Raw genomic sequence first — 288,358 nt, forward strand, 5'->3', positions numbered from 1 at the left:
CCCTAGGTTTTCTGAAGACATTAAATATAAATATTATTACTACTAATTTGGCAATCAGAGAAAAAAATAAAATAAAATTACTTGTACTATAATGGGGTACAAATTACACAGTTTCATTATTTATGCTAAGTAAAATGTAAAAAATATAAACTGTTAGGAACTAAATGAGATAGCAAAAAATATTTTCTTAATTACTGCAAACAACAGCTAAAAACTGTCCTCAATTCACTTATTTCTCACTATTTGATGTGGACGATTAAGTTATGTGTGTAGTTTATCACCTATGTAAATATGATATGTACAAAAATAATATAACATTTGTATGCCAACATATTATTAAATGTGCAGTGGTAAACTTTATACTTCTGGTAAGTCATAATCTAATAGATGCAATATCCTTGATTTTGTCTGGCCCATCAGCATTTTGCTGTTCTTCATTTCCAAGCTTTTTCTTCTTTTTTTCACTGAAAGTGAAATAGTGCATTAACTACTATGATCACAAATAAAGTACAATACAGATATAAAAACAAATTTAATTTTTGCTGGAAAAGCTAATTAAAAATTTTATAAAATATTATGGATATGTAGAAAAAGGAGCATTTTATTTTTAACTTTAACAGTAGTCCAAAACATAAAAAGTTAATAAAATTAGTAACATGAACCTCCTTTAATACCGAGAATAGACAGAGAATTTAAATTAAGCAGCAAAGGAAAATTATTAACATTAGATTTGAATTTCTGATGGTGGCAGACTGTTCCAATGAACAGAAGCAAAAAAGGATAAATAAAGAGGAAGAAAAGTTAATTCACTGAGTTTAAATTTCAACAGTGAAAGGATGCTGACGGCTTGTTACATCTGTTATAATAAATTCAGAAGAAAGTGGAGGAATTACAAAAGCCAATTATGAAGAATATGGAACAATACCTATATAAAAGTCACACATGATAAGAGGTGAGTTAGTTGGAATGGATCATTTATTAATCTAAATACTTCACTTTGTACAGAGCTGATGAATTGCATGAAAGTGTCAGAACTACCAGCCTTGATATGAGAACAAAATATTCTAAGGTGGGTTGAATTTAGAATTTTTTCTATTTGTTACTTTTTATGTGATTTCAGAGTTTTTCTAAAGTATTCAGGGTATGTTACACTGAACACCTAACAGTTTAATTAAAATTAAGCTTAATTTAAAATTTTAAATCTTCAACAAGGAATACTGTAAACAAATATTGTGAAGCAGTATTTGAGTACTCTTCCACAATATATTTGTGAGAGTACCAAAAAAACCTTGTGGGTCTGTCTGTGCAGTAGCAGTACGTTAGAAGTCACTATAGACCATGGATCAGAAATTAATGACTTTCAACATGGTGTGGTGGTTGAATGCCATACCAGGTGCAACTGAAACTCATTTGAATCTCCCAAAATCTACTATGCCAGATGTTATTCAAAGATGGAAGGCCATAAACCTAACAAAAAATAGAGATCAGGACAGCCTCACAAACGCACAGAATGTGTTAAAAAAAAAAAAAAAAAAAAAAAAAATTGGTTGTGCCTTACACATGTCATCCACAGAAAACATCGTGGAGTATCTTATGGTTCTTCGTAACTAGCACAATTAATACCATGAACAATTGATCATAATCACTATCACCAATGCAAAACAGCATTTGGACTGGTGTTGTTCCTTCTAGAACAGTAACAAAAGGTAATATAGGGGGCAGCGCCTCCATAGCCAGGTGGGCAGAAGCAGCAGTGCATAGCACATGCTTCTTGATTAGACCAGAGTTTGAGCCCATGCCTACCAAATACGGAGGATGCAGAAAGGTCAGAGAATGACCACCGCATATCCCCGGAGCAATATGGCCTTAGTTGCTAATGTTCCTAAAAAAAAAACAAATAAAATAATATAGGGGGTAAATTTTACTACACAGTGTTTTGTTCCAATGGACATATCAGGGTATAGAGATTGTCCAGAGAGTGCAATATATTGTCTCAATTATGAAGCTTAGTTGAGGCAGTTTGATAGTATGGGGCTGTTTCAACAGGTTTAGACTTCATTTGTCAGTGACAGTGCCTGAAACCATGAAGTTCATGGCTCACTTGGATCATGCAGGACTTGTTTGTGGATAATGACATCAAAAAGCTGAACCTCAACCTTACTGAGCACCTGCAGGACAAACTGAAGTACCGAATTAGACTGCAGCCAAAATGCCCTTCCAAACCAGTTCTGGCAGTTGCTTTTCTTATATTACTTACATTGCCTTTTTTTGGTTAATTATTATATAGGGTATTCTGTAATCATGTGATATAATTAAGAGGGCATATTTCTTAGTCAAAATAAAGAAAATCTTTCACAAGCATTGATCCTTATATTTTTTCTCCGATACAGTCATTCAAGGAAGTAACAAATAAATCATTTATTTCATTATTTACTAATAAAAATAAATTTACTATTAATTGATAAAAACTATTTTGCATATCGGAAGTACTGTTTTTTAATAATAAAATTGCCATTACTTTTTGAATTTCACTTGAATAACATATACAAAAAAATAAAAAAATAAAAATACAAGGAAAGAAGCAGAACAGAGAGAAATTCAGAACAACTAGTAATCGAAAATTTTAGCACTATCTATTTTCTATATTGCATTTGGTTTTGAAAATTGTTTAAATATTGTTTTGGAATTCAATTTGTGATAGAAATTCTAATTTTAATACGCTTGCTTTAAAATATTGAATTTAATTTTATATAAAAGTGTAGTACAGTGTACAAGTACATTCTCTGGTGACTGAACCCTTACAACAAAATATAAATATATTATTTTCTTTATTCTTTCTTATGCTATCACAGGCATTTCACTTATCCATAAGTCATAGAGAAGTACTACATTAAATATGCTTTATTCAAGTTTTTCTTGTATTGATAACCACATTTCTCTTTAACTGATAAACAACAAATGAGAAACTTGATTTAAATAATGTGCTACTTTAATTTAGATACCAGAGAAGTAGGTGATACCTAAAATCTTCCACAGATACAATCTAAATTAAATACTAAGTAAATAGCACACCAAACTGTGCCAAACTATATACTGAGTGTACACATGAATCTTAAAATTTTGCTAAGGTAATGAGGCAGATGATCCTCAGTTGCAGCAGCAGCAGGCCCATGGAGTAGTTTCATTGTGTCACATTTTAAGCAGTAAATCATGGTGAAATGATAGTTACAAAACAGAAATAGTTTTTCTATACTGCAAAGATGAAACTATTAAGTAATAAAATAAGGAAAGAGAGTAGGGGGAAGAAACAGAACAGCCAGTTTTACAGTTACTCCTTGATTATGTATACAGATCTGGATGCCTCACTTTAGGAAGGAGGCAGAACTGCTGAAACAGGTCAAAGAAGGGCAACCAGACTGGTGAAGGGAACAAAAAGGGTGCCTTTACCTAGAAAGGCCTCATTTTTGCAAACTGCAGAGTCTCAAGCCTCTAACAGATTGAGTAAGCTTAATGTTAATGGCATTCCTCCACTTACTGAGACTGCACACATGAGTGGACATAAATTCAAGTTGAGGAGAGATTGTTGCAGGATAGATGTGTGGAAGTTTGTCTTCAGCCAGCAGGTGGTTGATTTCTGGAACAGGCTTCCATCATCTGTTGTTGTAGAAGTGAATAGGTTGAATAAATTCAAGGAAGAACTAGACAAATTCTTCGAGGCTATGGATGGGTGAACTGTGCAGGCTTTTTTTTTTTTTTTTTTTGCTGATGCTATATAAGCTTGCTTTCTTGCATCATTTGCCATTATTACTATTACTACCTGCTGCAAAACTATACAGGATTACACTGAATTACACAAGTTCAAGATATGAGTTTCCACACATATATGCAAACTGTATTCATTCTCAAGAATATTTTTTGAAATACATGGCACATTTTGAATTAAAGTCAATTTGTGTGATTGACCCCACTACAAGGATATTTTTAAAGGGAGTATTAAACCTGCACATGCTGTCTGAAGCATTTTTTATAGAATTTGTAGAAATATGCAAACTGTACTGTATATATTCAAATAAAAAAAAACTTTAGAGCTTCTAATTTTGTGTATCTGAATTGTGTTAAACACAAATCCTGCACACCACAATCATGTGATCAGTACAATAATCAAATGATTGCCATAATCAATTAGAAAATAAAAAACAAAAGATAAATAAAAAAGAAATGCCACTAGTGCTGTGTTCAAGCATCAGTTGAGTTTTCCCAATGTGGAGTGAACACATAGTGATTTTATTCTTTTTTATTTATTCTATATAAGAAAATAGTGAATTAGGGAGGACTTACAGGCCCATATTCTCTGCATCATGAATGGTATCAGGAAGATGTTTATTATAGGTCTCTGGAAGGAGTAATATCAAAAATCCAGCAAGAATTGATAAAACCCCAAAAACCACTGGAGTTACTGCTTCATGAGTGGCAAGTCCCTAAAAGATACAAGTATAGTCAATATATTTTAAAACATTACTATTACTATTTATATATAAAAGCAGCCTAATACTTTACACATTCTTTTACAAACATAATTTATTAAGTAAATAGAAATTTTCATTTTTATAGTTATTATGTAGGCTTCAAAGATACAGTACAAAAACAATCTGCCATATTTAATAAAATGCATAGCAAAACATTTCCAGTGGCTGGGATGAAGTGATTCAGAAAATTGCATCCATTTTTTTTTATGATTCCAGACTTCTCAGATACCCTGTGTATAAATATGTATAATCCTTCCATTGTCATTTTTGATTTCATAATTGAATGATCAGCATAATTGATTATTTTGATTAAAAAAATAATTAATTATGGAAATCATTCAATTAAGCCCGTTACTAGTTGTAATACAATCTGACATGAAATTTGCTCAACAGTGTAGCAAGGTTGCTAGCATATAAGGTACTTGTGATATATCATAAGGACAATTAACTTATCATATGAATCAACAGTTGGACCACATATTGAACACTATATACAAATCCATACAAATCCAAATGCCGGACAGACAGGATAGGAAGGGGGGGGGTTATGCTGTTAGTTAAGAAACACATAAAATCTAAGGAAGTGCATCCAGTTGACATAAATAGACATTTCAATATTGGGTCAGTTTGGTGTGACATAAGCACTGGGAAAGCAAATATGAGGGTAGGAGTTTGTTATAGGCCTAATTGACTCTGATGAATACAATCAACAATTATACAGAGAAATAGAGTTGGCCAGTAAATCAGAGTGTCTTATAATAGGGGAGTTTAACTTCCCAGATATTGACTGGAACTTGTGGGTTGGTCACTTGCACACTAGCAAGGCTTTTGTGGATTTATTGGATGATTGTTTTCTACAGCAGCATGTTAGAGAGGCAACAAGAGGGAGTACCACTCTTGATCTGATTATCAGCAATGATTATTCATGCATTAAGAATTTACAGAGGCAGTGATCCACTAGGAGGCAGCGATCACGGTGTACCGATGTGGGATTTACTTAAAGATGTAACTACCATCGGGGGTAAAGGGAAGGGTTTTTGCTTTCGTAAAGGCAACTACAGTGGTCTCAGAGATCTTTTAGGTTCTATACAGTGAGACCAACTGATGATGTTACCACAGCAAATTCTAAATGGGAAGCTTTCAAGGAAGTAATCTTGGAAGCTACTAGGCTTTTTGCTCCAACTAGGAAATACTGCTCTAGGTTTAGGCTCAAATGAATATCAGAGGAAATAATGAGATTTAGTAGAGAGAAAAAATGCATGGGATGCACATAAATTGTCAGGCAACACAGAAGCCTATGCTAGGTACAAGCTAATCTGTAATCAAGTCACAAAGGAGGTTAGGCAAGCAAAGGAAGATTATGAAAAATATTTGGCAAAGGATGCAAAGAAAAACTGCAAAGACTTCTTTACTTATATAAACTCTAAAAGGAAGAGGATAAATCAGATTGGTCCACTTGATATCAATGGTTTGACTGTAGATAATCATTCTCAAATGTTCATGCTGAACCAAATGAGTATTTTGCATCTACACATGAGGAGTTATTGAAGGAGGAGAAGGCCAAATGTTTATCAAACTCTAACAGGAAGTTAAATGATTTTGTAATAACTAAGAGCAAAGTGGAGGAGAAATTGTTGAAGTTAAACATAAGGAAGGCACCTGGGGTAGATGAGAGCTATCCAGTTATATTAAAGGAAGTAACCAAACCCTTAGCCGTAATTATGAGAACATCCTTGGACTCGGGAGAAGTCCCCATGGATTGGAGATGTGCAAATGTATCTCCAATTCACAAAGGGGGGGGGGATCAAAGGGTGTCACAACTAATTACAGACCTTGATTTCTGTTCCAGGGAAAATAATGGTGTCACTGGTTAAAGAAGCACTGCAGGGTCATCTAGACAAGACAGCCGTAATAATTCAGACACAGCATGGGTTTGTGAAGGGGGAAGTCTTGCCTAACCAATTTGATTGGATATTATGATGTGGTACACAAAGGAATTGGATGCAAAAAATAATTTTGATATCATATACTTGGATTTCAGGAAAGCTTTTGGTACTGTTGCACATTAGCATTAACAAGCTTATACAGCATCAGCAAAAAAAAAAAAAAAAAAAAAAAAACCACCTTTCCCATTTCACCCATCTGGCCACTCCAAATGTTTGTCTAGTTCAGCCTTAAATTTATTTAAGCTATTAACTTCCACACAACAGATGGAAGTCTGTTCCAGCAATCAACTACCTGCTGGCTAAAGGCAAACTTCTGCACATCTATTCTACAACTATCTTTCCTCAATTTGAATCTACGCCCCCTCAGGTTCTTAATCTGAGCAAGCAGAAGTATCCCATTAGCATTGAGCCCACTCAAACCATTCAAGGTCTTATACACCTTAATCGGATCACCTTGCAGGTGCCTAGTCTCCAGCTGCTGCAATTTGAAGAACTTAAGCCTCTCTAACAGGGACCCCTTTTGTTCCTCTTACCAATCTTGTTGCCCTTCTCTGTACATGCTCAAGCAAATCTACATCCTTCCTAAAATGAGGCCTCCAAACCTCTATACTGTACTCAAGAGGCCTGACTATTGCCTTATACAAAGGGATAATCACCACCTTGTCTTTTCCATATATCACTGACAAACCTCTATGACCTGCTCTGGCAGCCCATCTGCACTGCACAGAGACCTTCATATCTGACTGCACAATTACCCCCAGGTCTTTTTCATTCTCCACCTCCCTGAGTGGAGAACCAAACAGTTGGTATGTTTCTGTTGGGTTACTGCTACCCATACAGAGTACTTTGCATTTGTCAATGTTAAACTTCAGTTACCACTTCTCAGCCCATCTGCCTAACTTTTCTAGATCCTGTTGCAGTAGCATACTGTCTTTACTGTCATTAACAACCCTGCCAACCTTCAATCACGTTCCAAGGGCATCCACATCTCACAAGGTTGGCCGTGACCCGTTTAATTTCTTCCTCCCTATCCTCCGAGGTAGAGCAGTGTGACCAAAAATGTGATTGAAGGTTGTTGTGGACATGGTACTCAGAGGGAGTACTTGGCTCCACCGCGTACATTCCCTACTATCCAGGTGTTTCGCAACCAATAGCCTGCATCTTATGTTCGTACCAAATACGTTGTGTGCAGCTTCCAACTTGGAAGCTGCACACGGTGATGGCGGCAGTTAAAGACCCTGTTGTGGGAGTTGACAACAGTGGGGTTGTCTACAAAATTCAGTGTCCGGATTGTGGGGGATGTTATGTAGATGAGACCAAGCGCAGATTACGCGATAGATTGGGGGAACATAGCATGGCACTTAGATTGGCTAATGTCTCGGGATCGGCCAGGGCAGAACATGCCTGGGAAACCGGGCATGGGATAACAGCCGAAGAAGCTGAAGGAAGTGGCTGGAGAGCCTAAGGATTTGTTCCTTGGGTGATCATAGCCTGAATAGGGATAAGGGTTGTAGGATTAATGTAATGTTTGAGACCAGTATCCTGGATAGGGATAAGTGTTTTAAAGTCGCACAGCCCCGAGCCACTTCTGGTGCTGATATACAGGGAACGGAGCATGTGCAGGTACCATAGTACACCCTGGGTCTGCTGGGAAGGCTTAGTACTTTATAATGAATTGTTGATACAGTACTACTTATGTTGAGAAAGGCAGCAGATGCTGCCGAAAGCTTCAGTATTATTATGGGTTTAACGCTTTTAATGCATAATATTTTATTATTTTAATATATTCATTCATATGATTTATTGTATTTTAAATTATATTATATTTTACAGTCGATTTTATGTATTTTATTTATTTATTTTATTTGAAATTTAATTTTTATCTATGTTTAAAGTTATAATTGGTCAGAGTTGGCGGCATCAATTATGGATAGATTTTCTGACTACAGAGGCCTTTTCTTTACCCTTGATGGTAGTCACATCTTAAGTAAATCCCACATTAGCATTAAAACTGTGATCACTGTCACCTAGTGGTTTCTTTATCTGCAAATTCTTAATGCATGAATAATCACTGCTGACAATCAGATCAAGGGTATTACTCCCTCTTGTTGTCCCTCAAACACGTTGCTGTAGAAAACAATCATCCAATAAATCCACAAAAGTCTTGCTAGCATGTGTGTGACTAATCCACAAATTCCAGTCAATATCTGGAAAGTTAAAATCCTCCATTACAAGACATTCTGATTTACTGGCCCATTCTATTTCTCTGCACAACTGTTCATTGTACTCATCAGAGTCTTTAGGCCTATAACGTACTGCCACTCTCATTTTCCCTTTCCCAGAGTTTATTTCACACTAAACAGACTTAACATTGCACTGTTTACCCGTGTCAACTGGATGCACTTCCTTAGATTTTATGTTTCTTAATTAACAGCATAACCCCTCTTCCCTTCCTACCCTGTCTGTCCTTTCTATACACATTGTAATCCCCAAATTCCAATTCTGCACTGCATAATTGAAATTTGGGGATTACATAATTGTATTTTAAATTTCAATAGAGGAATTAGGTTTGTATTTCATAGTGCCAATTTAATATTAGTGTAATACATTTTGATGATGGGAAAATTACTAGATGTATAAATTACCAGAAAAATTTAGATGGCTAAAGTTTTCTAGTAATTTAGCCATCTAGTGAAAGCATAAAAAAAAAAATAACGAGCTTGTGCATGGTTGATTTTATAAACCAGAGATGGCCAACCCATTGTACGTGTGTGTCACTTCTAACCCATGTAGCTCTTGTTAGTGGCCCAACTCCTGATGTGAAAAATTATACAACCAGTTTGAAAAGTTCGTAATGAACCTAAACACATATAGCAGAGCTTTCCAAAATGTGTATGTCTATGTATGTCACTTTGTGTCCCAATGGATGTTGCCATAGCCAGGTGGGCAGTAGTAGTAGTGCGTGGCACATGCTTCTTGATTAGACCGGGGTTTGAGCCTGTGACCACCAAACACGGAGGATGCGGAAAGGTCAGGGAATGACCTTTCCGCATCCTCATATCCTTGGAGCAATATGGCCTTAGTTGCTAATGCTCCTAAAAAAAACAAAAAATAATCAATGGATGTTGCCAAATTTTATACTAGCCTTGTTTACACTCATTTATTTCCTTTCACTGTATATAATTATATACTGTAATTGATTAATTAAAACACAATTCTTGATTAATACATAAATTTACAATATTTATTTCTTCCCATGCTTCATAATTGAAGGCCCGTGAGATCTGGACATGTTTTTTCTCTTTGAAAGCTAATAAATTATCCAGTCAATTTCAAATAGTTAAGCTCAAGCCTGGTAATAAACATTTTTCCTACCTCTTACTCTTATTTACACATTTATGGCCCAAAAAGAAGAAAGTTGTACCACTGCATTTACCATCAACTTAAAGATAAGGAAAAAATAGGATGCTGCATCAAATAATTACAAAATTCTGGGCTGGGATGTTGAATTATTTTTAGTGCATAGATAGCATGTTGGCATCAGAAAAGTTTGGAAAGCACTGAAGATAAACAGTTCAAATTCCACTTTCCTTGCCATAAATGATAACCCAGGTTTTGGAATCTCATTTACTACTCATTTTAGTTTTAATTCAGAACAGGTAAGTAGGGGCTATTAATGGGCTTCCCATGACATCAATTCTGTGAAGGCAAACTTTTATTTATAACCTGTATTAAATTTTTTTTATTACAAGTGCTTTATTATTGTTACATAGTAAAAAAGCCTAAGTACTACAGTTAAAGTTGAATAACAGCAAAATACTTCTGAACAGAGATACACTGCCTTGTCATTAGCTACTGGACACCTACATATCTACAAATAACCTTTAGTTATAGGAAAACTAATAATGTTTACTGAAACCTTTAGTTTTTATGACAGCCTCTAGCCTCTATGAAATACTCTCCACTAGTTTTTTGTAAATGTAATCTGATAGATTCTGCCATTCAGCCTTCAAAGTAGAGACCAATTTAGCTGTTATTTTCAACAGTCTCTCTCCACACACACACATCTGATGATCTAATTCATTCCAGTTTCTCTAAGGACTGTAGTCGGGGCTCTGGGCCAGTCCAACTTTTTGGCACTTGTGTCCAGTCTGTCACAACATGAGCAATAAGACACGAAGCACTGTCCTGCTGATACAGGCAATGGGCCTTCCTTAACATGCTGCCACAATATAGGTAATGCATTATTCTCCACGATGCCTTGACAGATTATAGCATTTGTGGTTTTATCCAAAACAAGTCAATCTCAGGCCAAACCATGAAAAACAACCCTGGATCATCACAATGCCTCCACCAAACTTCACTGTTGGGACAATAGTACACAAGTAGCTTTTTCCTCTAGGTATCTGCCACACCCAAGCACAAACATCATACTGGTAGGCCATGAACCATGACTTGTCACTCTAAAGCACAGCTTTCCATTAGTCTAGTACAAGAACTGGCCTTATGCTAGGATTGACAGCATTTGGCATTAGTCAGGGTGATTAGTAGCTTGTGTACAGCATCCTGTGTGCTGCACTGCACTGCAATGTACTGGTGCTGACTTGTGTCCTAATCATCTCACTGAGGGTCCAAGTGTGGTGTGACAAAAGCAACTTCATTTCTAGCAAATAATTCTTTGCAGGGTTCTCCTGTCACATTTTGTCGGCTTTGGAGGTTTTTTGGGTTGTTTTGTGATGGTTTCAGCACCAGTTCACTTCCACTTGCAAATCACATTACCCATTATCAACTTAGGAATCTTCAGTGCAATTAACTGTGCTTATGTTTGTTATTTGGTTTTTTAGGAGCATTAGCAACTAAGGCCATATTGCTCCGGGATATGAGGTGGTCATTCCTTGACCTTTCCGCATCCTCCGTATTTGGTGGTGACGGGATCGAACCCCAGCCTAATCAAGAAGCGTGTACTTGCTGCTCCTTCCCACCTGGCTACGGAGGCGCCTAACTGTGCTTATGTGGCACCTATTATCATTCCATGCTGGAAGTCTGTTAACTCCATCAATCGTGGCATCTTGCTGTTTGTTTGTTGTTTTGGTTTTTTTTAGGAGCATTAGCAACTAAGGCCATATTGCTCCAGGGATATGCGGTGGTCATTCCCTGACCTTTACGCATCCTCCGTATTTGGTGGTCACGGGCTTGAACCCCGGTCTAATCAAGAAGTGTGTGCTACGCTCTGCTGCTCCTGCCCACCTGGCTACAGAGGCACTGAGTGGCATCTTGCATTCGCAATCATACCACTACCTCCTTGAAGGCCTGTGAGTGTGAGCATATTTACAGTTGTGTCGGCATGTGCTGCTTGGTTAGAATGTGACCACCTATCAATGGAGGAGTGTCTGGATATTAATGATAGGACAGTGTATGTTGTTTATTCAGAGTGCAACACAGAATTCAGAGTGAACATATATGGCAACAGGTTTTGCAATTTGAGAGAGCGCTGCTGTTGTGTAAGGATGCTATCTTTTCTACTGAAAATTTTATTTGTGTACAATTTTTTTTAAACAGCTGATAGATAAAAGTCCTGCAATTACCTTTGAAAAAAAATATATATTTTCTCATAAACAAGGGTAAGCAAATTATGTGATTGAGAAAATTATATGACAAAATGCACTTGTATAATTACTTGAACTGTCAAAAATAAAATAAAAAAGTACCTACTAATTCTTTCACAAAAGGAGCAGTCATTGCTCCCACTCGTCCCATCATCAAGCTGCTACCAGCACCAACAGTCCTTACTACAGTAGGAAAGATTTCGGCAGCATGAATTGCAAGTATAATGAATGCTCCACTAACACATAGCTTGCCAATCATAGCAGCTGTGAGCTTTAACCATAGGAGATCTGGAAATGACAAAAATTAAAGCTTTAATTTGATAAAAAAGTTATGAGATCAGAATGGATTTTAGTTTGGCTCTATGAACTCCATAACAGTGCTCAAAGAAATTGCATATCGATACCCAACATAATTATTTGCATTCCAAATTAAGAGTTTCATAATAAACAAGATGAATTTCTTTTTCTTCTTTGTTATATCACTTTTTCTTCTTTGTATATCAATAACAACTAAATAAGGGGCAATGTTAAATCAACAACTAAATAAGGGAAAATTTACTTTCATTTTAAGAACTAACTTCCATCAGAATAAGTTTACTGTGTTCTTTTATAGGGAAGTAGACTTTATCAAATTAGCTGGATGCAAACATATTTTTTTCTGACTTTTTATGTGCATTTCAATATGCAGAAAGCACCTATTGTCTTCACCCTGTCTGACTGCATGTAACAACTCCAGAGTTGCCAACTTATGATTATCATAAAGCTGGAGACCAAGCATTTGTAAGCAGGAGGAAAACAGATTTTTAGACCAAAACAGAGATTTGAAACAAGAGGTTTTTTTTTAAAGTCAACACTTCCCTACAAAGTAAATTTCCCTGGAAAAATACACATTTTATATTAAAATACAGCCATAGGACTGTTTACCAGTATGCCACGCTTTTAAATGATAGTTTACCGAGGAGGTTTCTGTCTGTGGATTTCTACATTCATATTCTATTAGATGGCAATTGCTTTTTATTGTTTCAAGAAAGATACTATTTATTGCAGTCTTTGCCCTTTTCTGAAATGCTGATCAAAGTTTTGTCCATAACAATGGCAATGCTGTCTAGACTTGGCTAATAGGGCATTTGCAAAGCTTCACCAGAAAGAGAAGATCTGAACCAGTTTTTGTTTTTCTAACTTTGCTGCATATTCAATAAAACTAAGCCTGCTATGAAGGACCACTGTACATCAATTCTTTCTTTTTCCATAATAGTATCTGGTAGGTTCTTACACAAAACTGAGAGAACTGATGCTGCAAAGCATTTTTTGTTTCATCTATTTCTTTATCTTTAACAAACATCAAAAAGTACAGGAAACTTGTCTCCACAAGAAATTTCAAATTTTAAAATGATGCACTGCCAGCTGATGAAATTTGTGCTATTTCAGCATTTATAAGAACATCATTTTAAAATGGGAATTTCAGCACCACATAGTCATATGCAACAATAAATTTGCACATAGCATTCTTCAACAGATCTATGAGTAATGATCTCAATAAATGGATGTAAGGCATGTTGGATTGAAGAATTATGTTTGGATTTTTAAACATTTAAAAGAAACAAGAACATTGCTTTATTCAAACCATAAGAGAAAAATATGAACAGACTTTCTGCACGAGTGAGGATAACATGTCTAGAATTACTTGCTTGGGCCGTATTGCTTTTACCACAAGTTTACAAATCAGAAGTTCTTTTTCTTGAGTTCATCAATATGTTCTCTTTCAAAATTTCTGGATCATAACCTGGATTTGAACATGAGTTAGTGCCACTCACTAATGGTCACTTGTTGTATTTTTCAATTTGGTAACTCTGAAAGATGCTTATAATGCTTTTCTCACCACATCTAACCCCTTCTATAAACAGACTTGTCAAAGACTGCCACTGTTCTACCACAGTTACACATTTAACTAAAGACAGCCAATGTGTACACACAAATGCTTCAAAATTTTTAATTAAGTAGCATGCACCAGTTAAAATCCAACTTTTCTAATAACATTTCTTTTAGCACTTTTCTAACTTTTCTTTCAGCACTTATTTTAAGGGAGTGGTAAATTTTCACCAAGTATTCATCCACTTTCACAGGAAGGCATGCAGCTCTCTTTTCAGCATACAAATTAATAAGATGTCAAGGACAGCCTATTATCACCAGGTGCTCAATCTCATCTTTTAATACCTACCCTTGATACTCCAGCCTTAGGTCTACTGTAACAGGAGCATTATCAACACTAAGCGCCAGACAGTTTTTTTTAAAGAATTTCATATGCTTTCAGGTTGTTCAGAAGAGGATGTTTCATGTTGCACCCTGCACAGTCACCTTCCAGTGGTGGCACTGAGAGTAAACTGCTTTCAATTTGACAATTATATTTTTTTTATTACAGAAGATCACCACAACAGGATATAGCTTGGAATCATTTTGATTACAGCCATCTGTAGCAATAAAAAAAAATGGCCGCTTTTTCAGAACATTCACTACCTCTCCTTTCCCTGTCTGTGCAATTTCACTCCAATGATGCCTGTTGTTTTTTGTTCTTCCACAACTGTATTTTTTTTGCTATTTCACTATTGGGAAACATATTTCTGAATAATATGCCAGTATGATCAGCACAACTCAGAGGAAGAAGAATATGTTCTACGACAAAAGAAGAAAATAAGCATTCAGCATGTATGACATCATCATCACCACCACCATAAAATGCAACATCTGTTTTTGCATTTCTTTCTCTGTACTGTTGTTCTTATGCTTATTTGTTTGCAAATGTCTGATTGCATCATGTTTCCCACCACTTGAAATTAAAATATCACATTTACATGTGGTGCACAAGTTAAGCATTACTTTTTCAGATTTTACAATATATAGAAAATCTTCCATATATGACTTCTGAAATTTTACACAGTAATTTCTTTAGTATCTTACTGAAACATTTTAATTAACTTTACACCACACAAGTCTGATGAACTAGAAATATGTGATAATATTACAGATAAGTATTGTCACTAATTTCTATTTTGAAATGCAGAATTTAAAAAAAATCAAATTTTAATATAATTTTATTTATTCATTTTTTTTTTTTTTTTTTTTTGTAAAAAGAAAAAAGATGGAGAAAAACTGAGTTTTGCAATGAGACAGAAACTCATTGTCAAAACAACTGATTATGATGGCGAGATTAAAAATGGTCAAATCAAGTAAAAATGACAAGAGTCTCCATTGTATATCTGTTACGTTTGCAGCTATGCAACTCAACTTCCAATAGGCAGATTTTTATGAAATTTTATATTTGGCTCTTTTAGAAAGATTTGTCATGCTTCCCCTGATTTCATTAAAACTGAATAAATAAAAATCCAATAATCATTATTACTTTCTTTTGTTCATATCACATTGCTTATCCATATATTGAATGTTGTAACTGAAGCACTGGATGTTTGTTGCCATGCACAGATTGGAGGAATGAATAGGTAATATGGTAGATATGCAGAAAACAAAATTTTCTTGGCTTAAGTAGTGCTGCACAGATGAAAGTCGTTGCTTTAATAATCTTCTTTTTTTTTTTTGTTATTAATTTACTAAATATATAAATAATGATTTATTACTTTTTAATTATTACATGAATCATCACAGAAGTAATGGGAAATATATGCTGTATTTAAATTTTCATTAATATCCAGGAGGAAATAGTATATTACAAAAATACTGACTGCATATTTCAATCTGAGTTATGTCTAATAGATTCTATGACAAGACTGAAGTTGCTATAAAGGCAAAAAGCTTCCCGAAAAATATTAATATAAATAGTTGTTTGTTTGTTATTTGGATTTTAGGAGCATTAGCAACTAAGGCCATATTGCTCCGGGATATGTGGTGATCATTCTCTGACCTTTCCACATCCTCCGTATTTGGTGGTGACGGGCTCGAACCCCAGTCTAATCAAGAAGCGTGTGCTACGCACTGCTGCTCCTTCCCACCTGGCTACGGAGGCGCCCATATAAATAGTTTTACACTTAATTACTGACTTAAGATATTTTAAAATATTTCCACATTTGTTTTTTAATAACTATATTTTGTATCTGTCATTTTTTTTAAAGTTATTTAAAGAAAGCGATTTGTTAAATTACAACTATTTGATATTCTTCTTTCAATATAAAATAAACAAATCTGAATTCAAAATGAAGGCAGTGATATGTGAAATTTACATATATTTTTATAAGTGCCAAGAATTAAGTATACTAGTGTAGTAACAATTTCTATATGAATATTCATGCTGTCAAATTAAGCTCGAATATCTATTTTTGATTTCTTAGTATTGTGAATTAAAAATAATAACCATGTAGAGAGATGCAATCCTTTTTCAAGTAAATGGAAAATTTATATTAGGAAAAGAACAAATTCTAGGGAAATTTCAAGCAGGAGTGAAACTTTTGTTCCATACACATTTTAATTTAAAAATATTTCACTGTTACTAGGATCTAGGATTTAATTTTTTTCCTCTGGTGTGAGAAATCACCATCACACTTAATAAGAGAACCACAGTTTGACCATTTCTATTTAATAAGCATTCCAATGAACATGCAGATTATTTTGAGATTCTCTATCAAGATTGACATTATTAAATTCCTTCTTATTTACTGTCACAAGTCAGACTTAGTATTGCTAAGAATTTCTAGGTAAAAGTAGTTCATTCTCTGATATCTCAAAATAACTAATATGGAAAGACAAAATGCATACAAAAAGGAAATCTATTAGTCACTTGTGACAATATAGCCAATATTTACAGATAACTTACCATCTGATGAGGGTATCATAAAAAAACATGCTACTCCTCCAATAAGATAAAACCACAGAAGAGTCATCCTTCTTCTAAAATACTTAACAGAGATCATGCAGAGAATGTATGCAGGAATTTCCACAGCTGATCCAATGAAGAAGTTAAGAAATGGATTTCCACCAAGGTTTGTTTGTGCCAATGATAACCCATAAAATACAAAGGCAACTGAAAAACTTGTAAAAATGTTGATAAATCAGATTATATTGTAAGCACTACAAATGCTATCACTTTTATATTTAATCTTGAAAAAGAAATATAACTGTTTTTAAGCTCACTACTTATAAACTAGAAAAGCAATGAAGCAGAAATAAATTTAGTCCTCTTTTATATGACTTGTAAATACTGACTAATTCAAAAGAAACTATTATAAAATAAAAAAAATACAAAATAACTAAGTTAAAACTCATAAAAATCAATTAAAATATAGAGTAAAGAGCATTAAAAGTATATTATAATAAAGCTAAAACACAAATGCATAGAAGCTTTTAGCTACTGTATACACAATGCCAACTAAACTAGAATATGGCTAGCATTGGCTTATATATGTACAAAAATGATGTAGGTCACAATAATGTGTGTAGACAGAAATAGAGAGAGAGAGAAGGGGGGGGGGGGAATAACATTAAGTATCAAGAGAAATAGATAAATATGGGGAGAGGGGGAGAAAGAATCTGGGAAAGACAGGAAAGAAAGGGAAGGGTATAGAAGGGAGTGGATGGCAGTGGCATCCACCAACATCACAAAACACCAGAAACAAGGTGTTGTGTGATGCCAATTGTTGTTATTTGGTTTTTAGGAGCATTAGCAACTAAGGCCATATTGCTCCAGGGATATGCGGTGGTCATTCCCTAACCTTTCTGCCTCCTCCGTATTCAGTGATCACGGGCCCGAACCCTGGTCTAATCAAGAAGTGTGTGCTACGCACTGCTACTCCTGCCCACCTGGCTATGGAGGCACCGTGATGCCAGTCTTCAACACACCTGGTATACAGCCTTCAACACACCTGATATGTGAGCTGATTGTGTAATAAGAATGGTATTTCATACATTCACTGAAGAAATGTCTGAGAATAACTTCTTTAAGAAATTAAAGACAGTTTGCACTCTAGGCAGGTTGAAGTGCTTATTTGCTCACTAATTTCCATTTCTTGATTTGTCTATGTGCCATGTCACTAAAAGAACATCTGAGAAACACACAACTTTATTTAAAACAAACATAAAGCAAGCAATCAGCAAAATTATTAAGAGTAGTTATATTTCTGTTTTTATTAAGATTTTACGGAAAAAAAAAACTTGATCATAGCAAAATTTCTCTTATTATACTGATAGGTAAATGTTCTGCTTATGTTTTGGCCACTAGGTCATGTCAAAGTATAAGCAGAGGAGTTTACAATTAATCAATCTGACAATGAAAGCAACTGCTAACCATATTTAGCAGTCATGTGGCTTGAACTATGGTCCACTTGAATGCGTATGCTATTGCACTCTTGTACTTTCCCACTTGGCTGTGTCCATCCACCACAAGCTGAATATATGGAAGCTTAACTTAATATTTAATATCATAGAGACATTCTTGAAAAATGCAATGTAACTGAAACATCAACAGAAATGGATTTTTCCAAAGGCAGAACGTTATAAATTGGAGTTGTGTTTTCACACAACTAGCTAGAAACATTTTGTTGATGAAAGGCAAAAAAGACCTAAAAGAAGAATGCTGGGAAAAAAACAGATAACCATTTGTAAATAGCGAGACATCCCAATTTAAAATTAGTAGTATACCACATTTCAGTAAATAGATTATGATTCATATTACACAATAATTAAATTTACTATAAATGCAATAATATATTATTCTATTTCATGATTTAAGGAAAACAATCATGTGCAAATAGCACTATATATCAGTCGGTTTTACATCAGTGCAAATATTTAAACAAATTTAAAGAAACAAAACAAATTTAAAGAAAGAACTTACTTTCATTTATCATTAATCAAATGAAACCAAAATGTGAAGTATTTCTCTGTGCACATGCAAAAGCAGTTCTCATGAGGTTTTAACTAGAAAAAGAAGTGTGTACTTTAAGGCAAGTGATAACTAGAGAGTGAGCAGTAAAGCTATAAACTGATTAAAAAGATATGTTAAACTGAAAGTATGAAAGTATTAGCAGAATTCCTTAGATGCACTGGTCAGCTTTTAAACATGAATGGGCACGAAGTGGGTGATATAAAGAGGCTAGAGAAGAGAAGGTGAACTACCTAAATGTAGGAGAGGGGAGGTAATAGAAAGATGTCTGAATGTTACAAATAAGCTAGCAGCTAGCATTTTATGGACAAATGACAACTTGTAATTCAATTAGGAAAACAATTTTTGCACTGACTACTTACATTCTAGCAGTTATTTCTAAGTGCAGAAATCACTGCAAGGATAATTTCTAAGTGCAACAGCATTTTTTTTTAAATTCTTACTTCATTTATTCACTTTGAAGCTTTAACAGTGCATATTTTATTTTATTTATTTAATTTTTATTTTGTCTGTGAATTTCAAAAATCGATAAATTTATGTTAAAAAGTTTAATGTGTCTATTAGGTACCATTCATAAGTATGTAAATTTGTATGTTGTGACGAAATTTGTCTGACATATTTCTTCAATATAAGTAAAGCAACAACATATTTATGTTCCTACCCTACCTTTGTGCTGCCCACATCCTTCCACATGATGTGAAAGTGTGAAGAGTCTAGGTTTATTAGTTTATTGTGCCATTAAACATTGTTTCATTTACTTTAGGTTGTTAGTGTGAACAGCCACAAGCGCATTTTTCATAGTGCCTTTTGCCATTCTAATCTAAGACTTGATCATGTTTACTTATATTTTTCTAGTGAACAGTGTTGTGTTTTGAGTGTTTTCTATGTTTCTAAAAGGACCATAACCATAACCTCATTTTAAAAGTAAGTTTTTGCAACAGTATAGATCTTATCAATACTACAGTTTTATGTCTTTAAGCTAAAAGCATAGAAATGTAATATTTAAAGTTATTATTTGGGGAGGATGGGGAGATATTTATGTTGAGACTGCCAAACTAATATCGAATGAATATTTCTATAAATCATAAGACAATTTGATGTTTATTGATCTTTTCAATTAAGTACAGTAAAAATAACAAATAAATAATTATTAATATACTATATATATAGACAGGTAACCCTCGTATAATGCGGTGCCTATACAACGCAGTTTATAAATTGTGGCTACCCTTGTATGACACGGTCGTGGTTTCGATATAGCACGATCTACAAATTGTTGTATTGCTTCTTTTCACACATCCTTATTATGCAAATATAAGCAAACCCTTATTATGAGAGCTTCCTTGGACTCAGAGAATATACCCATGGACTGGAGATGTGCAAATGTAACCCCAATTCATAAAAGAGGATCAAAGGGTGACACAAGTAATTACAGACCTATTAGTTTAACTTCTGCTCCGGGGAAATTAATGGAGGCACTAGTCAAAGAAGCACTGCAGGATCATCTAGACAAGACTTCAGTTAAAGTTCAGGCACAGCATGGGTTTGTTAAGGGGACGTCTTGTCTGACCAATCTGATTGGATACTATGATGTGGTCACAAAGGAAATGGATGCAAAGAATAATTTTGATATCATATACTTGGATCTTAGGAAGGCTTTTCATACTGTTGCACATGGCTACTGTACAAATTGGAGCAGTGCAGCATTGGGGACAAATTGCTGCTATACACAAAGAGATGGTTGAGTGGGAGAAGACAGAGTGGTAATCAATGGACACTGCCCTTCGTGGACTAATGTTATTAGTGGAGTCCCCCAGGGTTCAGTGTTGGGTCCCTGTTGTGTTCTGTATTTATTAATGATATTGATAAAGGTTTAATGTCTAAGTTTGCAGATGATACGAAGATTGGCAGGGTTGTTAATGACACTAATAACATCATGTTATTGCAACAGGATTTTTTTTTTTTTTTTGGTAGTTGTTGGCGCATAGGCTTCTGTGGCCATAATGCACCTCCCAAGGTTTTTGCAGTACATTGATCCAAGCCCGAGGCGGGAATCGAACCCGCGACCTTTGGGTTGCCAGGCAGGCACTTTACCCACCCGGCTAGCCCGGTCGGCATTGCAACAGGATCTAGAAAAGTTGAGCAGATGGGCTGAGAGGTGGCAACTGAAGTTTAACATTGACAAATGTAAAATACTGCATATCGGTAGCAGGAATCCCAGAGTAACATACCAACTGTGTGGTACTACACTCAAAGTGGTAGAGACTGTGTGTGGTACTACAATCAGGGTGGTAGAGACTGTGTGTGATACTACACTCGGGGTGGTAGAGAATGAAAAGGACCTGAGGGTAATTGTGCAGTCAGATATGAAGTTTTCTGAGCAGTGCAGATGGTCTGCAAGAGTAGATCATGGTGTCTTGTCAATGATGTACAGTAATTTTTCTAGCAGGGATAAGGAGATGATTATCCCCTTGAACAAGGCAATAATCAGGTCACACTTTGAGTACTGTATTAACTGAGATTGACAGGTCTGGAGGCCTTATTTTAGGAAGGATGTAGAGCTGCCACATCCTTCAGTAGTACAGAGAAGGGCAACAAGATTAGTGAATGGAATAAAGAGTTGCTTTTATGAAGAAAGGCTTAAGCTTTGCAAATTATAGTGTCTGAAAAGTAGACACCTGCAATGTGATCTGATTGAGGAGTATAAGGCCTTGAATGGTTTGAGTAAGCTCAATGCTGATGGGATTCTTCCTCTTGCCCAGATTAATCGCCTGAGGGAACATAAATTAAAATTGAGGAAAGACAGTTGTAGAATAGATGTGCGGAAATTTGACTTTAGCCAGTGGGTAGTTGATTTCTGGAACAAACTTCCATCTCTGGTGGTAGAAGTGGACAAGTTAAATAAATTCAAGGCAGAACTACACAAACATTTTTAGCGAATGGATGGGTAAAATGTGAAGGTTTTTTTTTTTTTTTTTTTTGGCTACTAATGCTAATATGTATAATATTATAAATTATGGTTTGAGATCTACACTGCCTAACATTGAAACTATTCTTAAAATATTTTTAACAATCCCCATAACAAATGCAAGTGGAGAAGATCATTTCTGATCTTAAAAAGGATCAAGAATTATTTAAGGAATAATTGAATACAAAATAAAATGTCTGATTTATCCTTATTATTTATTGAAACAGAATCAATAAATTTGATAAATTATGATGATATATTTGATGTATTCAGAGAGACAAAGACCAGAAAAATGTTTTTAGTTATATTTATGGTATTAGTGAGAAATAATACCTTATTTGTGGTTATTATTTAATTATTTTTTTACAGGTGATTGATATCAGATTTTCTTTCTGATTGATTCTTGTGTGCAATTTTATCTTAATTGTGAATTGAATGTCATTTAATTATTATTGTGTTGTGTTATTGATCTGTGATTTTTTGCTTTTGTGAATATATTACTGATATAAGTGTGTGTACATATATTATTTTGTATTATCAATCATGATATTAAAAAGTTTTTCATATATTAATTTTTATAAATCTAAAATACCCAAAACTACAAGGGGTCCCCTAGGTGATTTTGTGCCTTAGGTCTCTAAAGGGTGTAAGTTCAGTCCTGATGGTGTAGAGATGGGGGTTGTATTCAAACAATATAGTGGAACACCTACATTTTTTTGGAAGGTTCTGTGAATGCACAGATATAAGAATATTCTGAAATTGAAATTACTTCCTACAAGTGCTTCCTGCTTTCAAAATTAACGTTGGCCTGCTCTGAAGTAGGCTGACTTTAATTCTGGCCACTCTATATATATTTCATAAGAAAGTATTAGATTTATAATGAACTTTCAGATAATAGTAATAAATATTTTATATACTTGATAATTGTGAGAAGCTTGAACTGCAATTGTTTTTAAGAAACACGTTTTAAGAAATCTGCATATATAGTAAAAATCGCAAAAATTTTTCTCAATATGATAATTCATTCAAAAAACAATAAAAAAAAAAAAAAAACTTACTAGCAAAAATACACATTCAGTGTATTCTTCCTTAAAACTGAAGTGCGAAAGAGATCCAAGATATTAGGGTTTTCCTTAATAGTTTCCTAAATATAAATGGACAAAAGGTATACCTGCTGTATTTATTTTATTTTATTATTTCATTATATCATTTATATACATTATATTTTATTATATATATTTTATTTTATTTTATTTTATTACATATAACTGAACTGTAGTAAATCAATTTTGAAAAAATGCTTTATACAGTGACAAACAGAAAATAACATGATAAAATAGACAAATTGTAGCAATACAAGAAAGAATTTTTTAAATTTAAAACGCAACCATAACTTCATAAATACTGTACAAATTATTTCAATTCAATTTACTACTAAAACAGCTAAAAGAAAGCAAAGACTTCTAATACAAGGGAGGAATAAAAAGTAATGTCTCTTACCACATCACTTTTTTCTATCTCTATCCCAAAGGAATAGAGATAATTCAAAAGGAAAAAATGTGCTTTAAAATTTAAAAAAAGTTGAAGGAATGGGTAATGCACACATCATTTCTACTACCAAGGTAGTTTTAATGCATCATTTGATTATATCTCATATTGTGAATACCTTCACAAGAGGTTTCCATGGTATTGCACTATCTCGAATAAGTAATACTTCACCTATGGACAAGACTAATGTTACTTATTCTCGGTGTATACTAACCCAGACAGCACCATTTTGAAGCTTATTGGTTCCTCATCGGTGGGTGGGCAGGTACAGTGTTGTTGCAATAGTGACAACCCAGTTATGAAGTATAACTCTCCAATATGAGAGATGTCTGATGGTGTGCATGGTTTAATCTAAAAGCTATTTCTTGGTTAAATCAATGCTACCATTAGATAAAGCCTGATCACTGCGTGTTTGACGCCATCATAAGGGGGCCAAAGAAGTATATAAAGCTACGTTGCTGCACAGAATTGAGAAAGGTGAAAGCAAGGTTGAATGTAGATCTACTTTATTTTTTGTGCATAATGGAAAGCTAATTTGTGTTGCAAAGGCCAATACGGAAAAAAAAAAACAAAAGAAAGAAAGAAAGAAAGAAAAAAATTATAGCTTTGATACTTAAGTGCGATAATTTATTTTAATCATAAAATTCTGAAAAAATGAAGACAACACATTTTATAACATTTTGAAAGTTTTACATGTAATTTGTAGTCCAACTAATGTATACATTTATTCATTAAATTTAATAATTTAATTAATATAGTTGACAAAAATTATTTTTCAATGTGTGAAGTTTATGTTTAGGTGTTAGCATTAGCATTAGTAGAGGCATTTGATGCAAGAAAGCAAGCTTATGCAGCATCAGCCAAAAAAAAAAAAAAAAAAAAACCCACTTCCACTTCACCCCTCTGTTTGTTCAAAATACCTGTCCAGCTGAGCCTTAAACCTATTTAGGCTATCAACCTCCACTACAAGGGATGGAAGTCTGTTCCACCAACCAACCACCTGCTGGCTAAAGGCAAATTTCTGCACGTCTATCCTACATCTGTCTTTCCTCAATTTGAATTTATGCCCTCTCAGGTGATTATTCTGAGCTAGCAGAAGAATCCCATCAGCATTGAGCATGCTTAAACCATTCAAGGCTTTATACACCTCTATCAGATCACCTCGCTGGTGCCTAGTCTCCAGACACTGTAATTTGCAAAACTTAAGCCTTTCTTCGTAAGAGCACCCCTTTGTTCCATTCACTAATCTCGTTGCCATTCTCTGTACTCGTTCCAGCAGCTCTACATCCTTCTTGAAATGAGGCCTCCAGACCTGTATACAGTACTCTAGGTGTGGCCTGACCATTGCCTTATACAAGGGAATAATCACCTCCTTATCCCTGCTGGAAAAATTCCTGTATATCATTGACAATACTCCATGAGCTACTCTTGCAGCCTGTCTGCACTGCTCAGAGAACTTCATATCTGCCTGCACAACCACACCCAAGTCCCTTTCATTCTCTACCACTGTTAGTGTAGTACCACAGAGTTGATACGTTGCTCTGGGGTTGCTGTTTCCCATGTGTAGTACTTTACATTTGTCAATGTTAAACTTCATTTGCCACCTCTCAGCCCATCTGCTCAACCTTTCCAGATCCTGTTGCAGCAGCATAGTGTCATTAGTGTCCTTGACAACCCTGCCTACCTTTGTATCGTCTGGAAACTTGGACATTAAACTTGATATACCATCATCAATATCATTTATAAATACAGAAAACAATAATGGACCCAACACTGAGCCCTGAGGGACTCCACTAATAACATTAGTCCACGATGAGCAGTGTCCATTGATTACCACTCTCTGTCTTCTCCCCCTCAACCACCCCTTTATCCATAGCAGCAATTTGCCTCCAATGTCACACTGCTCCAATTTGTGTAGCAGTCTTCCATGTGCAACAGTATCAAAAGCCTTTCTAAGATCCAAGTATATAATATCAAAGCTATTCCCTGCATCCAGTTCTTTTGTGACTGCATCATAGTATCCAATCAAATTGGTCAGGCAAGACTGCCCCTTAACAAAACCATGCTGTGTCCGAGCTATAACTGAAGTCTTGTCTAAATGATCCTGCAGTGCTTCTTTAACCAGTGCCTCCATTAATTTTCCTGGAACAGAAGTTAAGCTCACAGGTCTATAATTACTTGTGTCAGCCTTTGATCCTCCTTTGTGAATTGGGGTCACATTTGCACATTTCCAGTCTATGGGTACCTCCCCTGAGTCCAAGGAAGCTCTCATAATTATGGCTAAGGGTTTGCTTACTTCCTTTGCTGCCTCCTTTAATATAACTGGATAGATCCCATCCACCCCGGGTGCCTTTCTTGTGTTTATCTTCAACAACCTCTCCTCCACCTTACTCTCAGTTATTTCAAGATTCTGTAGCTTACTGCCAGAGTTGAATACACCTCTGGCTTCCCCTCGTTGAATAACTCCTCATGTGTGAATGTCGATGCAAAATATTCATTTAGTTTGTTAGCTACCTGAGAAGGATCATCAACAGTTGACCCATCAATATCAAGTGGACCAATCTGATTCATCCCCTTCCTTCTAGAGTTTACATAAGTAAAGAACTCTTTGCTGTTTTTCTTTGCATCCCTTGCCAAGGATTTCTCGTAATCTGCCTTCGCCTGCCTAACCTCCTTTGTAACTTGGTTGCATATCAACTTGTATCTATCATAGGCTTCTGTGTCACGTGTTAATTTGTAAGTATCCCATGCATTTTTCTTCTCTGCCATATGCCTCATTAGTTCATCTGACATCCATCTTGGCCTAAACCTTGAACAATATTTCTTAGTTGGTATGTAAAGCCTAGTAGCTTCCAAGATAAGTTCTTTGAATGCTTCCCATTTTGAATTTGCTGTTGGTAACATCATCAGTTGGTCCCACTGTATAGAATTTAAATACTGTCTCAGTCCATCGTAGTCGCCTTTACGGAAGCAATAACCCTTCCCTTTACCCCTAATGGTAGTTACCTCTTTGAGTAGTTTGTGTTGCTTTTAATACATAATTTTTATTTTTATAATAATTGTTGATCAAAATATTGATAACGGTATTAATTAGCAAATTTAAAATTATTTCTCCAAAATGACCATTTTTGCAAACATCATTCAAAGAAAATCAATCAGTAATCAATATAAGGTTTCAGATAAATTTCATTGATCATTAAACTAATTTTGCATTCTGGAGAATTTAAAAAGTTTAAAAAGAATTTTCTGTTTAGTAAATCAGAAAATAATTCTTTTCCTGGTCATCTGGAAATGCAGAATGCTGTAGAAATTTGTAAGTATGGAGAGATACCAAAACATCAATGATGAAAATATTAATACTTCGGTGGAATATCTGTATGCATTCTTTTCACATTCTAACAAATGCAATTGTTTGCTTATGAATTTAAACACTGATGCTCTCTTGCTATTAATGTCTCCCGCAATTGAATTCAGTAACCTACAAGCAGTGTTTAAAACAAAAGAAATATTATTAACATCAATGCTGTTGGCAATTACTGGTAACTGTTCTAAGATGTCAGTAATCTGATTGAAACTATTCACCCCTTCATAGGAAGTTCCAGTGACTTTGACTTGCCTAAATTATTAACTTCAGCACTCTGTACAAATACCGACAACATCAAATCTTCACTAATTGTGACTGAATTGGCAATGGAAGGTACTGGCTGAAATATTAAATATAAAAACAGAATACAGTTATTTTTTGAAATAGCCAGCATTCAGGTACTGTATGTCTATTCAGGCATGCTATTTGTGTGAATGTTTGAAATACTCAAGCTTTTTCATAATCATATTTACTCTTAATACTATTTTCCAGGGCCTTTTCAAAGTTTTTTTTCTCCAAACCTTCGCTTCGTCTTTTTGGGTCTGTGTCTTGTAAATGCTTGTGATTAACCCCAGGGGCTCATATGTGGTGAGTATGGGCTTGTCACACCCAGGATCCTGAGCTGGATATCATCATTCTTCTCTTTCTTGGTGATTCCTCTCTCTCTCTCAGGGTAACTCAGGAATTTTTTTTTGCTGGTGCAGCATAAGCCTCAGCCTTCCTTGCACCATATGGCTAATAATAATAATAAATAATAATAATGACAAATAGCTTGGACAGTTCAGAAATTGCGATGGAACAGCTCCATTAATTAATTTTGGATGCTCGAAATCTTCGGTGATTCTCTTATTTTTCCCATAAAATTTAGATGTCCATCTAACTATCTGGGATGGCTCAAAATGAATCTCACATATCTATAACAATATGAAATATATAAACAAAATGTTATGCTCTCTTCTGAATTTCACTTTACTTGTTATTAGCATCTCATAGACAACTGTTATTAGCTTTTATAACCAAGGATACCTCAGTCCACATACACCGGCCTATAGTTTATCAGAGGTTGCATATAGCTACAATTCGTGTATTTATCTACACTAAAAGTTTCAATAAATAAAATTAACACTGCGTATCATACAAATATTTAGATTTTTTGATTTCTTAAACAAGCGTGCATTTTCTTCAGTGTATCCAATACATGAAATGAATATTTTATATATAAATGAAACCACAAAAGCCAAAATTCTGACAAAATTTACTTATATATTCTGACAAGAATATATCTGTTTCATTTCCTTATATATTATCATTTCATTACTGTTAAAACTCCTATTAAAGATAACTGTTATTAACTACCACAAACTTATTTTAGCAAACTTACTTTTGAATATTCAGATGGCACAAAGTCTTTCCTTGGTATAGCTTTGAACCATTCATTAGTTAAAACAGTATCCTCAAAAGGATACTGTTTTAACTTAAAAGAAAACCCAAAGATGCATACTTTCAGGCCACCTTTATAATTTCCACGGCATCCGGGAAAACAACGTTTTCCAGGTATTATTAAAAATTTCAAAGCGATTTTATGAGATGAAAAAGCACAAGAACAGTAATACTACTAATGAACAAAGGCAACAAAAAGCTTAAGTTCTATCTACTAGAATTAGTTCTTGACCTTTACTCCTCAACCCACTTAGCACAACAGATTGGGCTCACTGATGATGTAGTGACCAGGTTTTATCTAAAATGGCATCAGTCAATGCCTAAGAGTACGAAGGAATTACTTATGTATGGGTAATGCACACACATCATTTCTACTACCAAGATAGTTTTAATGCATTGTTTCATTATATCTCATATTGTAAATACCTTCACAATGGGTCTGCATGGTATTGCACTACCTTGAATAAGTAACACTTCACCTATGGAGAAATGTTACTTTTCAGCTATGGAGAAGACTAATGTTACTTATTTTTGGCAGATACCACCACCACCGGAGTTCGAGCCCGTGACCACCACATATCCCCGGAGCAATATGGCCTTAGTTGCTAATGCTCCTAAAAACCAAATAACAAACAAACATCGCTTGATTATATCTCATATTGTGAATACCTTCACAACAAGTTGTCATGCTATTGCACTACCTCAAATAAGTAACACTTCACCTATAGAGAAGACTGATGTTACATATTCTCAGCGGATACTACCACTCAGACGGCACTGTTTCAACGCTTATTGGCTGCTCACGGTGGGTGGACAGGTACCCTGTTGTTGCAATAGTGACAGTCCAGTTATGGAGTATAACTCCACAATATGAGAGATGCCTGACGGTGTGCGCGGTTTAATCTAAAAGATATTTCTTGGCTAAATGAGTAAGAGTATGAAGGAATTTACTTATGCATGAGTAATACGCACACATCAATTCTACTACCAAGGTAGTTTTAATGCATCGCTTGATTATATCTCATATTGTGAATATCTTCACAATGAGTTGCCATGGTATTGCACTACCTTGAATAAGTAACGTTTCACCTATGGAGAAGACTAATGTTACTTATTCTCGGCAAATACCATCTTATTCATGGCAACTCATTGTGAAGGTATTCACAATATGAGATATAATCAACCGATGCATTAATACTACCTTGGTAGTACAAATGATATGTGTGCATTATACATGCATAAGTAAATTCCTTCATATTCTTACGTACTTAGCCAAGAAATATCTTTTAGATTAAACCACACACACACACACACACACACACACACACACACACACACACACACACACACACACACACACACACACACACACACACACACCATCAGGCATCTCTCATATTGTGGAGTTATACTCCATAACTGGATTGTCACTATTGCAACAACAGGGTACCTGTCCACCCACCAATGAGAAGCCAATAAGCTTTGAAACAGTGCCATCTGGGTGGTGGTATCTGCTGAGAATAAGTAATATCAGTCTTCTCCATAGGTGAAATGTTACTTATTTGAGGTAGTGCAATAGCATGACTACTTGTTGTGAAGGTATGCACAATATGAGATATAATCAAGTGATGCTTGTTGTTTGTTTGTTTGTTATTTGGTTTTTAGGAGCATTAGCAACGAAGGCTATATTGCTCCAGGGATATGCGGTGGTCATTCCATGACCTTCTGCATCCTCTGTATTTGGTGGTCATGGGCTCGAACGCCGGTCTAATCAAGAAGCGTGTGCTACGCACTGCTGCTCCTGCCCACCAGGCTGTGGAGGCGCTTCAAGCGATGCATTAAAACTACCTTGGTAGTAGAAATTATGTGTGCATTACCCATGCATAAGTAAATTCCTTCATACTCTTAGGCATTTAGTCAAGAAATATCTTTTAGACTAAAAAAAATTGTCTTTAATATGATATATCATTTTTCTACATATGTACATCCTACTTAATAAGTAAGTAAGTAGCAGCAATTACCAATCCACTGCAGGAAGTCTCCTTAACAATTTGTTGAGGGAAATAGACCATAATCTGCCACGCTGGTCCAGTGCAGGTTGGCAGATAGACCGTATTTAGCAGTCAGAGGCTTGAACCCCAGTCTATTCAAAGAGCATGTGCAATGGCCTCCATAGCCGATTGGTCAGAAGTGCACTTGCACTTCTGACCAATCGGCTATGGAGGCCATTGTCCTACTTAACTAAATACATTTTGTCCAGTACTTATCATGTTTTTGTACACTGTTCAAGTAATATTCTTTTGGCTGAGAGGCTAACCATCTCTTCACAAAGGCATAACTTCTTCAGAGGACTCATAGCTGTTGTTCTCACAGATATTCTTTAAGCTGTGTGAACAAAAAAGACCCACTTTGAGGTAAAAAAAAAAACAACAGGGAGGGAGGGAGGAGAACAACTTCAAATTCCAGTAACACAATTCTTTCGAGTTTATTATTATTATTATTATTATTATTATTATTAGCAGCCATATGGTGCAAGGAAGCCTGAGACTTATGCTGCACCAGGCAAAAAAAAAAAAAAAAATTTAATTATCCCGAGAGAGAGAGAGAGAGAGAGAGAGAGAGAGAGAGAGAGAGAGAGAGAGAGAGAGAGAGAGAGAGAGAGAGAGAGAGAGAGAAGGGAATCATCAAGAAAAAGATGGCACACCCAGCTCAGGACCCTGGGTGTGCCAAGCCCATATTCACCAGATGTGAGCCCCTGGGGTTATTTTGAATAACTCAAATAAGGTCGTGTATTGTAATGTAGAAACAAATAATTGCTGTACTGCTAAGCCTTGTTTAATTCTGGACTTTTTTTTTTTTTTTTTTGAATTTGTCCATACATGAGCACATTTCAGTGAACAAGGATAAATTTATTGCAGTCCCCTTTTCCAAAAATTTGGTATGGATAACATGCATAAATTCCAAAAAACAATAAACATCACTTTACCAACCATTAGTTGGAATTTTTTTTTTTTTTTTTTTTGGATATGAAGATGTTTTACGGTGAAATTTCTTAGACTGTATTTCTTAGAATGTATTTCTGAGACTGTATTTCTGAAATTTCTTAGAATTTATTCAGGACCTAACAGGTATTAACATTTTCAGCAGTCAGAAACTCAATAACTGTATGTCATTTGAATTCTTATGTTCAAATATGTTTCCATTTAAAATAGTATAACATAAATGAGCAAATACACAGTAACCCTACTGCATATGCTGTTTGTTATTTGGAGCATTAGCAACTAAGGCCATATTGTTCCGGAATATGCGGTGGTCATTCCCTGACCTTTCCGCATCCTCCTTATTTGGTGGTGACGGGCTCGAACCCCGGTCTAATCAAGAAGTGTGTGCTACGCACTGCTGCTCCTTCCCACCTGGCTACGGAGGCGCCGTACTGCATATGCTAATAAGAAACTATTAGCTACACATGGACCACACCTGTACCATTTCTCAGTACAGCTGGAACTTACTGCACCACCTACCTCTGAGGTTATAACTATATTTGCTGGGCAAAAATTAGAAACCTTTTTGCAATTGGTGTAAACAGATAATTAAACATGCGGTATGCAAATGTATTGGGATCATACCATTTACGTTGTCACATCGTATGAGTCCAAGTATCTTGGTATCAGATAAATACTATATGCTTTCCTGGGTGTCATAGTCAATCTGGCCATGGGAAAGACAGGTGAGTTTTCCAATTTTCAGAAAAGTGTTATTGTTGAAGCATGTTTAGCAGGAGACACAGTCGAGAAAACAAAAGTTGGATGATATTATTATTATAATTATTAGCCATATGGTGCAAGGATGTCTGAGGCTTATGCTGCACCAGCCAAAGAGAAGAATGATGATATCCAGCTCAGGACCCTGGGTGTGCCAAGCCCATACTCACCAGACATGAGCCCCTGGGGTTAATACTCCAAGAATGCAACTGCAGGAACTTTAAAGTGAATTGTGCACAGAACAGAAGGTCTAGTGAACAGAAAATTAATGAAAAATTCAATTTAGGCAAAGATAGACCCATTTCCAAAGGAACTATATAGCAGGAGCTGAATAATCTGGGATTTGATAGTCGTGTATCTATATGAAAGTCATTTCTTTCTGTAAAAAATCAAATGATTTGACTGGAGGAGTGCTGCCAATGGCAATACTGGACTGTGGAACAGTGGAAAAAGATCATGTGGTCTGATACATCTCAATTTGCACTTTTTTGCACCAATGGTAGGATGAAAGTCTAGCATGAACCTCATAAAGCTATGCATCCAGACTGACTCAAGTGGGGAGATGGCATAGTATGGGGTATCTCTGTTAGTACAGACTGGATACACTCCTATCTTCTAATGGTATCAGTGGACCCAGCAAATAAGTTTCTGTTGTATCAGACTAACTTCGACCTGCAGTGCTTCATTTTAACTTGGATTCAGATAAATTCTTTCAAGATGACAGCACAATTATCCACCACACAAAAATTGTATCTGAATGGTTCAAGGAATTCCCTGGCAGCTTAATACTCCAGAACTGAATTCAATTGAGAATGTTTGGGATATACTGGAAAGGGCAGTTCAGCTTTGCAGTTCTCCACAGACAATAATACAACAGCTGACAAATATCCTGATGGAAGAATGGTCAAATCAAGAGCCAGACTCCTTAAAACACTTTGTAGAATCCATGTAATTCGGGTTGACAGATACTCAATAAAGGTTTCAAATTTTTTGACCAGTGAATGTAAGAGGCATTACTTTTTCAGTCCACCTCATAAAGGAGCAGAAAAACAACCTACCTTTTCTAAATGCTCTTTCAGCTCTTTCATTGTAATTTCCATATTAGGAAGTTTTCTTTTATTCTTCTTACAAGCCTGACGAATCACTTTTTCTGCATATTCATATCTTCCTCTTGTCAAAAGCCATCGAGGAGATTCTGGCATGAAGCTAATAGTTAAGAAATAATTACTTCATTAAAATAGTGTGACTGATTTTTGTTAAAATTGAATAATCACAAATAAAAATATTGTATATAAATTATTTCTTTAATGGCTATTTTTTAAAAATATTTGCCAATTTAAATATGTACATACTTCTGACAGTGCAAAATAATTTGCAGGGCCAGGAAAAATTTATAACTGTAAATATTTTTTACTGCAAAGAGTGATTGTGTGACCTGTAAGTTTCTTATAACAAACTTATAGATCATGTCATATTAATGGCTGGGATATTTCTTATTTCAGCACATTAGTCAGTATGTTCATGACAACTAGAAACTCCAGTAATGCTCTCTGTTATCAATGAAATAAGTGGATAATCCTAAAAACAATAATTAGCAAATGCATTTAAAAACAATAATTGGCAACTGCACTGTTACTGGTTTTTTTTTTTTAATAATGCTCTACTTTTAAAATAAAAATATTAGAGAGCAAATCTGCATATACTTAAAAAATAATTTCAAAACTGTCCATTTCTTATAATGATCCCACACTTCCAAACAAGATGTGTTCACAGTTTACAGTATTGTGCATAAATAGGAAATAAGGAACACGGCCACATAATTTAATGGCAGCCACAGCTGAGTAGTTACATGAGGGTACAAACAAAAAAAGCTTCATTTTCCAAACAGGTACCTCTTGAGTTATGTGATTAAGGTATCCTGGAAATCACTACATAGACAAAATCCAACATCTCAAAAATCATTTTCTATAGAAATAGTGTAATACAGCTGGGTTACATTCTGGTTCAGACCAAAGTGGAAATTTTATTGTTTTAGTATTAGTATTACTTAGTATTAGTAAAGCAAATGCTGCAAGAAAGCAAGCTTATACAGTATCATCAAAAAAAAAATCACATTACTTTCCACATCACTTTTCCAACCCCTCTAGTAATTTGTTTAGTTCTTTAATTTTTTTCAAATTACCAACTTCCACACACCAAACAGAAATTTGTTTCAACAAATCAACTACTCGCTGGCTGAAAGAAAATTTTGCATATCTATTCTGCAACCAATCCTTTCTCAATTTAAATTTATGCCCATTCATGTGTGTTGTCTGGGCAAGAAGGATGCCATCAGCAATTAGCTTACTCAATCCATTCAATTCTGGAAAAGAGGCACCTTCAGGGTGCCTAGTTTCCAGACATTGCAATTTGTAGAACTGAAGCCTATCCTGGTAAGTGTATCATTTTGTACCTCACTAAATCTCACTGCCCTTCCCTGCACCCATTCCAACAGATCCACATCCTTCTTAAAATGAGGCTTCCTGAACTGATGAAATGCTCCAGATGGGACTTAACCATTGTCTTATACAATGGTTAAGTATAAGTTCCGTCTTGTCTCTGCTGTATATCATTGACAAAACCTCATGAACTGTCCTAGCTGCTTGTCTGCACTATTCAGAGAACTTTGTCTGCTGCACAATTAACCCCAGGTCTTTTTTTTGTTCTCTGCCACACTCAATGTGGTACCATATAGTTGCCCAGGTGCAGTAGCTTGCATTTGTCAATGTTAAACTTTAGTTGCTACTTCTCAGCTAATCTCCCTAATTTTTCTAGACCTTGTTGCAGGAGCATACCATGATTACTGATATTAGCCACCCCGCCAAGCTGTGTATCATATCAATTCTGAGCATCACCAGACTGGTCCAATTATTTCAGCTGATGAAATCATGCACCATGCTATTTATAGTGTGTGCACTACACTATGCATTTTTCAGGATGAAAAGGCATCTTCACGACTGTGTAGACATTATCACTTTTCTATACATGCATATTCTGTTTATTTCTGCTAAGGTAAATGCCTCAGTATCCATTGGTGAACCATATGTGAAGAATAACTGTTTTACTGGTTTTCAAATATTGATGAAATTATTCACAAAAGACAAAGTTACTTTCTTTGTCAATGTCAGTCAGGGAATGTTATATCAATATTTTGTAAAGAAACAGTCCTTCCAAGCAATGCTTAAAATGGATGTTTTTTGTTTTAAACCCAGCTGTTGTGATAATCATTTCACAAATTTCCTTGGTTGTGAATAATAGCTTCCTATACATCTTTCAGTTTCATTATGTACCATATTTTCAGATGTCCTCATAAACTCTTTTCTACCAATAAAGCATTCCTTGTTGTCTATCACAGTGCCAGACTGTTTGATCTTCTTTTTTATTAACCTTGAAATTGTTAATCTTTCTGGATCTTTTCTGCATCCAAAAACTCAAGTTATAATTCATTGTACCAAAACTGCTAGTATGATAAAACCTTTTCACATAAATAAAATAGACTGCTCATCAGTAGTGTACTCCGTCTTGCTTAAGAATTTTCCCACTAGAGTGCATCACTAACTGATTAAAACAAACATGGCAAACTGGCCAATAAATGTCTTTTTTTTTTTTCTTTTTTATTACGTGCTATATAAAACTTATTAATGAATACAATGCTTTTTTGAACTGAAAACGATTAGTTCTATCATCAAATTAAAATTTTTATTAGTATCTTTTCAATGATAAATATAAGTTTTGAACTTTTTGTGCTTATCCTCATTATTTATGATGATATTAAAACTTTACTTTTATAAATTAAATAACAATTACATAATAAGCATATCCTAGAGGAATGTTAAGAACAGCTGATTCCTTAAATACCAAACGGTGAATAATACTTGATAAAATTTTAATAAAACCAGTTCTGTGCCTTTATAAATAAATATTAATAAGAAAGCAAAATAAATAACAAATGGTACTTGTTACATTATCTTTCTCTCCATGCAAATTACCAGTGTGTCTAACCTAACATAACCTAAGAAGCGTATATTTATGTATATTTATTTATACATAAATATACATAGGTTAGGTTAGACTTACTTATAATTTACACTGGTGGGAGGTTAATAGGTTAATTGACAAGTACCATAATAATATATAGAAAATAATAAGTAAATAAATACAGTATATAACATACTTACTACCAATAAGTTAATAACACAACTCCAGCTAAAGTACTAGCAATTTCTAGGTACATCCAGTCACGAAGAAGGTATGCCATACCAGGCAATATCAAAAGTCCTGTAACCCAACCAAATGAGAAGGCAAAAGTTACCCGTGTTCGATATTCTGGTGCTAATATTTCCATTACTGTAAACAGAAATGCAAATAAATAAACCTCTATTAAAGATTATTGACATATGTGTAATAATTATATAGCATAGTATATAGAAAAGTAAAAAAAGGATGTTTCCCTATTTCAATTAGAACAGATGGCATACTTGCACACTTATAGTATTTGGCTATATTACTATAAGCAATACTTAATGCTTATAATAATATAGCATTAACATTAGCAGAGGCATATGATGCAAGAAAGCAAGCTTATATAGCATCAGCCAAAAAATAAAAAAAAATAAAAAACATTCCATTTCACCCATCCATTCACTACAAAAGTTTGTCTAGTTCTGCCTTGGACTTATTTAAGTTGTTGACCTCCACTACAACAGATGGAAGTTTGTTCCAACTATCAACCACCCGCTGACTAAAGGCAAATTTCTGCACATCTATTCTACAATTATCTGTGTACAGAACAGATAGCTCATAGCTTATATGACAAAAAAAACCAGCTAAATTACATTTTAATCACATTCGTTTTCTTCAACATCTGTCTATGCATTATGTAAACTAAAACTAATTTTTCCCTATGTATTATACTAAACAACAATATACAGGGTGTTTCAATATATGCAAAAATTCTGGTCCAAAATAAGGAAATAATAATAATACAAACATGTATACAATTCTGAATAGTTACAGAGTTATAGCTGTTTGAATTTTAGAAAATGGCTAAGGAGCTCTAAATGGTAAAAAATAATAAAAATTACAAAATAAAAAAGAAATCAAAATAATAAACAAGAATAAGAAGACATGCACCTAAAAATGTTTATTCATACCATATGGTGATAAAAAAATCTCTCCATGGTAGTACTAGACATACAATATTCACTTTACTGGCAAACATTTTATATAATATTTAGAACTACCATGTATACTATGTTCAGGGTAAGTGCTGTCCACTGCTCTCTTGATTCAGAAACTCCAAAAGTACTGTAACAACTCGACTCCAAATGGGCAGATTTTCATGAAATTTTGTATTTGGCTCTTCTAAAGAAAGATTTGTTAAACCATCCCAAATTTCATTGTAATTAAACAAATAGAAATCTGGCAATTATTATTTATTATTTTTATTTTATTTTTTTGTTATGCATACCACAGCTGTCTACATACCATTTATTATAGATGAAGTACTGGATATTATGTTTTTTTTTGCCATGCACTGACTGCAGGAATGAATGGTATTATGGCAGAAACAAAATGTTCTTGGTTCACACATAAAAGTTATGTTTTTGAAGAGCTCATTTTTTGTTACTAAATATATAAATCATGAATTATTACTATCTGCTTATTATATTAACTACAGCAGAAATGAAATGTATTTTATATTTAAATTGTTATTAAAATCTAAGAAGAAGTAAGTAAAGTACATTATCAAAATGATGACAATGTGCTATAACCTGAGTTTTCTATTGCTCTTTGTTTATTTGATTATGGATAAACCAATTCTGTCTTTATAAAAAATATTAATAAGAAAGCATAAATAAATAATGAATGAATGATTAATAGATTAATTGAGTGGGAAAAGACAGAGGGTGTAATTAATGGACACTGCTCTTCGTGGACTAATGTTAATGTTATTAGTGGAGTCCCCCCAGGGTGCTGTGTTGGGCTCATTTTTGTTTTCTAAATTTATTAATGATATTGATGAAGGTATATCAGGCTTAATGTGCAAGTCTGCAGATGATACAAAGATTGGCAGGGTTGTTAATGACAGTAATGGCAGTATGCTACTGCAACAAGATCTAGAAAAGTTGAGCAGAAGGGTTGGGAGGTGGCAACTATAAGGCCTTGAATGGTTTGAGCAAGCTCAATGCTGATGGGATCCTTTCTCTTTGTTCAGGTTACTCACCTGAGGAGGCATAAATTCAAATTGAGGAAAGAGTTGTGGAACAGATGTGTAGAAATTTACCTTTAGCCAGCAGGTGGTTAATTGCTGGAACAAACTTCCATCTGTCATTGTGGAAGTTGACAGCTTAAATAAATTCAAGGCAGAGCTAGACAAACTTTTGGAGTGAAAGGAGGGATGAAATGGGAGTTTTTTTTTTTTTTTTTTTTTGGCATGTTGTATAAGCTTGCTTTCTTGCATCATATGCTTCCTAATGCTAATGCTACTATCCATGAAATAGCACTTTCAATTTTGAAAATGCTAGTTTTTAAACTATTTCTATTTTTTTTTTTTTAACCATTCTTTTTTTGTGGTCTTTATTGAAATATTTTTGGTCTTTTTTGAAATATCTCTTGAATTAATTGAAATGTGTGTTGCATTTCAATTCTTATTAAAATTGAAATGCAACACATATTTCAATTGATTCAAGAGGCAGCAGTGAGTGAATACAGTTAACCCTTATTTAACACAGTAGTTAGGTTCCTATAAAATGTCATGTTGTGCGAAACCATGTTATACAGGACTAAGAAAAAGAACAAAATGGGGGGGGGTTGTGTTCAAAAAGCTAACAAAAATACACTATTTCGTTAACAAAATGTTAATAAAACTAACAAAAATACACCATTCTAGATTTCGTGTATCTTCTGCTCTCTTTAAAAAATCAGTAATCTGGGTTTCTTTGCTTTTGCTTGATAAATCTTTGTGAATTTCATTGTATGGAACTAAGCATTTTTGAAGCTCCCTTTTGAACTTTGGCCTCCTTTCATCAGAAGAATCTGCATTCAAAAAATAAAATTATAATTGCTTGGCTAACTTTATACCTACCCGTCTGCTTTTTAGTGTAAAATTTGGAAGTATAGAATTTTCATCTATGCTATCATCCTCTGAATTGATTTGGTTTTATCTTTGATGCCATTTCCACCGAATCAGCTTTTCCAGCCTCCTTTTCTACTAGTAATTCTTGAACGTCTTCAGTAATCATATCTTTTTTTATTTTTTTTAGGAGCATCGGTTTGGTTTTTTGGGTTTTTTTTTTTTTTTTTAAGGAGCATTAACAACTAAGGCCATATTGCTTCGGGGATATGCGATGATCATTCCGTGACCTTTCCACATCCTCCGTATTTGGTGGTCACGGGCTCAAACCCCCGGTCTAATGAAGAAGCGTGTGCTATGCACTGCTGCTCCTGCCTACCTGGCTACGGAGGTGCCCCAGGAGCATCGGTGACTAAGGCCATGTTACTCTGTGTATATTGTCTATAAATTGCGTGTATCCTGAGGTCGATTTTCTATTTTGCTGAACAAAAACCCTGAGTTTCCAGGAGAAAAAAACCATGCTATGCTCGCCTGGGCCTGGCAAACTCAGCCACTTTGTGAAAAAGACCCATAAAGATTCCTCCCGTCATCTATGGGTTGTTTGTTATGTTTGTTATTTGGTTTTTAGGAGCATTAGCAACTAAGGCCATATTGCTCCAGGAATATGTGGTGGTCATTCCCTGACTTTTCTGCATCCTCCGTATTTGGTGGTGACGGGCTCGAACCCTGGTCTAATCAAGAAACTTGTGCTACGCACTGCTGCTCCTTCCCACCTGGCTACGGAGGCACCTTCATCTACGGGATTCAAACCCAGGTCTTTACCACCCAGTGTGGGGAGGAGGGCAATTCTATCAACTATGCTACCCACGAGGGCTTCAGTAGTCATATCATCAAAACGTAGCAAGTTCTACTATCGCACTGATTCTGTTTTCTGCCAGTTCAATCATATTTCCTGAATGAACCGACTCTGGCCATACATTTTTCCAACACGCACCTGTTGACAGTTTTACTTCTTTCAGTGATAAAGCTATGATTCTGATACAGTTCACAATTGAGAAATGTTTCAAAGCCTCCATTACTTTAACAGAATCGGAATAAATTTTTGACAAAATCCACTGTAACGATTTTCTGATGTAATGAGATTTAAAGCAGTGCAGTGCAGTGCAGTGCAGAACTGGAATTTGGGGAGTACAATGTGTACAGAAAGGATAGACAGGAAGGGAGGAGGGGTTATACTGTTAGTTAAGAAACACATAAAATCTAAGGAAGTGCATCCAATTGATGTGGGTGGACAATGCAATGTTGAGTCTGTTTGGTGTGACATAAGCACTGGGAAAGGAAAAATGAGAGTGGGTGTGTGTTGTTGTTTGTTTGTTATTTGGTTTTTAGGAGCATTAGCAACTAAGGCCATATTGCTCCAGGATATGCGGTGGTCATTTCCTGACCTTTCCGCATCCTCTGTATTTGGTGGTGACGGGCTCGAACCCCGGTCTAATCAAGAAGCGTGTGCTACACACTGCTGCTCCTTCCCACCTGGCTACGGAGGCGGCCAGGGTGTGTGTTATAGGCCTAATGAATCTGATGAGTATAATGAGCAATTGTGCAGAGAAATAGAGTGGGCCAGTAAATTAGAGTGTCATATAATGGGGGATTTTAATTTCCCGGATATTGATTGGAATTTGTGGGTTGGTCACTCACACACGAGCAAGGCTTTTGTGGATTTATTGGATCAGGCCCGGCAAACTATGGCCCGCGGACCGCATGCGGCCCGCTGCATATTTTTGTGCTGCCCGCGAGATTTAATTGTATATTCGAAAAAAGTTTATTTATTTTATGCCTTTTGCAACGCCTTTTTAAAAAATAAATTTGTATACGTAATACATTATAGAATTTGTTGACTTATAAATTGTTTTATCATCTCCGTATTGTTCAAATTGAGATAGAATTTGAAACTGTGCATGAACTGGAGCAAGCCAACGGGCACTTTTATAACGGTATAATTTGCGATTATAAACTAACTGCACAAAACTATGGTAACAGACAACCGGTGATGACAACGGCTTTGCTGCAGTGGTGGAGTAATAGGATAGGACTGCTGACCGGCTGCAGTTCCAATCTGTTTTCTCTGACGGTTATCCCGCAGTTAGTTTTTTTGCGTTATCTTCGGTTATCATCTTGGTGCCAGTAGTGATAAAAATAATATTTATGCCCTTTTAAAAATGAATAAAAAACGAAAAATTCAACAAGTCTTCAATGAAGAGTGGAACACAAAATATTTTTTTGCTAACATAAATAACAAGACTATATTTGTCTCATCTGCCAGGAGAGCATCTCAGTGTTGAAAGACATTTCACTCCTAAACATTCAGAATATGGTGCCAATTTAACTCCGGAAGCAAGAAAGAAAACGATTGATGGATTGATTCAAAATTTATCTAGACAACAAAATGTGTTTACACGGCTAACTAAGGAACAAGAAGCTACTGTAGAGGCAAGTTTTGTTATTTCTCATATAACTGCAAAAAGCAACAAGCCTTTTTCTGATGGAGACTATATTAAAGAATGTATGACTGAAGCTTGTGGAATTATATGTCCTGACATTAAACACAAATTTGAGAATATAAGTTTATCTCAGTGAACCGTAGTAAGAAGAATTGAATGTATCGATACAAATTTGGATGAGCAATTATTATCAGTATTAGAATCCATAACGTGGTACTCGATAGCTCTCAACAAAAGTAATTACCGAAAGAATACTGCACAGTTATTAATTTTCATACATGGATGTACCTCTAATTTTGAAATTATTGAAGAGATTCTTTCAATGGAATCTCTTAAAGACCGAACAACTCAGGGGCTCTCATCTGGTGAGTATGGGTTTGGTACACCCAGGGTCCTGAGCTGGGTATCACCATTCTTCTCTTTCTTGGTGATTCCCTTCCCTTCTACTTCTGACTTTCATTTCTCTCTCTCTCTCTCTCTCTCTCTCTCTCTCTCTCTCTCTCTCTCTCTCTCTCTCTCTCTCTCTCTCAGGGTAATTCAGAAATTTATTTATTTATTTTTTTTGGCTGATGCAGCATAAGCCTCAGCCTTCCTTGCACTATATGGCTAATAATAATAATAATAATAATAATGGGAGCTGATATATTTGAAAACGTTGAAAAATGCTTAACAAGATATAATTTACAATGGAACAAAATGGTAAGCGTAACAACTGACAGAGCACCAAGTTTGACAGGTAAAAATGTTGGAGCATTAAAAAAAATTCAGGATAAAATTTGTGAAAATTATCCTGATTATAATTTAATTACAATTCAATGTATTATACCTCAACAAGTATTATGTAAAAATGTGTTAAAAGTTGAACATGTCACATCTTGTATTATTAAACTAGTAAATTTAATACGATCGAGGGGTCTGAAACACAGAAAATTTGTTAATTTTCTTCAAGATATTGAATCCGAGTACACAGATATTCCTTATCATAGCCAAATTTGATGGCTTAGCTTAAGAAAAGTTCTTCGGCGAGTATGGGATCTTAAAGATGACATCATTCTATTTTTAAAACTGAAAAATATTATGGACTTTCCCGAATTAACTGATAATTACTGGATTTGTGATTTTGCGATTAGCCTGGACATCGTGACACCCTTAAATACTTTCAAAACCGTGTTACAAGGTAAAAATTTATACGCCCATGATATAGTAAAACGTTTGAATGGATTTCAATTAAAACTCCAGTTGTTCCTTCGACATTTATTGATTAACAAGGTAGACCACTTTCCAACCATGAAGTTGCTGAAGATTCCAAAAAATAAATTTGAAAAATATTGTGAAATTATCAATGCTTTGAATTACAACTTTTCACGAAGATTTGGCGACTTCCGAAAAATTGAGACAAGTTTGGCGATAGTACGCGACCCATTTTCAATAAAAATTGATAGTGCACCGAGTGAACTACAACTTCAGATTATAGATCTGCAGTGTGATACCGATTTAAGGGAATTGTGCCGTCGTGAGGAAATCTGTAAATTTTACAATACTCTTAATTCGGACAAATTCTATGAACTTAAAAGATTTTGCACGAAAAACGTTGGTTATTTTTGGATCGACCTACATATGTGAACAAACATTTTCCATCATGAATCTAAATAAAAATTCTTTACGATCAAGCATCACCGATGAACATTTACAAGCAGTTTTAAGAATCTCAACTACAAAATTAACGCCTGAAATTAAAAAAATGTTAAAAGATGTAAAACAGTTCCATTCATCTCATTAAATTCTTCGTTGTTAGAGAATAATTTTTTTTTTTTTTATGTTATATTTCTTCTTCATGATAACAAATAATATATATCTAAAAATAGTATTTTACGTGCGGCCCGCCTTCTTTTTGAATTCCTAATGGGGCCCTTCAACCAAAAAGTTTGCCCAGGCTGGCTGTAGAAAAAAATCATTGGATGATTTTTTTTCTACAGCAGCATGTTTGGGAGGTAAATTATATCTAGAGGGAGTAATACTCTTGATCTGATTATCAGTTGAAGGAACCACTAGGTGGCAGTAATCACAGTGTGCTGAAGAGGGATTTACTCAAAGAGGTAACTACCATCAGGGGTAAAGGGAAGGGATTTTGCTTTCGTAAAGGTGACTACGGTGGTCTGAGACAGTATTAAATTCTATATGGTGGAACCAACTGATGATGATACCAACAGCAAATTCAAAATGGGAAACATTCAAAGAATTAATCTTGGAAGCTACTAAGATTTTCATATACCAACAAAGAAATATTGTTCAAGATTTAGGCCTAAATGGATGTCAGATGAACTAATTAGACATGTGACAGAGAAGAAAAATGCATGGGATACATATAAATTAACATGTGACACAGAAGCCTATGATAGACATAAGCTGGTCTGCAACCAAGTTACAAAGTAGGTTAGGCAGGTGAAGGCAGATTACAAGAAAACTTTGGCAAAGGATGCAAAGAAAAACAGCAAAGAGTTCTTTGCTTATGTAAACTCTAGAAGGAAGTGGATGAATTAGATTGGTCCAATTGATATCGATGGTTCAACTGTTTATGATCCTGCTCAGGTAGCTAAGTAACTAAATGAATATTTTGCATTGACATTCACACATGAGGAGTTATTCAGGGAGGGGAATAACTCCTCATGTGTTATTCCTTCCCCTACTTACACCTTCCCCTCCTCATGGAGGGGAAGGTGCAAGTAGAGGATTTGGCTGTCACAGACTGTCTGGACTACACAACAAGATGGGGTACACTTAACTTCCATCAGCGTTTTAGACTCCCAGGTAGCAAGTACAGCTTGTCTGGCGTATCTGAGAGAATGCCTGTGACAACCTCTGCTTGAAAGCCCCATTTATACATTCATTTTTCTATTAAATAAAATTCATATATGCAATAAAAATTTACTTTTCAGATTGAGTAATAGCTTCATTTTAACTAAATTTAACATGCCATTAATAACTAAAGTAGCATATTATGAAAATACTATCATATAATCCATTGTAAAATGCCAAGGAAAATACCGTGGAAGAAAAAAATAAAAACTGGAATTGAATTTTTGTGTCATTTTCATAAATAATCCTCATTAACCTTTTTACATTTCACTTAGCTTAGACTTTAGTTTCCTGTTACTCTTTATCCTTTTCTTTTTGCACTCAATAACTTTCAGAAGTCCACTTCTGTCATTCAATAAAATTTCCTCTATTTAATGCTCTAATAGAATATTCTGAAAATTCCTCAGCAAGTTTCTCCACAAAAATCTTAGGAGAGAAATGATTTTGTTGAATTTAGTTGTTCCATTCAAAATAAGTAAATAAAAATTTACTTATTTTGAAAAATTTACAAGAAATAATACAGATCTAAAGGAAATCATAAGAAATTAAATTTTAAGTAGACTTTATATTTCTCTAAGAACCACAGTTCAAGTATCAAAGAGCTGCATGTACCTGATGTACAATATATTCTCTCTTATGATAGCTGTTAAGCATTGTACTTCTGTATCGCAGTAAAGTACCCTTCCATACAGCAGATTGTCTAAACTAGTTATGTTGATTATATATTATATAATCAACACAAAGCATGAAATCTTTTTAAATATTTAAGGAAAAATTATGAAGTTTCCTAATTGTGCTAAGTAAATACAGTTTCTGGAAATACAAAAGAACTGAACCTCAAAAATCGAGTTCAGCTTAGAATCATCCAGAGGAGCCAGCAGTTCCTTTTACATTACATACCATAAACTTTTTTTTTTTACATTTTTGTCCTGTTTTTTTTATTCGATTCATTATTGTTTACATAGTAATTTCTTGCTTGCACCGATCACATGAAAAGAACTTAATTATTAAGTGAGAGAATACGCACAGTAACACATAAAAAACTGACACAAGGCACAAATATTCAACAGATAACATATATTAAATTTAGTATAAATAAATAAACATAACATAGAAGCTTTTGGCTACTGTATGTAGCCTTTGTCAACCAATTGGGCACTGGAAAGCAGTGTAGGTAGGTGACTGCTGCCTACGACTGTCACCTACCTCAACCATCTGCCATCCTTCTTCTCCCTCTCTCTTCTCCTCTCCCTCATCACGGTCACCATTCGCAGGTACCCGTAAACCACTCTCCCCTCTTCCATGACCTCGCTTACTCATGTACTTGAAGGTCAACCACGCACATAAAAACCACCGCTTTCCAGTGCTCAATTAGTTGACAAAGACTACATACAGTGGCCGAAAGCTTCTATGTTATGTTTCTTTATTTATGCTAAATTTAATATATGTTATCTCTTGAATATTTGTGCCTTGTGTCAGTTTTTTTATGTGTTACTGTGTGTCTCTCTTCGCTTAGTAATTAAGTTCTTTTCATGTGGTCGGTGCAAGCAAGAAATTGCTATGCATCCAACTCCCAACCTCACAGGGTTCTTCAGTCATCATTATTGTTTTGTCATCACTAATATTTCACTAATATTTGTAAAAGTACCTGCATAATATAAAAATACAGAATTAGTTGATAATTACAATGCTAAATGAAACTACAATACTAAACTACCCATCTAAACTATTACTCCCCAGGGATGTAAAATTGTTTAATTTGTCACACTTCAGCAGTCTTATACTACATTATTAGATCAAACAATTTTATTTTAGAACAAAATTTTTTCTCAGTATCCTAGTCAATTTTTTTAAACATAAAATCCAGTTAGGTATCCATCTATTTCTAGGAAAACCTTAACTGGATTCTTCATATTAATATTCTGCAATTGGCTTCAAATATTCATTTTAAAGGATTCCTTCTTTCTGTTCTTGATAACCATGAAGCAGTTTTCAACAAAAACATGTAATGAAGGTGTATCAAATGAAATCAATATGGGAAGGAAGAAAGAAAGAAAGAAGTAGAAGGGATAAACTAATAAAGTTGAAATAAAAACTTCATAGAGAGATCGGAAACTGAAGAAAAGATAAGATAATAAAAACCACAAGAGAAATAGAAAATAAAAGAAATATCTTTTCATGTAAAATTTTGAAGCCAACAAAGATGAAGAGTGATCTTCAATCCATGGTCATTTTGAAAATGCTAGTTTTGAAATTATCTCTCTTTTTTTTTAACTTTTTTTTTTTTTTTTTTTTTGTGGTCTTCATTTTCCTTCCTTCAGTTTCTGTTTACTTTTGCCTTTTACTAATATGCCCCTCTGTCCTTCCTTCCCCTTCTAATTTCTTTTTTCCCACATTTAGACTTGTATATAATGTAATCATTCCTTGATTAAAGTATATGCAACTTGTGAAATGTTTGCGAACCTTTCTAGAACAGGACATTATGTCTTTGTGTGTGCTAGGTGCAGAGTGTGTCAAGAAATTAGGCACCAATTCAGTGCTCTGATGGGCGTCTATGAGATTTTTAACCCCTTCATGGATTATCCCAAGATATCTCATTTTTAGTTTTAAAAGTTATTTGGAACTACATGAAATATCTCTGGATACAATAATACCTCCAAATTTAGGAAACATATTTTGACGGGCATTTATCTGGCGAATTTTCCATTAGCCAGGTAAATCCTGAGATTTCTCAGGATTTTCTTATGCCTGGCAGCAGACAACTGACTTTTGTTTTACTTATATTGTACAGCAATGTCAGAACAGTAGCATGAGTTCCTGTGCCGCTAGTATGCAAAATATAATTTGCTGTCCTAAATGCAGAATACCGAACCCACGAAAATAATTCACAAAAACAATATCGAAAAATATTTCTGTGCCCTCTTGAACTGCCGCCCGTAAGTGATGCTTACCTTGCCTGTCCACTTGCGGTGGCCATGTGTCAGAATGTAGTCAGTTCAGGCTTATTGCTTGTGGTGGGAGGTTACTGCTTGTGCATTCCGCTTGATTTTTTAAATTTATTTATATAATGAGTAATGAAGTTTTTCAGTGCCTTTCTTTTAGCTCAAGTGCTAATTTATTAAAAAAATCTGTATAATTTGCACACTTTTTGGCATACACGAGATAACTCAGGATAGCCCAAATGGGTTAATTACTCCTATGCATTTTCTACAAAAAAATTAATAAAAATCACAAAAAACTATACAATGAGTATTTGCATGATGCATACTTTTAATCAGTAAAATAAAAAAAGTCAATCCATTATGGCACATTTTCCGGAAAAAAATGTTCCGCGAAGTGGTTAAGACTCTTAACTTAAGAGTAGGGTAGATGCCCTCGAAGCAATTAAAATGTGGCCCATCAAACTCTCAGCTGCCGAACTCAACACCAGAGCTCAATCTTGGGCATCATGCAACACAGCGGCGACCTTCAGGATAGAATGCACTGGTTCCAAAGGAGCTAGTTATTGTCGGGGAGTCTATTGTCAAGGAGATGGGAAATATATTGTGCAAAAAGGATAGGTGGAATAGGACCAGGATATGTCTGCCAGAGGCAAAAATTGATGATGCTGTAGAGCAGATATGATCCTTTAAGAGGGTGATACAGTTGTACACATTGGCACTAATGACATTAAGAGTAGGAGATCTGCAGAATTACTTAACTTAACAAGTACAGGTCAATGTTGAAAAAAAAGTCAAGAGTTAGGGTTAAATTTGAAAGTGTCTGCAATTCTATCCAGACACAATAGGAGGGAGTATATGATGAGAGCCTTGTCAACCAAATCGGCCCTGGAGAGATGTGTACAGCTCTTGGGGTAGAATTTTTTTCAGCGTGATCTGTGCTTGTTAACAGGAGAGATTGTTTCTACAAGGATGGGATACACTTAAATAGAAAGGGTGCAAGAATATTTGCTGATGCTATCAAGGTGGTGATAGCCCGGTCGGAAAACTTTTAACTTGTGGGGGATTCACAGATTAATAGATTAACAGTAGCCACAAGCAGAGGTGAAAGTGCTTCTTGCACTGCTTCTATTGGAATGAGCAGCTGCCTGGAAAGCAAGGTGCTGGAGATTTCAAGGACTGTTGGGAGTCATCATGGAACAAGTAAACACATTGGTTGTGTTAGGGTAACTAAGAATAAGAATAGGTGACTGTATACTTGCATATACACCAATGCTAGGAGTATAGTAAATAAATTTGATGAATTTAAGGTGCTGGTGAAGACGTCAAAGGTGGATATTGTTGGGATATCAGAAACATGATGTCACACAGAAATAAGGAATGCAGAATTCGAATTTGGGGCAAACAATGTGTACAGAAAGCATAGACAAAATAGAAAGGGAGCAGGGATCATCTGTTAGTTAAGAAGATCATCTGTTAGTTGCTGGGAGTCATTGTGGTACAAGTAAACACATGGGTTGTGTTAGGGTAGCTAAGAATAGGAACAGGTGCATGTATATTTGCAGGTACACAAATGCTAGAAGTTTGGTAAATAAATTTTTTGAATTTCAGGTATTGCTCAAAACATTACAGGCAGATATTGTTGGGATATCAGAGATGTGGTGTCACACAGATATAAGGAATGCAGAACTGACGGGAATTTGGGGAGTACAATGTGCACAGAAAGGATAGACAGGATAGGAAGGGAGGAGGGGTTATGCTATTAGTTAAGAAACACATAAAATCCAAGGAAGTGAAGCCAGTCGACATCGCTGGACACTGCAGTGTTGAGTCAGTTTGGTGTGACATTAGCATTGGGAGATCAAAATTGAGAGTAGGAGTGTGCTATAGGCCTAATGACTCTGATGAGTATAATAAGAAACTGTACAGAGAAATAGAGTGGGCCAGTAAATCAGAGAGTCTTATAATGGGGGATTTTAATTTCCCAGATATTGACTGGAATTCATACACTACCAAGGCTTTTGTGGATTTACTGGATAATTGTTTTCAACATCAGCATGTTTGGGAGGCAACTAGAGGGAGTAATACCCTTGATCTGATTATCAGTAGTGATTCTTCATGCATTAAGAATCTGCAGATACAGGAATCACTAGGTGGCAGTGATCACAGTGTTGGGAAGTGGAATTTACTCAAAGAGGTAACTACCATTAGGGGTAAAGGGAAAGGTTTTTGCTTTCGTAAAGGCGACTACAGTGGTCTGAGACGGTATTTAAATTCTATACAGTGGGACCAACTGATGATGATACCAACATCAAATTCAAAATGGGAAGCATTCAAAGAACTTATCTTGGAAGCTACTAGGCTTTACATACCAACTAAGAAATATTGTTCAAGGTTTAGGGCTAAATGGATGTCAGATGAACTAATGAGACATATGGCAGAGAAGAAAAATGCATGGCATACATATAAATTAATGGGTGACATGGAAGCCTATGATAGATATAAGCTGGTCTATAACCAAGCCACAAAGGAGATTATGCAGGCAAAGGCAGATTATGAGAAATCTTTGGCAAAGGACGCAAAGAAAAACAGAAAAGAGTTCTTTACCTATGTAAACTCTAGAAGGAAGGGGATGAATCAGATTGGTCCACTTGATATCGATGGTTCAACAGTTGAGGATCCTGCTCAGGTGGCTAACAAACTAAACGAGTATTTTGCATCTACATTCACACATGAGGAGTTATTCAGGAAGAGGAATGCCAGAGGTGAAGTAAACTCTGGCAGTGAACTAGATGATTTTGTAATAACTGAGAGGAAAGTGGAGGAGAAATTGTTGAGGATAAACATAAAAAAGGCACCCGGGGTAGATGGGATCTATACAGTTATAATAAAAGTTATAGTAAAGGAAGTAAACAGGCCCTTAGCCATGATTATGAGGGCATCCTTGGACTCAGTGGAGGTCCTCATGGACTGGAGATGTGCAAATGTTTCCTCAAATCACAAAGGGGGATCGAAAGGCGGCACGAGTAATTACAGAACTGTTAGTTTAACTTTTGTTCAGGGGAAAATAATAGAGTACTTGGTTAAAGAAGCACTGCAAGATCATCTAGACAAGATTGCAATATAGTTCAAATACAGCATGGCTTTGTTAAGGGAAAGTCTTGTCTCACCAATTTGATTGGATACTACGATGTCACAAAGGAACTGGATGCAAAAAAGTAATTTTGATATCATATACTTGGATTTTAGGAAAGATTTTGATACAGTTGCACATGGAAGACTACTGTACAAATAGGAGCAGTATGGCATTAAGGTCAAGTTGCTTCAATGGATAAAAGGATGGTTGAGTGGGAGAAGACAGAGTGTAGTAATCAATGGACACTGCTCTTCATGGACTAATGTTATTTGTGGAGTTCTCTAGGGGTCTGTGTTGGGTCCATTGTTGTTTTATGTATTTATCAGTGATACTAATGGAAGGTATGTGAAGCTTAATGTCCAAGTTTGCAGATGATACAAAGGTTGGTAGGGTTGTTAATGACAGTAAGTACAGTAGGCTACTGCAACAGAATCTAGTAAAGTTGAGCAGATTGGCTGAGAGGTGGCAACTGAAGTTTATCATTGACAGCAAAGTACTGCATATGGGTAGCAGTAACCCCAGAGTAACATGCTAACTGTGCGGTATTACACTCATGGTAGTGGAGAATGGAAAAGACCAGGGGGTAATTGTGCAGTCAGACAAGAAAGTTTCTGAGCAGTGCAGACAGGTGCAAGAGTAACTTGTGGGGTCTTGTCAATAATATATAGGAATTTTGCTAGCAGGGATAAGAAGGTGATTATCCCCTTGTATAAGGCAATGGTCAGGCCACACCTTGAGTACTGCATACAGGTCTGGAGGCCTCATTTTAGGAAAGATGTTAAGCTACTAGAACAAGTACAGAGAAGGACAACAAGATTAGTGAGGGGAATGAAGGGGTGCTCTTACCAAGAAAGGCTTATATTCTTCAAATTGCTGCGTCTGGAGACTAAGCTCGTGCAAGGTGATCTGATTGCTCAATGTTGATGGGATTCTTCCTCTTGCTCAGATTCTGCACCTGAGGGGCATAAATTGAAATTGAGATAAGACGGTTGTAGAATAGATGTGTGGAAATTTGCCTTTACCCAGTCTGTGGCTGATTGTTGGAACAAACTTCCATCTGTCGTTGTAGAAGTTGACAGCTTAAATAAATTTAAGGCTGAAGTAGACAAACCTTTGGAGTGAATGGATGGGTGAAATGGGAAGAATTTTTTTTTTTTTTTTTTTTTGGCTAATGCTAAGTAAGCTTGCTTTCTTGCATCATATGCCTCCACTAATGCTAATGCTAATATACAAGTAAATAAATTCCTTGAATCCAGTGCCTGATAACAAAGAATAAAGATTTAAAGGTAAAGTATCCATTTGCAGTTTATGAGCAACATGTGCTCATTTTAAGCATTTCCTGACTGCTCAGGTGTCCGCTGAAGTTATTAGTTTTCTTTTAAATGAGTAGAGAAAAAGTCCATTTTAAATTTCAGCAAGAAAATTTCTGGATGTATAAGTTCAGAAAGTCTGTGTGCAGTGTTAACTAATACAATAAATTCTACTGGATAAAAATCTTCAGAGATAAGAGAGATTAAACTTTTAAAAAAGTTCAAGGAATTTATAATTATATGAATTAAAGTTTAAACAAATAGATCTTTAAAGTGAATTTTCAGTGGTAATTTTTATTTAAATATCTAACCTATGTAGCTCAGAAGATATTTTGAATTTTAAATTATGACAAAGTACATAAATGATATGGATCTCTACTTTAAATCACATTATTAAACTATTACTTCCAAAAATTTATCAATGTAAATTTCCAATTGATGAGTATACTATCACCAGTGATAAGTAATTGTCAGTAAACTTGTCCTGACTACAATAATCATTTTCTAATTACTTTAAAAATATACATATAAAAAATAAAATAACAGATAACTTACACAAACAAAATGATGTATTTTGGGTTCCAGCTACGCCAAGGGCAAGGCAGAAACGGGCAACATTAAAAAAGATAAAATTGGGAGAGAAAGCAGCAGCTAGTCCAGCTATCATCATTAGCGATACACAAAAGCGGAGAATGGGACGACGGCCAAATCTGCAATCAGAAGAGGGAACAACAATATACAATTAATAAAATAATACACTTATATTTTTAAGGTTTTTTTTTTTTTTTTACAAATTTAAAATAGTAGAGCTTTTAAAAGCTTCATGCCCATGCTAATATAATCCAGATATAAATAATCATATTACAAATAAAGACAATATATTTCTCAACAGAGATATATTTTTTATTCATAGCAGTTACATTACATAAGACACCTTAATGCTTGTTAGAAACAATAAATATTTTTCTTTATATAAACTTCAGTTTACTAAGTGGCCTTAGCTTATAACATATGTTGGTAGTTCACATTACAATATTAAATTAGGTTTTTGTATTCATTGTCAAATTGCATTACCTGACAGTGGTCATTGCAATAGACGGATTATTTGATTACACTTTCTTACTATCATTATCTGACAACATTCAACAGTGAAAGGAAAAATGTTCACCGCCAACACCATTCTGTGAAAGCGTCTAGACCCTTTCAAAAAGTAAAAATTGATTCAGATTATTTGTTTATATCTGGTATTATGGATTTGTCCAAAAGAGGGTAAATACTACTGGTTACATACCATATTAGAGAAGCACAAAAAAATAAAAAAAAAAACTGAACGCTATGAGAATGCCGAAACTAGCAAAAGAAGGTTAGTATTTATAAATGACAGTCTTAACTAGTATATAAAAGATATATATATATATATATATATATATATATATACACACATGTATATAAAAGAGATATATATACTGTATATACGTATATAAGATATATATATATATATACACATGTATATAAAAGAGATATATATACTGTATATACGTATATAAGATATATATATATATATATATATATATATATCTGATAATTAAAATAAATGATATTTAAAATAAAAACATCAGCCAGTAGTACGGCAATAAAGCAGAGCGAAACGAAACGCAAAATAATATAAAATAAACAAACAGGGAAGGGAAAGTAAAGATAATAGGACAAAAAGGTAGTCGATAATCCCCTGTATAATTTAGTCAATTAAGTAATTAAACCCAATTAATAAAATGATGTAAATTTAAAATAATGCCAATTATAAATAATTTAGCGGTACCCCCCTCGAAGGTACCAGTTCCAAAAGACGTGAAATATCACCAAAAAAGGGTTAAAGAAACTACCAAAAAACTAAAATATCAAAAGCTGGTTAAGCTGGTAAATATATATATATATATATATATATATATATATATAAAAGAGAGAAATGCTACTAATGGTAACAAACTATTCCATCACAAGACAAAATCAGAAATCTACTCTTGTTCATGAAGTATTAATACACATTTTAAACTCATTTAAAATTACACATTTTAAAATGAGTAATAATTTTTATTATTACTCATTTTAACAAAATGAGTAATAATAAAAATATGTTAACAAAATACATATTTATTAGCTACACATTATTAATTTTGTTTATTATTTATTATTATTATTATTAGCCATATGGTTCAAGGAAGCCTGAGGCTTATGCTGCACCAGCCAAAAAAAATTTCCAAGTTACCCTGAAGGGGGGAGAGAGAGAGAGAGAGAGAGAGAGAGAGAGAGAGAGAGAGAGAGAGAGAGAGAGAGAGAGAGAGAGAGTAGAAAGGAATCACCAAGAAAGAGAAGAATGATAATATCCAGCTCAGGACCCTGGGTGTGCCTATGCAGTTGATATAAACCCAACTACATAAATAAAACCAGGTATATAAAGTTAAAATTTCCCTTATAAGACATTTCGATTTCCTGGCACATTCTATTTCTCTGTATAGTTGTTTGGTATACTCATCACAGTCATTAGGCCTATAACACACTCCACTGTCAATTTTGTTTTCCCAGGGCTTATATCACACCAAACTGTTCAACATAGAGCAGTGTTGAGCAATTTGGTGTGATATAAGTCACTGTGTCAACTGGATAATAACTAGGAGCATAACTCCTCTATCCCTCCTGTCCTATCTGTCCTTCCTATAGACATTGTAATCTGCACATTTATATTCAGAATCGTTTATGTCTAAGTGACACCATGTCTCTACTATCTCTACAAATTTAATGACTTAATCTCTACAAATGACTTTAATGACTTAATCAGTTGTACTTCAAATTCATCAAATTTATTTACTATTCTCCTAGCATTGGTGTACATGCAAGTGTATATGCACATGTTCTTACTCTTAGTTAACCTAACACAGCCCATGTATTTACTTATTCTGTGATTACCCGCAGCAGGCTTTTGAAATCCCCGACACCTTGTTTTCCAGCCTGCTGCATGTTCCAAGAGAAGCAGTGCAAGTATCACTTTCACCTCTGCCTGCGGCTCTATTTAATCTATTAGTCTCAGAGTGGCCAACCATCCCAATATCCCAATATGGTCAGAATTGTCCCGATTTAGAACTTCAAGTCCCGCTTCCTGATAATACCATCATTTGTCCCAATAAGAGAGGAAAAACTGTTAATTTATTGATTTTATGTATTTTTAATTTATTCTTATTGGAATCTAATGGATGTGTTAAAAATTAATTCTAAGTTTTAATTTTTTATTAATTCTAATTCTTGGATTAAAAATTAATTCTAATTTTTAATCTAAACAAAATGCCTTTAGACTCTAAAGGCATTTTGTTCGTCACTGAGTAATGAAGAAAAGAAAATGAGTGTTGGTAAAATAAAAATGGGAGGAATTTTTCTCAATTTCTGGAGGCAAATAATTTGTCTCAAATTGTAAGCTCAATATTAAGCATTCCATATTCAAATGCTTCATCAGAAACAGTTTTCAGCTTAATGAAAACTGCTTGGCGGAAAGGGAAAAACCGTCGTTTATTAGAAAATTTTGTAGCCAAACTTATGGTGAATTTAAAATTCACCATAATTTAAAAACTACTAGGGGGGGGGGATGTCACATGACATCATTGAAATGAAGAAAAAGAAAGCAAAACGGCAATTTTTTTTAAATTAACATAAATTAACAATAGAATTGCTCATGCACGTCAACAGAAATGCTTTTTATTTATTTATTTTATTTTATTTTATTTTTTGTTCTGGGGACTGCTCGCCCCCACACTCCTACTTTTGTAGCTGTACATTACTAGACGATTTCACGAGCATTAACAATGAGAATGGCACATTCACGTCAACAAAAATGCTTTTCTTTGTTTTTCTTTTTTTGTCCTTTTTTTATTGTTCTGGGGCTGCTGCCCCCCATACCCCTGCTAATATAAAAATAATCTCATATTAACAACTCATACAATTCTTGCCAAAAACATCAAATAGTCAAGAAACAACTTGGAAAAAAAAAAAAAAATCATCTCATCAGTCCTCACATTCCGGCTGGTACACTTCATCGAACGTCCACACATTGAACATCATACACCATTCAATTACAGTCCATCAATTACATCCACCCATTTGCATTCAATTCAATTCAATTCTATCCTTTTGCAAATGAAATAACACAAAATAACTGAGGGCAGCAGAGCAGCATGACAACGACTAAACAACAGCACGATAATTTCACATTTCCCGCTAAAATCAGAAGCAAATTTGCATCAATCAAACAATCAGAAATGCAAAATGAGGTAAATTACACATTCTCAATAATCAGCCAATCACAGAACTCGACCAGACAATCACTCCATTCTTCGGTCACATCCACAACAGAGATAACCATGTTCTGGAGTTAAGCCAGAATAATATATGTGATACCATTATTTGAAAGGCAATGTATAGCATAAGAGAATCTTCAAAAGATTTATATGAAAATGACAATGGTAACTTTTTAAAACTTAATGAAACAACTGCTAAATTTGATTCAGTTATGGCAGAACATATTCGCCGTATTCAGAAATCTGAATTGAAAAATATCGTGCATTATTTTGGTGATCAAATACAAAATGAAAAAATATTACAGAAAAAATACTTATAAGTGACCAGAGAAGCTAAATATTTTGCTATAATTACTGAACACAAAAATAAAGATATGGATACAAGGAATCATGCTAAATCAAGAGCTTTAAAAATAACATCTTATAAGTTTCTTTGTTCAATTATAATTTGGCCTGATATTTTAAATAAAATTAAACCAGTAAGTAAAATGCTTACTTACCCCCCCCCCCAAAAAAAAAAAAAAAAGATTTTGATATACATAAAGCTCTTGAATGTCTAAAAAATATCAAGGAATATTTTTAAGAAAATAGAACAGAAGAAGCAGTCCAAAAAATTCTAGATTCAGCTAATAATATGGCTACTATCATTGCCATTGAAGCTTTGTTTCCAGAAATTAGCACTTAAATTATAAGAGAAAACCTCATACCTTTATTGTAGGACTGTAATTCTCTCAATAGTCAGTTGCATATAAATTCTTAGGTGAATTAGCATATCATGTTAATTAAATCAATTTATGATTCTTTAAAAAAAAAGCTACATATTAAAATCATCATGTATTCAATACTCATATTCAACATGGTGCATCAAAAAGATTCGCGGAAAGTCAACAGCCATCAACCTTCCAAACCAACCAATAACGCATGCTAATATGAGAATTGAAATCATCTTGATCATCTTGACACCACGAAAAAAATATACATCAATTTATAGATAATTTAAACTTAAAAATTGTCTAAAATTTCCTGAAAATCTGCTTACCACAAGATAACTATACATCCATTTACAAATAATTTAAACTTTAAAATTGTCTAAAACTTCTTTTTCTCTTATAATTTAAGAGAAAATGAGGTTTTCATTTCCTCATTTATAATGAGGTTTTCTCTTATAATTTAAGATTAATAATAATAGGACATATCGGGCTTTATTGCTCTTTCATTTCTGATTAGAAGTAAACACTGTAAGGAAAAGATTGAAAAAATGTCATTTCAATTATGGAAGTAGAGATGAAGCTATTCGGGATCCGCAACAAAATTTCAAAATTATTTTTTTTTTTTTTCAAATTATGGACACAACAATTTTCTCCTTAACTGAAAAGTTTACAAATATGAAAGAATGTGTAGAAATATTTAAAATGTTTTATAATATTTCTGAATTAAAAAAATGATCAGATGGCGATTTATTAAATCATTGCAAAGATTTACACATTAAGTTAAGTGACACTGATCGTAATGAGTCCAATATTGATGGTTGAGCATTATCCGAAGAAAAGAGTACATACTTCAAATTTATATTAAAGACAATATTACTCCATTTGAAGTTTTACAATACTTTTACAAATGTAGCAGTTGCATTAAGAATTCTTCAAACTTTATCAGTTTCAGTTGCCTCAGGTGAACAAGTTTTTCAAAATTAAAATTAATCAAAAATTATTTACGATCGACAATGTCTCAACAACGACTCTCCAATTATTGCCAAATTGGAGAGTCGTTGAGACATGATCTTTTGGAACAAATAAACAAATGAAATAATTAATCAATTTGCACATCTTAAATCAAGGAAACATAAATTTGTATAATTTTTTTAACACTATAATTTTCCTTTTATTTTATTATTGTGAGTACGATTTCTGTGATTTAGAATATAAAGTTTATTTCCAGAATTTCAGAATGATTTTGTTATTTTTGTTTGTTGTTTCATTAACTTATATGTGGGATATATTGTAATTCTTTTCTTTTTCAATAAATTAATGATAATTATTACACCTCATTTTATTTTTTAATCCAAATATTTTGGGCGGAAAATTTGATTTCGCTCACTGGCGGCACATAGGGTCGCAGTGCCGCTGAGTCTGTGTATCCCCCCCCCCCAAGTTAGCAGTTTTCCAACCCAACTATCACTGCCTCAATAGCACCAGCAAATATTCTTGCACTTCTTCTACTTAAGTGTATCCCATACCTGTAAAAACAATCTATCCTGTTAACAAACACAGACCATGCTGAGAAAAATGTTATTATATTTAGTAAATTAAAAACTTACCTATCTGCAAGATGGCCAAATAGCAGCACTCCAGCCATCATTCCTCCCATATAGAGAGATTGAGAAAGAGATATCAGCCAATCTCTATCACATACTAAATTAAACTAAAGAAAATAATATTTCAGTAAAGCAAAATTATAGTTAAAACATAAAAAGAAAAACCTAAGTCGAAGCAACTGCTCTAAGGTTAAAGGTTTAGAATTATTATAACACTTATTTCAAAAGTTTTATTCATAAATTTTTATTTTAAAACTTCTAAAAATATATTTTTTCCATATATACTTAAAAGATATTCCATAGGATATCTCTGTGTGCTTAAGAAAATATCTACTACCAAGGTATCATGGAAGACTCAGATGCACCAATTAGTGTGACTTTTAGGGATGCACCAGCTGGAGAGTTAAAATCAAGAAGGCTCTAATGAAAAAAAAAGTGCTACAAAGTTGGCAGTATCTTGTGTATGATTTCACATGACCACTTAATGGATTAAATAAAAAAAATAATAAAAAAAAAGAGGAAACCTGCTCACTTTTCAAGTTTATACAATACACAGTTTGAACAGCAGTAGATGTCAGTCATGAATAAAAGTAACTCATGAGACACATCATCATTGTAACTGGTTATTAATGAATCATCTAATCATATTATAATGTTAGTTTGCTTTGCAATGGAGAAATGGTGATTTAAGAGCTGATTGAATAAGCTATTGCAACGTTTCCCATGAGCATATAACCAACAGTTCAGGAAATCTAGACTTAAACCATCAGACAATCAGTACCACTACGCTTCACAGGTGAAACGGTGCAATCCTTTTCAAACCACTTTCTGGGTTGGCATCAGTAGCGTCACTACCCTTTTTCGGGCCCGGAGGCAAAGATCATGTTCGGGCTCCTACTTAATTAATAAAAACTGCAAAAAGAGGAGACAGCCAAAGATGCCGGGCCCGGAGGCAATTGCCTTGCCTGCCTACATGGTAGCTACGCCACTGGTTGGCATCCCACCAAACTTTGTACTCATTCATAGAACCTCTGTTAAGAAAACACTGCCAAATCAGGGGCTGGCAAGTGGTCAATCACAAAGCACATTCTACACAATTGCAGTGTAAAGAAATAAAAATATCTAACTTTCTGGAGACCACAAAATTCTATCAAATTCTTATGTACCTAAGAAATGTGTTTTTTAATAAGAAAAAAAATTTAATTATAATTCTACAGCCAGTGTATTTTATTTAAAACAGAGATACACTTGTAAAACAAAATTTTGATAAGCTGATCTAAAGGTATGTTTAATTTTTAAAATAATAAAAAATGACAGCAAAGGTTGCTGGTCCCTGCTACAGACAACAACAACAAAAAACACACTAGCAACTGCTCTGGTACATTATATTCCCAAAGCTCTTTGGTGAATTTTTGAAAACTTTGAGCTTGGTTTTTTTGCCAAGCTGAAAATCTGGAAATCCCTAAAAGTCCAAATGAAGATATTTGGACTTTTGGGGATTTCCAGATGGAGGTCTCTAGAACACTGAGAAGATTTGAAATCCATTGTACATCTAATCCTGTCCTATATTATCCTACCACCACTTTATGCTAAAATTTGCAGAATATGTTTCTGTGTGGCAAGTTCATTGTAAATAACACGGCCTTCTTTGATATCAAAACTTCCTCTAGCACAGTGGATGTACAACCCACAGACTGCATGCAGCCCACTCCTTCATATTGTGCAGCCTATGGCCATGTAGGCAGCCTTCAAGTGTTTCGCATTGAGTTTTGAAAAAATATTTTTTTAATAATATTTTCCTATATTTAAATATAGAAATATTTAATAATATTTCTACATTGCTTTCTCATGTTTTAGGTATCTCCCTCAGAATTTAGCATGCACCAATAAAACCCAAACCAACCAACCAATTAATCAGAATTTAGCAATATTATAACCATATACAGCACACTTTCAGAATAACGGCACTTTCAGGAATTCACAGGTGCCGTTATTTCAATTTTTCCGTTATCTAGAAAGTTTTACTTTTAATATATTTAATGCAGAAATAATGAGGCTAAATAAGAAATAGAGAGATCAGGAATGAAATTTTATTAACTGCACATAAAAAACAAACATGTTGACAATCCAATGTTATATTCGACCATTGACACACTCCTGCTCATGCCCCATTCTGTTTTCTTTATTAAATTAAATTTAGTCTGCGTGGGTAGCACAGTGGTATCATCACTGTCCTCCCCACACTGGGTGGAAAATGCCTTGGTTCAAATCCCATCAATGATGCGAGGAACTTTTATGGGCTTTTTACACTCCATGGCTGAGTTAGTTGGTCTCAGGTGTAGATAGCAAGGTTTTGTCCACAGAACCTGGGGTTTTTCATCCAGCAAAAGAGGGTGTTTAATATATCATGTAAGTTATACAGATACATACAGGTATAAATATTGTACTACAACACTGCTTAAAATATAATGTATAATAATGACAGAGAGAGAGAGAGAGAGAGAGAGAGAGAGATTTAAATATATGTTATTATTATTACCTCTTCAACTATAGTACGCTTGTATTCTGAATGATCATATTCCCAGCCATAGTGACATGAGTCTGTTATATTTTTATTCACAAATAGATCAGTAAAATTGGCTTCAATGCGAAACATCTGACAGCGACTATACTGAGGTTTCCCATCCCGTTGCTCCATAGGAATGGTCTGGTTCTTCCATTCATCTATAGTCCAGTTTTCAAAATTAAAAGAAGAAGGTCGGGCACACCAATAATCAATATTAGGTGCAAAAAATGGAATACTTAGATTATGGAAAGCTGTGGGAATTCCACGCAAAAGTGTCAGGAAGAAAATAAGCCTCTGCCAAGGTCCATACTTTCCAGTGATGTCTGTGACATCCTTCATTCTGGTCCCCTGAAGAAAGAATATAAGAAAAATGTTTAATATGAGGAAATATTTGGAAAATGCTTCAAACTGAATTCATAATGACTTTTAAGTTACATATACTATCACACTATTTTATGTTATATATGTTATTACACTACTATTACATATATTACCACTAGTTATCATTTAAATGATTCACAATAGAAAAAAATAAACTGGTGTCAGAATATTTGTGTATAAATTAAGCAAAACAATTTTTTTTTTCATACACTTCTCCTTTTATATCCTTTTCCATTTTTTTTTTACTGACATTTTTGATAAGATTGATTTAAAGTGTGTGTCACAGAGGCAACTAATGATGATATTCTGTAAGAATAAAAAATGTTACATGGGGTGGAGAAGGGAGATAAACACTAAAGAAGGAAAAGAGAAAGTTGAACCAATTAGCATCATCAAAATAAAACTGCATGCAGAAAATTATTTCAAATCAAAAATGCAATATAGTGATATACATTTAAAGGGAATCAGGCAAATTAAATGATTTGCATTTACATGAAAAATTGAGAATGCTATCCAGAAGTTGGAAAAAATATTCCAATAAATCTATTAAAATGTATATGTGAATGAAAGGTATTTCTAGTTCCATTATTAATAAAAAGCATAAGCGGGTAATTAATAAGGTAATCAAGGTATGCTACAGCAACAACATCCAGAAAAATTAAGCATATGGGCTGAGAAATGGCAACTGAAGTTTAACATTGAAGTTTATGCAGTACCTTGCAGATTATATACTGCAGCTTAACATACCAACTGTGTGGTGGAAAATGATAAAGACTTGGGGATAATTGTGCAGTCAGATATGAAGTTTTTTGAGCAGTGCAGACAGGCTGACAAGACAAGATAGGTCATGTGATTTTGTCAATGATATACAGGAACTTTTCTAGCAGAGATAAGGAGGTGATTATTCCATTGTATAAGGCAATAGTTAATCTGTTCTTGAGTACTGCATACAGGTCTAGAGGCCTCATTTTGGGAAGGATGTAGATCTGCTGGAAGAGAAACAATATTGGGGAGGGGAACAAAAGGGTGCTCTTACCAAGAAAGGCCTCAGTTCTGCAAATGCAGTATCTGGAGACTAGGTACCTGCAAGGAGATCTGACCAAGGCATTTAAGACTTTGAATGGATTGAATAAGCTCAATGCTGATGGTATTCTTCCTCTTACTCAGACTACACATGAGGGGACATAAATTCAAAATAAGGAAGCATGGTTGTAGGATAGATGAGTGGAAGTTTGTACTTCCACTCATCTATCTTACAATGCCAATATGTAGTTGATTGTTGGAACAAATTTTCATCTACTGTTGTGAATATCAGTGGTTTGAATAAATTCAAGGAAGAGCTAGAAAAACTGTTGGAGGTGATGTGGGAGGGCTTTCTTTTTTTTTTTTTTTTTTTTTTTTTTTGGCTATTGCTGTATAAGTTTGCTTTCTTGCATCATTTGCCCCCACTAATTTATTTATAAATGTGATCCTGGCTTTCATCAAGATTGAAGAATGGTCTCCATACTCAGCAGATTGGAATCCACCTGATTACTGTGTGGCATATATTGGAGGTTAAGGTTTGCACTAATCAACATAGAAATTTCATGGTTGGTATGCAATTCCACCAACAATTTTTCCAAATAACTCCAGAAAATCATTGAAAAATTCTTGGGACATTTGAAGGCAGCAATAAAATAAAACAAAATATTGAACTTTTTTTTAATTTTGCATTGAAATTTAAAGTTCTGGACATCTACCTGACTTATACATTTTTAGATTTAGAATTGTTATCTAGACTTTTTTTTCATATTTGTGCTGAATTATGTTTGAATTTTATGTTAAATTCACAGTGTACAATGTCACAGTGTACCAGATTGAATTGATTATAGTTCCTTTTCCAAAATTTCGGTGATAACACCTACAGACAGGGATATCAAGAGGCCCCACTGCAAAGTGCATGATAGTTCTCCCTTGTGTTTGTATGTGTATATTGGCATTATATGTGGAGGTTAAAAAGCAAGTCAATTCCAAAAAACATCACTATATTAATGAAAAATAAATAAATAAATAAAACTAATAGTAATATTAATAGTGGTAAGTGATGCAAAGAAGCAAGCTAATACAATGTGAACCAAAAAAAAAAAAATTCTCAGGTTACTGTGAAATATAGATAAAGTTAATATTTACACATATATATATATATAAAATATAGAAAATTAATAAATATCTTATGTAAAGTAAACTAAACAAGAACTAATTAATGCCATCTATACATATCTAGACAGAACATTACATCAGTCTTATTATATATTTTTTGTATAGTTTAAGTACAATTAGTAAAATAGGTAAGATATAGAATAAATATATTTCATATTGGATAAGCTGGTAGCTACTTAACCCTATAATAGCCATAACTGGTCCACGAGGCTAAACCTAGTAAAGGATGATCATTAGTCAAAGTAAAAGTAAAAATAAAACAATTAATAAACATAATAATAATATATATCAAGTCAATTATAGGAAATAGGACACATTGAAAGGGACTTTATCGAGGGCTAACCCTTTCAATATGTCCCCCTACAATTAACCCGGCTATCAGTTTCTGATATCATCTGCTTAACACGGTCAAAAGGTAATTTATGCGATTAATGGATAAGTATAATTAAAGTTAGAAAATAATTTAGTTGTTAACAGGCTGAATGACTTTAGCCCGACCGATAGCTAAGACACATAGAAAAATTGTACTTAAACTATACAAAAAAAAAAAAAAAAAAAAATATATATATATATATATAGATAAACTGTAAAAAAAAAAAAAAAAAAAAAAAGGTAAACTGCAGCCATTATCAATATAGATAGAGATAGATATAGATAATTTTATATACCAACATATATAAAAAAATCAATAAGATAAAAATATTAATAAAATAAAAACATCTTATTATTTTAAGTTTGAAGAATTTTTTGCTGATTAAAATATAACATTAAAGTCCTTCAGAGGTTTCCCCTTGAAGAACTGCAGATCCCTGATCCCCCCCCCCATCAGATCTGCCTAACATTCTGTATTGTTTTGAATATTGGTTGTTTGATATAAGTATTCAAAGATGCTTCCATTCAAAACAGTGTAACCTTTAAATCAAAAACAAGAAAAATATATTATTACATATATACTAACTAGAAGCTATTAGCTACAATGAGAGATCTAGATGGAACTTCTACATTGCTTAGTACTGAGGTTATCAGCTGAGAGACATTACTGTTCCACTTGCCCTAGTATTTCACTATGAGAACAAGCTTTTGTTGCAATCTGTATATATCAGTGGATCATGATGCAATACCATATATCATATTAGGTTGGAGTAAAGTTATAAAACATGTGTTTTCCAAATTGGGAGAAGAGATTTATTCCTCCTCTCCACAGCATGTGATACATGGCAATTGTAAGACTGCAATTCTTGAGGTGGTAGATGACTTTCATCAACCGGTGAAATACCACCACTTTGCTTATTGGAGGCTTGAAGTGGTGAAACCCATGTTTAGTCTCTAGAGCAAAGTTTCCGGCATCCCCATCTCCCCATACTTCTCCTTCAACCCATGCACGGTACTAAGTACTATAGGTTTTGATACCTTTCGTGTTTGGGGTTCTCATAAAAAAAAAAAAAAAAAAAAAAATTACAATACTGTGTCCAAATAATAAAAACTGCACCTCAAAAAGATATCAAGCTTCTTCGGACAGTCCAAAAAGACAGACAACCACTTGGTGAGATCTATAAAAGGCACCCATATGAGGAAAGACTTTAATTTAAATTAAATTAGTAATTTATTTAATAATAAATATTTATTTATTATTGAATTACTCAAAAATGCAAGGTGATTCCAATTAATTACCTGTACCTGGTATAAAATATGTTACATACAATGATAGATATTATATTTTTGACAATTTTTATTTATGATTTATATAATTTGATATGTGAAAGACTAAATACATTTATTTCCAAAATATAGTATCAAGGAGAATAGCTAAAATCACTATGGGCATAAATGTGACCGAACAAACATGGGAATATAGTAGCACACACACATTTGAGTTGACCATGGTTTGAGCCCATGGGCTAACTATAGTAATGATCTTGTACTTTCTATATTGTGAACTCCTTTGACCATATGTGGCCTGCAATATACACAGAACAGTTATTTATTCTAAATGAAGCAAATTGGAACGAAATTTGATGCAATTAAGTTTAGGAGGTCAAAGAGCAGAGAATTTGTTGACCTTGTTGACACATTCTCAGCTCAAGGCCTGTTAAAGAAAAAAGTAATGTGATATGCATAGGATATTTTTGGAAAATAAACAGAGAAAACGGCAAGAAATTCAAAAAATTGGATGAGCCTGATGCAAGTAAGGTGTCTAGGTCACCCTATCATCTCGCAGCAAGTGCACTACTAACTCAGTTTCACACAACAAATTAAACTTAAATATTAAAATATGTGCATTAATTATGCCAGTTAAATGTAACTCAGGGTACAATTCAGCGTTTAATAGTTTAATTTTTGGTCTACATCATCATTTTTTTTTTTTTTTAATTAGAGAAATATAGCTGTTAAAAAAAAATCAGGTACCTCCATGCTTGTGTATTTTATTTTTCTGTAGAGTTTTAGTTTCAGCTTCAATTGCTCTCTGAGTCAGAAGTGAAAACTTCGATTTTATTTTTGCTTTTATGTCCATAGTCGGGAAATATTTTTACGTGTTAATATAATCTTATCTATTTATCTTTCTAAACATTAAAATAATTTTCCTCCTAGTGATATTTATTCAGCCAATGGGAGAAGAGGGATGTAGGTTATGTGTAATATGTAACAAATACATAACAGAAGCTTGTTTTACAGTGGTAAAACACTGTAAACTGTTTTACCACTGTAAACAAGCTTCTGCACCTCGTGCACACGCTTTATTTATCTAGCATCACCACACGGTACCATTCTTGATTTCCATATGTAATGTATTTATGTATTCATAGCTGAGGAAGAGACACACACAGTGTCGAAAGCTTCTGTATTTTATTTTATTAAAAGAAGCGAGTGCAGTGAGCAGGGGATGAGGCCACCTAGTGTATTTATTATTATTTAACAGAATGCACCCTTTTAAACTTTAATATGATGAAACAGAAGTGAACTGAAAATAGTCAAGTAATATTGGTTTTATATTTTATTTTATTACTGATTAGACTTGTGTTTCTCAATCTGTGCCCCCTAAGTATTTGTCATTTGGTATCCAATTCTGACAAATAAATCTTTACATAATTTATTAACAAGTATCATCTGTGTAAGTATGAGTGAGATCTTATTTAATTCATTTTCTGATTCGTTTTTACACTAATGTGACATTTCTAATGCAAAACATTTATAAGGTAAAATGTAAAAATGAATACAAATTTACATAGGGCCAGCATCATGATCTCAACTGCTGTGCCTAAAGTAGGGAGTCCTTTGTGGTAAAGACTACTGCATTATCTATGCCAGCGTTTCCCAAACCTTTTTAGTCATGGAACACTTTTCACCCCAGAGGCTCACATCTGGTGAGTATGGGCTTGGCAAACCCAGGGTCCTGAACTGGATATCATCATTCTTCTCTTTCTTGGTGATTCCCTTCTATTTCTGACTCTCTCTCTCTCTCTCTCTCTCTCTCTCTCAGGGTAACATGGAATTTTTTTTGGCTGGTGTAGCATAAACCTCAGGCTTCCTTGCACCATATGCAGGGCTGCTGCAACCCTATGTGCCGCGTTGTATTCGCTAAGTAAGCAAAATCAAATTTGCCGCTCCGAAATATTTAGATTAAAAAATAAAATAAGGCATAAATAATTATTATTCATTTATTTAAAAAGAAATGAAACAACAAACAAAAATAACAAAATAATTCTGAAATTCTGGAAATAAACTTTAAATTCTAAATCACAGTAATCTTACGCTGTCACAATAATAAAATAAAAGGAAAATTACAAAGGAAAATTTGAATAATGTTAAAAAAAATATATACAAATTTATGTTTTCTTTCTTTAAGAAATGCAAATTTATTAATTATTTCAATTATGTTTATTTGTTCCAAAAGATCATTTTCTATTGAAATTATTGCCAAATTAGAGATTTGTTGTTGACACATTGTCGATCGTAAATAATTTTTGATTAATTTTAATTTTTAAAAACTCCGTTCACCTGAGACAAATCAAACTGGTAAAGTTAGAAAAAATTCTTAATGCAACTGCTACATTTGGAAAAGTATCTGTAAAATCGTTTTTAAAAATATATTGTAATACTTAAAATGAAGTAATATTGTCTTTAATATAAATTTAAATCTAATTATTCAAATAATGCTAAACCATCCATATCAGACTCATTACAATCGATGTCACTTAATTTAATATGTAAATATTTCTACATGTTCTTTGTTATTTGTAAACCTTTCAGTTAACAAGAAACTTGTTTTGTCCATAATTTGAAAGAAAAAAATTAATGTTGAAATTTTGTTTGTCATTGATAGTAGCCATATTATTAGCCGAATCAAGAATTTTTTGGAATGCTTCCTCTGTTCTGTTTTCTATAAAATATTCCGTAATATTTTGTAGACATTCAAAAGTTTCATGTATATCAAAATTCCTTTTTTGGAGCATTTTACTTAGCGGATTAATTTTATTTAAAATATCATGCCAAATTATAATTGAATAAAGAAACATAAGGTGTTATTTTTAAGGCTATTGATTTAGAATGATTCCTTGTATCCATATCTATTTTCGTCTTCAGTGATTTCAAGTAAAAGCATCATGAATTTCTTCTATTTGGTTTATCAGTGGTTTTGGCCTCTATTCTACTTTCTCATTGGGTGTCAGACAAAGGTTTAAGTGTTAAATTAGTTATATATTTTTGAAGTACGTTCCAACAATGGGTTGATGATGAGAAAAAAATCGGTCAACTACTGAGTGCCGTGCACTCAGGATGAAAGATCCGTAGTCACGAATGGTCGTTAGTGTAGTATTTCAAATAGAGAGCTTTATGGTAACTGAAAACAGTTTCTTGTACTCTGTCTTGGTCTAAAGCTGAGGAACTAACGAAAATTTTGTCTATTTGAGTCTTTCCAGTTGTTGTGAATGGCAAGGGTGGGAGACGCGACTCCGACTTCTTCCTGGAGAAGCAATTTAAAGTTTTTGGGGGGGGAGAAACAACTGGCAGGTGAGGGCAGTACAGGCACCTCCCCACCACCGCCTCAACAGGAGGTACTCTCTGAGTACCTCCTTGCTGGGACAACTCCAGCTTTGAAAATTGTTAAAAAAAAATACTTCTCTTCACAAAATTTATAAATGACCTTTATAGAATTATTAACTAACCTTTTAGCAACCTTTTTGTCACCAAAAGGCCAGTTACTTAGTACAAAGATGCATGCTATCAAAGTGCAATAAAAAATTGTTTTTTTAATTTTAGCACAAAAAAGTAAAAGATAGATTTCAATCGGAATAGTTTTCCCTTGATAAGCATTGAATAACACATAGCTAATGTGATTTTTGAAATTTTTTGCTCCATTAGCGATGGAAATAGGGGGGGGCACAAAAATTACCCACATTTTCCTGTCTGGCGCCGCCATTTTTAATTTTAAAAATATTTTAAAAGCATATTTTAAACCTACTCGTTAAGCTCTTTCCAACGGTGTATAATAAGCTATAGGTTGTCGACAACATTTTTTGTCACCCCACATTTTACCCCCACCCCCGTTTCTCAGACAAATTTTGGTCAACAACGATCAATATGGCGTTATGTTGACCCACATGATGTGCAAACCCATGCAAAATTTCAAGTCGACAGGTTGAGTGGTTTCAGAGATACAATGCTGTGACAGACAGACAACTGAGTGACATTGTAAGGGTTCTTCGTTAGACTAAACTACGAACCCCAAAAAATATATAATTCCGAAAAAAAAAGCAACTATTTCAAAGAAAGTCTCAGTGGCGTCGTTTACAACAAGATTTAGAGTGTGGGCGGTACATGGAATGAAAAATGCTCTAGGATTAACTTGAAGCAATTTTATTATTTTTTTAAAACGTTTGCGTTTTTCGCGCACAATTCGAGCCCTGAACACACAAATTATGAATATTTAGATTTACTCAATAAATATATTTGATATATATTCAAACAGTCCCTATCTGGTAGGATCAGGCGCAGGATAAAATCCAAGAAAATGTTCCCTTATTTCAACTTTCATAGGTAATAGGTGCTTTTCATAGGTGCTTCTGTCTCTAACTATAAATCTAAAGTATCACAGTCATCTGTTGAACATGACTTGCAATGGATGTTGTATCAAAAATCCTAGCAAAATATCTAGTCATTTCTGGTATTTTATCTATAATATTTTGCAAAATTATTTCAATAATTTCATTTTGTATTTGATCGCCCAAATAATGCCGATATTTTTCGATTCAGATTTCTGAATACGGCGAATATGTTCTGCCATAACTGAATCAAATTTAGCAATTGTTTCAGTAAGTTTTAAAAAGTTACCATTATTATTTTCATATAAATCTTTTGAAGATCCCCCGAACGCTGTACACTGCCTTGCTAAAAATAGTATCATATACTGTATATTATTCTTTCAATTACCTACTACCAATACCTTTTTTTCTATACAGTATTATATAATCGCTGTTCTCTAGCGTCGATTGTAATGTTTGCCTTTAGTGACTGCCAGATCTAACCATTTTTTATATGAACCACACTTGTTTCATACTTACCTAGAATAGCAGATAAATTTCTCCAATTACTGAATCTAAATTGATTACTTAGTTGATTTTACAATAGCCAAATATCTTGCAATAAAAGCAAAATACTGTACAGAATTTTGCGATAAAGAATTAACCTTTGACTTTTTTTTCTCCATTTTTTTAGAATTTTCATATAATAAACATCTGAAAATTATCTTTGACGTTAATCGCAAGATTTTCTCTATTTTTAAGTTGAGTAGGATAATTTGAATCAATTAATCGCGTTGTTTTTTGGATCAGTTTACCTCGATAATGATATATTTGAGTCAATATTTATTAAATATAATTACAAAGGGGAAATAAAAATCGCTAAATAGAAAATTTCGCTATTAAAAAGTTCGTTAAACAGACGTCCGACTTGTACGTGTCAAAAAAAAAAAAAAAAAAATTTGGCGCCTTCCTCAACTGCCGCCTGTAAGCGACGCTACCTCGCCTACCCATTTGCGGCGGCCCTGACCATATGGCTAATAATAATAATCATCATCATCTTACAATATATTCACAGAACACAAGTTTAGAGGGAGCCAAAGAACTGTTTGCTAATATTTTATTAAGTACGATGCATCAGGAGCATCTTTATTTCCAACACATGTAAAGCCGGAATTCAAATAACTGTCATTCTTTCGTTTTGGTCTTTTATTAATTGGTTCTTGTTTTTGGGGAACAAAAGGCTGCAATTGTTCATCCTCACTTTGAAGTGTGACAATATTGTGTTCGTTTTCATCGATCACAGTTGCACTACTAGAAGTAGTTTGCTTCTCATTTTAAAGTTCCTTTTTTCAACCACAAATCCATGGTCACATATTTTAATAATAATATTTCGAAATACTAATAATTATCAAAAAAAAATTATACAAGGAAATGAGTTTAGTTATGATATCGGTTCGCTTCCTCCTCTCCTTCAACCCGTGTACTCCAGGATAAATCGCATACGAATGGCATATTAGATCACTACATTGCTACTTCTTCGTAGATGTCATTACTTCCTAGCATACGTCTCTACGCAAAAGCCCGCCAAACTAAAGTGTGCCGCGGTCTATTTGATTATTAGTCTATGCCAGTATATTAATAACCGGGAAAAATTATAATGATACAAAAGTGGTGTATGCTACAAATTTGCAAAATTTATTTATTTTATTTTTTTAATTATTAATTACAATTTTTCATGGAACACTTCTTCACATCCTGAGCTGGATATCATCATTTTTCTCTTTTTTGGTGATAGTAGTAGTAGTGGCATGTGATGCAAGAAAGCAAGTGTATGAACTTATGCAGCTTCAGCCAAAAAAAAAAAAAAAAAAAATTACAAAACAATTCCCTCTAAATGTTTGTCCAGTTGCTCCTTAAATTTATTTAACCTATCAACTTCCACGACAGACAGATGGAAGTTTCATCCAGCAATTAACCACCCGATCGCTAAAGGCAAATTTCCGCACATCTATTCGACATCTGTCTTTCCTCAATTTGGATTTATGTCCCCTTAGGTTCGTAATCTGAACTAGTGGAAGAATCCCATCAGAATTCAGCGTGCTCAACCCATTCAAGGCCTTATACACCTCAATCATATCACCTCACAGGTGACTGGTCTCCAGCCGCTGCAATTTGCAAAACTTAAGCCTCTCTTGGTAAGAGGATCCCTTCATACCCCTCACCAATCGTGTTGCCTTCTCTATACATGCTCAAGCAAATCTACATCTTGTCTAATCTAAAATGAGGCCTCCAGACCTGTCCACAGTACTCAAGGCGTGGCCTTACCATTGCTATATACAGAGGGACTATCACCTCCTTTTCCCTGCTAGAAAAATTTCTGTTTATCATTGATAAAACCCCATGACGTGCCCTGGCAGCCTCTCTGCATTGCTCAGAAAACTTCATATCTGACTGCACAATTACTGCCAAGTCTTTTTCATTTTCTACCACTTTAAGTGTAATACCACACAGTTGGTACGTTTCTCTGGGGTTAATTCTACTCATATGCAGTACTTTGCATTTGTCAAGGTTAAACTTCAGTTGCCACTTTTCAGCCCATCTTCCCAAATTTTATAGATCCTGTTGCAGTAGCACACTGCCATTACTGTCATTAACAACCCTGCCAACCTTTGTATCATCTGCAAACTTTGACACTAAGCCTGATATATCTTCATCAATAGCATTGATAAATATAAAAAAAAAAAAAACAGTAGACCCAACACCGAACCCTGTTGGACTCCACTAATAAAATTAGTCCACAAAAAGCAGCACCCATTGATTACCACCCTCTGTCTTCACCCACTCAACCATCCTTTTAACCATTGTAGCAACTTACACTTAATACCATTCTGCACCAATTTGTACAGTAGTCTTATTATTATTATTATTATTATTATTATTATTATTATTATTATTATTATTATTAGCCATATGGTGCAAGAAAGCCTGAGGCTTATGCTGCATCTGCCAAAAAAAAAAAAAAAAATCCTAATACCCTGAGAGAGAGAAGTAGAAAGGAATCACCAAGAAAGGGAAGAATGATGATATCCAGCTCAGGACCCTGGGTGTGCCAAGCCCATACTCACCAGATGTGAGCCCCTGGGTCTTCCATGAGCAACAGTGTGAAAAGCTTTCCTGAAATCGAAGTATATGATATCAAAATTATTTTTTGCATCCAGTTCCTTTGTAACCACATCATAATACCAATCAAATTTGTCAGACGAGGCTTTCCCTTAACAAACCGATGCTGTGTCTGAATTATTGCTGCAGTCTTGATTCCCTCCTACTTGTTTCTCTCTCTCTCAGGGTACTCAAAAATTTTTTTTGGCCGGTAGAGCATAAACTTCCTTGCACAACAACAATAATAATAATAGGGGTGCGATGGCCCAGTGGTTAAAGACACTGGACTACCAGCCTGATGGACCCGGGTTCGAGTACCACCTTGGCGGAAGCGAACGCGGCTCCTTCAGGCTGGGAGACTGGTATAATAATATTAGTAATAAATTAGAATAATAATAAATTAATTAATAGTAATAAAAAAATTAAACATCGTGAAAGTTGCTCCAATGGACTTACCTACCCCAAGGTCGGAGTAGCGGCTAAGGCAGATTGTGGCGTCACTCGCGAGAACTACCACTGGACATAAGCTAAACAGGTCCACCTCCAATAATGAATGATGTCGCAGAGAAATATTAATCATACTGCATCGAGTGTGGCCAGGATAAAGTCACTCGCGTTCAGGCCTTACGCAGAGAGTTCGGTTCGAAATATCAGAGACGGTCTCCCGAGTAAGACAGTAGAGCGAGTGTTGCTGTCCCCCGTATGGCTACCACAAGAGAAGGGCAAGACCATCCAGCCTCACCAACTGGAAGTGCTTCCTATGCATCTGACCACCCAGGAAGGGAGAAAACGCCAACGCATGAAGTGAAGCATCAAGATGAATATGTACATCATGCAAGCATACTACGAAATAACGAAGCTGGAGACCGATATGACAACTTACAGGGCGAGACTACATATCAAGTGGCTGGAACGTATATATTCAGGTTACTGAACAGCGAATAGCGGACCAGACAAGGACCATTGTCACGAAAAACCTAATAGCCCCTGCAATCTTGGAAAAAAATCAATCAGGACGTGAGCGATCAACTACAAAGGATAAAGAATACGGAACCAGAGGAGGAAGAACATACCACCGTCGAACCAGAGGCAGAAGAGCAAGAGGAAATACAACCCGTAGAAGCTGAAGTGGAAATAGATAAGGTCGTGATATCCAAAATAGAGGACGAGTGGAAGAAGGCCCTAACAGAATTCGAAGGAATGGACCCCACAAAGAGTCACGTGATACCGAAGCAGAGGCCGAATAGAACCTTGTGGAGAGTCACAGACCATCTGAATCGGCACATAGTACCGCATTACCTCGACAGCAATGGTGCAACACTGGAGGCCATCCACACAGCTGTGTATTGTGCTGCGATAGCAGCCACGAGGATTAATGTGAGAGAAGCGAGAGACCAGCAGCAGAAGAACCGAAAACAGACGGAACCACCAGCTTAGGAAAGAAGACTTCAGCAGAAGATAGAAGAATTAAGAGTCAAGATAGGCCAATTGACACAGTACCAACGGAGCAATAGGAGTAAGAAATTAATTGGAAAAGTGAAGAGCATCCTCAAGAGAGAGACAGCATCCACAGAAAACATCAGACAAAAAATCAGAGAATAGGAGAGTACTTGGACACATTGAAGCAGAACCTCCTTGCACCCAGCAAGAGACTACGCCGATACAAAGAGAGCTCCAAGAGGGAAATAAACAACCGAATCTTCGATGAGGATCAAAGAGGTTTCTATAGGAATCTCGGAGAAGACGGGAAAGAAGGGAACGGACCACCCGAGAAGAAGGCGATTGAAGATTTCTGGGGAAACATATGGAGCAGAGAAGTAAAACATAACAGCCGAGCCACCTGGATAGAACTAGAACGCAAGAAAACCAACGACGTACAAGAAATGAGAGGATGGGAGATTCGGGAAGAAGTAAAACAGACTATCACGAATTCTCACAACTGGCGAACTCCAGGAATAGATAACGTCCACAACTACTGGTACAAGAATCTCACTTGCACACACAAGAACCTGGCAGAGCAGTTCACTCAAATGATAGCATTTATTAAATAAAGTGAAGATCTGTGGTCTTAAATTTTATTAGAAAAAGAAAAAAATTTCAATCAAGTCAAGGGCACGACACTTTAATATAAATTTTCTTTTATCCCTCACGTAAAGAACTTAGCTGAAAAGATTAACAAGTTTACTGCCAATGCGATTAGGCTCTCAAGAGCTGAATGGGGTATAAAACACAAAATTTGGCATTATATTATAAGGCATTATATTATATTATTTTTGACAATTGTAGTATATGCGGCTGCCATATGGTTTCCTAGGGTTACTCACGTCACAGTGAAGGCCAAACTCATCATTTCAGAGAAAGATGATATTGACAACACACACAGATGCTGCAGAAAAACATCAACCAATGCTTTACAAGTGATCTCAGGTTGTATCCCGATTGACCTTTATGTGGCATACCGAGGCATGATTTCTAACTTAAAGAAATGTTTGGCAACTCAAATCCTCGACATTGCAAGTAATCCGGCCATTCGGCAAGAGAAAATTAATCTTTGGACAAAATTCACTGAGAAGTGGAAATACAGATGGCAATCCAGTGAAACAGGACTCACTACCAGGGAGTTCATTGAAGACGCAACGTTTGCTGTAAATAAGAAAGTTATGGGATGGTTTTATCCTTCAATGACAACTTCATATTTAATAACTGGACAGGGTTCACTGCGGGATAAATTGTGTAAAATTTGGACTTGAACCTGTTCCTTTGTGTTTTTGTGGAGCAGTAGAAGATTGGAGGCATGTTCTGCTTCATTGCCCGGCTTATGACGACTTCAGACAAGAACTATTTAACAGCACTCAACCTATTAGGACTGACAACCTCAATATTTTGATTCAAGATGCCAAGAACTTTGCAGCATTCCAATCCTTTTCTGACAAGGTGTTTAAAAGAAGACGCACCTTGTTTACTAATTCTAGAAGTGGACAGTAGTATTGACAGATGTATTCATGAAATTATATTTCTACCTTACAGCTGTTAACTTAGAAACTAAATGTTGTGTTCTTAATTAGTAATAATATAGAATGTATAAAATGGTATTAACTATACATAAATTTTTTTTATTTCTTTTTTTTTTTTTACATAGAATATATATATATATTTTTTTTTAATTTTCTTTTATTTATTTTATAATATTTTTTTCCCCTCGGGTTGAGCAGCCTGAGGGCTCCTGTCCTTTGCTATTACACTCCTTCCACTGGACGACAAATTGGATAAATAATAGAACCAGGCACAACTACTCATGCTTAGAAATGGGCAGTGATTGACAGGGTGTTGATCGCTGTAGAGTGTAGACAGTTACCCTCTCTCTCTCTCTCTCAACACAGATTTTCCAAGGTGGAGTTCGACTAAACGTCTAGGTGCCACCCAAAAGAAGTACATCCGCATACATACATACATAGTATATCTTTTATTGTGTTTTATTCCTTGCAAGTGAAGCTGTATAATTAAAATTGTTTCTTACGCAGAATGCGATGATTGTAAATAGAAAGTGTTTGCATCTATGTATATTTGAATATTATATGTAATAAAAATGTATGTAAATTAAAAAAAAAAATGATAAGGCACCCCGAGACAATCCCGAAGTTTCTCACTCAAGGAACCACATATCTGAAGCTTAAAGACGAAGATAGAAGAAAGTCGGCGAAATATAGGCCAATCACCTGCCTCCCAACAATGTACAAGATCCTGACCAGCTGCATAACCAGGAAGATAACAGACCACTTGGAGAGCCAGAGCATAATGGCCGAACAGCAGAAAGGATGCAAGCGGCTGAGCAAAGGATGCAAGGAGCAATTAACCATAGATGCTGCAGTTATGGAGCAAGCATTCAAGAAGCGCATCAACATGTACACAGACTACATCGATTACCGCAAGGCCTTCGACTCCATGCCTCATAGCTGGCTAATAGAGGCGCTGCAAATCTACAAAGTCAATGCGATAGTGACAAACTTCCTAGGGGAAACGATGGCGAAATGGAGTACCACCATTAACGTCGAAAACATCACAACCAGGCCAATCCCATCAGGAGAGGTTTCTTTCAGGGAACCCATTGTGGTTCTGTCTAGCACTTCACCCGCTATCTGCCATGCTCAACAGTAGCAAGTACGGATATAACCTGAAAGAAGGAAGAACCTGTACACCCTCCCCATCTGATGTATATGGATGACATCAAGCTCTATGCAGGAACCGAAAAGCACCTTCAGCAACTACTCCAGATCACCGAAGAATTCAGCAAGGATATTAGGATGGAATTTGGTCTAGACAAATGCACGACCCACGGATTGCATCAGGGAAAATTAGTCAACCAAAACTACCAGCTAAAGTGGTAAAGAGATCGAAGCCATGGCAGAGGGAGAGGCCTACAAATACTTGGTGATGATGCAGGCTCAGCAGCTACAGCACAAGGAAATTAAGGCCTGCCTGAACGAAAAATACCACCAGAGACTCAGAAGCCTGCTGAAAGTAAAGCTGAACGGAGGGAACACAGTTAAAGCCATAAACACCTATGCAGTCCCAGTGCTAACATACTCCTTCGTGATCATAGATTGGACTAATACCGAGCTGGAGGATATCATAAAAAATACAAGGACAATGATGACCAAGAGCCGCCAACGCTACCCGAGAGCTGCCGTGGAGAGACTGACAATTGCCCGGGAAGAAGGAGGAAGGGGCCTGATAGACCTCATTGAGCAACAGAAGAGAGCGATAGTTAACCTGAAGGATTACTTCCAGAAACACACAGCAGCACTCCACCAGGCCATAAGGAAGATAGACAAGCGGTATACCCCACTCAACCTAAGCGATGAGTTCCCTCCCCCCAACCAGGAGGTACAAACGAAGCTAGAAAGATGGGTAGGAAAGACACTGCGTGGCAGACACTACAATGATCTCCATCAGGGTCACATAGATAAAATTGCTTCCAATGCATGGCTCACGAGCGGGACGCTCTTCCCCGAGACTGAAGGATTCATGGTCGCCATCCAAGACCAGGTAATCAACACCAGGAACTATAGAAAATACATCACCAAGGAGCCCGGAGTGTTAGATGACACATGTTGACGATGCCACCTGGCCTCAGAAATGATCCAACACATCACCGCGGGATGCAAGGTGATCACCCGGACTGAGTACACTCAGAGACACGACCAGGTAGCCAGGATAATACATCAGAAGCTAGCAAGGAAATACCAGTTGATCGAAGAAAGTGTACCGTACTACAAGTACGAACCCCAGGCAGTACTAGAGACCCCAACCTACAAGCTGTACTGGGACCGCGCCATAATAACGGATAGGACAATCCCGCACAACAGACCGGACATAACCCTTGTGGACAAGAAGGAAAAGGTTACATATCTGATTGACGTAGCGGTACCCAACACTGGCAACCTGCAGAAAACCCATGGGGAAAAAAATCAGGAAGTACACGAACCTAAGACAGGAGATCAGATATGTGGCATATGCAACAAGTAACGACCATCCCGATCATCGTGTCAACCACAGGTATGGTGCCAAAGACCCTACATAACAGCCTAGCAGCAATAGGTCTCCCAGCGAACACCTACAAGGAACTCCAGAAAGTCGCAATCCTGAACACCTGTAGGATAGTCAGAAAGTTCCTCGACCAACAGTAACACCAGACATAACAACAACCACCTGTATACTTGGTAGCAATACCCGTCACGAGGTGAAACCCCCAATCAGGGAGAAATAATATAAGATCAGCAATAATAATAATAATATCTCATGGAACACAGTTTTGGAAACGCTGATCTAAGCTATTTAAATCCTGCTAGACGCAAAAACGCATGAAAAGACAAGAAGCCACAATAAAACAAAATAAGCAGTCCTGCAAACTTCTTATAATTAAGCTGACATAGCATTAGCTGTATTATTGGAATAAGATAATGATATGCAGAAACCATATGAATCCTGCAAACGTTTACTGCAATTTTTTAGAATAATTCTGGAACCTGTGTGTATGAAATTCTCCGATGAATGTGCAACTGACTGTATTGCAAATACAAGAAATATTTATTTTTGGAACAAGTATGGGCTTGGGAAACAAACCCAGGGTCCTGAGCTGGATATCATCATTCTTCTTTCTTGCTTTCTTGGTGATTCTCTCTCTCTCTCTCTCTCTCTCTCTCTCTCTCTCTCTCTCTCTCTCTCTCTCTCTCTCTCTCTCTCTCTCACAGGGTAACACGGGATTTTTTTTTTTTTTTGGCTGGTGCAGCATAAGCTTCAGGCTTCCTTGCACCTTATGGCTAATAATAATAATAAGGATAATTCACATTTCTTTTGGAAATTGGAACACAGCTCACCACATGATATAATATGAGCTGTGTTATCCAATAGGACAATAGGCACAGTAGTTACTGTGCCTAGGCCTACCAAAACTAGAGAGTTTACGAAGAAAAATATTGACCATATTTTGTTTATTATTATTATTATTTATAATTTTTTTTGTATGAAAAAAAAAAAAAAAACTGTAACAAAGAACCAAGCAAGCGGCCTGCAAAACAGAAGCGAAACTAAGACCTACAACGACCTTAATCCTGATCTATACAAGGCTTCAGTGTTTTCCATGCACTTGTTCAGCCCGTATTTCTTGAGGGTCTTCACAACTAAGCAACTTACCTCAACTTTCGCTTAAAACTTATGGTTTAGGCTGGTTGAGAATGGCTCTAAGTTTTCATCTCATCATATCCCAAACACGCTCAACAGGAGACAAATCAAGACTTGATTTGTCTCCTGTTTGAACTAGCAGGCCAGGAAAGCATGTTGACATCGCAGAGAAACTGTCTGACAACATTAGAGATACGCAGAGAAACTGTCTGACAACATTAGAGATATAGAGCCGAGCATTATCTTATTGAAATAAAGGGTTATGTAACTGCTGAAGAAATGGCAGAAGGAGAGATCTGTTTATTTTCAATATACAGTCGATCTGAAAGATTACCTTTGACAAAAAAATCAAGTGAACGGTTATCATACAAAAGATGATACTTCACATTATGATTCCTGGTGTTCACTCTGTTTCCTTTGTTGAATACAGGCAGGAAACCTTCTTTCGTCGGGCGTTACCACACATAGATCATTCTGTTACCACTTTCCAAACAGAACTTTTACTCATTCTTCATTCCAGCTGGCTCTGTTTCGGCGCCACTAAAATAACTGTATACGATGAGATGTCGGGAGGGGGGGTGGAGAAAAGCACAATGTAAATGTAATCCGCCTCTGAAAGTCTTCTACTAGTGATGCTTCTTGATAGCGGATATGCTCCTCAGGTGGTAGATGACTTTCATCAACCGGTGAAATACCACCACTTTGCTTATTGGAGGCTTGAAGTGGTGAAACCCATGTTTAGTCTCTAGAGCAAAGTTTCCGGCACCCCCATACTTCTCCTTCAACCCATGCACGGTACTAAGTACTATAGGTTTTGATACCTTTCGTGTTTGGGGTTTTCATAAAAAAAAAAAAAAAAAAATGCTGAAGATGAATTAACAGTCTGTAATCCCTCAGAAAAGCAAATACGTCAATCGCAGCCCCTACCAGCGGCAACTGACACATATGATATTATCCAGACAAACATTAGAGCATGAGATGGTACCAACATCGATCAATTGTTTCAGGATCTTGTCTAACATGAACAGTAATTTACTGAGTGGACCATCCAGGCAGAGGTGTATTGCTAAAAAAAATAGTACCGGAACGCTCGTTCTCCAGAAGATTCTATGATAACACCATATAATGACTATATGAAAAAAGTACCGGCACGTTGTTCCGGCCCGAATACACCACTGCCTCCAGGCTCATTGAGCCAGACTACTCGATCCCATTACAACTCATTCAACTGGTATATGCTGCTTGTAGTCTGATAGCTTTTACGACAAACTGGTTCACCAATACCTGGTCTTCTTTTGCATTACAAATTACCTAAGAAACCAGGAATTAAATAAATTTTATCGCCGATTGTAAGCAAAGGGTCTGAAACACATAAATTTGCATTTTGTAATATTATTTTTTAAAAGATTATATACTGGACAATCAGTTAACAGACAAAATCATAAATATAATGTGAGCGCAAGGTGGGAGGGATTTCGAGTCCACAATTTTTTCCTTCCTCTGATCCTGCAAGCATTATTATTCTACAGACTTTTGGTTACCACTAACAGGCAACAGAATAATAATGAAACCGCAATGAAAGAATAACATGTATTATACAGATAAAATCTTAATCAATGACATTAAAAGCAGAGCCTTTACGTAGAGTGTGTGCGGTCTGTGGCTGAGTACAGCTGGACAGTCATACCAAGTACAATAAATAATTATTTTCTACAAGCCGGTTTCCTTGAGAAGTTAGAAAACCTGTTTGAAATTAATAACGAGAATACTGAAGCATATTTCCAGCACCGTTAATTCATTATATCACTTTCAAGCAGAGGTTAATAAGTGAGCATGGATTTCCTATATTCGATAATATCCTTTTTTGAATATGATTATATACTAAAACTGATGCGGTTACTTATTCAGATAAAAAGCAAAATACTGTATGTTGTTACTCCAGTGAGGACTTGTCCGTTGTTTCAAAACGCTTTGCAGTCGTTTCGGACTTTTAGTTATGCAACGAACTAATGGATTTCCAAAGTGATTTTGAAAAAAAGAGTCGGCAGCAGAGAGTCTGTGGACTAATCCATTGGCACACAGAACCACGATTAAATCCACCAGCTACTTTCTAAAAATATCGCAGTAGGTAAATTAACCTTTGGAATTAGCAGAATAGAGGTAAGAGCAAGATAAGAATTCCTTGTTATTTTATATTTTCTTTACAGTAGCCGTATATTACATATTTTGAATTTGTTTTAGTAAATGTGGTCTAAAAGTCAATTAAAGACACATTCTGTTATTGTTGCAGATTTTTTTTTTTTTTTTTAAGAGGAGCAAATCTTGACTATATATAGGTGAACTGAATTTTTTTTTTTGTACTGATCTTAATAAACTAGCGAACTACGAAAGTAATATTAATAATATTACATACGAAAGTAATAATACCAAAAGAAGAAACTAAAAAATTAAAAATAAAAAATCGTAGGAAAAGATTTCAGTTTATTAAACTGAAAAGTTGTGATTAACCGTCTCTCTCGGTGGTGGTGAGCCTCCCACAGAGCTGATACTCTGGCCAAGTGCGAAAAACGAACCGCATCCGGCCCCGTGCACTGATCACGGGGCCAGATTTTGAAGCCTATAACAAACTGGGACTTGGTTTGCTTTCATTGGGAAAGCAAACCAAGTCCCAGTTTGTTAGAGGCTTCAAGGTGAAACGCAACTAAGTTATTCAATAAGCATTTTCGCGTTTTTTTTTAAATTTTTTATTTACTTTATCTCGTTTCTAGATAAAAACACATCCTACACATACGAAATAATTATATTTTATTTTTTGTTTCGAAAATCGAATGCCTAAATTTATAATTATGCTTAACGGGTTTTGGTTTTTTTTTTTTTTTTTTAAACCCTGTAATGATACCAAACGAAGTATTCAGTTATTTTTAATTTATATATATATATATATATATATATATATATATAAAGATCAAATAATAATTTTCGGTTCCGCCCAGTTATTTTGCACACGGTCTAGTAAACTATCGCCTTCCCATTTAAACTTGTAAACTCCTCAGGGGATTACGAGTTTAAATGGGAAGACAAGACTTCGTTTATTAATTTTCAAACTGTGGAAAAAGGCCGTAAACTGACTCGTTCTTTTTAAAGGGCGCCAGTGGAAAGTTTGAGAACAACTGATTAAAATTTGTCGATGTCTAATCGTCCATCCATGTATCTTTGTTTGTACAAAGCTATTTCAAGCTATTCCTACTTTGGAAATAGCTGAGCGACCCAGATGCGCTCAAAGCATTAGACTCTACTTTGAATATTCATTTAAGATTTGCCCGTTACTTTTGAATTTTCAAAAAAAAAAAAGTGAACGGTCTTCATTTCGGATATCTGAATTGAGCCCTTTATCAAATAAAATCCTTTCCAGCTATAGCATTGACCAATTATCATACTTGGCTAAATACGAGATGCAGCTAGAAAGTTCCAGGATGGGTTAGAAGTTAAACTTGAATTATCCACAGGTAGCGAGAATTCTGCATTCAACTATAACCGCCGAAGTTTGCACGCAAAAGCATCATGCAGTTCATATCGTGAATAAACTGGCGAATTATCCCAACCTTAAATTTCAAATAAATAGCAATTACCCATACAGAGAAATATACTGCTGTTTATTTTGACTAAGTTTGGCGCATGATTTCACTCATAATGATGCTTGATGCATGATGCTTCTATGTGCAAATTTCGGCTTGTCATACGGTTACGTGCAGAATGATGCATTCATGCCACTTGTACGATAGTTGTATAGCTTGAATGTTTTCAGCTCTAAACTCATACAGAGTTAAAATTTAACTTACCAATTATATGCTTTTGTTCACTTCGAAATCTTTTATGAACTCTCTTTACTGATATATATTTTAATGTCCTTGACTCACTGGACTTTTCTCGAAGGAGCCAAAATGAACTTTTTGTAGAATAAAAACTTCAGTGAAGTTTTTATTCTACAAAAAAGTTAGAGGGAGCCAAATCGTGTAGGGAGGATGTTTCAACTGAAGAATACGTTTTTCCGCCAGAAATTGCCTCACAGATAAAGCGCGGGCTCACATGTATTAACGGTAAAGAAATTTCTGAGGGACCCACAAAAGTGATCAGCCCTCCTCCTATAAATGCACTTCTTATATTTTATGTTTCATTATAATTATATGATTTATTTATTTTTTATGTTGTTTATGAAATTATTTGGGGCCTCCCCCTCCCCTCTAAATATAAGACGCCGCAGTGCAGGTCTTCTGTCTTTCCGCAACGCCACTTGTAGAATAGTCCTTTATAATGAATTATTCGTTCTGATTAATGAGACCATTTTTCTGAATCAAATATACAGTATACAATATACAAATATATCAAATATACCTTGCTTTTCATAGAAAATTTTCTATTGTATTAATAATAATCTTTATTTCACATTAATTTCATGGCGAGAACAGCAATGCCAGGGGTTTACAAATCAGAAATTTCACTGGTAAAAGGAAGGCAAATTTAACGTTTTTGCAGCTTCAGTTAAATGGTCAAACTCTCTTAAAACTTGGGCGCCTGGTGATGCTAACCTTCAATTCAGTGAAGCATAAATCATTAAACTTACAGAGGTTTCCCCAGTAGAAACTTTAAATGAAACTACAAATTTCAAAATAAACACCGAAAGTCATCGTTGAAATCACTGCACGAGTCAAATAAATGCGCTTCTCCTATCTTTTCTTGGGAAAGACTTCCCTCCTCCAGTCTCCAAACCTGCGTGTATGTATATTCTATAGGCTTTTAGACCGGCTGAAAACAGATTACCACAACTGTCCTCATAGTAGAAGCAGGACGTGTGAAAATTCAGTGGTTCAAACTAACTCGCGAGATGTACGGACATCAGAGCATCTAGCGGGCCGGCTAGCTAGCATTTGCCGTTTGATCTGACCACTCCTCTTACTCTCGCTTTCAGAATATTTTTCTTATTAAGAAAATATAAGGCTTATTATACAAGTCATTCAGCTAACAAATATCTTTTAATAAACTAGTAAATATATATTTTTAAATTCTTTTCAATTTAGATAATTAAAGGAAATATTTAATGGTACTGTTAAAGTATTCCATTCTAAATTGTTCCATTATTCAACTTACAAATTCATTTTTCCTTGAATCATTAGCAGAGGACGATACGAGCAGACTGTGTACTTCAGTAGCATTCATTTCAGTATCCAATGATGAAACGTTCGAAGTCTCCATTTTAGTGGACATAGTAACTACAATTTGATTACACCTCAACTGGGAAGTGAATCTAACGAAGGGTTCGGGTGGGAGCTAATATACTATGTGAACTTCCTGTTAGCACAAAACATGATTAATAACGAGTTTCGGAGAATTTGACAGCAGCCTTCTTTTGGGAGAAGAAAACCAAGAACCTGCACAATAGGCTGCGACACCAGCAAGATTGCACAATAGCGTACAAGATCGACGATTACCTGCTACGTCAACACGGTTTGCAAAGATTATAAGAAAAACCAGCGTATAATTTTCTCCACAGGGTGTGGTGGACACATATATTAAAGAAAAAAAATGTTTACAATATCCTTCAGGAATTTAATTCCGAAACATCACGGTCCGCTGATTTTTATATCTTCTGCTAATATATGTACACAGTCAATTATTAATATCAAAATAATTTTCACCATTTTTATTACTTTTATATCTTCTGCTAATACGTGTACACACCCAATTATTAATGTCGAAATATTTTTCCCATTAGTAATACCATAAGGCTGGAAACAGCCCCAAAAGAAAGGTGTCATCGGTGTTAGCAGAAGTTAGGTTGCTAACGTCATTGCTGTTTCTGAAAGGTCATCTAAAAAAGTGGTAGAGAAAATTCGATCTATCAATTACATTACCATAACTACGCTGTACTCATCGGCACCATGGCAGTAACAGAGTGGTCTTCCACAAGGGTGCATAACCAGGTGAGTGACAAGGGCCCGTGATTGATAAATACGGTGCTGTTTCTTATATTCTCTCTCTCTCTCTCTCTCTCTCTCTCTCTCTCGCAGAGAGAGAGAGAGACTGAAATTGTGCGAGACTGAAATTAATTACTGTATTTTTGTTCAAAAATTTATTTTCATTTTAACGCAAACGATATGGTTTACCGCATAAAAAAATTAAGGTATTTTATACACAGCTACGAAGAGAATATTATTTTATTTATATATTATTTATTTTTTTGGAAATTTCTTTTTTAAAGTAAAATTTTATTGAACTATAACATCCATACATAATTTTTTTAAAATAATAGAAAATGAAGTTTATTCATTGCTCTTTTTCTTTATATATAATTTTATTTAATATTCTGCAATGAGATTTGCTGAATATTTAAAAAAAAATTACATAAAGATATCTGTTTTTTCAATTAACTCAAGTATTGTATGTCTACTTATATATTCCGTTACCTATCGTTTACTAATATTATTATTTTATGAGCTTCAAACTTATCCATTAAATTTATCAATTATATATGTTCCAAGAAAAAAATCTGTTCATGAAGAGTTCATTTAAAGGTAAGAAATAGGAAGTTGTAGGGAATCTTCAACTATGTGTGCTTTTGAAACACTAAAAAACAGAACGCTCCAACATCTTGAAATAATTGAATCTGGATTACATATACATGTACTGATAAAAATAATAAAAAAAAAACAGTCACGAAATCTAAAGTTGGGTAAAATAACGTTAGCTTCGCACCAAAAGCAATATCTGTATAAGTAAGGGGTGGCGAACCCATGGCACTAATACAAATTTTTTGGGCACGCGGAATTCAGAGCGTCCCATAAAATTTCAAACTTCACGCAGTGATGAAGTCGGAGTGGTGAGACGTAATGACGAAACTGTGAAAAGAAATTAAGAAAAAAATTCGTATATTTCACACATGTGCGAAGAACATTCAGAACATAAGTTATTGGTAAAGTTATGTGAGATATATTATCCATATTCAGTATTTAGTGTAGCCTCCTTCATTATCAATTATGATAATGGTTTGTACGTGATGTGGAGATTGGATATTATTCTTCATTCATCATCAGCCATTTTCAATCCACTGCAGGATGAAGGCCTCTCCAGCAACTTTCCAGTTCCTTCTGTTTTGTGCAATGGCCATCCATTTACTACCCACAAACTCATGAATTTCATCTGTCCATCTCCGTCGTTGTCTTCAGGTTTTCTTCTAGGTTCTCTTTGGTACCATTCTGTTATTCTCTTAGTCCATCTGTCATCATGTCTTCGAGCTATGTCCTTCATTAATTATTCTTCATTAATCCCCATAAATTCTCATAAATATTTTAATTGCTATTTACCCTTTACAGATTGTTTAGAATGTCAGCTCAACCAACAGAGAAACAAAAACGTTCAAATGAAGAGGGAAGTAGCAGAGAATTTCAAGAATTATAGAATAAAAGATTTGGTATAATTAAAAAGGATAATAAAGCATTATGCATTTTGTGTTCTGAAACACGAGGGTCTTTTTTTTTAAATATTTAACCAATTTTGGCACGCGATTTAGCTAATTTTGTGTTCTGGGCACGCGAGAATAGTTTTTTTAAAAAATATTAGCGAATTTTGGCACGCACCCTTAAAAGTTTCGCCACCCTGGTATAGGTTATTGGTTATTTTTGTATATTTTATCACAGAAATTCCTCTAAGTAATATTGCACTACTTTGACGTTGTTTCAAATTCCTTTTGGAATTCGTCATAAAGGTCAATTGTCAAGATCTTACGGTTTAATAAAAAATAATGAAATTTAGTAAAAGATGTAGTCATATTAACTTTCTTACATTATTAGGATGGAGGAAGTTCTAAACTTTATTTTCAAAACTGACTGACAAGAATTAAAATCAGTTTAAAACAGGAAGCGAAGGTAATTTGAATGCTTCGTGGCCTTATTTGCCTTGGTACTTTGTAACACACCAACCACTACAATTTGATTTATGATCTGGGAGATTTTTTTTTTTTTTTTTTTGAAAAAGCAGAAAGATAGGAAATTGAGTTTATGAATGAAAGACTATTAAATCTTAATTTATTTTTAAAAAATTCACTTTGAAATGCATGGATGTCACGAACCTTCAAATTTTTAGAATGTTTCATTAAAGGTTGTAGAGACATTAAATTTCTGCGTATTTTGGTGAAAGACGAGTTTAAACTTGTTTAACATAAAATATGAATCATGATGAGCGGTTACACGAACACTCGTATATTGCACGCGACCGATTTCACAAACAGCCTACTTTTAGGCATTTTAATTATAATGGTTATAATGGCTTCAATAAACAGTTTTTGAATTTATAATAATCAAAACTAACTGACAAAATTGTTTTATCATGTGGAAATCAATGTTCTGAAATTTAATTTTTATAGAAGTTGTAGTAAAACCTGCTGCACTCATCGTATGGTAGAAATTAAAAACTGAAATAATTTCAACACATCTATTAAAAACACACACACATTGTAGGCAATACGCGAAACCATGAATAAAATAATCACAAATAATCACTTTACCCACCTGGCTAGCCGACCGGGCTAGCCAGGTGGGTAAAGTGCCTCCCTGGCAACCCAAAGGTCGCGGGTTCGAATCCCGCCTCGGGCTTGGATCAAAGTACTGCAAAAACCTTGGGAAGTGCACTATGGCCACAGAAGCCGATGCGCCAACAACTACCAAAAAAAAAAAAAACAATTAAGAGAAATTTAAGGATAAAAATAATAATAAGGGGGGGGGGAAATACCGACTGTAACGGAATACATATGTACTGTGTGCTTCAAACGACTTGTCACCAAGTTGTCAGTCACACCCATTTAGCAGAAATAAAACATCGTATGGTCAAAATGTTAGCAGCCAATCATATTTCATTTTTGTAGCTGCAAAGTACTTTCCTCGTTCACTTGCTCTTTTCAACAATAATTACAAGATGCATCTTGTAATTACTCTTCCTAATCCCATAGCAGATTTCTGCTATGGGATTAGGAAGGATGTACAGTTGCTAGAACGAGTACAGAGAAGGGCAACAAGATTGTTGAGAGGAACAAAGGGGTTCTCTTACCAGGAGAGGCTTAAGTTCTGCAAGTTGCAACATCTGGAGACTAGGCACGTGCGAGGTGATCTGATTGAGTGTACAAGGTCATGAATGGTTTGAGCAGGCTCAGTGCTGACAGAATACTTCCACTTGCTCGGATTAAAAACCTGAGGGGACATAGTTCCAAACTGAGGAAAGAGAGTTGTAGAATAGATGTGCTGAAGTTTGCCTTTAGCCAGCGGGTAGTTGATTGCTGGAACAGACTTCCATCTGTTGTTGTTGTGGAAGTTGATAGCTTAAATAAATTTAAGGCTGAACTAGACAAACATTTGGAATGACCGGATGGGTGAAATGGGAAAGTTTTTTTTTTTTTTTTTTGGCTGATGCTCTATAAGATTGCTTTCTTGCATCATATGCCTCAACTAATGCTAATCTCTTTTAATTGATCAAAAATGTATTAATTTATGGTCAATTAATGTTAGGTAATTTGTATACACAGTTCAGGGTATAAAATTTATTATTTTTGTTCAAAAAATGATTTTAAAATTGTACGCATTTCTGCGCTCAATTTCTGTCCTGGATACACTTTGGTCCCTTCAGCGACAGATGCCGATTTTTGGCGTTCTCGGCTTAAGACTGCCATAGTCATGACAGCAAGATGCTGTTACTTTTATGAGCAGCAAAATGTTTCAGTTGCTGTATCCATGTATTTCTATTTTTCAAAAGAAAGGCAAAAAAAAGATGTATTAGGTGAGAAACGGCCAGAAAAAATACTTGCATCATAATACTACTACAATTACTACATATAATATTACAGTGTACTTCTGAACTACCATTCTTTCAAAACAATACCAAAGCGATTTCCATATTGCGTTACTGTATTTCGACTGTAAACAATCGTACAGTAATTACACATTTTTAAAAATTAATAAAATATTCCATGAAATACATAAAAAAATAAAACTAATAATCAAAGAAAATCCAAAGAATATTATATTTAATCGTGCACACGAAAGTTACCCGTTTGCGTTCATGCAATTTAAATTTTGATGTAAAAGTAGCAAGTAACATACATAGATAGTGTTTCCACAGAAAGATGTTTGTGAAAATAAATAAAATAAATGATTTAGAATGCTCTGCTTACTTTTGTGCGTGTTTGTTAACGAATTTCTTTACTTATCTTTATCCAATCTTCAATTATTTCAATGCCTGGGATGAAATATACAGTAAACTCCCGTTATGATCCCAACAGTATTATTATAAGCATGAAAGCATTATAAGCGGGCTCCCCACTTCAGAGGATTGATTATGCAACTAGAAGAAAAGAGCGCTAAACGCTAAAAAATAATGCACTTTTTATTCTGAACTGTGTATACAGGGTGTCTCAAAAATATTGGTACAAACGTTTAGGGGAGGTAGGTAACATCTAAAGGAATGTGAATCGCATAGGAACCCATAACTGGAAACGTCACCGTATGTCGGTAGACGGTGTTGTTCATCAGTTCGCGAAAGGTAAAATTTCTGGTTTACTCATTCAAGCAGTAGTCGCCTCACGAAGAGCATGCATCGATATACGAACTGTGAGCTGGTACACATGCACCTAGTGTAGGTATGGATTAGCAGAGGGCAATGGACGAGCCGCTCAACGAATTTATGGGTAACGCTTCCCATACAGACATGTACCGGACCACCGTTTGTTTGCATGTGTGCATCAAAATTTGTGCGATTATGGGTCATTTAGAGGTAACAGGAGTAGTGCGGGTAGACCACGTTCGACGCGAACTCCCGCCATGGAAGAAAGTGTGTTGAATGCCGTCCAGAATAATCCTACTACCAGCACACGTGCCGTTGCCTCTGCCTTAGGAGTGTCTCGTTGCAGTGTACAGCGTGTTTGGCACGACGATTCCTTACATCTCTTTCATCTCCAAAGAGTTCAGTTACTGCTGCCCCCAAGATCATCCTGCACGTGTAGCTTTTTCGCAGTGGTTTCTCCAAGAAAGTGTTCAATACTTGAATTTTCCAGCCTATGTTTTGTTCACGGATGAGGCTTATTTCACTCTGGAAGGCTTATTCAATCAGCACAATGCTCATGTGTGGGCTCACGACAACCCACACGGTGTGCGCCCCCATGCGGCACATCGCTTCGCAATAAATGTGTGGGCAGGTATGGTCGGTGACTGCTTAGTCGGCCCATACCTGTTACCATCCCGCATAAACTCCGCTAAATGTCGGATCTTTCTTGAACAAGTTCTACCAGGGTTACTTGACGATGTTCCAGCAAATGTGAGACGCAACATTTGGTTTCAACATGACAGGGCGCCTCCCCATTATGGAAGGTATGTTCGTGACAATTTGAACAGGCGTTTTGGACGTCGATGGATTGGCCGTGGTGGACCCGTTGCCTTGCCCCCACGCTCACCTGATTTATCGAGCCTTGATTTCTTTCTGTGGGGGGCCCTCAAATCTATCGTGTATGAATCGCCTGTGGAGACGGAAATGGATCTCGTGGCGAGACTCGTCTGCGCTGCTGCTACTGTCAAAGAAACTCCAGGTGTGTTCGACCGTGTCCGCCAATCCATGCTGCGTCGGTGTCAAGCATGCATCGCGTCTCACGGTGGAACCTTCGAGCATCTGTTGTAACATCATGAAATGCATCCATCTCGTACTCCATTGTTAATATTATGTCAAATAAATGCTTGCCACTAATTACTGTGTTGTGTCATTTCTGCTTCTTGTGCCTCTACTACTACTACTTTCCCGTGACGTTTCCGGTTATGGGTTCCTATGCGATTCACATTCCTTTAGATGTTACCTACCTCCGCTAAACGTTTGTACCAATATTTTTGAGACACCCTGTATAAGATTTTAAAATAAGTAGTTTGTCCGCATGAGGAACTGGACAAACGTTTAGAGGGAATGGTTGCTTGAATTTTTTTTTTTTTTTTTTTTGGCTGATGCTACATAAGCTCATAGCTTGCTTTCTTGCATCACATACCTCTATTACTATTACGTACTTTTATCTGGTTTTAAAATGCAAAGCAGTTGCGTCACCATGTTTTTGAAATGTGTGCTACACTAGTTTTCATGAATAAACTTTCATATAAGAAGGCTTTATATAAATAAGAATAAATATGTATATACTTAGTACATTCAAAAGGTTCCAGAATCGCACGCTGCTATTTAAATGATTTGCGCTATGGCCGTAATATTTCGTGGGGCGTTGACGCTGGCTTGGATGCAAACGCATGTCAAGTGGGAACTGGCTTGACCACTTCACTCGTGTGTGTGTCACAGCTGATTGATTTTGGAATGTCGCATTTTTGAACAGCGTGATAACATCAAGTTTTTTAACTTGGGAAAAGTGCCACAGAGACGCAACAAGAATTACAAAAAAGGTTATGGAGATGATGCTTTAAAGAAAACAGCAATTTACGATTGGTTTGTTTAATCGGTTTAAAAACGGACAGGAAACACTGGAAGACGAGCGTCGTGGTGGACGCCGTTCGACGTCACAAAACGACGAGAATGTCATGAAAGTGGAGGAATGCGAAATGAGAGTTGGATGACTTATTGAGATTTCTCATGAAGTTGGACTGTCTGTAGGCTCAATACACACAATCCTAAGGCAAGATTTAGGGATGCGTCGCGTGCGTGCAAAGTTTGTTTCACGCTTGCTGTCAGACGATCAAATGTCCCAACGGTTCAAGAAGTCTCGTGCTGAAACAAAATCCACTGTTAAAGTCATGATGTTTTTATCTGGACAATGAGGGCATAGTGCACCACGAATTTGTGATTGGGGTAGAAGCATTACTTCTGCTTACTACATTGAGGTTTTTACACATTTGCATCTGGACCTAGTCACACGACGATGGTAGTTCTTGGCTGCGAAAAAAAAAATCACAGTCTCAATCACAATGCAGCAGCCTCCCTACTCCCCTGACCTTGCACTATCTGGCTTCTGGATGTTCCTAAAACTGAAAATGGAGCTACGGGGTAGTTACAATGGATGAGATCAGAGAAAACGCCGAAGCAATCCTACGCGCCCTAAAAAAAAAACACAACCCCTCCCCCCAATTTTAAAGAATGTTTCAAAGCTTGGGAAGACCGATGGAGCAAGTGTGTATGCAGAAAGAAGGTACTTTCAAGGTGATCAGGTTAGTAAGCTCAACTGTTCACTCAAACCTTTGTAGTAAAATTCCGAAAACTTTTTGAATGTACCGTGTATGTTTTAGTTTAACTCCCTGTGTAACCAGAGCTGTGACACATGCAATGTGAAAAAAAAAAAACCACAAATACTGTATCTCGAGTGCTCGGACACAGAAGTACACGCATTTCAGCGACTGTGAGTCAAAACATGTGGCTGCTAAATACGGCGACGTTACTATTCTGCCCCATCTTACGAACTATTCTACCCTTATCCTGTTGTCCCAGAGTATAAACAGAATTTTTTTTTTTCCTTACACGTTTTGCAGGAAACATTAACTAAATTAAACAATGACAATAATGTGGCTATTATCTTTGCCGACTGCTTGAAAGTGTTCAACTCTGATGCGCAAGACACTGATCGAAAAATTCTTTGAATATGGTATTCGGGATTAATGTAAACATTTAAACATTTAATATTAATGTAAATGTAAACATTTACATTAATATTATTGATCAACAGAGCTCGGCCCGAACCTTTTTCGTTAAAGAGCAATGACCCCAATCGTACCCCGGCCTTTAACTAATGATTAATTGTTTATATACACTGACTCCTTTTTGTTATCATATTTTTCAGACTGGTTAATTCCATCAATGTGTCACGTTATTAACTTTACTAATCCCAGAGATGCAATCAGCTGCTTTTCAATTACAACATCAACAATGCCAGCCTCACCAACCGTTTCTATTAACTCAGAAACAGCATAATTAAAAATGCGTACCACCCTCTACGGTTGCAGAGCAGCTATACTTTCGTTAATTGAATGGCTCTTTACAGATTTCTGTAAAGAGCCATTCTATCTCTCGTGAACTCCTCTCAGATTTCTGTAAACAGGAGTTCACAAGAGAGAGAGAGAGAGAGTGTATAAGGCAATTCACCAAAAGGGTGAATTTTGATATCAAAACGATATTATCAACTTACGAACTTTTAGAATTTCCTTCATACAAATTTCTAAACTTGAATGAGACAAAAACAAGTACTCAAACAAATGTTAATCGAAGGCGAAATCAGTTTTTTTTATAAGTTTATCTTTACCTATAAAGATAGGTAAATATATGTTCAAAACACTGATGTTCAAATTTAGTGCATCACCTAGGAATTTCACATTTCTAACCCTTTTTCGCGATGGTATGTAACATTAATGACTAGCATCACAAATAGAAATAAAAACAAAAGACATTTATTAATAGTTAAGGCAAACCTAAGTAATCTTTGACTTATCAAAATATTAATGCCTCCTCATTGGTATTAGAATCCTCGCGGTAATACAGTTGGTATCTTTGCCCACCTGACCTCTCCATACCGGGTGGAAAAGATCTAAGTTCGAATCTTGATGACATAAGGTATTTTTATGAATCTTTTTCATAAAGTGACTGAATTAGTCTCTCTCTCTCTCTCTCTGGTGTGCGTGCGTGCGTGCGTGTGTGTGTGTGTGCGTGCGTGCGTGTGTGTGTGTGTGTGTGTGCGCGCGCGCGTGCGTGCGTGCCGTGAGAGAAGTTTACTGCCATAAAAAATGGAGATTTTAAAGTTAATACACATTCGAGAATTCCTTTTACGTACAATTACAATAAGGAAAGTGCTTACAGTTTCAATAATAATTGCGTTCGTTTGCATTTTTGGATATTTACAGTTGTCTTCCTTGTAATTACACTAATTGCGTTAAATTAAGAGCTATCTTCTGTGATGTGCAGCGTAGTCGCCAAGTGAAACCCTGCACGGATTGTCTTTTCAAACGAAATGTCACAGTTTCTGTTCGCAGTGATGAAATGATTTCATTCACTGAGACAAATTGTTATTAAAAATAAAGCGAATATTAGAAAGCTCTACTTTCACCGATAACTATGTACCCGCGTTATTTTATATCAACAAACACATTTCGGATATTTTCTAACTGTGATAACTGGAAGCTTTCTTTTATTTGTACACAGATTAGAGGACTAAGACGATAGTTCAAGGAGTACTTTATTGCATAGAGTTCTAAATCAGATCTTGAATGGAAACTCAAGGTCTGATTTAGAACTCTATGTCAATAAAGTACTCCTTTAACTATCGTCTTGGTACTCTAAGAACAAATTGAAATTATCCCGAACCAAATCGAAGATTGTGGTTTTTAAACACAAATTACCGTAGACTATGCAGACTACCAGTTGAAAAACTTGACAAGAAATCACTTCCACTTGTCCGAAGCATCAAATTTTTAGGAGTCATCATCGACGACCGCTTTTCCTTTATGCACATATTCGACACCTGTCCGTCAAAGTTAAGAGTTTTACCTCAATACTGCTCCGAATAACCAGACAAGACTGGGTGTTGAACTCGAAAACCCTACATCTATTTTATAATGCTGCCATAATTCCAATTACAACCTATGCTGCCAGTCTTTGGTTTAGACGTACTGTACATAAAACTGTACAAACTAAGTTATCCACTAATCAGCGTTGTTTGCTCCTTGGCCTACTTCACTTAGCCGAGCAGTATCAACTCCAGCTCTACACTTGCGGGCACTATACCACTTGACCTGCACGTTGTGTTTAGAGGTCTTTGTTTTTTTTTTCACGGAATTTCAGGGAATCATTGTTAATCCTCAAGCTGATCCCAAAACTGAACGAACCCGATGCTGAATTTGTTAGTCAACACCTGGCAGAATACACCATTACCAAAAAATTCGTTTTTCACCCTCACTGTTTACTTCCTACATAACTAACTGGACATGGTTCGCTTAATGCAAAACTTTACCAATTCAGACTTTTCTAATAGTCTCCTGTCGATGTGGGCTACCGAAAGACTCTTCTCACGACCTTTTTGAATGCTCCATTTACGAAGACCTAAGATTGCCTCTTAAGGCAATCTTAGGTCTTCGTAAATCTTAGGTAATAGTTCCAAACTTGTCTCCTGGATGTGAGGAGACTCATATCTATAAATAATTTCCAGGCCCTTCAAACCTTCTGCAATGCTGCTTTTAATCGCAGGAAGACTTTCAACCCCAATGTTAATGCAAGCAATAAAATTGAAAACACATCATAAATCATAATACATGTTGCCTCGTCTGTCGTCCTGATGACGTCATATACAAAATTTTTGTGGTTTTCAAAAACAACCCGCGAAGGTTTTAACAGATGCTGCATTTTCCTGGCTCATCCTTTATCAAGACTCTCCACAACTAAATCTTTCCTCTGCACAGTGATACCGTCATCAACCAGTGACTTCTGATACCACTTCAGATTAACAAAACTTGTTCCTGCCTTGCTGATCTTGTTTTTGGATGACATTACTACTGCTGTTTGACTGTACACCTTTTCTCTTTGTGGAATACTTTGGACAGCACTAGATAAAGACGTGGACAAAGACGTTTATATTTTATTTATTTACATATTTTTTTTACTTTATGCTATTTTCTTTATTTCTTCGTCTTCTGCTGTCCCGTCTCCTGGGAATGTGTGTGTGTACGTGCGCGCGCGCTGTTGCCGGCACGGGTGGTTCTTTTGAATGATTCCAAACTCGCTTTGGACATTCAGTGCGCGACTGTGGAGACTGGCCATGGCGCATGCGTGGTTGTGGCCTACCTCCCCGTGGTGTAGACGGACACTGGGCAGGCTTTCCAGGTTTTGCCTGCCAGGTGACAAAACGGCCAGAAACAACACAACAAACACATAATATTCGTTTCTGGCTTTTTACAGAGCTCTGTAATCATTACAGTTTACAAAGGCGGAGTTGAACTTTCGTTCAGGTGCCGTTCTATATAAGATACTATACATTTATTTGTACGCAAAAGATATTCATGAATGCTTCTGAAACTCTAAAATGAGTCTAGAAATAAGATGTTGTTGTTGCTGCTGGTGTTGTAGGGTTTTAAGCGCATCAGCGACTCAGATCACATTGGGCCATATATAGTCTCTGTAAATTGCGTCTGTTCTATGGTCGATTTGCCAGTTTACTGGACGAAAAACCCAAGTTTCCGGGAGAAAAAATCATGCAACTGTCGCTTGAGATCGACTAATTAAGCCACGTTTTGAAAAAGCCCAAAAATATTCCTCGCGCCATTGACGGGATTCGAACCCGGGCCTTTTCCACCTGGTGTTGAGAGGACGGTGCTTATATGCACTTTACTACTAACAAGGGTAACAGTCAGTTGTCTCATACCTCATAAGAATGGAATATCGTGGGCAGCACAGCAGTAATAATCACAGTGATTTTACATCCAGTGGAAAAAGGCCTGACTTCGAAACCCATCAACGACACGAAAAATATTTATGGGCTTTTATCACGATGTTGTTGAATTAGTCGGTGTGAGGCGAAGGTTACATGGTCAGATTAGGTTATTCTGCCGCGTTTTTTTTTTTTTTTTTTTTTTGACAGGAAAACCGCAAACCGACTAAAAAAACATAATTATACACAAAACCGACGCCTCATAGCCTTAGGTGCTTTAGTGCTTAACGCACACCTAAGTAATATACTAAAAAGACCAATTTTATTTTACTTTTAGCAATGAAAATCAGCGTAATTATATCGGGGGGGAGGCAAAAATTAAAGTATTAAACGAAAGAAGCATTTTTGTATAATTTTTACATGTTTGACAAGTGCGAGTATATGCGTTTACCTTTCTTTCAAGCACGCTGCAAATCAAGATCTGTAGATCGTTTGGTCATGAAGAGATTACTTCTATTAGATGACTCCTCAATACGGCCAGCTAATTAGACCACTCTCTAACTGGGGCCATCGTATGCGTGTGTTCAATGTCTGTAGACTGGTATTCTGCGATCGGTTCATCTATTTAAGAGATGAAAAGATACCCGTGAGGAAAATATGAAATTCATGGTTCTGGGGGGGGGAGAGACTAATTCTGTCGCTGTGAACCATCTTCCGGGGTATTGCAAGATCATCACTTGTAGTAGAAATACGTTTCATTGACTTTAAAATTGTAAATCCGCATTTATCTGAGTTGCAAAATTGACGAATTGAACCGTGCATATTGCACACACACACATAAAACAGACATACGTAACTGGAAATGCTGATGAATGGTATTTACAGGTCTTGAATATTGAAATCAAACCATGTCACGATAATAACTGATTTCTGAGAAGCAAACCACTTCATATAATTCGCCTGTTCCTTTTCAACAAAAGTAGGCCACTATGGTCATTTTGACAGTTACAAGTATGTTGCCGACGATGCTGTTGCAATGTGATCTCAGTTTCAAGAATAAACGGAAATTTTATATAGCATTTCGACACTTACTGGCAATATAAGACGGAAACGTTTTCGTAATATAATTAAATCTAATAGACTGAACTAGATGATTCTCGAAAAGTGTACAGGAAGTTGTCGGATAATATTGGAACATCCCATGCTTTCTGACGACCATCACAGATCACCATAAAGTTGCAGGGGGCTCTTATAAAAATTAACATTATCCCTAACAGGGCCATAACTGGGAATCGCTGTTGTTGTTTGTTTATTGTTTATTTTGTGTTAAGCGCCAAAGATACTACGGCTATGAAGAGTCAATATGCCTTTTTTGCTGGACGAAAAACCCAGTTTCAGGGAGAAGAAAAAAAAAAAAAAAACATGCCACCCGCGCCTGATACCGACTAACTCAACCAAGTTGTAAAAAGAACTCATAGAGATTTTTCGTGTTATTGACCTGATTCGAAGCCAGTCCTTTCTACTGTGGAAAGGACGGTGAGGTATATCAACTGTGCTACTGCGAGGGTGGAAAGGACTGCTCTTTCATTCATTAGAATATTATCTCTATTTTCACCAATTAATTCCCAGGAGCAACACATTATGTATCAACGAGCCTAAACAAAATTTACTAAATAAATCTGGAATTTACAAAAAAAAAAATGCCTCCGAAATAATGAACTATATATCAACACTATTAGGAAAATACCGACCTGCTTTTAATACTTCTTTCCTCTACCAACTGAAGAAAACTGAGAAAGCGAAAAACCTTTTTCCCCACAGACACAGCTGGTGCATGTTCCACCTTTGAGTTTTCCGGTAGAGCAACATCTTGAAATAAGCAATATGCTGTATCTTAAAAGTAAAGTATCTGTTTTTCGTTTAAGAGGTAGGTGTCACCGTTCTGACAGCTGTTTCGATGGTCCTTGTCCTGTCAGAAGACAGGTGAATTTCAGTTAGGACAAACTTGGCAAACCATTGACAAAGTGCAAAACATGGACAACTTTTTAAGGTGCGGTCAACTCCAATATGAAAGAACTAAAGACCACATAACTGCTCACTTTTCCAATGTCAGTTAAAAATTCATTCATTAATTACTGTAAAGTGAAATCTTCGCTGAAACTATGAGGGCTTTAGATTAAATTATTTTTTAAAGAAATTTCACACATCTATTCACCACTGTGTATTAGGAACAATGGGAGAAGCAGTTTCAATATGAACTGAATTTTAAAGTACTGTACAGTATAACAAATAACATCGGAATTATCTCCATATGCAGTTATCCGAGGAACCAGTGAACCCCAAACATTGAGAATGCTGGATAAGGCATAAATTTATGTTCTCGATGTACAGAATGCTAATTATCGTTTAGAAATATATTAAGATTTTTTGCTGACAGTCTCACAATTATTACATAGGATTGCGGGGATATTAACGCAGAACTTAAATACAGACAGATTTAAAGTACATTACTGGGTTAAGGCCGATAAAGGGGCAATTCTTACTCCTCCAAAGATCGATTAAGTTTAATCCTATGTCCAAGAGACAAACAGCGTTATCCATGGTTCAGCCTAAGTTGATATCTTTTTTAATCGCACATTATAACCCAATAGGAGAATCCGCTATGCATCTAAAAAACTTTAACCGTCAGAACAGCTGATTTGAAGCAAGTGAGCTCGCTAGCTTCTCATCAGCCGGGTTATGAGTTGTGACCTCTATTAGCGAACATATGCCGGACAAGTGAACAATTTTTTTTTAGTCTAAATGAACAGCTAAGCGGCGTATAGAATCAAAAAGTGCCAACCATTATGTGTGCATTCCTCCAATAACTGGCTTTACTCTATGCAGTATTATTATACTGGACTGCAGGCGACACTTTTCGCCTAATTAATTTTTAAATGTGAGAGAACTATATAACCACCCTGTCCAAAAAATCTAGGAAAAAATCTCATGCTGCAGCGGGAAATTCGTCCGTGTTGAGAATCTGGTGTTCAATTCTGACATATGGCGTTCTGTAATTTCAAAGCTAAATTTTATATTCATATTGAGTTCTTAACTGAGGTTCTTGTAATTTTTTTTGTTTGTGATAAAAATTATTCTTTAATTCTACCGTCGAAATCTTAAATAAATTTGGTCATCTATTCCAGCATTACATAGTGATGGTTTATTGATGTTTGTTTGTTTGTTATTTGGTTTTTAGGAGCATTAGCAACTAAGGCCATGTTGCTCCGGGAATATGCGGTGGTCATTCCTTGACCTTTCCGCATCCTCCGTATTTGGTGGTGACGGGCTCGAACCCCGGTCTAATCAAGAAGCCTGAGTTATGCACTGCTGCTCCTTCCCACCTGGCTACGGAGGCGCCATGGTTTATTGAACATTTATAAATTTTTTTAAACTGTGGCGAAACTACCATATCGCAGGTCGGCCACCACAGGATAGGGAGCCACGCTAGTATCACATGGTTTTGACGATTGCAGAGGGGGCCCGACCGCAAAATCTCACAAGCAGGGACTCAGAATTTGTAGCTTAGCTAATGAAGTTCAATAAAAATCTATAGAGTATACAACTTCATAAGCCTTGCTAATCGAGAGATCGTAAATTGTTGTAAAAGAGTGAATATGATGAAAAATTTAATTACGTACGCATTTTTTTCTGTCATTAGTTGGAGTGTCCAAAAATCCCTCATCCAGCAACCAGACCACATACGTATGCCACTCTTCACATTGGGAGTTCAAATGAATAAGACCGTTACTAACTTTCTATTGAAAGCAATCTATAATTTGGCCTATTATATCTATGTATTTTTCCCACAACTGCATTTTGGAAAGCGCGTTTGCAGGATGAAAAACTGGAAAAATTCCTGGAAGTGGGGTATAATAGCAGAACGAGCAAAGAAACAAATATAACACATGAGAAATTTACAGCGATAAAAACTTTGATAAATTATGCAATCCTAATGAACACACGTTTATAATTTAATTTAAAAAAAAAAACTTAAAAAAGTAATTTTATAATAAAAACAAAAACAGCAACGTCTAATAGTCGAATTCCGCTAGTAGAAGTCATGTTCCATTTAGGAGCGCGAATGATGCAGGTGTAAGATTCTGTGCAAGGGTAAGAGGATGATGCAAGAGTAAGGGGTAGCTGGCAACTCGACCATTCCAGTCGGGAATCGGCGCACTGTGAAAAAAAAAAGTTCTACATTAGTTGCGCTTTATGGAAGGAACGAGGAGAGCATTACCATGAATTAGAAGAAACTAACTTATATGGAGTCCTACTGCATTCATAAAAAGTAAGACGTTTGATTATCTCTCTCTCTCTCTCTCTCTCTCTCTCTCTCTCTCTCTCTCTCTCTCTCTCGAGAGAGAGAGAGAGAGAGAGAGAGAGAGAGAGAGAAATCTGTAAAACATCATGTTGAACGAGTGATCTTGGATCCAACTAAAGCAAGTTTGTGCACGTGAACAGGAATCAAGTGAAACACGTGGTCGTTTTTAAAGGGCTTCCCAGCCAACGTAACTAAATGGAGGTGGCGGTTTCCGCATAAAGCGGGTCCTTCTCCTGCAATAAGGTGAGAGGGGCACATGTAAACAGACCTCTCTCCTGCAGCCTAACGTATATAGTTTGGCTAAAAATATTGCGACTTGAAGCGGCTGGAAATTCGAGAGACAGTGGTTGTGCTGTCATTCCCCTATGTCATCTGGCAGTTATCGGTCAAATTTGTCATCTGTTGGTATTGAGATCTTTGGTCAATTTTATACACCGGTTCAGGATCCTTTTTTCTGTGTCCTGGAATTGAATTATTCATAATGGTTGCCATGAGACTGGACCATGGATCCAACTAAACGTGCTGAGTATCTGAGAGAAATTGAAGTGTGTGACGCACGGTAACACCGCTCTATTCTAAACCATTCACTATTGCATATCACAACGATGTACACGTGCTCAGTTGCATCAGTTACTCGACATGCACCGGTTCAGTCGTTTCACTTCGGTAAACAAGCAAATTCTATTAATACCTTAATGTTTGTCCACCAATGCCAGGGGAAAACGGTCTGACCAGACCGGCCCATCTTTCTCCGTTAGGAAGGATGGACTCCACTCTCGGATCCCTATCCACAACGTCCTGGCCAGGAAAGTTGACTTGCCTTCCCCCACCTCTCGAGAGCTGTAGTGCGACTTGCAAACACTTCTGAATTTAATACCTCTCTAAGTTTAATTACAAACATTTTTTTTTTTTTTCCATAGGCGAAAGTGATTGCGTACGAAGTAAAGAAAAATGTATCCATTTTAGCTTGCCCGTCCGTGTTTTTCAAATCAAGTTAACTCGTCGTTGTTTTCCTTAAAACAATTTTAATCTGTGCTGCTTTTAAAATAATTTTTACTTCGTTTTCGATCTAGCCTACTATTCCCATTCCTGGTCACGTTGCCTTTTGTAACGCGATTATCTTATTTTATTTTGTTTTTTTGTTCTTATTTTGTTATCATCTTTTCTTTTGTTCCAAATTACTTTGCTTTGAACATCTAATTTTTTTCCCAATTCAGTCATTTCATTTTTCAGTAGTTCAAAACAGTGAATTTCAGGAAACATATACCTGAGCTGCATGTGTTTTGCAAATAAATAACTTGTACTGTATTTTACATAACTTTATTAACTTCAATGCTAGAAAATTAAAATCTTATTTCTATGTGGAAAAAATTTTGTCCACCTATATTAGCTTTTAATAATAATAATAGATTTCTTTAATAATAATAATTAATTTCCAAACAAGATCAGAATTCGCTACTAGAAAGAACATTAATCTCTAACCTTCCTTGGCAAAAACATATCACGTCTGTCTCAGCATCCAAAAACCTAGATTTATTGTTTTTGCACTTGAAGTAATTCTTCTGATTTGCTGCTAAAATTGTGCATATTTTAAATATTGTCTCCTACGGAATGTGCTCATAAAATACAAAAGAAACAATTCAGTCTACCAAGTAGTCTCACGTGTTTGTGCACGTGAACAGGAATCAAGTGAAACACGTGGTCGTTCTGTAAGGGGGCTTCCGAGCCAACGGAACTAAATGTAGGTGGCGGTTTCCGCATTAGCTCTAAGCAAAAGTTCCTTTTTGGCGGAAGTGACGCATTTATGTCTCTTCTGACCGCCTTTAGCTAGTTGCTTGCAAAAATATACAAATAAAACAAAATAGCAAATAATAATGAATAAAAAATCCACGGAGGACTTATATTAAGCAAAAGCTGAATCTAAGTTTTCATTTAAAAGAAGGACTTTGCTTATTGTGCCGCTAAATGCCAATAATACAAAATGAATTACAATAACATTCATATTCTTCGAGAGAGAAAGCCGACATGAAAGTTAAAAACATATTTAAATAATACAAAAACATTGTCTAGATATTTGAACATTTAATTTATTTTGAATTAGCACATTCACAAACAAAAATGATTAACCTTGTACAAGTCGAAGAGAAATGTGCCGAAAAAGAAAGAACAAAATGAAGTCAAAAATGCTTGTTTCCTCGTTTTCTTTCTTTCTTTTTTTTTTGTATTCAATTATTAAACCAAATAATTGAATACAAAATAAAAAATCAATTATTATTTTTGTATTTAATTATTAAACCAAGCGAAAAAACAAATTGGATTCATTAAACGGCAGACGTACAGATTTCAAGAGCCTCAGTTCTCTGTGCTCCTATTTAAGACAACTATACTCCCTATAGTGGAGTTTGCTTCTCCTATATGGAACCCACACTATGCATACTTGATACAGCAAATAGAATCGCTCCAGATGAAATTTATCCACTTTCCAGACGTAATCCCATGTTTTACCACAGAATCTTCTACCGGAATCTCTGTTCCTACTTCAAGCTTCAATCTCTGGAAACTCGGCGAACTGTTCTTGATTTAAAACTGTTGTACCACATCTTCGCTGGATCAACTTACCTGCCGGATCTTCTATGCCATATTGACCTTCTCCAGCGGTGGTTACTAGACAGAAGCCTACTTTCCACATCGGTAACTCCAGATTAAAGATATCCAGGAACTCCTTCTTCAAAAGAACATTGGCACTCATGAACAAGTTTGACTTGGATATGGCTGTGAACAAGAAACAATTTCACAGAACTATTTGGAGTAAGTTGACCGATTGACGGATGAGTTCTGGGCTAAAGATGTCCTCATTAATTCGTGTGTGTGTGATGATGTCTCCTGCAACAAACTGCTTTCTGCGAGTTTACATAGCGCTGGACTTGACGTCATGAATATCTTTTTATTTTTGTGAATTGAACTTTTCCCGTTTCCATTGTACAAAGTATATTAGTCTACCATTTATTTTTATGTTTGTACAACCTTTACTCTGTTATACACTTTAACTGGGCGAATGCCTGTTGTGTATATTATATGTTAAAAATAAATAAATAAATAAATATTATTTATCCCTGATTGGGGGTTCCTCCGCGTGACGGGTATTGCTACCAAATACACAGGGTAGTTGTTGTTATGTCTGGTGTTACTGTTGGTCGAGGAACTCTCTGACTATCCTACAGGTGTTCACGATTGTGACTTTCTGGAGTTCCTTGCAGATGTTTTCGGGGAGCCCTATTGCTGCTAGGCTGTTGTGTAGTGTCTTTGGCACCACACCGGTTGTTGATACGATGATAAGGATGGTCGTTACTTGTTGCATATGCCACATCTCTTTGATCTCTTGTCCTAGGTTCGTGTACTTCCTGATTTTTTCCTCATGGGTTTTCTGGAGGTTGCCAGTGTTGGGCAACGCAATGTCAATCAGACGGATGGCGCGGTCCCAGTACAGCTTGTGGGTTGAGGTCTCTACTGCCTGAGGTTCGTACTTGTAATACGGTACACTTTCTTTGATCAACTGGTATTTCCTTGCTAGCTTCTGATGTATTATCCTGGCTACCATGTCATGTCTACCACTGTACCTAGTCTGGGGTGATCATCTTGCATCCTGCCGTGATGTTTTGGATCGTTTCTAAGGCCAGGTGGCATCGTCGACATATGTCATCTGACACTCCGGGCTCCTTGGCGATTATTTTCTATAGTTTCTTGTGTACTTATTAATAATCAGATACCTTTGGTCTCTAAGGTAAAGCACCTTGGCGTAATTATAGGTGATAATATGTCGTTTGTGGCACATCTTGAATATCTGAGTGGCAAGGTTAAAATATTTACTGCCTCTATTGTAAGGATTACTAGAAAGGACTGGAGGACTCGGTAAAAGGATCCTTGGGTTATATTATAAGGTTATTGTTTGTTTGTTTGTTATTTGGTTTTCAGTATAATATAAAATTATTTAAATATTTCTTAGTTACTGCAAATTTTGAAAAATTGCTATTATAAAAACACCCCGTATAAATTTTGCACAGGACCCTAGGGTCCCGCAAGTAATTTTTGAACACGGCCCCACAAATTTTGGGGCCGGCTCTGATGCAGGTCACTGTAGTGTCTGACATGGACACACTACAATGCCCATCTTTCTAGCTTCGTTTGTGCCGTCTGGGCGGGAGAGGGCCCCCTCCTCTGTCTTCCTTACGGCTGGTAGAGCGCTGCTGCGTTTTTCTAGAAGTAATTCTTCAGGTTAGCTATCGCTGTTTTCGGTTGCTCGATGAGATCTATCAGGCCCCTTCCTCTTTCCGAACTATTGTCAGTCTCTCTTCGATGGCTGACTTCGGTGGTGTTGGCGGCTCTTGGTCATCATTGTCCTTGTCTTTCTCATGGTATCCTCCAACTCGGTGTTAGTCCAATCTATTATCCCGAAGGAGTATATTTTCACTGAAACTGCATAGGTGTTTATGGCTTTAACCATGTTCCCTCCATTCAGCAGGCTTCTGAGTCTCTGATGGTATTTTTCGGTCAGGCACGGCTTGATTTTCTTGTGCTGTAACTGCTGAGCCTGCATCGTCTCCAGGTATTTGTAGGTCATTTCCTCTGTCATGGCTTCCATCTCTTTACCAGTGTGCAGCTCGTAGTTCCGGCCGGCTAATTTCCCCTGGTGCAATCCGTGGGTCTGGTATTTGTCTAGAGATTCTAGACCAAATTCCATCCTGATACCACTGCTGAATTCTTCGGTGATCCGGAGTAGTTGCTGGAGTTGCTTATCAGTTGCCGCACAGAGCTTGATATCATCCATGTACATCAGGTGGGCGTGTACAGGTTTTTCCTTCCTTTTTTTGAGGTTATATCCATACTTACTGCTGTGAAGCATGGTGGATAGCGTTAGACAGAGCCACAATGGGCTCAAGTCATCTCCCTGAAAGATTACTTTCCTGATGGGGATCGATCAGGTTGTGATGTTCTCGACCTTAATGGTTGTACTCCATTTTGCCATCGTTGCTTCAAGGAAGTTTTTCACTGTCGGATTGACTTTGTAGGTCTTTAGTGTTGCTATTAGCCAGCTCTGAGGCACAGAGTCGAAGGTCTTGCGATAATCAATGTAGGCGGTGTACAGGTTGCGGCTCTTCATGTAGGCTTGTTCTATAACTGTGGCATCTATGGTTAATTGCTCCTTGCATCCTTTGCTCATCCACTTGCATCCTTTCTGTTGTTCGGCCATTATGTTCTGGCTCTCCAAGTGATCCGATATCTTTCTGGTTATGCAACTGGTCAGGATCTTGTACATCGTTGGAAGCCATGTGATTGGCCTGTATTTTGCCGGGTTTCTTATATCTTGGTCTTCAGATAAGTGATTCCTTCAGTGAGAAACTTCGAGATTGTCTCTGGGTGCCTTATTATTAGGGTGAACTGTTCTGCTAAGAGCTTGTGTGTGTGTGTGTCTGCAAGTGAGCTTCTTGTACCAGTAGTTGTGGACGTTATCTATTCCTAGGGTTCGCCAGTTGTGGGAGTTCCTCTTTTACTTCTTCCTCCCGAATCTTCCACTCTCTCATCTCATCTCTTTTTTTTTTTTTCGACGTTCTAGTTCTATCCAGGGGGCTTATATCTTAATTCACTGCTCCATACTTTGCTCCAGAACTTCTCGATCGTATTCTTCTCGGGTGGTCCGTTACCATCTTTTCCGTCTTCTTCGAGACTCCTGTAGAAGGCTCTTTGGTCATCATCGAAGATTCGGTTGTTTATTTTCCTCTGGGAGCTCTCTTTATATCATCGTAATCTCTCGCTTAGTGCTAGGAGGTTCCAAGTATTCTTCTATTCTCTGATTTTTGGACCCGTGTTTGCTGTGGACGCTGTCTCTCTTGAGGATTCTCTTCACTTTTCCAATAAATTTCTTACTCCTGTTATCCCGTTGGTACTGGGTCAATTGGCCTATCTTGACTCTTAATTCTTCTATCTTCTGCTGAAGTCTTCTTTCCCATGCTGGATGTTCCTTCCGTTTTCGGTTCTTCTGCTGCTGGTCTCTCGTTTCTCTTCCATTAATCGCAGTGGCTGCTATGGCAGCACGGTATACGGCTGTGTGGATGGAATCAAGTCTTGAACCACTGTTGTCGAGGTAATGTGGTATTATTTACCGATTGAGGTGGTCTGTAACTCTCCACAGGATTCCATGGAGATCAGCATTTAAGGAATTGATAGTGGATATTCGAGAAGTTGAAGCTGTTTGTGCAGGGAAAGGATTCTCAAACTAGAAGGTGGAATACAATGTGCTATCATCATCAGCAAAACTATGGATAGGATCTGCGATTAATAGAAGAAGGTCATTAATATACAAGAGGAAAGATTGGGAGAAATAACTGAACTTTGGGAACACCAGAATTAGTGCAGAAATTAGAGGAAAGACAGCAGTATACCATCACACGCAGTGAGCGGTCAGAGAGAAAACTGGATACCCATTTACAAAAAAACACTTGGCAAACCATAACATGGAAGCTTAGTTAGAAAATCTTTATGCCAAACGCAACCAAAAGCCTCTGAAATGTCAACAGCAATTGTCTGAATTTTCCATGCTGGATGTTCCTTCTTTTTTTCGGTTCTTCTGCTGCTGGTTTCTCGTTTCTCTTCCATTAATCGTAGTGGCTGCTATGGCAGCACGGTATACGGCTGTGTGGATGGCATCAAGTTGCACTTGTCCATAAGCCAGTATATTACCAGTAAATCGACACTGACGGAATCCATACTAGCGATCACTGATGAGATGGAAGGTTTCTTTCTAGAAAGTTTAGGAGTTGACGGTTAAGGGATTTCTCCATTACTTTAGAAAGTGTAGAAGTGCAATGGGACGATAACTGGATGGGACGGATTTGTCACTCGTTTTAGGAAGTGGTTTAAGCAAATATTTACGAACAGAAGGGAAACCACCAGTAGAATAAGAAAGTGTAAAAAAGCGATACAGAACAGATGTATACTCGGGAGCACAGGTTTTGAGAACAAGTAGAAAAATACCATCAGGACCTGGCACTTTCTTGGCATCAAGACTGTTCAAAATTCTTCTGACATACTTTTGACATAAGAATACAGGAGACATTAAATGGAGTGTACTGGGAATGATAGGAGATGATTTACCAAGATCATTGATACAAGAATTAGCAGAAAAGTAGGATGCTAGCAGGTCAGCTTTATCTCTATCTGAGGTGGTAATAGAACCATCGGGTTTCAACAGTGGGAGTAGAGATGAGCAAAAGTTGTGGCCAATAGCTTTGGCAAGAGACCAGAATGCTTCTTGTCCAAATGGTAGCATTTGGACAAGAAGCAAGTTTTCTACTCTTAGCATTTCAAAATCTAATTTTGACTAGTTAACATCAGCTTTACAATTGTTGCATGGGTTTGATGAAATCCGTTGCAATAGATATGATGGATGCCACGTCCGGAAAGTATTTCCATTCAGGAACACTATGCAGAAAAAAAATATTAGTTTTTCTCTTAACAATAAGATATATATACCAAGGGAAAGTTTGTGAATAAACGGGATATTCTCAGATTGCAAGTAATGATCATAATGTAGGACTATAAAAGCAAATCATACATAAAACTTTTATTCGTCTTCTGTAGCAAGTTTATATAAAGAGGTGTTTCCTCATGTGCATCTAATTAAAGTATTGTTCTTTAAATTTTTATACGTTTTTTATTTTATTTTTTAATATTCGAATTTAAACAACTATTATAATAATATTTAAATTTAAGGCTAATTTTTTAACAGTACATTTTTGCATTTTCCTTTTACATAAAAAAAAAATGTAAAGTGCAGCCATTATCAACTTACTGCAGGATGGAAGCCTCCTCAACAATTCATGCTGAGAGAAATGGACCATAATCTGCCACGCTGGTCCAGTGCGGGTTAGCAGATCGACCTTATTCAGCAGTCAGGGGTTTGAACCCCGGTCTACTCAAAGAGCGTGTGCTACTGCACCCCCGCTCCTGACCACTCGGCTACGGAGGCCTCTTCCTTTTACATTCTCCTGTTATATTATATTAGCTTCTCGTGAGTAAAATAAATACAGCATTAAATGGTATTAAAATAGCAAAAATAAAATAAACTGCTCGTGAAATTTGGCTTTAGGATGTGGCGTGGGGAGAGCTAAACCAAGTAAATTAAAAAGCACTGTATTAGTATGAAAAAATTAATTTCATCTGTTCTACATACTTGCTTTATCTCTCTGGTTTTAAATCCTGACGGTGCTAATCAGTACTGTGTTGAGGTGGACACCTAAAAACGGGACCTTCTGATGTTGGGCAACGGAAAATTAATACAGCATTACTAGGACTTTTTATGTAGTTTGTCGGATGGGGTTAGGGTCGATCCTTCGGGGGGGGGAGAACAGGTACGATATACTCATACTCCAGACTGAAAAGAATCCCCTCTCCATATTCCTACAAAAGAGCCCCCCCCCCCTCAATTGAGGAAAGAGAACTGCTCCTTGCTGTCCTTTTCATCAACATCTTATTTGCATCCTGGTACTTATCAGTCTTGACACAGTCCTGGTGCTAATGAGGTACCGATTTGCGATAAAGTAAAGTATAAAGTGTGTTTAGGGTCAAACGGCACCAGGGGTTTCCCCCATCTCCGCGTTGCTTTCATTGTGGGTGAACCAGTTCGGTGGGAAATGCCAGAGATTTAAAAGTGTATGGATATTGTATATGTGTAGTGTCATGTACCGTTGTTCATCTGGTCGTTTAGCCGCTGGACCCCTACTGAGGCCCAACGTTGCCCCACTTTCGCCCCGTGGAGGCAGACCAGGAAACACAAGTAGACTAAGATTTACTCTGGCAGGTCCTGCCGCTTAATTTCCAGAGATTTCGGCGGCTAGGACCTAAAAAAAAAAAAGAAAAGAAAAAAAAATAAAAAATAAAAAATAATAATATATATGTATATTTGGTAAATTCGATGAGGAATAACGCTAAATTTTGAAAGGCCGAATGTATGGGCGAAAAACGTAATTTGGAGATGATTAAATCAATTCCGAAGTGTAGGGCATTCGCTTGCGTATGTGTGGGTTGAGTGGGTGGGGAGAATGAAGCCTGGGGGGAGAAAAGACAGAAGTATGCAGTCGAAAGAGGAGGCAACCCCAAGTCACAGTGGGTCATGCCCATGCCCCATCAGAAGGGAAAGTGGGAATGGCAAGGAGGGGGGGAGACAGTAAGACCGTCTCCCCCCCACCGGGGATAGGGATATTAAAGATGAACGAGGCTAGGGCGCCCTCCTCAAGTCGCCAAATGGCGTTTGGCAGCTGTGCTGCGTTAAGTCTCTTTTCTTCAATGTCGAGTCGATTTCAGTCCAGTCGCTCATGGAGTAAGCCCCGTCCTTGTGTTTTTCACTTTCTTGTCTCAGGGTTTTTCTCTGTAGTAACTCCATTGGATGGTATTTTATGGTCTTGTACAGTTTAACTTGTGGTGGTCTTTCGTCAGACACGATTTATGGTAATTAGCAGTTTTCTCCTCTCGAAGAGGTCCTGCGCATATTGAGAAAGTGCTCTGTATTCCTCTTCTGTGTCAATGAAGTGGGATTCCAGTCCTTTCGGAAGGTAATGTATCTTTGTGATCAGGATGCCTCTGAGATCTTCATATTCTGGCCAGTCGTAGATCAAGTGATTCCAGTTCTCGACCTCCCCACACGTGCAGTTGGGGGTCCTCAACAAGGCCGAACCCGAGCAGCTTCTCCTTAAAGGGGCCATGACCAGTAAGGAGCGAAGTCAAGTGCTTCCCCGGAAAGTACCAGGCCGGTTGCTTGGGGTATATTTTGCTGAGGTCGGGGAGGAATTTTCTTGTAATTTCTCCTTTTGTTGTATCGGTCCATCTTTGTTGTCACTCCCGAAGTAGGTAGGCCTGCAATCGGACTTTTTCTGTTTTAGTACTACTCGCTGGGTCAATTCTGAAATCCTGGAGGGTGGCAGCAACCACCCTGGCGTGCAGGAAGAGCAAGCCAGCTTTTACAGTCTCCAAATCGAGGAGGAGCGCTCCAGCAAGCACCTGCAACGCCAGTGTGCTTACTGTTCTGCATGCTCGTGTGGTTGTTAATAAAATGGTCCTTTGTATCATATCCAGAGTTCTCCTATTGACTGCAAGCGTTGTTTTGCTGTACCACACTGCAGCAGAATAAGTTATCGCAGGGTTGAAGGTTGCCTTATAATACAACATTAGTGCTGTTTTGTTTTAATCCCCAGTCTTTTCTCGTAACCCTCGCCACCATTGCCGAGTAACGTCTTATCTTCGTCCTTATATATTGTAGGTGAGGTTGGAAGGATAAGTTTTTGTCTAGGATTACTCCTAGATATTTCATTTAGTTGGCAAGTTTAATGGTCACACCTTCTATTTTAATTTGGGGTGGGCGCCGTATTTGCAGGATTCCTTTTAGTAGAATAGATGTGGTTTTCGTCGGTGAAATTTTTAACTGGTTTCTTGTAGCCCAGTTTTGTATTTTCTGAAGAGCTTGGTTTGCAGTGGTTTCCAGTTGGGCTCTTGAGTCAGCCTCAATGGTAAGAATAAGGTCGTCCGCAAAGGCCTGGGCCCCAATCAGCCCCAGGTTCAGGAGCTCGTCGAGGACCATGTTCCAAAGGAGTGTCCCCAAGACAGACCCCCTGTGTATAGATCTTGTGACTTTTTGGTAGTTGGCATTTATTTCTACTTTCCTGCAAGATAGGTAGTCCTCCATTACCTTGTATAGGTTGATAGGGACTGCAGCCACCCTTAGTCTGCCCAGGACGCTCGGCCACTATAGTGAGTCGAACGCCCCGGCAAAATCAATTGAAATGACTAATAGGTATTTTTTTTCTGCATTCCTGTGCCTTCCGACGCAAGTTTCCAAGTGCATCCAGTGTGGAGGAACCCGGCTTAAATCCGAACTGATTTCTAGCCGCCAGGTTTGTCCTCTCATAGTGGTTTTTGATTCGCTTGTGCAGCAGTCTCTCATATAGTTTGCTGACCACTGAGAGCAGTGCGATAGGTGTATATGACTCTGGGCAGTCCGGTTTTTTGTTAGGAACTTTTAAGTAACAACTTGGTGTTTGCTGTTTTCCATGCTGTGGGGAATTTGCCTGTTTCCAGGCACCTGTTGTAGAGAGAAGTAGTAAGTGCGGTGCAAATTCTGCAGTTTTCTTCAAGATCTCTGGTTCAATCATGTCCAGTCCTGGGCATTTGCGATTTCTGATCTTGGTGGCAGCCTCACTGAGCTCCTCTAGGGTGAAGGGGGGTTCGATTGCCGAAGTGGTATAGTTTGCGTTGTCCTTGCAAATTTCGTGTTGTTCTTGCATGGTTAATATTGCTGGTTCCTTAAAGATTTTATCCAGTATGTTGCCCATTGACTGCTCCCAGGTGGTCGTTCGGTTTACCTCCGGTGTCCTGGTAGTACTAATGACCTCGCCCCTGGGGAGCTTATTGGTTATCACCTTGTAGACTAAGCCCCAGGGGTTGGTGTTTCCAGAAGTAGACACTAGGCGCTCCCAGGAACGCTTCTTACTTTTTTTTATGGTGTCTGTGTAACGGTTCCTAGCTTCTCTGTAATGTTGTCTCAGGACCTCCAACTCATCTTCGGGCCAGGTTCTGCGAGCTCTCTGGAAGTCTTTTCTTGTTTTTTGCATTTGTCGCCGTAGTACTGTAATTTCTGGTGTCCACCAGGGTACTGTGCCAAGTTTTGGGTTTTTTTCTTTTTATCGCTCGATCACTGATGTTCAGTAATAATTTTGTAGTTTCTCTCTGAAGGTCATCCGGGTCGCTCCGGGGGTTTATGTTTTCCAGATTGTGTCTAATTGCCGTGGTGAGCAGCTCTCTATACAGTGTCCAGTCTGCATTTGCGACTGCATATTCTTTTGTGGTTGGTTTGTTTGAGTTATTCTTGTTAGTTGTCTTTCAACTGAAAAGGTTATTGCCCGGTGGTCTCAGGTGGTCCATGCTTCCTCCACCCTCCAATCAGTCACATGTCCGGCCATACTCCTGGTGGCTAGGGAGATATCAATTGTGGCCTCCCAGAGGGTGTTCGAAAAAGTTGACAGATGGTGAGGTCGATTTAGTACAGTCAGATAGGATCCTGCAAGGTAGTCTTCTAAGAGTTGTCCATTTTGAGTTCCTCGCCTGTCTGGGGTGAGGCTGTGCCATGCCGGGGAGCGACAGTTGACATCAGCTCCAATGATGACTCTTTGATTTGGTAGGGTATCCTGTAGGCATCGGAGGTAGTCGATTGCAAAGTCTATATCTTGTCCCGGTCTGCAGTAGAGTGCCACGACATATAGAGATCCTAATGCTGTGCCAAGTTGTGCACAAGCAGCCCATGGAGTACACAGCTGTGTGATTTTAGTTGCACTGATGTTGGTGTTTCTTACCAGAACGGCAGCTCACGGGGTGTCTTCATCCGTGTGGATCACCTTGTAATTGTGTGGGTACCCTGCGACCCGCTTTAGATGTGTATACGGTTCCTGGACTATAATGACATCCAAGTTTTCGTCTTCGGCTTTGGTCCGTATCTGGTCAGCCACTGCTCTGGCCCGTTGTGCATTAATTTGGATTATTTTCAGCATATTTGTGTTATAATTCTTAATTCTCGTTCCCATAGTTGATCCTGCTTTGGTATAAGGTCTTGGTTCGTTGGTATGTAGGGCATTTCGGGTCCCTAAGTGAGCTTGTGGTCTAATTTCATAGTCTTGCAGTTAACGCAGGTGGGTTCCTTATCTTTGTGGGGGCAAGCATTAAAATCATGGCCCTTTTCAGAGCAGTGGCCACATGTTGGGGTGGTTTGTGCACACGTGTGTGTCGTGTGGCCAAACTTGCACCAACGGTAGCATTTCGGTATGATTACTCGTTCATGATAGCGGTAGCTTCCCCATTCAATGAAAACCCTTGTTTGGTCTTTCAGGACCTTCCAGGCCTCCGGGGTAAGCTCAACTACCCAATTTTTATTTATTCCGTTTCTCGCTTGTATGAAGTATTTGGGTATTACTGTTTCTTGTGGGTATTTTCCCGGGATTTTGCTCTGTAAGTTCCTGTGGTACAGCTCAGACGCTAGTTGGTTAGGTGTGACATCCTTGTCCACGTCATAAATTATTATAGCCGGACCTTTCCTTTTTGGTGGCTCAGCTGTTAGGCCCAAGGCAGCAATCTTGGGGTTTTCGATTATCTCTTGCATCTCTCGCTTTGACTCGGTTTCGATCACGAGTCCTACGCTCCTCAGTTTGCGTATTCCTCTTATTCTTGTTTGCTGGAAGTCGTTCTTCATAGTGCTTATTAGTTTGTTCTTGATTTCGTCACTTGTACCAATTTCCTCTGTGTTTTTGGGTCTTAGTATTACAAGGTTAGGCGTTTGTAGCAGCGTTTTTTTCCCTGGTTGTTCCTTGGCTGGTATATTTATTACAGTTGGTGGGTTCCTCAGCGCATTTGCATAGGTAGGGGCGCGCTGTTGCATTTGTGTGACCCTACATTCCAGGTAGGCTTCTAATTTGGCCGCGTTTCTTTCTGCCTCGCTGTTGACTTTGTGGAGGACTGTTTCTAGTTTAGTCCAGATTCCCACAATCTCGCCTCTGAGGGCTGCGGTGATTCTGTTCGTTGACTCTTTTAGTTTGTTTTCGAGCTCTACCCGAGGGGCCAGTACCTGGTCCAGCACAGTGCCTTCTGGCAGCCTGGGGGTCAATGTTTGGGGATTCAGGCTGTTTGCTTGCTTCTTCATTGTTTTCTGTTCGGACGTCCTCTTTATCTTGTTCTTTAGGTTCGCCTTGAGATCTTGTCTCCCTTCCCAACTTTGGGGCAGCGTATTTCTTGTACTTCTTTTTGGGCGTTGGCTGTGGCAGTGCAACGTTGCCGTCTCCACTTTGCTCTATTATTTGCAATTCGTCGTTTTGATCTTGTTTGTGATGTCCTCTTGTTAGTTTTTCTTCGTCCATAGTTTGTTCTGTGATTTTCTGATTTGAATTGCTCATTTTGTCCCAGTTGGTGTCTGACTTCGGATCCTCGAGGCTGTTGCGGATTAACGAGCTCAGGACCTCTCCGTCGGGAAGAGCCTGTGAGATGATAGCAAATGATGCCGACCGTGAGTACGTGGCGAAATTTGTTGCCTGGCAACGTTCAGTTCAAGTTTTTAACTTCCCCGTTACAATTTGGTGGGGGGGGGACCCCGAGAGTGAAACTAGTCTTTGAGAGATCAGACTAATTTCTGTTGGGGTTTTCTATGACGGAGGTTATGATGGTGAACACAGTTTTTACACTAATGATGTAGTTACGATGATTTCATCCGTCCATGAGAGTCTATGGCAGATGGGGGGGGGAGCACTAGAATCATTGTTCCTTGCATTTTAGTCCACAATAACGTTTCAGTATTGGGGTAGAAGCACTGTTCAATGTTATTTGCGATAGTGGGTAAAAATGAGTTTATCACATAAATTAAATCTATTTTATAACTCATTTCCTTATACACCGACGTAGCCGAGTGGTCAGGAGCGCGAGTACAATAGCACACACTCTTTGAATGGACCTGGGTTCAAGCCCGTGACTGCTAAATACGATTAACATTTGTATTGATTGGTTTATTGTAAACTCCACTGACCTGGTGGTCGTGCCGGAGTATAAACAAGAACAATGGGAGATTTCAAATCAACTATTTAAGCTAGCAACTATGCTTAGCTAATACACAATTATATAAAAAAAGATTGGTATATTAACATGGGCATAGTAAAAGTTCAGTTGCCTCCACGGAAGACAATTTATTATTATATTTGAATCCTAGTGATATGGCAGAGAACGTACTTTGGGGATGATTCCCTATCGAGAGCTACAATAAACTGAAGAAAACTATGACTTTTAACTGGCAAGCTCATTTATCAAGAATAGGCACATAAACATTAGGTAATATTACAGAAACAAGAAGTCATTACAAAGTTATCCTGATCAACTCACCACATATGAGTGTATTATTATTGCATTTATTTGTTTTACTTTTCCCATCTGCAAGAGCTGAATTCTCAGATTACGCAGCTGGAATTACATCACAAAACAAAACAACGATATGGAATTTGCTCTCCTAGTGTTAATGTAAGTAAAAAGTACTGTACTGTATTACCGATTTAGTTAAAGTAAACAGGGGTCAAAGACCAGGATCTTCTGAAGGTGATGTGTATATGTGTGTGTGTGTGTGTGTGTGGCAACTCTCAAAACCTTGTCGTGTGCATACTAATCATTCGTATTTTTTCGTCAATTTATTTTTATTCGTATTATTTTTCGCTTTTTATTAGGCGCATCAGCAACGTAGGCCATATTGCGCTTTATGTAATACGCCTGTAAATTGCATGTGTTCTGTGGTCGATTTAAACCCAGGTTTCCGGGAGAAAAAAAACCATGTTACCCCAGCCTGAGACCGACTAACTCACCCAACGTTGTGAAAAATGCCCATAACAATTCAAAAATTAGGATGTAATATGACTTTGAAACCAAAAAGCTCTAGGATTTATTCAAATAAATCTGGTTAATTTGCATAAATATTAACCTTTGTATTAATATTCTTTCATTTTCTTCAGGCAATTGAGTTGTATATGTTATAAAGAACAGATTAAATTGAATTAAATTTATTTAAATAAAATAAAACGTGTCTTCCTTTTCCATAATTTTTGTGGAATTCCTTACGTAACACACACACACACACACACACACAAAGTCGATTTTTAAATCAGTGTAGTCAATTTAGGAAAAGTAACATATTAGAACTGAAACCCCGTTCTACAAGTTGCAATTTTCTGGCCTGTGTTTAAATAACAATTTGGGATAAGGTTGACACTTATACGACACTTATCTCCTTCCCTTATAAGGGAAGGAGTTCGCTTTTAAATCCACACGAATGTCAGAAAATACAGTAAATATTCTATACAGTAAAATACAGTAGATAATTACAGTAATTATCTTGTAATTTCCTTTAACCCTATATAGCCGTCCGGAAGTATAAACTAAAATAAAAAAATATATTTAAATTGCCTCGGTATTTTGTAATCTAAAAGTTGCAGAAACAACATTCGAATCAGTAACAAGATCAACCAAACAGGAACTTGCAACATTTCCGGGTATCTTGCTACAAGACAAATATAGAATAATATGAATATTCTGTATTCTGTAGACAGTTACCAAATACAGAATATTATATTCATAATATTCTGTATTTGGTAACTGTCTGAAATTAATATCCTTTAATTTCAGACAGTTACCAAGTTCCCTGCTTATAAATTTAAAAACTATAACAAAGAAGGAAGGGTGATATTGTTGTACACGTTGGCACCAATGACATTAAGAGTAGCAGTTCTGCAGATTTACTTAACAAGTACAGGTCAATGTTGTTACAGGTCAGTATTAGGTCGGAAAACGGTTAGCTTGAAGGAATTCACAGATTAAAAGGTTAAAAGTAGCTGCAGGCAGAGGTGATGATGATGGTGATTCTTGCACAACTATTAGAATGAGCAGCGGCCTGGAGCGAGGGGTGCTGTGGGTTTCAGGGACTGATGGCAGTCATCACGAAACAAATAAATACATGAACTGGGTTAGGGTAACTAAGAATAAGAATAGGTGCTTGTATACTGTATACTTGCATGTACACCAATGCTAGAAGTATAGTAAATAAATTTGAAGTGCTGGTCAAGACATCAAAGGCGGATAGTGTTGGGATATTAGAGACGTGGTGTCACACAGATATTATGAATGCAGAATTGGAATTTGGGGAGTACAATGTGTACAGAAAGGATAGGAACGGAGGGAGGAAGGATTATGCTGTTAATTAATAAAAACATAAAGTCTAAGGAAGTGCATCCAGTTGGCATAGATGGAGAGTGCAATGTTGAGTCAGTTTGGTGTGACATAAGCACTGGGAAAGCTGTTGTTGTTTGGTTTTTAGGAGCATTAGCAACTAAAGCTGTATTGCTCCGTGGATATGCGGTGGTCATTTCCTGACCTTTCCGCATCCTCCATATTTAGTGGTCACGGGCTCGAACCCCGATCTAATCAAGAAGCGTGTGCTACGCACTGCTGCTCCTACTCACCTGGCTATGGTGGCGACACTGGGAAAACAAAAATAAGAGTAGGAGTGTGTTGTAGGCCTAATGACTCTAATGAGTACAACGAAAAACTGTACAGAGAAATGGGCTAGTAAATCAGAATGTCTTATAATGGGGGATTTTAACTTCCCAAATATTGACTGGAACTTGTGTGTTGGTCACTCGTACACTAGCAAGACTTTTGTGGATTTATGGGATGATTGTTTTCTGCAGCAGCATGTTCGAGTGGCAACCAGAGAGGATAATACTCTTGATCTGGTTATCAGCAGTGATTATTTGTGTATTAAGAATTTGAAGATAAAGGTACCACTAGGTGGCACTGATCACAGAGTACTGATGTGGGATTTACTTAAAGATATAATTACCATAAGAGGTAAAGGGAAGGGTTTTTGCTTCCGTAAAGGTGACTACAGTGGTCTCATACAGTTTTTAAATTCTGTACAGCGGGACCTAATGATGATGTTAACAACAGAAAATTCGAAGTGGTGTGCATTCAAGGAATTAATCGAGGAAGTCACTAGGCTATTCATACCGATTAAGAAATATTGTTCAAGGTTTAGGCCTAAATGAACTAATGACACTTGTGGCAGAGAGGAAAAATGCACGGGATGCATATAAATTATCATGCGACACAGAAGCCTATGGCAGATATAAGCTAGTCTGTAATCAAATCACAAAGGGAATTAGGCAAGCGAAGGCAGTTTACGAGAAATCTTTAAAGATGCTAAGAAAAACAGCAAGGACTTCTTTACTTATACACCGATCAGCCAAAATATTATGACCAGGGAGTAGTTATGCAAATCGAAGCAACTGCAGGTGAACTACAGCGCGTGCGCGGTTCGGGACACAGTATAAAAACACCTGATAATGAGCTCCGTTAATCAGTGTTACTCTTGTTCTTCAGATGGGAAAGGAAGCGGACTTATGGGAGTTTGACAAAGGCCAAATTGTAATGGCCAGACGACTGTATCAGAGCATATCCGAAACGACACGGCTGGTGGGATGCTTATGGTCAGCCGTGGTTATTACCTACCGAAAGTGGTGCGAGGAGGGGGAACCCACACCGCCGACGAGGTGTAAAGTGTAAAGTGTGTTTAGGGTTTAACGGCACCAGGGGTTCCCCAAACTCCGCGTAGTATACATTAAGGCCAGAGATTTAAAAGTGAATGGATATCGTGGGGTGTAGTGTCGTGTACCGTTGTTCATCTGGCCATTTAGCCGCTGGACCCCTGCTGAGGTCCAACGTTGCCCACACTAAGTCCAGTGGAGGCAGACCAGGTATACCAGTTATTTTTAGATAAGTACTCTGGCAGGTCCTGCGACTTCATTGGCTAGGAGGTGTTGGACCACGGCTCATCGATGCTCAAGGTGGGCGAAGGCTCTCCCGGATAGTACCTGGCAACAGAAGGGCGACTGTGGTGCAACTAGGTGGTAACTGGAATGCTGGTGCCGGGAGTAATGTGTCACAACACACAATGCATCGAAACGTGCTGAAAATGGTGCTGCTAACCACAGTTCACTGGCGACAGCGCCTACAATGGGCACGCGAGCATCGGAACTGGGCCTTGAGCTATTCGAAGAAGGTTATCTGGTCCAATGAATCATGTTTCCTGTTGCACCATGTGGACGGCTAGGTACGTGTGCGTCGTTTACCTGGGGAAGTGATGGCACCTGGCTGCACCGTGGGACAAAATAACCTGGTGGCAGTGGTGTCATGCTTTGGGCGATGTTTTGCTGGATACCCTGGGTTCAGTCATCCATGTGTCAGGCATTCTTACGTCTACCACCTACCTGAACAGAGTAAATCCAACACAGATACGCCATACAGAAGGCAGACTGGCCACTCTTCCAGACTACCTTAAGAGAAGCAGCACAAACCCTCCAAATAGATGGGCTGAGCCCAGACCAGCACTAAACCGCTGTGGTAGACCTCATCACTGCCGCTGCAAACCACTAGATAAAAAGGGAAAAACCCAACTGAAGGGGTTGTCCCCTGGCGGTCCCTGAAACTACAACGGCTCAGATGCGAGGTGAACAGAAGGAGAAGACTGTTCCAGAGAGCACCACGTTTCTGGCCAGTGGCAGAAATAGACCAACTCTGCGAGCACTATCGCGCCGCAACAAGAAATGAGTACACGGCTCTAATTCGACTCAGGAAACAATACTCATGAATCAACTAGTTTCTACGACCGAAAACGGGCATCCCTGGGGGGTGTCTACAAAATAACGACAAAGAAACTCCCCAGGGGAGAAGTCATCCCCGCAACAAAGACGCGCTAGGGACTTATACCATGACCTGGCAGTACAGTATCAACAACATCTTGAACAGTATGTTTCTGGGACATATTACTCCCACTACACCAGAACAGCAACAATTATGTCAAGACAACAATACCTATACTACCACCAATAAGAACCGCTGACCATCACCAAACTTCACACACACTGCTGCAGCAAAACTGTGCATCAAGAAATCACCGGGTATCGACCTACTGGAGCCTGAAATCGTCAAGAAGGCCATCGAGACCATTACAGAGGTAATACTCACCCTCTTTAATCACTGCCTTAATGAGGGATGCTTTCCACAAGCTTGGAGAATTTCCAAATTGGGTTTAATCCTGAAGAGTCCAAACAAGCAACAAGACTTTCCGAAGTCATACCGACCAATAGCCCTTCTCTCAGTATTAAGTAAACTCTTTGAACACCTCCTCAAAGACAGAATCGAAACCTGCTACATGGCTGCAGGCCTGGAATCACAGAATCAATTCGGCTTTAGGAGGGGCTGCTCCGTTCTGGATGTCCTGGAAAACATTACCAGAGCTGCTGACACAACAAACCATAAATATCTACTTGTAATCGCAATAGATTTTGCTGGGGCGTTTGACACCCTATGGTGGCCAAGCATGCTCGGCAGACTCTGGAAGGCCAACCTATACCAATACATCAAAACATATTTTGGCAACAGATTGGTTGTCGTAGAAAATCCATACCATTCCATTTCCATACAGATCTTCAGAGGCTGCCCACAGAGCTGTCTTGAGTCCACTCCTATGGAACATGGTTCTCGACGGCTTCCTAAACCTAGACTTAGGTCGTGCGGCAACTTAGGCATTGGTGGACGACCTGACCCTGGTACTGCGAGAGGACAGCAGAGCCATGCTAGAAACTTCCGCTACTCATGCCATTGACACCTTACAGAAGTGTGCTGATGAAAACAATCTCCGCATATCCTCAACCAAGACCAACTCAGTACCGCTAAAAGGTACCTTGAACATCAGGAGACTGCACCAAATCCGCATCCAAGGCACTACAATTAAGCTCATAAAGGAGCTAAAACACCTCGGGGTTGTCCTAGACAATAACCTCTCATTCATCCCCTATATCTGATCTACATACAGAAAAAGATCAGAAGATACTCTGCTCTGTTCATGAGGGTCTCTTGCAAGGACTGGGGCCTACAGAGGAGAGCCCACAAACTATTCTATTAAACCGTATTTCTGCCTGCTATAACGTATGCCGCTGGTGTGTGGTATCGGAAGACCACCACGGCCGTCAACAGAAGAAAACTGGACACCATGCAGCGGTATATATTACTTACAATAATAAGAGCTTACAATACTGTAAGCACGCACGCTCTCCAGGCCCTGATGGAGACTCTTCCCCTAGACCTGGAAATAGTCTTCCATGGCCTAACATATCAATTCCCCAAGGGACGGAAGGATAATCACCTGAACTTCAACATGGACCCTGAAACCGACCACAAAGTGGAACGCAAGCGTCTCCTAGCACACCTCAACCAGACCTGGCAAAACCGCTGGCAGACATCAACCAAAGGTGAAACACCGAAAAATTTATTTCCGATATTCAACTGGTGTACCCAAACTATCCACCTTGGCTTTCTCCTGGACTTCTCGCCACATACCTGTTGACCGACCATGGCACCATAAGAGAAAAACTTCATGGATTCGGATTAAGTAATACCCCCATTCCATTGCGATCTACGCGAGACATGGGGGCACTTGATGTACGGCTGCCCACAGTACGAGGATCTCCACTGCCGATTTATAACCACCACCCAAATAATGCTACAAGACCAGGAATATCTGATGCTAACCGAAAGAGATAACTATAGTGCCTTCACTCAATATGTACAAGACCTCTTCACAAGAAGACGGATCTCCCGCATCCACCACCACCACCATAACAGCAACAACCATGAAATGAATAACCTACCTGTGCGAACTTTGGCCTAATTGAGTCTAAAAGTCACAACCCCACCTTCACCAGCCTTGAGAATTCACAGCCACCAAGTGCCAATGACAGCAAACAATACAAACCAACAACTGACTGCCTCAGAGAGAGCAAAAAAAAAAAAACCTAACAAGATAAGAGGATCACACGAAAGGTGCATACCCGATACATGGACCTCCCCCCGATGGGATGCTGCCTCATAAGTGACTTTCTACTCAGCTGAATTCCAACTAGCCCAATGAGACCGCAGAGCTTTCTGCATATGCCAGCCATAATGGCAATCGGTGCCGGCACTCTTGCTGGGCTCGTCTTTCTTTCCCCCTCCCTTGGCGGTAGGAGAGGAGGAAGTCCCTCCTGCCTCCTTTCCAACCCAGATTTCCTCCTGGTGGAACATGGGCATGCCCCACTGACTTATAATTGGGTCATCTGCTCTATTGAACCCATTTCTTCTGTCTTTCTCCCCCTCTCTATCTGCATGCCAGCGTATACCCCACAGGTCAAAATTTAATATCATCCAAATTAAATTCGCCCACATTTCGGACTTTTAATCTAGCGTTCAACCCACGCAAACATAAAAATTTATTTTTTATGTCCTAGCCACTGAAATCTCAGGAAACTAGATGGCAGGACCTGCCAGAGTAAACTACAACTACTGGGTACCTGGTCTGCCTCCACGGGGCGAAGTGTGAGCAACGTCGGGCCTCAGCAGGGGTCTGGCGGCTAAATGGCCAGAGGAACAAGGGTACATGACATCACACACCTCAAGATTCATATACTTTTAAATCACTGGCCTTTACAACGAACTGTATCACACCACAATGTAAACTACGCAGAGATGGGAGAAATTCCTCGTTCCGTTTGACCCTAAACACACTTTACACTTTACCTAAATTTTATTTATTATCTTTATTCATTTATTGTAGTCCTTGGTGGCCCCTAGACATTTGTTGAAATCCCCTAATATCACTGACTTTATTAAACAATCCTGGTAAAGAAAAAAATAAAATAAGTGTTAGGTTTGTGTAATGTGCAAGTGTGAGTTTATGGTATAAACAGGACACCCAGCCACCAGAGAGCAGCCGCCACCCAGGATAACTGCTACCCGATGCCTGTCTTTATGAACGTGGAGCCGGGCCTGGATCTTTTATACTGTCTGAGTTGACCGCACAAAATTCCCGCACCCTCAGGTAGAAACGCTAGACTAGAGGGTGCCAGCAATCCAGCCTCCAATGTTTTGGACTCAAATTACTAAAGAAACTGGATCGGCAAGTGACTTTGTGAAAATTTTGTTGCAGAATTAACGAAATTAAGAATGAATTTATTATTACATGTGATAGCCTGTGTTCGTATGTAACGCGAACGCCCACGTACAAATTTGGACTTTAGCGTCCCGAACGACTTCCTTGTTCCTGTACATATTGCAATGTGCCGGTTTGGTAAATAATACTTGCCTGTTATATAAATGTTGCTATGTCAAAGTATTCACATTAATTTAAACCTTCTCTAGTCACGTGCAGAAACACCCTGCACAACAAAGAGAGGTTTCCCTCTGTTTGCTGTCGCTGCCACGTGCTTAATATAGCCTTAAAACTAGCTGAGAAATTGTCTTGGCAGCCTTCATCATCATCATCATCAGCCATTTTCAATCCACTGCAGGATGAAGGCCTCTCCAGCAACTTTCCAGTTCCTTCTGTTTTAAGCACTGGCCATCCATTTACTACCCAAAAACTCGTGAATTTCATCTATCCATCTCCGCCTTTGTCTTCCAGGTTTTCTTCTAGCTCCTCTTGGGTACCATTATGTTATTTTCTTAGTCCATCTGTCATCATGTCTTCGAGCTATGTGTTCTGCCCAAGACCATTTTAGTTCTTTAGTTTTGATAAGAGTGTCTTTTACTTCAGTTCGCTGCCTAATCAATGTCTTTCTCTTCTTATCTAACAGTCTGATTCCCAATATAATTCGTTCCATTCTTCGCTGTGTAGTTATCAGCTTCTCTTCCATTCTTTAGGTGAGTGCCCAAGTTTCACTTCCATAAGTTATGGTGGGGAGTATACATTAGTTCATTATTTTAGGTTTCAGACAAACTGGAATATTGCTCTTCAGTATGTGACTATATTTCCTGAATGCTATCCATCCAAAATTTATTCTTCTCTTGATTTCCAGCCATTTATCATTATTACAGCTCATAATTTGTCCCAGATAAGTATATGACTTCACCTTTTCAATTACTGCTCCTTCAATCATTATTTCCCTTTCTGTGGCATTCTTGTTCATCATTACTTTTGTTTTAGCCATATTCATCTTTAGTCCAAAATCCTTACTAACTGTGCATAACTGATTAAGATTTTCCTCTAATTCTTTGGGATCGTGGCTTATGACACAACGTCATCTGAAAATCGTAAATGGTTTAGGTACTCTCCGTTCACATTGACTCCTTTCTACGACCAGTCTAATCTTCTGAAAGCTTCCTCAAGGGCAGCAGTAAACAGCTTCGGAGATATTGTGTCTCCTTGTCGAACTCCTTTCTCGATTTTAAATTTGCTACTGTCTTTGTCTAGTCTAATAAAGGAGGTAGCACTCTCATATATTTTCTTCAAAATCATAATATATGGGATATCTATGCCTTGTCTTTCCAGTGCCCGAAACATTGCCTTATGCTGTATGGAGTCAAATGCCTTTTCATAATCCACAAATGCCAGGCACAATGGTGTTTTATATTCATTTGCTTTTTCCATTAGCTGTGATATTACGTGAAGGTGATCCATAGTTGAGAATCCTGTCCTAAAGCCAGCTTGCTCTTTCGGTTGATTCTCATCAAGTATTCTTTCTAATCTGTTAGTAATGACCCTTGTGAACAACTTGTAGATGTGGGATAACAAGCTAATTGATCTATAATTTCCAATTTCTGATTTATCTCCTTTCTTATGCAGCAAAACTATGATTGCATTATTCCACTGCTTAGGCGTCACACCTTTTCTAATGCACTTTGTGAAGAGACTTGCCAGTTTTTGTGTTATGTCTCTTTCTCTCAATTTTAACAACTCTACAGTAACTTCATCTTCCCCCAGGGCTTTCTGATTCTTCATTTTCTTCAATGCACTATATGCCAATAGGCATATAGTGCTAGGTAACACGGGTATCACTATCGATCAAAGCATCACTGAAAACCTTAGGGGAAATTAGTCCCGACCTTCTAGGGGAATTTTTACACCTGTGTGTTTTCCCCTCACCTCTCTGGAGGGGGGAATCCTCTAGTAATTGCAGACGGACTGCTCCGCCTCTAATGACTCACATCCTGATAATCCGATATCTATTTGGTCATCTGAAGCGTATAAAATATGGCTGGGAAGTCAGAAAAAGCCACTATCGTTTCATAGCAGACACAAAATGAGGAACTTACTGTGACTGAATATAATGAGGATGTGGAGAACCCCCATACAGGTCCCCCTATCCACCAAAAAAAAAAAAAGAAAAGGAGAAAAAAAAAAGTCGACTGTGCCTAATTCAGAGCGGGAAAGCCGCTCACAAACAGAACTCAAAGACCCACAGGACATCAACCTTCTCCAAATTGACCTAACTGAGGACCGCATAAAAACCAAAAAGTCACCCCCTCTCGAGCCTTTGCTGTTCTTGAGAAAACTCTAAAGCTCAAAACCGAATTGGAAGACCTTATGAAAGATCAGAACAATAGGGTTACAATATGTCTCTGGGCCCAGATTGTAACTATATGGACAAAACTATAAACCATCCTGCAGCAGACTCACGTTGAATAAGAAAGGGCCATGGCAAAGCGGAGTTATACCTCGAAGGTGGAGCAAAAAAAAAAAAAAAAAAAAAATGCCACAGCATGCTCCAACCTTTGCCGATGCGCTGAGGAAAAACACAACCAAACTTCCGGACGTGACTCAGCCGATGAAAAGAAAAACTCTTTTTCCCAAGCCTCATCTAGTGTCACTCAAATCAGTGACCCCAGAAGCGCCCAAAACAAGCGAGGAAGTTAAGAAGTCGGTCCTAGCCAATCTACCTAACGACTTCCGCCACACCCAGATCACGTCCGCCAGGAAAATCCGTAACACCGGCATTATCATAGAAACTGACTCCAAAGAGGATGCTGAAAAAATCCTCAACAACGAAAAAATCTCCCCTCTAGGGCTCTCAGCGCGGCCACAGAACAAAGGACCATCGATCCTAATCCTCAACACGGACAAGGATATTGACCCCAATATCCTGAAGGAAGAGCTGTAAAAAAGGAATCTCCAACAGGACCTCCCAGACGAATACCCGACGGATTTAATTACTCCCAAGTATCAGACAAAATCGCGGACTGAAAACTCCCATAACTATGTGGTGGAACTAGCCACGGAGGCGTGGCAGGTCCTATCACATTACACTAAAGTCTATACAAAATGGGGTCACATCGTTTTAGAGAATATGTGACAGTCCCCAAGTGTTTTAGGTGTTGCCGCTTCGTGCACCCACACGTGCATCCAGGTTGAACAGACCTTCAGCCATTGTGCTGAGAAGGGTCACGGATTTGAGTCATGCCCAAACAAAGATAAAGATGCGGTTTTCACCAACTGGAAAAGCCAAAAAATGCAACATGACCACTCCCTGCATGATAACAAGTGCCCTGTCTATCTCAGAGCCAAGAGTGAATATCAACTCAGAATAGATTATGGGAACTCTACTTAAACCCTACCCGTGGTTTTGGCGCATTATAGCCCTAGTTGCTGATGCGTCATTAAAACCCAACCAACCAACTTAAACCCTACAATCACAACACACAGAAATTCCTTCAACTTTATGGACATCCAGGAAATTCATCCTGGATGTCCATAAAGTCTACTGAAAATCACCTACCTGGTTCTCCCCGGGATTATTCCCCACATTTCTTTTCACCGGACATGGTGCCATCAGAAGTAAGCTACTCTCCTTGGAACAGCAAACAATTCACTGTGCACCTGTGGTGCCCAAGAGACCTGGGGCCACCTGCTACATGACTGTGACCTCTACGGATACATCAGAAGCAACCTCATTACTCGGCTTCAATTCATTCCGAAGAATCAGGAACACCTCTTAGAAGATGACCAGACCTATCACGTATTCTCCAAGTTTCCACGGGAACTATTCACCAGGCAAAATTACCCCCCCCCCTCACCTCCGCCTGATCAAATCTAAAACAACCCCATACTGTTACCTAGGACAAACTGATTGATTGACCCAAAGGCACATTACTGTGCTCATGGATAGGGCAAAAGTACAGGGCCAATAGCTTTAGACTCAGTCACCTAAGTGGACTCCGCTGAACTCTTCCGATTGGACACTCCATACGATAGAACTCCCACTAGATGCAAGACCAAACATCATTGACAAATGACTCAACCTGGCTTGAAAACAAATTCAGTGGACAAGATTCCTCCTATGGACAAAATTCCACATTAATTTCCGTACCCAAACTTCAAATGGATGGACAACTAAACTTCACCGACAACCTTACTTGATGCTATTTCACCAAACGGGATTCCTCCCATGGACAAACTTCAAACTCAATTCCCTACCAAACATCAATTGAAGGGGTTCATAAGTTCCAATGTCTGGAATGTGGACTAGACTCCAAACAAACCATGTCTGACACACGACTGGTACAACTACACCTCTTGGACGGGACCTAGCTGTCCTAGGCATGACACCACTAGGAATGGACATGTAGATGTCAAGGATGGGATGCGGTCCCAGGAATGACTACTGGTCTGACAAAGCAGCTGCACATATGTCTCTTTGGCGTTCTGGGCCGACACCCTTGCATGGTCCCCTTTTACTCCAGGTTTCCAGGCGTAGGGGAGAGGTGATGGCCCTCCTGTCTCCTCCCCTCTTTTCTTTCTGGTGGGGGCATGGGCATACCTGGGGCATACCTGGGGTTGCACAGTAGTATCGTGACCGTCCTCCCCACACCGGGTGGAAAAGGCCCGTGTTCGAATCCCATCGATGACGCGAGGAACTTTAGTGGGCTTTTTTCACTCCGTGACTGAGTTAGTCGGTCTCAGGCGTAGATAACAAGATTTTTCTCCCCCAGAAATTTGAGTTTTTTTCGTCCACCAAACAATCGACCGGAGAACACACGCAATTTACAGACAAATAAATAAATGGGTAGATGTAATCATTTACACGGGACCCTAATATCATAATTTGTTGGTTTTTTTTACTACCTGGGGTCATCTTCTCTATCGTCCCCATTTTTCTGTCTTTCTTCCCAGTCTTCAGTCTCCCTTACTCTGTCTGCACACTACCGTACGCCCTACACGTCCAAATTTAATTATGAAAAAATTCAAAAATTCAACCGTGCTTACCATATTTGGCCTTTCCAACTCTAGCGTTATCTCCCCCCCCCCCTTTTTTAACATAGGCCCTAGCCACTGAAATCTCAGGAAACTAGGTGGCAGGGCCTGCCAGAGTAAAAAACTTCAAACTACTGGGTACCTGGTCTGCCTCCACGGTGCGTAAGTGGGACGTGGGCCTCAGCAGGGGCCCAGCGGCTAAATGACCAGATGAACAACGGTACATGATACTACACATGAACAATTCACACACACTTTTAATTCTCTGGCATTTCCCAGCGAACTGGTTCACCTACAATGTAAGCAGCGCAGAGAGGGGGGAAATCCCTGGTGCAGTTTGACACTAAACACACTTTACACTTTATCTAAACATCATGTTTTATGTGTTTTATATAGCTGCCCACTATATGATGGCTGTAGACAGCAGTTGATGTCTGTGCTAATTGATTTACATAATGGTAATGAAGTTATTTATTTGTCTAATTTGAATTATTATCTGGCACTGGAAGAATTTGCTAAAGCTGTTTTTGTCAAGAAGAGAAGGTTATCTCTTTGGCTGGTAGTTGATTGATGATCTGAAATTACTTGTACTATTTTTTTTTTTTTTTTTGTTTGGTTCAAAATGCATGAGTGCAGAAAAGAAGGAAGAAGGGGAAAAGAGAAGAAAAGTAAAAAAGAAGGTTTTTTATTTATTTATTGCGGACACTGGCTAAGATAGCGGGTGCAGGATTTGTTTGGCACTCATGCAAGATGGATGATAGTCTTTTTTTTTTTGTACTCAGGCGGGGGGAAGATTACCTCCCTTGCCTGGATGCGGGATTTATTTTTTATTTATTATTATTTTTTATTTATTATTATTTATTATTATTATTATTATTATTCTATTTTTATTTATTATTTTTTATTATTTTATTTATTTATTATTTATTATTTTATTTATTTATTATTATTCTATTTTTATTTATTATTTTTTATTATTTTATTTATTTATTATTTATTATTTTATTTATTTATTATTTATTATTATCATTATTATTATTATTCTATTTTTTATTTATTATTTTTTATTATTTTATTTATTTATTATTATTTTTTATTATTATTATTCTATTTATTTATTTATTATTATTTTTTTTTTTTTTGCTGGCTTCCAGGACTGGGCATCCTGGGAGTGAGATTGCTGGCACCCCCCAGTCTTGCACTACTTCTGGTGGGTGCGGGATTATAGTGCATGATTGCACTGATAAAACCAGTGGACCCAGGCCTGGCTTTACATGTTAGGGATGAGCACCGGGTAGAATTTGCCCATCCGGTGCTGCTCCCTGGTGGCAGAGTCACCTTACATAACAACACACCACACTTCACTAACATACATACACCTACATATTCAGGCCGATATATTGCGATTTTTTCTTTCCCCACAGAGTAAACAGGTGGAGATAGACGAAACACTGGGAGCCACCCAACGACACGAATATACATACATACATACCTAAACATCATTGCTGAACAAGTACATCCTTTCATGGCAACGGTATTTCCCTCTGGCAGTGCCGTGTTTTAGCAGGATAATGCGCCATGCCACACCGCCCAGATTGTTCGAGACTGTTCGCAGAAGGTGAGGAAGACTTCTAGGTATTGCCCTGGCCTCCAAATTCCCCAGACATCAATCCCATCGAGCATCTGTGCTCGTTGGGATTGATCGCTTGTGTTGGAGCAACAACTCCGATCTGCGGCGTCTCAACCACGGACCTTACAGGAATTAAAGAATCTGCAGGTTACATGTTGGTACCAGATAACACAAGACACATTTAGAAATCTTGTAGCGTCCATGCCTCGCCAGGTACGAGCTGTTTTGGCTGTAAGTGGAGAACCAACATCATATTAGGTAGGTGGTCATACTGTTTCGGCTCATCGGTGTATAAACTCTAAAAGGAAGGGGTTGAATCAGATTGGTCCACACGATATCGATGGTTCGACTGTTGATGATCCTGCTCAGATAGATAACAAACTGAATGACTATTTTGCAGCTACACTCACACGAGGAGTTATTAAGGAAGAAAATGCCAGAAGTTTATCAAACTGTAACAGGGCTTAATGATTTTGTAATAACTGAGATCAAAGTGGGCGAGAAATTGTTGAAGTTAAAAATAAGGCTCCTGGAGTGGATGAGATCTATCCAGTTATATTAAAGGAGGCGGCAAAGGAACTAAGCAAACCGTTAGCCATAATTATAAGAGCATTCTTGTACACAGGAGAAGTCCCAACGGACTAGAGATGTGCAATTCCCAATTTCCAAAGGGAGATCGAAGAGTGACACGAGTAATAAAAAAAAAAAAAACAGTTAGTTTAACTTCTGCTCCGGGTAAAATAATGGAATCACTGGTTAAACATGCATTGCAGGATCATCTGGCCAAGACAGCAGCAATAATTCAGACATAGCATGCGTTTGATAAGGGAAAGTCTTGTCTGAAAAATTTGATTGGATACTATGATATGGTTACAAAGGAACTGGATGCAAAAAATGATTTTGACATCATATATTTGGATTTCAGGAAAGCTTTTGACACTGTTGCGCATGGAAGACTACTGTACACATTGGAGCAGAATGGTATTAAGGGTGAGTTGCTGCAATGGATAAAAAGGTGGTTGAGTATGAGAAGACAGAGTGGTAATAAATGGACGCTGCTCTTCGTGGACTAATGTTATTAATGGAGTCTAACAGGGTTCGGTGTTGTGCTCACTGTTGTTCTGTATATTTATCAATGATATTGATGAAGGTATATCATGTTTACTGTCCAAGTTTGCAGATGATACAACAGTTGGCAAGGTTGTTAATGACACTAATGGAAGTGTGCTACTGCAACAGGATCGAGAAAATTTGGACAGATTGGCTGAGAAGTGGCAACTGAAGTTTAACATTGACAAATGCAAAGTACTGCATATGGGTAGAAATAACACCAGAGGAACGTACCATCTGTGTGGTACTACACTTAGGGTGGTAGAAAATGACCATGGAGTAATTATGCAGTCAGATATGAAGTTTTCTGAGATTTGCAAACAAGCTGCCAGAGCAGGTCATGGGGTTTTGTCAATAATATACAGGAATTTTGCTGGCAGGAAACAGGAGGTGTTATCCCTTTGTATAAGGCAATGGTCAGGCCACGCCTTGAGTATTGCGTACAGGTCTGGAGGCCTCATTTTAGAAAGGATGTAGAGTTGCTTGAGCGTGTACAGAGAAGGGCAACAAGATTGGTGAGGGGAAGGAAGGGGTCCTCTTACCAAGGAAGGCTTAAGTTCTGTAAATTGCACTGGCTGGAAACTAGACAACTGCGAGGTGATCTGATTGAGGTGTATAAAGCCTTGAATGGTTGAGCACGCTGAATTCTGATGGGATTCTTCCGCTTGCTCGGATTACGAACCTAAGGGGGCTTAAATTCAAACTGAGGAAAGACAACTGTAGAATAGATGTGCAGAAAATGTCTTTAGTCAGCGGGTGGTTAATTGCTGGAATAAACTTCCAGCAATTACACTGACAGTGGATATCACTTGGCCATGGAAAATCCTTTGGCGTGATGAAGCCACTTCTGCTTAAATGGACTGCAGAAAGGACAAGCGAATGCGCACAGCTGTCGCATTTGGGAAACAGAAAACCCTCGAGTTATCCAAGAGTTCCCGTTGCATTCTCCAAAAGTGACAGTGTGGTGTGGATTTACGGCCACATTCATGATTGGACCATATTTTTTTGAACAGGTAACACCGACTGGACTCCGCACCTGTTCCGTCACTGGACAGCGATATTATGAAATGTTGGAAAATTTCGCAATACCAGAGCTGCAACAATATGGGTGCCTTCAGGATACCGTATTCATGCAAGATGGTGCGCCACCCCTGTGTCCAAAAATTGCTAAGACAACACTTTACAGACGAACGGGTCATCAGCCGTTGTTTCCAGACATTTTGGCTACCCCGATTACCGGATTTCACCCCATGCGACTTCCGGCTGTGGGGTTTTTTGAAGAACCATGTGTATCGGGCTGATGATGTGACCCATCTCGATTGAGGCTGACAGTAGAGCTTCTCTGGAAGCCAAATGAACCTAGGAACTTCAAATCCTTCAGAACTGGGCAGCCCTACACAAGTTAAGACTCTCACCCCAAAAAGACACAATCCATTCTCTTGAATGGATCACTGCAGCCTACTAGAAACCCCACTATCAAACTTCAAGGCCAAACCATCAAGTGTCTACATTCAAACTACTGGGAATAGTGCTTGACCCTAAACTCACTTTCTCTCCGCATCTTGCACACCTCCATGCGAAAGTGAGAAACTACACTGCTTTCGTTGCACGGGTGAGTCGTCGTGATTGGGGATTGAATCGACGCACCCTTAAGGTACTGTACAAATCAATCTTCCTTCCCTTCATAACGTATAGATCTGGGGTCTGGTTTCGTAGGGCAACTCTTTACAACAACAAACGTAAACTGGGAACCATCCAGCGCACCATCCTTCTTACTATTACAAGGGCATGCTGCACTGTTAGCAAACCAGCCCTTCAGGTTCTTGCGGGCGTCCTTCCGCTTGATCTGGAGGTTATTCGAAGGGGCCTCCACTACTGTCTATCCAGAGGTATACCAGCAACTATCCTTTGACACTCCATCAATAACCTGAATGAAATCAGGCAGGAAAAGAAACAAATTTCCATCCTACTACTTCAGACTTGGCAGGACAGATGGACTGCTACCGACAAGGGCCCAATCACCAAGAAATTTATACCTTATGTGAATGCTGTATTTCCCAAGTCTCCAAATTGGTTCTCTCCTGGTCTTTATACAACCTACCTCATTACCGGACACGGATCGATAAACCATAAACTAACATCCATGGGAATCACTGACAACCCCTACTGTGCATGTGCTGAAATAGAAGACTGGAACCATCTAGTATATACCTCTCAACACTATGAGGACCTCCGCAGCATCCTATTTACTCGTATACAAAATAACCCTCAAGGAAATGAACACTTATTCATCACAGAAGAAAACTACTACTATGAGTTTACCAAGTTTGCACAAGCCCTCTTCACAAGACGGAACACCCTATTGCCAACACAAAATAGGAATAACCCAAACATCTGATTACCTTATCTAAATGGCCAACCGATCTTAACCTGGATAGGATCAACTGGGGTTGGGGCCACCTGATTCCTCGGTGGCAACTTACACGCAGCTCGCTTGCTGTGTCTTATTTATCGTCCTTCCCGGGTTCCCCTTTCACCTGATGGCTTTTATTTTTCCATTGATAACCTGGAGGATGCCTTCGCCTACATCCTCCATATTTCTAGCTATACCCTCTATTCTTGCGTACACTCTGTACTTCCCGACTCTACGGGTTTTTTTTTTTTTTTTTTGTCTTCGTACAGGAAGCTCTGGCGACCTTGGCGGAGACAAGCCAGAGAATAATGGGCAGCCTGGCTACCTCCTAGTGGTGTGTGTGCGGGCAACGTGGAATCCCACCAGGGGGCCTGTGGCCAAATTCCAGGATACACACAACAGAACCTAATGCAATATGTCATACGCAACACGTTTCTGGCATTTATAGTAGTACTGTATTCGTTCATAGCGAACATATGGCGCCTGACCCTAATACTATGCACACTATGTATCGGGAAGGATTTCAAAATCTGGCACATCTGAAGGACAGCATTGTTCTGCTGTAGAAAATACTGTTCTTCGAATGGAATCTGTTATTGACCAAAATGGAGGACACATTGAACAATTGTAGCGCTGTTCAAGTGATTTGTATTGCCACAGGGCCATATAGTGACAAATTTCGTACCTAATTTTTTTTCCCAATAAATGGCGAGCGCATTCTTCAGTACGAGCCTTAAAACTCACTCCAGAGCCATCTACATAGGGATACTTTAATTTTAACAACCCTGTATTTAGAGAAATCCTTTACACTGCAGTTATTCCTGAAATATGGAAAATTATATTGTAAAACCCGTGCCTAAAGTCAAACATCCAAAAGACAAGAAGGACTTTCGTCCGATCTCTATAAGCTGCAATTTATTAAAACTGTTCGAGAAGAATCTGCTGCCAATTCTTGTCATGCATTGTATCCGGAGAAGACCTCCATATTTACACCTGTGATTCCAAAGAGATCAACTGTCACAAATTTAATGGACAGCCTATTTCGGATCCAAACGACTCTGAACGCCAAAGAACAGATTGATGTAATCTTTTTAGACATTAAAGCTGCCTTCGACAATGTCTCAATCAATGCCTTGATGACAATTCTCGAAAGGTATTTTAAAAATCAGGGAGGCTTATTCAAAGACCTCGTCTCCATTCTCGAACAGAGGCATTTGAACACAGGACCTTCTAAACGAACCACAACATCTACAGAGGAGTTCTCCACGGTAGCGTCCTTTCTGCCTTACTTTTTGCTGCCGCCCAGTACCCCTTTCTCTCTATGCATCCTGATTGCAGCACTTACGCATATGATATAAAACTCTTCGTCTCTTCCAAACACGGGGTCAAATTTGACTCTGTCAACGCCCATGCCACCGCCCTAATTGAAGAACTTGACCTCTATCTTCAGAATATTGGCCTATCCATAAACCCGACCAAATCAGCTCAAATATCTTTCACCGACTTGGAATAAAAAGTTGAATATAGACTTATACATCAACGGCATTAAGATTCAGAAGGTTTCGCATCACACTGATGCGAAACCTTCTGGCTTACGTGGGATGAAGGCCTAACCTTCTAAAGGCACTTCGCCAACGCTAAGGAAAAAACTCTGTCAGCAATGTGGGCGATAAGACAGGAAATTACTGGTGTAAACAATCACAAACTTGCCACTCACTATATACAAATATGTCTTGTTCCGATTCCCATGTATGCTTCAACGATCTGGTCCTGTGCTTCCCTCACTAACGTAAAAAAAAAATCATGGTTATCGAATACTGGATTTTAAGATGGTTGAACCGTCTTAATGGCCATCCTTTCACCATCTCGCATTCTTCAATGTATGCAAACCTTGGTTGCACCTTTTGTAATCAGTTGCTCATGGCAGGAAAGCTACGCAACCTGTGCCAGCTCCTCACCGATCGGCTTGATGCCCCAAATGTCCACAATCTTGTTGCGGACCCTAGGCTGTCCCGCATCTTTTGCAATGACGCGTGGATTCCCCTAAGAATCTCGCTACAGAATTTAACCATGATTCGAAGATGTTTTCTGGCTAACATCCTCCAAACGTACCCCCCATCCATCCCCCCCCACAAGTTCTGTGATGATAAAACGTACAGGTCTCAGAAGATACAGGACATCAAATACAGCTGTAGCAGTTTTCTGATTATCCCCTGCAGGATGGAATCTCTGTACTTCGCTCCTCTGCTGAGGAGAATTAATGTCTTAAATTATTATGTATATGTACATATGTTAGTTATATATATTACGATGCGCATGTGTTTATATGTCTCTACCTTTTGCTTGTGTCACTGTATATACGAGTGTATGTGCTTTATTTACTCTCATTATATGTTATTTGTCGTATTATTTTATAGAAACTAATGCTTATGTAAGTGTAAGTGTAAGTGTTTTCAGTGTCAAACGGCACCAGGGGTTTCCCCCATCTCCGCGTTGCTTTTATTGTGGGTGTACCAGTTCACTGGGAAGGCCAGAGATTTAAAAGTGTATGGATTATGGAAGTGTGGTGTTTTGTACCGTTGTTCCTCTGGCCATTTAGCCGCTGGACCTCTTCTGAGGCCCAACGTTGCCCCACTTACGCCCCGTGGAGGCAGACCAGGTACCCGATAGTCTTTAGTTCACTCTGGCAGGTCCTGCCACCTAATTTCCTGAGATTTCAGTAGCTAGGACCTTAAAAAAAAAAAAAAAAAAAAAAAATTTTTTTTTTTTTTACACATATATGTATAGATATATGTGTGATATCTCTCGATTGCGTAGGGTGATGTCGCTTGAATAAGGATAGACCGAAATATGGGCGTCAGTTAATTTGGATTCATTGAATTTATGTGTTTGGGGGAATTCGCTTGTGTAAAGATAGAGAAGGGGGGGAGAATGAAGACTGGGGGGTTAAAGGAGGAAGGATAAGGCCAATAGAGTAGGAGGCCTCAATTTGGTGTCAGCAGGGCATGCCCATGCCCTGCCAGAAGGAAAAATGGGGGTGGCGTGGAGGGGAGGAAACAGTATGACCGTCTCCTCCCCCCCTGCCGGGGTGGGATAGAAAGGGCCGGACAAGGGAGCCGGCACAGGTCGCCAATATGGCGTGTGTGCAGCCTGGCTGCAGAGTGGTGGCTAAGCCAGCAGGTTCAGGACAGCATCACAACACTGGCCCCAGGAGGTACATACAGGGACAAGGTCTCTACCGACTTGTTCAGAGATCGGTTGAATGCCGGCGTTGGTCATGGGATCAAGGTCTCATCCAGTTTGGTCGTGGTCATGGTCCTTCTATTTCCATTTTGGGTGGTCATTCTTGGTATGTGGTCACTTTCACTGTTTGTTCTGTTATCTGGGCGTCGATGCAGTGTTGTCACTCCTGCATATGGTGATTGTCACATTCTAGGGTAGTTCGTTGGGTAAATTACATGCGCTGTCGGTCCAGTTGACAGGGTGTCCGTGTTTGATTGTGATGTTCGTGGGAGCAAAGTCCCGTCCGATATCGTGGTACTTTGAGCTTTCTGGTACAGTTGACAAAGTAATGGCACTCATGAGAGCAGAGTCCCGTCCGATGAGTTGTAGTTGTAGTCAGGTCCTGCATCAAGCCTGGGGAGGTTGGGTCATTGCCCTTATGTGTGTTTACTTTCTGAGTTATATTGTACAACTGTATATAGGCACCATACTGGCCGAAGGCTTTTCAGGGGTGAAGCATAAGGGCCGCCGTAGCCTAGTGGTCAGGCGCGCGGGTGCATAAGTACACCTGCCTTGAGTGACCGGAGTTCAAGCCCGTGACCACTGAATACAGTGCTGTTTCTTGTATTTCATCTATCTTGTGAACTCCTCTGACCGTTTGATCGTCCCGGAGTATAAACAGAAAATTTATTTATTTTTTATTTATAAGCAATAAATTGAGTAAATAATAATAAGAATAATATGCATCATGTCGCGATGAGTACCACGCAAACAGCTTACATCATTTATTATTATTATTATTTTTTGTATATAATAATTGCCAGTAGAATACAATATTTAATTTGTATATACTTAAAATGTGTAAATTGATAGTACTAGTATAATAGCCGCATACCGTATGTTTATGAAATTTTTTATTGCTGTAAACTGTTATCAGATTAAATAACTTAAACGTTGATAAATTACATAATTTATTAACTATTACATTGATAAGCAATGAGTCTATTATGATTCCGATTATTACATGCGGACGGACATGGTGAGGAGAATAGGCGCTTTACGCATATATGCTAATGACCGTAAAAATTATTTCCTGCAGGATATACAATTTTTTTTTTTTTTATATACTGCGGCATGACAACATAAATCAGAGGAGTTTACAACTACGTAGATTTTTGACAAGAATATTATCATTAATCATATTTAGCAATCATGTTTATCAGTTTTTGTAAGGGTGGATGCATTTTTAAATATTATTTCTCAGGTATATATATAGTTTATATTAATATATTGAATAAAGTATGCATAAGTGGATGTGAAAATTACACAAAGTGCCAGTAACTAGAAGGGTGAGAATAGTAGAAAAGGAAGTGTAGTAGATATGTGAAAGGTAAAAGAATGTTAATATCCTAAAAGTTATGATGAATTAAGAAAATTATGGGCTGAATTACAAAGCCTTTAGAAGGTGGGTGAATTGTAAAGTAAAATTAGTACAGTAAAATACAAATAAAACAATAATAATAATAATAATAAAAGTGGTACAGCTGTCATCAGATATGGGGGGAAACATATTTAGATAAAGGTCGAATATAGGTAAGGCAAGTGTGCAGAATTTACCTTACTTATTTCTGCACATTAGCCTTACCTATATTCGACCTTCATCTAAACATGTTTCCTTCCCCTCATATATGATGACATCTGGATCACTTTTTTTATTATTATTATTTTTTTTATTTTTGTTTTATTTGTATTTAACTGTACTGATTTTACTTTACAGTTCATCCACCTTCTATTGACTTTGTAATTCAGCCCATAATTTTCTTAATTCATCAAAACGTTTTAGGATATTAACATTCTTTCACCTTTCATATATCTACTACACTTCCTTTTCTACTATCCTCACCCTTCTAGTTACTGGCACTTTGTGTAACTTTCACATCTATTTATGCATACTTTATTCAATATATTAATATAAACTTACACTGAGTGATCACTGAATTATGACCACCCCCTATGAAAACTGAATGCGACTCGTTGTGACCGCTTGTGGTACGAGAGTGCGGAGTTAGACGACTTAGGTAGCATAGATAAGGTGTCAGTGGTTCAGTAGGTGGTAAAATTCCGAGCGTGATGGGTAAAAGGAAGAATTTATCGGATTTTGATAAAGGACAGATTGTGGGTGCTCGACGAGCTGGTGCCTCGATTTCCCAAACGGCTGAACTGGTGGGATGTTCGAGAGCTGCCTTTGTTAAAGTGTACCAGGACTGGCGTCAAAATGTTCAAACAACGACCCGATGGCAAAACTGCAAAGGTCAGCGAAAGCTTGATGTTAGAGGTGAGCGCCGGGTCGACGACTCGTACAGGCGAACAGGAGCAGCACTGTTTAAGAGTTGACTACCCAATACAACATGGGCCAACCCGGAACAATATCTTGCATGACCATGCATCGCACGCTCGCACGTATGGGCTATACCAGCAGACAACCCCTACGCCATCCTCTCCTAACCAAGGTTCATCGGCGTAAAAGACTCGCCTGGTGCAAAGAGCATGCAAGTTGGACGTTAGAAAACTGGAAGAAGGTGTGCTGGTCGGATGAGTCACGTTATTTACTCCACACCGTGGATAGTCGTGTACAGATTTGGCGTCAACAATATGAGGCTCTTGATCCATCATGCATGGTATCAAAAGTACAGGCCGGTGGAGGCGGATGTATGGTGTGGGGCATGTTTCGCTGGCAGGAACTTGGACCCCTGGTGCATGTGTATCAGTGGTCACCGCTATCATCAACTGCTTGCTGACTGTGTACACCCTACGCTATGTTACACTTTTTCCCGAATCGCGATGGTGTCTTCCAAGATGACAATGCGCCGAGCCATCGGGGACTTGCTGTGCAGGAATGGTTTGAGGAACACAGTTCTGACTTCCAGCATATCGATTGGCCTCCGAACCTGCATTGCTGACCACATTACACGCAGCTTGGTTGGCCATAACTCCCGAACTCTTCCGACATCTTGTTGAATCAATGCCATGTCGGATAGCTGCTGTACTGAGGGCAAAAGGAGGACCTAAGAAGTATTAGGTAGGTGGTCATAATTCAGTGATCACTCAGTGTAAATGTATAACCTTCTTACCTAAACCCCAATCGTTTCTAGTAAATCTAATAATGGAAGCAGTATAATTTTTAACCCTAGAACTCAGGTAATCTAAATGAGGTGTAAATTACAATTTATCATCAAGAATTACTCCTAGGTATTTAACTTGAGAAACTGAAGGAATCTGTTTACCATTTATTGTTATTCTGGGTGGTCTATTGTAATCCAGCTTTCCTTTTAATAACATCATAACTGTTTTATTAGAAGAGATCTTTAATTTGTTTAATTCAGCCCCCTTAAATAAATTCGGGATAATCATATCTAACCTACTTTCCGAAACAGCCCTTGACCATCCAGTCACGCATAAAGTCAAATCATCTTCATAAGCTACCTTGTAGCAGTGAATTGTGGATCTACTCAACCACTGGTTTAAAATAAAGTTACACAAAATGTTACCTGAAACAGAACCCTGTGGGCAACCACGATGAATATGTCTTTCATACCTTAAATATCGAGATTTAACAGATATTTTCCTCCCCATCAAATAATTCCTAATAATCTTATACAATAGCTGGGAACAACTTAAATCTCTAAGTGAAGCAAGAACGCTTTGATACCAAACGGTATCAAATGCTCCCTCAAAATCGACAAACACAACAAGTGGATATTTGTCTGGCGTAATTTGTCTATAGTATTAAATCCTGTATGGTGTTCTCAGTTGAACATTTTTTCTTAAAACCATACTGATGTTTAAATTCTAACTCCTTATCTCTGACTGTTACTCTGTTAACTGTTACTCTGTTTAACTGTTACTCGGATTTCAAGTCTTTGCTCTGCACACGCAGTCTGTGCCTGCATTGAAGGCTGGTTCGGGAAATTTTATATTATCTCGATTTATTGTCAATGTGCCCAACATAATGATTCTATTCAACCATTTGTGAACTATATTGATTCCGCCGTGAGAGCTTTACAGAATGAACAAATATTCCTGTTAATGGATGCTAATGCCCATTCGACACTGTGGAATGCTCAACAAACAAATGAAAAAGGGGAACTTTTAGAGGAAGTAATTATGACACATCGTCTAAAAATTCTTAACACACATGGACATCCACCGACTTTTGTTTCCACACGTGGACAATCATTTATAGATGTCTCCTTGGCAACACTGTCTTTGGCCCAAAGGATCTCGGATTGGCAGGTTAAAACTGATTGGGTAACAAGTGACCATAATGTTATCAAGTTTACTATGACAGATATTGTTTCTCGTTCTAGATCGGATCCTTTTGATGTGCCTCGTTTTCACACTAGGTCTGCAAAGTGGCAGGTCTTTGACAAGGTAATAAAAGAAATGTTTACTCCTGAGCAGATGGGTATTATGGAATCTCTTCCTTTGGATAATCAAGTTGAATTTATACAGAACACTATTATACAGGCTTGTGAAGCCTCAATGAAATTTAGAAAGCGCAAACCATATCACGTTCCTTGGTGGTCTTCTACATTAACTGATTTAAAACAGCTTACTAGAAGGACTAGACGTGAATTCCAGAGGGCGAAGAGAAATCCATCGCGTACGGTACTTGAATTGACGGTTTTACAAAGTAGATACAAACAAGCAAGACGAAATTATCATAATGAGATTCGCAAACAAAAAAGGACTTCTTGGGAGAGTTTAATTAGCACCCAGGGAAATAGTGATCCCTGGGGACTTATTTACAAGCTTGTGACCAAAAAGATTCCACCAGGGGAGATTTTCACTTCTGTCACAACAGCAGAAGGTCAAAGTACCCTATCTTGGTCTTCTACTATAGATAGAATATTAGACGTAATTATACATCAAGATTCTGATACTAATATGTCACCGGAACAAATTGACATCGTACATTTAAATTCTAACTACACAGGATTGACTGAAGAACCTCCATTCTCTCTGGAAGAGGTCGAATGCGCAATAAAATCCATGCGCTCAGGTAAATCCCCTGGGTATGATAAAATTGAAGTTGATGTTGTTAAAAGAGTCTGGAAAATTGTACCAGCTTCAATATTAATTTTGTTTAATTCATGCCTACGAAGTGGTGAATTCCCTAGAGTGTGGAAAAGAGCTTTGCTCAAAATCTTGCTTAAGAATCCCAAAAAACCGGCTGAGGATCCATCATCATATAGGCCTATAGCCCTTCTCCCAGTTCTGGGAAAGGCGCTAGAGAAGGTTGTTGCCAGCAGATTAATTGCAGCATATGCCGACAAAAGACTTGCTTCTGGAGACCAGTATGGGTTCACCAAAGGACGAGGGACAGAAGATGCATTAGTTAGACTTCTAGATATTCAGGCTGATACAGATTCCAAGTATTTGCTCGGCCTCTTTGTGGACTTCAAAGGGGCCTTTGACACCCTTTGGTGGCAAAGTGCCCTGGCGAGGTTCCGGGAGGCCGAAGTGTCCATAAATATATATAAGCTTTTAAAGAGCTATTTTTCTGATCGTACCATTTCTGTCAAATCTGGACTGGAGGAGGTCTCTCGCAGAGTTACAAGAGGATGTCCACAGGGGTCAATACTTGGTCCCTTGTGTTGGAATCTGGTTTTTGATTCCTGGTTGGTTAAGAGTTTTCCAGCTATTCATATGATCGCATACGCTGACGATCTTACAATATTAATCCAGGGTAATTCTAGGAAAAGCCTTGAAGAATCAGCAAATGCTGTGCTGTTAGAACTCTCCAACTGGTCTTCAACACATAAATTGCAGGTTTCAATTGCAAAAACGTCTCAGATGTTGCTTAAGGGAAAGCTTGACCATGGAAGACCTCCAGTTATTAAATATAGGGAACAAACCATTAAGTACCTATCGAAGACCAAATACCTAGGCATTTATATTGATGATGCTCTCAGTTTCCTACCACATGTTCAGTATGTGAAAGAAAAGGCTAAATTGTTCCTGAGCCGAATTAAACAGATAACAAGACAAGACTGGGGTCTTAGAGGTCAAACCTTACGACTTCACTATAATTGTGTGTTTTTGTCGATAATTTCTTATGGAGCTGGTGCATGGGGCTTTAGAGCTAATAAAGTTGCTGTAGTAAAGCAACTGTTACAAGCACAGAGGGCTGCCCTCCTAACCATGTCAAGAGCTTGTCGAACTACCTCCACGATGGCTCTTCAGGTTTTGCTTGGGAAACTACCTGTCCATTTTGAAGTTCAGTACCGCTACCTTAAGTATCACCTTTTGAGAAAATACCATTGACCTATGATAACATCCAATTAGATCTAAGTGCTCCCATTAAGACTGAGAAGACAAGATTAAGGCAAATTTTTATTGCAAAATGGCAGCAGGAGTGGTCTTCATCTGATATTGGTGCAGTCACAAGGGACTTTCTGCCTGTAGCAAGGGAAATTAAAAAGGAGGAGCTAAAGTGGTTTTCGCCGGGCTTATATGGTATGTTTATATTAACTGGCCACGGAAGTATAAATACTAAACTTCACAAACTGGGACTTTCACCAACAACATCTTGTTTGTGTGGCCAGGAAGAAACTGTTAACCATATTCTTCATCAATGTCATTATTATAACGATCTTCGACGTGACCTACTTAGTGTAGTTCCTAACTTGGACTCCAGCAACAATAAAATTCTGGTTGAGTCCCAGACAGCTTTTAATGCTATGAATGTGTTTGCTTCTCGTGCATTTAAAAGAAGAACCGAAATTAGGTCCTAGTTTTACTGTTCCTGCGATTTCTTGGATCCTTTATTGGATTAGGAAAGAAATATCTCTCATTTTTGATTGGATTCTATATCTGCAACTGATTAGTATCATTAAGTGCTACACTATACTTTCCTGGATTTTATAATAGACTTGTTCTTGATGTGGAACTGTTTTCAGCAGAATAGGTATTTATTGTATAAGGAATTTTGCTCTACTCATCGAGATATTATTTGGCCTTTAGCGTTTCATTGTTTTTGGAATTAATATTTCGTTGTGAGTGACATGTGACCACTGTGACTTTTCATATTACAGACTTTTCCTAGTAACTCTGTTATCAACTATCTTGGATGATTATCTTAGACTTTTTGGGCTCTCTTAGAGCTTGTATTTAGGCAAGAACTTTTTAAAACATAATTTTGAACCCTGCCTAATGTGATCTCATCTAGGATTTGGACATGTATATTACTTTTGCGTTAACCCTGAAACATTTTATTTATTGGGCCAGGTTATGGCATTACCCTGGCATTACATTGGACGAATCTGTAGATAGTGTATATTCTGCTGTGTTCCTGAAGAAGAGGATATTGTACATATTGCACATAGTGTCTTTCTGTGGAGCTTTTCAGAATTCGTGGATTTGCTTTCACTGTGTTTTTTGTTAGAAGATCAATTATTTCTTCAACAACTGAAGACGTTCTGCCTACAAGGGGTTAGGCAAACTGTAAATTAAGATGTTTTGCTGATCCTAGTTCCTAGGATGGGATTTACCATGAGATAGGTCTCCATGGTTAGAGAAGTTAGTCCACTTCTCCCTACTTTATTCTTGCTTAACTTCTTCTCACTTCTAACTATTGGAGAGTCCCTCTGTTGATTCTCCTCTATTCTATCTATTTACCTCCCCAGATCCCAAACTTCTCCCTCTGTATTCCTCTTTTTCCACTTCATTCTCTTTTTCGGGCACTCTCAGGTGTTATGCCCTGGGCTTGCCCAGCAGGAGATAATTGATCCTGGCCGCCTCCACGTGGCGGGGATGGGGGGTGAGACGTAGTGACCAGGTGTTACTGCTTCTTACCTGCTAAGAGCCAGGTACCGGCCGATAACATAACAACAGAACACATCATAACACTTACACGTCCAACACACTACATACAATTGGCCGGTCTTGGCATAAGCTTCAACACAAGAAGTACAATAGCGGCTTATGGGGGAAACCCTGGGATCCGCCACAACAACACATGAATATCCCCTGAATATCCTTATCTCTGAACAACTGCTCTAGTCTTAACAATATCAGTCTTTCAAATATTTTCCCCAAATTTGCCAATAATGAAATGGGTCTATACAATTGTTTCTCATCCTGTGGTCCGCGTAGCACCAGTGAGTTGGTTGTAGGTGGTCCGTGGGAAGGTAAATTTTATTGTAAGTATAAAATATAATCATAAATAAAATTAAAATAGGCAATCAAATGTTTACTTTGTAAAAGAAAGCAGGCACAACCATCACATTAAAATTTTTAAAACCCTTTTTCACTTCTATTTTATCAATAAAAAATATGACAACATATAAATATTTCTTTCTTTTAAAATTTCCCTTACCATTCGTACGTTATTACCATTGATTCATTACTTAGCAGGATATCCACTGATATCCACGCGCCAGAAACTGAAGTGCATATGTGAAACAAATATCTGCATCACCATGCTTTAGCTGCTGTAGCATGTGCATCTTGTAAGGATAGTACAAGATGCACATGCATCTTGTGCATCCAAGACAAATATACCACACGATAAATCCACGACAGCCATAGCCACATCTTCAACACGGAGAGGAGTCCACTCGTTTTCGACCTCTACCTGGTTGAACACAAAGATGTGCTGTCGCTTCAAATTTCGTAATCATTTTGTGGGCAGCACAAACAGTTATAGGTCCACGTGGGTCTTATGCGCTTCTGATGCCAGAATTCTCTGACAGCCGCAGCTGCATTGTTGCTGTTATGATAGTACAGCTTCACTAATAGCGCCTTTTCCTGCAACGTTGCTGCTGTAGTGCAGGCAAACATATATGATTTTGAAAAGAATGCTTTGCTTTTATACAGTACAGTAGAGCTGAGTAGTGGCGCTGTGGCAATAACTTACGATTATGCAAATAACTCACGTTATTTTCATAATCGTAACTAAGATAGTTACGCGCCATGCAGTGACAAATTTTGGAACTAATTTTTTTTTTTTCCCAATAAATGGCGAGCGCATTTTTTATTGTACCTGTTGTCCAAATTTCTCTTCAGTACGAGCCTTAGAACGCGCTCCAGAGCCCTCTACATAGGAATATTTTAATTTTAACAACCCTGTATGTGTAGCAAGACTTGAATGATAAATGGACTGCTTACTTTCATGAAGAAGAGGGGGAACATATCAGGGCCAGAATTAGATTTATCTGGGAGACTATTAATGCCTGAATTACATTTTATTTGGTTACAGTGATTTCTGTAAGGAGAGGTAATTATCAAGATTGGATCCGGATGGAGTCATGCTATTGATGTAATTTACCAACCAACTGGTATCGTCTGCTTCAGGAGACTTAAACTTTAGTTTAGGATCTATATAAGTTCCGAAGGTACTGCTCGTTCATTCCCTAAATACGGTTTCATCCAAGGTAAAGTTGGAATGATTGTGGTTGATTCTTTTAGACTGATTAAGCTTTTTATAAATAGCGAAGTTTTTTTTGTAAACGATGTAGTCTTCAGGGCTTCTGGTTTTCTGCAATTTCATTAAGCCTCCGGTTTTAACTGATATATGCCAAGAGGAAGTTAAGACAACTAGCAGCACGTGTCCAATCTATAAATCTATATCAATGCGTATATTGATAAACAAAAAATACGTAACCGCGTGTGTTTCGCAGAAAGCTCTCTAGTTATCGACCGAACGTTGTATATGTATATCGATGTGCATGTAATAACCGCTATGTATGACAGCATTCTGTTTATAGTACTTCGATAAAGGAAGATTTACTGTATTTGTAAGGAAGAGAGCAACGTTTCTCAACCGGTGGTTCTTGAACCCATAGGGGTTCGAGAGTATATTTGAAAACGGCACCTTTTTTCACTTTACTGTTTCTACAGTCCTTATCATTATTTCAGTTTATTTATCGTACATTAAAATATTTTAATTCATTATAACTTTTAGCAAGCCTAAGTTTGTAATGAGCTTTTGATTGAGTTTGAAGCAAGAATATCCGTTTCTCTAGTAAAGAATATCCTCTAGATTACAGTGGCTCCAAAAAAACTACTGAGATCTACAGACCTTTTCAAAAATCACCTTCGATCACCGTTTCGCGGACCTCCTGGAACTAGTCTACGAACCCCAGTTTGGGAAACACTGCTCTAGAATATCCGTTTGCGGATAAAGTCAAATACCCTGACGAGATTAGGTGTTCTTTAAAACAACCTCAGAAATCTTATTTAGATTTATCTAAATGGTTTAGTTTTCAGTTTTTATGCGTGTTAGCAAATATGCATCTGTCCTTTTGTCTGTCCACATGTAATAACTCGGACACCGGATAAATTTTCTTGAAATTTTATTTTTGGGCCTTTTAAAAAGATCTGCCAAGCTATTCCAACTAAAATCTGACCAACAGAAATCCGACAATTGCCTTCACCATATCCGTCCGCAGGTCTGCATGTAATAACTAGGATCCTAGGGGATAGATTATCATAAAATTCTATTTTGTGATAATCTATCCACAAATTTTATTTTGTGATAATCTAGAACCCTATAACTAGGATCCTAGTGGATAGATTATTATAAAATTTTATTTTGGGCCTTTTAGAAAGATTTGTCAAGCTATTTCAAATTTCACTAAAATCAGACTAACACAAATCCGACGACTGTTCGTCCTCCACATGTAACAATTGGACTCCCAGTTGGAAGGATTTTCATGAAATTTTATATTTCGCTTCTTTTTTTTTTTTAAACGAAATGTCAGGCTTCCTAAATTTCATTAAAATCGAGCCAGTCTGATAGATTATAATTAGATTATAATCTGAAATAGATTATAATCTGATGATTATAATCTATTTCTCTCTATACATTAAAAAAGTTTTCCTACTTTAGCCTAGTGGTCAGGCGCGCGGGTGCATAAGTACACGTGCCTTGAGTGACCGGGGTTCAAGCCCGTGACTGCTGAATACAGTGCTGTTTCTTGTATTCTGTCTATCTTGTTAACTCCTCTGACTGTTTGGTCGTCCCGGAGTATAAACAGAAAATTTATTTATTTATTAGTGATATTTATTCGAGCCAATGGGAGAAGAGAGCAAGGCAATTACGTCACTACAAATGCAATTAATTATTGACAACTGCCTCCATAACGTTCACTAACCTCCTGCACACGCTTTGTTGTCTAACATTTGATGTTCCATTATAACTTTTTTTGTATATTAATGAATACTGTATACAATATTTATAAATAGTTTAGTATTTTGTAAATATTTTAAATATTTGTATAGTTTGTAAATATTCCAGTCCTGCTTTTTCGGATGCAACAATATTCCTCATGCATTATGGGAACCCGAAAGCAAAAGGCCTTTTCCTAAGTGACCTACGGGAACGCAGGTAAATAATTACATAGTGATATTTATTCGACCTTGAAAATTCAGCGCACTACAAATGCACAGGTAAATAATTACATAGGTCATTTCATGATTAGATGTCAATCACAATGACATTTTTGTCTGGCGTCACCGGGGGTCTCCCCCAACTCCGCATTTTTACTCTGTGTAGAATACAATACTCTGCATAAGGCCTAAGTATGTGTTAGTGTGCATAAGTATGTGTTAGTGTGCGTTTATTTTGAAGTATTAGTGTGGGTTGTGTTGTTCCTCTGTTCACTTAGCCTGGGGGCGCTGTGGAGAGCCACTAACAACCCCAGTTTCCGTTACCGCCACGGGGAGGCAGGTCAGGACACATTAGGAGAGAAGAAAGCTCTGGCGGAGTGAACCCTGGGGTAACCTAGGCATTCAAGGAGAGTCCAAAAAAATTATTGGAAAGGAGATAATGAGAAGATAGGAAGAGGGTGAGATAAAAGGGGTAGAAAACAGAGGGGGAAGTGTTAAGGCACTCGCCTGATTTAAAAGGAGAGATAGTAAGGGAACCCCTGGAACCCCTGGGAGTTGAAATTGGGTGGTGGGTGAGCCACCAGACAAAAGGGAGTAGGGGCCACACAGGGTGGGGGAAAGAGATTCCTATGGTGGAGCGTGCTTTTTGCAGCTCTGTCCCACAATGGCATGGGAATTACCCTAATGGCCAGTGTCAGCATCCCACACTATGCCAGATAGGAAAAACTACAGCATGGTGTCAGCTTGGATAACCATGAAGCCTCTGAGGCCCTGCACAGCCATCAGTCTGTCCGGTGAAGAGACTAAGTAGAACATGCAATTAATAATAACTTTCATGCACTCAACATTAACACAATTTCACTTTTTATAGTTTTTTTCCTCACACTTTCTATTTTCTTTTATATATTAGATTAGATATCGATCAGTGAGTTTCGACAGGTGTGTCTTTTACATAGAAAAGATTTGACTTACTCCGTCATACCTCTACATATTACGTAGAAAAGAGTGCGAGGGGAGGTTGGCGAGTAAAGCGAGTGGTCCCCCTAGTATTTTATTATTATTATTATTATTTATTTATTTTTATTTTTTTTTTTGGTACGTATCACATAGGCTATCCATATAAAAGTGAAACGAGGCGGAGATGAACTAATGTTCCAGGTGCCGCCCTACACAAATACATACATAGGCTATCCATATATCGTATATTCTGGCTGAAGCAGTGGATATTATGTTTGTTTCCATGCCCTAGTTGAAGGAATGAACGGGCAACGTGGTGGATGCATAGAAACGAAACCTTCCCGGTTCGCCTTTTGTTATAAATCATGAATTATTATTATTATTATTATTATTATTATTATTATTTGCTAAAGCGCCTAAAATATAACGCACCATATACATTAAATAATTTGTTTTAGCATTGAATATTTCATAATTCTTACTCTTTTGCTGTTATGTTACATTAATAGTTTTGCCAAATATAAAATAAACAACACATAGAAAAAGCACACCAAAAATTTTTGGTTACTTAAAAGAGATTTCATAATGCAAATTTCACTACTATCATATAGTTGGCTGCATTATTGATGTTGAAACAAATATTATTGAGCATTATCACAAACGGGTATAACTTGAGCATTATTGCAGACACTCCCTGTATTTCACTTTCCTAAAAAAAAAAATATAAAGAGTAAAAATAAAAATTACCAAGGTAGCAACTCTGTCTTTGACTATGCCATCATGTACATGTTCTACAGACCAGTTTGATAATCTAAGAGATAAAATGGTTTCCTCGTAAAAAAAAAAAAAAAAAAAAAAAAAAAAACCTATAACCTCCACTCAAAAGACTGTGCTTTTTTGAACAGCATTCTCCGTACAATTTCCTGTAAGCAAAGTTGCTTACAGGAACACAATTCCCCATTTAACGACTCTTGGAGGCTTATGGGCCACTTACACAAAAATACGCGTCTTGTATAATTTATTAATTTTATTTAAATTTTATATCGGTGCATGTATCTTCTTTAACTATCAAAATTTACCATTATTTTCAAACCTATTTGAAAATAATGGTAAATTATGGTTTATTATGGTTAAATAATGGTTTATTATTTCAAATAATAAACCACTATTATTTGTAAAAGTTCGCAACGTATGGAGGGCCACACGCAATTCGCAAGTTTGATAAGTCTACGCTACAGGAACAAGTCGCATTGTAATATTGATGTCGACCGTACAAACACAGATTTTGAAGAAAACAAAACGAAAACAGCTACTTGTTTGAACCCCTAATTTATTTGCTGACGTATTTTATCCTTTTTTATTGTTGAATAATCATATCCAAGGATAAAAAAAAAAAAAAAAAAAAAGTACTGTTAACTTTTAAGGCAGTGGCGGAGAGGAAATAGTTACTTTACAACAGCCGGAAAGATAATATTTTATCAGCTCTGTTCAACGAAAGTAAACTGTATTACAAAAAACACACAAAAAAAAAAAAAAAAAAAACAGCTGAATCAGCACTGCTGCTCACAAGACTGCTATGGAGAATAAAGGGAAAACGCTTCGATGTCTACTGATTCCGTTAAGCCTATTTTTTCTAAATCTTTTGCGTTTTCTCGAGATCTGTGTAGAGCTCTAATTTCTAAAAACAACCATTGGAAAAGCTGCATAATCCATATTTCCTTTCATTCTTGAAGAAACAGTGTGTTAATCAAAGAATTTCTGATAAATCCACCATAAGCAAAAAAATAAATAAATAATAAATAAATAATAATAATAATAATAAATAATAAATAAAATAACATAAGTTTACAAATTTTTATACACTTGGGCCTAATTACAGAGCCTTTTATGTTCCGCTTAATTTACAATGATCACCAAAATGGATTCCGTCAGTGTCGATCCATCGGTGATATACTGATATCGGTGATATATGATTCGTCTATGGACTAATTCGATGGAAAATTTCGGCGGAGCGCAAGCAGTTAGTTACTCTTGACATTTCTAGGGCCTTTGATCGTGTTTGATATATATATATATAAGGGTCTTCCAATCAAGCTTCCATTGTATGGTTAGCTATCTGTGTTTTTGCAATTGGGTAGCCAGCTTTTTTCTCTGATCACTCACTGAGGGTGATGGGAGATGACTCTCTGTATTCTAACTTTTGACCTAATGCTAGCATTCCACAAAGTTCAGTTCAGTTCTTTCTTCCACTCTTTTCACCAGGTGTATTAACGATTTGGTTTCACTGACTGGAAATCCTATCCGCAGATTTGCATGACAGCACACTACATTCCACTTTTCAGTTTGAGAAACCTTGCCTTGCACAAACAGTTTCAACTTCTCGAATATCCACCACCAATTCTTTAAATGTCGAACTCCAAGTAATTCTAACAACAACTAGGTGTGCAAAAGAAAACTTGGCTAACTTCAATCCTCCTAAAAAATAAGTCTTGTTTTATTTCTCGCAAAAAAAAAAGAAGTCTACTGCTCTTAAGAATAACAGAAATTGAAAAATTTGTTCTTACACAGGTTACCTTAATTCAAGGTTGATCTGTCTTCAGTTTTTCATAATTCGAGGTATTCTTCTTGCACTGACATTAAATTGATCGCCGGGGCAAAACACTGATTTTTTTTTAAAATTCCTGGGTGTCTTTCCCGAGTCACTGCATGCTGCACTGCTTTAATACAGCAGTGAATTGGGGAACCTAGGTGTAACAGTCGCTTCAGGCATGCATCTCCGTACAATTCAAATATAGTCCTCTGGTTGAACTTCCACACCTTGGCACCCATGAATAATTGTTTCCACAGTTCCGAAAATTATGCACATTTTGGATGCAATATCATACACTATAACGTGCCTGTTTTCCGAAATCAGTTCCTCAACGCGAGGAATGTTCGCGTCAGTGACATCGGCTGAACATGAGCAATGAGCATGCGGCCTTCTGAAAACGTGTTTCACCAGATGTACACTCGTGGATGATGGATTTCTTCACTATACTGTGAGCGCAACCTACGCAGAATTCAGCGGGTTATTATTAATTTTCACCAGAAAATTAATAATAAGAGGCGTATTATTAAGGCGTATTAATACAGGGTGTTTCAAAATTATGTATACACACTTTAAAAACTTATTTTTAATGAACAATATATACAAATGTATATTTTTTTGATACTTTGAAGACAAAAAACATTAATTTTTTTACAACAATAAAACTTTACTTTTATTGTTTTACACAAGATTGCATTTCTTACAGCTTCAACGTTTTCATTACTTCTTGATGTCCTCTTCCTGCCACATGCCAAGTTATTGATATTCTGAATGGTTCCATGCTCCTCAAATTTATCCCGCAAACGAGTAATCGTTAAACGTGTGGGTGCTTTTGTTCCATATTGTGATTTACAAGTACGCTGAACTTCATTTACATTTTCATATTTCCAATACCATTTTATAATTGCCTTTCTTTCTTTCTTCAAAACTTAATTGGGTACTCTCCATCGTTTTAGAGGTATCTACAAAATAAAACAATCGTAAAAAAATTGTCTATTTTTAAGCTACAAAATGAGTTTAGGAAAATTAAATTGGTGCATATTGTTCATTAAATATAAATTTTTAAAGTGTGTATACATAATTTTGACTATCAGTATGACTCCTCTGCTCGAAGAGCAGAAGAGTCATACTGATAGAAAAATATATTCGTATATGTTTGAAAAGGTAATACTGTATTCCAGGACCAATCATGCGTTTTCTGGACAGTACATGTACGACAATGGATCGCGATTACAAACAATTAATGATTGCTAATTGCGAAGATTTGGTATAAAGTTTTCCCAATTGGAAAAGGAGTAATCAGAGAAAGTTTTTGCTGCTTTCTTTAAGTTATTTGTAACACAAGCATCATTCTTTACGGCGCCTCCAATACTGTTTCTTATTTTGGGTTTCTGCCAGGCAGTATAGTATATTATTCAAAACTTCCCATTTAAAATGCGTAATTTGGGTTTTAAAAAAATGGAAAAAAAAGTTTTACGAAAATTCAAACGTACAAAACGCACATACAACTGCGGGTACGTACTGTAGTTCAATTTATCAGATACCTAGGTAACGGATTTTAATTCAAAATGAACGCTGTTACAGTTAATTAAGCTCATGACAAATAAAATGCGATCATATTGGTAATTTTAAGAATAATGAAGGGACAGAGTTCCATTACAAGAAGGGAAAAAAAACGATAGGCAGTTAAACAGTATTCACTAGGCCTATTCACTTCATACTCAAGCAAAAGAGTGAAGCCTACTGAGTGACTTTGAGCACCCCATTGGTTTTCTTCTTATTACATGAGTGAGGATTGCAATGGTGGAATCCAGCTCTCGGAGTTTGGCAAAGCCAAAAATCGCAGAATGTAATGTCAGGGTGGGAAAAGGAAATAAAATTTACCGTTCTGTCACCATGTTCTTTGAAAAAAAAATCTCAAAGAGACTCCTTTCTCTCGCGGTAGCACAGTGGTTATAATTACTGTCCTGCACTGTATGGAAAAGATCTGGTCTCCAATCCTGTTTATGATGAACTTTTATGGTTCCTACCCCGCCCTCCCCAAATTATTGCCCACGTTAGTTGGTCTTGGTCTCGGGTGAGAGTTGCATGGTCTTTTATCCTGTAAATTAAGCAAGCCAACCAGAGAATATAAGCAATTACCTGATAAACTGATGCTCCGACTTAATTTCAAACAATCAACTAATCAGAAACTGTTCCTTCCATTCTGAAATGTTTTTAATTAGCATTAGTAGAAGCATATGATGTAAGAAAGAAAGCTTATACAGCATCAGCCAAAAAAATAAATAAAGGGAACCACTTCCCATTTTACCCATCCATTCGCTCTAAAAGTTTGTCAGGTTCTTCCTTTTGAATTTATTTAAGCTATCAACTTCCACAACAACAACGACAGATGGAAGTCTGTTCCAGCAATCAACTACCCCGCTGGCTAAAGGCAAACTTCTGCACATCTATTCTACAACTGTCTTTCCTCAATTTGAGTTTATGGCCCCTCAAGTTCGTAATCTGAGCAAGAAGAAGAATCTAATCAGCATTGAGTCTACTCAAACCATTCAAGGCCTTATACACCTAAATCAGATCAACTCGAAAGTGCTAATCTCCAGACGCTGCAATATGCAGAACTTAAGCCTCTCTTCATAAGATGACCCCTTTGTTCCCCTCACCAATCTTGTTGCCCTTCTCTGTACTCATTCTAGCAACTCTACATTCTTCCTAAAATGAGATCTCCAGACTTCAAGGCATGGCTTGACCATTGCTTTATACACAGGGATAATCACCTCCGTTGCCCTACAAGCCAAATTCCTGTATATCATTGACAAGACCTCATGATCTGCTCCAGCATCTTGTCTGCACTGCTCAGAAAACTTCATATCTGACTGCGCAATTACCCCCAGTTCTTTTCCATTCTCTTCCACCCCGAGTGCAATACCACACAGTTGGTACGTTTCTCTGGGGTTACTGCTACCCATACGCAGTACTTTTCATTTGTCAATGTTAAACTTCAGTTGCTACTTCTCAGCCCATCTGTCCAACTTTCTAGATCCTGTTGCAGTAGCATATTAGCATTACTATCATTATGAACCCTGCCAACCTTTGTATCATCTGCAAACTTGTACATTAAGCCCGATACACCGTCATCAATATCATTGATAAATATACAAAACAACAGCGGGCTCAAAACCGAATCCTGGGGGATTCTACTAATAACTTTAGACCACGAAGAGCAGCGTCCATTGATTACCACTCTCCGTTTCCTCTCACTCAATCATCCGTTTATCCATTGTAGCAACTTGCCCTTAATGTCACACTTTTTATTCCAATTTGTACAGTAGTTTTCTATTTGCAACAGTATCAAAAGCTTTTCTGAAATCCAAATATATGACATCAAAATTATTTTTTGCATCAAATTCCTTTGTGACCACATCCTAGTATCCAATCAAATTGCTCAGATAAGACTTTCCCTTTACAAACCCATGCTGTGTCTGAAGTACTACTGCTGTCTTGTCTAAATGATCCTGCAATGCTTCTTTAACCGGTGACTCCACTGGTTTCTCCTGAAGCAGAAGTTACAAGACTGAAATGGCTCGTGTCAGCCTTTGATTCCCCCTTTGTGAATTGTTGATATATTTGCACCTCTCCAGTCTGTGGGGACTTCCCCTGGGTCCAAGGATGCTCTCATAATTATGACTAAGGGTTTCCTTACTTCCTCTGCCGCCTCTTTCAATATAACTGGATAGATCTCATCCACCTCAGGTGCCTTTCTTATGTTTAACTTCAACAATTTCTCCTCCACTTTACTCTCAGTTATTACAGTTACAAAATCATTAAGCTCCCTGTCAGAGTTTAATAAGCTTCTGGCATCCATTTCTCAACAGATTTCCTCATGGGAATGTAAATGCAAAATACTGATTCAGTTTGTCAGCCCTCTGGGCAGGATCATCAACAATCGAACAATCGATATGAAGTGGACCACCCAAATTAATCTCCTTCCTTCTAAAGAAGTCTTTGCTGTTTTTATTTGCATCCTTTGCCAAACATTTTTCGTAATCTACCTTCGCTTGCCTAACCTACTTTGTGACTTGATTACAGATTAGCTTATATCTACCATAGGCTTCTGTGTCCCCTGATAATGTATATGCATCCAATGCATTTTTCTTCTTTGCCACGAGTCTCATTAGTTCATTTGACATCCATTTAGGCTTAAACCCTGAACAGTATTTCTTAGTTGAAATAAAAAGCCTAGTAGCTTCCAAGATTACTTTCTTGAATGCTTCCCATTTAGAATTTGCTGTTGGTAACATTATCAGTTGGTCCCACTGTATAGAATATAAACCACTGTGGTCACCTTTAAGAAAGCAAAAACACTTCCCTTTATCCCAGATTGTTGTGACATCTTTAAGTAAATCCCACATCAGTAGACTGTGATCACTGCGAATTAGTGGTTCGTTTATCTGCAAATTCTTAATGCAAGAAAAATCACTGCAGTTAATCAAATCAAGCGTATGAGTCCATCTGGTTGCCTCTCTAACATGCTACTGTAGAAAACAATCATCCAATAAATCCACAAAAGTCTTGCTAGTGTGCGAATGACCAACCACAAGTTCCAGTCAATATCCTGGAAGTTGAAATCCCCATTATAACACATTCTGATTTACTGGACCACTCTATTTCACTTTACGGTTGTTTTCATTAGTGTCATTAGGCCTATAACACACTCCTACTCTCAATTTTGTTTTCTCAGTGCTTATGTCACACCAAACTGACTCAACACTGCACTGCCCACCCATGTCAACTGGATGCACTTCCTTAGATTTGATGTGTTTCTTAACTAACAGCATGACCCCTCCTCCCTTTCTATACACATTGCACTCCCCAAATTCCAATTCTGCACTGCTTATATCTGACTTTGATGTTTTGACCAGCACTTCAAATTCATCAAACTTATTTACTATACTCATAGCATTGGTGCACACGCAAGTATACATGCACCTGTTCTTATTCTTAGCCATCCTAACACAGTCCATATATTTACTTGTTCCGCAGTGACTCCAGCAGTCTCTGAAATTCCCAGCACCTTGTTTTCCAGGATGCTGCTCATTCCAATAGAAGCAGTGCAAGAATCACTTTCACCTCTGCCAGCAGCTACTGTTAATCTATTAGTCCATGTATCCCCCCCAAGCTAGCAGTTTTCTGACCCACCGAACGCTGCCTCGATAGCATCAGCAAATATTCTTGCACCCTTTCTGTTTTAGTGTATCCTATCCCTGTAGAAGCAGTGTCTGCTGTTAACAAGCACAGACGACGCTTAAAAAAATTCTACCCCCATGAGCCTTGCAGAATCTCTCAAGGACCGAACTAATTGACAAGGCTGTAATCATATATTCCCTCCTATTGTGTCTGGGAAAAATTGCAAACTTTTAAATTTAATCCTAACTCGCGACTTTTTTTCAACATTGACCTGTAATCTGCAGTTCTCCTACCTACTCTTAATGTCATTAGCGCCAACATGCACAACATTACCTTTTGTGCCCTTAGAAGATGACATCTGCTCCGTCGTCAACTTTTGCCCCTGGCAGACATACCCTTGTCCTGTCTGCGTGCGTAGCACAGTGGTATTGTCACCGTCCTCCTACACCGGGTGGAAAAGGCCCGGGTTCGAATCCCGTTGATAACGTGAGGAACTTTAATGGGCTTTTTTTACTCCGTGGCTGAGTTAGTCGGTCTCAGGAGTAGATGGGAAAGTTTTCCCAGCAGAAACTGGGACGTTTTCGTCCAGCAAAACAGGCAAATTGACCAGAGAAGACACGCAATTTACACTCATAATAAATGCACGGATATATGTAAAAAAAAAAAAAGAAATTACTATATAATAATAATATAATAATAATTTGAATACACTTGTCCTATTTCACCCATTCTTTTTGCACGATATGTTTCCTGTCTCCCTGACAATTGAGTCAGTTAGTCTTTAAAGAAAAATGGGTCAAGAATTCCGGCGGCTATGAAACCACACAAAAACACAATTTATTATGTTTGGTGTATGCTCCGTCACGACCACTAGGTCAGAGGAATTATAACTAATCATTTTGATAATGAATACAATCATTATCCGCATTTTGCCGTTATATGAACTGAAACCACGTTCAAATGGACGCGCACGCTACTACACTTCCGCACTAACTACTCGGCTACGCCAGGCCTTTGTTGAGAGGCATAATCAGAACTTGATGTGGATATTCTTTTTTCCATCAACACCACTTCTTTCATCAATTTTCTTATATCCACGCACTTACGGCAGGGAAAAGAAGCTCCTTATCGGACCTTAAGATGTTCCATCATAAACTATCGTCAACTGTTAATCGAACAATAGATTGCAATAGGGAATGTGGCCAGGTTAAATAATCGTTCTAAAATTTATTCGACATTGATGAAACAGCCAGTGGAAGAAGATGTCTAGCATATCGTGGATATCGAGGAGATATCCATTAGGCTGGATTTCAACACCACTTCTTTCATCAATTTTCTTATATCCACGCACTTACGGCAGGGAAAAGAAACCTTCGTTTGCAATATGAATGTTTTCCTCGTCATTCTTAATGTTACGGCAACCGGAAAAATTCCCTGATGGTGCCATAATGACGTGGCATGAAACGTTTCTCAACACAACTGTAAAACTAGACAGACTGAAGCTTTGCCATTAGCAAATTCTACGAACAAGTTATGCTGCTGTCCTTGCTCTTCGCCCTCTTATATGAAGAATAAATTCAGAGAAACTTGGCATTTTTAAATTGCCAGGTCAATTCAGAGACTCATGTTGAAATAAAGCTGACTTCCCTCATAGCCAAAGAAGCAAAAACAAATAAACAGAACTGCAGTGCTTCTGAAGTAATCGTGACTATCGTCCTAAGAAAACAAGACATTCATCTTCTTCCGATAATTTCCCTATCTTAACGCGTGTTTGTTTCAAATCATCAGCTGTACTACTTTCAAGAACTGGTCCGAACGGTGAAGTCAGATGCGCTGTCATTAGAGAAAGGCAATTTTCAGAGTATGGGTATATGAAGACGTCACAGTTTCCGTCCCAGCTCGCTGATTAAAAATAGGTGAATTTTCTGTCATATAGCACATTTACAGAATAGAGATTACACTATTATAGTATTTACTAGTATTACATGGATTCAAACAAGTGGCGTATGTACAAGAGGTGATCAAAAACTTCTGAAAACGAAAAATAAAAGACAATGGTACAAAATCTTTTTTTTTTTTTATTATTATTCAATGTATGAAGACGTCACGTATGCTTCTTAGTTCGCTGATTATAAACAGATAAATTTTAATAGATCAATACACCTATTGTATATAATCTCCAAAGGATATAATCCTCCATATTGGGCATCAAAATAGGCTTCCACAGCTGCTTTTAGTTCATCTTTAAAATGAGTTTCATGAATATAAGACTTTGATTTTTCACGAATATGAGGTTTCTGAACAAATAATAGTCACTTTGGTCCAGATATGGACTCTACGAGGAGTTCAAATCCACATTTGCATAATGTTCCCCTGTTATTATGGGTTTAGGTGCAATATCAATTAACAACAATCCTTTTGTGTCCCAGATGTTCCCGTTGTTATAGTTTTAGGCTGAAGGTAATCAATTAACAACAATCCTTTTGTGTCCCAGAAAACCGGGACCAACACTTTTCCACCGATAGTTGCGTTCGAAACTTTTTCGGGGTCGGAGATCCCTTGTGCTTCCAATGCATGCTTTATAATTTGGATTCAGGATCATAAAAAAAAATGTTGCCATATTTCTTCACCAGTCACCAGATAGGATAAAAATCTATCTGGATTAGCAAGGATTAATTTAAAATTCTCTTTTGATGACTCCACCCTCTGATGTTTGCCATGGACGGTAAAGTTTCTGGGGATCAATCTTGCACAATCTGTGGACATTCCCAAATACTCATATATTATTGTTAAAGTGTTACCATGAGAAATGCAAGGTACTTTTTCAAGTTCAGACGCTTTAATTCTTCTTTTTTTCTAAAATTTTTTCTTCAGCCATGGCAATTGTTTCAGAACTCATTACTTCAGGAGGCCGGCCAAAACTTGGTTTGTCCTTGACTGACTTCCGTCCTCTTCTGAACTCTGCCAACCATCTTTAACAATGTCATACTGGGTAATACTTCCCCAAACACTCCAGTCATTCTTTCATAGATTTCCCGAGCATTTCTGCCTTCTTTGATCAAGATTTAGATTAATGAACGATGCCCCATTTCCCGGATATTCATCCTTCTTCTTTCACCTACTAACATAAAAAATTAAATTTTATAAACTGCATTACGACATTCACATAAGAGCTGTTTCGTGTTATTTTATACATTAAGCTATCAAAATAACCTAATCTATAATTTATTAATTCATTTTATATACCCTGTGCCCAGATCTTTTTGACTATCTCTCGTAACTGAACTTTCAATCAAAGTACTAGACTACGTGACTCTATGTCATCTGATGTACGAGTATTGAAGATATTCTCAATGAATAAATAAATTTTCTGTTTATACTCCGAGACGACTACATATTGAGAGGTTTGCTATATATTTGTTTCATTGAAATATATAAATTTATCAGCTGCCTAGAAAGGTTTAGACATCTAATTTGAAATTTCGATAAAATCTAAAAAGTTTCATAATTATGAGTAATTTGAATATATTTTAGTAAACGTGCAGATGTAATTTCTCAGTTTGACCCACGTCCATATGATCGTGCGTTCACAAAACAGTGATTCCCAAACTTCTGTCACTTGACCGCTGTTTTTCTTGATGGTTTTTAGTAGCATCAGCGACTAAGACTATTTCTTCAATGTGTTTTATGTCCTCATTTAGAGATTTAGGGATTTCCGAGTGGAAACTTTCATGTCCTTACCTCCAAAAAACCTTTAAGCTGTCCTGTGTGTTATGTCTGTACAAGTGTGTGTTTACGGCAATTAGCATGTTGTGCGAGCTGAAAAACCAGGAACAGCTCACGGGGGAAACACTACACCCTCTGCCTGAAGTCGGTTAACTACAGCTCCGACTGAAGAGATTTTTAGATATTCTTCCAGTCATTGAGGAATTCTGGCCCAGACCTCTTAAAACGAGTGGAGAGCGAAACCAGGATACTGTCACGGAGCATCACTTGAGTCGCACAGTTCAAAGATGCTGTATTCGCAGCACACCTAAACAGTGATTTCCAATGATTTTTTTCCTAATCTCGCTGAAAAACTTTCAAACTTCAGGAAAATGCACAGTTTGGAAACCACTAGAATAACATATCAAAATAGTCTGATTTCTCAGTCTATTCTAGCCCAGGTAATTGCTAAATATGTTGCTGTTCTTGTTCAGCAACATATTTAGCAATTATCTTATAAACTCCACGTGGCGTATCCCAGAGTATAAACAGAAAATTTATGCTGTCCAATAATAAGTGCTTTGGTTGCCGTTTTATTGGCACAAAGCAACTAAGGTTGTTGGGTTTTTGGCGCATCAACAAAACTTAGATTATACTGTGCCCTATAATAGGTCTGTAAATTAGGTGTGTTCTGTGGTCGATTTACTGTTTGATGGACGAAAACCATGCTACACTCCCCTGAGACCGACTAACTTAGCTACGTTGTGAAAAAGACCCATAAAAATTCCTCGCGTCATTGACGGGATTCGAACTCAGGTCTTTTCCACCCAGCGTGGGAAGAACGGTGATGATAAAAACTGTGCTACCCACGAGTCCACTCGTCATGAAATAGAAGAATAAAGCTGCATAAAAAGTGAAATAACTTGTCTTGTCATCCAAAGTATTATGTGACTTGAACCGAAAATACCTCTAGTAGATTCACAGGTTTCAAAATTCACCAATTCACTTTTTGGTGTTATATGAGCAGATAAAATATTTTGCATGTGCTTTCCTGATTGTATTGGTTTTTTTTTTTATCTGTGATGGTCATTCGGATTATGGCAATCCAGTTAATTAAGGGAGTTTACTTCTGAACCTGATTATCACTCGCGATTCCAATGGTGAGGTGTACAGTACAGGAAGGATCTAAGCAGGAACGATCATGGAATACTAAGGTGAATGAGATAAGTGCAGTGGAGAAAATTCAACTTTTAATAATAATTTAATTAATTCGTGCAACGAAGGTTAGTGAGCGGGCTTTTTCCAAAAGAAATTAGGAATTATTAACGGGGTAGAGAGATGGAATTATAAGCTAAACACCATGTTAAAAAAAAAAACACCTTTTTTAGTATTGGTGCAGACCTTGAAACTGACGCAACGTAAGTAGAATTTCTTGTCAGGACCATCCCAGCAGAGAAGTAAAACAAATCGATTTGGATAAAAAAAAAAAGAAAAAAAAAACATCATTACCAAATTTAACGAAACACAAGCCCCAGAAAATGTTTAAGTATAGCATATGTACAAAAGTTTCACTAATTATAAAATAATTAATTCATTTTCATATACAAAACAAACGCTAAAAAATGTGTACTCGTATTTAAAACTAAAAAACTTTCTGCAATTTGTTTATAATCTTTTTCATAGGTAGATTATCAGAATTTAGTCCAACAGGTACTAATAAAAGGAATGAGTGTGAAACTGGAGGGGGAGCGGTGAAAAGAAGTTCTGAGATTTTTTAAAAGTAAAAGAAAAAAAAAATTTACCAGAGTTGAGAAAATTCAGAAAAAATAGTCATATCCTCGTTAGCGCTACGTTACCAATGACCTACACAGGAATCGAAGTTTTTTCACATTTAAGTGTTGAAAGACTCGAATCCCTTCGCGAAGGGATATTCAAAGAACCTGGCCCTTTTCCACACCGTGTAGAAAGGCCTGAGTTCGAATTCTGCTGATATAACGTAAAATTCAGCCTTCACGGCCGACATAGTGGTTATAATCAGCAATACAACATCTATAAAGGTATTATAAATTTAAGAAATTATCTGTGATATACCCTACCTTCGTGCCTCGCCGATGTGCTGTATAATTTAGCATTACCCGGTTGCCACTTCTATGGCAAAACAGGTAGTGGTAAAACCGAAATTAGGCAATACGTTTTTGCTATAAATTTTTTGCCTTGTAAGAGTTTATAAAGTGAAAGTCATACAAATGGCGTCTAGTTGTAATAATGATTAGAACAACAACAGAATCTTTTCCATTTATACTCCTATAATTAGCGTATTATTCTATAATCATTTCTGATGACTTGGCTTTTTTTTTTCTTTTTATAAAATAGGATGATATATGTAGACTAAGACGACTTTTCCTCTTCCTGCTTTCCCTCCGTATTTTTCCGATGCAAGTTTCTTTCAAGCTACAAACATCTTTTTTTTTTTTTTTTTTTTTTTTTCAGTGCATCAAAAGCCTGTGGCTTCCTTGCACTATCTTTCATCAAGAATTTTAAATAAAATAAAGAATTCATTTGTTTATACTCCGAGACGACCACAAAAGGTCAGAGGAGTTCATAAGATAGAGAATACAAGACCATCACAGTGTTTAATAGTCGCGCGACTTGAAACCCGATCACTGAAAGCGTCTGTACTTCTGTGCCTTAGCCCTTTACCACTCGGTTAAAGCGGCCTTACGAACAATATGGAAAAAACAAAGAGAAATTTTTTTTTTAGCGGAAACAAAAGCAGACATAAATGACATAACTCGCCCGTTTACAAAAATGCTCTGTTAAATACTTTTCATTTAACTTTTTTAAATTAAAAATACTTTTACTGTTTAATAATTTTATTAAAAGTATTAAATTAAAAAAGTGATGAATAGTCAGTTTGAAAGTAGTAATAAAATGTGGAGGGGAAGAAGGATCAGTTATTCAATGCGTATTTATTATTTTGAGTAATTTTTAATTTATAAAAGAACATTAAAAAAAATTCCAGTCCTTTCAAAAATGAGCCGAAATTTCTTCGTACTGTATTTTTCTGGACTTTATAGACATGACCAATTTTAACTTTTTCTACAGAACAGTGAATTCACTAAATTTAAGAGTGACTGGACTGGTTTTCATATGTTTCAGCTATTTGATTACACAATAATAATAACAATAATGATAATCCTGATCACCTAAGAGTTCAGCGCTGACATCAGGATGCAATTTGGCCAAGACAAATGCAAGATTCATGGATTGCATCAGGGAAATCTAGCTGAAGACCGGTAAGGAGATTGAAGCCATGACAGAGGTAGAAACCTACAAATATCTGGGGATGATGCAGGCTCGACAGATAAAACACAAGGACAGCAAGGCCCGCCTGACTGAGAAATGCAGGCGCCTCCGTAGCCAGGTGGGAAGGAGCAGCAGTGCGTAGCACACGCTTCTTGATTAGACCGGGGTTTGAGCCAGTCACCACCAAATACGGAGGATGCGGAAAGGTCAGGGAATGACCACCGCATATTCACGGAGCAATATGGCCTTAGTTGCTAATGCTCCTAAAAACCAAATAACAAACAAACTGAGAAATGCCATCAGACTGAAGAGCCTGCTAAAAAAAGCTGAATGGCGGAACATGGTCAGAGCCATAAACATTTATGCAGCCCCAGTACTAAAGTACTCCTTCAGGATCGTAGATTGGACTAACACCAAACTAGAGGAGATTATGAGATCGACTAGGATAACGATGAAGAAGAGCCGCCAACACCACCCGAAGTCGGCCATCGAGAGCCCAGAAAGAAAGAGGGAGGGGGGGGATTGGTTAACCTCACTAAACATGAGAAGAAGGCATTAAGAACCTACAGGATTACTTCCAGAAACCAAGCACTAATTTACGAAGCCACAAGAAAGATACACAAAGCACACACCGCTCAACCTTAACAAGGAGACCCCACTCACACAGACAAAAGAAACAAAGAAAGATGGACAAAGAAAGTACTCCATGGCAGACACTACACTGACCTCCATCAAGCCTACATAGATGACATGGCTTCCAACGCATGTCTCAGCAGCGGAACGCTCTTTCCCGAGACCAAAGGATTCATGCTCGCCATCCAAGACCAGGTAATCAACACCAGGAACAGAAAATACATCGTCAAGCCAAGGACCCCGGAGTGACAGAAGAGAAGACATGTCGACGATGCCACCTGCCCCCAGAAACAATCCAACATATCACCGTGGGATGCAGGGTGATATATCTGATGTATTATCCAAGTCGCCAGGATAATACACCAGAAGCTAGCGCAAAAATATCCAGTTGATCAAAGAAAGTGTACCGTATTACAAATAAGAACATCAGACCGTATTACAAATAAAGTACTCCTTCAGGATCGTAGACTGGACTAACACCAAACTAGAGGAGATTATGAGATCGACTAGGATAACCATGAAGAAGAGCCGAAGTCGGTGTTGGCGGCTCCATAAACTATACTGGGACCGCGCCATAATAACGGACAAGACGATCCCGCACAACAGACAGACATAACTCTCATCGACAGGAAAGAAATGGCTTCCTACCTGATAGACGTGGCGGCGCTCAACACCAGCAACCTCCAGAAAACTTATGAGGAAAAGATTAGGAAATACACAGATCTAAAACAGGAAGTCAAAGAAATGTGGCATACGGAAGAAGTAATGACCATCCGGACCACAGTGTCAACCAGCAGCATGGTGCCAAAGAGCTTCCATAAGAACGTTGCAGCAATAGGTCTCCCAGAAAACACTTACATGGAACTCCAGAAAGCCGCGATCCAGAACACCTGTAGGATAGTGAGAGAGTTCCTCGACGAACAGTAATAATAACAATAATAATAGTAACCGGACACAACCAGTCACCGCATGCACTTGGTACCAGTACTCGTTACGGGGTGGAAAAAAAATCCCATAAAGGAGAAAAATCATAATAATAATAACAGCGATGCATGTCGACCAAGGTATTAATAAATACCATACATTAACGTACTACCGAAAAGTGAAGCCCTCGTCCAAGGTGTAAACCTGGGAAGAAGGGACGCCTCACTTTTTAACGTGAGGTGTCGACAATCCACCAAAAGTTGATCAGACTATCAAATACTGAAATGACAAACAAAATATGTGAAAACAATCAATACCTCTCGAGGCAATTTATAAGGAATTAATAAATACCTAATTAAAAGTTAAATTTAGTAATTAAATACCTCTCCACTGAATGAGATGGATCAACCAGTCCACCATTTCCAGGTCCACTTTCTATTGCCAACCTGAGCGTCATCCCATGTAGACTACGAATAGCAGCAAACCATGCCATGGCCCAGATGATAACCAATATAATTGATGCTCCTGATATTTAAGATATCAGCGAACTCTAAGGATTATTTAAATCTAGACAACCTCCTACATCCTGAGACGAGTAATCTCAGTTGCCTGAAAACCATGTTCTCCGAGAGGGATCTGTTTAACAGAAAAGAATAGATTCGGAGAAATACAAAAAGTAAGGAATAAGAACTAACCACCCTGTTACACCTATTTTTAACTGCCACTCTGACATACAACAAAGCTCATACATATATTACCTATAGCACAAGCCGAAGTCAGAAGATAACTATGAGAAAATAACCTCAAAATCAATGATCTGTGACAAAATATAACGTAATACTTGTTGCGTTGGTACCCACGATACAATCAGATACGACGAGTGTGATTTGGAAGGTCAAAATATTGTAACATCTGCAGAAATACTACCGTATAAAACACGGGTAGGAAACCTTTATAAATGGCGAGCCAAATAAAATGTCTGTGACGTACACGCGAGCCAAATTTTTTTTTTTTTTTTTTTTTTGCTTTCCACGATTTTTAGGATTGTTAAAATGGTGTATAGTGAAAAAAACTGTCATAAACAGTGTTGTTATTTATTGTAATATTTATATATACAAGTACATCTAATTAATTTCATTAATAAGAAAAACGAAATACAAATTCAAGACAAAATTACAAAAATACAATTATAGTAACGAAATACAAATATAATTCCAGTAAGGAAGTGTTCTACGTATTACATTGAGGTAAACTTCTCTTATTATTTTACAAATCCAGTAAGAAAAATTTGCAATATTTTATTTTTATAATATTTAATGACAGATTTGATACTGTTTATTTTTATCAGTGAATGGATATCTGAATCGATATTTGGGTATTTTCTAAATTTATGTCAGAAATTCTATTAATTCAAAAATATAAATAAACTTCGGGCCATTTACTGTATATATTTTGAAACCGACCGCGGGCCAGAGGTTGCCCACCCCTATAAAATATTATAGTAGAACTTCACAAGTCCGGCATCATAGGCAACACAGCACGTTCAAAAAGGATTTTTGAAAAATTCCGGGTTTTTTTTGGTTTTTTTTTTTTAAGGTTTTTTACGCTATATTGTATTACTAAATAATATAGTAGCTCTGATCCTTATAATCTCCACAGAATGGTAGTAGTAGTAGTAATAGTAGTAATAGTCCGGCATCATAGGCAACACAGCACGTTCAAAAAGGATTTTTGAAAAATTCCGGGTTTTTTTTGTTTTTTTTTTTTTTTTAAGGTTTTTTACGCTATATTGTATTACTAAATAATATAGTAGCTCTGATCCTTATAATCTCCACAGAATGGTAGTAGTAGTAGTAATAGTAGTAATAGTGGCGTGTGATGCAAGAAAGCAAGCTTATGAGCTTATGCAGCATAGTCATCGGCATTAAGCCATATGTCAATTCGTACTGCCGCTTTGGTCCAGTGGGAGGCCTACGTCAGTAAGAAATAGAGATTGGAATACTGTCTCAGGTATGTGTGCTGCGACTATCCAATATTTTTTTAATATGACGTACAAATAGTACTACAGCAGGCCCCGTTATAACGCGGTTCGCTTAACGCTGATTCGCTATAACGCTGTTCTTATATTATAACCCATATCTGACTATAATGCTGTCACAGATCACTATAACGCTCTTTTACAGATTGCATCTTTGGCATATCGTTTTATTTGATGGAGTCGATAGTTTGAAAATGAATACAAAACAGCATTAAAACGTTTCAAACGCTCAGTGAAATTTCTCGCCCGGTAATTTAATTGCAGTACAGTGACTTGTTACGTAGTTCCGAGATCAACATTTTAATAAATGATCAAGTATATTGCTTGTAATTTTTGCGTTATATGCATTTATCCGAAGTCTAGTCATCACTCAGTACAGTACTAGACATCGTGCCTAACGGACAGTTTACTCGAACATTGTATCGTAATTAATGCAACCAACGCAGTTACATTTTCGAAGAGTTAATAATGGCCAATAAGAATGAAAAAGGAAACAACGTCTGGGCGCAGTACGAAGACTATAAATGTAAGAAAAATACTGAATTTGAAAATTAAATTAGACGTTTTGAAGCGAATCGATTCCGGTCAACGACAAGCGGATGTGTGCCATAATTTAGGACTTGCAAGTTTAACTGTACGAACAATTATAAAAAAATAAAGAATTAACTTTAGCAGCGGGAAAGATAGCTGTTCCACTGCAAGCAACTAGGGCTAGGCCGGCTATTAGGATTGAAATGGAAAGACTTGAACTAAATTTTATTGAAGATAACATCCAATGCAGAATTCAGTTAAAATATTATAAAAAGAGAGAGAGAGAGAGAGATTAACCAATATGATTATCTGAAGAAAACTTACCTAAAAAAAAAAAAAAAAAAAATCTGGAAACATTTAAAACTGGTAAGGGCTGGTTGAATAGATTTAAAATCCAGGGAGAAGCCGCAAGTGCAGATCAAGAAGCCGAAACTTTCAAAAAAGAACTTGTTAAAATTTTTGAAGAGGAGTATTATGTGTTATACTTCTCAACAAGTTTTTAACATAGATGAAGCAGGACTTTTGTGGAAACGAATGCCTAAAAGAAGTTTCATATTGAAAGAAGAAAAAACATGCCAGGTTGCAAAGCGGCTAAGGATCGGTTGATTTTATTGTTGGGTGGTAACGCTGAGGGGGATTTAATATTAATACCTCTTTTAGTTTATTTGGAAGAGGACCAAAGTTCACCCCAAAATCGACACATTTTTCATGATTAAATTCATCAGTTAAATTAAATCGATTAAAATCAATTTAGATCAATTAAATTCATGATTTTAATTGGAATTTTAAGTTTAATTTTGATACGTAAGTAGTTACCACATAATTATATACGTATGTAATGCAGAATATTTTATATGTACAAAAATTTGAATATTAAATATTTTGACCGATATTTGTACATCTTTTCACTATGGGAATGCGGCGCTCGCTTAGCGCGGATTCACTTAGCGTTGTTTTTCCGGAACGAATTATCAGTGTTAAGCGGGGGTCATCTGTATATGATTTTAGCAAACAAATAGCTTAAAAACTAAATGCATATATTACTGTACTATAATATGCACTGGAATTAAATATCTAGCAAAATTAATGATTTTTTTCGTTGCAAATAAATAGTTAATTCCATTCTTATTGTGTGCATTTGATGTTACTGTATAGTCTTGATTTAACTGAAAATATTTATTAGAGAGAGGTGGACAATTGACATACGGTCGAACAAGTATGTAAACTGTTTACAAGTATGTAAACAGAAAGAAACTGGTGTTTGAAAATTATTAATGGAACATAATTCATAAATTTTGCACCTACAGTACTTTTTTATTTTAGCATTAGTAGAGACATATGATGCAAGAAAGCAAGCTTATGCAGAATCAGCAAAAAAAAAAAAAAAAATACCCACTCCCATTTCACCCTTCCATTCGTTCCAAATACCTGCCCAGCTCAGCCTTAAATTTATTTAGGCTATCAACTTCCACAACAAAGGATGCAAGTCTGTTCCACCAACCAACTACCCGCTGGCTAAAGGAAAACTTCCGCACATCTAACCTACATCTTTTTTTGCTCAATTTGAATTTATGCCCTCTCAGGTGATTATTCTGAGCAAGAGGAAGAATCCCATAGCACTGAGCATGCTCAAACCATTCAAGGCTTTATACACCTCAATCAGATCACCTCGCAGGTGCCTAGTCTCCAGACACTGTAATTTGCAAAATTTAAGCCTTTCTTCGTAAGAGCAACCCTTTGTTCCATTCACTAATCTTGTTGCCCTTCTCTGTACTCGTTCCAACAGCTCTACATCCTTCTTAAAACGAGGCCTCCAGACCTGTATACAGTACTCAAGGTGTGGCCTGACCATTGCCTTATACAAGGGGATAATCACCTCCTTATCCCTGCTAGAAAATTCCTGTATATCGACAAGACACTATGAGCTACTCTTGCAGAACGTCTACACTGCTCAGAAAACTTCCTATCTGCCTGCACAATTACCCCCAGGTCCTTTTCGTTCTCTAACACTGTCAGTGCAATACCACAGAGTTGATACGTCACTCTGGCGTTACTGCTTCCTATATGTAGTACTTTACATTTGTCAATGATAAACTTCATTTGCCACCTCTCAGCCCATCTGCTCAACTTTTCTAGATCCTGTTGCAACAGCATAGCGTCAGTAGTGTCCTTAACAACCCTGTCAACCTTCATATCGTCTGCAAACTTGGACATTATTCTTAATATACACCATCATCAATATCATTTATAAATACAGAAAACAACAATGGACCCAACATTGAACCCTGAGGGACTCCACTAACCCCTGTCGACCTTCGTATCGTCTGCAAACTTGGACATTATGCTTTATATACACCATCATCAATATCATTTATAAATACAGAAAACAACAATGGACCCAACATTGAACCCTGAGGGACTCTACTAATAACGTTAGTCCACGATAAGCAGTGTCTATTGATTACCACTCTCTGTCTTCTCCGACTCAACCATCCCTTTATTCATAGCAGCAATTTGCCTCCAATGCCACACTGCTCCAATTTGTTCAGCAGTTTTCCATGTGCAACAGTATCAAAAGCCTTTCTAAGATCCAAATATATGATATAAAGTTATTCCCTGCATCCAGTTCCTTTGTGACCACATCATAGTATTCAATCAAATTGGTCAGGCAAGACTTTCCCTTAACAAAACCATGCTGTGTCCGAGCTATAACTGAAGTCTTGTCTAGATGATCCTGCAGTGTTTCTTTAACCAGTGCCTCCATTAATTTTCCTGGAACAGAAGTTAAACGAACAGTTCTATAATTACTTGTGTCGCCCTTTGATCCTCCTTTGTGAATTGAGGTCACATTTTCACATCTCCAGTCCATGGGTACCTCCCTTGAGTCCAAAGAAGCTCTCATAATTCTGGCTAAGTGTTTGCTTACTTCCTTTGCTGCCTCCTTTAATATAACTGGATAAATCCCATCTACCCCGGATGCCTTTTTTATGTTTATCTTCAACAATTTCTCCTCCACTTTCCTCTCGGTTATTACAAAGTCATCTGGCTTTTTTTATTTTATTTATTTATTTAATTTATTTATTTTTTTAAGTCTGGCTAGTCTATTTTACTTCTGTCTTTGTACAGTCAGTTACCCTCGGAGAAATATTGATAAATTTCCGGATTTTTGAGGTTCTACTGTATATTACATATGTCCAATAAATATCAGTTTGTAACACAAAAGGAGATACACAAAGAGGCCTTCTGCGTTGGGAAAGCGAAAAACATCAAAATATTCTTTAATATCTCCAACCAACAAAATATACAGTTGTAAAATTAAGATAAAAAGTGTAAAAATATATATTTACTCAAAAACCGAAAACAACATATTCAGTAAAAATTAAACTAAAGTAGGTAAAAGAAAAACTAAAACAAACGGTAGCTTTATTATTATTATGTCTAAAGTGGCACCTAGACTTCCGTCTATTTCCACCTGATAAACTGAATTTGTGCAGAATCTCTGCGAAGCAGACCTGTATGGCAGGCCTCTTCGCCACCAGGGAGCAGCTGGCACCTGGACAGCTGCTCCCTAATGGCCGCCCATAGTCACTTGGTACTGGGCCTAGTCTACTATTTTAACAGTGCCTCATGCACAAAAATCCCGCACCCAACGGAAGTAGTGCTATACCGGTGGGTGCCAGCAATCCCGCTCCCAGACTGCCCACACCTGAGAGCCAGCAAAAAAAAAAATAAATAATAATAATAAAAAAAAAAAAAAAAATATATATATACAGATATACACATACACATACATATATATAGACACACATATATATATACACACACACACACACACATATACACATACATATATAAACACACACACACATATACATACAATATAAACAAATTAAAAAAAACAAAACAGATAATCAAAGTGTATATAACCAAATCTTAATTAGTAAGCATTAGATTATTCCAATGTCTTTTCGTTTGAAAAACAGTTACACAGAACTCTTGCAGTGCTTGAAATTTAGCCTGATTAGCAATAAGATCATTTTCACAGCCCTTAACTAAATTACCAATCCTTTTAGTCTTTCTCTATGTTCAACATTTTTTTGTACAAACTACAATCATATAATAAATGGCTCCAGGTCTCAGGTTGACCGCAAGTACATAAAGGAGAGCTGACTAGACCAAAGTAATGTAGTTTAAAATTTAATGACCCATAGCCAGTTAAAATAAACGATGTTACCATAGAAGGAAAAAACCATTTGTTGTTACTATCATAAGTAAATGTAACTGTTGGAATGAACAATCTAGTCACCTCCCCAGTTACACTAAGATCCCATCTCTGTTGCCACATACCAATCAACTGTGTTAGAACATTTTTCTTAGCTTTAGCTATCTCTATAGTGACATCAGATGTAATATTCATGAAAGAAACAACTATGCCTTTTTTAAAGTAATAACAAAGGGCCCGATACACAATGTACAAGTCTAGAAGCAAATGCCGGCCAAAACCTGCATAGCATTCGTTGAGACTGTTCTGCACAAACTAGAAATAACATAAAGCATTGAGCGCTGAATCGATAACAATTTCTGTTTAAATTTAACGTTAGTAACTCTGAAGTACCATGCTGATGCTCCGTACGCAACTATGGGTAAGAAGACTACCTTGTAGTATAAATTTAAAACCCTCCTTGTCAACCCCCAATCTGACCCAGTTAATCGAATTATTGCTGCACTAAATTTTTTTTAACTTTTTCGTGTAAGTAATTTAAAGGTGGAAAAAACGATAATCTATCATCAATTCTTATACCTAGATATTTCACCTCAGATACGGTAGCTTTAGGCATCCCAGGATATCTTTGTCACCCATTACCAGTACTTAATTACCAGTAAATTTATCGGTAATTAGTTTACCGGCAATATTACAGGTCTAATATAAATTACTCACGCAACGTCCTATGAAGCCTGCTATCCTTCTAGGTTAAGACTTCCTCAGAAACCAGAGGGGACGTTCGTTCCCTCTGGTTTTCTCGAATAGAAGTTAAATGCTCGTCTACATAGTCTCGCAGACCCAAGTAACATTCATTGCAGTTGGGATAGATCGTCTAGACCAAAAGTTCCCAAAGTGCAACCCCGCGGACGTTTTTATGATGTCATGAAGAAAGTCTTTGTTCAAATTTTATATAATCATAAGACTTGTGTACTAACTACAAGGGAAACCGGATAATACAAAATGCGCATGACATTCACAAATATTTCCTGTTAACCGAATTTCATGGTTAAAGTTTTGATAACCGATTCCAAGTAAGGAGAAAAACGGAGGGAATGGGCATATAGGTGGGGATTGGTTTTCAGAAAATAATTAGTTGACTGGTACTACGAAAACCCCAGCTATAACAGTCGCGATAATAAGATACACCTGCAAACTGTTCTCTTCCCAACCATTATTTCAAGCGAAGATAAAAGTGATATCACGTGTTGTTGTGCGTGCGTCTTATGTAAGGCGGCCCATAAACGTTAGTTTAACTCCGCCCGTATTGATTTCCTATACACAATGGTGATATCACAGCATTAACTCGATATACGGCCCCCCCCCCATTTCTATGGTAGTATTTTCATCAATATTGGCCCACTGAAAAAAAACATTGAAAACCGCTGGTCTAGACGATAAACTATCCCGGCAACACTCGCAAAATTCGCTCAATGATACAAGAAAGACCTGGATAGAAGGCAATGAATGCCGTGGGCAATGGCGTGCCACGAGTCACGCTGAACCTGTCGAGTACAGTGTCGGGAAAGCCACATTTGGAGAGATCGTGCTTTACATGATCTCTTATTGTCTAGATGTAATTGTACTGCAGCCAGACCAGGCGCGATGTAAAAAGACGCGAGCAGTGGAGGCTATGTGTACGTATGCATCGGCTGTGGCAAAGTGCGCGAACTGGACTGCATACATTGATTTCCTATACACGAAAGTTTCAATGCGAAGGCCAACGCAACTAACTAAAGCATCTAAGAAGGGAAAGGAAGGATTCATTCGTCGCCAACGTATAAACCGAATAACGATTTCAAGCCAGTGACATATGTTATGTCTGGTTCTTGCAGCCGGCCATAATTAAGGAGAACGTATCATCCACAGAGCAACGCCAGGATTGGTGAGCAAGCTAAAATATTAGTTTCAAGAATTTGTATTGCTAAATCTGCCACTATGAAACTGATGAGCAACCCCGCTGCGGCACCCTTAATATGACGGAACATACGATCCACCTACTCTCCACTGTAGTATCACTAGAACCAGCAAAACAAGAGTTGAAGGCCCCGTACACACACACATATACCAGCAACTGACAATTCAGTTCCTCCAACAAGGGTGAATATCATTCTGTAAAGCATTTTTGGCACATCCAGTTCTATCGGTATGAATGAAAACAGTGTCATCAAATGATACCAAAAATTCTCAGAAATACACAATTCACGTATAAAATTAATAAAATCATTAGTGGACTTCACTAATGTTTAGATTGTACAAATGTACCTTTCCCAAGATGGTGCTGGACGAATTCAGCTCCCCACTCCCACTTCACTTGCGTTCTCAAAGTTTCCAGCCGTAGGCCACGGCATTTTTCCTCCTGTCCAGGTCTTTCTTGTATCATCAAACGGATTTTGCTAGTAGTAAGGGTGTCTGGTGTATTCAACTTCCGGCCTGTAATGCTAAACCTGTGAAGGAATACGTTCTCAATTGTGTTTCTCGGTCTGCCTTATACGCTTCAGTGATTTGGTCATCTGCTGCGGAAACACTAGTGAAAACCTTGTTAAGCATAGAATATTGGTTACTTAGGTAGTTAAATTAGGTTTTCAGTTTGTCCTTCACTGCATCAAGAGATTTAGTCATCTGCTGTGGAAACACTAGTGAAAACCTTGTTAAGCATAGAATATTGGTTACTTAGGTAGTTAAATTAGGTTTTCAGTTTGTCCTTCACTGCATCAAGAGGAATTTTATACTGGAACATGAAGCAGACACCGTGCAAGTTTATTGTCATTAGCAGAAATATACATATCCTGACCAAGTTAAGTTATTGACCTCTAAACTTGATACACCAGTACTCGGGCATTATCTCACTTCCACGAAGAGAGACACATCCCATAGGTCTGCAAATAGGGCCACTACTCTCTAACCTAACCCCACTGAAAAGTCTAAACAAGATGTTTCCCCAATTCACTTGAAATCTTAAACCGATTTCAAATTGACTAAGACAAATCATGCTCTAATAAGGACTGCTATCTTTCAACTAGCAACTCAACTATAACAATACTAACTCTATCCCATACTAATGAAAAGATGTCGAGCCAAATTGACTATGACAAATTATGTTCTAATAAGGCCTATACAACTGCAATGAAGGGAATTTTCTTCATAGGCTACTTAGCGACTCTTCATCTGCTAATAGAATCTACAAATTAACTTTTGTACTGCCTAAGAGATGTTGATTTCAACACTCGCCATATCATGTTTTTGTACACGCAGTATCATATTGTCATAAAAACTATGTAAGGCACTGTTATATTTTTTATTACATATTGTTATAATCAACCATTTCCCTCAAGTGTATGCTAAAGGATGAATCCTGTATCTTTGTGCTGCTTGTAAATAGCTTCATGGCACAGGGATATTCATGTGTTGTTGTGGCGAACCCTAGGATTCCCCCAATACCCTCTGTTGTTCATCTTCTGTTGAAGCTTGCGCCAAAACCAGCCATTTGTATGTAGTGCGTTGGTGTGTAAGTATTATGATATGTTCTGTTGTAGTGTTGTCGGCCGGTACCTGGCTCTTAGCAGATGGGTAGCGGCAATACCTGATCACCACGTCCCATCCTCGCCACGTGGAGGCGATCAGGATCTACTACCATCTAGCTTGTCTATACTAGAACAAAGTTCCAGGACAGACAGAACAAAGGAAAAAGAAAGGGGATATAGGGGGAACATTAAGAATGGGTAAGGTAGGAAAGAATAGTACTATGGGGGTCAGATCAAGGGACCCGACATAGTAAAGAGAAGTTAGGTGAAATTTAGCAGAGAGAAAAAGGAGGTGGAAACAGTCTTCAGTCTAGTCTGTGTGTGTAGCACAGTGGCAGCGTCACCGTCCTCCCAACACTGGGTGGAAAAGGCCCGGGTTCGAATCCCGTCGATGACGCGAGGAACTTTAATGGGCTTTTTTCACTCCGTGGCTGAGTTAGTCGGTCTCAGGCGTAGATAGTAAGGTTCCCCCCCCCCAGAATTTGGGTTTTTCGTCCAGCAAAACACACGCAATTAACAGACATAAGACACAGCACGGCAGATGAATTTAATTATTCGGGTGGCCTAAATATAATAGTTTGGTTTTTAGTCTTCAGTCATAGAGTGGCCACTTCTTGTGGCATAATCCTATCCTGTAATCAGGATTGGCAACCGTCAAGGATCTTCCTCAAGAACCCTCAACTTGAAAGGTATATCCTTATCCTACTAGATGTAGTCCCTTAATTTTCCAGAAGATGGGAGCTACCCAGCGCCATCAACAAAGTTGAGTACCTCTTCAACAATCCCATCAACTCCATCGGGAAACCAGCGTGTTCAATACAACGGAAATCGACACCAATCAACATGTCGTCAAGAGGAATCCCAGAAAAACACAATTTAGCATATTAATTACACTACTTACAATGTTCTAACCATGCAGATAGTTATCAAAACTTTATACTCGCAACATGATACAACGCTAAATGTTCATGTGACATAATGCCACGGAAGTAGAAAGCAAGAGAAGCTTTATGCATTTTGAAACAATGCAGCACAAAGGTTGTACAGCATACCAGTCGTAAACACTTCCTAGTTCATTTCACAAATATACGCGGTCTCAGTTTTAATCTCAATGATGTCCATTTCTACTTACTGTCTGCCAAATGTCCTTTTTCTGACAGAATCTCAGTTATCGGTTGATTCAACCACTGCTCATCTCAGTTATCCAAATTATTCGCTGTATGATTCCTTTCGCCTCAAAGGCGGTACTTGTACATATGTCCGATCCGATATTCCCTTCCACAGACTTGGTAATTTGCAATCTCCTCTTTTCGATATTCTCTGGCTTAAAATCTCTCTACCTCATTGTGTGTCAAATTCACCTGTTGTCTCTACTGTTCTCCTAACTCCACTAATCACTTGGAACTCTTTCACTTCCTATCTTTGCAACTTGACTTTCTCCAGTCCAATTTTCCTAAGAGTGAGTTAATTTTCCTTGGTGATTTTAATGTTCATAACAGCTAACTTCCGTTTTCTAGTCACACAGACCCAGCTGGTCGAGATGCTGAGGCTTTTTCAATTACTAATGACCTCGCACAGATTGTTCATTTACCTACCAGATTACCGGACAATCCTAACCATACAGCCAACACGCTTGACGACATGGTCGAAGTGAGTGTTCTTTTAGGCACTTCAGATCACAAGTTGGTGATTGTCTCTTCTCCAATGGAGCCTTTATCTCATGGCTATTCCCAATATCGTGCTGTTTAGCATTACAAGAATGCAAAATGGGATGACCTGTGAGATTTCTTTTCTTCTTTTCTTTGGTCGGATTACTGTTTCAAAACTTCTGATGACAACGTTTGCTCAGGTCGTGTCACTGAACTTATTCTTCTAGGAATGAATCCTTTAATACCACACTTCCCTTTAAAATCTCGTCCTTTATCTAAACCTTGGTTTTACAATAAATGTGCTAAGGCTGTTCAATAGAAGAATATTGCATATCGTAATTGCCTTGTTTCCAACTCTTCAGTTTTATTTTCTGCCTAATGCAATGCTCGCAACAATTGAAAACCAGTTATTAATCAGTCGAAACTAGATTTTGAACAGGCTAAGAGTATAAAACTTGCTTCTTGCCCTAATGGTGGCCGAGCATTCTTGTCTCGTGCCAAAGCTATTGGCCGCAACTTTTGCCCATCTCTGCTCCCACTCTCTGTCAAAACCAGATGGTTCTATTGTCACTTCAGCCAAGGATAAAGCTGACCTGCTAGCATCCCAATTTTCTTCCAACTGATGTATTAATGATGTTGTTAAAACACCTCCCACCAATCCTAGCATGCTCTATTCAATGCCTCCTGTAGTCTTTCGTCGAAAGGATGTCAGAAGGATTTTGATGAATCTTGATGCTAAGAAAGCTCCAGGTCCTGATGGTATTTCTCCACTTGTTCTCAAAACCTGTGCTCCTGAACTTATTCCTGTTCTTTGCCGCCTTTTTTCACTTTCTTATTCCAAAAGTGTTTTTCCTTCTGCTTGGAAATTTGCTCATATCCAGCCAGTTCCTAAAAAGGGAGACAAATCGCTCTCATCCAATTATCGTCCCATTGTAATTACTTCTACACTTTCTAAAGTAATGGAGAAATCAATTAACCGCCAACTCTTAAACCTTCCGTCTGATCAATGATCACCAGTATAGATTCCGTCAGGGTCGATCCACTGATAATATTCTGGCTTATGTTACCCATTTACGACAAATTCAATGGAAACATTCGGTGAACCAGAAGCAGTTGCTATTGACATCTCAAAGGCTTTCGATCGTGTTTGGCATAAAGGTCTTCTACACAAGCTTCCATCTTATGGTTTGCCAACTGTTTCTTGTAATTGGTTATCCAGTTTTCCCTCTGACCGCTCACTGAGGGAGATGGTAGATGGCTCGCTGTCTTCTAACTTCTCCACTAATGCTGGCGTTCCCCAAGGTTCAGTTCTTTCCCCCACTCTTTTCCTCTTGTATATTCATGACCTTCTTCCATCAAACGGAAATCCTATCCATAGTTTCGCTGATGATAGCACATTGCATTCCAATTTCTCGTCTGGTGACTTGTCTCAACATGGAAAGTAATGACTTGCCTGTTTCCTTAATATATCTTGCATGTTGGACAGACAACTTCTGTAGTCGACACCCGCTAAAATAGCGGGTCTCGACTACACAATTTTTCTGTCCGACATGGCTAATAAAGTTCTGAGACTATAGAATTCCCATAATGTTTTTTTACACGATGTTAATATACAGTATCTTGCATGAGGTATGAAGCTAAGATCATCATCCAAAATGTTTCCCAAGTATTTTGTGGTTTTTTTTTGTTTTTTTTTTTTTAATGAAAACCCCAAACACGAGAGATATTAAAACCTATAGTACTTAGTACCGTGCTTAGGTCGGAGGTTGAGAAGACGAAAGAAGATATTTTTCGACATTGGACTAGAACTTCTGTAGACTGTAATTTTCAGGAAATACGTATGAAGGAAGGTTGTTCCAGAAAACGAAGTTATATGAATAAACGAGGAAGATGAAAAGTTGATTTTGTGAGTTTTAAGTTGGACAGTAAATGGATGTTAGTTGGTGGTGGCACGTGTTCGAACTGTTTTGAAAGAGGGAGAGGGAATTATAGAAGCCAATTCAGAAGAACAGTGCCCATGGAAGTATCTGTAGAAAAGGCATGCAGCCGAAACAGTACGTCTATGAGACAGCAAGTGCAGAGACTCTGTTAGAGAGGAGTCATTAATTAATCTAACTGCCCTCTTCTGAATGGAATCTAGAAGCCTCAGAGAGGTTTTGGGGGCACCGACCCAGATGCGGGAACAATATTCCATGGTAGGGTGGATTTGCGATTTGTACAGAGTGAACAGCTGTTTGGAAGAAAAGTAACGCCGAGAACTTAAGAGAAAACCAAGTTTTTTAGATCCAGAGGAAGCAATATTTGTAATGTACTTGTGCCAAGAGAGAGTCCCAAAAGAGATACTGTATATCATTTTGCCTAGAAATCGACGTGTCACCAAAGATAAGCATAGGAGCAGAAGAATCCTTTTTGCGAGATATAAGACAAGACTGAGTTTTAGAAGGATTGAAATCAACTAAGTTGTATTTGCCCTACTGGAGAATTACCTGGAGATCGGCATTTAAGGAATTGGTAGCGGATATTCGAGAAGTTAAAGCTGTTTGAGCAGGGTAAAATTTCTCAAAATGGAAAGTGGAATGCAATGTGCTATCATCGGCAAAACTATGGATATGATTTCCAGTCAATGGAAGAAGGTCATTAATATACAAGAGGAAAATAGTGGGGGAGAAGTGAACCTTGGGGGACACCAGCATTAGTGTAGAAGTTAGAAGACAGAGAGCCATCTACCATCACCCTCAGTTAGCGGTCAGAGAGAAAACTGGATAACCGATTACAAAACACAGTTGGCAAACCATAAGATGAAAGGTTGTTTAGAAGAAATGCGAAACACGATCAAAAGCCTTTGAGATGTCAAGAGCAACTTCTTGTGTTTCACCGAACCATTCCATTGAATTTGTCCATAAATGGGTAACATAAGCCAGAATACTATGGCAAACCATAAGATGAAAGGTTGTTTAGAAGAAATGCGAAACACGATCAAAAGCCTTTGAGATGTCAAGAGCAACTTCTTGTGTTTCACCGAACCATTCCATTGAATTTGTCCATAAATGGGTAACATAAGCCAGAATATCACCAGTGGATCGACACTGACGGAATTCATACTGGTGATCGTTGATCAGACGGAAGGTTTCTACGTAGGTTAAGAGTTGGCGGTTAATTGATTTCTCCATTATTTTAGAAAGAGTAGAAATAATTGCAATGGGACGATAATTGGATGGGAGCGATTTGTCACCCTTTTTAGAAACTGGCTGGATATGAGAAAATTTGCAAGCAGAAGGAAAAACACCTTTGGAATAAGAAAAGTGAAAAAAAGGCAGCAAAGAACAGGAGTAAGTTCAGGAGCACAGGTTTAGAGAACAATTTGAGAAATACCATTAGGACCTGGAGCTTTCTTAGCATCAAGATTCGTCAAAATCCTTTTGACGGAAGAAGTTAGGTTGTATTTAATAGCTTGTCCCTTATATCTAATTTGAGGAAGACGCCCTCTGTCTAATCTACCTTTCAGCAACGTTTGACACGTTTTAATAGTAGATACTTGGAGTTTATGATCATCTGACCACACAGGGAGTTCCTGTAGGACTCCACTGGCTACCCCTTCAAGAGACTTCCTGGAATTTCCTTTGACTAATATGGTCAGGTCATCTGCGTATGTGATCACAGATATTGCATCAAAACGTTTTTTCAGTCAGGAGTCGAAAACTAAATTCCAACACAGGGGCCCAAGGATGGACCCCTGCGGGCAACCTCTGGTGGCATTTCTTGAAACTTGATTTGAACCACGTCTAACAATGAGTGAACACTGCGAGATATAACTGGATAATGGGTTGTATAATGGTTTAGAAACTTTGGCCTCCCGGAACTTTTCTAAGGCACTTTGCCATCAAAGGGTGTCAAAAGCCCCTTTGAAGTCCACAAAGAAGCCGAGCAAATATTTAGTTGTAGTTTCTTTCCGAATATTCAGTTCCTCTACCTTTTGTAAAAACAAAACTGAACATGTGAAGAAAGTCCTTTACAGACACAGGCAGCGAAAAGATGACTCGCTATAACTTTTTTTTAAAGCCTTACCCACAACAGGAGAACAAGGCAATAGGCCTATATGATGACGGTTTAGATTCTGGTTTCTGCTGATTTTTAAGCTAGCAACTTTCTATATTACAGGGAAGATACCTTGGTTAAGACAAGAATTGAAAAATGTCATGATGAAAATAGGTACAGTCTTGCATACATGTTTGAATACTTCTACTTCAATGCCACCAAGACCAGGACAGAATGCCCGTATGCGTGGACCTGATAGCGAGGTCTGTCTCTTCAAAAGTAAAAGGAAGTTCTTCAGGCGAACCTAAATAATCCGCATTTTTTATCCCGATGTCCATCAGTTTTGGATCATTACATATCTTCATCTTGATGAATAGTGACATCTAGAATTTTATTCATGTTTGGTTTCTCGATCAGAGGTTAGAACAGAAACAAACATTTCACCAGCTAGAATTTTGTTATTTATTAATTTATATATGAGCCCCTAAGGATCACTGTTTCCCTGAGTGCTCACCAATTGCTCCCAAGAAGCTTTTTTCCTCTTGTAAATCTCGTTGTGATAATTTCTGCGAGCTTGCTTATATCTGGTTTGTAATATAACAACTTCTAGAATAGGACGTGATCCGTCTTTCTTTGCTTTTTGAAAATCTCTTTTTGTTTGTTTCGTAAGTCGTTTTAACTGTGACAGATTAAAATTGATTTGGGACAAATGATTTGTCCCACAACGCTGCAAGTCACATGACACTGTTGTGGATATTAATGCAGCAGAACAACCTTTCTAGTATCAGTTAAGCGTATAAACCGTAACAAGAAAGTGATCCAACGGACTTCTAACGTGGCATTGTAGTAGGTGCAAGACGCGCTAGACAAAGCATCTCTGACACGGCAGTTCTCCTGAACTTTTCACGCACCACAGTTTCAGGGGTGCATCGAGAATGGCGCAACGAACAGAAAACATCCTCTCAACGGCAAACCTGTGGAAGAAATCGCTTGTTGATGAGACAGGTCAGAGGAGGATGGCAAGAATTGTGCAAGCAAACAGACGGACCACAATGTCGTACATCACGTCAGAATACAACCTTAGTGCGCACAACAAAATATCGCAACGGACCACTAGTCGCACTTTGTCTCGAATGGGCTACAACAGCCGACGGCCACATAGCGTACCTTTGTTATCAATGAAGAACAAGAGTGCACACCTCCTCTGGGCACAGCAACACCAACACTGGACTATCCAGGATTGGAAAACAGTTGCTTGGTCTGATGAGTCGAAGTTCCTGGTGCATCATGTTGATGGAAGGCTCAGAATTTGACGAAAACAACATGAATCCATGGACCCGTCATGTCTCACGACTACTGTGCTGGGTGGTGGGGGTAAGTTTGGTGTGGGGAATGTTTTCTTGGCACACGTTGGGTCCATTGATACCCATAGATTCACATCTGAATGCAACATCTTTGCTGACCAAGTGCATCCTCATGTTGACAGTTTATCCTCATCCAGATGGTTACTTCCAGCAGGATAATGCGCCGGTGCACAAAGCCCGAATCACTACTGAATGGTTCCAGGAACATGATGACCTTTCTTTACTGCAATGGCCCGCTCAGTTCCCTGTATCTCAATCCTATTGAAGATCTTTGGGATGAGCTGGAAAGGGCTGTTTGCTGCAGGCCTACACCTCCATCGAATCTCAAGGAACTGCGTGAAACACTCATGTCTGCATGGTACTCCATTCCTACACGTTTTCAGCATCTTGTTCAATCCATGCCTAGACGAATTCAGGCTGTTTTGAAGGCTAAATGAGTCTCAACACGCTACTAGGTAGTGTACTTAAAAAAGTAGCAGCACAGTGTATGTTTTTTCAGTGGTCTCGCAGGTGAAGCAATCCAAAGTAAAAGAAAGAGTAATCTTAAGATCACTCTTTCTTTTACTTTGTTTAAATTTCAAACTGGGCAATTTGCCTTCATTAAAATTTTTAATTCAAACGTTCATTCAATTTTCCTTTACAGAATTTAACCGGTATTATTTTAGCATAATTCTGCATTTTATTTTTATTTACTTATTTTTGAATTATATTCTTCTTTTTATTCCTTCCTTTTTTAGTTTCTGTCGGGTCGGCTATGATGTATACGTACGAAATGTATAATCATAACAGAAAAAACCTTGCTTATTGCTGTGGTTCCTTCGGTTTTGGCTACTGACCCCATGAAGACGTAGTTAAAATCTTAGGACCTACAGAATAACATAATATTTTTATGTTATTTAATTTTATTTAATTTAATTTCAGGTAATCTGCTTTTACTTTGCAGGCATTCTCAATTTATTCCATTGTGATTACACTTGACAGGTCAGCACTCCTACCCAATACACTGATCATATACTTTTATCTATATTTCGTTATGGTTTCTGGGTTTCTGCTATAAATAGTAGAGCCCTGGATCCATAATCCCGTTTAATAAATTAATATATTTTTTCGTTATTTTTTAGAAATTCAGTTTTGTCACTACATTCTATTATTTTTATTTATATTACATATATAAATAAAACATATATATATATATATATATATATATATATACTATCATTGAATTATATTAAAATAAGTTAATTATAATAAAGTGAAAATAAATAATTAAATAATTAATTAAGCATTCATTAGAGGCAGCGACAGGCAATTCCTCCATATGAAGCTGAAATACATCCAATATTTTAAATTAAATAAAATAAAACATAAGCCAGTAGCATGGCAAAAACTGTAGAGCGAAAATTAACATAAAATAACCCAAATAAACAAACGAACGAAAAACAAGAATAGACATAAATAGTAGCCCAGAAACCCTTGTATAATTTCAAACTTTAAATCCAATTAACAAAAACTATACAAAATTTAGGATAATGCCAATTACTTATTAATTTAGCGGTACCCCCTAAGTAATTGGCATTATCCTAAATTTTGTATAGTTTTTGTTAATTGGATTTAAAGTTTGAAATTATACAAGGGTTTCTGGGCTACTATTCATGTCTATTCTTGTCTTTCGTTCGTTTGTTTATTTGGGTTATTTTATGTTAATTTTCGCTCTACAGTTTCTGCCATACTACTGGCTTATGTTTTATTTTATTTAATTTAAAATATTGGATATATATAAGTGCCACAAATGAATGAAAGTAAAATAAAATAAAATAATATATATATATATATATTGCTTTTGAAAGTCTGGACGAACTTTTAGTTGGTGCTCCCAGCAAATTAATTTTTCACAGCGTATGAATTTGGTTCTGCTTCTCTGTATTGCTTGCTGGACAGAAAGAAAGAATGCCTTTCCTTTCTGCAGAAATGTTCCTTTGGGCTATGTGTTCTTGCAGTTTATCCGGTTTCACGATCTGTTGACTATCTCCTGGTAAGTTAAGAGTTAAAGAAAAAAAACTTATCTAGAAGTAGGCGCAACACTACCCAAGGGTACTAGTGAACTCCAGACCTGACCTTTATGAAAAATAGAAACACCTGTTAACCCAGAAACACATTCATTGTAAAACTAAAACACCACGTGACGAAACTATACAAACATCATCGGAACCAACAATGACAGTTCATTTGTAATTTCACATACAGAAACTATCCTATTCTAATTCAAAATCATCACCAATGATTTAATTTCTTAGAAGGCGTCATGACATGCTTAGTTTTGATAGCAAGTAAGCTGTAGTATGATAATTAAATGCTGGGCATTTGATGTCTGTGTGCACAAAGTGCGTATAACATGATTTAACACCATTGAATCACATTACAGCGACCGAAACATTAAACTGCTCTGCAATAAAACCATAATGACGATATATTTGGCGATTTAAATATGAAATAATTTGAGGATTCCAAAAGTATACTCCAAATGGAAAGGGTGGGGGGAATATCAAGACGAAGAGAAGAATATGACGTATGAACCCAAGTTTTGAAGTCAGCAACCGTTGAAGTTTTGAAGAGCAAAGACAAACGGTTATTTAAAAGCGAAAGTGGACATAAGTAGTACAGAAAAGCCGCAATTATTCATGCATTTAATGATGCCCTTGAGGTTAGCAGGTGAACCGGATGTCTGCGGAATACTTATGGTACACGTTCGCTCTGGGGTTACTAAAAGCTAATCCCCACAATCAACGGTCCGCACTATGAGGAGGCCCGTGGTTGCCACTGCAGTGGAAAAGTTGTTCTGATAATGCAATCCATCTGTCTCTAGATGTGTAGAGGAGCATCGTACTGCATTAGCGCTGTACTGCATAAGAGATGTTTGACTATGAAGTGATCCAGATAAACGACTTATATCGTATCCGGAAAGTGTGTATGACGTCACCGCTAACAGGAAAAACGCATTCATCCGCGACCGATTCGCCCGCCCGTAAGTAGAAAGAACTCCGGGAAACGATGTGCGCATGTGTATAACTGAAAAAAACAGTATCCACTTGGAGCGAGCAATTAGTGCCTAATATGAGTCAAAACCTTTTTTTATCATTTGTGAAACACGGGTAAAAGATAAAAAGGAAATTGATAATATCACACACCAACACAACTTAAAATAGCGTTGTCAAAGAGAGTAGTTTTTTTAACACCAACAGAAAAAGATAACAATATCGTTGAAATAACTACTATGCACTCTGGACTGGGTTATAAATTGCGCCAAGGAAATTAAGGCCATGAGGTATCAGTGCATTTTTACTTGCAAATTGTGCGTATTTTATGGGTGGCTTGACTGTTTCGCGGGATGAAACGTTAGTAAACGACGAAGAAAAGAGAATCTGGTGCTATAAAATCAAGCCTGACAGTTGACGTTGAGATTCCGCGAAAATGTGTTGAATTGTTTTAACGCACCTTCAGCAAAAAATCTGTAAACATAGTAAATAATATTATATAATAAATAAATAAATTTTCTGTTTATACTCCGGGACGACCAAACGGTCAGAGGAGTTTACAGGATAGACAGAATACAAGAAACAACAGCACCGTATTCAGTAGTCACGGGCTTGAACCCCGGTCACTCAAGGCACGTGTACTTATGCACCCGGGCGCCTGACCACTAGGCTACGGCGGCCTACATATCGAGAGCTAATAAGACTAGGCAAATTGCCATTGGCGTATGCTCATTCCATATTACCCAATCAGATTTTCAGCTAAGCAAATCATCAGAAGCATACCTTTAACCCAATATTTCTTAATATATTCTGTTTATACTCAGGCATGAACACAAAGGTGAAAGAAATTTGCAAGCAATCATTCTAATAATGAATATTATCATTAACCAAATTTAGCTGTCAGTCACATGATTTTGAATCACGATCTACTCAAATGCATGTACTATTGCACACCTGAATTGACCACTTGGCTACATACAACTAGAGCTTTTCAACATTTCTTCGTGGAATATAGTATCAAAATGTCAAATTGACTTTCTATGATACTTTATTCTTCTTCTGCCCTGATAATTCTGTGATTTATGTGTTCACAAGGAGACACCTTTCTCAACCATCTCCAAAATGCTGGGGAGGGCGAAAAGAGAATTAAGTAACCTATTTGTATTGAAGCAGAAATAATTTCAAAAAGAAGAAAATCAGTCTACTGGATACAACGCGATATCTTATACAAAAGCGAAATCGGCAAACGTTCGATAGAAGTTAAAAATTAATCAATATTTACAAAACAAAACTTTTCTATAAAGACATTCTCATTCTCTCTCTCTGAACCTATACTGTGTTTAGAAGGTGTCGGTTTTCACACTCCGTTTATGTTTTACAATGATTATACTGAAGCTGAAAATCCCCCATCTAAATCAGTACGTTTTCGCATTTATTTTTCCTAGAAAACTTGTAAAAAAGAAATAAATAGACTTCCCGTTTTGAATTCCCCTGATCTTGATAACAACCCAAATTTTGTGATGAAATTCTCTGATTGTTTTCATATCTGAATTTTTTATTGATCTTTTTAATAGGTGCCTAAAAGAACAGTACTTTTTCCGCCTACCTACCTAACTCAAACAGGCAAGCTTGGGGTATTTCCGACTAAGGGAATATTCTGCTGATTATCCCTTATTGGATAATGCTGCCCAGTATTAGCTAATGTAATAGTTTTCATTTGAGAAAGAAAACATTACCATCCACTCGCATATTTTACGTCCTAATGATGTAGAAATAGTCTCCGATTTACATCGGGAATGTCTTCCTGTGAACTGCGACGTATATCGAATGATAAATCGGATACAGTTTTTACATATACACATTTATATGTTATAAAGGGAAGATGCGTTCCTGTAGTCAAGTTTCTGGACCCGCTAAGTTAATTTAACCTTCACTTAACTACTCATTAAAAAAAAAACCAAAAAAAAAAAACCTTAAATCAATATTAAAACAGGAAAGCAATAAAAATGCATATATATATATATATATATATATATATATATATATATATATATATATATATATATATATATATATATACGTAAACAGTTATTATTTCTATACTGTATTAGTCCTTTCAAATTATTCACGTCTTGAGAAGCCAAGGAAAGATGTCTGACCAGAATTTTTCTTCTTCTATTACAGCCAAAAGATCACTCAATCCTTAACTGAACTTGCCACTCCGTTCCAATAATGGGGTAATCTTTAACGAGAATTGCAATTCCTTTCTAGAACAGACTGAAGGTTTCAGCCATCCTTTTTGTTGTGAATTGTTTTACTTGCAGTGATGGTTGTATTTCCTCTTCCCTCCCCTACATTCACCCTCTGTGCGAGTCCAGCGTGTCCTCCACGTTACTTATGTCCACTTCGTTAAAACTAATCTCATTTGCCAATTCCACAATCTTTAACTGAATTCGGGAAATACAGGTAAGTTCCTGGCCCTTCAAAACTGGTGGCTAGTAATCGCCGTCTATCCCAGTGATCGACTGTCGTTTGGTCCGCCAAACGTAAAAGACGTTAAATGTCGCTATTACCCCTTGGTCCATCTGTCGCAACGTAGAGATCGTATAGGTTGTACTAAAAACGATTTGCATTTTTTCATACAGTTCTTCAATGCCAACAGGATGGCAGGCATTTTTTTTTTTTTTTTTTTTTTTTTGTTAGCGCATCGGCTTCTGTGGCCATAATGCACCTCCCAAAGTTTTTTGCATTTACTCTGATCCAAGCCCGAGGCGGGATACGAACAGGATGGCAGGCACGTTGTCGAAAACAAGCAAGACTGTTATTGAGAAAGGGAGAGAAGAAGCGAAAGTTTTTATATTTGGAAGAGTATTCATATTTAAATATGGATTTAGAATTTTCTATATAATGTCGTTTTCAAATTTAAAGACGTATTTTTGCCCTTTCTTGTAAAATCTTTACTATTTGTCTGCCGAGAACAGTTTTATTGTGAATATACATATACACATTTCTCATTATTTACTAATAGACTGTTCTTCTGTTTATCGTTTCATGCGTTAAGTTTCTTCTTAGACGTCTTTATTGATAGATGGTACTCTCAGGGGTAATAACGTCCACAGTGAGAGTGATTTCTTATCGGATGTATCCACAGCAGAATTAATTTACTAATTAATCATATGCATATATATTCCTTAATTCGCTAATAGCATTTTAAAAACATTAAATATAATTAAGTATAAGCTCAGTTATGCAGCATCTTTGGGAAGAGGGGTGCCAGTAGCATCAATTTATCAGTTGGGTGAGTTACTCATAAAGGTAACACAATAATGCCTACGCTGTGCAATGAAACGTTGCAATGTGAAGTTAAACTTCTTAGTCATACCAATGTATACACTATGCTTTATTTCCTTTAGCTTCATTTTCAAATATGTATTTTTATACTTGTTATCAATGAAATCTTATCACCGATTGTGTTTTTATATCATAAATTGTAGTAAAGCCAAGTTCATAGCCATTCGTAATGATTTTCATCTTAATCTACTCTTTACAAATAGTCACTTTCTGTTTTAAGATTAACACAACGCGTCTACGTTTTTCACAAATTTTCTGACCTTTCTGGAAACCATAACGGATTTGATGGTTACGGATATGAGGGTGTAAATACACTTGCCCGAGTATCCGATATTTTAATAGGGGCGGATGGGCGAAACAGGACAACAAAAAAATTTCGATTTTAGGATTAGCCGAACTGAAGTTCATACGTTTCGGCTGTAAATTGCGTGTCCTATACCAAAATATTTCAGGTGTTGCAGATTTGGGCAGACAATCCACACCTGCTCTCAGGCAGTGACAACCTGTGGCCAAAAATTTCCTTCCGCAAATGACACTTTTTTTCTGACCATCCTTGAAACTTCTCTAAGTCGTCCTGAAGGAACACTGCTCAGCTCTAATCATTAACCGCTCTCCCGATCTTGAAATCATCTGCGAATGTTGGCATCACTCCCAGTATCCCTCTTCACTGTATTCCCAGTACTGGTTCCCAAAGGACTCACTTCTAATTCCAGTGCAACTGGAAAAGTAAGTAATCATTAATTACAACCCTCTGCCTTCTATCCTGCAGCCAACCTGAGATCCATCTTACCTGTGATCTAAACATGTCCTAGCTTATACAGTAACGTTTCGTGTGAGGCAGTCTTTACTACAATCCAAATAATGAAAATTACTTTCTGCATCTAATTTATGTGTGGCTCTGTTAAAATAGCTAACTAAGTTAATTAAACTGTTCAGTCGATCAAATTCAAAGGCTAACTTAATGATAGACAGCAGATTCCACTAATCAACGGTCCACCTGAACAGAGATTCCAAATTAAGGATGGTAGAACCAGAACCAATTCAGATTCTGCCCAAAGTACAATGTGAAATGCAATTCAGATGACACACAAAAGCAAGTAAGTTTATCCAATTAAAAACTGAGCTGGTTCCACATGCTTGATGGATTTTAGAGCAGCAGTTTTTCGTTCTGTAAAACATGCAAGATCTCATACCAGTTTTCAAGTTATACATCAATAATCACTTTAAATAACAATTTACTGAAATCTGCGAATCGATATTGTATAGAATTCTCTCGTTAAAGGCGGCGATGAGCTGCCAAAATCTTAACAACCGGTTCCCTATAAAAAGTTTTGATTTAAGGGATATAACACAGTATGATGTATTTTTTGTACTTGTCTCTATAAGTGGCAATGCATTCAGCCGTTTGGAGAGATGTATGAGTAAGCAACCATTATAATGTTTAACAAAGAAATGCCTATCATTCTTTTATTATTGTCATTCTTTTATTAAGAAATATTACACGTTACTATTTAAGTTATTAAAATAAAAAGTGTAATATAATCATGTTGAAGTATGCAATGCGATAAACAATATTTTAAGGAATATTGGCGCCTCCTGTTAGTAAAATAATAAAGTAAACGTTTATCTCGCGTCAGAACGAACTTGAATGCGTTTGCAGCCTGCGACAAATAAGAAGCGCACGCGCATAGTAACCTAACTCTTGACCTATCTGTTATTGAAAAGACTCTTCCTTTGCATTTCAAATTTCTTTTAAATATCGTTTTATAGGATTAAGATTATTCGGTTTTGAGATCGTGTTATAATAATTTTTAAAAACCATTTCGCATGAACCATGCGAACCGGCTTCTGCAAGTTACAGGTTACAGGTAAACATTACCTAAATTGTTAAATATTAAACATATTGTTAAACATTAACCAATCGAATTTCCATTATAATAATAATAATATTCTTTATTAACATAAATTTTATAGAATAGTGATTCCTTACACAGAAAGCCAGAGGAATCTTACAATTTGTTGTTTATACAAGTGATTTTGATTTATAAAAAAAAAAAAAATAAATAAATAAATAAAATAAAATAATAACTAAATAATAATTCATAGATCAAAGCAAAGATGATAATAAAAATGTAAAAATGAAGTAGTAATTACAGCGAAAAAGAACTACAAGTTTCGCAGAACATGAAATGACATCGGTTAACTTACTAAGATCGGCACTTACATAAATGTCCTTTACAAACAGCAAGATGGGACAAGGTGCCATCGCGATATGCCTTGACTATAGTCCACAGGTCGATGTCGATGGTGAGCGAGTTGAGAGTGTCCAGAGTCACATTAGGGAAGTGTCTCTTGAAATTCTGTAACCGCTGGAGCCTTGAGCATAAGGAGGGGGTACTAGGGAGATGTCTGCCTGGCAAACGCCAACGAACCGTGTTCCAGATGTTGATGTGATGCTGCTTAGCTGAGCACAGATGAAGGAATGACTTTATTTTTAGCACATGGGCTCTGTGGATTATGGGCGTATATTGCAGGTTGCAGCAGAGAGTAGATTTAGATGTTGTGTAGATCTGGTGCGACCACAAGTTGGCCCACTTCAGCACCCAGAATTCGAGGCCCCATAGTTTCCTCAGGCTGGTGGGTGGTGCCGCCGACCAAACTTTTACGGCATAGGAGAGTACACTACAGAAGTAAGTTGCGAGGTACTTCTTGATTATTTTCTTATTGTGCGTTTTGCACAGATCAATTTTCATTCCCCAGAACGCTCTCAGGGCTTTGGAATACTGAGCTTGGATTTGTTTTTTATATGTGAGGTTGGCATCAAGGATTACTCCTAGGAATTTGACACAGTCTGTGGGAGTCAGGACATTTCCTGCCAATTCCGGAAGTAGAAAAGATGCAGTATCAGCAGAAGTCATCCGACTTGGCGTAAAGATGAGATAGTTTGACTTCTCTGGATTGACTGACAGGCCAAAAAATTTAGCATACTTATAGAATGTATTTAGGTAGCTGTTTACAGATTCAAAGGCGGTTTGTCTTTCTTGTGAATGACCAACATGGCGTTTGCATGGCAAGTAGCAAACAATATCATCAGCATACGATAGGAACGCTGGAATTTGATCCATTAGTGGAACGAATATTGCTGCAAATAACAAGGCTGAGAGACAACCACCTTGTGGGATCCCTAGTTCGACGCTTTTAGTGACTGTAATGCCATCGCCTTTGAAGTGAAGCATTCTCCTAGATAGCAAATTATTGAGGATCTCGAGCATATTTCCGGATATCCCGTAGAATCTCTCAAGTAAGGCAAGAAGGGGTGCTATTTGGACCGAGTCGAAAGCAGATTTCATGTCCAGAAAAATGGTGTGAAGATCTTCGTTGTCATTCCAGGCCTGAAGTATTTTCTGTGATAATGACTGTAGGCAGGTTACCGTAGATCTATTAGGCATGGCGTAATGGGTATGTTCTGGCCTATGCGCAAAGATTGCGAGTGCTACATCATTATAGATGCACTTCTCGAGGCATTTCAGGAAGGGAGAGGCAATTGATATTGGCCTGAAGTCAGCCGGTCTTTTCGCATGAGGCGTTTTCGGAACTGCCACGACTCTGTATGATAACCAGCTTGAAGGCACCTGTGCAAATTTGAGTACTTTGTTGTAGAGTTGAGTGAGCTCTTTGCTGATGAAATGAGAAGCAATTTTTAGACTAAACAGAGGTATTGCGTCAATTCCTATGGTGGACTTGTCAGGTAGCGAATTTATTATTTTTATTAGTTGTTCTTCGGAAATTTCTGTATTACTAGTAGGTGAAGAAATGTTAAACGCTTCGTTCCAAGGATATGCTTCGGACACACGGTGCTCTCGCTTAAAACGCAGCACATGCTCACACCATTCCTGGACATCTAAAGATAGAGGGGCGCAAGTATGACTAGTGGACCACACACGTTTTTCTTTAGACAGCCGGCCGTTCATGAAATTGTCAATAGAAAATTGTTTCCTCTTCTGGAAATCCATCCTTGCTTTGGAAAATTTGGCGTATGACTCTTGTGAAGGCGACTTCTTGTAAGAGGCATGGGCTGCCTGTTTTTCCCTAAAGGCCTTGGTCAGGAGGTCATTCCACCATGGCTTTGAGTGGGGACTAAGGATACAAGTTTTGGACATTGCAGACCTTGCAATGAATTCCATCCATCTCGAAAGCCAGTAGGCAGCCTCATTTATGTTAAGCTCAGCCAGTATGTTCCATGGGTAAAGTTGGAAAAGGGTAGTAACTTTTCCAATGTTCATGTATTTTGGATTGTATACTCTCCTGACAGTGTTCGTAGTTTGTACTTGTGTACGTTCATCCTTAGGTGCCTGCAGAGATATCATCGCAGCATTCGGAACATGATCGGACGGGAGGAAGTTCTCAGTTATGGTCAGGGTTTCCTCTACTAAACAGTTTGAGAAGATGCGCTGCAGGGTGGCATCGCCGTGTGAGGGAGGAACATGAATAAGACCAATGCCCATTTCCGACATGTTCAATGATAGAGTATCTAGGAGCTTCTTTGTGGCTAGCAGTGGAAGGTTAAAGTCTCCGAGGATGATGAGCTTTTGCCGATAATTGATTGTGGATGACAGCCATGCTGTCAGATTAAGGACAGAATCCTCAGAAACTGGTGGAGTAAATAAACGGCACACACAGAGATCGACAAATGTTTATTAATTGCTAGGAAGAGCATACCCAAGTATTGATAAGTTAATTAGTAAGTAAAATTAGGTCATGCAAAAACAGAGTAAAGTCTGATTATCTGGCTGAGCAGAATCTTTGGATCAGGTAAAATGGACGCTTCATTTTTCTCGCCATAGGGCTCAGATTCAGTCAGAATCAAGTGATAATTTTTACTTGCTCCGTATCTTGTCATAGTAATATAATTAAAAAGTTTCATTGTTGCTACCTAAAAATCTATTGCACAATCTATTATAAAGGTAAGTGAAAGCACAATTTTTAAGACTTTTATAAGATCTAGGACTTAAAACGTAAGTGCTCATTTGGCATATCAGAAATGAATTAATGGAATTTGAAGCTACGTGGATACAAAAAGCACTAGGCTTAGTTTTAATTTGTCACATTCTTTGGTTGGTATAATACTTGCATTAAGAATATGAAGGTACAAAACTCACTAGGCGGCAGCGATCACAGCTTACTAATCTGAATTTAATTAAAGACATAACTACTATTAAGGGTAAAGGGAAAGGGTTTTGTTTTCGTAAGTGTGACTACACACCAGTGGGACCAAATAATGATGTTACAAGCAGCAAATTCTAAATGGGAAGCATTCAGGGAAGTAATCATAGAAGCTACTACTAGGCTTTTCATACTAATGAAGAAATACTGTTCAAGGCTTGGACCTAAATGGATGTCATATAAACTATTGAGACAAATGGAAGAGAAGAAAAGTGCATCGGATGCATATAAAGTATCAAGTGATTCAGAAGCCTATAATAGAAAGTTTGTCGGTGATATAAAGGTTGCCAAGGCATGGTGCTTAACGACAGTAATCAAGGTGAGCTACTGCAACAAGATCTAAGAAAATTGGATCAATGGGCTGAAAAATGGCAGCTGAAGTTTAACGTTGACAAATGCAAGGTACTGCATATGGGTAGCAGTAATCTCAGAGTAACTTATCAACTCTGTGGTACTGCACTCAGGGTAGTGGAAAATGAAAAAGACCTGGGGGTAATTGTGCACTCATATATGAAATTCTCTGACAGTGCAGACGTGCTGCCAGAACAACTCACGGAGTTTGTCAATGATATACAGAAACTTTTCTAGCAGGGATAAGGATGTGATTATTCCTTTGTACAAACCACGGTTAGGCCGAACTTTGAGTATTGTATACAGTTCTGGAGGCCTCAGTTTAGGAAGGATGTAGATCTGCTGGAACGCGCGCGGGAAGGGTAACCAGATTGGTGAAGGGAACGAAAGGGTGCTCTTATCGAGAGAGAGAGAGAGAGAGAGAGAGAGAGAGAGAGAGAGAGAGAGAGAGAGAGAATATTCTTTATTGCAACACAGATGATTACAAAATAGTGTGTACTTGCAACTATCCGTCACGGCTGAGTAGCCAGGGGTTAACAAAGTAATATGAATGCAAGGTTGCCTGAAGAAATCAAAAGGATAAAAGCATAAAATAATAATGAATAAGCGAATAATAATAAATAAATAAGTATACTAGACTAAATAAATAAGTATACTAGAGTGATTATACACACCCTTGGTTACAAAATACATAACAGAATACACATTGGGTTTCATTGAATATACATTGGATTGAATTGAATTATAGTGCATTGATCTGGGTCAGGTTATAACAGTGGTAGCCTTTGGCACCCACCACGGAGTATTCTTTTCCTGTATTGTCGATCCTGACTAAACTTGTTCAAGTCGACATCTAGATCCTGGACGGGTGTTAACATCTGCTGAGGAAGGAACCGGTCTGGCAGGTGAAGGCGTGTTCGAATTGCCTACAGATTCGCCACTGGGATCTTCCATGCACAGTTGTCCCAGAAGGAAGGAGAGGATATGAGGTCAGTCATCACGTGTGTTGGCCATAGCGGTGGTTTGGAGCTGGGGAGGTAGGATGAACTTGTGGCAAGCCCACTTGAGGAGCCAGTACTCGAAGGAGAACACTGGTTTGGTGGTAGAGGGAGATGCCCAAATCTCTGCAGCATTGAGAAGCGGGTGATAAACTATTGTTGTGAAGTATCTGACCGTGATGGATTTGTCTGTTGCATGTTGCAAGTGCTGTTTGCATAACCATCTCAGTCTGGCGGCTTTTGTGAGAAGCATGTCTACATGTTGGCCAAACAAAAGCTTTGGGTCGAATCTGATCCCTAGGTCAATGCGATTTTGAACAAGTGGGATCGAAGCTCCATTGAGAGCGGGATAGATTTTTGTTGGGTTTTGTTTAAGTGAGAAAACCATGGTTTCTCACTTCTGAGAATTGACGCGTAGACCAAACTGCTTGAGGTACGTAGATATTGATGAGAGTGGGGAGGTTAGCTCTTCTGAGATTTGGTGAAAGTCTTGGTTTGCTTTAATTGGCGTGGTTATCTTTAAGTCATCAGCATACACCAGGGTATTCAGCTCCATGACTACCAGTGGGGCAATGAGGGCGGTGAAGAGGAGGCCAGATAGTACTCCCCCCCCCTTACGGGACTCCAACCGAGATCATCTCGCAGTAATGAGTATTGTCTACAGACGGTTTCACTACACGGTTTTGCAGCAGAGATGTGAGGAATGGTAAGATGTCACCACCTATCTGATAGTGGTTCTCTAGTAGCGTTAGGAGAGATGGGATGTGCACACCATCGAATGCAGACTCGATATCTACATAGGTAAATGGAAGAATGATGGATGCCGGCTGTGCTGTTGAGTCGTCGTGTGATCAGGGTCTTCTCTTAACTTAGTTAGCTTTCACTGTGTAGACTTTTCAGTCCTGCAAATTGCAACTTCTGAGACTAGGCACATGCGGGAGTGATCTGATTGAGGTTTTTAAAGCCTTGAATAGATTGAGTAAGCTGAATATGGATGGCATTCTTCCTCTTGCTGAGGCTACACACGAGGGAGCATAAATTCAAGTTGAGGAAGGGTGGTTGCAGGATAGATGGGCAGAAGTTTCCGTTCAGCCAGAGGGTGGTTGAATGTTGGAAAAGGCTTCCATCTGTTGTTGTGGAAAGTGGATGGTTTGAATAAAATCAAGGAAGAACTAGATAAATTCTTGTTGGGTGAATGAGAGAAGTGGTGTTTTTTTTTTTTTTTTTTTGGCTGATGCTACACTGGTGTGCAAAACCTAAGGACCAACACTATTTCTAAAGGTTACAACCACAAAATCAAACGAAACAGCGTGTGGTGATTTTCATAACTGTGGCCGTTCATTAGAAAGCTGGTGCACATGCAAAAATCTGAATCGTATGAGAGGGCTCACATAAACAGACAAAAGCAGCAGTTATGTGCAAATCATCAAATAGTGTGAGCACGATTGTTACAGACGTTCGATTGGTTTCATACAGTGCTACAGACAACGAAATGGCCAGTAGACAACATCTGGATGACTTTACCCGGGGTCGAATAATTGGGAAGCTCGAGAAAGGTCGAAGTGCGAGGAGTGTGGCTGCAGACTTCGGTATCGCTCGTAGCATCATCTCACTTGCGTGGTCGGCCTTCAGAACTTCAGCTGTTCGGAGGACCAGTGGTGGTCGTCCACGAAAAACAAAAAAACAATGCCCGATGATGACCGCTATACACTCCTACAGGCCAAGAGGGGCCGACACCAGACAGCGGGATCCATTGCAAACCAGCTGCACAGGACGCAGGATATCGCGGTTTACTGTGGCCAGGCGACTCCACAAAGGTGGCCTCTTTTCCCGACGGCCAGTACGCTGTGTCCCTTTAACACCTTCCCATCGGAGACACTGTTTACAGTGGTGCATCGAACACAAGGACTGGACAGCAGCGCAATGGGGTAAGGTACTCTTTACTGATGAGAGTAGATTCAGTCTCAGCAGCGATTCTGGACGTCAGCTAATCTGGCGAGAGGCTGGCACACGGTATCACCCTGCAAACATCACTGAAAGGGATAGATAGGGCGGTCGAGGTGTTCTCGTCTGTGGAGGCGTTATCGTGGATGGACGTACACAACTCCAGATACTGGAAGGCGTAGCCGGTGCACGCTACTGTACTGAGGTAATTCTTTCCCATGTGCGTCTGTTCCGAGGTACCATTGGCCCCGAGTTCGTGTTTATGGATGATAACGCCACACTCTGTCGCACTGCTGCTGTTGATACGCTTTTGGAAAGTGAGCACATTGTTCGTATGGATTGGCCTGCCCGTTCCACCGATCTAAATCCCATCGAACACACATGGGACGCTCTGGGGAGACACCTAGTGGTACGTCCACACCCACCAGAAAATGTTCACCAGCTGAAGATGGCGCTGACAGAGGAATGGACGATGTTACCGCAAGAACTTATCAACAACATTGTTCTATGTATGGACAGGCGGTGCAAAGTCTGCATCGACATTAGGGGTGGCCATATCTCCTACTGAGGACCACCTCTTCCCTTTGTTCCATCTTTGGCAGTGATGCATCTGTATCATGGCAGCCAGTGCTATGTGCCATTTTTGAATAAAGTCCCTCTGTTGTTTCCTTCATAATTTCTGTATCTCACGAGGTTCCTTTGGTGTGCTTTTCCCATATCCAGGCCACTCCTATGAGATGCTACAAGTGAAAACATGACTGGTCCTTAAGTTTTGCACACCAGTGTATATAAGCTTGCATTATTTGCCATTATACTTCATATTAAATTAAACAACGTAATTCGGGGTATTTGGAACTTGGCACGGCGATTAAACTGGTTTACGTGATGCACTTTGTTTGCAGCAAGAGTCAAAAATCTAAGTACCTAACATTTTTATTTTAGCTATTTGCAAAAGAATAAGAGAAGTTTACCTCAATATGATACGTAGATGTTTGTTGTTTGGTTTTTAGGAGCATTAGCAACTAAGGCCATATTGCTCGGGGATATGCGGTAGTCATTCCCTGACCTTTCCTCATCCTCCGTATTTGGTGGCGACGGGCTCAAACCCCGGTCTAATCAAGAAGCATGTGCTACGCACTGCTGCTCCTTCCCACCTGGCTACGGAAGCGCCATGAGACGTAGAACATTTCCGTATAATACTCTCCAGAATTTGAGGTAAACTTCTCTTATTCTTTTACAAATATTGAGATCAACGTAGAACGTATTGAGCATCACAACTCTTGTTTATACTATCAAATTTAGTTTTTTCGTGTCGTGCATTATAGGAAATGCTTTAAAAGAGACGCTTTATAATCATGATAATAAGTATACCAGTCAAGAGCTTTTTAATATGCTGTGAAACATATCTAGTTTGTGTTGGTTAAACTTAGATGATCGTATTCATTAAGCTTATGTTCGATTTCATTTATGTCTTCCACAGAAAAAAAGAACAAAAATGTTGGAGCACATATTTTCTCCGTACACAATAAAGTTAGAAAAATTAGAGTTACTAAAGAATACGTATATGGTAGCATGAATAACAGATATGAACAGTAACAAAAAGCCCTCGTGAGTAGCACAATTGATAGGATCGCCGTCCTCCCCACACCAAGTGAGAAAGATCGGAGTTCGAATCCCTTCGATGACGGGAGGAATTTTTATGGGTCGTTTTCACAACGTGGCTAATTTAGTCGGTCTCAGAAGAGGGTAGCACGGTTTTTTTCTCTTGGAAAAAAGGGTTTTTCGTCCAGCAAACAGAAAATCGATCTCATAACACACGCAGGTTACAGACAATATACATGGAGCAACATAGCCTTAGTCGCCGATGCTCCTAAAACAGTAACAAAAAAATAAACCAATTTGTATAGTGTTGTGAGAAATGCAATCCATAAGTGTACACAATAAGTAGACTGAAGATTAAGTTTACGTACATTTAAACGACCAATCAGCACAGTAAATCGCACAGTGGTTATAATCACAGTCATCCACACACTGGGAGGAAAATGCCTTCGTTTGAATCATGTCAATGATTCGAGGAATTGTTATGGGCTTTTTTTTTTTTTTTTTTTTTTTTACACAAAGTGGCTGAGTTATTCGGTCTCAGAGGAGAGTCGCAATGATTTTTTCTGCCCAGTAAGCAACAAACCGATTGAAGGATTTTTCTGAAAAATTTAGCGCTTTACACACAGCTAATATCTAAAATAATAATTAAGAATCTGATATGGCAATCTAATTTATAATTCATGAATTTAGTTTCCCTCAAAATAATTACAACCCTTAAAGGTTTATTAAAATTTCGTTTAACTCCTTACAAACCCTTGAAGGTTATTAAAATCTTCGGGGGTTTGTAAGCATAAAATACAAACGAGAGATTGTTCCTCGTATTAATCGAGCTTTTTCCTACCTTCTGCTAATCGAGAGAGGTGAGAATGTGCACCAAGGCCTTTTTACATGTTATATGTTATAAAGTGCTGCAGGTGGACACATTCTATCTCTTGTTATTTTCAAAGAAATAAAATAAAAAAAACATGATTCAGTGACGGTTTTTGCATTTTATACTGAAGTGATAATAATTCTGGCTACATAAACGAGGATGCCTTTCGTCTCTGGATGAAGCAAAAACAAAACTCCAAGAACCCTATTGATTATGGAAGGACATTTGTCACTCTGTTCCTTGTTAGCTGTTGAATAATGTCAAGGAAACAAAGTGAGTTTCTTCGCTTGCCAGCCCACACAATTCATGTGCTACAACCACTTTAATCGCACTGTATTAGAATCATTGAAAACATTTTATCATAAAAAGATTTCGACGAGGGACACAATCATCGATTTATTCCCTTTTCAAATTCTCGTTTTTGGTGCAGTATCTGCTAAGCACCTTTTGCAGTGTTTGGTGCAGTTTTTGCTAAGCAGTATTTGCCAAAGCACCTTTTGCAAGTCATGCTTGCTGTTAAAGGTTTTAAATGCAAAGTGATCCGACCTTTGAATTCCTGATTAAGTTCTGCATCAGAAGTGTTTGCTCCACAAATTAATAAACCTATCAACGGATAATGCTGACATGCCAATTCTCCAACTATCTGCAAAAGGCCTAAATATTGGCAGCACAAGTAACGCTGCAGCATCAACAACAAATGAGAATGAAAACAAAGTGCGAATCTACGCTAGAAAAAGAAATGCTGCACTTATTAAAGTTGTTTTACCTTCACCTCAAAAAGCCCCAAGCCTTTCGTGGGACACCTAACGAAAACGAAGCTCACTCAACTTGTAACATTGTCAGAAGCTATTAATTTCATTAAATAGCAAATAGATCTATAGAGTCAAAGAAAACAGGTACCACATTCTTGTTTCTTTCGTGGCAGAAAGATTGCTAACAAAGGAGTGCACAAAACCTGTTTATCTTTCCATACATTTATCTCTTCTACAGGAATGAGCAAGTACTGTACTTCTGAAGAGGCCGATGAGAACAACTGCGATTCTGTAGAGGGTGTCTGGTACTATGACGTTTGTGTAAGCGTAAGAAGAAACCAAATGCGGAATTTTTTTGTGATTATACGGGTTCGGAAATAATATCTTTATTTAGAATTATTAACTTTATTTGTATTCAGCAATACCTATGATCCAAATTATATTTTCCATGATCTACTTGTAGGATAAATGGACCGATTCAGTTCCTGTACTAATAAAACTGTAAATTATTGTTTGCAAATAAAGACATTTTAATTTTTCTATAAATACAAGTAAGTTTAAATTGCTTGTCAATGCTTACATGATCCAGATATATATACATACATACCTTACCTTATGTCTGCCTTTTACAACGTTCAGCAACTTATAATTTCCCCACATTTTATCTCAGTTATACGATTAATGTAATGTATCGTATTTTATGACGTTTCATTTGTTTGCATATTTTGCTAATATTTCTTATTTAAACTAACTACTAGCAAATTCTAAATTTCTTAAGTATTTTTTCATTTTCGCTATGGAAAGCAAACCAACTTTCTTGGCTAAAGCAGTCATTCAAATTCATAAAAGAGTGATGGTGTTTTCTTTTCTTTTTTTAACTAGTGGCTCAACAAATTTCATTTCCTATCATTTCTTACTACTAATATTAGTATTTTGATAGCATTCACAAAAACCGAATTTAATTCATTTATTGAATAGAATCAATAACAAACTATGTAAAATATATTAAAAAGGAAAGCATCACTCTGACTGACAAGGCAGGTTAATAAGAAAGATCAAAATCTTGCCCGATCAGTATATGCTATCGTAGTTCTGATTATCAAAATTTTCTTATTCTGTACTACTTTATAGTTTGGGTTTAGCAGTGAATAAAGAGATCAGTCATCAGAAGTGCTTATTAATTAAATATTTAAAATATTAATAAGATTAGTATGTTATTAGTATGCTATAAATCACTGCAGTAGGTGAAATGGCATCGTTTTTATTATATCTCAATTGTAAATGCTTTCACAACGAGTTGCCCTGATATTGCACTACATCGAATAAGCAACGCTTTGATACTATGCACTAACCCAGTGGTCTCCAAAGTTGGGTGCGCGAGATAATACATTTTATTTAGATAATAAAATCTAGATATAATGCATACCATGTAAATTATTTATAAATAAAATAAACAGTGTTGCATTACATTTACTACACTTGTTACATTCATGATTTCTTTTCATTTTGTACTTGAACTTCAATTTAAATTTTGTTTTAAATTTTTTATTTGTGATCTTTTAAAATTATTTGTGATTTTAGATATAATCTAATTGATTATTTACATTAATCATGTAGATAATTCATGTAAATGATTATAAATAAAAATATATATATTAAATTTATATATTTATTTTTTTTCCCCGGTGTGCGCGATAAAAAAAGTTTGGAGACCACTGCACTAACCTGTTCGATTAGTGAATTTTCCATAGTCTGAGGCTTTTAGCCCTAAAACCTTTTTAGTCTATATTTAAAATAATAAAATGCATAAATACTTTCTTTTCTTTAAAAAAGTAGTGAAGAAATAATACTGAAAATACTAATGGCCTTTCTTATATAAACCCACTGCATTACTGAAGCTGCTTGATGGGAAGTTGGAATGTACTCAGTTTTTGAAATTAGAGCGGGCTTAAAAATTTATTTTTGGGGAAATTTTTTTTTTACTTGTAAACTGTAGAGAAGTATATGTAAGTAGTAATTTCTTTTATAAAACTGGTTAACAAAACATTTCACCATGGTGAAAGTACGACAGATAACTTATTAAATAAACAAGTTTCAAATCACTTTCATCTAGATTATCACCAATATTTATTCACTGTGGAACGACGCCCATACGAAAATGCCTTTCAATTTTCATATTACTAACAGAAAATAGTTCCGATTCCCACTTGAAGTACGGAATGAAAAGAAAAGAGAAAAATATATATATAGTGTCATTGTTTCGAAGCTACATTTAGTCATATTTCGTATACTCACACAATAATAACATGTATTACTTCTAACTATGTAAGAAAAACCTGAAGCATTTCAAAGAAGTGAAACATCCACTCACCTTTGGATAGATTACAGCGAATGATCACGTTCCTAACGTGAAAATCATGCAACACCACGATAAACGGAGGAGAGTAATTACCTAGTCAGTGGCCAGAACGACGGCTGTGTCAAACTCGAGAACGTGCACACGGGTAGGTGCATGCGCATCAGATGGGCAAAGGGTATTCAACAAAACCGCCTGCTCTGTAGCTCTAAGGTTACGGCTTCTTCTCGGAGAATGACGTCACCAAACTCCACGTCCGTTTTTCCCATGGCTTATAACATGACGTGATCTCGTGCAATCTTTCTTTCCTTCACACACTGTTAGCAGGACCGGTTTATATAATGCTAGTTTTCTTAAGGCATCAAGGAAAAACCAAAGAGCAAATGGACTAATGGTTGAAAGAGTACGTCTAGTGCGACCAACCTTCGGCTATTTATTTTCGAAGCCATTAGCCAGAGAAAACAATTAAAGAGGTGTGAGCTGACCACTAACGACAGCACAGAAGTAATATATATGCGGCACAAAATTTTCTTCGGCTCTTATAATTATAAAGTTGCAAATTTAAACCTGGAAACAATTGAATCTTCAGGAATAGACTAAATTGGGTTTAAAAGTTTTTCTCCGTCAAATTAAAACCATACTTTTCAGATTTTGACTTCATAGCTAACGAGAGCAACAGAGAGATAACTAAAATGTTCATTTGACACTAGCTCAATTTATCAAGATTTATTTTTTTAAATTACCGACGTGTGTCTGTTGCCTACACACAAACCAGTCCGATGCAGAAAAATCTGAAGATGCTGGGCACTGATCATTACAGTGAATCCTGTATACGGATGACGAATATCAAAGAACTTAGTACTTAGCAGTTTCACAAACGCTTTAGCTCAAGTAGGACGTAAACTTGTCATGCTAAAACTAAATCTGATCAAACATTTTTTTTCTTCTCTCAGTTAAAGTTCCGGTACCGGCACGATGTAAGGCACTGGGCGCGAACTCTAACGACATCACATTTGCTTTCCGAGAAAATGGGCCATCCACGTACCATGAAATAAATGCTGCATTTATATATACATTGTCTTCCCGAAAAAATGGGCCATCACGTGCTGGGGATAGATGCTGTAATCACAGGAAAGTCATTACAACCAATACCATTTCCCTCATCAATTAAAGGATGTTTTCAATGGTTTCATCAATTTTTTGATTCCATAACGAAACCGAGCCGTTCCATCATTTTAATAAAAAAAAAATATATATATATATATATAAAGGTTGTCTCTAAGTAGAACGATTCCACAATAATGGGCATGCTCGAGAGTACTCTTTCTTCTGTATATACAGCACATATTTGCAATAACTCAGCAGATCCAGCGAAGTGGAAGAGTGCTCCAGCTTGCAATAAAAGTAATACGCTCAAAATTATTTGTTATTGGTTCAGGATAACATGATCCACAAGTAGTGCATAGCAACGTGCTTTGAATAGGAAGAAATGCTGCAATAATGATCTCAATTCAAAATTTTAAGTGCAGCATTTAATGAAATTTATTCGCCAAAAACGACGTTAAACAATGTTCATCCAGTTAGTCCTCGTTTCTTCAAAAACATATGAAGGTTATAAAAGTAGAACGTAATGGTGTTTTCCCACTGTGTTTTCTTCACCTAGATCAGAGAGTTCATCAATCAACCTGTAAAGAAGAAAATAAAATAATCAGAAATCATTTTGCCTCGTTCTTTCTAAATGACATCGGTCTCATAAGGGATCAGAGTTACAGCTGGTCTACTCCAGAGGTTACACAGAACGACTTCACTGTCATATAAGCAAGATATTCAGAATGCAAGCATTATAATTATAACGTGAAAAAATAATAGGCGGCTCAATGTCACCCACTAGGTCTTCTCATTAGCGTTAGCAAGTAAGGAGAAACCAAAATGAGTGACCTTCTGCCGCTTGTTGTTTTCTCCATATTTTAACGAAGGAGAGGATTAACCAAGAATGTCTTAAACTACAGTAGCTAGTTAAGACTGAAGCAGTAAATTCTAGTTTTCCGAAATCCCCAAATCCAAATAATCACTTGATATAATATCAGAGAAGCGGGATGCTCATGAAATGTTCGGCTTATTCTTTTCTTCTGTGAATTCCCATTCCCATTCTTTCTCATCTCTTCAGAATCCTTTAACAAATCTAGCAATTGGGCAAATTGCTACATATTCTGAATAACGTGACACTTAGTAGTTCAGATATCATTCAATATTTACAGAAAACATGTGTTGAATCCAACTGCAATATAATCGTCACATTACAATTCGTGAATTCTGCACCACATACGGATAGTATTTCAGAACGTGACTTTGTTGCACAGTTATGCAAGGTAAGATTAGGTGTCGAGCACCAGCACGACTTAGCAACGTCATTAAAGCGGGATGCCTTTTTGATATCTAAGGCATGAAGGATTGCAACATCAGTATAGTTAATTTTCTAATGTCCACGTCCCTTTCCCATGGATAAGGAACCTGTTTCGAATTTTTCCATCATTTTTCATTATAATGGTCCTTCTTGTAAAGATTAATTCGCCAGAAGTCTTGTCATGAGGTGAGTACATTACCCTTTTACTTATAAAAATGACAGGATTGTCCGTTTTTCTGTTACGGTGTATTTAGAGTGACATGACCCTGACGGTGAAATATTTAGTGCTGATAAGAATAGAATTTATCATCTATTGTTATCTCGGTGGGGATCACACGTTTAACTTTTTTTGGCTAATCTTAGTGTTGGCAACAATGTCTATAATTTCGAAAATCATGCTTATATGACAAATATATTTCTCTGTAAAGCTTTCAGAGTAGGCTAACTTAAATTTTGATCATCCTCTAAAGCTAGAAGTAGCCCCGTCGAAAAGTACACTATGCAATATTTACTAACTTCAATAAAATATGCCCATAACGTAAGTGGGCTACATATTAAGTTAAATTTCTGTTTATACTCCGGCACGACAACCAAGTCAGTAGAGTTTACAATAAATCGTAAATACAAATATTTATCGTATTTAGTAGTCAGGGGCTTGAATCCCGGTCCACTCAAGGAACGCGAGCTATGCACTCTCGCTCCTGACCACTGGGCTACGTCACGCCCCTGCTATATATTGTAGCTGAAGCACTGGGTATTATGTTTTTTGTCGTGCGTTATATTCATAAATCGTCATCAGTTGTAAAAGTTGACCTGTGAAAGTAATACCACGTTAGATAGCAACTGTTAAATAAGCTTTTTAATGGTTTGGTGATTCGTGGTAGTAAGAGAAAATTTGCGCTCTGGTGGAGCATACCACAACAGTTAGCAACTAACGGATGATCCAATATTTCAGATAGGATTGAAGGACAACAGAACAATGGATTGCAGAGATTCGTATCCTCTTCCACCTTAAGAGGAAGAATTAAGAATATCATGCCTACCAGAATAGTTTCAGTTATCCAATCACGATATAATAGATTAAAAACAACAACGAAGATTTAACAGTAACAGACATTTAAGTAGTTCAACTAAGGAAGTGAGAGACATAAACAGCAGATCATTCTATTTACTAGTTTTAATTTCTTTGAACTAATTAAAACTAATTTCTTTAGTTTTGGTTTAAAACAACACGACCAGAAATAGCTGTGAGAAAGGGACTACATGACACGAGAGATCGTCAGTAAGTTGTCATTTCAGATATCCAGTACCAGATATACAGAAAGCCAGTATCAGAAAAAATTCGGTTTATTTGAAATTCTTAATAGCTAAATGAACAACCTGTATGAAGTCACTGGTAGTAGCAGAGGCCTCACATCCAGTGGTGATACCTCGCCATACCACCGGGTAGGCGGGTAGGCGAAGCATCATAGACGCAACAGTTGATAAAGTTTAGTTGTTAAAAATCACATAAAAGTCATTCACAAATCTCGAAGGGGGAGGGAGGTAGAATTTATAGTTTTGCCTCTGCTCATAGCCATACCAAGCTGGGTCACTACATTTGTAGAAAGGCGATCAGCTGGAGTTATGAGTGACAAACAGAAAATAAAATAACCAATGAAGAAGTAAGCAAATAAACTAGCCGAAAATGGTCTGACCCAGACGAGTGGTTAGTGCGGTGTAGTCGTACATCCGTTTGAAGTGACGACAGTTCGAGCTCATATGACTGCTAAATACGGTTAATGATTGTATTTTTGTCAAATTGATTAGTTGCAAACTCTTTTTAGTTATGTGGTAGTGTCAGAGTATAAACAGAACATTTTAAAGATATTCGAAACAAAGAAAGTATAAAAGAAGAGATTCGTATAGAAGAGAAGCATAAAAGAAGAAGAAACTTTCTACTTGCAAAGTAGAAAGTTTCTGATAAGGAATATCAAAGCAGATACAGTATAAGGACAAATAACACTATTAAACGGAAGGAATCACAAGAATCTTGACAAGTCGCATGCGTGGTGGTTTAAAAAATCGATATTGGAGATTATATTTATAAAGTGGAGTTTAATTAGGTGAAACTTCTTTAGGCGCATCCCAGGCAGTTTTCACTTTTTTTTTTTTTTTTTTTTTTATGAAAACACCAAACACGAGAGGTATTAGAACCTATAGTACATAGTACCATGCTTGGGTTGGAGGTTGAGAAGACGAAAGAAGATATTTGTTAACACTGGACTTGAACTTCTGCAGACTGTAATTTTCAGGAAATACGTATGAAGGTTGTTCCAGAAAACGGCAGTTGAATGAATAAACGAGGAAGATGAAAAGTTGGTTCTGTGAGTTTCAAGTTAAACAGTAAATGGATATTGGCTGGTGGCGGCACGTGTTCGGACTGTTTTGAAAGAGAGAGCGGGAATTATAGAAGCCAATTCAGAAGAGCAGTGCCCATGGAAATATCTGTAGAAGAGGCATGCAGCAGAAACAGTACGTTTATGAGACAGCGAGTGGAGAGACTCTGTTAGAGATGAATCATTAATTAACCTAACTGCCCTCTTCTGAATGGAATCAAGAAGCCTGAGAGAGGTTTTGGGGGCACCACACAAGATGTGGGAACAATATTCCATGGTAGGGTGGATTTGCGATTTACAGAGTGAGCAGCTGTTTCAAAGAAAAGTAACGCCGAGAGCGAAAGAGAAAACCAAGTTTTTTAGATACAGAGGAAGAAATATTTGTAATGTGCTTGTGCCAAGAGAGATTAGAAGTCAAAGTAATCCTCAAAAGAGATATACCATTTTGCCTAAAAATCGCAGTGTCACCAAAGATAAGCATAGGAGCGGAAGAATCCTTTTTGCGAGATATAAGACAAGACTGAGTTTTAGAAGGGTTGAAATCAACTAAGTTGTCTTTGCCCCACTGAAGAATTACCTGAAGATCGACATTTAAGGAACTGGTATCAGATTTTTGAGAAGTTGAAGATGATTGAGCAGGGCAAGGTTTCTCAAAATGGAAAGTGGAATGCAATCTGCTATCATCGGCAAAACTATGGATAGGATTTCCAGTCAATGGAAGAAGGTCATTAATGTAAAAGAGGAAAAGAGTGGGGGAAAGAAATGAACCTTGGAGGACACCGGCATTAGTGGAGAAGTTAGAAGACAGAGAGCCATCTACCGTCACCCTCAGTGAGCGATCAGAGAGAAAACTGGATAACCAATTACAAAAAAGCAGTTGGCAAACCATAAGATGGAAGCTTGTTTAGAAGACCTTTATGCCAAACACAATCAAAAGCCTTTGAGATGTAAAGAGCAACAACTTGTGTTTCACAGAACCTTTCCATTGAATTCGTCCATAAATGGGTAACATAAGCCAGAATATCACCAGTGGATCGACACTGACGGAATCCATACTGGCGATCGTTGATCACACGGAAGGTTTCTAGGTACTTTAAGAGTTGGCGGTTAATTGATTTCTCCATTACTTTAGAAAGTGTAGAAGTAATTACAATGGGACGATAATTGGATGGGAGGGATTTGTCAGCCTTTTTAGGAACTGGCTGGATATGAGCAAATTTCCAAGCAGAAGGAAAAACACCTTTGGAATAAGAAAGTTAAAAAAGGCGGCAAAGAATAGGAGTAAGTTCAGGAGCACAGGTTTTGAAAACAAGTGGACTAATACCATCAGCACCTGGAGCTTTCTTAGCATCAAGATTTCTCAAAATCCTTCTGACAGCCTTTTGATGGAAGACCACAGGAGGCATTGAATGGAGCGTGTTGCGGATGGTGGGAGGTGTTTTACCAAGATCATTAATACATGAGCTGGAAGAAAAATAGGATGCTAGCAGGTCAGCTTTATCCTTAGCTGAAGTGACAACAGAACCATCTGGTTTGGATAGAGGTGAGAGCAGAGATGGACAAAAGTTGCGGCCAATAGCTTTGGCAAGAGACCAGAATGCTCGGCTGTCATTAGGGCAAGAAGCAAGTTTTCTACTCAGCCTGTTCAAACTCTAGTTTGGACTGATTAATAACTACTTTACAATTGTTGCGAGCTTTGGTGTAGGCAGAAAATGAAACTGAAGAATTAGAAACAAGCCAATTACGATATGTAACATTCTTCTCTTGAACAACCTTGGCACATTTATTGGAAAACCAAGGTTTAGATAAAGGACGAGATTTTAAAGTGGAGTGTGGGATAAAGGATTCCATTCCTGCAAGAATAATTTCCCTGACACGATCTGAACAACGTTGACATCAGATGTTTTGAAACAGTAATCCGACCAAGGAAAAGAAGAAAAGAAGTCTCGCAGGTCATCCCATTTTGCATTCTTGTAATGCCAAACAACACGAGGTTGGGAATAGCCATGAGATAAAGGTTCCATTGGAGAAGAGACAATCACCAAGTTGTGATCTGAAGTGCCTAAAGGAGCTTTCACTTCGACTGTGTACTTAGAAGGGTTGTTTGTGAGAAAAAGATCAAGCGTATTGGCTGTATGATTAGGATTGTCCGGTATTCTTGTAGGTAAATGAACAATCTGTGCAAGGTCATTAGTAATTGCAAAAGCCTCAGCATCTCGAACAGCTGGGTCGGTGTGACTAGAAAACGGAAGCCAGATGGAGTTGTGAACATTAAAATCACCAAGGAAAATTACCTCACTGTTAGGAAAGTTGGAGTGGAGAAAGTCAAGTTGCAAAGAGAGGAAGTCAAAGAGCTCCAAGTGATTAGTGGAGTTGGGAGAACGGTAGAGACAACAGATGAATTTTACACAATGAGGTAGAAAGATTTTAAGCCAGAGAAGACCAAAGAGAGGAGATTCCAAATTGCCAAGTCTCTGACAGGGAATATCAGAACGGACAAATGTACAAGTTCCAACTTTGAGGCGAAAGGAATCATACAGCGAATAATTTGGGCATCTGAGATGAGCAGTAGTTGAATCAACCGATAACTGAGATTCTGTCTGAAAAAGTACATGTTGTTTGGCAGACTGCCAGTGGAAATAGACATCGTTGAGATTAGAATTGAGACCACGTATATTCGTGAAATGAATTAGGAAGTGTTTGGAAGGTTTAGATATTTTCACAGATAAGCTTGCTCTATTAGTTTGACAATTGATGGTGTATTCAATAGCAAGAAAAAGTGGGTGGGACATGCTGTATGAAGTAATGAAATTTTTTGATATGGCGTGCACGTGGTAAGAATATACCCAGATCCTTGACATAACGTAGCCTCGACAATATCCCCCGCATACACACTACTCGGACTCCCTCCAGTCACTATCTGGCAGAGTAGAGGTAGCAAGATTATACACTAGCTGAACCGGAAGCCTAATATAGAGTTACCAATAGGTTCGGTCCGGTGTAGTAACTAGCGCCCGGCCTGCGAACACCGTTTTAGAGCTGTACCCTCGAAATGTAAGGAATACTGGATCTCGCCATGATGTTCATCATTACCTCAAAAGTCATCAATCATACAGGCATGATGGAAGAGATGGGGAAAGGATGACCGAAACTTAGTTCTAGAGACTAAACATGGGTTCCACCACTTCAAGCCTCCAATAAGCAAAGTGGTGGTACTGCCTCGGTTGATGAACGTCATCTACCACCTAGTACTGCCTGGTAACATAGAGGGGCGGCGTTCCTCCATGTGGTGTGGGCGTCACACCTCGACACCTGCTTACGTTGGTTCACACCTGGGTGGTCACCCACCATGTACTTGTGCATGGAGGTTATACCCAGGATTACTAACACTCCCACCGTTGTGAAGGTGCAAGCAGAGGATTTGGCCGAAATTGGGTCCACTTGACTTGAGTGTCGCCCGAATATCAGTTCCATCAGCGTTTTAGATTCCCAAGTAGCAAGTACAGCTTGTCTGGCATATCTGAGAGAATGTCTGTGACAACCTCAAGGACCCGTGGACACATGGGAATAACTTGCGTCCGTGGATTGACAAAAATCGCCATGAAAATGCGACATGAAATATTCATCGTTTCCACCACTACGTATCAGGAGCGACGCAGCGCCATACGTAGTAGCGACGTATGGCGCAATCAGTACCCCTACAGGGCAGCCACGGTGTAACTCGCACACGTGTCGCGTTTACGTTTCAAATCACTACATCTTAGCTTCTAGCACTCAGAATTTAAAAATTTAAAACCCAAAATATTTCTTTCGTCATTTTCTACAGTATTTCACAAAAAAATTCGAGGGAAAAAAATATTATAATTCACCATGCTAAAGACTAATAGTGAGCATATAGAACAAAACTTGTAAAACAATTGTAAAATATTAAACCACTGTAACATTGAAATAATAAACGTTTCAAAAGATTCTAAAGAAGTTTCGCTTAACTTCCGCAATGCGTGCTCAGCACACACAATATTTTAATTAACCCACAAAGGTGGATGGCATTCGTTTAACTTTAATAAAGCTATTTGAATGCATCTTTAAGATGCCCACTTTACTTTTAACTTGTCATGCACAATGCTTGATGAGAACAAGCCAGGAATTTTACCTCATTTATTGCAACACTGAAAGAAGAATAAACAAAAAAGAACACAAGGAGGCAAAGAGACTTTTTGTTTTTATGCGTTTATTTATCACTTTGAGTGTAATGAACTCATAAAACAACCCATATTCAAAAGTAAGTACTAAAATAAATCCCAAAACAAAATATAAATGATTGTCGGATTATCTAAATTGTTTCTCCTCCTTATTAAGCGGATAATCCAGAGTATTTCTCATTTAATAAGCCAACTCTTTATAAAATGAAAAACAGACTACCTAACTTCATTAAATTTGAATAATTTATTTTATGTACATTGTTACCAAATATAGTTGTTTTTAAAAACAGTCATAGATTTTTGCAATTTCCAATATTTTCTTTATAGGGGATCCATTTGAGGATTCTTGAACATAAACGTGAAATCTAATGGCGGATCAATACAGAAATGAATGGTGAAGTGACAGCGGGCGAATGGGGATTATAATTAAAATCTCCAGGCAGATGATCAGAATTCCTAAATACCTGTAGAAAATGATGAAGAACAAATTATCTCACAGACGAGCAGAATAAAAGAGATATCTTTTATTCTGCAATCATATTCAAAATACATTACTGAAATGAAGGAATGGTGATAAAGGAAGTTAATGCGTATACTTTCGTAGTAAAGCTTTGACAATTAAAGAAAATTTGAAGTGTTATATTGATTTGCACTGTACGAAAATAAACATCACCAACATACGTACCATTTATTCTACTTTAAAAGTACTGCTATCTTCAAGACGAATTTTCCCATATTCTATGGGAAACAGACATTGTTTTCAGAATATGGTGGACCAGCGTATAATTTAAAGGTGGTTTCTAATGTGCAGCCCGTTTTTAACTAGCTCACTCAGTTGCGCAAGGTATTTTCATATTTAGTTTTCACGTACTCCGATCACGTACTTCGATCTGTTCATATTAATAGACTGCTGATTGAGACGTTCTATGGCCAAGAGTTCCTGCTTCCTGGATGTCAGATGAATGTATGAAGCACAGCACTCAGTTAGGTCAATCAGTCAAGTCAATCGAGTGTTAGTTTATGAATTAAAGTTCTTACATATTAGTAAACTTTTGTTCTTTTTATAGTTTTCAGGAAATAAATGTTTTAAAATGTCATAAGTGTGTGTGTTGATACATCAGATAACTTGTGCCACGTGTGCGGTAATTTTACACAATTAAATCCCACAGACGGTCTACAACACCCCTATGAAATAAAAACTGAAAAGTACATGAAGCGGCGATCAATTGTAACAAACAAACTTTTCTGTAACAAATTCAGTGCTAGATGTGTTCCAAGAAAATTTTCAGCTCGCAGTTATCTACCTGGACGTTCAAGCAGCTTTTGACACAGTCAATATCTTTAGCCTCCTCCACCTCTGTGAGAAATACTATCTGCTCAAAGGCAACGTACTTCTTTTCTTAATATCTCTTCTGTCCAATAGAATCCTTCACCTTAAACTCGGTAAGTCCATGTTCACTCGAAAAGAACCAGTGGAGTCCCACAAAGTAGCATACTTTCTGGCATACTCCTCCTGGCTATCCTCATCTCATTCATCGCCAACAGATCAGACATACTGCGCTATGCAGGTGATATAAAATTTTTAACAGAAGTCCACGGAACAGATAACGACCAACAAATCACTGAAGCCATCAATTCAAAACTCCTACATCTCACTCAATATTTGTTCAACTTTGGTATGCAAATAAATCCTTCAAAATATGCAATGATGATCTTCTACTGAAGCCAAACAAGCCACATCTTCCATTGATGCTAAATCCCGAAAGTCTACCAGCACACAGATCAAGGAGTGATAACTGAACCAAAGCTGTAGTTTCACAGATACCCTGAGACTTTTCGTAGAAAAATGCGTAGATTGAGATAGTTAGCAAAAAGTCGACGTTGGTTCCATGGAGCCGAAGGTGGATCCGTGAATAATGTCATGTGAAATGAAAAAATACAATTAAAGCTTAATAAATTGTATTTTGGTTAGCTATATATTTATTTGGTGCTTGCTTTTCAACGTTAGATTTGTGTCAAAATCTTTGAACTCGTTTAGTTAATGTAACTTTCGGCATCGTCACAACTTAACTAAATGAAACAGAACCGCACGCTCGACAAATGCGAATTAACTGAACGAAGTAGTTACTTTAACGAGTTATTCAACTCTCGAAAACTAAAAACCCAATTTGAAATTTAGGTTATATATCCTTGTAGAGCTCTCAAAGGGCAACAATTTTGTTGCTTACTGTTTTTGTCTAACATTTATAGTTTTCAAGATATTGCGAAAACAAACTTGAAAATGCTCGAATTTTTCAACTCTCTCAACTTTGAATCACTGCTACTCTGGAACCATAAGAGCTACATCAAAACTATTTATAGATTTAAAAACTACATTTCCTACTGAACAATATTTTCGCTTACTGTTTATGTCTATCTATCATTGTTTAGAAGTTATTGAGAATGAAAGTAACCAAGGCGCAACGGCCCAAAATGTGAACTTTTTAGTTCACCTTTTCGGCCGTTTAATTTTATTATTATTATTTTTTTCATATTCGTCAATGGCATTATATATCCGACAAAATAAGTAAAAATTGTTTGTACTAGTTTCTATTAGTTTCGGAGATATAACAGCGGTTAGACGTTTCACTTTTCGTTACAGCCTGAGAGCTGTAGGATACCCCCATAATAGACGTTATTCACTTCAAAAAGCATTCATTTCATATTTGAGACTCTGCAACTTCTGTCAAATCATCCCTCTGTCCTGTATGGCTCAGAGGTCTGAGCTTCACCTTCAGAATCCACATTCCGTAGCATTCAGTCCACCGAATATTAGATGATTAGGTGGCTTGCAAGCAAAAAACAAACTCACAAATTACATCCACACTACCACCAATTACAGCAGACCTCAATTATACATCTATGAAATCAAAGGCTGACTGCCACCATAAAGCTGATTACAGAACTACATCAGCTCTCCCGATTTCTAGGACATCCGCTATTGGACGATCACACATCAAACTCTGAGTCTTTCCCTTTCTCCGTAGCAACTATAATAGGCTCTACCTATCTGACTGCTTCATTCTCACTAGCATGCTTCAGACTGTCCAGAATCTAGATGCAGATCTCCATCAGTTTAAATGTAACAAAAAAGTACAGAAAAGACGTCACTGCAAGCATAACACTAGAAAAGAAGATTTACGCCACCGTGATATCATGGAAATCCAGATGGAAAGTGTTCATTATTTGCTGTTACCTTTTTCTAAATTTCGTATAATTTTTATCTTACTTTATACTTATGTAGTATTCTCATTTACCGTAATAATTCATCTTTTAATTGACTTCTCTCTAATTTGTGTAATATTTTGACAAATTACACCAAAAGAGACTCAGGATTTTAATCTGAGTTTCAAACTGTTTCGGAGAAGTAAAGATTAATATCAAAGTAATTAGAAAAACCTTTCCCTCGGCTACCTTTGCTGCTAGCTAAGGTGATTCGGGTAAAAAATGCAATTTGATAATTTTTTTTTACATGTATGACCATATCATCCTTTAAAAAAAATTACAGTAAATGCGCAAAAATTATCTCGTTCCGGAAATTGCTACATAAAGTTGTCCATGAGCGAAAAACGTCAACTTGGTTGAAAGTCTAACGCCGAGATTTGTTGATTGTGATGACAAAAGCTAAGAAATTGTCTTCTCTTCAAAGTAAAAGTTAGTTTCAATGGAAGCTAAATCAATCCTCGGGATTTGAAAATCGGTCGGAAAATTGTTGGAATCCACCCCCCCAATTTTAGTGCTAAATAAAACCTATTGCAAAAAGAATCAGAATAAAAGCTTGTTTAGTCTTTGAGCTATTCAAGTTCAAAAAGCATATTGGACGGAGGGTCATAAGCAAATTATTATATAGATTGTTCTAATGTATGGAAAACTGCTTTATTAATATAATGTAAATAACAACCTGCTAGTTAATTACAAGTGTAGTAAATACTTTATTACTACCATGCAAATAACAAAGTATTAATTAATTAATGAAAAGGGAAGTTTATATTTAATGTGGCGGTTGGAGTACGTGTGAAAATACGTAGTTTTTACGTATACAGAAATACATAAAAAAATACAAAATCCGTATTGTGACAACAAAGTCATTTAATTGTTTAGAGATATTATTTCTCTGGTTATTTTTGATGTATGTGCAAACTATATAGCCTACACTACACTTCATTAGAATATTACATTTTTACTTCTCATACTTTGTTTAATGTGGTGAATAAGCAGTGGCGAGGATTTTCAGTTTTTTGAAGAAAAAAAAATTCAAGAGAGCCATTCAGAATTAATGGTGAGCGACTGGTTGGAGAACTTCGTCAATGACTATTTTTTATACCTTGTATGTATTAAGTGCATAAATGTACTTGGGGGGATGTCAAATTTTACGGGGATTTTTAATTGCGGCATATTAGCAAATCGTCTCAACCTCTTTCATATCAGGCCGTCTTTCCCTATATATACGCTTTGTCCAATTGACTTAGCAGTACTAATCCACGCAGGATAAATTCTTTAGGTTCGCAGACCTTGGAGAATACATGCCTGCACTGCTGCATCGCTGTCAAACTTTCGTCCTTCCCAAAAATACATTTAAACGGTATGATGGGGTGGAATTCACGCAGAGATGTGTGCCAACTTAAGAATAAACAGCTCAAATTTGTTAATGTTCATACGATTAACTATTCTTTGTGGTTGTGCAGCATGAGAGAGAGAGAGAGAGAGAGAGAGAGAGAGAGAGGGACTGCTGAGTGTTTCACAGATGTCCTTGAATATCACTCGTGCACCTGTCTACAGTGAGTCATCCCCGAACTGTACTGCAAGTCTTCGGTGAATATTAGCAGGTTTTGGCTGATATACACTCAATTGCTATGGAAATATGACCACCTGATTTAATTATGTTGACTGCCCCAAGGCAGTCAGCACCTTCTCTCACTAAACTCAACACCGAGTTTTTTTCATTGATTACAGAAACCTGGAAATTCCAGTCGGTTTAAATAAAATAAATAAATAAATTTTCTGTTTATACTCCGGGACGACCAAACGGTCAGAGGAGTTAACAAGGTAGACAGAATACAAGGAACAGCACCGTATTCAGTAGTCACGGGCTTGAACCCCGGTCATTCAAGGCACATGTACTTATGCACCAGCGCGCCTGACCACTAGGCTACGGCGGCCTCTGACTCTCACTCGAAATTACCCTACAAAGGACAACAAAACATTATCTCCGATGTTGTAGGGTTTTGGGCTCATGAGCAACCTCAACCATACTGCGCCGTACATAAGGCCTATAAATTGCGTGTGTTCTGTAGGATTTGCTGTTTGCTGGACGAAAAACCCGAGTTTTCGGGAGATAAAACCATGCTACCATCGCCTGAGACTGACTAACTCAGCCACATTGTGAAAAGGACGTATAAAAATTCCTCGCATCATTGATAGGATTCGAACTCGTCTTTTCCAGCCAGTGTGGGGAGGTAAGTGATTATACTAACTATGTTACACACGAGGGCCTCTGATGTTGTAGAGAATAAATAATCATAACTTTGTACGTTTGGTATAATGTAAACTTTTTAAGTTTAACCTGATGACATCAAAAAATAGGAATGAATTTTATATGTTGTTATTTGGTTTTTAGGAGCATTAGCAACTGAGGCCATACTGCACCTGGAATATGCGGTGGTCATTCCCTGACCTTTCCGCATCCTCCGTATTTGGTGGTGACGGGCTCGAACCCCGGTCCAATCAAGAAGCGTGTGCTACGCACTGCTGCTCCTTCCCACCTGGCTACGGAGGCACCATGAATTGTATAAGTGCTGAAATCAAGTATGTTATGCAACCCTACTCGAAATTAATCTGAATATGTATATAGCTCGTTATCATGATATCTATAAGAATTAGTAAAATCTATTACTGTACCATAATTTTCTACACCCACACAAGTATGTAGAGTATATATATAAACTAGCTATAGCCTTCTTCGGTCATAATGCAAAACCAGGACAGCATCACTCGTAATTATTTAGAAGAAATGTGGATTTGTGGTTATTATAAATTGGATCCAATTACGATAGAATCTCGCAATTCGGACATTAAAAAATCCTTAAATTTCTTGAATATTTCTCCGAGGGTTAATGGCCAAAGAGTAAACAACGTACATTGTGGCGCATACAGTATATGGTAAATTGCAAATATATCAGTATTAGGATTCTGCTAATTACAAATTTGTATATATCTTCTTCTTCTTCTTCCAATCACATAGCTCCCTGAGGAGCTGTTGTGGTCAACAACAAATTCCTCCAACTGCATCGATCGTGTGCTATACGAGCAGCATCGCAAAGTGTCATGCCCAGAAGTTCACTGATCCCATCCTTCCACCTAGTTGCAGGTCTTCCTCTGCACCTCTTCCCTTCGGTTTTTCCTTCCATTATATTCTTCAACAGAAAGTTTTCCCTTCTTACTATATGACCAAAAAACTTGAGTTTTCTTATGTTGATGCAATGAAGAAGAATTTTAGGCCTGCCAATTTTATTCAATACCCACTCCTTTGTTCTTCGATCCAAGTAAGAAATACGCAGTATTCTCCTGTAACACCACATTTCAAATGCCTTAATTTTCTTCCTGTCAACCCTTTTCAGATTGCATTCTTCAATCCATAAGTGTGGCAACTGGAAAAATTAACGAATCAATGATTCTCAGTTTCGTCTTTAGGGGCAGATCATGATCTCTCCATAATTTTATCAGATCAGCGACCAACGTTTTAGCAATTACTATTTTTATTTATTCTTGTCCCTAATTAATCAAATTCATCAACTTCTTCGATATCTTGCCCATTAACCTTCACCTTACTGGAACCGAGATTATCACCATAATTTTAGTTTTACACATATTCAGAAACAATCCTTTTTTTCTTACTTCCTTCACATATCTCCTCATAGTTTCTTTAAGATGATCCTTAGAATTACAAATTAGCACAGTATCATCTGCATATCTTCAGTCCTCCAATTTTGATGCCAGTCTCTAAATCTAAGCTTCACGCTTGATATCTTCGGCATAAAGATTAAAAAGGTGAGGTGACAAAATACAGCCCTGCCTGACACCATTACCTATGATTATTCCGTGTGAAAAATTCCGTGTTTCCCATGTTCGTTCTCACAGTCCCTTCCTGTTCCTGGTACAGTAGCTTAAATAGCTGAATTATGTGGATTGGGAAACCCATTATAGTCATCGTTTCCATAGTTTCTCATGTTGAACACAATCAAATGCTTTTGCATAATCTATAAATCACAAAACGACTGGAACATTGAATTCTTTGCATTTTTCAATAATTAGTCGTAGACTTTAGATCTGATCTCTGGGTCCTCTACCTCTTCTGAAACATGCTTGCTCTTCTGGCATTTAAATAAATAAATAAATTTTCTGTTTATACTCCTGGACGACCAAACAGTCAGAGGAGTTAACAAGGTAGACAGAATACAAGAAACAGCACCGTATTCAGCAGTCACGGGCTTGAACCCCGGTCACTCAAGGCACGTGTACTTATGCACCCGCGCGCCTGACCACTAGTTTCTTCTTCAAGTTTTCTTGAGATTCTGTTTAATATGATTTTAAGAAGAATCTGGCTAGCGTGAGAAATTAGGCAAATAGTCCTGTAATTTGAGCAAATTTTCAGATCTCTTTTTTGGTAAGGGGATGAAAACTGATTTCTTCCAATCTGATGGCCACCGTCCCGTAATTATATATATAATACATTAATATCCAAGAATTTTTAATCTCCTTCGTCAGATAAAAACAGCTCATGGAACTCGGGAGTTATGCTTTTCGGATTTACTTTTCGAGTTTTCGAAAAGTAAACCTTTCAGATTGTCAATTTGTTATAGCAAACGCACTTCCACATTGAGGAACTGTTTGCAGAAGAAACCATGTGCGGTACCCTACACTAAACAGGGAACAAACAATGGCCAGGTTACATAAACAAAGTGTCCCACGTACATATGTAGCATCAATAAATCACCTTGTTGATATGCCTGTAGGTATTAGCAGTGGCGAATCCAGAAAAAAATGACAGCAGGGGCACCATTTGTGACGGGGGGGCACCATTTTGTGCACTAGAATAGTAATCACATTAGCACCAGTGTTGCCAACTGTAGTCAGTTGAAAATAGCTGAGTCACAATGCAAAAATAGATAAAATCGTATGTTAACAATGGAAAAAAAAAAAAATTTTTTTTTTTTGTAGCTAAAGAGAATTTAAACGATTGGTGTATATTTTCCGAAAAACTACATGGGGTGGCACCTGCCCCGGTGCCCCTACCTTGAATCCGCCACTGGGTATTAGTTTCGTGACCATCTACATGAGTATTACGCAAGCTTACGGCCACCAACACTTTGCAAGGGCGAGAGTGAAGGTGACGAGAGGGGAAAGGAATTTGTGTATAGTTTAAGAATTGAATAATAGGGGAAGGCAATGAGGGGAGTATTACAGAACACATCCCCAAGGCGAAACAGACCAAGGAAACCTAAAGAAGTAAGGAACCCTTCTTTAGGAGGGCAGGATGCTACAAGTGAGCAGGGGTAAGGTAGAGAGAAAGAAAGTGAGAGGTCAAGTGGAGAGCACTCTCAGGAGGGTCTGGGAGTCAGCAATAGTGCTGGTAATTCACCTAGAGAAAAAAGGTGAAGTCATATTACTATGGCGAACAGCAACCCCCCAGAGCCATCAGAACGTCCTGAGAAACAGGAATTAGATTGCACGACGGAGCTACCCAAAAGCTGAAAATTCCATGTTAGGGCCATGGTGGCCTGGCGCAGAACGCAGGATGTGAGATACCCGAAGTAGAGATCCCATCCAGGCTCAAGAGTGAACTAGATCAGCATTGTATTACAGGGAAAGAATCGTGCGTCGACAAGAATGTCATGTCACATAGCGTTTAGGGGATCAGGCGCCACCAGTGGGTTTCCACATCTGCGCAATAAGTATTCTTGTGAAGAAATACAGTGACACTGTAAACGAAAAAGTGTTGTGTGTTGTGCTGGGTTCTGGCTTCCCTACGTTGCCCGTACATACCGCTAGGAAGTAAGCCAGGCTGCCCATTATTCTTTGGCTGGTCTCCGCCAGGGTCGCCTGAGCTTTCTGGATGGAGACGAAGTTAAAAAAAAAATAAATAAATAAAGAGAGAGAGAGAGAGAGAGAGAGTATGGAGAGTAGAGTGTAACACAAGAGGGGGGGAATATTAAGAGTGAGGGGATGTAGATAAAGGCAGCCCCCCCTAGTTGAAAGTGAAACATAAGCTCGACCAGCGAAAGGGAGAGGGGAAGAAAAGCTACACAGCAGGGGTGTTGGGTGTGGTCGCCTTTGGCGTTAGTGTGGATTTAAGCCACTACCTAGTCCAGGGACTGGGTTAGCAACATACCATTCTGAGAAACAGGGTCAGAAGTTTGTGGTTGTCAATTCCTGGAGAAGAAAACAAGTGTGGATCAATCCAGTAGGTGTCACATCTGGGCGTGTGGTCAGTCCAGTAGTTGTCCAAAGGTAAGTCAATACAGTGAGTGTCAGGTCCAGCGATGAGGATAGTCCGGTAAGTGTACATTCAGGTGAGGCAGATCAAGGAACCCTTCAGTAAGCCGTCACCGTTGTTTTGGTTTGTTCGGCGAGCGAGCAGGGATTTTCTCCGTTCAAATAGACTCAGCGCAAAATGGGAGAAGGCTTTGTAGCGATGTGCACCATTGATGTAGAATTGTAGATATACTCATGTCCTCAAGGGATATATTGTGTTTCTGTAAAAAAAAAGTGCATCGGAGATCCTCGTAGCTGGGGCAATCATAAACGATGTGGTTCCAATCTTCAGGCTGGCCACAGTGACAGAGTGGATCTTGAATGATTCCCATTGATGCTAATTTATCCTTGAAGGAGACGTGACCGGTATCAAGAATGTCATGTCACAATCTAACGTTCAAAACAAAGAACAGAAATAATTGAATTAAAACAAAAGCAGTGGTTCTTATTTAACGCAGATTTTATCGTAATACGGCACTACGTGACATGCGAAAAAAAAAGACTGTGTAAAAGGGGATCGACTTATTCGGCGAATATATGACTAAGCACCAATTTTCAAGGCAAAAAGCAAAAGTCGACTTTTGCGCCGGAATAAGGTAGGTCTGGCCGGACTTAAAAAAAAAAAAAGATTGCAGGTATCGGATTTATGCGTTTATAATCCATTAATAATTTCTTTCTCATTAACGTATTTCTAGACTGTACGCCATTATTACTATGTATTTGCGAACATAAAAATCATTAATTTTGAGGGAGACATTCAATACTAATTCAAAGCATAATACTAAGTAGTAGAGCAGCATGTATTTAGTTTTTAAGGCCATTCGATTACTGAAATCATAGGGCACTGTTTACACTTCCTTAAAGAAAACTGAACAATCGCAACACCCATACTGGAGGCGGATTTCAACCTGCGACCTATATTTCTTAGTGTGGCTATCGCCCAGTGGAGATTATAGGGATTAGAGCTAGTCTATTATCTAATAAAAAATAATGAATTACTCCTGAATATTCATTATCTAATAAAAATATTCAAATATGATTTCCGATAATATTTTAGATTATTTAGTTAACAAAAAAAAAAAAAAACACGTTTATTTTATTATGCAATTAAAAGCTTTCTCGAATTCACATTGGTAAAATTAATTTTTTTTCTCTGATCATGTGACCATTAAATTATGCTATCAGCTTACCTGTGCTTGGCGAGTAACGCGCATTACCCGAGAATACTGTGGCTATCAGAAAATCGGAATTTTCAAAAAATCCGGCAAGTGCTACGCGTATGTCCTGATGAATCGAAGATTGCATTATTGAAGTTAGTTAGAAAACCTGGGAAGCCACTATCTGAACCTAATTCATATCGTCCGATCGCTCTTTTGACAAATCTTGGTAAAATCCTTGAAAGGTTAATGACATTACGGGTAACCGACCTGCTAATGCAGCAGGATATGATATCGCCTCAGCAATATGGATTCACTCTTGGGAAATCCTGTGAAGACTGTCTAATGGCGTTTCGAACGCATATTGAAAATTCTACTTCCAAATATGAATTACCAATCTACGTTGATTTCGAAGGGGCATCTGATACAGTTTGGTAAGAGGCAGCGATGGCTCAGTTAAGAAATACTGATTGTTCCAAGGAATTATATATATGCTTTTCAAATAGATATGTGCTAGTGAAGTCCAAGCACTTTGAGATACGAAAACAGGTTGTGACGTGTCCTCAAGACTCCATCTTGGGACCCCTTATTTGGAACCTAGGCTTACAGAATTAGTTGGTTCGCACGTTCCCTAATTTTAAGGTGCTGGCATTTACAGATGATCTGACGATTATAATTGCAGGACGTCTCGCTCACTCTTAGAACAGAGAGCTAGTAGTATGCTGACACACTTAAGTTCTTGAGCTCAAAGCTTTGAGCTCAAGAACTATTAGTCTGTCAGCATTATACTATTAGTCCTTATAAAATTAAAATGATGTTATTTAAAACAGCTTTAGATATAAATCGACCTGCTGTTGAATGGTGTACCAAATACCTGGGAATTATTGTGGACAGTAAGTTATCATTTCACCAGCACTTATTATATTTAAGCAATAAAATCAGGAAATTTTCTGGTGCTCTCTTTAGAATTTCAAAGTCTGACTGGGCCTATCACGTAAAACACTGTTTCTGTATTACAAGGAGGTATTCCTTCCTATAACTACGTACGCTGCAGGAGCCTGGTTCCACAGAGTTAAAATAGCTACGTTTCAGGCTAAACTAAATTCTACACAGCGCATCATGTTTCTTGACATCCTAAGAGTGTGCAGAACGGTGTCCACTGCCGCGCTGCAGGTGTTGGCCGGAGCGCTACCCTTGGATCTACATTGGTTGTATCGTGGTTTTTGCTACCGTATTTAAGAGGGAAATTCCTACAGAATTTTTTTGTATAGAGATCAATATTCGCTCTGACTGTAGAGGCGAAAAGAAAAGATGTATGAATGAAGTAATCAATTTATGGCAGACAAGATGGGATACCACACCTACTGGAAGAGAGATCAACTTGCTTATCCCGAACATGACTTTTCTCAATGATAAAAAAGTTCGCAATTGGTTTACACCTAATCTACAGTCGTCATTTTTGTTAACAGGGAACGGGTGAATGATTGAGAAATTATATGCATTAGGACTAAGTAACACGGACCTTTGTTTTGCGGGGCCATGGAAAGCTGGCAGCATATACTATATGATTGTCGAATATATGACAACGACAGGACAGCGATACGTGAATTTCTTGAATATAGCTCCAGGAGAAGAAGCTATATTTTTAAGAGACCGCAGTAAGTTTCAGATGTTCCAGGTATTTGCTAAAGAAGTGTTTGAACTAAGGAAAAGCATGATTCCAGTGATACGAGGTTGATAAAATCCATCTGGCTGGAGGAATCATAGTGTTTGGATGCTGCCGTTCTGAATGGTTGCACAACTGGAAGATCTACTCTTCTTTTCTTTATCTGCCTTTTTTTTTTTTTTTTTTGTTTCTCTTCCTTTCAGTTTTTATTATTATTATTTTTTTATTTATTTATTATTTTTTTCTCTCTTCCTTTCATGTTTTTCCCCCCCTCTGGATTGGGCCCCAGAGAAGGAATTTTTATTATTATTCTTTTTTTATTTTATTTTATGTGGAACGAAGAAGTGAGGGGTAGGTAGGGAAGAGGTGTGAAAAGTTGGAGGTGATAGGGAAGAGGAAGAGAGGGAGAAACCTAAGCTGAGATGGAAGGACAAGGTGGCAGAAGATTTAAAACAGAGAGGATGGAGGAGAGAGGAAGCCCAGGATAGGGAGGGATGGAGGAAAAGAATTAAGGACGGAAATGCTGACCCCATATAAACGTGGGAAGAAGGCCAAGATAAAGAAGAAGATTTTATTTTATTTTTTATTTCATACCCTGAGACAATAGGTGTCTCATCTACTGGAACTGGCTCACCTTCCCATGGTGTGGACGAGTACCCAAAATAATCTGTCCAGGTGACTGATGATTCTGAGCAGCCAAGCGGCCAGAACATAACAACAGAAAACACACAAACCTACGTCATTCACATATCTGGTCCATTTGTAGTGATACTCTTCTTCACAGAGATAAGAGGCGGAGTTGAACTGACGTTCTAGGAGCCACTCCTTACATAAACACATGTCCTAATGAATCCTAGACTGCAAAAGTGGCAACCTAGGTGGAAACCCCACCTGCCTTGCCGACATCATTTCCCGCTTTTGGGGAATGACGTGGGATTAGCTGCCACCGGCTTCCCCTCTCACTTAGGGCACCCTGGCCCTATGACTTTTCATTCCTACAACCCCTTCTTCCCTCCCCACATACTCCCGGCCTATCTCTCCGAGGTATAGACGGGCAATGGGGGGTCCACTAGTGACCCCGTGGCTAAATGGCCAGAGGAAGAACAGACCAGCATAACCCAACGGTACACTATGCACATGGTGTAGTGCTGCACTACACTATGCACAATCTAATGATAAATACATTAGGTTCTAATGTATTTATTCGAACGAAATGTCAACCAGAAAAGATATTTTTAAAAATTATACCTATAAGATTATTAAATATCAATATATAAAACTATATATAGAGTAGATCACGCGTAGCTCTATCGTCACAATGATACAAAGCCACAAACCTTCTTCTGTACTAAAAGAATAAGGTTTGAGGCATTTTATTTTACCAAAATATATCACATAATTGAAAAATTTTCACTTACGAGTAGACTATTTTTTAACAATTCGATATGAGCTCCACTGTAGCTCTGCAGCCCTATGCATTTCTTTTGTATTCGATCTTTCCTCTCTTTTCCGCTTGTCAATAGGTATATTAATTTCGTACAAAAGGTTTCTTATTACATAAAGAGTCCAGGAGCAGCAGTACATGTACAAATATAAGATATGCGTACAACGTAGACAGCGTGAAACATTTTGAGTTGAAAAACAAAATGTCACATAAATAATCACTAAAGAAAACACCAACTTCAAAACTCCAACTCACTTCAGTTTTATAGCTGTACAGAGCCAGCTACCAGAGATGCTGAGGTTTTGACGTGAATACATCTTAAATTCGGTCCGGTATATGGGGGGGGGTCTCTACGAAAACTCTAGAGACCAAAAAAATGGCAAGATTTGTCGTGCTTATATCTCATAAATTATAAATGATAATCTAAGGATTTAAATTTTGTTGGAAAGAAGGCTTACGTCCGTTTCTAAAATGGTGGGTAATGTGGGTGTGCAGCGGTGGGGGGGGGGGGGATAGCGCTTGCGAGTGAACACTGAAAATGGCGACGCCGCGCGGCGTTTGGGCAGTGTAACTTTGAATTGCGAAGAGATAGGACGTTTAAATTGGTGTCGATTTGTAGAGAATAAGAGGATCTACAATATTATTTAGCAATAATAACCGATAAAATAAAATTTGTAAAGTTATAAGCCGATAAGTGTGCTGAGTTGAACAAAATTATCATAATGTCAAAAAAATTGCAAGGGAAATATGAACAGAAATGTAAGAAACGTATATCATTGGAAAGAAAAATTCAAAAGTTCAACTTGAAGTACGTTTCTATATTGCCCACTACTCTAGGCAACACTTGTATAGCTTTAACCTTTGTAAGAAACATCGATGTAAATACTATGCCATATGTATCTTCCTTCTCCTTTACTTTTCCTATCATCGGCCTTTGATAAATAAAATTATACTTCAATTACAACCACCAAGACTTTATTCATTTACATCTTACCCCTTCCTCTAATAACACAAAGACGGATTCACGCCTTAAACGATTGCGGTTGTGTCCCCGTACACAACCCACCCCATTTTTTTTCTGTCATTAATAACCTAGCCCGACTAGTTCAGTTACTAAAATACTAGAAAATCCTGCCCACATACCTAAACTCTTCATCGTTTCCTCACCAACAAGCCTTCAAATTACACAGTTAACGTTACCTTTCTCCGCTAGGTTCCTCAGGCAATAATGGTGATTATTTCTGTAACAGAGCCTCTTTCCCATGGCCATTCTCAATCTCATGTCATTCGGCATTATAGGATGATCTATAACGCCGAATAGGATGTGTGTGATTTCTCTTTTCCTCGGTGGACTGGTGCCTTAAATCTTCTAATCCTAATACTACTTTAGATGGTGCAGTGAAATTTGTATTGTAGAGAAGAAATCCTTTATTCGTCATTCGTACTAAATTCTCGTGCCATATCTAAACCATGATTTTCCAATAAAAGTGAGTACGCCATTTAAGAAAAGATTATGGCACGTAGCAATTAGACTGAACCATATCTGCAGCTTTATTTTCTGCTACACTAAAGCTCCAAACAGCTGCAGTCAAGATATTAATAAATACAAACTACATGTAGCCAGGTGGGCAGGAGCAGCAGTGCGCTTCTTGATTAGACCGGGGTTCGAGCCCGTGACCACCAAATACAGAGGATGCGGCAAGGTCAGGGAATGACCACCGCATGTCCCCGGAGCAATATGGCCTTAGTTGCTAATGCTCCTAAAACCAAACAACAACATTTTTTTTACATTTATTTATACACACAATTCTATATACATTCTCAAGATTTATATACATCCATTTATATATACATGACACAAGATTTATATACAATTTATATACATTCTCACATATATATCCATTCGCGACATGTATACAGATAAAGTGTATTTGTAAGTTATTAGCGGCTTCCAGGGTTTCCCCTATATCCGCCGTTTGTTAGGCTTTTTGCCAAGTTGCCGGCTTAGAAAAGAACTTAAAAGAGCATCAAAATTTCACGTATATATTTAACACAAAACAAACAAAAAAAAAAAAAAAAAATGCATCTGATAGATGAAATATGTAATTAGGTGTGCATTAGTGTTGTGTTTGCGTTGTGTGTTAGCCGGCACCTGGCATTTAGCAGTAGGGGGCTGTGGCGGGTTTGTGTCACAGCCCCTCACTCCCATCCCTAGCCACATGGAGGCAGCCAGGATCTACTGTATCTTAAGAGGACACGGACTGATCCGGTCCTGTGGTTAAGTTTTTGGACGTCTGATGTCCCATCAAGTTAATCCTGTGTGGCCAGGTAATGCATCAGGGAAGGTCCCCTCAGAATTACCAGGGCACACTTTTTTGGTTTTATTTCCCCTTAGATATGAAATAAAATAAAATAAAATAAAATAAATAAAACAATTAAAATAAAGTAAAGTAAAATAAAATAAATAAAACAATTAAAATAAAGTAAAGTAAAATAAAATAAATAAAACAATTAAAATAAAGTAAAGTAAAATAAAATAAGATAATTAAAATAAATAAAATAAAGTAAAATATATTAAAATAAAATAAATAAAATAAAATAAATTAAACTATAATAATATAAGGACTATCATTTACTTTTCGATATCCCTATACCCCATCTCTCACAGGGCTCAGTCCTGGCCAAGAGTGGGAGGGATGTACTATTCTATCTCTTGCAGGGCTCAATCCTGACCAAGAGTGGGAATGAGGGGACAAAGTTTCTTCTCTTCCCCTTCCCTTCTTCTTTGTTGTTGTTCATGTCTCAATCTTTGCTTGTTGTCCATGTCATACTATTGTGACCTGGGAATTTCACCCCATTACCTCTGCTCACTTGATGTGCCTTTGGCTTTGGCAATGTTAGGGTTAACTGGCCTTACTGTGCCTGGTACTGTTGATGTGAGGTACAAAGTTTTTGGCCCTTGGTGTAATTTGTGATGTCAGTGTTGCAGTCAACCTGCTTTGTTCTCATTGGCACTTAACTGCTTGCAGGGTGAGCTGTCTGAGGCATGGGCACTGGGAATGTGATTCAGTGACCTGCCCTTGATTTTATTCTGTCTCTCTTCTTCCCCTTTTCCTTCTACTCTCTTTCCTTCCCTTTCCTCCCTTCTTGTTGTCTTCTATGCCGCAATCATTCCTTCTTGTTCTTGCAGTGCTACTGTGATCTGGGACAAATATTCACTACTTCCTATACCTACCAGATGAGCCTTTGGCCCAGACACTGGCAGGGTTAACTGGTCTTAGTGAGCTTGGCACTAATAGTTTGTGGTTCATACTGTGATCTAGGACACTTATTCACTACTACCGTGATCTAGGACAATTATTCACTGCTTCCTATACCTACCAGATGTGCCCTAGGCCCAGGCACTGACAGGGTTAACTGGTCTGAGTGAGCCTGGTACTGATAATTTGTGGTACATATAAGGTTTATGACCGTTGTTGAGGTTCCCTAAGAAGGTACTATTGTAGTCAACATGTATTTTCTTAATGGTGCTAAACTACTTGTGTGGTAAGTGCACCGTGTTGTCTGAAACATGGGCACTGAGGATGTAGTTCAGTACCATGCCCTTGAATTTATTTTTGTTGTTTTCCATGTTGCAATCATTACTTCTTGTTATTGTCATATTTCTGTGGCATAGGGTATACTCTCCATTTCCCTTACTCACTTGTTGTGTCTTAGACTTTTGCCATGTTGGGGTTGACTGGTCTTTTGTTCCTGGTACTGTTTATTATGGTACATGTACAGTTTATGTCCATTGTTATGACTATCAGAAATGACAGTGCTGCAGTCAGCATGTATTCCTTTTTATTGTGGTATTTTTAGCATGGGTACTGAGAATATATATCAGTCCCTTTCCGTAGGTTAGTCTCCATCCATGCTGTGTCCTCTCTCCCAATTTTAGGTATGGGCTTGTGTGTTGCCTCTTGCTTTACTCCGGCATACCGAGGAGGGTTCTTCTTCTTTTGAATGCACTTGTTGCAAAGTTTACTAATGCTTGAAAGTTATCTGGTGATTCCAGCACTTTGGGGAAATCCTCAGTGTGATACACTTCTGTTACAAGCTGGAATGGTTGTCTCAGGTCTGTGTAGTTTATGCATTCGAGCATTATATGTTGTACGGTTTCCAGTGACCCGCATCTGCAGTTGGGGGAATCAGCCAGCCCCAGAGCATGCAGTCTTGCATTTATGCTTCCATGACCCGACAGGAGGAAGGTAGTATATAAATCTGGGCTCAACCAGGGTTTATTGTTTTTATTTATTTCCTGTGCCAGGGGGATGAACTGGTATGTTGTTCTCCCTTTGGTGTCTTCTCTCCATTCTCTTTGCCAGTCTGTAATGAACATTTCTCTTAATCTTCTTTTTTCTTCCTTATCTGTCTCATTTGGATCTGTTGTATATTCTCCTAGGGAATGTGGGGTTCCTTGTCTTCTATAGTATTTTAGATATACCTGTATAATTTCGTATGTTATTGGTATTTTACCACATATTATCTGGAGTGCTGATGTAGAGATGGTTCTACATGCTCTGGAGGAGGCCAGCAGGAAAATTCTCTGTGCCTGCATTAAGTATTTATTTACTAGGCTGTGTTTAATGCTGGGTGCCCAAGCACCTGCTCCGTAGCATATAATGGGTAGGAATAGACATTTGTAATACATTGCCAGTGTAGATGATTTTATGTTCCACTTTTTCCGGGCAATTCTCAATAATTTTCCTGTTAATTGTTGGGTTTTATTTCTTAGATATTTTGCGTGCTCTACAAAGTTTAGTTTCTCATCTAGTATGACTCCTAAATACTTGTAAGTGGATTCCCTACCTATACTCTGTTCATTGATTTTTATTAATGGGGGCCTGTTTCTGTTGAGTTTTCCCTTAAAAAGGACTTGTTTTGTTTTTTCTGCAGACAATTCTAGTTTGTTTGTTGCACACCAGGAGATTAGATCATTTAAGGCCTCTCTTGCTCTGGTTTCCAGCTCAAGCCGTGAGTTACCCTGTAGGAGCAGAACAAGGTCGTCTGCACAACAAACTAGATTTTAAAAAGGCAACTTGTTTCTTGTCCAAATCGTAGTCGAGGCTACTGGTCTCTTACCAACACTATTAGCCGCGGCTCCTGTCCATTGTGCCTGATGATTCTATTGCACCCTCATCTAAAGGTAATGCTGACTTATTACTTTCATTTAGCAAGCGATTTTACAAACTGTGCTACCCTCGTGGGTAGCACAGTTTGTAAGATCGCCGTTCTCCTTAAACCGGCTGGAAAAGACCTGATTTCCAATTCCCCCAATCACGGAAGGAATTTTTATGGCACTTTTTCACAACGCGGCTGAGTTAGTCGATCTCAGGACAATTTGTAATATCATTCATGATAAATAAAAAGAAAAATATAGATATTATTTATAATGCGGCCAGCAAACTTTTTTTTTTTCCTGAACTGGCCAAAAACGTTTCTCACCACTGATTTAAATGCAAGACAAAATATCGATATTGGGCGCCTTGATTTTAGTAAAATCCTGTACTTGGATTGCTGAGAAGGTCTGTAGGTAATTCTGGGGCAAGCTGAGTATAAGAAGTTAGAGGGTGATAATCAATGGGCATTCTTCAGAGTGGACTAGTGTAAGGAGCGGGATCCTCTGGGTTCAGTGGTGAAACCTCTCCTATGTTTGATTTTTCTTACTAGTAAGGATGAGGGTATACGGAGAAAGCTGTCAAAATTTGCTGATGGTTCTAACGTGCGTAGGGTAGTAAATAATAAGGACCAGGCTATACTGCTTCAGAATGACTTAGATCAGCTTACATATGGTCTGAAATATGGCAACTTAAATTTAATCTTGCTAAATGAAAGGTTTAGGGAAAGAAAATCTGTGGTTCGCTTACACTATCGGACAGATGTCACATTAAGACCAACCGACAACTAACTCCACTGCCCACGTCTAGTATGTCCATAAATTTGTTCTTTAGTCGATTTGCCTGTTTTGTTGAACGAAAAACCCGAGTTTCTGGGAGGGGAAGACTTTGCTGTCCACGCCTGAGACAGACTACCGCAACCACGGAGCCTCATTGACGGAATTCCAACCCATATCTTTTCCAGCCGGTATGGGAAAGACAGTGATTATAATCATCGCAAACTAGGAGACATGGAATTAAGGTAGTTCAGAATGAGAAAGCTTGGGAGTTGTGACACAAGTAAACAATAAATTTTTCTCAAGGCAAGCAGGCCGCCAGGAGGATTAAAGATGCACAGGCTGTTTAACTGCAATAATCTGAATCTAGAATGGGGAAAACACCTGACCTATCAGACTTTGAAAAAGGTCTTATCGTGGGTGAACGTTCAGCAGAAACCATGATTCAAGGAAAAAAAGACCTAACTGTTTTCTCTAAAGCATCCATCTCAAAGGTTTTTAATGACTGGAAAGCAAGTGGCTCTTCCACATCTCAAAGGCGTAAATGTGGCAGAAAAATAATACCTCAAGAGCGAAGTCCGTCGTACTCTAAGGAGGACTGTACAAAAATATAGGACATCCAGGGTGCAGCAAATAACATCTGAATTCAATCAAGCCCAGACCTGCCCAATTTGAACTCATACCATACGCAGGGAACTGAAGAAATTGGGTATTGGTAGTCGTCGGAAGCTGCTACTTGTTTCAGACAAAAAAACAGAAAAATCCGCTTACAGTGGTGCCGAGAACTTCGTGATCGGACAGTGGAACAATCGTGGAAAGTCATGTTGTCAGATGAATCACGGTACAGTTCATTTTGTACTGATGGTGGGCAGAAAGTGTAGCGAGAACCTCACAGAGCGATGGACCCTACTTGCCTTGTTAACATAACCCAAGCATCTCTAGGTAGTATCATGGTATGGGGAATGTTTTGTTGGCACACGGACTGGATTCGTTGATAATCGAATCGAATGTCATTGGATGACATTCAATTCGTGGGAAATCGAATGTCATCCAATGTACCTGAATTTTGGATCAGATCTACTGCACTCTGCTGTGTTACACTTTAATCCCGAAGGAGATAGCCACTTTATAGATTGCAATGCAACAGCGCATCACGCTAGAATCGTGCTAGGTTCGGAGAACATGACACGTATTTAAACCATCTGCCCTGGCCCCCCACATTCATCTGATCTCAAACCTATTGGGAATGTGTGGGGGATATGCTAGAGAGAACTATTACGCAACAAAATCCTCTTCCTTCAGCTTTGTCGCAGCTATGTGATATTTTGCGGCAAGAATCGTTACAATCAGATTAAAACACCTTACAGAACCCACGCCACGCATCACACTTGCTGTTATTCGAAACAAAGGCAGCCTGATTCGATACTAAATAAAGATTCGTTTTTTTTTTTTTGTTTTTTTTTGGCCAGTGTACATATTATCAATGATCAATAGGGCTTATACTAGCAGAGAAACGAATGTTATTCTTTATCTTTATAAAACAACAGTAAAATCACATTTGGAATACTGTATTCAGAAGGAGCCTCACCTAAAAAAACGGCATGGAACTTCTAAAGCGGGGCCAAAGAAGGGCAGAGCAGCTAGATTGATGGGGAGGGCTCAGGGTTATCCCTTAGTTATCCCAACCAAGAGTCTCAGAAGACGAGATTTCAGAACCTGGACAAGCGACATCTCAGGGTAACCTGATCAAGGTGCTTGAACGGCCTTAAAGGAATAAATATAATGAATTAGGTTGGTATATTCGAGTTAGCAGATGAAATAAAATAAGGTGAAGCATAGGTATAAAATTTTGGGAAGCAACTGAAGATTAATAGATTTTATAAAGTTAACCTTTGGCCATCATGCTGCTCATGGCTGAATTTGATACTTTTTTTTTTAGCAAATGGCAAATTGTGATCGATTTAGAATTTTTATTTTTTTTATTTTTAGCAGTGCGAAATACGTTCATTTCCTTACAGAATTTGGCTTGATTAAATTAATATTAAATACTAAATTGAATTTACCGTAACTTTAATTGCAATTTGAAATGTCCTGCTTGTAGATAGGAGGTCTGGGGTATAGTAAGACAAAAGTTCTCGAATATAATGAGCAGAATAATTGAGAATACCAAGTGCGCTCAGAAAAGAATTTCAGGAATGTCAACTATTCGATGCGTCAGGTATGAACTCACAGAAATCAGAAAAATCGAGGCCTAGGAAGTTCGCTAATAAGGATGCTCTTTTAAAACTGTTTCTGAGTTAAGACTTTAGGATAGATAGCCCAGAAAACTACCCTTAACAGTACAGTAGTACACGCGTTTGATTTACTTCGAATCCATGTGAACACAAATTATGGTTAATGATAATGTTCCAGTCAAATGTCAAGTTCTGTCTCAATCGGTTATGTAATAGAATCTACGTTGGATTATCTGTTATATGCAATCAGGGAGTTTACTTCTCTGATCTATTCGATTGAGCCGGAATACAAACGGAACATTTTTTGCTTCTGGATTGTTGCCGTGATGAATAAAACCAGTCATGTATTGTAAGTAATAAATAAATAAGTAATCTTTATTGAGCAATTATTTATATCTTTAATTTTTATTTAAGTTTTAATCTCTGAATATGAAAGGTTTACTTTTTCCTAGATGTTGCTGTGGGAATTATAGAATGATAAATATGGAATGATTTTCTCCGAATTTTCAAAGAAAAATTACATAAAACAGTTTATGGTACAAACATTCGGCAGCAGTTAGTGAAGTAAAAAACAAAAGTCATATTCAAAATGTGCCGTTTGAATATGATTTTTGGTTTTAAATCTATAAGGATTTCAGATGCGGGAGGAGAATTCAAGAATGAAAACATTTCATTATGTGAGACACACCTATCATTGGTAGCGATAGAACCAATTGGTTTCGTAACTCACGTCCGCTGTTTCTTGTCACAGATAATTTGGTGCATGAGTAATTATAATACAAGTTAACAAATTCTAAAAATATAAAGGGAAACTTTTAATAGCCAGACTATGGGAACGGAAATTGCAAAACTTTAAGGAAAAGGCGCTTGGAGCTGCCAAGTGGTATGAATAATCTAAATCTATCAGGGAAACCCCATGTGTGACAAGCGTTCGTAAAAGTATTTTGTTCATAAAAGTATGTACAGTATAACCAAAAATGCCAAACATGGTCCTTCAAGCTGTCGCAGACATTGTCTCAGGTATGCCAAGCTGCTTGTTACCTGGGAGCCTAAAATGCTAATGGAACCGATATTCGGGTGGCATTCAAGTCAAGTGGACATAATTTCGGCAAAGTCGGGTCGATCTATGACAGCCAAATCATGGGACGGTAAGTAACCTTGGGTATACTACCGATATGCAAATCCTGAAATACGGCAACTAGCATACTGGAGATTACCACCCAGGCGCGAACCAACGTAAGCAGGGGTCGAGGTGTGGAGCCCATATCACACGAAGGAATGCCGTCCCTATGTGTTACCAGGAAATACTAGGTGTTAGATGACAATCATCAACCGGTGCAATACCACCACTTTGCTTATTGGAGGCTTGAAGTGCCATTTTAATGTGCAGGTCACAATGCCGTATATTCTTATCATGTGAACGCCATATCCAAATATTTCATTACTTCATACGGCATATCCTCGCAACCTTTTCTTACTTCTGAATACACCATGAATTGTCAAAACTAATAGAACAAACTTATCTGCGAAAAAATCTAAACCTCACAAACACTTCCTCGTTCATTTCACAAATATAGATTGTCTCTCTCGGTTCTAATCTCAATGATGTCCATTTCCACTTACAATCTGCCAAACTCCACGTAATATTTGTGACAGAATCCCAGTTATTGGTTGATTTAACCACTGCTCATATCAATTGTCCGAATTTTTAGCTGTATGATGATTCTTTTCGCTTCAAAGGTAGTACTTATGCATATGTCCTTTCTGATATACTCTATCAGAGACATATTAATGTGGAATCTTCTCTTTTCAATCTTCTCTGCCTTAAAATCTCTACTACATTCTCTCAAATTCATCTGTTGCATTCTCCCAACTCCACTAATTACTTGGAACTCTTTGACTTCCTCACTTTGAAACTTCACCTTCTCCAGCCCAATTTTCCTAACGGTGAGGTAATTTTCCTTGGTGATTTTAATGTTCACAACTCCAGCTGGCTTCCATTTTATAGTTTTTGTAATTACTAATGATGTAGAACAGATTGTTCATTTATCTACCAAAATACCAGACACTCCTAACCACGCAGCCAATACACTTGACCTTTTTCTCACAAACAACCCTTCTAAGTAGACAGTCGAGGTGAGTAGTCCTCCAGGCACCTCAGATCGCAACTTGGTGATGGTCTCTTCTCCAATGGAGCCTTCCTTTCGTGGCCATCTCAACCTCGTGTTGTTTGGCATTACAAGGATGCGAAATGGGATAATCCACGAGATTTCTTATTTTCCTTGGTCAGATTACTGTTTCAAATCTTCCAATGTCAACGTTTGCTCAGATCGAGTCGGTGAAATTGTTGTTGTAGGGAATATTCCACACCCCACCTTAAAATCTCGTCCTTTATCTAAACCTTGGTTTTGCAACAAACGTACTAAGGTTGTTCAAGAGAAAAATCTTGCACATCGTAATGGGCTTGTATCCAAATCTTCAGTTTCATCTTCTGCTACACCAAAGTTCGCAACAATTGTAAAGCAGTTATTAATCAGTCCAAACTAGATTTCGAACAGGCTAAGAGTAGAAAACTTGCTTCTTGTCCAAAAGGTAGTCGAGCATTCTGGTCTCTTGCCAAAGTTATTGGCCGCAACTTTTGCTCATCTCTGTTCCAACCTCTGTCAAAACCAGCTGGTTCTATTGCCATTTCAGCCAAGAATAAAGCTGATCTGCTAGCATCCTATTTTTATTCCAACTCGCGTATTGATGATCTTGGTAAACAACCTTCCGCCATTCTCAGTACACTCCATTCAATGCCTCCTGTGGTCTTCCGTCAAAATGTTGTCAGAAGGATTTTGATCAATCGATGCTAAGAAAGCTCCTGAACATACTCCTCTTCTATGCCGCCTTATCTCGCTTTATTATTCCAAAGGTGTTTTCCCTTCTGTTTGTAAATCTGTTTATATCCAGCCAGTTCCTAAAAAAGGGTAACAAATACCTCTCATCCAATTATCGTCCCATTGCACATACTTCTACTCTTTCTAAAGTGATGGCGAAATCAATTAACCGTCAATCCTTAAACTATCCAGAAACCTTCCATCTGATCAATAGATCAGTAACATAAGCCAGAATATAACCAGTAACATATTCTGGCTTATGTTACTGATATATGGACAAATTCAATAGAAAAGTTTGGTGAAAGACATTTCCAAGGTTTTTGATCGTGTTTGGCATAAAGTTCTTCTAAATAACCTTCCATCTTATGGTTTTCCAACTGTTCTTTGTAATTGAACATCCAGTTTTCTCTCTGACCAGTCACAGTTTGGCTGATGATAGCACATTGTATTCCACCTTCCAGTTTGAGAAATCTTGCCTTGAACAAACAGCTTCAACTTCTCGAATATACACAGTATACGGTACTTCAAATTAGTTGCGAGTGCATTTCTCTGATCATTAAGTTTCTTTTAAAGATTGTCCATACTGGCAGATTTGTTCATTCCTATTCCAAATAAAATTGAACTGGCCATTTTTTGGTGACACGCTGACAGTCTTGGTGGACAATTTATTGTAGTTAAAACTGAGAACGTGGATTCGAATGTAGCAGTATTGCGGCCAAATTGTCTCGAGAATTGTTTATGGGCCCAAGTCTAGAAATAAGCAGAGTAAGAACAGTGGGCAACTAGACTGGTCTAGCCGACCGGGCTAGCCGGGTGGGTAAAGTACCTGCCTGGCAACCCAAAGGTCGCGGGTTCGAATCCCGCCTCGGGCTTGGATCAAAGTACTGCAAAAACCTTGGGAGGTGCATTATGGCCACAGAAGCCGATGCGCCAACAACTACCAAAAAAAAAAAAAAAAAAAAATAGACTGGTCTACACAGTTTAAAGAACGTCAGTTACCAGAAATTGATAGACGCAGAAGAAAATCGATTTAAAAAAATACAAACAGTCCATTATAAGCTAAATAATGAGCCATTATTACGTTTACCGACGATATGCATCTTGCTCAAATGCGCGCGCCTCCGCAGTCCAGTAGATACAATGGATGGCCTTCGCGTAAATGTATTTTAGAGTTGGGCTTACAGGAGACTTAGTCGTCACGACAACCAGGGCCCCCCCCCTGACTACGACCCTGTTTGTCGACTTTTAATCGTCCAACCGCACTCATTGCGCTTATTTGGAAGTAAACAGGCGAAGCTCCACGAAAAGGAGTAGCGAACTCGCTACCATCTAGTGCAGTCAAAGCAGGAAACAAGAATATTCAAAAATAGCAAAAAAAAAAAAAAAAGACCTCAGAACACATGCAGTTTGCAGTTTCAGACATAACACACAGATGCCTAATGGCCTTAGCCGCCACTGCGCAAATACTAAACAAGCCCTATGATAAGAATTTCGAATGCAAAAAACTCTCAAGTAGCTACTGAAATGCTTTTGTCAAGAACAGGTGATGTTCATTTAAAACTTGTGATATGCAATAAGCCCTTCAAAGATAAGCTATATTATTACTTACTATCATTATTTAGCTGTCATACTATTTAATATGATATAATACTTGCCTTGGGTCAGGAGCATTCTTCAAATATTTATCCGATACACCAAATGTGTACTGTATTAACATAACGTTTTATTTTCAGCCTTTTCTGAATAAAACGATTATTATTAAAAAATCGTAGATGGCAACGTAATAGTATGGAAAAAAATCTGAATTACAGAAAAATTAAACATTCTTTGCGTTTGTGTGTAAAGCTGCGTATTATTTAAATGACTGCTAACATTAACCTGCGCAGATTATGTTAATATGGGACTTCCCATTTCTTTTTCAGTCACTTAACCAAGCTAACATTTAGAAGTGGATGAACATATTCGAGCTGGATTTTTTTTTACTTTCGACAAGTACAATGGCAAATACTTCCCTACTCACATAACCACCACAGCAAAAAACATTTATTCAGCAACTGCCAAGAGAATGCACGCTAGACCTTTCCCTGGAAGACAAATCACTTTGTTGACGAAACGAACTAACGTTTTTCTTCCTACAGAGAGCACCACCTCGTCATTTCAGATAAAGAGCACAATGTAATTCAAGGCCCTTTTCCTCTGTGAACTTATACGTGACGAATGTTGAACTTGCACGTCATGTCGTAGTCAACTTGCAATTAGAGATTGTCATCACACTTGTATGAACACTAAATAAAAGTGTTCTTTTGAAAGTAATTTTTACGAAAAGTTGCACCATCATGAGTGGTTATCAGATGAATGAGAGTGGGGTGTCAGTTGTTTTCCTGACAAAGCAGTTACATGAAAAGACGCTACGCGAAAGCAATACCAACAATGCGTCATCATTCCGTGAGCCAATAATTCACCCGATTTTTTGGGGCAGCTTGTTTTTTTTTTTTTTTGTTGTTGTTGTTTTTGTTGTTGTTAAGTTAGCATAGTTTTCTCTAGAAATTAAGTTAAACACTGAGATGTTTCATACAGGCCCGAAGTGAGAGCAAGCTTTCGAACTGTAGATGTGGTCTCGCTATATGGTTGTTCCACGCTTTAGGGAATTATTTAATAATAAAAAATATTATTATTTTAACGATCCTAGGGCAAAACCCATATCCATATGTGTGTGTATTATGTTGCAGGTGATTTTAAATTTTAAAAAAAATGTGATGTGCAATAAAACCGTTAAAATATAAACCATATTATCACATATTATTATATGAACGCAACTATATGAAAATAACCGTTCACGGGCCGATTTGCATGTTGTGGGCTGAAAAACCTAGAATAACTCACTCGAAAAAATTTACTACCTCCGCCTGAAATGGTCGACTACAGCCTCAATTAAAGAGGGCTCCAGAAATGTCTCTAATCGTAGACGGGTGGGGGATCGAACAGCGCCCTCTCCAAACGAGTGACGAAGCCACTATACTATCATGGAGGTCGGATTGAGGGAATGTGACCACAACAATTCTATTGAAGATGGACCAGAGCGGGTATATTATAAACGGGCTAAGGTGTGCCAAAACTACTGGGAGCCACCAGGGAGTAACGCCTTCCAGTCCGATCCTGTTTGAACCACGAGTTCCTGACGAAAGGTGGTAGCAACTTGATCAGTCGTTTGTAGTTGTTTGCGAGTGAGGCCTTTAAGCCCTCGGAAAATTTTTGATGTACGCTTTTAGTTTTTTTGGGAGGGAGATGGGGATCTTGCAAAAATGATAGCTCAGATAGTTCTTGTGACATATTCAGAATGGCGATAGCCGAGAATTATCGGACATTTAGTGGTTCTGTGCCATGGCTGATATCAGTTCTGCCTCGCATATGGAATTTTTAAAAAGAATACTATACTTATAACTATAATACTAAATCCTAACACTTACTAGCACACATTCTCAAATATCTTTCAATAAAGCCAAATTTTCAAAATATTTTATTAAAAATTAAAGATGAGTAATAAAGTAAAACAATTATTTAAAAACAAGAATTAGTATTTAGGTACAATGCTTGAAGTTTAGCTTAGTTTACTAGAATGCATTGCGTTATAAAATCTCTTGATAGACAATATTTTCGGTGTAGACGTTTCTTGATGGCGCCTCGGTAGCCAGGAACAGCAGTGCGTAGCACACGCTTCTTGATTAAACCAGGGTTCGAGCCCGTGACCACCAAATACGGAGGATGCGGAAAGGTCAGGGAATGACCACCCCATATCCCTGGAGCAATATGGCCTTAGTTGCTAATGCTCCTAAAAACAACAACAACAACAACTTTTCTTGATGGAGGTCTGTGTCTGCCTTGCTAATGATTTAATTGTAAATAAATGATTTAATTTTAACTGATAAGTCCTGGAATCAATTACAATTAAATCATTGTAATTCAAATATATTTGAGAATGTATGTCATAAATGTTAAGAATTTTTACTCTGATTATACGCTTAGTATACTTCTACGACACATATACAGAATAGTCATTTTGTTTTACCCGGAAGTATTCCATGTTTTATGACGGACTTGTCATATTTGTGAAGAAGAGGATCGCACAATGCCGTGAGATTAGATATAAAAGTAAAAAATAAAGGCTCTAGTTTAGTATACTTAATCAGCCTTTCCGATTATATACTTTTTTTTTTATTTATATCACTTCATTCAATATTTCTAACAAAAGAATCAAGGAAGAGTTAAGAAAAATAATCCTGTATCAGGATTTGATACATATACCAGAAGTGTATGTATCAAATTTTAAACATATCAAATATATAAGTATCAATTTTCATATATTTGTTTCTCTTGAAACAAATATATGAAACTTCTTCTATCAATTATGCTTTCGCGAGTAGCACAGTGGTTATAATTACCATCCTCACACCAGATGGAAAAGGTCTGAGCTCGGTTCCTGTCAGTGACGCGAGGAATTTTTTAAATGTATTTTATGCACATGAAAAAAATTCTGAGTTAGTCGGTCTCAGGCGAGGGTTGCATGGCTTTCCTACCCAGGTAACTCGGGTTCTTCCTCCATAAAACAGCAAACAGACCCAAATATATGCACACAACATACCGAAAAAAATTTTAAAAAAAACCTAGCTTAATTATACGAATATTCCAAATTTTCAATTATTTTCATCAAGTACTTTGAGTGATCTAAGGCCTCAAACTTCACAAATCATTTTATAATTACCCTGCATTTATTCCAATCATAAAATTCGACCAGAAAACAACACATGGATTGTCTTCGCAATTCTAGTTACCCTAGCTATTATTTCCAACCTGTTTAATTGTCAAATAACTTTCCATTTATGATTCATTTATTTCGATTGATTTTCCACACTCTAAAAAGCTACCATAAATGAAATTCCTGAAATTCCTATATGCTGAAATTCCTTTATATACTCATTGCCTTCTTGATCTCCCTTTTTTTTTTTTTAATAAATCACCTTTTCTAAACTTACATGAAAAACATATGATTATACGTTTAGAATCATATACATCACTATTTCCGATGTTTTTTTCTGACATCTGGTCCTCCAAAATATTACAATAAATGGCTGAACGGGCATTTCCCTTGGTAACCGATGCTTCTGTCTCGTGTTTGTCACCACTTGCCCCCAATTTGTAAAAGGAATGTAGTGGGTTTTTGGTCCAACAAGTCGAAAATGTTCCCTTTTCTCGGAAATATACCTTTCAGTGAGACTGCCAATAGTTTGTTTTCACTGTATCTGGTCTTTCTCACTCCGCATCACAGTTTCCCAGCCCTTAGAATACTTACTCCACCGCCACTCTAAATGGGGTTCAAAGCGTCTTCTATCCGTGTGAAAATAAACGCCTTGCGTGTTCATTATACAACAGTTCTGTAGAAATATGCCGTAAACAGTTTTGCTTAGGGATTTGTAAATGAGAAATCGAACAGAGTTCTCATTTTCCTGTCTTTAGTCCACATTGTTTCTAAACAAATGATATTCCTTGTTAGTATCGCCATCACTATGTATTTATAACTCAATTTACTTTTAATAAGCATCAGCATTAAATAGCAGTTATAATGTATTCTGGACTGGTCGGTATTTTATAGAAAACATTAAGTCCTAATCATGTTATGAATTGTCAAAATTTGCTTCTCAATTCATTTATATAAATGACTGCCTTCAAGGATACAAAAAAAGCCTAAACTTCAAGGGAAAAATCTCTTCGGCACAACCGGCTGACACACCATCAGCTTCACGTTAGCTGTACAGGAACATTATATCGTATATGACACAGCACGAGGAGTCGGCTACTAATAAAAAACTTCTAGCCTCCTCCATAAATGCTTTGTACGACTCTCAACTCTTCCCCACTAAACGATAGAATATTCAGATGCAGGTTTAGTATGATAGAGGTTCAAGAAACACACATTCGATGCTTGACAGTTCGTATGGTATTTCAAATAGACAACTTTTCCAAAACGGATCAGAGAGCAATGATTCAATTTTTAACTGGTGATGGGAAAAAACTACAAAAGAAATTCATAACAAAATGTTGACTGTGTATGGTGAAGGCTACTAGTTTTTTATTTTTTTTACCAGCACCAGTTTTTTTTTATTATTTGTTTATTATTATTATTATTATTATTATTATTATTATATTGTATTGTATTATTATTATTATTTAAATTTTATTATTTACTGTTTTTTTATTATTATTAATTTTTTTTTAATCTCAACTATCGCCAATGTGTCTTTTTTTAATCTTTTTTTTTTTTTTGCACTAATGTTTTATTTTTAATTATATTCTATTATTATTATTTTTTTTTTTTTCAACCAGCACCACGGGTTGGCTTTTTTTTTTTTTTTTTTTTTTTTTGCTTCCCTCTCTTGCTCCTTTCTTTTCCTCTGGAATGGGCCCCAGAGGATCCTGGCCCATCTTTTGGCATCACTAGGTGGGTCAGAGTCACTTTTGACACATTACGTGCTCTACTGGAACTGGCCCACCTTCCCGTGGTGTGGATGAGTACCCAGAATCATCTGTCCAGGTGACTGATGCTTCTGGGTAGCCAAACGGCCAGACAAAACAACAGAACACACACATAAACCTTACACACATATCTGGACGTTTGTAGTGATACTGTTCTTCACAGAGACACGAAGCGGAGTTGAACAGAAGTTCTAGGTGCCGCCCTATACATATACACATGTCTCCACATACTAGTTTTAAACGAATTGCTCAGATTTCCCTTCATAGTTCGTGATACTAGTTTTAAACACCGTTGTCCGTAGAGTGGTCAAGAAAGCTTCGAGAAGGAAGGAAAAGGACACTCGATTTGACGCGTTCAAGTAAATCCCCCCCCCCCCCAAGTGGAATTTCTTCATAATGAGCCTTTGGAAATTGAGCTAAGCCATAACAGACGCGTAACAGTTAGAGAACTCATATAACTATTAAACATTACTACAAAGTGTTGACTTCATTAAATGACCTTCGTTACGGTAGTTTAGTGGATGATCCATGGGAGTAGCGTACATGTACGAATAGCAAACCTGCAACGCACATGGGGCCCCATCGCCAAATACCCCCCCCCACTCACTTCACCTGGAAATTTTATATCGAATCAATGAAAAAGCGCAGACAATAGTTCATAAGACAGCATTCTGAAGCTTTTGTTAATTTGAACATTCTTCGAAGGCCCCAATCTGGTTAAAACGTGGATTAAATGACATTCGGATTACCGCAAACGGTTTTCCCGACATTGTATTACTATTTGTGTTCTTTATAATCACATTCGCGGAAATTACTACGACCTTTTCCTGGACAAAACAGTTGAAAATATACTTTTCTTCAATACTGGGCCAAGGGAGTACAATAAAGTTTCGTCTGGAGGCCTAACAATCGGTCATAAATAAAGGGAATGTGGCAAAATCGAATTTTGCACTGGGGGCTCCACAAGAGTTTGAGTGGCTCTAAGGCTGCTGAAAGAACAAAACTTGAGAATGGAATTATCCTGTATTCATAGAATTCTTTTAGGCATTGGCTATCAAGCCATATATGGTATACCAGTTCCACTGGTAATTTAATCCATACGATTTGTTGTGTGTGTGTGTGTTATATTTATGTATACAAATATGTGTTTACGGGCCAATTCTGAAAGATATCAATCTGACTATAAATGCAAGCAAATCTGCTCAAATTACTTATTCCCTTCAGAAACAACCCAACCACATAGAAATAAAAATTTCAGATGTCTCAATCCCAAATGTCTATGCTTACAAAGACCTTGGAGTTGTTTTTGATAAAAACATCTCTCGTTTAATGCCCACTATTTATATAGGCATTAAACCATTTATATGGGCCAAAAAATTCAAAAAGCAAAATGGTTAATCAAACAAGAAACAGCAGCGATTCAAGACAAAAAAAAGTCATTAAGCATGTTCAAAAGATGCATCTTTCCCATTCTGTCTTATGCTTCCGAAATCTGGTCTAGTGCTCCTCAAGTAACTGTCAAGAAATTCCTTGCCCTATAATATTATTATCCTTCCCTCACCAGATCCCTTACTTATCCTACTATAAATCCTATTTCATTTTCTCCTCCCGTGTCTCCCTGGGACTTTGTCTCAGGTGAGTGCAGCAAGATGTTAGTAGATCCTGGCCGCCTCCACGTGGCGGGGATGGGGGTGGGACGCGTTGACCAGGTGTTGCTGCTTCTCATTTGCTAAAAGCCAGGTGCCAGCCAACTAAACAACAACAGACCATATCATTACACGTAACACTCAACACACTACATACAAATGGTAGGCTTTGGTGCAAGCTTCTTCACAGGTTGTACAACAGCGGCTAATGAGGGAATCCCTGGGGTCCGCCACAACAACTCATGAAATCCCTGAAATTCCCTGCACTATAATATTAGGTTCTTAGATGGCTCAATAGTAGGCTTCATTTTCCCCATACAATATCCAGGCAACAGTTTTATGAAAACTTAAAAACAAAGCCTCTGCAACAGATGATCAACGAGTCTGGAATCATGCTTCTTACAAAGTTAATTACTTCTGCAACCAATTCACCAAACTTAGCCAATATAATAGCTGTTCCCAACAGAGAAAATTCAAGAAACCATCAATTCAACTCCAACCTCTCCAGACTCAAACATATGGACAGACTGTTCCCCAATGCATTCCTTCACCTCATAAATCATCACAACATTGACTGCAAAAGGTTACTCAACTCTGAAGCCTACAGGAATCAGATATCCGATAAAATGAAGAGAAATTAAAACAATAGCTTGCCTTCAACACAGTAACTGCAACTGAAAGCCAAATGTGCTGGTCTGCAATTTTTTTTATTAATTCATAAGTATAATTCCTATTCATTGTTATTGTTTATATGAAATCTGCTATGTATTCGATTATTTTATTTTATTTTCTTTGTACCTAATTATCTGCCCCTAGCCATGTGCTGTGATGGGCTTGATGTATTTTCAATAAATGAATATTTATTTATTTCCTTCACTTAAGATCGCCTTACTATAGCCTTGATTGAAGAGGTTCTCAAAATTCCTCAGTCCTTGACAGTTTCGAACCTAATTTCTTCAAACGAATGGCAAGTAGTAACCACTCACGGAGGACAAATGTGTCCTCCGCTCAAATGCCAGTGTCCTCCGTGACTTACGGTCACGGAGGACACTGGCATTTGAGCACTTATTTAAGCACTTGTTACGCTATTGCAAAGAGGGTTATGGATTTCTGAATAAGGGCAGCAGGAGATGAGTTTTGGCGTCATCGTCCTGAATTAGTCTAAGTTGCAGAAGTTATGGCAACCGTTTTCTTCGACTACCGTGGTCTTTTGCTGTTAAACTTTAAAACACATGATGCCAAAATCAACTCGAAATGATATGCTGACCTTAGGCTCCTTTTCGGACACACCTGAGTTTCCTTCCATCTCAGATTGGAACAACATCTAATGACTATTTCCCGAAAGATGAGTAGGCTGGGGGTCAGTTGGAGGTGTAGATAATTTTACATAGGGTCTTCTTAACGGCCAGAACAGCGGTTATAATCGTTGTCCTTTCATATCTTGTGGAATAGGCCTGGATTCGAATCCTATAGTAACGCCAGGAATTTTTATTTTGTCTCAAGGAGCAATGGTTAGTTATATATACAATATGTGTGTATATATACAATTTGTATATATACACACACACAAATACAAAAAGTATTTACTTTTACTGTTTCAGTATTATTATGGTAGTGCTCGGCTCAATGGAACTTTATAGTTAGCAGCTACGAATTACGTTACGTCTTATTTCCAACGACAAATCCAAAGCATATGTCGCATATGTTGAAAAGTATTTACATTCTATGCCCAAAAAACACTTAACAGGTCATAAAACTAACTGAACACATATCCAATGCACAACATAAAGTGTTCTTAATGGATTCCATTTATGACATGTTTCGGTCACTAATAGCTCACTCAGATAACCTATCAGGAATCAAATATCCGATATCAGATAATTTAAGTTCCACAGACAAGTGATTCTAAAAGACATACCTTTAATCCAGCAGGCAAAGTGAATTATACATTTACCATCAAAACTATTGATTAGTAATATTTAAAAAGAATAAAACAATAATAATAGCAATAATTATTAGACACGACCAAGATAATAAATCAGAAGCTAGCGCAAAAATACCAGCTGATCAAAGAAGGTTTACCGTATTACAGATAAGAGCCTCAGGCTATGCTAGAGACTTGTACTCACAGATTATACTAGGACCGTACCATAATAACGGACAAGATGAACTCGCACAACAGACCACACATAATCCCATCGACAAGAAGGAAATAGCTACCTACCTGATAAATATAGCGATGCCCAACACCAGCAACCTCCAGAAAACATACGAAGAAAAAGATCAGGAATTACTCAGACCTAAGACATAAGGTAATGACCATCCGGATTACAGTGTCAACCACCGAAATGGTGCCAAGGAGCCTCCATAAGAACTTAGCAGCAATAGGCTTCCCAGAGAATATTTCCATTAAACTCCAGAAAGCAGCGATCCTGAGCGCATGTAGCATAGTGAGTTCCTCGACCAACAGTAACACCAGACAAACACCACCTTGTGCACTGGTACCAAGTACCCTTCACGGTATTATTATTATTTCTCCCTGATTGAGGGCTCCACCCCACGAGGAGTATTGCTGGTGTTACTGTTTGTCGAGGAACTCTGACTATTCTCTTATCATCTCTCTCAACCACTGTCATGGCGCAATATACTTGTTATTGATTTTGAGCCATAAAATAACCAAAACCAACCATCTCCCAGCCACTCCATGCACTTGACAGCACTACAAGTTTCGGGGCGGAAAAAATCCCATAAAAGAGAAAAATATTAATAATAATAATGAATAAAATAACTATTTTAAAATATTTCTTTCTTTTTTTATTAGCTTAGGGCTAACATATAACCACATAAGCCCACTGATGTCTTTATTATTATTTATTTATAATATGGCAAAGTGATATATTGTGACTATGTTCTGCGCAGTCGAGTTAGGTGCTTACTGCCAGGAAAGCTACCGAAATGATTATCCATAAAACGAATGTAGTTTAGTTTAAGTTACAAACATTCAATGTCATTTCATGGACTATCAATTTATCGAATCTCTATAAATAAGAAGATTGCCAATATCTTTGCTCGGAACACACAGCGTTTATATTTTGCGTCCGATCGAAACGGGAATGCCCCTTCAAATGAAAGAGGAGGAGGATAACCCCGATAATTTAACCTTAAATATTTAGTAATGGTATTAATAAATGCAAACTGCTGCAAGGAAACCAGGCTTATTCAGCCAGTCTTTAAAAAAAAAAAAGGTAAAATAATAGTCACCTGATTTCAGGGAGCCTATGTGGGGCTTAGAGGGGAACAGGTATCCTGTGTGTTATCAGAAACTCAGCCTAAAACACTGATGGATCCAATATCTCTCTATTACAGAAGATTTAGGAGAAGTCCGGTTGGCCTGCCTCCCTAAAATCCACTCATGCACACCTTCTCAATGGTAAGCCCTGTTACGTCACTTAGGTGGCAACGAACGTGTAGTTCGTTGCCACCTAAGTGACGTCTTGAAGAGTGGTTCTCTTCAAGACGCCTGGTCAGCGTGAAGAGGAAAAGACCAAACCCTCCAGCATATGACAGCACGACAAAACAAATGGCCCTCAGTCCCGAGCAGCTTTCCTCCCCTTCTTACGGCAGCGAGAGGATCAGAGTGGAAGCAGAGGGTGCTAAGAATCTCTGGGTACGACCAGGCTGCCATGCACGGAAACTGAACTTGGCCTGTTATAACGTAAGATCACTCATCGGTGAAGACAGGATATTAGAGCTGGAAAAGGAATTAGAAAATGTGAATTGGAATATCATCGGTTTGGCTGAAACAAGAAGAAGAAATGAATAACTTATAAGTTTATCAAATGGAAATCTGCTGTACACCAATGCAAACAGTGAAAGGAGTGAAGGTGGAGTTGGGTTTCTGGTCCATAAAGATTTTAAAAACAACATTTTGTAATTGAAAAGTACATCACCAAGGGTGTCAAGACTAATACTCAAGATTTCTAAGAGGTACAAGCTAAAGGTTATATTGATATATGCACCAACATCGAGCCATGATGATGAAGAGGTTGAAGAAATGTACACCGAAATTGAGTCTTCTAGATGAGCAGAAAACCCACTACACTATTATTATGGGGGACTTCAATGCTAAGGTACACTATTATTATGGGGGGACTTCAATGCTAAAAGACAAAACAGCGCAGAAAGGGGAACTATAGGAAATTTTGGAATTGGTGAAAGAAATGAAAGAGGTGAAAGACTTGTGGAATTTGCAGAATCTCAAGGACTGTCAGTAATGAACACTTTTTTCAAGAAAAGGGTGAACAGAAAGTGGACATGGAAGAGTCCAAATGGATTAACAACTAATGAAATCGACTTCATCCTCACTAACAGAAGATATATTGTGAATGATGTCACCGTCCTGAATAAGGTAAATGTTGGAAGTGATCACAGAATGGTAAGATTTACACAGTATAGATGTAGGAAAGGAAAAAACTGACTAGAGTAAATAATACAAAGGTCTTTGAGATAAAAGAAGAGGAGAAAAAGCAGTATGTACTGGAACTTAAGAACAAGTTTGAGCTTCTGCAGACTGCTCAGGACCAAGATATCGACGAGGAATATTACAACTTTCTGAAAGTGATAATGCCCAAGAAACCTATAGGGAAAAAGAAATCCAAAAAAGGAAAATTAATCAAGAAACACTTGTCATGATGAACCGAAGACGACAAATGAAAAGCAAGAAAAATACTGACAGGGAGAAAATTGAGTATACTGAGTTATGCAAAGCCATTAGAAAGAGACTCAGAGAGGACATAAGAAGTTTTAACACAAGAAAAGTAGAACAAGCATTAAGGGAAAACAAAGGATTTAAATTAGCAGCCATGAGCAGTAATACAGAAAGACAAATGATACTGAAACTGAAGAATAGCGATGGTGTACTTAAAAACAGCAGAGAAGGCATAATTCAAATAGCAGAAGACTATTATAGAGAATTATACAAGGAGCGAGGGAATGATGCCAGCAGTGGGGAAGATGGATTGCAAAGTAGCAACACATACGACATACCCGATATTCTTCCTGATGAGGTAGAACATGCATTGAAGAAAATGAAGAATCGGAAAGCCCCGGGGGAAGATGAAGTTACTGTAGAGTTGTTAAAATTTGGAGGAAGAGACATAACACAAAAACTGGCAAGGCTCTTCACAAAGTGCATTAGAAAAGGTGTGACGCTTAAGCAGTGGAATAATGCAATCATAGTTTTGCTGCATAAGAAAGGAGATAAATCAGAAATTGGAAATTATAGACCAATTAGCTTGTTACCCCACATCTACAAGTTGTTCACAAGGGTCATTACTAACAGATTAGAAAGAATACTTGAGGAGAATCAACCGAAAGAGCAAGCTGGCTTTAGGACAGGATTAAATGTCACAGTTAATGGAGAAAGCAAATGAATATAAAAAACCATTATGCGTGGCATTTGTGGATTATGAAAAGGCATTTGACTCCACACAGCATAAGGCAATGTTTCGGGCACTGCAAAGACAAGGCATAGATATCCCATATATTATGATTTTGAAGAAAATATATGAGAGTGCTACCTCCTTTATTAGACTGGACAAAGACAGTAGGAAATTTAAAATCGAGAAAGGAGTTCGACAAGGAGACGCAATATCTCCGAAGCTGTTTACTGCTGCCCTTGAGGAAGCTTTCAGAAGATTAGACTGGTCGCAGAAAGGAGTCAATGTGAATGGAGAGTACCTAAACCATTTACGATTTGAAGATGACACTGTGGTCATAAGCCACGATCCCAAAGAATTAGAGGAAAATCTTAATCAGTTATGCACAGTTAGTAAGGATTTTGGACTAAAGATGAATATGGCTAAAACAAAAGTAATGATGAACAAGTATGCCACAGAAAGGAAAATAATGATTGAAGGAGCAGTAATTGAAAAGGTGGAGTTATATACTTATCTGGGACAAGTTATTAGCTGTAATAATGATAAATGGCTGGAAGTCAAAGGAAGAATAAACTTTGGATGGATAGCATTCAGGAAATATAGTCACATACTGAAGAGCAATATCCCATTTTGTCTGAAACGTAAAATAATGAACCAATGTAAACTCCCCACCATGACTTATGGAAGTGAAACTTGGGCACTCACCAAAAGAATGGAAGAGAAGCTGAGAACTACACTGCGAAGAATGGAACGAATTATACTGGGAATCAGACTGTTAGATAAGAAGAGAAACACGTGGATTAAGCAGCAAACTCAAGTAAAGGACATTCTTATCAAAACTAAAGAACTAAAATGGTCTTGGGCAGGACACATAGCTCGAAGACATGATGACAGATAGACTAAGAAAATAACAGAATGGTACCCAAGAGGAGCTAAAAGAAAACCTGGAAGACAAAGGCGGAGATGGATATGAGTTTGTGGGTAGTAAATGCATGGCCAGTGCTCAAAAGAGAAGGAACTGGAAAGTAGCTGGAGAGGCCTTCATCCTGCAGTGGATTGAAAATGGCTGATGATGTGGAGAATTACTATTGATTCTATGGTCCAGGTAGTCAGGGTGTAAAAATTAACTTTGGGGAAAAGGACAGCAAGGAGGAACAATTTTTTACTTATATTGAACACCCCCCCCCCCCGCCTTTTGTAAGGATTTGTAGCCCTCTTCAATCCGGGGACAAGATGCACTATAACGTTAACCTCCCTGCCTGATTCTGAAAAGAGAATTTTCTTATTTCCGGTCTACAACTATCTCATACACGCGAAACGTGTTCAATACGACTGGATAATTGGTCTGAGGGAGGATTGAATTGTGACAAAACACTTACTGCCAATGTTTTGTTTTGTTTTTTTTTTTATGTGTAAACATCTTTGGCGGCACCTACTAAATTTCGGACGGTAGTAAAATCAATTGTCACGATTTTGCGACGCGGAAAAGACGTCATTTCGGTTTCAAAACACAGGAAAAACGTACTAGGGAGATGAGATCAGCTCATCTTGGATGTGCTTAGATCACGGGATGTGATACTGAATGTGCTCAGAGCTGGCATAAACTAGCTGGTGGCAGAAAAACGTTTATGATTCGGGGTATACCACTTAGATGGCTTTGAGCTAACCAAAAGGTTTCTGTCACTGCCACCCGTGACAGAAACCTTTTGGCAACCGGAGCAATGGATATCTTGCAAAATTTAAAGTAAAATAAAGCATTTGAAGCAAGGATCATGGGAAGTGATCTTGGAAGTGCTCAGAGCTGGTATGAACCAGATGGTTGGGTATAAACGTGGGAAAGACAAAAAGAACGGGGTCGGAAGAGGAGTTCGCCCAAAGGATCATGGGAGATGATCTTGGATTTGCTCAGATCTGGCATAAACCAGCTGGCTGCGGAAAAACGTTTATGATTCGAGGTATACCATTTAGGTGGCTTTGGGCTAACCGCTGTCACCCGTGGCAGAAACCTTTTAGTAACCAGAGAAATGGATATCTTGAGGGTAGTGATCTTGGATGTGCTCAGAGCTGGCATAAACCAGCTCTGAGAACATCCATATCTACCTTACCAGTTGAAGCGCATGTAATGTAGGCGTTACAGTACCCTTCTGTATTACTGAAGCGGTTGTAAATTTCCATCAAGAGACGAATCATAAACATTTTTCCGCAACCAACTGGACCGGTCAAGAATATTTGAATCGGTTCGTGATTGGGAGATAACAGACTCCAAATTACATGTATGAGTAGAACCTTTTGCTTGTCATTGGCCATTCTCATTAAGTTGCAGAAGTCCTCGTTGGTTATCAAGTTTTCGCGTTTCTTTGCAATTGCACTGAGTCAGTTGAGGTGGTGAGCTTTAGATCCTCATTCATTTCGCTGTTTGGATGATTATAAAAGTTTCGAAGGGGTCTCCTTCTCGCAGTAGCCTTGTAGCTATGCAGTAATGACTGCATAGCTACAAGGCTATGCAGTCATTACTGCATGCTTCGTCAGGGCCAACGTCGTCGTTGTCTTGACACATCGTCTTACATATTTCAATCGTTTTGTGAATGTCCAAGTCCAGTTCATACAATTTACGATCTAGTATGAGCTCTTCATTGTCGTCGTAGATCTTGACATATTTCATCTCTGACACTATCTCTGTTTCCTCATTGCGAAATGGAATGTGCAGCATTACCATCTCGCGCTTGTATTCGTTGAGATCCTGAGCCAAGTCATAGTCTCGATAGCGTATTATGCATTGATATTGTCGTTTCTTGCAGATCCCATAGCGCTTAATGTGTAATTTGGGACAAAGATGAGAGAGTAAAATGATCCAACATGATAGTATGATTGTAACAATACAAATACTTGTATTATTGCAATTACTATTCAACAAATGGCTACAATAAAATGGGTATAGTAAAAAAGGCCTACGTGCTCTGGATTCATTACGAAAAATTTTATTTTGTTTCTCAGAGCAAAACTGGAGTTACAATTAATAAGCTTTCGGCTGGGAGGCAGCCTTCTTCAGATTGAATACATGAATGGCAGTTGGAATAGAGATGTGCACTGCCAGGATGGTGCGTGAGGCGCGTGGTTAATTGTTTGTTGATGTTTGTGGCTGTGACATATGGTGGTGACGTGGCCAGCGTTTGTCTATGGATAGAATTACTGCCTCTGTGATGGGGTTAACTTGGCAACCTCTTTGAACAGGAACAGTGGTTGCCAAGTTAACCCCATCACAGAGGCAGTAATTCTATCCATAGACAAACGCTGGCCACGACACCACCATATGTCACAGCCACAAACATCAACAAACAATTAACCACGCGCCTCACGCACCATCCTGGCAGTGCACATCTTTATTCCAACTGCCATTCATGTATTCAATCTGAAGAAGGCTGCCTCCCAGCCGAAAGCTTATTAATTGTAACTCCAGTTTTGCTCTGAGAAACAAAATAAAATTTTTCGTAATAAAATGGGTAATTAGGCTATTGGCCTAACCTCTTCCAAATGTTGATTGCCAACGTAGAGTAAGCAGCGGGCGTGTGTATCCTATTTATCACTACCATTGATTCGGTACAGTAAGTAGCGGGCGTGAACATAAATCACATCGTTCATGATTTCGGTTCCAGCTGTTCGAAATTTAATAGGTGTCGTCAAAGATGTTTACACATAAAACATCTTTCGTGCGTACAGGGTACAGACGCGTTTTTTTTTTTTTTTTTCCCCATTTCATGTAATAATCTTTGTTTTTAAAATAAACATGCTATTTTTTACTTTTTACTTTCATTCCTACTCTTTTATAACCTCGCCTCACATCCCCTCAGGTGGAGAGAGTAGGATTTTGCAAGGGGGTTATTTGTAGATTTTTCAGCCCACATAATAAGTAAATAATTTCGTGAAGGCACACTTGTACAGATAATGGAAATATTACAGCAGGTAATGGAAAAGGCGCCAAGTGCGGTGTGCGTGTGTGCCCTTACGATATTTCATATTAAAGAAATGGCAAATGGAGAGAATTAGCACACATAGGTACCTGAGTCTTATCTAATTTGCTAAAAAAAAAAAAAAAAAAAAAATGGAGTTTTAACTTCTCAATTTTGCTAGAGAATTCAGCGAATATATACAAAATTATGTTTGCATTTGCGCCACCACTCCGAAGGAAGTCATGGTGCGCAATAATCACCTTTTTTATATTCTAAATTCCGATTTGAGTTTTCTAATACCCAAGGGATATTTTGCTGACGTAACAAAAACTATGGAGCTATTATCACAGACACGAATCTGAGAAAACTGTGCCACTGCCGGTGACGACAATGTTTGTTAAATGAAATGAATTTTTAAAGCAAATACGCATGCACCAGAGAGAGAATGAATTTGGTTTAGAATATTTATGAGAAACTAGGAGTGCCTTGGGAGATAGGTATTCTATGCTTGCCAGCTTAACTCTCTCTCTCTCTCTCTCTCTCTCTCTCTCTCGTTATTCGGATATCGATCAATAAAAAATGTAATGTGAATAACTCACATACAGTGAAACTTTTTGGTTAAGCTTTTGATATCACAATGCTGATTTCAGTTGTGAAAATATGCCCTCTCAAAAGAAGTTATCAATACGATACTTATTTAAAAAAAGAAAATACCAATGCTATTGAGTAAGATTTACTTGACCCCCCTTATTGCAGGGTGTTTTTATAGTCGCCCCACTCATGATCACCGGTTGGTTAGATTTGTGAGATCAACATGTAACTTGGTGACGTGTAGACTGGAAGTTAACAGCACACAGCATGCGAAGTATAGCCATTCATCATGGAGTTAATCCTACCATAGAGATGCTTTACTGCGAAGAGATATTTCAAGCTAAATTCCTCTGCAGCAGTTATACAGGAATACTGTATAGATAATATTTCAAGATGCCAGTTACGAAGGAAGACCGCCATACGGGAGTTGAATATTAAAGTTTCGCAAGAATGGTGTAATCGATAAACAGCGCAGTGGCAGGCGTAAAGTGTCAGCCTAATATTCTTTAAAGAAATGGTTAACAACCAGCGATATCAGGAAATGTTTGAATGCCAGAAAGGGGCATTTCCAACAAGACGGCACAACTGCACATGTGTAGTGGTATTACAGATAGTAAAATCTGTCTGCAATATGACTACATATTAAAGCAGCAAAAAGACAGTAAAATCTGTCTTTAACACAATGTGTGTTTACACAAGAGGTTGTTTTTGTTGCAGGATTTTCAGACGCATCAACGACTTGGACCTTATTGCGCAGTAGTATATTGTATTCGACTCCAAACTTCGATTCAACGCCCACATAAACATGCTCCTCACACGTGCTTCAAGACTCCGGTGGATAGCAAAACAGCATTTCCTTCATATCACAGATAAAAAGACAGCCGTGAGGTACATAAGAACAGTTATCTTTCCACCTTTACTCTATGCTACTGAAATTTGGGCGTCGGCGGCACCGTCAATAAAGAAACCACTCTTTGCCACAGAATTCTGGCTCCTAAAGTGGGCCAACAGGAAGCACAACCTTCCAGCTCTGATTCGCACCACGCAGCTTGCCGACTCTCTCGGGATTCCACGGCTTCCCACCTTAGTCGACGACCAACGCCTCCTAGCAACAGTCAAGATGATAACAGGCATAATTGCAACACCTTCATTCTAGGATACCTGTGGCTAGAGGATTTCCCCTGCTGCCCTTAGGGCCAATCCCGAGCTCTACTCGCATTCAGCACGACTCCATCTCTCGGACAGGTTCCTCCCTCAGCAAATGCTCAAGCAAACCCAGGCACTTGACGCCGACCTGAACAAATTCGCTGTTGACCGGACTTACGGGAAAAAAATTATGACTAGTAGGACTAATCAGCAATGACTGATGTGTACCTTGCATCTGTTCCTGTCTGATTGAGCTGGTGCTCTTATCTCGATGTTAAGCCAGCTCAATCAGACTTAACTCTAGTAAGGAGTTCTCTCCTTTGTATTAAAATATGTTTTCGTTTGTAAAATTATCTTTTTTTGTAAATAATTGTTCGATTTTCCCGGAAGTTTCGGAAGGCTGTAAACCCCTGGCTTTATGGCCGTGAAGGGCAATAAAGATCTCTCTCTCTCTCTCTCTCTCTCTCTCTCTCTCTCTCTCTCTCTCTATGTCTGCACAAATTGTGTTCACTGGTCGATTTACATGTTATGAGGGGTGAAAAACCTGGAATAATTCAATGGGGGGAAACGCCATTCCTGAGATCAGCTAACTACAGCTTGGTTGAGGAGGACTTTAGAAATTTCTCCAGTCATTGACGGGAAACTAAACCAGACTCTCTAAACAGACGATACGTGGCGAAACCACTATACTGTCAGGGAGGACTACAGAAGTCTACAAGTCAACGAAATTATATATTGTTTCAGAAATGTAACAGATGTACAACATTGTATTAGTTCAGTGACAGAAAACGCTCTGCATCTGCAACTCAGCAAATTAATCACAACCCTCTGCCTTCTTTCCTACAGCCACTCTGCGATCCAGCTTATAAACTTTTCAGTAATCCCGGCATGTTACAGCTTATACAATAACCTCTCATGAAGGAATGAGTCGAATGCTTGCTGAAATCGAAATAAACTATGTGGAAGTTGTTCCTTACAGCCAGCTCGTGAGTAATTGTGCCAAAATAGCTTACCAGGTTAGTCAAACATGATTTTCCCTTAACAAATCCACATTGTGCAACCTTCAGAATGCCATTTCTACCTAAATGTCTCTGGGTCGCACTCTTAATGATTGCTCCAAGATTTTCCCTAACACTGAAGTCAGACTAAACGGTCTATAGCTACCGACTTCTCTTTCAGAATCGCCTTTATGTATTGGCGACACGGTGGCACTTCTCAAATACAAAGACATCTCCTCAAGTCCAATGACACCCTCATAATTAACCTCAATGGTTCAAAATACTAGGCGTCTTCGTAGCCAGGTGGGCAGGAGCAGCAGTGCGTAGCACACGCTTCTTGATTAGACCAGGGTTCGCGCCCGTGACCACCAAATACAGAGAATGCGGAGAGATCAAGGAATGACCACCGCATATCCCCAGAGCAATATGGCCTTAGTTGTTAATGCTCCTAAAAACCAAATAACAACAACAATCAAAATACTAACTGGCTCTTTCAAAATTAATGGGCACTAGGGGGCTACGCCCCCTGCTCGCTTTCCCCCGCGCACGCTTTTCTACGTAAAATGTAAAAGATATGACGGAATAAGTCAAATCTTTTCTTCGTAAAAGACTCACCTGTAGAAACGCACTAATAGAAATCAAAACCTCCAGCGACTCAGGAAGGAGGCACAGGAAAGAAGAAAGGCCTTCCAGCGAGCCAGGCGCTCCTGGCCGATGGCGGAAATTTAAACCCTACGACAGAGCTAGAAAGAGGCGAGAAACGCCTATACAGCACAAATTAGAGAAAGCAAAAACCAATCCTGGGAGCGCCTGGTCTCCACCACTGGAAACAAGGACCCTTGGGGACTTGTATACAAGCTCGTCACCAACAAACTTCCCAGAGGGGAAGTAGCTGAAGCCACTAAAAATATCCTTGACGCTGCCTTCCATCCAGAGATACCAACAATGACAACAGAACAGAGCCGAGTTTGCCAGGCCAACGAGACTCATCAAACGGCAAGAAAAGAGCACCCTTTCACCATGGAAGAGATCAGTAATGCATCAGACCAAATAAAGGGAAATAGATGCTCTAGACCGGACCTTCTGGAACCCGAAATTATCAAAAAAACGGTAGAGTACGCTCCGAACTTACTACTAAACCTATATAACCTCTGTCTCAGAGAAGGTACCTTCCCGAATTCATGGAAGATGACAAACATTAAACTCATCCTAAAGAATCCAACAAAGCCACCACACCTTCCGGACTCCTACCGGCCCATTGCACTTTTGACAGTTATCAGTAAGCTATTTGAACGACTACTTTACACACGGATCCAACATTGCTATGATGAGGCAGGCCTGGCCTCAGCAAACCAATTCGGCTTCAGACGGGGAACCTCCGCCGTGGACGCCTTAACTCACCTCCTGACCAAAGTAAACAGATGTAATACAAAGTACTTCCTAGTGATAGCCGTGGACTTCGCTGGGGCGTTCGACTCACTTTGGTGGCCAAGCGTCCTGGCAAGGCTGCGCGAAGCCAACATGCCGGAAAACCTCTATAACACCATCAAAAGTTACCTAAGCAACAGAACCATCAAAGTCACCGCCCCCTATGGCACACTCTCCAGGCATGTCCATCGGGGCTGCCCTCAAGGTTCGGTCCTTGGCCCACTACTGTGGAATATTGTTTTGGACACCTTTCTTAACATCGATCTCAATGAAGTACAATCTCAGGCATTCGTGGACGACCTCATTCTGACGATACAGGCAAACTCAAGAGCCGCGTTAGAGGTCCTGGCAAATCGAGCCCTGACCACTCTCCAAGAATGGGCAAACCGAAATCAACTCAAAATATCCCCCACAAAAACAAACTCCATCCTACTCAAGGGACGCCTTGATCTTAGGCGGCCTCCGCAAATAAAAATTGGACAGGAAACAATCAAATTCTCCAACCAACTGAAATACCCAGGCGTGATACGGGACCAAAACCTGTCATTTCAGGACCATCTGAAATATCTCCGTAAAAAAATAAGACGCTACGCAGCCATGGTTGCCAGGGTCACGCGTAAAGAATGGGGCTTGAAAAAGCGAGTCCTCAAACTGTTCTACAAAGCTATCTTCACTCCGATCGTCACCTACGCATCCGGCGCATGGTTTCAAAAAACTACAACAGCAGTAAACAGACGTATCACGGACCAAATTCACAGATCCATCCTCCTAACCATCACTCGCGCTTGCCGCACGGTGAGCACCCACGCCCTGCAAGTGCTCGCAGGCACTCTCCCTCTGGACTTAGAAATTATACAACGCGGCCTACTATACTACCTAGACAAAGGCACCCCACAGACTTTTGTGGGGTTCACTATTAACCTAACCAGCAACAGAAATGTGGAAAAGAAGAGGATACAAACTCCTAGTTTGTATCCTCTTGCAGCAGGCATGGCAGGAAAGGCGGTGCAACTCTCAAAAGGGAAAGATCACAAAGAGAAATTTCTACCCAATATTGAACAAAACTACCCAACCTCACCCAACTGGTTCTCCCCAGGTCTACAAGCAACGTACCTCTTAACTGGACACGGAGCGATTAATGCCAAACTGTCTCTACTTGGGATTCAGGTTGATCCAACTTGCACTTGCGGGGGGGGCTGGACTTACGGGGGAGCTGGACAGCTGGCAGCACCCAATGTATGACTGCAGGCTCTATGAAGACCTACGTGGTGTTTTACTCACCAGAATCCATTACTTACCACAGGGACAAGAACATCACCTCCTAGACACGAAGGAGGAGTATCAAGCCTTCTCGGATTACGCACAGGCACTGTTCACGAGGAGGACGAGGAGAAACCAAATGGCCGCAGCCCACAACTCACTACCATTATAACCAAAGAACATCTGTTCTTCAGCTCACCGGGCTCCCTTGCCTGGTGCCTTTCCACCCCCCCTCCCCTGTGCCGGTGGTGGGACGGCCCCCCCGGCGCCCCTACTTTCTCCTGGTGAGGCATGGGCATGCCTCACTGACTTCTGGGGTTGCCTACTCTATCATCCCCATATTTCTGCCTTAACCCCCCCAGCCTTCAGTCTCTCACCCACTCTATCTTTATGCTAGCGAATGTCCCACACACAACAACTTAATTATGTCAAAATTCCCGTTCGCCCATTCTTTCGGCTTTTATTATGCAAGCATTATCCCCCTCACCTAACTATCATCAAACCGACGATGATGGATATATGTAACTGTCTGTAGGTACGTGCATATAAAAGAGCGCGCGCGTTTTTTTTTTTTTTTTAGGTCCTAGCCTCTGAAATCTCAGGAAATTAGGTGGCAGGACCTGCCAGAGTGAAACTAAAACTACTGGGTTCCTGGTCTGCCTCCACGGGGCGAAGGTGGGGCAACGTTGGGCCTCAGCAGGGGTCCAGCGGCTAAACGACCAGATGAACAACGGTACACGACATCACACAGATACAAAGCCCACGCACTTTTAAATCTCTGGCATTTCCCAGTGAACTGGTACACCCACAATGAAAGCAACACGGAGATGGGGGAAACCCCTGGTGCAGTCTGACACTAAATACACCTTACACCTTAATAGATATCTAATCAGGAAATGACCTATGTAATTATTTACCTGTGCAATTGTAGTGACGTAACTGCCCGACCCACTTGTGCCACGTGACCCGCATCCCTCTTCTCCCATTGGTCACCCTCCTTACCACGCGGCATTCTCAAGGTGGAATAAATATCACTATGTAATTATAGATAGGTCATTTAGGAAAAGACCTTTTGCTTCAGGATCCATAATGCATGAGGAACATTGTTGCATCCAAAAGAGCAGGACTAAAATATTTACAAACTATACAAATATTTAAAATATTTAGAAAATACTAAACTATTTACAAATATACAACCATATCGAGTCCCTTCATCAGCTGACATTACAATAGAACATCAAATGATGCGAGCGTGATCATGTATTAGACAGTCAAGCACAAGGTTGGTAAACGTTATGGAGACAGTTGTATTTCAATGGAAGGCAACAATGTAATTATTTACCTGCGCATTTGCAGTTACGTAATCGCCCCGCCCTCTGGCTCAAATAAATATCACTAGGAGGAAAACCTTTTTAATGTAAAATCAGATATGGCATCAACTTCAGGAGTTTTACTTGCCTTTAGACTCGTAAGTCTTTCTAATAAACGTTCATCTGTAAATTCGAAATCACTAATTTCATATCTCTCAGCCTCTCCTCAGCACGAATGGCCTTTCGTCAGCGTTGACCGATGAGAAGTACTTATTCAATTCATCAGCAACTTCAGCTGAATTATCAGACATTCCTACACCTAGTAACATAAAGGTCCGATCTGATTCGTTTTCTTCTTTGTAATCACATACGTGAAAAATTCCTTAATCCCCATTCTTTGCTCTCTTAACCAATATTTTTAGCAGCCTTGGACCTCGCTAACTTTATATGTGGTACTATTATAGATCAACTTGTAGCTGTTGTAAACTCCAGTACTTTTTCTCGCTCTGTAACTTTCCCATGCTATTTTTTCTGCTCTATTAGACTGACCAGCTCCGTATTCGTCCATCTCGGCATCCTTCTCGTGCTATATGTTCTTAATAGTATAAATGCGTTCGTGGCTAATATGATTATTGCTTTAAAGGTATTTCATAATTCTAATGTATTCACCCTGTGCAATCTTCCCAATGAATATATGCCATGTAGCGCCTTAAACTGACATAGTCCCGTTTTCTGAAATCAAAACCCATGCTTTAACCTTTAAACCTTTAGTGAAACCGTTAACTACTGCAAATCTTTCTTCACCTTCCAACTAAAGATGTAGTGATCACTACCTGCCAATTGTTCCTGTACTGTAAACCCTGTGGTGTCATTTGATTCCCGAGCATGATGAGGTCTAGACAGGGCTGGCTGGATATTTCACGAGATGGGGCGGGAATGATCTCCTTCTTATTATTATTCGTATTATTATTTTTACTTCCTGCGACACGACAGCCCGTGGTAAGCCAAGGCTGACCCTTAAGTACTCGCAGTAATCTACTGCAAGGGTTTGCTAGGTCAGGAAGGACCTTTAGGGGTGGAGTGACCAATCTCACACCCAGCCCTAGAGGGAAGGGAAAGTCGCACGCGGATTGTGGTCCGTTTTTCATAGGTATTCATCTTGGGAGACCTGAGGAAACCACGAAAAACTCCAGTCAGAGTGGCCAGCCTGGATCGAACGCGCGATCTCCCGGTCTTAGGTCCACGCCTTAAACTGCGTGGCCACCCCAAACGGTATTATTATTCTTGTTTATTTTTATTATAGGTACAGATTACTTTATTTATATTACACAATAGGTAAAGTATTTACATATGAACTAATAGTGAATACACAATAAAAATGAATTATTTTATTTATATAATTTTTCTAGCACGCTTCGCGGCAAAATCATTTATATCATTGACATGTAACGGATTGGCAATTTCGCTTTCAATTGATATTAAAGATAAGGAAGTTAACCATTCTTGTGAAATAGATGACTTTAAATAGTTTTTATCATTTTGAATTTAGAAAATGATCTTTCAACCGTAGAAACTGTCATGGGGTTTGTTAATAAGATTCTGAACGCCACTATAATATTGGGATATATTTTTGACAATACAGTATGAAGAGTCAGAAGGAACAACTTTTCGGAATACCAATACCTTCATACAAATCCGTTTTATTCAAATTTGATTCTAAATGTAAACATAATTTTTCAGTGTGCTTTTGAAGTTCTTTTGCGGGTATATCTTTTAATTTATTAAAATCATACAAACACCCAAAAATGTTTTATGTTTCACATATAATTCAAAACTCTTTTTAAAAGATTGAATTGCAGTATCAATAATTTGAAGAAAATAATATCTTTAAAAATTATCCCATGTAAAATTTCTACACGTTCTTTTAAGTGCTTAATTTAAGTCCACATGCAGAGATTTTTCATGCAGTAATTTACTTACTCAGTTTACTTTTGATAGAAGATCAAAACATATGATTAGACTGTGTACAAATTCAATGGGAAACAACTGTTCATGTAATTTATTTCAGACTTTACTTTAGTATCAGAAACTACTTCAAAAATTTCCTTTAGTGCTTCTTTAAATTCTGGTATTTGAAAACGTGTTGCTTTCACGCTGTCTACTCTACACTCCCATCGTCTATCAGACAAGGTTTTTGGTCTTAAATCCCTCACATGTTTTTGTAATATATGCCAGCGTGATGTTAATACGGCAAATATAGTGTAATTTTTTTGCAAAATGCCAGAAAAAATATCTGCTATTATTGACGAGTTTGCTACATCTCCAGGCAACGTTGCTTTGGGATTTTCTTTTGAAATATATGCCTGGACACCATGATAAGCACCCTTCATGCAAGTTTGGCCAAAAGCAGCATATTAGTAAGCAGCAATTCTACAAAAAGCTAAAAACGGCATCGTTTTAGTTATATCTCATATTGTGATTACCTTCCCAATGAGTTGCCATGATATTGCACTACTTCGAATAAGTAACGCTTCACCTAAGGAGAAGACTAATGTTACTTATTCTCAGATAGGTACCACCACCCAGACGGCACCGTTTTGAAATATGGTATGGGATAAAGTTCTCGGTTATCCTCATACTATCCCTGTTAGACTTAGGAAAGCAAAAAAGGTGTAGGAAAGTGATAGTAGGAGAGAAAGAAGAAATACCGTCGAAAGAGGAAAGGTTACAATTACTCCTCATACTCGCACCACTCAAAACTCCTCGAATAGGCAACGCTTCCACAGTAGAGAAGACTGTTGTTACCTATTCTTGGAAACTCCGGGCAGCATCAGGCTCCCCCTAGTGATCGTTTCAGGGCTATTTTGTATATGTGTGAGATAGTAACTCTACTATCCACGTCCCTATTAGACTTAGATAAGCAAAAAAAGTAGAGGAAAAGTAATAGTAGGAGTGGAAGAGGAAAAGAAACGGTGTAGAAGAATGAAAGGGACAGTAACTCCTTCAGCTCACACCACTGTCGTAGCCTTGGCCTCGACAGCTGGACGATTCCATTCCTAATTGTCCAAAAGTAATTTAACCATTTCTGATATTTGTCCCCAGCGGCTCACATCTGGTGAGTATGGCTTGGCACACCCAGGGTACTGAGCTAGATATCATCATTCTTCTCTTTCTTGTTGATTCCCTTCTGCTTCTAACACTGTCTCTCGGGGTAATTCAATTTTTTTTTTTTTTTTTTTTTGCAGGTGCATCATAAGCCTCAGGCTTCCTTGCACCATATGGATAATAATAACTAGGGGACTTCGCTCCTCGCTCGCTGTGCTCGCTTATTTTGATAATGTAAAATAAAATACTTACAGAAGCTTTCGACACTGTATGTGTCTCTTCCTCTGCTATTATTATTATTATCAATTTATTACCCCAGGAAAATGTAGCCCACCCCGGACAGCAATATGCCAGGAGGATGTGAAATTTACATACTAAGGTGCGAAGAAACACACATGCAATGTACAAGAGTACGTGCGTGTTCGACCTGACATATTTACAGAGATCAACTTACAAGAGCTCAAAAAGAAAACAAAGTTTGAAATAAACAGCAAGATAAATGCAGCAAGCAAAAAAAGTCCAGGTGTAGATGAACGTCATAGATTCAATAGCTGTAATAGTTCTTGAGTGTTTCCTTTCTGTTGAGCTTGCCCTCACAGAACTTATCAGGGTGGATGCCAAATTTATTGTAGATCTGAAGGCAATTGGCCGGGAACATGCCCCTAAGGGAATCAATGTTTGTAAGGTTAAGCCAGAGAGGGAGGCAGGAGTCGAGGTATTCTCCTCTTGTCTTCTTTGGCCCAGAGATTAAAGGACATATAGACGGAGCATCAATTCGACCTGTGATAAGCCGAGCCAGCGTGAGTGTATTTCTTTTCGTGATGAGAAGTCTCCAGGGAGTGGTGCCTAGATTAACTTGGAGGATGGATCTGGAGATAGTAAAAGGGTGGCCCACCACCCTGTTCATCCATCTGAGCAACCAATATTCCAGACTGAAGTACTTTTTTTTTTAGGTGAGAAACAGGAGCAGATGACCAAATTTCAGATGGTGTGCATCAGCGCTGCTGATGCACACCGAGCTCCTAGCGCACCGCCCAAAGTGCCGCGTACGTCTTCTGTCTCATCCTGGCAAAGTGAGGCTGGAAGATGAGTCCAACATCCCAGGTGAGGCCTAGGTCTGTATGGGAAGTTACCCTTTGCACCCTTTCACCGCTAACGAAGATTTGAACATTATTTTTTACTTTTTTTTTTTTTTTTTTTTGGTTATTGGTAGTTGAGCAGATTTGGAAGGGTTCAGATGCAGCCAAATTGTGGATAGATAGTTTTCCAGTTTCGTTATCTGTGTAGAGGCATGTTGGTTAATATCAAAAATCTGATGAGGATGATTTGAACTCACGTAGAACTTCAGATCATCAGCATAAGAAACAAAGTTAAAGTTACATGCTAGGAAAGGTTCCAAAACAGCTGCGAAGAGGATAGTTGAAAGCACACTCCTTTGCGGGATGCCTATTGTGACGTCGAAAGTTACCTGGATGTCATTGACGGTAACAGACAGATGTCTGGAAAGTACAATTGATTTAAAGATTTGTAGCAAGGTATCTGCCAGACAGAAGTAGTGCTTAAGTATGGTAAACAGAGTTGGAAGGTATATTCTCTCATATGCCGATTTAATGTCCGGGAAGATGATGTCGATCTGGGATTTGTTGTTGAGGGCTTGTTGGATTCTGAGGAGAGTATCTAGAAGATTGGTAGTTGATCTCTTGTGCAAAATGGTATGAAGGTACTCGGGCCTGTGACCAAAGCAGTGCTGGGCTGCTTTGGTCACAGTAATATGAATACATAAATACGTTACACATGGAAATCAAGCAGGTACGTGGTCATGTTAGATAAACATAACGCGTGACGATGCTTAAATAGAAGCTTGTTTTACCACAGTAAAACAAGCTTCTGTTACCTAGTTTAATATTTGTTACGTATTACCACGTAACCCGCATCTCTCTTCTCCCATTGGCTGATTAATATCGTTAGGAGGAAAATTATTTTAATGTATAGTAAGATAATAATAATAATCTTGGAGAGCCAGAACATAATGGCCGAACAGCAGAAAGGATGCAAGCGGCTGAGTAAAGGATGCAAGGAGTAATTAACCATAGACGCCGCGGTTATGGAGCAAGCCTACAAGAAGCGCCGCAACATGTACACAGCCTACATCGATTACCGCAAGGCCTTCGACTCCGTACCTCATAGCTGGCTAATAGAGGCGCTGAACATCTAGAAAGTCAATCCAATAGTGACAAACTTCCTAGGAGAAACGATGGCGAAATAGAGTACCATTTCGCCATCGTTTCTCCTAGGCCAATCCTCATCAGGAGAGGGATCTTTCAGAGAGATGCCCTGAGCCCATTGTGGTTCTGTCTAGCACTTAACCCGCTATCCACCATGCTCAACAGTAGCAAGTACGGATATAACCTCAAAGAAGGAAGGAAGAACCTGTACACCCTCACCCACCTGATGTACATGGATCACATCAAGCTCTCCTCCAGCAATTACTCCAGATCACCGAAGAATTCAGTAATGATATTAGGATGGAATTTGGTCTAGACAAATGCAAAACCCACGGATTACACCAGGGAAAATTAGTCAACCGAAACTACCAGCTGCAGACTGGTAAAGAGATCGAAGCCATGGCAGAGGGAGAGGCCTATAAACACTTGGGGATGATGCAGGCTCAACAGTTACAGCACAAGGAAATTAAAGCCTGCCTGACCGAAAAATACCATCAGAGGCTCAGAAACCTGCTGAAACAAAGCTGAATGGAGGGAACACATTTAAAGCCATAAACTCCTATGCAGTCCCAGTGCTAACATACTCCTTCGGGGTCATAGATTGGACTAACACCGAGCTGGAGGATATCATAAAAAAGACAAGGACAATGATGACCAAGAGCCGCCAACACCACCCGATATCTGCCGTGGAGACACTGACGATTGCTGTATTCTGTTGCTCAATGAGCAATTGAGCAACAGAAGACAGCGATAGTTAACATGAAGGATTACTTTCAGAAACACACAGCAGGCAGCATTCCACCAGGCCATAAGGAAAATAGACAAGCGGTATACCCCACTCAACCTAAGCGAGGAGAACCCCCCCCCCCATCCAGGAGGTACAAACGAAGCTAGAAAGATGGGCAGAGAAGACACTCCATGGCAGACACTACAATGATCTCCATCAGGGTCACATAGATAAAATTGCTTCCAATGCATGGCTCACGAGCTGGACGCTCTTCCCCGAGACTAAAGGATTCATGATCACCATTCAAGACCAGGTAATCTACACCAGAAATTATAGAAAATACATCGTCAAGAAGCCCGGAGTGCCCGATGATACATGTCGACGATGCCACCTGGCCTAAGAAACGATCCAACACATCACCGCGGGGTGCAAGGTGATCACCCAGACTGAGTACACTCATAGACACGTCCAGGTAGCAAGGATAATACATCAGAAGCTAGCGAGGAAATACCAGTTGACCAAAGAAACGTCTCTTGTACTCCACAGGGAGTACTAGAGACCCCCCAACCCACAAACTGTACTGGGACAGCGCCATAATAACGGATAGGACAATCCCGCACAACAGACCGGACAACCCTTGTGGACAAGAAGGAAAAGACTACCGATCTGATTGACATAGCGGTACCTAACACTGGCACCCAGCAGAAAATCCATGGGGAAAAAAATCAGGAAGTACACGAACCTAAGACAGAAGATCAAAGAGATGTGGCATATGGAACAAGTAACGACCATCCCGATCATCGTGTCAACCACAGATATGGTGCCAAATACTCTACATAACAGCCTAGCAGCAATAGGTCTCCCAGCGAACACATACAAGGAACTCCAGAAAGTCGCAATCCTGAACACCTGTAGGATAGTCAGAAAGTTCCTCGACCAACAGTAACACCAGACATAACAACAACCACCCTGTGTACTTGGTAGCAATACCCGTCACGAGGTGGAACCCCCAATCAAGGAGAAATAATAATAATAATAATAATAATAATAATAATAATAATGTCGCTGCTGTTAGATTCGCAAATGTAAACAAATCTCAAAATAACTGACATTTTTTTCTGTGTGGCTTACATCTGGCGTGCAGTCAAGTAATAGAGAATAGTATTTTGCATTCTTCACCAATTTTACTATTTTTGTCGTACCTTACTTCCCACAGTATTGATTCATTTTGGATAATATGAGATAAATAAGTATTTTGTCCAATTTTATTCTTTTCTGAAAAACGATTTAAATGATCTTTTAGAATTCGATCGAATTCTGCAATAAGATCAATGAAGCCTATGTATATATTAAGTGCAATAGCATCATTAATACACAGCGATTTCTGAATAAACAGAATATTTATAAGGCGGCATCGTTTTAAGTTATATCTCATAGTGTGAATATCTTCACAACGAGTTGCCATGATATTGCACTACTTCAAATAAGTAATGCTTCACCTAAGGAGAAGACTAATGTTACTTATTCTCAGATAGGTACAACCACCCAGATGGCACCGTTTCAGGGCTATTTGTATATATGTGTGGGATAATAACTCGACTATCCACTTGTCCCTATTAGACTTAGAAAAGCAAAAAGGTAGAGGGAAAGTAATAGTGCTAGTGGAAGAGGAAAAGAAACGGTGTAGAAGAATGAAAGGGACAGTAACTCCTTCAACTCACACCCTTCAAAAACTCATAAACTCCTCGAATAGGCAACGCTTCCCCAGTGGAGAAGGCTGTTGTTACCTATTCTTGGAAACTCCGGACATTATCAGGCTTTCCCTGGTGCCGTTTCAGGGATATTTTGTATTTGTGGGGGATAATAACTCGACTATCCAGTTGTCCCCATTAGACTTAGAAAAGCAAAAAGGTAGAGGGAAAGTAATAGTAGGAGTGGAAGAGGAAAAGAAACGGTGTAGAAGAATGAAAGGAACAGTAACTCCTTCAACTCACACCACTCAAAAACTCAAACTCCTCGAATAGGCAACGCTTCCCCAGTGGAGAAGGCTGTTGCTACCTATTCTTGGAAACTCCGGACATCATCAGGCTCCCCCTGGTGCCGTTTCAGGGCTATTTGGCCCTTCTTCGGTGGGTGCGTAGGTACCCAAGTGATGCAATGATGGCAAAACAGTTATGAAGTATAACTCTACAATATGAGCGATGCCTGATGGTGTATGATGTATTTAGACTAAGATGCATTTTGGGCTAAATTTGCTCGCAGCTTGAGGCTTTAGCCCTAAATGCATCTTAGTCTAAATACATCATACACCATCAGGCATCGCTCATATTGTGGAGTTATACTTCATAACTGTTTTGCCATCATTGCATCACTTGGGTACCTATCCACCTACCAAAAAAGGGCCAAAAAACTTTCAAACGGAGCTATGTTGTTGTTGTTTGGTTTTTAGGAGCATTAGCAACTAAGGCCATATTGCTCCGGGATGTGCGGTGGTCATTCCCTGACCTTTCCGCATCATCCGTATTTGGTGGTGACGGGCTCGAACCCCGGTCTAATCAAGAAGCGTGTGCTACGCACTGTTGCTCCTTCCCACCTGGCTACGGAGGCGCCCAAACGGAGCTATTTTGGCGGATACTACTTTGAAAAGAGGGAAGACTTTTGGAGACCGTAAGTTCTGATATTAAGGTTTTTTCTTTTTGCTGACCCTGATAAAGTTCTCAGGGTGGGATTAAGTGCCTGCGGGCACTCAGTGTTGGCTGTTTTTTTTTTTTTTTTTTTTGTGTTAAAGATGAGTTTCTACATACGCGAAAGAACTCTGGAGTTCACTCTGGACACGGAGTATGAACTGCGGCAGGTAATAGAGGGATTAGCGAAATGCGTGAACCTATCGAGATTACAAGGGTTTACTCTGCTGCCCGTAAGGAAGTATCAAGTAGTGTGCAAGGACTGCGTGACCAGGGACATATTACTGAGAGATTTTTCTTTTGAAAACCAAATGGTACACCCCCATATGGTAAGCAGCATTAGAAAATACATAACCATAGAACGTTATCCAATTGAGATGCCAAACACATATTTGAAAAGCGCACTAGACGCATACGGAAAAGCTACACGAATAGAGATGCATGCGTGGGAGGGGTTCCCAGAGCTATACACGGGCAAGGTTACGGTGCAGATAGAAATGAGGAAGCCGGTGCCCAATATCATATATGTTATGAGAAACCGGCTAGTTTTGAACTATAGGGGGAGTGGAGAAAAAATGTTTGAAGTTCGGCAGCTCGGACCATCTAGGAGCGAATTGTACGAGTGGGCGATGCTTTAACTGTAGAGAAGTTGGGCACATCAGCAGCGACTGTTCAAAACCATGCAGCAAATGTGGGGAAACAAATCACAAAGCGGGCAGCTGTTCAGTGAGGTCGTATGCAAACGCTATCAGAGGAGGGGAGGAAAAGGGAAAACATGATTATTTTAAAGCCACAGGGAGGAGGGAAAAAAGTCCATCGATAGAACCAGCGAAAGTAATAACGGAAATAGAGGAGGAGAATGGGGTCACAGATATAAAACAAGTCACCCCCTACTCTAATGGAAACAGAGGAGATAGCAAGAGGGCAGAAGAGGGGAGAAAACGGAGAGCGAGAACATATGGGAGGAGGAGAAAAAAGGAAGCAAACCACAGATAACATCGTCGCATGGACGAGTCGAGCTCAGAGGATTCCGAAGTAGAAGGGCCATTAGGGGAAGGAAGGTAAAAGCTAACGGGTGTACAGCATTTAATAAAATATATACCACTAGGACAGGAAAAGCTGGGGATAAAGCTAACAGAATGGGAGCAAAATCTGGGGAAACCCAGAATAATATTAGAACAAACCGGAGAAGGAAGAATAGAGAGAATACAATTTATGTGGAAGGATTTTTTTTTTTTTTTGGGGAATTTGGTAGGACAAACTCTATTCGGAATCACACAGCAATTAAGCAACTCCCGAATCAAATGGATCGCGGGGCAAGAAACAAGAGCTTGGCAAAACCCTATATGGCCTTAGTACATCCCAAACAAAATAGGTGAAGCACCTTGGCGGACCCAATATCGGTACACATGATAACCATTGGCACCTAAAATGTTCGGGGCTTCTCCCAAGGACGCAAACAGCATATTTGGAGAATGACATTATTAATGGGTATTAGAATCTTGTTTATTCAGGAAAGTTATGTCCATAGCATTTTACAAGTACAAAAATTTCAAAATAGATTTAAATGCTTAAGCTTCTGGAGGAATGCCAGGGGGTCGGCATTATAATCCTACCACCCATTTTAGGCAGATTTAGTAATCTTCAAAGAGACGTAGAGGGCAGGATAGTCTGTATAGACTGGAAACTAGATTCACATACAATACGGCTGATAAACGTGTACGCGCCAAATGATGCTCTAGAACGGATACGGTTAATCAATAACTTGCGCCCATTCATGATGGGCACACGCTGGAATATCCTTGGGGGGTGACTGGAACTGTGTCCTAGATTCAGTCGACAAGATTGGCACGGGGGATCCTACAAGGGGGACAAGGGGTGCTCTGGAGCTGAATGACATTTGCCTAAAATATGACCTAATAGATGTATGGCGCTGGCATAATCCCACAGCACATGGTGCAACGTGGAGTAGGGGTACAAGAATAGATCGCATATATGCACCACGAAATATGGCAAACAAAGCAACCAGGGTTAGGCATGTTAATATTTCAGGGACACGCCCCGTCACGGATCACAAACTGTTAATAATGAAAGGCACAACAATAGATTATGGCAGAGGTACCTGGCGCCTAAATTCGGCTCACTTACAGACCGATTGGCATGACATTGAGGGTCTAATACATGAGTTGATGCAGCTTGAACATTGAGGAGTTCACTATAATGATGTTCACATCGTTGATATTTCTCTTCTTGGTGACAGAGTTGTGAAGTTTTCACCTTGTTGATGGAGAGCCTAATCGTATGAAGGTAATTTTCCAGTTCGTGTAGCTGTCGATTGGAGCTCACGATGATAGACTGGGGGCATTTTGTGATAATGAAGAGTAAGTAAGTAAGGTGCAGCCATTATCAACTCACTGCAGGGTGGAAGCCTCCTCAACAATTCATGCTGAGGGAAATGGACCATAATCTGCCACGCTGGTCCAGTGCGGGTTGGCAGATCGACCGTATTCAGCAGTCAGGGGCTTGAACCCCGGTCTACTCAAAGAGCGTGTGCTACTGCACTCCCGCTCCTGCCCACTCGGCTACGGAGGCCGTGCGATAATGAAGAACTTTATATCATCTGTGTACATGGTAAAGTTAGCATGATTTGCGAGGAAGGGTTCTAAAGATGCGGTGAAGAGGGCGGCAGAGAGAACGCCCACTTGGGGGCTTGAAGCCCTCTGGAGCACAAAATGCGGTGATGATGGTTCTGATTTCTGATGCATAGGGTCCTGGACTGTAGGAGTTTCTTAAGGAGAACTAGAATGTGGTTAAAGATTTTGACGTAACTGCACAGTATGGCACATAATGCATAGATGGACAGATTGTCGAAAGCCGCCTTAATGTCAAGGAACACAATATCCATTTGCTCTTTGTTACTTAAGGTACCTTCAATTCTGAACAGCGTGTCCATGAGGGTGGTGATTGTGGATCGTCAAGGTAGTAAGTACACTATGGAGGTATGGAGGTTTGTGGCCGAACATGGGTGAGAGCAGGGAGTATGGCTTTTTCCATAATTTTGAGGAAGGTACATCCTACGGAAATTCATCTGTAATCGTTAGGCGATTTTGGGTTAGACTTTTTTGGGACCGGAGAAACATAATGTGTTCCAGATGGTAGGGTAAGCTCCTGTTGCGAGGATGGAATTGTATGCGTTAAGCAGGAGGTCGATGACATATATACACTGCATAATTTAATCATAAAAACAGGGAATCCATCCGGGCCAGTGGTGGACTTGTTGGGAAGACTGTTGATGACTTCAGTAAGGCATTTCTTTTTAATGGCTGTTTTATCGAGATATGTTTGGTTAGCTGGTGGATTAACCCAAATAAAGGAGTTTTGGGCAGGCAGGAGCTTAGTTTCGAGCGTATTAGTCCACGAGAGAAAGACGTCAGTGGTTATAGGGAACTGGTGGTTGGTGTTGGTGTAGGTCCTTTTCCCAAGTTTCATTCTATGTGCAATCCAGTCGTTCTGTGCTATCCTCTGTATGCATAGGAAGCGTGCCCGATGTTTTTTTTTATATTATCCTTCTCCCCCAGCAGTTTCTCTAGACCATGGGTCACCAAACTTTTTTCACGACGGGCCAGATAACCGAGAGATTGACGAGCGCGGGCCGTATAATCATTTTGTTCAATATGTACAATTCAGTAAATACAACAAAAATGAAGACAACGAATATATTTATTTACCAATATACAAAATATGTTGCCAAGGTATAAGCCCCGCTCACAAGCTGTCATTGAAACAGTAGTATTCCGTTGATTCACTATTTATTATATTTCCATATAAATAATTACAATATATTTTAGAAATTTTGATCATTTGTAGCACAGTGCGGGGCGGGGGGGTGCCGGATGAACAGACTACGCGGGCTGGATTTGGCCCGCGGGCCGTAGTTTGGTGACCCCTGCTCTAGACCATTCAGATATCCTCAATGATATTGGCAAAAACCCTTACACCACCTTTATTCAATGAATACCATCTCTACAAAACAGATTCCTTCTACCTATAAGTGTGTCTTACGCTGATAAAAATTTCCTCCCTAAAGGCCTTGCAGAGCCCTTAAGTCGTGAGTTGATCCACAAGGCTTTCAACGTATAATCCTCCTATCGTGTCTGGGCAGAATTACAAAGGGTACTAGGAAAGTTTTGCAATATGACGCAACAATGAATCACAGGAAGCTGCTTGTTGCTGCATGTTGAGACATGTTCATACGTGCATAGTAGCCGCCGCGCCAAGTCGATGGGCTCAGTTATTCATTAGTAGTGAGAGTGTAAAGTGCTTGCGATGGCATCGTGGTCACGAAATGAGATAAGGACAGTTTTGCGGTATAATTTCGTGCGTGGTTTAACCATAGACCAGTGCTTAGAAGAAATGACTCTTGCACTAGATGATGATTGTCCACATCGTACAACGATATTCAGGTGGTATAGAGAATTCCAAAGGGGAAATTTCACTCTGGAGGATTCTGAGATGCCGGGAAGGCCACGAACGTCAGTTACGGAGGAAAACGTTACTGCTGTGAGGAAAATGCTTGACGAAAACAGGCGAGTGACCTACCAACAGATAGAGGATACTTTGGGCCTAAATGCACCAGCAATTCGTTCGATTCTGCAAGATCATTTGCACGTGAAGAAACTTTGTTCTCTCTGGGTGCCGCATCAACTGACTGAAGAGCAGATGACACGACGTGTGACTTGGTGCCGGGAGATGTTAAAAAAGTTTGATAAGGGACAATCTCGGTATATGAACAACATCGTGACAGGTGACGAGACTTGGCTGTACTATTACGATCTGCCGACCAAGGCTCAAAACAAAGTTTGGGTCTTTGATGATGACGACACACCCGTAATTGTCAGAAAATCCCAATCTGTAAAGAAGAAAATGATAGCTGTATTTTTCAAATCGAGTGGAATTGTGGAACGTGTCATTTTGGACACGCAGAAGACAGTCACAGCTAAGTGGTATACTGAACAATGCCTGCCTAAAGTCATTGGATCTATGAACACCTGGTACCTCCATCACGATAATGCTAAAGCTCACCGCGCCAAAGCCTGCACCGAATATTTGACCACGACAGGACTGAAACTTCTCGAGCACCCTCCCTACAGTCCAGACCTTGCTCCCTGCGACTTTGCACTGTTCCCGCATGTGAAAATGAAGCTAAAAGGGAGGCGGTTTTCCAGTGATGAGGACCTTCTACGGGCTTGGGACAACGAGTGTGCTTTACTCCCTAGTGAAACTTGGCAGAACTGGTTTAAAGATTGGTTTCGGAGGATGGAGAGGTGTATTGAATGTAGAGGAAATTACTTTGAAAAAATTAAATAAACAAAGCTGTATTGCAAAACTTTCCTAGTACCCTTTGTATACAAATTCTGACCTAACTCAAGGCATTTTTTCGCATAATCCTATATTTATCCTACAAATCGTCAGGTCGTGTTAGTATAATATTGTTAGGTCCCACAAGAATAATAATGTTTTCTTTATCCTCTCCCTCTCCCTTAAAACCTAACAATCTGTTGGTAACATCATGAATTATTGCTCCTGAGAAACAACCTGGTTCTGGTCCACCTGTCTCTATTACAAAAAATGTTACCTGTTTCCCTGACAATAGTCTCCCAATGAAACTAAATCACCAGAGCAGTGTGCACTTGGCTATTCTGTTCTGGGACCCGAAACAAGGGTGCGTCAATTGGCAGGTCACGAGATACTTAAGCCTCTCACGCGCTCCTACTTACATTTGTTTCTCGAACAAGAAACAAATTCTTCTAGTAAAGTTTTGCATTTAGTTTTGTATTATCTTAAAATTTCAGCAACCTCATCTAGGATAATTATATACATTGGTAAAATATATACGATATAAATAGATTAGCGCAATAAATAAGTAATTCATCTGACATAATTATAAAAAAATTGTGGAATCCGTCAGACCCGTATACAGTAAATGTGTTTCACAAACACTTTAATAATTGAGTAAAATATTGAATGAAGCCGACCGGCCTAGCCAGGTGGGTAAAGTGCCTGCCTGGTAACCCAAAGGGCGCGGGTTTGAATCCATCTTCCCCACTGCTGGCATCATTTCCTTGTATAACTCTTTATAGTAGTCTTCCGCTATTTGAATTATGCCTTCTCTGCTTTTTATAAGTATACCATCGCTATTCTTCAGTATCATTTGTCTTTCTGTATTACTACTCATGGCTGCTGATTTAAATCCTTTGTTTTCCCTTAATGCTTGTTCTACTTTTCTTGTGTTAAATTTTCTTATGTCCTCTTTGAGCCTCTTTCTAATGGCTTTGCATAACTTATACTCAATTATCTTCTTGTCAGTGTTTTTCTTGCTCTTCATTTGTCGTCTTCGATTCATCATGACAAGTGTTTCTTGACTGATTTTTTCTTCTTTGGTTCACCTAGAAAGCTTTTATTTTAACACATTTAGCCTGCAGTACATTCGTCCAGACGCCCTACATCCAACAACAGGGTCATGAGTCCGTGACTCCAAAATCGAGTTCTCACTGTAACCCCCACAGCAATGTATTACGATATCAATCTGATAAGCGATATCCTTGGCAAAGACTTCTTTACTTACGTAAATTTTAGAAGGCGGGCGATGAATCAGATTGGTCCACTTGATGTTGGTGGTTCGACTGTTGCTCATCCTGCTCAGATAGCTGCCAAATTGAATGAGTATTTTGCATTTACGTTCACACATTAGGAACACTGTAAGGAAGGGGAGGACAAGAGTTTACTAAACTCTAACAGGGAGCTAAATGATTTTTTAATAACGAGGAGCAAAATGGAGGAAAAATTGTTGAAGTTAAACATAAAAAAGCCACCTGAGGCAGATGGAATCTATCCAGTTATATTGAAGGAGGCAGCGAGGGAAGTTTTTTGATTTGATTTGATTTAGTTTTATTGGCGCATCAGCAACTAAGGCTATAATGCGCCAAAACCTTGTCATAAAAATGGTTAAAATCTTTCAGTGACCTAACGAATTAGGTCACTAAGTCAGGGTATAAACTGTAAAAGACGAATATCAGTAAACGAGGTAAAAATAATAAATCTTAAAATAATAAGATTTTTTAAATATGAATAAAAAGGTTTACTGATTTCAGGAAACTAAAAATACCAGACACATGGTCATTGTCGGATAAAATCTGACTGAGTGTATAAGGCTCAGTCAGATGGTTAAAAGCGATAAAACGAGCATTACTAAAACTGGAACAGTCACATAAAATATGTTTAACGGATAAAATGGTGTCGCATTGCTCGCACATAGGAGGATCATCCGCCCTCAGCAGAAACGAATGTGTCAGATGACTGTCCTATGCGGAGTCGGGCAAGAACAACTTCCTCGATCCGAATCCTGCGCAGACTGGACTGCCAGGGTTCAATTACAGGCTTGAAACGATATAATTTATTCGCAGTCTGTCTATTCCACGAATCCTGCCATTGGGAATGTATCTTTTGATGTACTGTTTGCCTGTAGTCTGTATAGGGGACTAACAGGCAGCGGTTATTATTGGGAATTGCTGATTTGGCTGCGGCGTCAGCCAAATCATTTCCCCTAATCCCAATGTGGCTGGGAATCCAGCAGAAGCGGATGTCATATTCGCGTTCATGGAGAACGTGAATCTTCTGCTGAATGCTAGACAGAACTGGATGAGAATTATACTTCACAGATATTAAAGCCTGTAACATGCTAAGAGAGTCGGAATATAAAATGAACCGTTGGTATTGGCATTTACTAATATGATCCAAGGCTAACTCTACAGCGTGCAGCTCTGCAGTAAATATGCTGCATTCAGAGGAAATCTGCTCTGATATAGTGCTGTCTGTAAAGACAGCAGCAGATCCCACATATGATTCTGACTTCGAACCGTCTGTGTAGACTGGCGCGAAGTCGGAATATTCTGTTCGGTGTGCTGAATGAAGCTGCAGGTAGACACATGATGGAGTGTCCGACTTTCCCCCGTTTCTAAGCGACAAGTCGCATGCCGGGACACGAGCATGCCAGGGTGGAAAGGGTTGCTTGGATGTTTGGGCAACCTTGTCTACCTTGATATTAAGTTCATTGAGTAGCTCTTGGAGACGAATACCAAAAGGACGATTGGCAGTCTTACGGGTATTGTAGAAGTTTTCCCATCGTGGCTCAAAAACGAAGGGCCACGTAGGATGGTCTGGCAGGGATTTCAGTTTTAAAGCGTACTTTAAAGACAACTGCTTACGTCGAAACGATAACGGTGGTTCGTTTGCTTCGACGTATAAACTCTGGACAGGAGATGTTCGAAATGCTCCAGTAGCGATACGTATAGCCTGATGATGGACAGGATCCAGCCATCGAAGTACACTGTCTCTGGCTGAAGAATATACTTGGGACCCATAATCTAATTTGGATCGCACAAGTGCACGGTAAAGCCGTAGAAGGGTGCATCGGTCTGCACCCCAAGATAAGGAGGAGAGCGAGCGGAGCATATTAAGGGCTCTTGTGCACTTTGTGCGGAGTTGACGAATATGATCCAAAAAGGTTAATTTTTTATCGAATATGAGTCCCAAGAATTTTGTGTTTCCTGCTACTGGAACAGCATTTTGTCCGAGCCTTAATTCAGGTTCAGGATGAAGATTACGCTTGCGACAAAAGTGTACGCAAACGGTCTTCTCCGGCGAGAACCTGAAGCCATTAGCAAGTGCCCAGGAATTCAGACTATCAATGGCTTTCTGCAGTTGTCTTTCAATAACCCTCATGTTGCACGACTGGCAAAAAATGCTAAAGTCATCAACATAGAGGGCACTGTTTACAGTTGGAGGAAGTTGTTCTGTGATGGAATTTATTTTGATGGCAAAAAGCGTGACACTTAATACTGATCCTTGTGGTACTCCCTCCTCTTGGCTAAAGGAGCGAGAGAGTGATCCCACACGAACTTGGAACGATCGATTGGCTAAAGAGTTTTGAATAAAAATGGGGAGTTGCCCCCTAAGACCAAGGCTATGCAGATCTTTTAAGATGCCAAATCTCCAAGTTGTGTCATACGCTTTCTCCATGTCAAAGAACACCGACACCAAGTGTTCGCGTTTTAGGAAAGCATCCCGTATGGATGCTTCCAATCTAATAAGATGGTCCAAAGTGGACCGGTTCCTTCGGAAGCCGCACTGGATGTTGGAGAGAAGGTCATTTGATTCTAGATACCATATTAAACGAGAATTAACCATTCTCTCCAGGATTTTGCACAAACAGCTAGTCAGAGCAATAGGACGATAATTGGTGGTGACTTTTGGATCCTTTCCTGGCTTAGGAAAGGCAAGAACGATTGCCTTTCGCCAGGAGTCCGGAAACTGCCCTTCAATAAAGATTCTATTATACAGAAGGAGCAGACAATCCATAGACTTTGGTGAAAGATGTTTAATCATTTCATAATGGATGCCATCTGGTCCAACAGCACTTGCTTTGGAAAGAGTGAGGGCTCTTTTCAGTTCCTCTATAGTGAAATCCCCGTTGTAGGGATAGAGGCCCTTGGACTTAAAATTAAGTGCTTGCTTTTCCAGTTTATGTTTCAGGACCAGGAACTCTGGAGAATACGAGGATGTTGCGGAGATGTTAGAGAATGTTTCCCCAAGAGCATTGGCTATTGCAGTTGGATCTGCAATAGCGCATCCATTATAATCTAGGATTGCAGAAGGGTGGGATGTATATTTTCCCTTCATTTTCCGGATTTTATCCCAGACTACCTTAGAATTGGTAGCCTGGTTAATAGATGAGGTAAAATGGATCCATGATTCCTTTTGACTCTGACGACGGATATATCGTGCTTTGGCTCGTGCACGTTTAAAGGCTATTAGGTTGGTCGTGGTAGGATATCGGCGGAATATCCCCCACGCTTTGTTTTGAGCCTTTTTTGCTGCTGTGCATTGTGAATTCCACCAAGGTTTGGGAAATGGTGGAAACCGGGCAGATGTTTTTGGAACAGCATTCGCAGCTGCTTGGACAATATTTTCTGTGATGTACTTAACTGCATCATTGATAGGCTCTTGACTGACTGTGCTAAGATCAAAATTTGCCTGATGTTGGAAGGCAGTCCAGTCAGCCTGATCAATCTTCCACCGTGGTAACCTGAAGGGAACATGGTCTCCCACTGTATAACGAGGTTATCACAGGGAAGTGATCACTTCCGTATGGATTCTCCTCCACTTCCCAAGTGAGTGAAGGGAGTAGAGAAGGGGAGCAGATAGAGAGATCAATGGCAGAAAAAGTACGGGTAGGCATGTGGAAGAAGGTGTTTGTTCCGGTATTTAGAAGGGAAAGGTCATTGTCATTGAGCATAGGCTCTATGACTCGTCCCCTTCCGTTGATGTTAGCACTACCCCACAGGGTGTTATGTCCGTTAAAATCCCCGAGAAGTAAGAAAGGGGGAGGCAGCTGCGTTAGAAGATCATCAAGGTCTGCCTGGGAGATGTCAGTCCCAGGTGGCAAATAAATGGAGCACACAGTTAATAAAAATCCCACTGAAAGGCGAATTGCAACAGCCTCTATGCTGGTTGTAATTAGCAAGGGCTGCACTGGGGTCTGGTTACCCACAAGGATAGCCACTCCCCCATGTACAGAGCCATCCGCAATTCTATCCTTTCGAAAAACTGTGATATTGTGCATGGTGGGATCATCATTTGCCTTTAGATATGTCTCCTGCAAGCAAAAGCAAACTGGCTCGTGCTTTTGCAGGAGGGCCTTGATGTCATCAATATTTCGCCGGAATCCACGACAATTCCATTGTAGGAATTTAGCCATTATTTTGGCTTGGTGGGTCCATCAGGCGGCTTCCGAGGTGCTGAGGGCTTACTTTTATCAGTCTTGGATTTATCTTTTTTGGGGAAGAATGGACGCTGTCCCGTGTCCATTTCCTCCTCCGCAAAGAGTTCCAAGACTGAATCTTCGGGTACCTCCTTCTGCTCGACATCCATCTTTTCTTGGGTACTAGGGGGAACTTCCCCTTTCTTATTCTTTTCTTTCATAATTACCTTTGTTACTTGTGGAGCATTAGGAGGTACCGATATAGGAGTGGCAGCTGATTGGTCCTTTTGTGCAGGTTTTTGAGAACTTAAGAGGTACCGCGCGATGGGAGTGAAAGACTCCTCTGGAGGAATGGTCATGTCCGTCTGAGTTCCGACGGAACATCTCCCTGCTACCTTCTGGGCGTAGGTAGGTTTGTTGATATTCAGGGGTTTGACCGATTTCCTTGCCTCCTGGTATGATATATTTAGCTCTGCCTTCAGCCGTTGAATTTCTTTTTCTTCTTTCCACCTCTGGCATGCTCGTGAGTAGGCCGGGTGTTCGCCTTCACAGTTAATACAGGTGGGTTTTGCGGCTGAACATGCTGTTGTTTCGTGGTAAAGCATCAAACGCATGCAAGGACTCCACGGCAGGCCATTTGAGAATGTCCATACTTCTGGCATTTAAAACACCGTAAAGGGTTTGGAACGTATGGACGCACTGAACAATTAATGTATCCAGCTTTAATCTCGTCAGGAGGTTTAGGAGAGTTAAAAGTCAGGATAACGCACCTGATTTTAACAATTTTTCCATCCCTTCGCGCAGTAATTCTCTTGACGGCAATAACTCCCTGGGGTTTTAATTCGGAGCAGATTTCCTCCTCGGTTACGTCGAGAAGGTCCCACTCCGAAATGACACCTCTCGATGAATGATATCGAGAATAGCTAGAAATCGGAGAAATGATACCTAGAAATCGGAGTGTCACTAATGATAAGCACAGGAGCAGAAGAATCCTTTTTGCGAGATATAAGAGAAGACTGAATTTTAGAAGGGTTGAAATCAACTAAGTTCTCTTTGCCCCACTGGAGAATTACCTGAAGATCGGCATTTAAGGAATTGGTAGCAGATTTTCGAGAAGTTTAAGCTGATTGAGCAGGACGAGGTTTCTCAAAATGGAAAGTGGAATACAATGTGCTATCATCGGCAAAACTATGGATAGGATTTCCAGTCAATGGAAGAAGGTCATTAATATACAAGAGGAAAAGAGTGGGGGAAAGAACTGAACCTTGGGAGATACCGGCATTAGTGGAGAAGTTAGAAGACAGCCATCTACCATCACCCTCAGTGAGCAAACTGGATAACCAATTATTAAAAACAGTTGGCAAACTATAAGATGGAAGCTTGTTTAGAAGACCTTTATGCCAAACACGATCAAAAGCCTTTGAGATGTCAAGAGCAACTATTTGTGTTTCACAGAACCTTTCCATTGAATTAGTCCATAAATGGGTAACATAAGCCAGAATATCACCAGTGGATCGACACTGACGGAATCCATACTGGCGATCGTTGATCAGACAGAAGGTTTCTAGGTACTTTAAGAGTTGGCGGTTAATTGATTTCTCCATTACTTTAGAAAGAGAAGAAGTAATTGCAATGGGACGATAATTGGATGGGAGGGATTTGGCACCCTTTTTAGGAACTGGCTGGATATGAACAAATTTCCAAGCAGAAGGAAAAAAACCTTTGGAATAAGAAAGTGAAAAAAGGCGGCAAAGAATAGGAGTAAGTTCAGGAGCACAGGTTTTGAGAACAAGTGGAGAAATACCATCAGGACCTGAAGCTTTCTAAGCATCAAGATTCATCAAAATCCTTCTGATATCCTTTTGACGGAATACCACAGGAGGCATTGAATGGAGTGTGTTGGGAATGGTGGAGGTGCTTTACCAAGATCTTTAATACATCAGCTGGAAGAAAAATGGGATGCTAGCAGGTCAGCTTTATCCTTGGCTGAAGTGGCAACAGAACCATCGGGTTTGGACAGAGGTGGGAGCAAAGATGGGCAAAAGTTGCAGCCAATAGCTTTGGCAAGAGACCAGAATGCTCGGCTACCATTAGGGCAAGAAGCAAGTTTTCTACTCTTAGCCTGTTCAAACTCTAGTTTGGACTGATTAATAACTGCTTTACAATTGTTGCGAGCTTTGGTGTAGGCAGACAGTGACACTGAAGAATTAGAAACAAGCCAATTACGATATGCAACATTCTTCTCTTGAACAGCCTTAGCACATGTATTGGAAAACCAAGGTTTAGATAAAGGACGAGATTTTAAAGTGGAGTGTGGGATAAAGGATTCCATTCCTGCAAGAATAATTTCACTGACACGATCTGAGCAAACGTTGACATCAGAAGTTTTGAAAGAGTAATCCGACCAAGGAAAAGAAGAAAAGAAGTCTCGCATGTCATCCCATTTTGCATTCTTGTAATGCCAAACAACACGAGGTTGGGAATAGCCATGAGCTAAAAGCTCCATTGGAGAAGAGACAATCACCAAGTTGTGATCTGAAGTGCCTAAAGGAGCTCTCACTTCGACTGTGTACTTAGAAGGGTTGTTTGTGAGAAAAAGATCAAGCGTATTGGCTGTATGATTAGGATTGTCCGGTATTCTTGTACGTAAATGAAAAATCTGTGCTAGGTCATTAGTAATTGCAAAAGCCTCAGCATCTCGACCTGCTGGGTCGGTGTGACTAGAAAATGGAAGCCAGCTGGAGTTGTGAACATTAAAATCACCAAGGAAAATTACCTCACTGTTAGGAAAGTTGGACTGGAAAAAGTCAAGTTGCAAAGAGAGGAAGTCAAAGAGCTCCAAGTGATTAGTGGAGTTCGGAGAACGGTAGAGACAACAGATGAATTTGACACAATGAGGTAGAGAGATTTTAAGCGAGAGAAGATGAAAGAGAGGAGATTCCAAATTGCCAAGTATCTGACAGGGAATATCAGAACGGACATATGCACAAGTACTACCTTTGAGGCGAAAGGAATCATACAGTGAATAATTTGGACATCTGAGATGTCCAAATTATTGTAGCAGTAGTTGAATCAACCGATAACTGAGATTCTGTCAGAAAACGTACATGTGGTTTGGCAGACTGCAAGTGAAAATGGACATCGTTGAGATTGGAATTGAGACCACGTATATTTGTGAAATGAATTAGGAAGTCCTTGGGAGGTTTAGATCTTTTCGCAGATAAGCTTGCTCTATTAGTTTGACAATTCATGGTGTATTCAATGGTAAGAAAAAGTGGGTGGGACATGCTGTATGAAGTAATGAAATTTTTGGATATGGCGTACACGTGGTAAGAATATACCCAGATCCTTGACATTACGTGGCCTCGACAATGCTCCCCGCATACACACTACTCGGACTCCCTCCAGTCACCATCTGGCAGAGTAGAGGTAGCAAGATTATACACTAGCTGATCCAGAAGCCTCCTAGAGAGTTACCAATAGGTTCGCTACGAACTAGCGGCCGGCCTGCGAACACCGTTTTAGAGCTGTACCCTCGAAATGTAAGGAATATTGGATCTCGCCACGACGTTCATCATAACCTCAAAAGTCATCAATCCTAAAAGGAGAAAACTAATATTATCTGTACTTGTTATTGGGAGAAAAAAGATGAAGAGTATTAGATATGTGTGGTTAGGTTTGCTTGGTATTCTAGTGAGTAAACGAACAGGTTGCGAAAGGGCATTCGTAATAGCAGAAGCCTCAACATTTCTACCAGCGGTGCATGGAAACCATCTGGAGTTATGAACATTGGATTAACCGAGGTAAATTACTTCACTGTTACGAAAGTCAGATTGGAGAAAGTCAAGTTTCGAATAAAGGTGAACAGTTGAGTAATTTGTACAGTTGAGAAAACAACATAGAAAACAGATGGTTATGGCAAAATTGGGGTGGGGGGGGGGGTGGTAAGAAGACTTCAAGCCAAAGACGGTCAAACATAGGAGTTTTTAGATTGGCAGTAGGATAAGGAATGTCAAAGCTGATATATGGACAAGAATTACTTTTAAAGAATCACAGAAAAAAATAATTAAAACAAATGAGAAGATAATGTTGAGGCAACCCATAACTGAGATTCTGTCAAAAAAAAAAAAAAAGTAACTGTGGTTTTAAGATTACATCAAAGATTAAAGGCAGGGAATATTGATAAGCACCTTGATTTTATATTTTACATACCCGTAAGTGCGTAACAAATTGCTATTGTTTAATCTGCAACGTTTAAAAAACGAGAATTACATAACTGAGAAAAAAATAAGTTTCCATAATGAAAGAGAAAGCAAAATTTCCCCAAGTGTAAGTGAATTCTCAGAAGACGTACAACGGCCCCAGATTATTCCCTATAGCAAGAAGGCATTTCGTTTAGATCTACTTCCAACAGAATGTTTGCAATCAAAATAAGGATAATTTTGAAACTTCCTCCTAAGGATTTCACGTAAATGGGTTTGTCAAAGGAAATAATTCATTAGCAAAAGGCGTTCAGTCAAGGTTCAAGGGCAGCATAAAGACGGCAACTGTCAAGTTCAGCTGGTTGCACGAGAATACTTACTACTGAAAACATTTTTAGAACGTTTCACATTGGAAAAACCCGGTTCTAGCTAGCTCGGTTATATGTCGTGCAAGGAATTTTTACACATTCTTTGTTTTAAAAAAATATCTAAAAGTTAAAGAACAAAAGTACAGAAAAGATGTTATCAGTTAGGGAAGGCGTTACGTGGTGATATTCCATAGAATTATACTTTTAATAATGCCCACTCTTATACCACGTGAATATTAAGATAATTTATTCAGTTAATAACTAAATTTCTATACATTAAGGTGATGTTTCGGGAACCTAGCTGGTACCCATCATCAGACCATATATTATATAGCTATTGTCAGCTCCCTGCTTACCAAGGAGATGACAAGAGCTTGTCTCGATGTATAAAGAAAGCACAGTGGGAATCGAGACACTGGGCAAGCAGGGGGGCTGACAACAGCCAATATATGGTCTAATGATAGGTACCAGACAGGTTCCCGAAACGCCACCGTATAGGAATTCAGTTATTAACTGAATAAACCAACTTAATATTCACATGATATAAGAGTGGTTATTACTAAAAGTATAATTCATAATCTCCTCTTACGGCAACGCCTGATGTAGCTTATTCGTCAATTCTAAAGTGCAGCAGCACACGCGTTTTGGTTGAGGTTCGAGCCCATATGTCTGCTAAATATGGTTTTTGATTTGATTCTAGCAAAACCAGAACTAAGTCGTCAAACCGGATTAATAAGCAGAACTACTGCAGAAGCAAATACACTAGTTATAATGGCAAATGATGCAAGAAAGCAAGCTTATGAGCATCAGCCAAAAAAAAAAAAAAAAAAAAAACCTACACAGTTCACTCATCCGTACGCGCCAAGAATTTGTCTAGTTCTACCTTGAATTTATTCAACCCATCCACTTCCACAACAACAGATGGAAGCCTGTTCCAACAATAAACCATCCACTGGCTGAAGGCAAACTTCCACACATCTATCCTGCAACCATCCTTCCTCAGCTTGAATTTATGCCCCCTCACGTGTATATTCTCAGCAAGTGGAAGAATGCCATTAAAATTCAGCTTACTCAATCCATTCAAGGCTTTAAACACCTCAATCAGATCTCCCCGCATGTGCCTAGTTTCGAGACGCTGCAATTTGCAGGAATTAAGCGTTTCTCGGTAAGAGCACCCTTTTGTTCCCTTCACCAGTTTGGTTGCCCTTCTCTACATCCGTTCCAGCAGATCTACATCCTTCCTAAAGTGAAGTCTCCAGCCCTGTATGCAGTATTCAAGATGCGGCCTAACCATAGCCTTAAGAAGGGATAATCGTCTCCTTATCCCTGCTAGTAAAGTTTCTGTATATATTGACAAAACCCCGTGAGCTGTCAGGCAGCATGTCTTCACTGCTCAGAGAATTTCATGTATGACTGCACAATTTACCCCCAGCTCATCTTCATTCTCCACTACCCTGAGTGTAGGATTGAGTAAGCTGATACCACTCAGTTGATAAATTGCAATGTCACAGTATTATTAATGTTACAAATACATTATAACGTCTTCCCATGATGAGATGGCAAATGAACTGATGATGATGGAGGTAGTAACTCTACTCCAAAGCAACAGCTATTCTAATTGTTGGAGATAAAGATCGCCGGTAAAAGACAAAGGTAAAAGACCAGCAGATGTTTCTAGACCATTCCAAACATGATCTTAATATTAAGATCGCATGGATCATATTGGCCAAGATAATTAAAAATGTTTCTGCGTCTTTATACGATGAACGTTTGGATATCCTTGATGGAGATAAGATATAGGAATAAGAAAACAGTTCTTGGCTATAAAATGAATGTTAGCAAGAGACACAGGCTGTAGAGTAAAAATTACTCAATGAACCTTGAAAACAGACGACTTCACGACATATGCAAACAGCCTTCCACACTCTTCAGTACCTTTCAAGAACATTTCCATCTATAACTTACTGAGGGGACTTGTTGAGTTTCCCTGGGAATTTCCGTTTACGTATACATACAGTACGTTCCTTTAATATACAGATAAAATTTACCCACGCGTGCTAATATTTCCAATATTAAGTGAAGTAGGAAAATGGATAGAAAT

The 288,358-nt window shown here is 38.2% G+C and overlaps 1 protein-coding gene across 2 annotated transcripts; it reads right to left on the reverse strand.

Moving 5' to 3' along the window:
* Positions 1–255: 255 nt before the first annotated feature.
* On the reverse strand, positions 256–204,053 carry LOC150087334 (organic cation transporter protein-like). 2 transcript variants are annotated; one of them, XM_090371996.1, is made up of 11 exons: positions 203,982–204,053; positions 61,095–61,469; positions 58,559–58,662; positions 52,454–52,608; positions 36,260–36,428; positions 33,101–33,248; positions 22,988–23,073; positions 16,898–17,112; positions 12,185–12,366; positions 4,339–4,478; positions 256–464 (listed from the first exon to the last, which is right to left on the reverse strand). In XM_090371996.1, exons 2-11 carry the CDS (start codon positions 61,458–61,460, stop codon positions 374–376), a joined length of 1,656 nt encoding a protein of 551 aa, XP_090228122.1. In that variant the 5' UTR covers positions 61,461–61,469; positions 203,982–204,053; the 3' UTR covers positions 256–373. The 2 variants fall into 2 exon arrangements, with proteins under 2 accessions (XP_090228122.1, XP_090228121.1); XM_090371995.1 differs by lacking the exon at positions 203,982–204,053 and adding an exon at positions 84,704–84,804.
* Positions 204,054–288,358: the final 84,305 nt, after the last annotated feature.

The sequence above is a fragment of the Mastigoproctus giganteus genome, chromosome 4 (genome assembly GCF_048544385.1).
Source record: "Mastigoproctus giganteus isolate SK-2022 chromosome 4, ASM4854438v1, whole genome shotgun sequence".
Taxonomy (NCBI): Eukaryota; Metazoa; Arthropoda; class Arachnida; order Uropygi; family Thelyphonidae; genus Mastigoproctus; species Mastigoproctus giganteus.

What these genes read in the sequence shown, in the direction of transcription:
- LOC150087334 (XM_090371995.1), bottom strand. Translation starts at nt 84,772, where the DNA reads ATGAATGCTACTGAAGTACACAGTCTGCTCGTATCGTCCTCTGCTAAT. An exon ending in ATTCAAGGAAAAATGAATTT is followed by an intron (nt 61,470 to 84,703) that starts GTAAGTTGAATA and finishes TTCTTTCTTCAG; the next exon opens with GGGACCAGAATGAAGGATGT. An exon ending in GTGTTATTAACTTATTGGTA is followed by an intron (nt 33,249 to 36,259) that starts GTAAGTATGTTA and finishes CTTAACTATTAG; the next exon opens with CTTCATGCCAGAATCTCCTC.